The sequence below is a fragment of the Helicoverpa zea genome, chromosome 9 (assembly GCF_022581195.2).
Source record: "Helicoverpa zea isolate HzStark_Cry1AcR chromosome 9, ilHelZeax1.1, whole genome shotgun sequence".
NCBI classification, from domain to species: domain Eukaryota; kingdom Metazoa; phylum Arthropoda; class Insecta; order Lepidoptera; family Noctuidae; genus Helicoverpa; species Helicoverpa zea.
This window is the reverse complement of record NC_061460.1, coordinates 1,519,132-1,778,269: the sequence shown is the minus strand read 5'-3', so window position 1 is coordinate 1,778,269 and position 259,138 is coordinate 1,519,132. Positions and strand designations below refer to the sequence as shown.

Genomic DNA, 259,138 nt, shown 5'->3' with positions numbered 1-259,138 from the left:
TAGGCACCGCTTATTGCCGTCAGTCCGTGGCTGAATATGTCATGAACAGTTCCTCCGTACTTCTAAAAGTAAGTTAAATTCATGCATGCATGTATTCTTTGGAATTTTTTACAGGTGAGCAGAGCCAAAATGGCTGACAACTATTCCTAAAGGATTTTGGTTATGGGTTACTCAGATTCAAGAGGTCAGATAAGCAGCTCCTTCTTGTTTTACATAGCGTAGTATGCTACGCGTTGGGTATGTGTCAGAAACTGCTAGCGCCACCGCCTACTATTACCTAAAAACGTTTAAAATGTTGATGAGTTAGGAATGAACTATACCTAATACTATTAATTCCAGTTCTATCCTAGGTTTATTTATAAAGCAAAAAAAATACTCTTAATGAGCGCACAAACAAACAGTTTACAGTACAACTAAATACAGTTTAATTATCACTATTAGGACAAACGATGGGAGAGCTCGCTAATGATCATGTAATTAACTTAATTTGATCGTTACGTTTTTGGGTGTTTTCCACCGGATAATGCCGGCTGTGATGGGCTGCTTTTCAATGGGAATGGTGGTAGGAATTTGTTTGTTTATGGCATTTTTAAAAGGGGAACAGGAATTTGGTATTATTTAGTGAGCAATTTGCTGGAGTGTAAAAAGTTGCACATATATAAATATTTAGGCACTTATTTTGATTATTTTTGTGTTTACACATAAAAAATTGGTTAGAAATCAGTGTCTGACAATATTATATATTAGTTAGTACAGCCTGAAATTATTTTAGTTCAATAAACATTTCATTACGTCGATCGCAATGAAAATTACCAATTTGAATTCACACAAAACAAAATAATAAGGCTTTTTAATTAGAAAAGTATCAATTTAATTTGGAATTATACACATTATGGTCATATAATCCTATTTTAGCATATCAAATCCAATATAGACAATCAAATGAATTAATATGGTAATGGAAAATTTCATATAACAAGCTTTTCACCACAAAACGTGTTTGTAAAACAATTTTAATCATATCAATAGGTTTCTATGAAATTATAGTTTGTATTAAAAGTAATTAGTATTACTGTTTTGTAATAAAATAAATAAATAATAATTTTAAAAAAAATGTAATATCTGTATAATACAGTAATATCTGTCTCTGTGAAGCGGTTAGTGATATTATGGTAATTAATATTGTTTTTTGTTTGTATCGAATTTACAAATTAATATAACATATGTAGTTGTATCTAGCGAAATAAAGTCGAAGTGGCCTAGTGGGCAAAGAACCAACTCTCGAGTATAAGGGCGCGGGTTCGATTCCAAGTCAGGTGAGTACTAATGCAACTTTTCTAAGCTTGTATGTACTTTCTAAGTATATCTTAGACACCAATGGCTGATAAAAAGGTGAAGGAAAACATCTTGATTAAACCTGGACTACATAGTCAGTAATCACCAATCCGCATTGAGCAAGCGTGGTGATTAATGCTCAACCCTTCTCCGTGTGAGAGGAGGCCTGTGCCCAGCAGTGGGATGATAAAAAGGCTGTAACTGTAACAGTATTTAGCGAAACTATCGAAGTCCCATGTTGTTCTAGACTTCTTTATCTATTTGCAAAAAGATATAAATACAGTATCCCACCGGTATCGGCAACATGATCCAAGCTCAGGGCCCCACAGAGAGAAAGCTCCTGACGTACTGTATCCAGAAATACCGCTTTCTGCAACAAACACTTAATCCAACCTTCTATAGAGAGCCTTTTTCAATTTGAGTCGAGGCTCTTGGTTATTAAGCCATTAGCTAAATCGACCATCGGCACAATTAATTCAAAATCTACGTGCCACATGATAGAAACTCATGAAAGCTGAAAAAGAAATAAGAATTCGGCGTCTTAATATGTTATCTTTTCCGCAATTTCACCAGCATTTTTTAACATGCGGAATGCCTAAGGTCAAAAACATATTCCAAGGCCGCATGTCGACCATTGAAGGTTCCGAAACAATGTATAAAAAGCTATTGTCAACTCCCTTTATTAAAAGAAAATGTAAAGGAGGTTTTATTAAAACTTCTTTGTCCCTCTTTCTTATTAAAGCAATAAAGTAACAATGTGGAAAATCAAGGTCAAGGTCATTTTATATTTAAAGGAAATTATGACCTAATTCAAAGATATGGTTTGACCCGCCTCTCGTTGTAACTTCCTGCACCCTGACAAGAAATGCCTATCTGCAAACGCAATAAACTCCTTATATGTATTTGCATCATTAAAAGGTTTTATCAACGGCGGATCCAGGGGGTAGGTCACAAGGTCATGACCCCCCCCTGGGCCAGGTTCAGGACCAATAATTGAAATGGTTAAACACGATGTTTTCAGTTTTTGTTATAAGATAATTTTTATTCCGAGTGAATAGGTAGATACCTACATAGTTACAGGTAGAGTAGTTTTGCTGAAGAATTCGTGCTCGCAACGCTCACTCTCTATTCTTTATTTACTCTTTATCCGTACCCAAAAGGAGGAAACGGGATCCTGTTACTAAGAATCCGCTGTCCGGGTTGTCTACATTACATGCTGTATCTCATGCAGGGCCGTCTTAACCTATGGTGCAGGGTGTGCGAATAACCCGGGCGCCTCGGTCTCAGGGGCGCCGCGGGACGCCCCACCACCAGGAAATTTCGAAGAAATTACACCCGTTCGATAAGGAAGTTCCACATTGTATCATGATACTGACAAAAAAGTCGCCTTCGCTTTGTTGGATCGATCATTTTGATTATTTTTAACTTTTAACATCCTTCAACTAAGTGAAAAAATTCTAGCTCGCTACGCTCGTGAGTAAATGACTGTCTGTACTGTATTTCTGATTATTTATTATTTTTAATGACGCACCGAATCAACGAACACAAATGGCACTCTCTCTAATCACGGTTCCTTTTTATTTGTACGTAATTCCCAGTCTGATTTGTGAGTCTTCAAACAAATAATTCAAAAAAGTTCGCGCTCGCTGCGCTCGCGGCTACTTGTTGCTTTACAATGTATTTAATCAGGTGCTTTTGTGTCGTAGGTTCAAAAAATTTCGCGCTCGCTTCGCTCGCGCAATATCATATATACCTTGCTTTGATAACTTCATAAGTCAAATATAACAAAAAAAAATATTAATGGAGTCCTCAAAAACAAAACAGTTTGCGCTTCCGACTGCTTGTTACTTTACAGCGCTTTTTAAAACTTATGAACTTTTTGTGTCCCAAAATTAAAAAAATTTGCGCGCTCGCTTCGCTCGCGCTCATTTTTACAATAACGTAGTCCTGTCTCGACTTTCATAACTTAAATCTGGCCAACAGTTTGAGCCTACAATGATTCGGAAACATTTTTATAAGTCCTTTACCTACCAAAAAAGTGACTTTCGTTCGAACGTTCTTATTTATATTCCTTTTGATTTTGAGTAGTACATATTGTATGTACTACTCAAAATCTTTCAATAGATACATAAGTGGCGCTTGGGTGATGATTGCACCGAGGCGCTACATGAGCTAGAGACGGCCTTGATCTCATGAACCCTTACCAATAGTAAGACAATTGAAGTTTTCACAGAAAATGTTTTACTGTTGCTGCAATAAAAAAAACGTACGCGCCCTTTTCTACGTACACAATACTTTTCAAACGTTTAGTCTTCAACCTGAAAAAATTCTCGCGCTTGCTATGATCGCACTTTCTTGTATTTGTGCTGTCTATTTGTTATACAGCAAGAAAGCGTTTTCATCTACTTTTAGTCCTCGAACTGAAAAAAAATTTTCGCGGTCGCGTAGCGCGCGCTTTTTCAATTTCACGTCTGTGATTATGTCCAAGAAAAAGCGTTCGCTCAGCTCGGACCATTTTCTACATAAAAACACTTTTTTAACCTTAGTCCTCGACCTGAACAAAAATTTTCGCGCTCGCGTCGCTCGCGCTTTTTTGTTTGGCAAGTGTGTAGTAGAAATACGAGAAATTGCGCTCACTCTGCTCGGGCCATTTTCTACATGAAAACACTTTTCTTCACATTCGTAAAAATTTCGAGCTCGCTACGATCGCGCTTATTGTATTTATACTACTACTTTTAATATTAACAGATCTATACGCTACAATATAATATTTTTTGTGACTTGACCACGACTTTGTGACCCCCCCCTGGTGCCGAAGCTGGATCCGCCCTTGGGTTTTATAACCAAAATAATGGCATAAAATTATACAATTTATGTCTTGTTTTGAGTCATACGAAAGTTTATAATTTTCCTAGGAAAATGAACTTGTAGTTCTTGTTATTTTCCGGTGACAGATCTACCTAACCGGTTTAATAAATATTTCAAGCTTTAATTCGGGTATGAAAAATAGTTGAATACGGGACGCGGGAAACCGCGATAACTAGCTGACAAGTATATAATGCACACCCATTTACTTCTAATACAATTCATATACAAAATTACAATAGACCCTTTTAATGGATGCGCGATATTCACACATTGTGTATCAATTTATGTGTTCATTATTAGCTAAACAATACCTTTCATTGTCATCTATTATACCTCGTAATAGGGTGCCTCCCTTTAATTATATTTCAGGCGAAAATAAAAACTTTTGTTCGAAAACGAAGGATGAAAGGCTTATTATTAAAGTAAATTGATAATGGGTGCTTATAAGAGCTTCATAATAATACTCGTGTACCGCAAAAATAAAAGGTCACCTATTTAATTAAATTTTCTTTTAGATATTTATTTCAAAAAAAATTAAGTTACCCATACATATGTATCATTCGCCTAGCCATTTCCCAACATGTTGTGGTCGGCTTCTAATCTAACCGAACTTTATTGCAAACCACTTGGTCAGACTTTTTGGCGTCTGACTACCCGTAACAACTGCAAACAAAGATATTCAACACTGCTCCCAATTTCTCAAATACAATACATCAAAATTAATTACAGAATACTCATTAAAAGCAATATAATAAGCAAAAAGTTCACAATACTATGAAAAATGACTTGACAAAAGCTCACTCGTGGAAACCATCATTAGTGCACAGACTCATTATGTAACTACTGCAGTAACAAACTGCATATAGGAATGCATTCGGGTAAAGACGTGAACATGGTGGGACCTGTAAGTCGATTCTATAAAATTCAGACAACAACTCGCATTTCACTTCGCTATTCACTCTCACTTCGCATTCGGTTCAAAACGTTCTAAAAGTCATCTCATACTTTATCTGTCAAAATCTCGAGTTTAATTCAGTTCAACTCGCAAACACGCTCGCAAGAGTAACGCTAGTGTAGTTTGAGAATGCCAATCACGAAACTCACGGCGGATTAAGATGCGAAATTAAGAATGAAGTCTTACAGAATCACACCACTGATTTTATATTTCTAAGTAACTAATAGAAAATAATTAACATACTTTAGGTTTTTTATGATAAAAAGTGCAAATATGATACAAATGAGATCTTATCCTCTTAGTTTATCTTGAACATAACAAAGGTATAATAATCATGAATAAGCCGAAATATCTCAAATCGCCAATCCGCGTCAGAAGCTACCAGGCGGATATAATAAAACTTTGACATTACTTGGCACTTATTTGACATTACTTTGACTTGTTAAGTGATTTATACCTGTACTAACTCGGATGAAACCAACTCATATCATTATAAACATGCACCAGTTTCACTCGCATCCCATTAGAAATCCTCCCAGCACTCAGCGTAAAATTAGCCTATAACCTTTCTACGATTCCTGGGCTATCTAACACTTAAAGATTATTCAAAACGATCCAATAATAGGCATGATGACAGTAATCAAAAATCATTAAAATAATATATTTATTAAATTAAACTTGAAGCTTGGAATATAAAACGCGCATTGTTTTCTTTATTAATAATGTGATTAATATGTATTTTTATAAAATAAAATTACGAAATAAGGCAATCCGCCATGATATCTTGAACACCAATCAGAGCTCGTGACGTCATCTCTCAAAACAACTCGCGCGAAAGCGCGCGAACGTCACATTTCGTTATTGTGAACTTCCACTGCGATCTTTGTTTTTAATTAATTAATTGTTTATAACACGAGTTATGGAGCCCGGATTTATCAAGGCAAACAGCGCTAATTTGCCTAGAATTGATATCATAATGCTGGGAGAGTTTTTGGCATCACATAAAGATTTTTGTTCAGCTGAATTTAGAAATGTTAAAACTTCCATGTAAGTATACTAGTTTAATTAAAAAAACTTCTATGTTAGAATCTAGAGAACTATGTAATGACTTACATCAAAGTGATCTTCACAAAAATAAAGTTGTACACTGGGCAATATTGCTTTTGAATCTCGCCTTGCAAGTTTAAGCCACTTGTTTCGTATATTTTTATTGTGAGGAACGTACACAAATAACTTATCAGGAGTTGTTTTGGATGTGTTCTTACACTGGGGGACCCCACAAAACCTATGCACTTTCGAATTCATATTTAATAACACAAAAAACTTAATTATTGCACGAGCGTTGTTTACTTGCGTCTTGTAATTTCAGTCGTGACGTCACAAGTGACGACATGACACTGACAAGCGTTTTCGCGCCGGATTCAAAGCGGACAGAGAAAAATGCAATTATTTGATAAAAAAACTTCGCATTTTCTTAAAATTAATAATTTTTCATATAAAATAGACGTATGCCTACATCATACAAAGGAATTTAAAAATTTGTCATCATGCCTATTCCTGATCAGCCTTCAGCTTTATAATATTTGTATAGATTTCTTACTTCTAATCTCCCCACTCAGAGACATTTAATGGTTACTTAAGCCATTCCTTAGTAAAGGATTTGTATGACATTCCGTCACTAAGGAGTGACTTAAGTAATCATTAAATGTCTCTGAGTGGGGAGGTAAGTGTGTTTAGAGCCTTAGTAGCAACCTCGCCCGTTAAGGAAGACAGCACATAAATTGTAGCGCACATGCATTACTGCTAATGTGTTCTAGAAAATAATTGAGTGCCTTGCATCGACTTTGTTGCCGCTACGAACGTTGCTTGCTTAAATCAGTAAGGATGCATTGTAGTGCAGAAAATGCTACGGAATATTCGATTATTTAATTAATATAAGAGAATAGTGATCAAAATGATAGTTAAGATTCACTCTAACTTCTCGAGTGAGCTGCAGGTTTAATCACCTAACAAGATCTGTGAGTGTTTGAACTTCACCTAATCTAATGTAAATTATAAGCACACTCACTCTTATCACGTCAAAATTGTACTGCTAAGTTGGTCCAATGATAGAAAAGATTAAAATTCTTCTGCTTTATCAAAATCTGAACGAATAAACTGATTAACCCTGCTGCATCAGAAAGTATGTTACGTTCCTTGAAGTCTATCATTGATGCGGGATTTTCAATGTTGTTTTTATTATTTATTCTCCACCCATTTCCACTAACAATCTTTCACCAATAAACGTAATACAAAATCCAACTAAATGTTCACTCATTCCCTTTCGACATACTCGTAAAAACATCCTTCGAAATCGGAACATCAGACAAAGCATTCAACTTTAAACTGCAGGACAAAAAAAGGGAACACAAAATAAAACAAAAACCAGCAAAACAAAAACAACCTAGAATCGCAGTAAAAAAAAAAACAAACTAGAATCGCAGCAAAATGGAAACTTTCGTCGCAGTTTAAATGGGAAATAGTATTTTTACGAAGTTTCGACAGTGGTAACCGAGCAGAATTGTATCAACTGTACAAGTTCAGCCCGCGGTTTGTGGTCGAAACGTGGCCTCTACTGTGTGTTCGAGTTGCGATATTTATTTAGCCCTTTTTCAAAAACGTACATAATGTTCCTTATGAAGTTGGGTGTTAGTCATTTTGTGCTAAGATACGTTTCTTTATATCCGATTGCGCCAGAAGAAGGGTTACCTATGTAATTTAGCACAGTTGAACCAAAAAATGTTTGGCTAAAAAGAAATTAATCTTAGAAATATATAATCTCTTTTGATTATAGAGAGATACCTCGTGGAGAATAAATCAAGAAAAACAGAATTTATTTTGAATTCGAGCCTTATACCTGCGTAGTTCACATGAAAACAGACTTTAAATTCTGCGTACCCAATCAAAGAAAAACACCTCAATAATGAACAGGAGCTACGAGCCATATTCCGATCATTAAGCCTGCCTCAATTGGTCTCTCTTGATCAAAGGAAGCGATTATCCAATGAGAGCCAGTAGTATTACTTTACGTTGCAGGTCAAGTGAACGAGCTCACGTAATTGTACAACTCACTGTTTTTGCTATAAATTCACTGAAAAATAGGTCAATTGAGGCGTTATTTTTACTTTTATTTTGTCAACAAATTTCGCAATACTATATTTACCCGCGTCTTGACTCGCGTGCTGTGGAAACTACTGCCCGAACCGGGATAAAATAGAGCCTACTAAATGTGTTAATCGCGAAAACTGTTGGAAAGCTAAACAGCTGAACAAACAAACAATAAAATGATTCCTGTTTGTATAGAAATATAGATTCCGAAATTATTAGAGCCTATTATTTTTCCAATATGAAATCGCATACCTGCAATTTATTGCTATTGGAACGGTTAAGGCGCTTTCTGGGTATCGACATTTTGTACCTACTTAACGTTTTGAACGTTTTATGTAAATATACCTACGTGGAAATAAATCTGATGACTGAAAGGTATTGAATTTTATGTTTCTGCCATTTTTATGTAAACTATTAATCGTTATATCTATATTTCGCAGCTATTCATTTATAAAGTACTTACTCGCTGTTTTCCACGGTTTTACATACCCCCGTTTTCAAAAGAACTTCTCTTGCACCCAGTTAAAAATTGCTTAAGTTATTACTTACCGCTCAGTTTTTTACATAAGTAATACATAGTAGAGATTGCATGAAGAAGAAACGACAACACATATAGGTACAATTCCAATTGTACATCTAATACCATTAGTTTCACGTAATCCCATTACTAAACGAGCAGAATTAGGTACCTAACCTATTCAGAACTTTTTTTCTCCCTTTCCACATTACCTATAAACCAAGCACTTCTTTCAAGTCAATTCGCAGATACTTCAAGTCCAAACGCAACCAATATCCTTTTTGTACCGAAGGACCGTTCCCCCCAAAAAGGGTACCACACAAACCCTTCCTAAACACCATAATTCTATCCGAAAAATCCAATTCTTTCGCAAATGTCTCCGAAAAAAACAAATAAGGGTGCTCTTACACATTTTTCAAGGGGAACATTATGTGCCCCATACAGATATATCTTGCTCACACCATAAGAACGAGTTGAGTTATGGCGTACCATCATTTCTTCTTATTGCAAATGTCTTTATGGATGATTATAAATTGAATGTGATACGTCACACACGTGTTAGGAAGGTGTGGGTACACCTTTAGTGGTTTTGTCCTATTGTTTATTTAAGATGTTTTGTTTCCAGAACTATAAGAATATTGCAAGAAATTGCGGCATAATTTTTCAGTCAACAGACGTCATTATTTTTATAACGTGTTAGGAAGTAAAAGTTTTATATACTTAAAACAAACTCAAAAACAAATGACAAAAGTGTGTGTAAAGAGAAGTTACTTACCTACATTATTTTACTGTACTTCCCCGGTATCTATAGAAACAGAACAACAAAGGCAGGCCAACCACTTTTTCCTGTGATGTCGTAACCAAGTAGCCAAGTAGGCTAGAACAGTCTTGTACTTAATGATATGCGTAACTTTAAGGAAAACATGATTCATGGAAAATAGCAGAATTTAGCAAAATACACACGTAGCAAATAAATAATATTAATAATTAAAAAAAAAAAAAAAACACATTCAGGCATTACAATAGTTCATCGTTAATATTATATATCTGTGGAGGCTTGTTATTAGCAACTGGAAAATATATTTTTGTTACATATTATGTTATTAGTCTGTAAGCCTTCTTAAAAAAAAAAAAAAAAAAAAAAAAAAAAAAAAAAAAAAAAAAAAAAAAAAAAATTAAGATGTTACAAACTCCATGTATTGTCTTCGACATAAAACTATGACTTTTCTGTCTATCACTTCTATTATAACTTTGCCAGGAACTTCGAAGCATAGAAATAATATAGATATTACATCTATGCTTCGAAGTTAGGCATTGTTATCTCGCCCCTACCTGTTAATGTTTTGACTTTTGTTAAGATACTAGCGAATTTCAGAGCTGCAAAGTAATTTGACGAGTTTAACTATTCAACTGCTTATCTCCAATAGTGGGTACATCACCATATTTCTAGGATATTTGTTTATTTACTCACGATCTTAACAAGTTGAGGTAAATACGTGTATGGTTATCATGTTATTACTAATTACTTAACCAAGGTAATTAAACAAATAAGGCCAACTGTGGCTGTGGTTTTTATTTAACAATATACTTTCCTTATAAATTAAACACGGTAACACTGAAGTATTATAGGATTTATGCCTATTATGCTACGCATTCTATTATGTACACCCAATGTATTATGCTGAACAAAACATTGCTTTGGCAATTATGCATAGTTCAATCAAAACATTGTCTATTGTCGTTCAATACAAACGCTTTTGAATGCCAATCAAACCATACAACATTTCATTCTTAACTAACAAATGTTTATTCACACCAAACCAAAATTGAACCTTAAGCTCTTAGAGATAGAGTCCAAATTTGCACGCACAATTACATCTAGTCTACAGATTACTCAATTCCATACATTTCTGTGGACACATAAAACACGCCAGTAGCGTTACCAGGGTTATTATATCCTGCTATCGTCACTTCATTGGCTGCACACTTACCATCGTGGTAGTGATCATAAGAATCACAAGCCCACGCTAAGAATCCATTCTGTAAATGCACAGACATTGAGTAATATCTCACACACGCTTTATGACTGCACTTGGCCGCATCGCTTTCTCCTTTGCCTGGTATATAACCTTCGTGGCAAGAAGGTTGCTTGTTACCTTTTTTGTTGAAGAAGAAATCTATGTCAGCCAGTACGGCAGTCGTGCCCAAACCACCAGCATTACAATGGTAGACTTCTACGTATTGAGCTACACCAGATCTGATTTGGTATTCGATAAAACTGTTGGCAAAACAAGGCCCAGCTGGATCTAAGCCAGTGATCCTCCATACTTTTTCATTGGTCAGTTCAAAGTATTTAGTACCAGTATACCCAAGCATTTGACTGCCTAAACTATGGCCGATACAATGGATTTTATTTGAAGGAAACCCTTTCGCATGTAACCCAGCCAAGAACTTTCCAAGGGCTGTTCCTATGTAGTACGCCATTTTGACTGATCTTTCGTAACTGGCAATCTTGCCACCTTTGCTTGAAGTGTAGGCCGAATGGTCTACTATGATGAGGTATATATCTGGTAAGGTACTAAAAGCTTGTCGGAGTAAGTCTTCAGTGTTTTTATTGATATGTGACTTGTAGCCTGGGACGAAGAAGACCAGTTTTCTAGTGACGTCTAAATTGTAGCTGGATGTGATTCCTTCTACGGCGCTGTCTATGGGGAATGTCAAGTTGAAGTTGTTTTTAAAGTCGTAGAAGAAGATTTGTGCCTCGCTGATGCCATAGTCCAGGGTTTTGTCGTGATCACCTGGAAATTAGAACAAGATAATATTAGGACACTTCTAGATGAGATGAAATTATAACAATGTATTTTACTCGACCTAATGATAGATATAGGGACAATCAGTCACGCAACATAAGTAATTCCCCTGGTTTATAAAACCTTTAAGTCACAGTTGTAGTAATTTTCCTGTTCATACCTTAAAGAATACTCAAAGAAATATAACTTGATCAAAATTTTTATTTTACTTCCTACTACCAATGATCCCATTGCATTTTTTTTATAGGCCTTAAAGGAGTAACGTGCCTAATTCAGTTTAGTCATAATTTCCTTCACGTCATATTTATCCCATTTCTCATTATTATTTTCTGCTACTATTCCTCAATAAATGAAATTCCCATGACGTGTTGTGCGTCATAGAGTTACCCATAGGACAGGTCATCCTTCACTTACGATGTCAACAATTTTCATGAGTAGGACTACCTACATGCAATTTCCTATCATTATTAAATTATCTAAATTATGCATAATACGTACCTATAGCCAACATACTTGTAAGATTGATATCAAATACGTAGGTGTATGTTTACAAATGACCCTTGCCTATATCATAGGCCTTAAAAAAAGGTGGAAGCTTTGGGCGAATTCAGGAAGATTGAATGCAATTTTTAAGATGGGATCTACATATATTCGGATATCATGGACTGCCAAAGATTTTCGAAACTGATGGATGTTATTCAAATTATTTGTTAATTTTATATTTTTTAAATATTCAAGGGCCTTCAAACTATACCTGTAGGAACTTTCGTATACGATTACCAAACCAGTTTTCAAGTTAAACAGGCTCTTTGAAAGATAAAATAAATTGCGGCCAGGGGTCGACCACTGACTTTAGTTCTTAAAACAGGCATCCACACATTTGTTTGAACAGTATCATCTCCCGAGCCATTTTTTTTTTTCTTTTTAATTTGTTATATCCTCCGAGCCTTTTTTTACAACCATGTTGGGGTCGCCTTCCAGTCTAACCGGGTTCAGCTGAGTACCAGTGCTTTACAAGAAGCGACTGCCTATCTGACCTCCTCAACCCTGTTAAGTACCCGGGCAACCCGATACCCCTTGATTAGACTGGTGTCAGAATTACTGGCTTCTGACTACCCGTAACGACTGTCAAGGATGTTCAATGACAGCTGGGACCTACAGTTTAACGTGCCATCCGAAATACAGTCAATGGTGTTTAAGATTTACTTAGAAAGTACATACAAACTTAGAAAAGTTGCATTGGTACTTGCCTGACCTGGGATCAAACCTGCGCCCTCATACTTGAGAGGTTGGTCCTTTACCCACTAGGCCACCACGACCTCTCAATTTAATTTGCTCGTACAGTTACTGTCAAAAAAACTTTACATCATCCGCCCAGCCTTTTCCAACTATGTTGGTGTCCGCTTCCAGGCGACTGCCTATCTTTCCTTCTCAACCCAATAACCTGAGCAACCTAATTTAGAAGGGTTGTCATCAGTAATGACTACCAAAGGTGTTCAAATGACAACCGGGATCTTTAGAAACACTTTATAAACAGTTCTACTCTCAGTCGCGTAAAAATCTGATCTGTCAGGTCAGGTTATCTGCAGTGTTGTATTTTAGATACTGAGTTTCATGAGTTTGTTTATAAAAGTTATGTAGCTGGGTATTAAAATAATTTCTAGGAATATTTGGAACCATATTTATTTTTTAGGGTTTTCAATAATAATAAGCATACATGCTTCCTACACAGTTCTTTTCAAACTTTCTTATCTTAAAATTCATATCTTATATTAAATACCCATGAAATACCCATTACTACTACTACTACTTTAGACATGGCAAAATGCAAGAAATATTAAGGTTGTCTGGCTGGGTTTGTATTTAAAATGCAAGGTTAAACAATCAATGCCAACTAGAAACGGCAATATTTAACTTTAGACATATCTAACAATAAATAAATAAATAAAATCAACAACTGTAGAACAAGAAACATACCTATAAGGAAGTTACAAAAGCATGTGACTGAATAAACAGTTAAATCAGCTGATCTTTGAATTATGGGCACCGTTATCCAAATTGTAAAAGGTCCATATAAGGAATATAAGGTAATTGACCTCCAACAACTATTTACCAACAAAACAAAATAAATAAAAAATATGATGTCACTTACATGTTATCCAGTCAGAATATAATAATGCTTTAAATGCTCCACCATATCCACTAGCTAAAATCGCACTCAAAACAAAACAAAATAAATAAAAATTCATTGTCGATAACCTTTGCGTCCGTCTTGGTCGGCGGTCGGACGACAAATGACATGACACACGTGGATAATCGAACGCTTTAATAGATCATGCGCGCACGCCGCGTACGGAAAAACAAAGTCAATTGATCATTTTCATTGAGCATTTAACTCACCGGAGACGCTATGAACACAAAATGGAAAAATATCTGCCGTAGCATTTATTTTCGATCCAGGTTCAGATCCAACCTTTGACAAATGGTGTGGACACCATGCGATATATGGCTGAAAATTCACAAACATACATTAACATTCTGGGATATCAGGAACGTAGTACATTAGGGAGTACTTAAGGAAAGGTAAGGGAATAAATACGTAGCGGGAGTATATCGGGTGTGTCGTCCATAATCACATTAAATGAAATGCGTTAATATACTGGTTAATATATGTCGATTAACACAAAGATAAAAGAAAAATACGTAAAAATAAAAAAAAAATATTTTTTCAAACAAAGTAAATGGAATAAAAATGTATAGCCCTAGCGGAGCCCTACACACGATGGGCGTCACTAAACTAGGCTATTTAACGAATGGAAACCACTGGATACTGTTTGAGTTTAAGTTTATTTCAAAGAAAACACGAAACGAAACAGTTATACAGTTGGACAACAACCACGAACGTTACAAAACTAACTAATGAACTAAACCCTGAGTTGAAACAATGGGGCGAGCGTATTCAACTACATGACGAGACTCAAGCGAGGCGCATCCGACGCGCACTCGCGGCACACGCTTCTTGCTCACTGTCGGCGTGAGCGGCTGCGCGATGTCGCGTCCCCTTCCACGCGCCCTCTTGCGGCGCGTGTAACTAACTAACAGGGCGGCAAATACATGCGCGACATACAGCCACACGCTATAAATGTGCAAAAATTAGAACACCATATAAAAGTCAGTCATTACAAACAACTGAAATTCTCCCTTGAAAACTGACAGCTGTCAACTGATCAAAACATACGATACTCCTAACTTTATCTCTGCTTTACACATGATGTTGTAAATTATAAAAACGAAAAATGACTCCTGTGGTTAAACCACTGAATGGATTAGGTTATTTTTTTTACAATTCGCCATAGAATATCATAAAGACACACCCGATATATGAAGAGTTCATGAGAGAATACATGAGGGGTAGTACATAAGGCATTACATAGGAGTAGTGCTTACACAAGGATGTAAAGAAGGAAGCATATAAAGGTACATAGAAAGACTACTACTACAATAATTAAGTATGTAGGGGAAGTACATAAAATTATGAGCAGAAGGCATAGGTACCTATGTACTTGCATCTTTCGAGATTGCACGACAACGACGTCTCCAATTGATTAACTTATCTAAGTTTTCATTAGCTACATCTTCAATTGGAGTATGGGAATAACATGATTCGTTTGTTTTCTGAGTTATCGGATGTTCGATAAGGAATTTAGAGTTATTATCTTTATGAGATGAGTCAATTTGAATGAGTAATGTTTTGTTATGTAAATCACCTCACCTGTGATTGTTATGGTAGGTATATAAACGTATGTGAAGGTCAGAAGTGTTTATAAGGTTGGATATGATAAGGTATTATAATGTCCTTTCATATTATGGTGTAATATTCTTCACTCATATAGAAAGCTTTATGATGGTATTACCTACCTATGGTATTGCTTAGTCACTTACTGAAACTGCTTTTAAACGATTCAACTCGTCATAAGTACCTATATTTGCAATTTTCTCTGCACTAGTGGTAATTAACCATTCTAAGCCTCCTTAATTAACCGCCAATTTAAGATTCTAAAAGTGGCATAAACACAGTAAAAAATTATAGGTATCAGAATACGCAATTAAACTTAGATACGGCACCTAACAAGCTATGAAGTTGGCAAATGGCTTCAATTTCGTAAAGGATGAACATGGTGAGCCAAAATACACATCTTCATGGCCACCTAGATAAAAATGCCTCCAGAAAAAAAGGGCAACTTTAACGCAACGCCAAATAAAATTGTTTTATTTCTATTAAGCGTGATCTCAGAACAAAACGCCGGAACAATTTCCTCTGAAGTGCTAATTAACTCACCTTGGTACTTAGTTAGACAACGAAGTTTTTAATTGAGTCTAGTCGATCCGCAAACTGGGGTAACTGGGATTGACTCGTTGACTTGTGAATTACTTTATAAGTCACCTAAGAGTTTGTTAGTAGGAATTTGTGTTTGTTAAGCTGTTTTTCGGGTGTTTACTGCAACATTTATATAGCTCTGGGTACACATTTAGTATTTAAGACAAGTATTTAGGCCCATTTCCGCGACTTGTCACTAAATAAACGAGCTTCAAACCACCTCTCGAACAAAGTCAACGGTTTACCTAAATCGTCCTATAATGAGTTGGCTGTAGTTATCTCACATGTCAATTTAAAACTATTCCTTTAACCATTTCCGCTAAGTTATATTTTACTAGTTGCTTCGGTGGTTTCACCAATATTCTGAGCTCAGTATAAGACTTTAAGCGCCCTGACCACTTATCCCATTATGTTCTTCCCCAGTTATTTTGCTCATATCCATCTCTGATAGCATTTCACTCCTCCTCTTCAGAATGATTATTTTGTAGGAACTCGGGGTGAAGACATTCGATCTTCGGTTGTATCCTAACATAACCGTTTCAGAGTTTCTGAAATAAAACGCCTCTGGACCTTTTAACTTTCAGTTTATTGTCATATAATCTGACGAAGACGGACCTTGAAAATATTTAAATATAACTATAGGTAGATTATTTTTTTCATCCGTTAACATATATTATTTTAATAACGGTTCTTGTTTATTAATACTTAGTTATGTCAGGATAAAAATATCGGGTGTGTCGTTCATAATCACATTAAATTCTATCATATGTACTTCATGATATTCTATAGCGAATTGTAAAAAAAATAACATAATCCATTCAGTGGTTTAGCCACAGGACTCATTTTTCGTTTTCATAATTTACAACATCATGTGTAAAGCAGAGATAAAGTTAGGAGTATTGAATGTTTTGATCAGTTGACAGTCTGTTGACTGTCAGTTTTCAAGGGAGAATTTCAGCTGTTTGTAATGACTGACTTCTATATGGTGTTCTAATTTTCGCACATTTTTATTCTATTTAGTTTGTTTGAAAAATGTTTTTTTTATTTTTACGTATTTTTCTTTTTTCTTTGTGTTAATCAACATATATTAACCAGAATATTAACGCATTTCATTTAATGTGATTATGAATGACACACCCGATATAACATTGTGATCCACTGACTAACTTATAACGTCCTATGTGACAACAATAACGGAATTCAAGGTCTTATACGACATAGGACAGAGCTATGTCCATTCCATTGTTAACATAATACCTGTATTTTCCCATACTTACATACCTGCGAATATCATAAGATTATGAATGCGTTACGAAAAATGTAAAGATGGATGCCACGAAGAGATTCGAAAAATATAAAATGTTTTTCAGCTCCCGGCTTTAGGTATCTAAAAGGTAAAACGGGACCTTATAACTAAGACTCCGCTGTCCGTCTGTCCATCCATCTGCCTCCAGGCCCCAGGCTGTATCTCAAGAACCGTGATAGCTAGACAGTTGAAATTGACCGACTCGCACTTGGCCGCTTTTTGATACTTCACATCAATTGTTGGTTTGACTCAGACTTAGCTCGTTTTAGAATTATCAGTACCAAGGACATTTGGGGAACTGTATGGAATAAAACCATGAAATAATACTAGATATTAATTTCAGTACACATTTATTTCTACTTATAATAATGCATCGGTTATTGATATGAAATGTCTACAATGACTGTAAGTGAAGTGTGCGTTTTCAACATTTATTTATACGAAGTTTTGCAAATTCGTTACTGAAGATACTCCATAGTGGTAAATTAGTTAAATATATTATCGGTAAGTTCAATGAATATGAATTATCATGATAGATATGGTTCAAAATTTTGTTCTATGATTTTTTTATTTCTACTAAGTTACTTAGAAACACTATAATACACATAGAAATAGCATAAATTCACGTTTTGCTCATAATTGGGTATCGAACCCAGAAGATATTCTACGGTCGCACTAGCGACCAATAGGCCTTTTGGTTAAAATTGAAATAAATACAATATTTTATAACACGAAGCTGCATAGTATATACAAAGTTATAAGTTACGTATAGACATAACGAAAAGTAACTTTCAAAACACTTTAATTACATTTAAGATAAAACAACGGTTTTAAATAAAATAAACAATGTGACTCACAATTAGGGCTGCCAGATGGCCGGGAAATCCGTGATTGTCCAGGAATTACTAGTCTTGTCCCGTGTCCAGGAATTGCATATTTTAGTCCCGGATTTTCGAATACCGTCATACACTAGCTTTCTTCATTTTGATAATAGTAGCAGGCCGCTTCCCTTCCTTTATTACCCCGCTGCATTGCAATTCTTCGTTTTAAAGAGCCCAGATTTCACAAGTCCTTTGAAAGGACTGCAAAAACAGTCTTCAAACATGCGAATTCTGAATAAAGGCAAAAATTATAGATAGGTATTCTAATTTTTCATATTTTTTTCGTAATCCTCGAATTGTCCCGAAATCGAAATACCTGAATCTGGCAACCCTACTCACAATACAGGTATGCATAAAAATTGTTCAGATTGTGAAAAATATAGAATACAATACACAAAAAATTACATAGTGCCAAAACAAAAATAAAATGAGATCAGCAAAACTCATTCCCTTATATCCCAAAAGATGACATTTACAATTCGATATTATTTGATGTCTCATACTAATCCCATCATTTCTAGTAACCAAGTACAGTTCCCGCCAAACCTTTTTGTCGCCTAGGTACAGTAGACTGCACATTAGTGGTAACTGTCATGCTGCGGGTTGTTCGAAAGAGATACCGCGGCCCTGGTACATAAAAGGCCTATGACGGAACACGACGGTTTTTAGTCAGTAAGAGTCTGACACTCCCTCACCGCTGCTAACCCACAGCGGGAGGGGTCATTTGATGATTTTTGATGTCGGAAAAAAAAAAAAAAAAAAAGTGGTAACTGTCATGCACCTTAACTCAATAGTAATAAGCACGATTTACCTATAAAACTGTTACCACTGACCTGAAGTTGACTGTACATTTCGTCGGGATCTGTGCAAAATCCTATTTTTGGATACTTTTTCTCGGAATATAGTTGACGACCGCCATAGTGCGAGAACTATATAAACTATATAGTCAACTGTTTTACAGCAAGATACGCTCTTTGGTAATCACAATCAGTCTTCACATACATTATCCTTTACATTAAATATTTTACCTAAACACCATCACAATAAGGTACATTTTCCTTCAAAAATCAGTCTCAAGCTAATTCCTTTCCATCCTCTTATAATATTTTTCTTCAGTCCTGCTTTACCGAAAGCAAAAGATGACTTAATTAAATAAAAAAATGCACTTATATTCATAGAAAATATTTACAAGTAAACACGTAGGTTTCATTAATTAATATACCCGTAGTAGGTACTATAGTGATATTAGAAAAAATTACATCATTCGAAATTGAGCTTTGTAATATTTCTACATAAATAACTATATCAAAGATATACAGATAAAATGGCCCACGAAAGTCGGTAGTATATAGCTTTAAATCTTATTGTAGTATATAGCTTTAATATTAACAAAGCGACATGTATTAGGTCAAGTCAGCTACAAAGATCCTAAAATCTCAAATTCAAAGCTCTGTTTTTTCTTCATTCGTAATAGTTGCTCAGGTCTTTGGTAAATCAGAACTTTTATTGCTGCTTTCATGTTGATATCTTCCCATAAAATTCGGTAATATTCACATATGTTTAGGTATTTACCACAAGGGTATTAAAATTCAAAATTCGAGAGAAAATTAGGGCTCTACTCCACATCGATTTTAAGCCTATGTTCAAACCAAACTGACTGTGAGCCGCCGAATAAGAGCAAACATACACAATTTATTTTTCTCTAATCTGAGCGCAAAAGCCGTTTTTATCCTCTAGAGCGGCAAAGTGATTTGAATTTAGAACACCGTGTGCAATACTCCATTTGTGACAATCTTGATAAGACTTTTCAAACAAATACATATTAAACAAATAAACTACTGTTTAAAATAATGATTCAACTAATCAAGTATTTTTTATTATTGTTTTTAGATCGATTTTAACCTGATTTTATTTTTAAACTGTGTTTTTAACTAATTAAACTTAAATAGGTACTTCTTTTTAATTTGATACTCCTATGTGCACGCCATTTTCTTTTTTTGCATTTAGTAATATCCTCGATGAGTTGGGATGAAAAGTTACGTGTTGCACTCGAGTGCAAAGATTTTCACCTTGTGCTCTTTTGATTCCATCGCTATCGCTCGATATTCTAATTTTTGAATCCTTCGCTTGCTCGGCCATCTAAATTGAGCTCGCGGATAAAATGCAACTTTGCACTCTTGTATAACAATTAACTATTATTTCCATACTTATTCACTTTTCCATTCACATCACACCGACTATATGCATAGACGCTGACATTCGGCGGCTGACAGTCAGTTTGGTTTGAACTCGCCAAATAAAGGTACTCTTAATTAAGTTGGTTTAACACTGGCATCAGAAACAGATCTTTCTCGAGAAACCTCATACACTCTAGTAAGTTTAGCTATAAGAGGTTCTACGTGAGTTTCAAGCCATTCATCTCGGCTTCGCTCGCCCGTGATTTGTATGAGACGGTCTGATAGCTCGGCCTTTAGTACCGAAAGTTCTGTTAGTATTCTGAAAAGAATAAATTAATTATTAAACACTGAAAGCTGAAAATTTGCGAGGAAATAATTTGAAATTAATTTTACAAATTCAAAAAATCAGAATATAATAAACCTATCTATGTCATGGGTCTCTTTGTTTCAGAAGGATGACATGAAATGATGATTTCCGGCTGTCATTTGAAAGTCTTTGGCAGTCGTTATGGATAGTTAGAAGCCTGACCAAGACTGGTTTTCTTACTAAAAGATATCGGGTTTTCGGTTAACTGGGTTGAGGAGGTCAGATAGGCAGTCGCTCCTTGTAAAGCACTGGTACTCGGCTGAATCCGGTGACACTAGCATCCAACCCCGATATAATTTTAAAAGGAAAAGGCTAGGCAGATGATGAAACTATAAACATAGTACTTACTGTTGTGTAGCGACCGCAATGCCTTCCACATGCACAGGTATCGTGTACTTGTGTGATATCTGCCACGGATTCAACCAAGTGTTGATCCTGAAATAACATGACATAAACATTCTTATTATTTAAATAAAACTACTTTTACGGATTTTATCGCGTTATATTAATATTATTTAATCCCGACGTTTCGGATCCTTTACAGCATCCATGGTCACGGGCAGACTAAGGTGTTGGTCGTCTTGATATATTAGTTACAAACAGCTACCCTACATTTTGTTGATTATTATTGACAATCCGATTCACGCAAAACGAGCTCACTGTATCCATAGGTCGAGCAGTTGTAGGCTTGGATTTTGATTTAATAGTTTCTATGATGGGATTCCAAGCAGGTGGTATGCACCAGCCATCTTCTCTATTGAAATTTGGATGTTTTTTAATTTCAATAGCCTCGCGAATCATCCTAGGTAGGAATCGGTTTTCTCTTGCAAGGACTTGTGGTTTATCAAATCTGATGTAATGCTGGGCCTTATCTAGTGTGTGTTCACAAACTGCTGACTGTCTGGAACGGCGGTGTTTGACATCGGCGATGTGTTCTTTTACGCGGGTCCCTATGCTAAATAAATAATAAAAATAAATAATAAATAATTTAAATATGTGAAATTAAAAAACATCCAAATTTCAATAGAGAAGATGGCTGGTGCATATTACCTGCTTGGAATCCCATCATAGAAACTATTAAATCAAAATCCAAGCCTACAACTGCTCGACCTATGGATACAGTGAGCTCGTTTTGCGTGAATCGGATTGTCAATAATAATCAACAAAATGTAGGGTAGCTGTTTGTAACTAATATATCAAGACGATCAACACCTTAGTCTGCCCGTGACCATGGATGCTGTAAAGGATCCGAAACGTCGGGATTAAATAATATTAATATAACGCGATAAAATCCGTAAAAGTAGTTTTATTTAAATGTCTAATATTCGCGTAAGTGTCAGAAATCAACATTGTTATTATTATCATAATAAAATTAAATGCATAATTATGCTGTATGGTTTATTAGAATAATACAAGACATAAATACTTGAGAGAAATAAGACCTAGGTTTAGACAAAATTATCCAAGCAGGGAACCGGTAGGAATTAGAGAAATAAGAAAGGACAAAAGAACATGTCCAAGAAAATATTTTCTTAGATCACTAGGAATTGCTTTTCAAATAAAGTTTAAAAAGAAGTTATTAGCATTGATTCAAAAAATTCAAATAAATGTCACACTTTTACAGGCAGTTTCTTCATCAAAAGTAAAAGCCAGTAATGTCATCATGAAGTAAAAGTAACGGTCAAATCATTGATATACGAGAAACCCAAGATGCACACTCAACGTCTCAAAAACGTCCTCACAAAATGAGCGCAACATTCAAAATTGTGCGCTCATTTTCTTTGTCCTAGCCGACCACTTCGGTCGTAAAATTGTATTGCTTTAACTACAGTGCGTTGTAATAACGACTTTGAGCAATTCGCGTAAAGTTGAACTTGCAATAACGTATGCTTGTACCTTACAGAAAGAGACAGAATTAATGTTCGAGGACACTTTCGAGCGTTACTTTTATTCGAGACTATGCATCTTGGGTTTCTGAATATCAATGGGTCAAATTCGTTTTTTCTATTTGTTTTGCTGTTACTTTAGCCTTGAAAAAACGAATTTGACTGTTACTTTTGATGAAGAAACTGGCTGTTAGCCGACTAAAGATATGAATAAATCTTATATAATTCTTTAAAAAAATATATTTTGTAACGCGACAAACAAGACAACGCGCCGGCGCCCCTCCCGCGCATACCAAGCGATGCACCGAGTCCCCGCCTGCCCGCACACCGCATCCCCGCCGTGGCCGTGGTCGCCTATAAAACACCGCGCAGTCACCAGCAACAGCAGTTCACGTTCGGCACGCTCCGGGTACTCTTCGTATCGACCTAGGTCGGTCAGGAGTGCCTCGCTTCTTGCTGGACTTGGACTGGCTGGTGTATTGATTGTTTGGCTGTGTTAGCGCCGCTAGCGGCCTGCAGCCCTTACAGACTTACACCACGCCCTAGGGCATTCCGCGATAGCTAGCCAAACTATTTCGTTGTTAGATCTTTAGCACCAGAATTGTATTAAAGTAACGCTATTCTTTTAACTATTTCATGTACCTATGTGTAAAGACGAGTACTTCAATAAACCTTTGTTCTTTTTTGCATTGTGGGTTTCGTATTTTTATCTCTTTACACACATTCCCCGTTACAATTTTATAAATTAATATAAACTCACAAATCGCTGTTTAGCAGCGAAAGACATCGTTCCCGGATGAATATAAAGGTGTGCACACACCGCGCCAACTCCTCGCCCGGCCACTCTTCCGGAGGCAGGACTTCATTTAGGATCTTAGCTGTAAACATATACATTCATTTTATAGAAATAAAAGAATGATATTTAATAAGTATTTAAGTACCTACCTATGTCTTCAGGATTGAATTTTAAGCAGTGCGCAAAAAACTGGCGGTTCAGAATCAATAACAGAACATATTTGCATCACCGGTGAAATTATTAACTTCTGGCCACAGGACGTGGTGTTCCGTCGCTTCCGCGGATAAGTACCACAGGTTCGTATAGTGATAGAGTACATAGTGAAGTGTTACTAACATAGATTCAAATCAAATCACTCTTTCACTCTAACGGCCCTTTCACACGGCAGTCCAGTTTTTTGCAGGATACCGTTTTTTGCAGGATCCCGTTTGATCGCAAAAGATATTACGACGGGAACAGCAATTTGCAGGATCCTGCATGCGGTTTGCTCGTGTGAACACTAGCATATAATATCTTTTGCGATCAAACGGGATCCTGCAAAAAACGGTATCCTGCAAAAAACTGGACTGCCGTGTGAAAGGGCCGTAAGGTTGGTTGCAAGAGAACCGAAACCTGCCTGGGTTAAGCTTGCCGTTGTGCATAATCTCTCTGTTGCCAGTGTGTCAAAATGTATTTATGTGTGAAATAAAGAATAATAATTTATTAATAGATTTAAGTTTTTATATACTAACAATGTCTGTCTTTTGTAAATTTGACGTTCAAAAAGTGCTGATTTTCAGCCTACTTTGAATAAATGACTTTTGATTTTGATCTATGGGCCAATGCAGCATGAAAATGAAGGCTCACTGACTTGCGGCGCGTGCGGCCGCGTCAGCTCGCGAGCGGTGCGGAGTCGCCGCGACAGCGCCGCACTTACTGACACCAAAACACAACTCTACATCTAAAAAACTAGCCAAGTGAGAGTCGGACTGGCACACGAAGGGTTCCGTATTATTATTTATAAACGTTCCACGTTTGTTGTATGGGAGCCCCCCGAAATATTTATTTTATTATAGTTTTTAATATTTGTTGTTATAGCGGCAACATAAATACATCATCTGTGAAAATTTCAATTCTCTAACTATCACGGTTTATGAGATACAGCCTGGTGACAGAAGGACGGATGGACGGACAGAGAAGCGAAAACAATAGGGTCCTGTTTTACCCTTTGGGTACGGAACCCTAATATACGTATCTATAAAACTTACTAGCTTCTGTCCACGGTTTCACTCGCGTCCCGGATGGGGAAAAAAACTATCATATGTCCTTTTCCCGGGTCTAAACTTCGTCTCCTGCAATTTTTAACGGTTCAGCCATTCTTTAGTTATAAAATGTGTAACTAACACGACTTTCTTTTACATACAATATAGATTTAACTATAAGTTGACAAAGTTTGCGCACTGAATAAAATACAATCTTGTATATAGATACATATCATGCATTTGATAAAAATAGTCTTGTAATGAGGGTTTTCTAAAATGGCGTCCACGAGGTGGCAGCACTGAGTCGTCAGGTCCAGGTAACTGTCAAAGTGCTTATCTTTACTATGAATAGTGAACGATTTTAGTTTTTTTTTTATTTTATAATTAAAGCACTGCATTGTTTTACTATTGAGGTTGAGTAAATAAAAAAAACTAAATCATATTGTGTTAACAAATTTTTCAACAAGCTTTTCCTTAGTACCAGTGACTTTTGTACCCTCTCTCTTAGCTCAATTTTTAGTTCGGAAACCTTATTCTGACCGTAGTCCATAATAAAATCAATAACACTTCCAATATAACAGAATTTCAATAAACAATAAGTTCGGACCCTACAATTCCATACTATTTGACAGCTGTTTGGACCTGACGCATACGAAGCGCCGCCTGGCAGCAGAAAAAGTATCGAAAACCCTCATTAATTATGTACAATTTAAATATAAAATATGGAAAATGTACATGCTCAAAATATGTACCTACCTCTGTAAAAGTCTACAACTATAACACTTCAATGAGTATCTCTAAGCATAGGTATATAGAAGAAGAAGGATAAAAACAACACAAACAAACACATAAACTATATTATGCATACAAATTATATCGGGTGTGTCGTACCTAATCACATTAAATCTATCTATAATCATATAGATACTTTATGAATTTTTTACAATACTTTTGCTTAATTCTAAATAAGTGCTGATTGCTGATGCATGATTTGCCTGAAATAGGTAAAACCTGTGTCTCAGGCATTCAGGTATCAAAACCGACATAAAATCTAAAAAGTCAAACCTACCAAAAATTCTATTATCAAATACGATAGGGCTCTTGAGACTTTCTGTTTTCCTGCTTTCAATCGTAGTGCCATTTGACGTACAAAATAAATAACATCGAGTAATTGTATCATGCATTAGGTAAATAAGAAATATTAATACTAAAAGAAACAAGATCCTATAATTTGCCTATAAGCGAAATAAATAATACGTCTATTAATTACCATTAATTAATGCATTTTATCATTCAGCATTACATAAAAAAAACCTATTTATTAAGACTAAAATGATTTCCGAATACAACATAATCATGCATATAAAATTATAACCGATACTCTACTAAATTGATAGCACATCAAAAACGGCTGAAGCAAAATTGATGCACCTGGATCAAAGTAGTAGGTAAGCACAGAGACGGGCTTCTTTCGAAATAAACGCTTCGTTATGAATCGGGCGTACCCTGTCGGACCAAACAGAGTACAAAGTATGTCGTTTTGACATAAATTATACATAATCTATACTAATATTATAAAACTGGGCCCGATTCTGCTAAGTTAATAATGTCAAAATTGTATAGAAATTGAATCGCAATAGCAGTTTTAACTATAGCGGGCATTCTGCTACTAATATAAGACCAATAGTATTCCAATGACATTCGATTAGTTTGCGATTGGTCTGCCATTTGTAGTTAGCACGGTAGTTTGCTCTACAATAATATTGTAATCGTAAATAATTTGCAGACGATTCATAATTAAATCACAGAAACGGATAAAAACGATTTAAGAGAAAAAATTGAGGTAAAAAAATCTTTAAAAACAAGCTTTTATTTAAATGCGCTAAAAATAAAAAAATAAACTTTTACTGTAACTTTACTGATTTAAGTTTTAAAAGCTTGTCGCGAGATTTAAGTACTCGTATTTACTTTCTTAGTAAAATCGCGACAAGCTTTTAAAACATAAATCAGTAAAGTTACAGTAAAAGTTTATTTTTTTTATTTTTAGCGCATTTAAATAAAAGCTTGTTTTTAAAGATTTTTTTACCTCAAATTATTTTATACTTTTTAGTTTTGATTTGGTAAAGTGCACTTTATTTTACTTGCCTGTCATTGGATACCCATATGGATGGGATTGAAAAAAATAGGTTATTAAATTCTTGACCGTTATTTGAAGCTTACTAGTTTGAGATAGGCACCTACGTGTTTTCCGCTTTTATCTCCGTCCTTTTCTACCCCATATCTTGCATCTCTCTCGCACACCGACCAGTTTCACTCCCCACCAGGCAGGAGGCGACGAGTGTTCTCGGCGGCCACAGTTCGTCATTGGCGTCTTGTTTTCCGCCCGAGAAGGTTGTCTAACCAACCGCTGTAGTATTTCGTTGAAAAATAAACTCAGTGCTCTCGCAGAACACAGGTGAGTTTATAATATTTTTTATACAATTTGTTAACGGTTTTACCGTTCGATATTCGATTTTGCGAAATCAAGTGTTAATATTTTGTACATCTACCCCTTTTTTGTCACGAGTTTCTTCCGTGTACTTTTTTTTCAGTAATTTGTTTTCAGAATGAGTGACTTATAAAGCAAATACAGATGCGGTAAATAATAAAGCTACCACAGCCCGTGCACGTGACTATGGAAAAGAAAGCAAGCCCGAAGTTCCTAAGGCACCTGTGGCCCTAGTTCAATCCTGCAAGGCGTTCAACGGTTTGACAAAAAAGAATGGTGTGAGGTGCGGTCCAACCAGCATCTCCTTAGTTCGGACTGATCACTACCGCACTTGAAGAGGGCTGATGGTGTCAAGAAAGCTTTTCGGCCTTGAAAGACTTGGTACGCTCCCCTCGGACTACCAGTAAGTCTGTTAGCCACCTCCCATGGGGGTCGGCTCATTATCACGGCGTGTGATGGTTTTCGGCCTTGAAAGACTTGGTACGCTCCCCTCGGACTGCCAGTAAGTCTGTTAGCCACCCCCCGTAGGGGTCGGCTCATTATCTCGGCGTGTGATGCTTTTCGGCCTTGAAAGACTTGGTACGCTCCCCTCGGACTGCCAGTAAGTCTGTTAGCCACCCCCCGTAGGGGTCGGCTCATTATCTCGGCGTGTGATGCTTTTCGGCCTTGAAAGACTTGGTACGCTCCGCCTAGGACTGCCAGTAAGTATGTTAGCCACCCCCCACAGGGGTTGGCTCATTTTCACGGACCCGCGCAGGGTACCAATCTTGCATGTTGCGAGACGCAGCATCATTACAAAGTGGGGACCAGTAAGTATACTAGCCACCCCACAGGGGTCGTTTCATTATCACGGACCCGCGCAGGGTACCAATCTTGCATTTTGCGAGTCGCAGCATCATTACAAAGCAGGGACCAGTAAGTATACTAGCCACCCCCCGCAGGGGTCGGCTCATTATCACGGACCCTCGCAGGGTACCAATCATGCATGTTGCGGGTCGTACCATCATTGCAATCTACCCTCGCAGGGTGGCTTTTTGGATCGACTTTCGAAGAGTCGCCATTATAACCTTCCCTCGAAGGGAAATGGTAATCACACTCACGCTGAATGGCGTGTGACGCAAAACTCTAAAAGCTCCCTTGGGATATCACGAGTAAATTACAATAGGAACCATGTCCAACAGAGGAAACAGAAAGCGTCCAGGACCGCAGGCGGACTTTGATGCGTCCAACAAGGCACGTAAGTTATGACTTTCCAGGCGGGTTGCCTAACATTATATCAAGACCAATGGAAAGAAATGGGAGCTCCGCCTTTCTTGTCAAAAATAATAACTGGGTATCGCATACCATTGGCCAAGAGCCACCTTTGATAGATAATGCCAGATTTGACCAGAGAGTCCAAAGAGATGGATGTCGTCATATCCCAAATGATAAAACAAAAAGTTCTATTGATAGCTGCAAATTCTGCCAGCTTTCTTTCCAATATGTTTCTTGTGCCCAAAAGGCGACGGAAAGAACCGTCCAATACTCAATCTCAAGGTTCTCAACAAGTTCATAATTACGGAACCCTTCAGTTTAATAAATGTTTTTCGGGTGCTAGAGTTTCTTCAGAAAGACGAATGGCTGTGCAAGTGGATCTCGCCCAGGCTTACTTCTACCTTCCGGTAGCCGGAGGTCACAGACATGTTCTTCGACTAGTATACAGAAGAAGACTGCTTCAGATTACGTGCCTACCATTTGGCTTAAGCACGGCACCCAAGACCTTCGCCACAGTGACCAATTTGGGTGGCTCAAACTTTGAAAACTCAAGGGTTACTTATAATTGTGTATCTCGATTTTCTGGTGGCTCACCAAGATATATTTGCCTACTTTGGGATCATTTGCACCACGTTTTGGATGGCAAGTGAATAAATCGCAAGCATTATCAACAAGATAATGACAAAACGCACTACGTGACAAACAGCACGACAAACTTAGAAGACCTGCATAGCTTGATAGGACTTTTAAACTTCGCAAGTTTTCGTTGTTCCATACGGCAGACTGCATTACCGGGCTCTCCTCACTTTCCTCAATGCAGTGTTGAACAGCAATCTATACCTACCCTATTCATGGAACCGTGAGCGAAACGGTGAACAAACCATAAAAAGGGTTCTTATAAGTCACGATTGAAGTAATGATCATATTTTATAAAAATAACTACGAAAGTAATATACTGACAACATTAGAAATGATATTTTAGAACGATGTCTGTGGAACTTATGCAATCTTTTCAAACTTATTTGAAATCAAATATGTATAATAAAGGCCGTAAATTATTTTCTTAATTTTAATGAAATATGTAGTAAATCGTTTACATGTAAAATGAACCTAGAAGTCTTGACTGTCATACATAGAACCCTACTTAATTGAAGACCACGATACTAAGAACATTTTACATAAAAATGTGACGTTTTTGTCATCGGTCGGGTTATACCCACCATTTTGAAAAAGTGTCATTCTTTGGTTACATTGTGGGCTCACGGCTCGGTGAATGGAGTATAGCAATGTTGAACCTACCAGCAGATGCCTTAGCAGATCTAAAGTGGTGGCTGGTCAGCTGCCACCAAACCTTGGATATTCATTCGCCACTTCCCTGTCACCTTATAACCACGGACGCCTCCGATGTAGGATGGGGGCACAACTGAACGGAACTCCCGTAATGGGTTCATGGAACGAGAGAGAAAAAGGCTTTCACTGCGATCTGAAAGAGATGCTTGCAGTATTAACTGGAAAATCACGGCAAGTTGCTAAAGAGATCAACAGCCATTTTTCAATGCAAAAATGGGACTGTGGTGTCATATCTAAGAAATCAAGGTGGCACCCGATCAAGGAGCCTACCGAACTTGACGTACAGAGTATTCAGTTATCTTGAGCTGTATCAAATCTATCACGTCGTGAATCATATACCAGCCCTATTCAACAGTCAGGCAGACCATCTCTCCCGACACAAACCTCCACCGGAGTGGCATCTTGTATCAGCAGTGGACCTACTTGCCTCGAAGCGAGCCCAGGGACACATAGTTGTGTACTACGTGCCCCTAGATCTGAAGGACCCGAAAGCGGGGTTCCACGATGCCTTTTTCTCAAGTTTTGACTTACCCGCTAGCATGGGTATTACCGCCACCTTACCTTATACCGTAGGTCCTCAGTCATCTCAATTCAGGAACGGGAGTTAATCTCATAGTAGTTCCTTCGGTGGCACCAGGTATTTTGGCGAGCAGATTTGAAGTCCCGATCATTAGCAGTACCCTACACACTGATGAACCTCGAGCAGAAACCGATAGACACAGCAACGGGGATACCCCCTGCCAAGGTCAGGGAAATGGGGGGGGAGAGGGACAAGGAGTCTCTCCGACTGAAGTCTTCTTCAATCCACACGCAACACTTATCAATCAGCTTGGAGTCGATGGTTAAATTGGGGCGAAAAGTATGAAATTGGATCCTATGAATCCTTGAATCCCTATTTGGACCTATACTTACCCAATTTTTAGCAGACTTACACATAGTAAATAAACTAACATACAATACTATTTTATTACACAAGTCAGTTATAGCTACACTATGCAATGCAGAAACCACTGGAGAGCTAGGTTCACACGTTCTAGTCGGACACAATTTAAAATCAATAGCGCTGAGCAAACCTGTTCCCCGGGAAGCCGTCCATCTGGAATAATGACCAATTGGTAACCTACTTAAGTGCAGTAAACGTAGACGAGAATAATCCATTTGCAACTTCCAGGCACACTGCTGCTCTTTCTTTTGCTAGCTTGTTTCGGAAAGGCGAGTCCATGATCTTTCCTTGCTTGCAATAGTCCCAGAACATTTCAAAAACAACAAAGATAATTTAATCTTATGGCCAGTCTTTGGCTCTAAGACCGACAGTTCTAGTCATAGGCAGTCGGGTTGTTGTTTGATGGATAATCAGGAAAATATAAATCTAAGTCCAGTGTATTGGGTCAGAAAGACTAAAGCCTTGTTAGAAGATAGACGGACATCGGCTAATTCCTTAAATTTATTTATATCCGTTAGAGGCCAACCAAAGGCAGGCACCCGAACGATGATGCGGGTGGATTAAGACATTGTTAAAAGAGGCAGGAATAACTACAACCCCAGGAAGCTTCCACTCGGCGGTAGCGTCAAAATCTGTGTTGACAATATACTTTTGGACGATATATTAGCAAAGGGTAATTGGCGATCAGGCAATACATTTGCCCATTTTTACAGAAGGGAAAGATACCCACTAAATAGAAGTAGCAAGTTATCTCGATTATTTAATTAATCCAGCTGATTAATGTCTATATTTTTGTTACTATTGTTATTAAGAAGTATCGCAATGTTTTAGTTAATTACTATTAGAAAATGAAATCAATTTTGCTTTTGTTCTTGCATCTCTCTTTTAATTTTTATTACTCATCCTTCGAGCCCATTTCCCAACTATGTTGGGGTCGGCTTCCAGTCTAACAGGATGTAGCTGAGTACCAGTACCAGTTAACTTTGATTACATTAGTATTCCAGGACGCAATACACATACTTACATGTGATTACTCGTGTACCTAAGTACCTATTTACATACACAATTTCATTGTGCTTTTGCTCACATTGGCGTCCACTTCCACCAGGCGATAACAAACACGTCTCAAACTAGTAAGCTTCAAATAACGGTCAAGAATTTAATAGCAGCGTTTTACCTGAAATAAAACGCATATTAAATACTTACCTTATTTGAAGCTTACATTTTAATTTCTGCCTGGTGTTTTCGACTCAATGACGAACTGTGGCCGCCGAGAACACTCGTCGCCTCCTGCCTGGTGGGGAGTGAAACTGGTCGGTGTGCGAGAGAGATGCAAGATATGGGGTAGAAAAGGACGGAGATAAAAGCGGAAAACACGTAGGTGCCTATCTCAAACTAGTAAGCTTCAAATAAGGTAAGTATTTAATATGCGTTTTATTTCAGGTAAAACGCTGCTATTCACCATTTTGTAGCGGCTGCCATCTTGGATTTTTATTTCGTAAAGTGCAATGTGTTCTACTAGTCAATCCCTTTCATTTGATACCCATATTGTATAGGTACTTTAAAAATAACTAGTCCGCCATCTTGTATATTTAGCCATGTTGGATTTAGGATAACGTCACATAGCTTAACATGCATGAAGAAAGTTTAGCTTGGCGCGATGGTGACCGAGCGCACTTTCCTACTAGTTATAGGATATGGTAAAAGTTAAAGTCTTGGATTATAAAGGAATTAGCTATATTAATTCACTATATCACTTAGTAACAAGAAATGGTAAAAAATATATAAACTTATACACAATTATTGGTAAAATATGGTAAAATGGTATGGTATGGTTATGGTAATGAGAACGTGTTGTCTCTCTGACGAGATCTTGGTGCGAACTGCCCCACATTTCGGTAAAACGAGCGAATGTGGATATTTGCCTTCTAAGCAATTATGCATTTTCGCTGAGTGTTCGATTTAAACTCGAACAATGCATTGTCATCCAAACTAAACATGTATGCAAAATTGCAGCTCAATCGGTTGAGGGCAAGTGCTTTAAAATTGAGTTGTAAAATTCCACCCGAACACACATAGTTACATACATACATACATACATTGCAAGTTAAATAAAAGCTTGTAAAAAGCTTGTAAAAATAGCGGAATGCCACATACGCTTCGATCGTAATTGGATCTCAGTAAAATTAGTAGAAACGCGCCCGTGTTCCGATTTGAAAAATTCTTTCAGTTTTAGATAGTCCATTTGTCGAGGAAGGATGTAGGCTATACTTTGTATCCGGGTTCATGCAGAGGTTCCCACGGGATGCGGATGAAACCGCTGGCAGACGCTAGTTAGCTTACACGTTTAGTTCCTAACATTTTGTTTAGGTTATGGTTTTAGTAGTGTCCATCTACTCCTAGTATCCATCTATTAAAGTATTAATAAAACCCATTGTGCATCATCATTCTCATCATCATCCTCCTGCCCTTATCCCAATTTTTATACCATAAAACCATTTGTGCAATTTAAACAAGGCATTAACTTACTAAGTAATGTTCCCTCTCTCAAAATAATACCACTCGGTTAGACTGGTGTCAGATTTACTGGCTTCTGACTACCCGTAACGACTTCCAAAGATGTACCATCCGAAACACAGTCATTGGTGTCTAAGATATTCTTATGCCGGAACCACACTTCGCTATGCGTTATTTGTTATGCGACTACGCTGTATTCGCTCAAATATTTGTTGTTATGTGAGCGAACAACAAACAAGGCAATCACATTTCGTACCGTTGTGCTTATTTGCTATTTGCGGGCAAATATAGTAAATATAGACGAACGAACCCTCCAAACTTCGTCGTATGTATAGCGAAGTGTGGTTCCGGCGTTAGAAAGTACATATATAAACTTGGAAAATATATAAAGTTATAAATAAAATAATGAATGAAGTAATAATAATAATGATTGAGTACATACTGGCGGGCAGGCCGTGCGCGAGGCAGAGGATGCGCAGGCAGCTGGCGAGGCACGGCAGCGACACCGGGAGCAGCTCGCATAGTGTCGCGTAGTGGTCGTATCTGTACACAATCATTATTTTAAAACGACTACAAAAGGTAAATATTTCAATAAACTAACCAAAGCTTTAAAAAATAATGAAAATTAATGACTTACCGATGCCACTGACAAAGGTTTAAAAAGTAAATTAAAATTGGTTCTGAGAAATAGTAACAGGATTTTGAATTCTAATCACCATAGACGGATAGTTCTCGCCAAGCTTTTAATGATTCGGACCCTTACGAATTGCGTTACGTTGAGCAGAAATCGTTTTTAGGAGGATGGGCCAAATATGCATACTGTTGGTCGGAATTTAATTGCAGACCGCCATTTGACTTTTGCGAAAACTGTATGCAAATTATCAATTGACTTACTGAGCGGATTTAACTGACGCATATTGTTAACATATATTCTTGATTTACCATATTCCTGACCAGAAATGTACAGCTTTATCCAATTTTGCTAGACATTTTCGAAGGTAAAACCGTCCTCAACAAAGAGTTCATGATAAAGACATTAAAGTTCAATTCAATACCTGGACCATCCAGTGAGTATGATGCCCTGGAACTTAATGCGGTCGGCGTAATCCTTGAACTGAGTCGCCCACGCCTCCTGGTTCGTGATGTAGCGGGTCACTGGGGAAAGTATCTGGAAATAAGAGTTAAAGAAATATATAAATAATCTGTTTAAAAATACTTAAATATGAAAAGCCATACCACTCACTGATTAAATACGGAAAATCGCAAGAACTATAATTGGAATGTATGTTCCTATACTATGGTTTAGAATAGAAAGATCAGCTAAGAACGGATTTTACAACACTCCTAATCTCAGAATGCTAAGTCAATGAGCTACTGAAATGATGTGAAAAAATATTTCAGTGTTACACAGCCCGTTTATCGCGGAAGGCTAGATGCGCAGATTAGGTACTGAAACCGCGCGGAACAGCTACTCATATAATATTAAAACTGCATAACCTGACTGCTACCATTAGCTCCTTTAAACGCAGACCCGCCCCACAGCTTCGGGAACAGCCTGGCATAAGTATCCCACAGTTCCTTCTTAATGTTAAACGAGTCACTCGGGTTGTAGTGCCAGAACACCGGCTCTACTAGCTCTCCTAGTTCATATTCTGAAATTAACAATATATATAATGAGTGAGAAAGAAATGTATACTAAAAACGTACTTGACATGGTTAAATTCAATCTAACCGCCTTTACATATTGGCGTATTTTCTCCCAGCGGAAAACCGCCAATCTAGGACTTAAATGTCACCCAAGTTTAATCAAATCAGGGAAAATAAAAAGGCAGCTTATTTAAACTACATATTTTCGTATAATATTTATCCAAAATCAATATAAAATAAAAAAAAACATTTATTCAAACTTGGCTGCAAGACAGCACTTTTTGAACGTCAGGAATTTCCAAAACGCCCACCCTTCACCACTTTCTATGTGTTTTTGCTAGGAAGAAGTGGCGCAACAAACTCTAAGCATGCTCAGCAACACATTTCTGTCTGTAGGTTAGCGGAACCTTAAACATTGTTTGATATGTAAATTTGTATACAATGTAATTTGTATATTACAATAGAGGACAATATGCAATATTTACATAAAATTACAGTAAAAATGATTTATACACCACATGCTAGCTAGCACTGACCCTACATGCCTTAACTAACTCAAGCATTGAAAAAGTTTGATGAAAAGAAAATTATAGCCTCCAATTATTTACCTACTCTAACTACTAACGATAGGTTATAAAGGAGTGCCCACCTACAAGTGCTATTCCTTTGTAAACTACTAAATTAGTAAATTACCGCTCAGCCAGAATATAAGTAAAATAAAAAGAGTTTACAAAATTAAAAAATTCTATAAAGTAAACTTAGTTTTTTATTCAAGTTAATGTGTCTTTCATCATATTTCAACTGCAAAAATGGCGTTGAAAAAAATGCCCACAGCTAAAAGAGTTGAAATACTCGGATGTAACGAAGTTGTTATATTTCCTTTACCTTTCAGCACCTCTGGGTTCATAGTCCTCATCATATCGTCCCACATAAGCACCTTCATATCAGGTCTCTTCTCTTTGATGTACAAGATTCACATGGTCCAAGTATAGTGAAGGGTTGCCATACAGACCCTTAAGAATACTTTATAAACACAAGCAGCCTTAATACAAAAACTTAAACATCTATTGAACACTTGTCTAAAAAAAGTGTGGCTGCAAAAGGGATATTATTTCAACTGCATAATCTGTAACTTTTTTAGAAAAGTGTCCAAAAGACGTTTAAAAGTTTTTATGGTACGATGGTAATCTTTTACCTTTCAGCATCTCTGGGTTCATGGTCCTCATCATATCGTCCCACATTAGAACCTTGATATCAGGTCTCTTCTCTTTGATGTACAAGACTAGATCCTTCACATGGTCCAAGTATAGTGAGGGGTTGCCATGCTTGTGGCTCGCAGCTTTCTCCCGACACGTGGGGCAGAGTGCCCAGTACCATACCTGGAATTGAATAGAAGTTAATTTTTATTTCTGTTGGAATTATGTTCTCAATATTATTATCGTTCTGTTGTGTAAGTAATTAGGAAAATTGAAAATCGCTGTTAGCGATAGACTAGTAGAGTTTGTGAATAGAGCAGTCATTTTGGAGGACATAGATATAGAAATATTGATTTCTGATATTATTTTCAATTGCCTTTGAATTCAGAATGTTACTAGCTAGTCTACAAAGGGACGCCTTAGTTTGCCAGTGATTATAGTTCGGCCATTCAGAGAATGCGTTCCTGACACGTCGCGATTGAACTGACGACGTAACTTTGCAATGGCGTTGCAGTTACGATAAAAATATTTTTGCTGGTTGTTTACCGTTTTAACAATTGAGGAGCATTAAAACAACATTATTATATCAATAATCAATGAATGTAGTTACGTCGTCAGTTCAATCGCGACGTGTCAGGAACGCATTCTCTGAATGGCCGAACTATAATCAACTGCGGAAGGTAGAACTAGAAGAAAGGAGAAGGTGAAACTAAGAGACTCCTAAGTTTCACTGAATTACCTTCCGCAAATGGATAAAAAGTAGCTTAGGAATTTGTTATTCTGATATGTAGGTAAGCTACATGTCTGCTAAGTTTCATAGAAATCCATATAGTAGTTGTTTTCATGGATCATCACATAATATGTACATACAAACTTTCGCATTAGTATATACTTATAATATTAGTAAAAATAAATGGACTGTTGGAAAATAAACAACAATGTCCTTACCTCATCAGCCCCAATATGCAGGTACTTAGCATCCGGCTGCGCCTCCAACACTTGGTCTATGATCTCCCTCACTAACGCTTGAGATTGAGGCTTGGTCGGGCACAGAACTGACGGTGAGCGCTCATTCTCTCTGAGGTCACGGAACGCTTGGTGTTTTAGCACAAACTCCATGTGCCCTATTGTTTGGATTAGTTGGATCTGTAAGTATATTTTTATTAGGATTACTTTAGGAAATGTTAATTGTCATCGCGAATAAGAAACAAAGCAGAAAAGACAATTTCTCACAGAAAATATAATGAAACCAAATAATATAGATCAGATAGGTAACTACTTCATTCAAAAACCTACAGCTTTTTCATTCAGCTGCATCCAATAACAGTCACACTAAATTAGAAGCCTTCTTACCAAGTAACAGCTGAATAATTACATTGGATTTTTGCAAGGCATGTCCCACAAATAGCGCATAAGGAATGCCTCGGCTTGAGGTGTGCATGTTGAAATATTATACCTACATAATGATTGACACAACATCATCATTTGCAGTGCATGCCTCAAAAAGTCTGGATATTACTTTATACTTACAGCCTCCATCTCACAATCCCTAGCCATCTGCAGTATCTGCATGACTTCGTCCATGCTGTACATGTTGTCTCCGCCACTGTTGGTCACACTACCAATGTCGGCTAAGTTTCCTGTGTATGGGAATGTGTCTTCCCATTCGAGGAGTATGCCGTCAGCTCCCCATGTTCTCATAAGTACCATTACCTAGTAAAGAAAATATTGGGTCACTGGGTCATCTTAGTTTGAATAAAGAGAACCTGAAGATCAGACTAACTATTGTTGTTTTGTCAGTGACTGAACATTGGTTCACTCAGAAACAATAATTTTACAACCATTCCTGAACAATCCTTTCCAAACTAATAATATAAATTCATAGTTAGTAATAATTTAGCACAGAACCGGGATTATCCCTAGGTAGATTGCTCTAGTGTTTGCAGGGATCATGGTCAATCTTGTGTCCCGACTCCATTACAGTTGTCTCAAAAGGGCTTCAACGTTTAGGCTTTAGCCCCATGGTAGCCTTCCAAAAATTACGGGACCTTATAGTCCCTCTAGTCTGGTAAAGACATACAAATAAATACTTATAATTTTCACTACAACGCCAAGACCAGAAAGATGCAGATGGGACTATGTGAAACAGCTTCAGCATAATCTTTTTTCAGAGAGCTAGTCTATGAGCTATTCATCAACACTTTTTTACAATAAATATATTAAAATTTTACAATTGACAATCTTACCTTCTCCAGATATTCCACTCTCAATGGAGCACCCTTCAAATCCAAATGCACTATTCTAGAACCAACACAATATTCGTCAGACAGTAAAATACTAAAGATGTTTTATTTTCAAATAACTATGAAATTGAAACCTTATATTAATTCGTACTAATAACAAGGAGCAATAAGCTTAGTAAAGATGTTATTTACCTCTTCATTTTTAATTAAATTCTCTTAAATTCGTTGTTTTTACAATGAGAATATTAAAAATTTGTTTGCACTAAGAATTGTTATCATTATACAATTTTTCGGCCTGAATTTACCATCACAAGACACATATATGAATATGAATGTTGAAATAGTTATATATTAATATCGTTTGATCACTTAATTTAACGATTAAAAAGATACATTTCCGAATAGGTAGCGAATATTTTCAATTTTTCACCATTCAGCCAGCAATCAAAGCAATATTATTGATTTTCTTATCTATGACACTGACATGACAGAGACAAAATGACATTTACAAAAAATGTTGTCATATTAGAAATGTTTCCACATTTAAAGGTACAATTGTACGAATAAGTGTAATAAGTATAAGTAATTATTATTGTTACAGGGGGCACCGGGTATATTTTTTACGAGAAGCTGCAGCGTTATATTATTACATTGTGCCATTCTACGTGACGCGGAGCATATCGCATGTCACTTATTATGTCTTTTACTATGAAGGCAGCACTTAGTCACAACCTCTTCACACTGGCTAATGTGGCCTTCGCAATTCTACGAAGTTGTTGAACAAATGTTCCGCATCGTCTACATAAGCAAAAGGTAGAATTTGATTGATAGATATGGAGGATTGATGGTAGGTGTCATCTACAGGTACTAAAATGAAAATAAAATCAAACACAACATCAGATAGCAAAGTTCATTTTTTAATAGATCATACATAATAACATACGTAGGAAGTTTACATTCTAAGTAAGTAGACAAAACTTATTACCTAAAATACTTTCAAAATTTTATAATAAAAAATAAATTCATTATTACCTTGATCGGTGTTTCAAAATGGCAAGTATACATTAGACGAAAGTATCAGGCACTCTGTTTATTTTAAAATAACATAATAATCTAAGAAAAACATACGATTCCTTATAAAAAGAAAACACTATAATAACTAGGGTCTTTTGTAAATAACTACGTGTAGAAAGGTATTATCGATTATTTTCTGGGATACAAAATTGTTAGGCATAATATAGTGCCTGCTTAAACTAATTACTATGTAGTAAGTGAACTATATTATAAAGGCACACACAGTATTTAACCTCTAAAATATAAAGGAATACTATATCTCCCCAGGAGACTTTTTAAAGCAAGGAAATAAATAACATACGAATGAGTACGTACTACATGTTAATATGATTACAATTTCTAGAAAAAAAATCACCACTTCACACTCACTTTTGCTAATTAAAGAAGAAGGTACGTTATCAGGGATAACTATTTTATTTAACTACAGTCAAAAAATATGTATATAATGTATTAAGTTACGTTCACTAGTTTAAGATAGTTGAAATAAATATAATATACTACATAAAATAAAGGCATAAAAGTAAATTAGTTTAAAAACGTACGAATTTTCACATTTTATATAAATTGTATAATTATTATCTACATAAAAGTATGTAAGTGTACATAAATAACTAAAAATACCTCAATATATGAATAAATTACGCAATCAATTATACATTTTATAAATAGTATTATAAAAAAAACGTATACCTAAGCATGTAGGTATGCAGGTATCGTTCAAAAAAGGATTAATTATATTTCTAACGCCTAAGTAACACCGAAAAGCTTTTAAAAGAATATTTTAGTGGGCAATGATGATCTTCACTCCTGGATCGGGTTCACCAGCGACGTCCTTAGCCAGAGGTGCGTTGCCACAAATACGGAAGTTCTCAGTGTACGGTATTACACCGACCAAGAAGCCAGATATTATGACCCACAAGCCTGCTACGTAGAATGCCGCATCCCAGTGGCCTGTGACGTCTCTCAAGGCACCTGCAATGAGAAACAAAAATGGTGTTGTATTAAATTCTATTAAACACAAAGCTTATACATAAGATACTTGAGGAGAATAATTGAAGTAAACATCCTGTATGTTTAAAGGAAGCATTCAATGGAGTAATGTTAAGTGTTTCGATTGTTATCTGTCAATCAAACTGGGTTAATATTTCAAGTAGGTAAGTACTTAATCCCTGTACATGGATGAAAAGTAAGTGCCTTTGATCAAGTGTTCAATCGATGATGTGTACAGCATATTGCAACCAATCAACCAAAATAATTCCGGAATTCGTATTCCAGCTTTGTAAACATGCAGTTTAATCAATGTTTTGTTAATAGTTTCTATTCAAAGCTCGCTTTACGGCTAGGTACTTGCCTAGTTCAGTTATTACCAATAGCAAAAACAGTTCAAAGAGGGCAATGACCATTGCATTTTCAGGATATGTTCCTAACAGCTACTGGAACACGATGTTTCTTTCATGCATTATTTCAGCAGAAAGGAAAACATTGATGAAGGAGACATTGACATGAAAAGAGCTATGGTTTATACAAACAACCTTTGTTTTCATAAACACTACAGATTATGGCTAAGTTTACGACTGCTCACACTACATTTTACGATTGTAGGTACCGCAACTGATGCGATAAAAACTACATTATTTATTCTCCCTTAGAAACTTATTGAAACTCTTTACATGCTCACGACACAGTAATTATTAGTAAACATAATATGCCATGATTATTTTGTACCACAATATTCAGTGGAATTAGACACGAACGGAACAGTTGTTGATAAATTCAAACCATTTCTGCGAGCCAACTGCGGTAACTGAACACTGATGTTTGAAAAACAATGAGCCGGTCAATGCATCGATTTGTTACTACGTGAACACCGTTATTGCGAATACATAAACGATATTATGCATGTGTCATGATTTAGGCATCTTTGAACTCTACGCAATATCTTCTTTTTCTTACAAGATATATTATATGAATGTTATACAAGCTGTTGATTTGCATTTGTGCCATAGTTCAGGAGGAGGACATACAATACGTATATAATCGATTGGAATTACAGTAGATGGGAAATAACTAATATGCACTGCTTTTTTTGTCATTGTAATGTCGTGCTATTTCAGAAGTAATCCAATTTTATGAATGAAATTTATGAGTGATCGTTGCGTATGCTTTGTGTTTGCGTTTGTGTGAGGGCGCAGCACGGTTTTAAGGTCATTAACACACGCGCCAAGTTTAAATAAGGCTAGATGACATTTGCAGAATTCGGAAAAAAAATTAAAGAAAAAAAATTACGTACCAATTTTTTTATTGATTTGGGTCGAGAATCATTAGCATAATTACCTCCTTGAATATGGCACGGATGCAAATCAACAGCTTGTATAGTGTTAAATGATGAATTTAATACAGCTACTTACCAGCCATAGGCGGTCCAATAAGATGTCCAATGCCCTGACTCAGTAGCACCAATCCGTAAGCCATTGTGAATCTTTCCAAAGCAATCAATTCCACTAAAATACTCGGCGTGTAAGAATAGGAGCTTGAAAACATGAGTCCAAACATAACAGCATTTAGTGCTAATATGTAGAAACTGTACGGGGCTTCAGGGTCCATCACACGAATTAACACAGGGAACAGGATAATCGTTACGCCACATAATATAAGGCAGATTGCGTAAGTTTTCGTAACATTCACCCATGGAAGATCTCCCATCCACCCCAGGCCAACCTGAAAAACAAATGAAGATTTTTAGATCATCATAATAAACAATACAATTTCGTAGCTTTAAATGTGAATACTTACAATACCAATAATAGTAGCAACACCAAACACACTCAGCATCCAAGAGCCATGAACTTCGGAGTATCCACTCATCAGCATAAAGTTGGAGATATAGAAGTAAGGCACGATGAACCAGATGAACAGCACGAGGGTCGATAGGTTCATCATCAGGAAATGGAACTCGGTGAACATGTTGAAATCGAATGTTTTGTTGATCGTATCCAGTAAGCGTTTGCCCCAGGTCTGAAAATATTAAAATATACGTTAACTTTATCATAAAATAACTGCTAATTTTCCTAAAGTTTCATATAAAACTTAATGCAAAGAAAGCCATGAAAAAAGATATGAAAAATTACCTTTTCTTCCTCCACGGACCACATCGAATTCCTGTAAATATCAGGGCACGAAGAAGCTCGCAGTTTGTATTTAGCAATGTTCATCATAGCACCACGATGCATAATAGAATTACGATGCACCCTGATGCCTCTCAAGTAGTGATGATCAGTCACAAATTGCTTCGTCCACCAGTCCTGACGTGGTTGGATCACAGCTGGCTTGTTCTCAGGTATCGGCTGCAATAACTTCTCCCTAACTTGATCTAATTTCGTCTCAAATTCCTTTTTCTTCTCTTTTTTGTTGAGTTTCAATTTCATTGACATCTTAATCGGTTTTGTTTTCGAATTCTCTGCTGCCGGTTCTACGTTCAATTTCTGTTCTGAAGAGCTCCTCAATGCGAGTAACGATGGGTAATTTTGCAATATGATGTTGTAGAGCTTCTTATTGGTTGTCAGTTGGTCTAATACTTCTGCAGGCACCTGAAATGTATAAATAAAGTTGATTACCTTGTCGTGATAAAACAATTACAGTAGAAAGAATGATTTACTAAATAATTATATTACCTTTTCACTTTGTCTCAAGAACGTCGGCAGATTGATGACTGAACTAACTTTATGATATTGTGACATATCAGCATTTCTCTTAGTTGCTGCTTCCAAGTCTTCAGCTTCGGCAATAGAAGCCACTAATGTTGTGAGTATATATTCAGGCGTTTCACCACTCTTCATCAACGTCTTCAATTCTTCAGCTCCGGGATACACAGATTCTCCACCTCCAGATTTTGCTGAGATAGACATAGAACTAGATGCTCTCTTCGACTTATTCAATTTCCTCTGTTTCTTCTGCTCTAATATTAACCATTCGGGATCTCTCATGACAGCACCACACACACACACATTAAGTACAGTACCAGCTAACAGTAATAACGTTCCTCTCCAACCAAACTCTTCCAGTAAATAAGTCGTAAGTGGGGAGTAAATGAATGTTCCAAAACCAACTCCACATGATCCTAATCCAACGGCTAAGTTACGACGTTTCTCAAACCAGTAAGCGATGGACACTACAGCAGTTACGTACAGCAAGCCCGTACCAAGGCCAGCCATGATACCGTAAGTTACATACAATACTTCAACAGAATTACTATACGAAGCAGCTACGAATCCTATCGTTGAAGCTACACCACCCACAATTGTCATACTTCTGCATCCATATCGATCTACCAAAGCACTCATAATAGGTCCAGCTATCAACGGTACAGAGATAAACAGACTTCCAATCAAAGAAGTTTTGGCTTCACTGGTTTCAAAAAAGATGACGAACTTGTCGTGCATTAAGCCATAAGAAAAGGCCAATCCATCAGCTACAGTGGCGATGAGGAAGGATGCGGCTACGACTACCCATCCCCAACCACCGTCAGGTATCTGAGGCACTGGATCTTGTGGTGGCTTGCTGGAACAAATACTGTCATTGTCCCCAAGACCAAAGAACTTAACACCTTCATTAGTTGAAACAGCATCATCATCACTCTTCGAATCTTTATGATAACCTACAGAAAGATGGTTATCCTTAGCATTATCCGTTTTTATAGAATTTACAGTATCTAAATCATCTTTCGGCTTTCCCACATCTCTCACTTCATTTTTATCATCATTCACTCCATCTATATACTTGAAATCATTAGTCCTCTGAAGGAGTGGAGACGTAGTCTTCTCCTCTTCAGACGGTACTTTATGTTCATACTTGCTAGAAGGATCTTTCCCTGGAATTCCATTTGCATGCGCTCTTTGTGATTCCATTAGTCTTTTAGACGATCTCTTCTTAAGTACGGTGCTAAGTACGTACTCTGTTTTCGATAAATCAGTCCTCTAACGGACGTCGTGAACACTACCAGAATTGGATTAACAATCCAATTAGAGAAATCTTCTACGTCGAAGAAATCGTTAGTTCTCTTGACCAATGTCTTAATCTTGGGTCTCTAGCCGAATAGCGGCAAAGTCTCTTCGAGATACAAAGTGTTAGGGCGCAAGGGTTGTAGCTTGTCGAGTACATCAAGGACCGGCTAGTCCTCGATTTCACACTTTTGAAAAATTCACTTTCTATATTGTCACACGTTCGTCCCGTGAACGTCGTGTACCTTCTTGACATTAATTAAAGTTTTGAAACTTGAAATATTTGCAACATTTCAAATTCGTCAGCGACAGGGTTGAAACTGCAACAAAAGAAAAAAAAACGTTAATTTGTGAATTATCAGCATGAGAGGAAATTATTGTTCAGAATATGGCAATTAACAGGAGATACTTTTTTAACGATGGTTACATTGGATGACACTATGATAAAAAACTAACTGGCAACTTTTACATGAATGGGGATATTGTCGCCAAAAATTCCAGGTCAGGCAAGTACCAATGCAGCTTTTCTAAGTTTGTATGTACTTTCTAAGTATATCTTAGACACTAATGACTGTGTTTCGGATGGCACGTTAAACTGTAGGTCCCGGCTGTCATTGAACATCCTTGACAGTCGTTACGGGTAGTCAGAAGCCAGTAAGTCTGACACCAGTCTAACCAAGGGGTATTGGGTTGCCCGGGTAACTAGATTGAGGAGGTCAGATAGGCAGTCGCTTCTTGTAAAGCACTGGTACTCAGCTGAATCCGATTAGACTGGAAGCCGACCCCAAAATAGTTGGGAATAAGGCTCGGAGGATGATGGATATTGTCGCCAAAAACACAAACGCTTGAATATGATTCTTTTTGATATTCATAAAATTGTAAATAAACAAAATTTTGCCAACAGCACTTCTGCATAATAAATAACCATTAGATATTAAAATGTAAATTATTCCCAGAATCTGTGCTAAAAAAGCATTTTGTCACACGAATAAAACTCATTATGTGGACGCACCCACATTACACATTAACCTTAAAAGAAGATTTATTATAATGTTATAAAATGTCTGGCTTCGTGTGTATCTAAGTAATGATGCCTACTGCTTAAAATTACAATAAGTACCTAACTATAGATCTACAATGAGGTGAAGGTCACATGAATATTGAGTAGGTACCTTCCTAGGTACTTTTTAACCCAAAAAGGAGGAGTTTGTCCTACAAAAAATCGCTCCGATTATCTGGCCTACAAAAAGTCTTAGCATAAAATGCAAAGATTCGTCAATTGATGTTTACATGACGTGTAAGGACAGAAGGCCTAAGTAAACTCACATGTAAAGGGATACCTATGACAAATTGGTAGGAGTATGTCACAAAGCAATTTCTTCATTACTTTAACCTATTTAGCAAATGGTGCCATTAGCCCAAAGACTATCATAGAATTTAGGCGAATGGCGGCACGACGAAACGAGCCTAGTTGAAGATACCATATGGAATTGATACTTTTAATTTATAGCATAGCTGAGTAGTTATTGGTAAGAGAGTATTCCCAAAAATGCTTATTGATAATAATGGTTATTTGTAAAGTGACAGCTGATTTTTTTTTGTAGATCCAGCTAATCTTATTTAGGTAGGTAACAATTCTGGTGGTCTACGTATTTTCTTATGTCGTGTCGTATAATATTATCGTAGTGTTGAAGTGGGCTTGCAGTTGCATACAGACAGTGAACCTCTTCCTTTTATAGAAAAAGTGTAAAATTAGATGTCATTTCCAGAACAAATTCTCAACTCCATCATTGAATGTCACCAAGCCAGACAGACAAACGTTATCAACTGAGTCACGCGTCACCAATGTTTGCAGTTCATACAACTATCATTATCATGCCAGATAACGATAGCTCCCTGTGTACTTAACATTCAGGCAAAATTTCACCAACAACATAAACGACCGTTTCCTTAAAACAACTCTTCACTTTGAAAATTATACAGTGACGTTAAGCTGTAGGTAGGTCCCGGCTGTCATTTAACATCTTTGACAGTCGCTACGGGTAGTAAAGTAGTAATAAGCCAGTAAGTCTGACACCAGTCTTACCAAGGGGTATTGGTTTGCCCGGGTAACTGGGTTGAAGAGGCCAGATATGCAGTCGCTCTTTGTAAAACACTGGTAGCTAACATCTGGTTGGACTCCTTCCCTGGACTTGAAGCCGGTCCTAACTTAGTTTGGAAAAGGCTCAGGAGACTATCAGTTGTTTGAAAACTGTCGTTTATGTTGTCGGTGCACTTCGGCGTAAGTAGTTCTGTAGTGTTGCTGTTTGCCTTCATCATGTCGATAATGTTATATCTGCTTTAGACAGCTGTTTTAGTTGTTAGGCTGTAAAACATTTAAACATGGGATTTTCTAAGACAATTGCGCCAGTATTTCCTCATAACAAGGTAGATATTGAGTTCCTTTAACGGTTAAGTCTACAACAACGATCTGAACTAAAATTGCGGATAGAATCATATTATCAGTATCACAGAACCAGGGCTACATAATCTGTAGTAGGTAACAGACTCTTGCCACTTGAACACTTGGAACATAAGTATGGAGTGTACTACAAAACGAACATACCAAATCAAATGAACCAAAAGGCCCATGTTATTATAGTTCGGCCATTCAGAGAATGCGTTCCTGACACGTCGCGATTGAACTGACGACGTAACTTTGCAATGGCGTTGCAGTTACGATAAAAATATTTTTGCTGGTTGTTTACCGTTTTAACAATTGAGGAGCATTAAAACAACATTATTATATCAATAATCAATGAATGTAGTTACGTCGTCAGTTCAATCGCGACGTGTCAGGAACGCATTCTCTGAATGGCCGAACTATAGTAAAAACCTCACTATAAATGGCGAACGAGGACTATACTCTGGATCACGCGACCCTTCCCTTGAGGACGTGTGCTAATTAGGCCAGTTGACCAGATTGATGGATCGCCCTTGAGGCGAAACCGTTGAATGGATACGTTATGGGGAACTGTCACGAAATTGACGCGTTAGCTATACCTACGTCTATTCATGTCGGTTTCCTGTCTGTTAATTATTTACTCTTCTCACTGCATTTTTTGGCAAAAAACAACATTTTGCTAAAAAAAGACTAGACCCTCATGGCTCACTTTATGAATCTGACAATGCTGGCATAGTAGTAATCTTGCTTCAATGCGGATTTCAAGAGATTCATCCTCTATAGAGATTCATTGATAATAATCTTCACAATACTTAGGACCGGATATCATCAGAATTGAACGATTAAAATCAACCAATTTGGAACTTTGAAAGAACGTAATCTGCACATTTAGCGTATAATATGGCCGATCAATGATTGTTACGCGAATATGTTAAAGGAATTGTAATTTCAAAAAAACTTCTAAGTATTATTATGTAAACTGTGCGTATCCTGTACACGGCCGAACTAATTTGTTCAGTCAGTTCGTTTCAAAAATTACATAGGTAAATGTATGTCAGACTGTTGGGTTTCCAGATACGTGTCCTAATTCCTCTTAATTGCTTTATAGGTAACTCATTTGATTGCCTACGTGTCATTGCTTCTTCTCATCACTGCTTTCTGTTTAGACTGTACTGAACCTATGTACTCATGTAAGTATCTTATATGCTTTACGATAAAACGCCTGCACATAAATTTATTCCCAGGTCAGAGTTGATACAACATACAAGAGTACAGCATGTACAATGTTCAATAACAATAATTCATTAACAGATATACCAGTCAATATATTTCCAGTGCCTACAATAGGCATGATGACAAATTTTTAAATTCCTTAGTATGATGTAGCTATACGTCTATTTTATATGAAAAATTATTAATTTTAAGAAAATGCGAAGTTTTTTTTATCAAATAATTGCATTTTTCTCTGTCCACTTTGAATCCAGCGCGAAAACGCTTGTCAGTGTCATGTCGTCACTTGTGACGTCACGACTGAAATTACAAGACGCAAGTAAACAACGCTCGTGCAATAATTAAGTTTTTTGTGTTATTAAATATGAATTCGAAAGGGCATAGGTGTTGTGGGGTCCCCCAGTGTAAGAACACATCCAAAACAACTCCTGATAAGTTATTTGTGTACGTTCCTCACAATAAAAAAATACGAAACAAGTGGCTTAAACTTGCAAAGCGAGATTCAAAAGCAATATTGCCCAGGGTACAACTTTATTTTTGTGAAGATCACTTTGATGTAAGTTATTACATAGTTCTCTAGATTCTAGCATAGTTTATAATGTAAATAACTATTTCGAGGTTAGGTTTCATCTCTCATTGTTTTTTAATTAAACTAGTATACTTACATGGAAGTTTTAACATTTCTAAATTCAGCTGAACAAAAATCTTTATTTGATGCCAAAAACTTTCCCAGCATTATGATATCAATTCTAGGCAAATTAGCGCTGTTTGCCTTGATAAATCCGGGCTCCATAACTCGTGTTATAAACAATTAATTAATTAAAAACAAAGATCGCAGTGGAAGTTCACAATAACGAAATGTGACGTTCTCGCGCTTTCGCGCGAGTTGTTTTCAGAGATGACGTCACGAGCTCTGATTGGTGTTCAAGATATCATGGCGGATTGCCTTATTTCGTAATTTTATTTTATAAAAATACATATTAATCACATTATTAATAAAGAAAACAATGCGCGTTTTATATTCCAAGCTTCAAGTTTAATTTAATAAATATATTATTTTAATGATTTTTGATTACTGTCATCATGCCTATTGTAACGCATGTATGTTTGTATTCATTAAAAAGTAAACTATGTAACTAAGGATGAATAAAAAAGCATTTTTATTTTACTATGTCGTTGATATTTTATCATTAGGTACGTTTAACAACGTTTTTATTTAATTAACAATCATTACAGAATTAAATAATAACTACCTAGGTACAAGACTTATTAGTTTACAAGTACCTATGTAACATGAAATAAATAAGTACAAGTTTTCTTCATTTCGTAAGTAAATATAATTAATTCTTGCACAAGAAGTCAAAAAACGAATACCTAGCTATGTACCTAATTTCAATAAATCTAGATTCAGTTTTACTACCTTTCTCAGGCTTGAATAAACTTTATCAAACAATATCATGTAACAAAACCTCTTTTCTATTAAAAATATTTTGCGTACATAAAGGCCCATTTTTCACTTATTAATTTTAATTACCTATGAAAGCAGAAAGTGTAATAAACGACCGTTGACAGTCGGCCTCGAGGGGTCAAGGTGAATCGATTCATTAGTGACAAGATTCGACCTTGATTTCGCGATTCCCAAAATAAACTGGTATTCCGTATCTATCTACTTAATCTAATTAAGAACCTATACAAATACGATGGTTTTTTCCAACAATAAAGGTGATACATATAATTTTTTCTAAGACCTTTAGTCCTTTCAAATTAGAGCTACTTTTTAGGAGAACATGGAGGAAAAATAAGCAAAATTTGTTGCCACGACAACACCGCAAGGTAGGTAAATAGGCATAAGTAAGACGTTTTGAAGTATCTTCAATTGTTTTCCATTAATCGATTTCACGAGAAATGAAATCGTCAATGTAATCAATCGTTTGAATTCTTCGAACTGCGCGGACGCACGTCATTCAATCATTGCTCCTTATGGAAAAGCTTGCCAATTAAATGCAGTTGCACCATCAATGGTATCGAATAAACAATTCTAGTGAATAGAAACCTTTAGGTGTAGCTGTTTAACTTAGGATATACTATACTATGTTTATGAGGTTGAAAAAAACCTTCCGTCAGTTGCACAAAGCTCCATTCCATTAAGTTAAAGCTTCTTTAAATCTATTGCTGAGTCTTTCTTTGTCAACAAGATAAAAAGTCAGCAATAGATTTTATAACTTTAATGGAGCTTTGTGCAACTGATGGTTAGCCTGGCAACATTTAAGAAATGTTGTGTATTTAAAATACAGCGAAATAATAATGAGTAATTGGTAGATATTATTCTTAGTTCTGCTTCTAACACAAAACTTTTCCACTGTATAATAATAAAATTCATAACAAGCTCACGGGCAAATAAACCATTGGCGCACCTAAATATTTTTCAACAAAACTTTTTTTACCAGCCATATCTATATCTATCAATCTCGTAAAAACTACAATATACAAATGTGTTTTAAAAACAGAACAACATCCGATCATTTTTTTTTTTAATAACGTAAGATCAGATAAAAAAAGTGAGTAATTGGCTGCGTTCCAGAATAAAGAAAAAATGTCTTGCGCTCGAGGACAACAGCTCATATTCTTTCAATGATTATAATCTTATTGTTGATAAATGTTCTATATGCGGCCTTTTTTTCAATGGCACTTTTAAAATCATAAAGTATTCGAATATAATTAAAATGCATTCTGTTTTAATGGCGATTTGAATATTGCGTAAAAATATTACAACTACTGATGTATAGATATTTATATACAGTAGCTAAAGTTTCTTCAATTACTATATATATCTTCCCTACACAGACATTTTATTGAAACATATATCCTTCACTAGGCCGTCCATATATCTCTGTTTAGTACCCACGATACACCAACATGCAGCCAGCGTGCAAACCGTCTCGTCTGTCTGTCGCCGTGCAGTTTCCCATGGGAAGTGAACCGGGTTTATCCCCGATCACTGATACATATCTCACTCAGGACATTTGCATGAAGACAGACTGGCTTTTAACTCTAGGAATTGATAGACTGGATACATATTTATGGGGCCGTTCAACTTTATTTTCATGTTATAAATACTTAGGTAAATAAATGTGTCTATGGTCTCTTTATTTTTCTTAATAAACCGGCTAATCTTAAAGTCCAATTATTTACTTAATCTAAGACTGTGCAAATGTACAAGCACTTACACAATTAGTGTGAATGTTAAGTTTTACTTATGGCTTAACGCTCAAGTAGTAATCTTTCATAATATGGCCATCTTTCATACTTTATAGTAATGGAGACGATAAAATCTTATGTGATGAGCGAATTTTTATTTATTTTTACTAAGCTTTTTTTATTTTTGCAACAAAAAAAAACATAATATAAGTTCTATTTGTTTGTTTTAGTATAATTATTTGTAGTAACAAGGTACAAGTCTGCCTTCAACATTATGGTAATCGATGAGATCGTTAAGGTGGCAACACTGACGTCACAGAAGGACAATAGGGTGACTGCATCACTCGATATAGGATCCAGTACCTTGTACTTAAGCACCTTGCAGAAACGTGATAAATATACAAAAGTACCTGACAGACATACATACATAACAGATGCATCATGAAGTCATTGAAAAGAAAAACATTTTATGCGGAAAAAAATTGAGAATAGTGAAGTGAAAAGAGGCACAAACTGTGTATCCGAAAATCCGCAGATAAAACAAAAAAAAAAAAAAAACAATTCAAAAATCGTACCCCAAAAAAGGACAACATTCTAAATTCAAGTATGACGATAGTATCACTTTTTATGCGCCTTCAGAAACCCTTTGGACGTTCTGGAATATTCCACGCAAACATTCCTATAGAGTTGACTGTTTTGTTTTGTTGAACTTTTACTTTGTTCTAGTTGTGGATATAAACCACAGCTGTGTTGGTAGTTTACCTTAACCTTACCCAATATGACATAGTTATCGGTTTGCAGGTAACAGATGTTTGTTTGGACTTGAAATCTGCTAGAAGAGGTCAATGTTGCGTATTTACAGAGTGTACATAGCCAAAACGCATCCATAGGAAACTGCTCGCTGATATTTTGTAATGCTGTTTTTTAATTTGTGATTTCAAAGTATACACGAATTTTGCGTACTGCTCGCGTATAATTCGTAGCTTAGACGTACACATGCATCATTCCAATTTATACACGGTCAAATTTAACTATACAAAATTTATATTAGGTAAAGCATTAAATAAAAATGACTTTGAATCTGAGTTTGTTTATTAAAAATGCTAATTAAACAAAAATGTATGTTGCCTTCTAAATTATTAAGTCAGCCACAATTAACGAGCATCTAAATAATACTATCTTAGCCACTATAGTTATCTTCTAAATAAACCACTCTAAATACAACTCAGCATGATGGTTATTTTTTAGCATCTTTTGTAGCAGGCATTCTGACAGTAAACTTCTAAAATACTATTAAATGACATCATAAAATATATTTAATTAGCTTCTAATTTTTTAACTCAGTACGTTTAAAATGTAAGCAAGCAACATGCAGCAAGCATAGCTTCTGTCACGGCTCCGGTGCTGCGGGGCTCCGGCGGTCGCATGCGAGCTTATCGTCGCAGATGGTTTTCACGCTCACCACCGCAGCTTCGGCTTGCTGGCCGGCTCTGCCGGCCAGCCTCAGCCGCGTCGGCGGGCGTTAAAACTACCTGCGCTTCAGCTCGCAGGCCGCCTCGCCCCTCCGCGCCTACGCGGTTTTGAATTGCACTCTAGGGGTAGGGCAGACAAGACTACGTGGAGTCGGTTTTGCAGCGATTCGTTTTCGTCACTAACTTCAATTTTTAATACAATGTTTTTTAATTGAACGAGCATTATTAATATTTAAATTAACATTAAATGCTAGGTCGTGTTTTAATCAAATGGCGAGCATGCAACTGCTCGCGAATAGATTGGAATCGTAAAGTTTTTCGCGCCTATTCCAATGTATACACGATTAGTTTGCATGCGGACTAGCACTGTATATTATGGAACAAAGCAAGATACTTTGGCCACTACAAAATATATGTGAGTATTTGCGTACTGCTGCTGTATACATCGGAAGACTTTGTATAAAAAGTGAATTCCAATCTATTCGCGACTAGTTTCACACGCTTGCGTACTAGCCATGTATATACTGTAAATACGCGTCAATGTTTCCTATAAGATCGATAGGGTGAATTGAAGATAATATTTATAGAGGTAAATATGCAAAAGAAATATGAAAAAGGCTTTTAGTAGGTCATATCTTTTACTACAAAAAACAACAGCATTCCGAATTCCGTTGCCACCTGATCAATTTATATTTTTACCCTAGCATCAGCTATTTTTACGCGATACACGTACGCCTACATGCAACGATAAGAAAGAAAGTACAGGGAGATTTTTTCTATAGAATTGAATAAAATACTTATTTAAAGTCATTCTCAATAGTATGAGCATACCTATCGCTCTGCTACTTGGCGGCATATAATACTTCTCCATACTCTTTCAATTAACCTCAAACTTAATCCTATCATTGAATTAAAGAGATTTTCTCAAAAGATAGAAACCTCAAACAGGTCTAAACAGCAATTTTCTCGTATTCGCTAAATGAGGATGTTTACCGAGTCGGCCGCTGTGAGCCTATCCCAACCGCTCCAGTTTTGACTGTAAGCGACCGGTATGCGGTAATCGCTGAGAAATACGCAATACGCATCATTGACTGTTGACACGAATTGTGAACTTCATCCTGCGGTGGTGTATGGTGTTAACTTGCTTTTTAATGGGAAGAAGTACCTATATTTTGCGCGCCTGGCCTGGCTTGGTGAGACAAATACAGCTAAATGAGTGTCTAAAACAGTGCTTTTACCACATTTTTATTATAATGCTTAGGAAAATTTACTATACGGATGTCCTTAACTTCTATGCATAAGCAGTGCAGTTTTTGTGACTTGCTCTTCTTCAATCTTAATCATCCAAGAAACATTTGTTGCACGCTCGAGAGCCGAAGAGAGTTCTCGAACCTTTTTTGTAGCTAACTATCAATGAAATGAAGGTCATTGCCTACACTGGCGCCAATAACCTAATAGATCACAATCACAGTTATGCAATTCACCAAGATAAAAGTAATTCATCATTTACTTGATATCTTACAATAACAATACATGACTATCGGACAATATAGCTGACCGATTTGACTTCATGATAAAGTATTGAGTCACGTGAGAATATTAGTAAACAATTTTTGATTATCAACAGATAATATATTTTACGTAACAGGCATTAGGAAAATAGGTATCTGAGATTAATTCTGACTCATCATATGCCTGGAAAGTTCCGAAACTGTTTTGTTGGAGTCTAGTTGTAAACGACTGCCTATCTGACTGATCACCACAACTGGTTAGTAAGACTTCACAGAATAAAATCATGTAATTTAACATTAATTCAACATTTAAGTTTGTTTTTTTGTTGATAATCACACAAATTCAAGTCGCATGTTTCTGTAAACAGCACGAAACGGATATAAACGATAAACATCATACCTAAGCAAATGAATGATGTGTGAAATAACAAGAATTGCTAATTTCGGAACAGAAACGCTTAGTACATTCTGTATTTGATTAAGGAATTTGTACGAAAGGATACATTTTTTATAATCCCCACGTGCCCAAACATGTGCTGTTGTTGTCCTTCTATCAAGATTGTCCTTAGAACTGTCGAGTACCTAGAGAACCTATCCTTCGTTATTTAATGATAGTATTTATTTAGGTCTTCTATTCTTCTTTTACCCGTATGCCGAGAAGGCTTACGTTTCAGAAGGTATCCGGTCTAAATCATTAATTTAAAAATAAAGAATTGTAAGCAAACATTGTAGAAATAATCGCAAATTGGTACCGTACCACATGAGTACTTGAAAACGATACTACTACAAATAAATTACAAACAACGATAAATTACAACGTACAATTCTCTGTCGACCTTACAAAGGACACGTATTTTATATAATAAATAAAATACCTATCTAGGAAAAACTGTGCCTGACCTCGATATAATAAACGTTCATAGTTAACTGTTCTCTCAATAATTTTATATATTTTTTTCTAAAATATATGCTTGGCAATGCACTATAGGAGTGTTATATACTTTTATTAATTATTCTGCAATTAGGAAATATCGTAATTATGTGTGATCCTCATTTTTCACAAGATCAATTTGGTTGTTTCAAAATTATGGTCCAGTCAAGGCACATTGATATCTATCCAATTGGTGAGCGTTTGCTTAAAAATCTACTTAGAAAAATACTAGCAGTGGTAATTACCATTTACTAGTAATCCATTGTCTTGACAAGAAATCTTTACAAACCGGTCGGTAACAGATAATGAAATTAAAAAAAATATACAATTATCCGCTTCGGAGAAAAAAATATCGGATGCAAACATTGATTGTCACAACACTATACAATAAAGGCGTTTCCATACTTGGCATTTTCATATTTGATCCATTTCTTGTTCCACCTATTCGATAGGAAAATTAGGTTGTTGGATAATGTCTTGTCAATTTTAAATTGGACATCTAGCAAAACAAATTGAAACTTGTTATTCAAACAAAATTGTAAGAGAATAAATAAATATTTCTGAATAATCTTGCTGCCTACCTACTGTATCTATTTTAAAACGTTAATGGCCTTACTACAAAAACTTTAACCACTGTTTTACACTTGTCTAAAATAAATGTGGCTCCAAAATGAACCATATGTCAACGTCATAATTTGACATTTTTTTAGACATGTCTTAAACTGACGTTAAAAAGTTTTTGTGGTAAGACGGTAAGAATTTACGAACACGTCGCAAAACCGACTGGGCGGCCAGACAGACGATTTTTTTCGCACATTTTTTACCTGTTTTGGTAGTGCCTCAAATAATCCGTAACTAAGATCGTTAGAAGATAAAAATAAACGTTGAACGTTACGAATCGATTTTTTGTGGGATTTCCCGTTTCCTAGACCAAAGCAAATAAAGTTTTTTGCCAACTTATTATTGTTAAAGTTCATTCAGATTTACAACTTCGCAAGATCATCGTGACTGTCAAAGGATATTTAGGTTTTTGTCAAGTAAATAAATAAGTATATCTATCTATTATTATCACATTGGTCTAAATTCAATTCATTGGTCAATTTTGTATAACATATGTATGCTAGTTTTAAGGTATTTATCTATGGGCCTTTGATGCCTGATAATAAAGATGATTTCATTTGATTTCATTTGATTTAAATACCCACATTGAAAACCAATGTCACAGGTTATTTTCTAAATAGGACAAGAATATACCAGAAATAATAAATATTAGTCACTGTAGGCAAAATATAGGGTCAACGAAGCAAGAAATCATAGCTGTGGACACATAGAGTATTGCCAGCATCGAAAACCTATTTCGTTTGGCACAAGACAGTCATAAATTCTAGCTGACATAAGCACTAAAGCCGAGAAAACCAACAAAAGAAACAGAACTTAACGTCCCTCAATTACGTTTTGCTAAATAACAAAACTATACCTAGTAAAACCCTTTCATTTTGATTACAAACAATAAAAAGATACGTATGTCAACGACACCATTATTTTTCCTACAAAAATAGCTCAAAAATCTCCTACAATACATTATGAGACGTGAAATAGCTAGAACATTATTTTTTTAAATTTAGCGAAGAGACGTAGGTAACGAGAGTTATCGAAAACAAGATAAAAAATAATACTTATCTTCAATCATTCTTCAAAAACAATTGATGCGAACTTTCGAGGTGCGTAGTAAGTAAATAAACAAATGTGAATCATAACCATTTAGAAAAATAAATAAATAAATACGGAATCAAAATTCCGTAGCAGTATAATCATAGATTGTGGTTCAGGAATCGATTCAACCAATCGAGAGAATTGCATTGGATCGCTCCAGTTTGGAACACCGCAAAGAGTTGTATACCGCAATTTTCCACATATTTCCAGTAAATATTCAAGTGATAGTAGAAAGAGGCCATGTGGCCCAAAGTTTGGCGACAACTACTTATACTAAGCTCATACCTCTTTTTGTAACAGAACTATACCTGTGTTATCACACCATAGCAAAGCCGCAATCAACTTTCAATAAAAGACTATAACCATGTTGCTTTAGAAAGCAAATTAATAACCAGTTTCCTTTATCGACTTATGTGAAACCAATACCATACTTATCAATTCAATGGCATAGTAGGGCTTCATCTCACTTCTTGTGCCATACAAGAGGAATTATTTGATAATTTTTCCTCATTTATTCTCATTTGCCTTTCTAGTGACAAAAAAAGCAGTATGAACTAGTAAAGAGTTTCGTTCCTCCTTCATACTCTATGGCACACTATCGACACGAACAAATCAACATTGAAACATAAAACTTTGGTACCACAAACAAATTGGCATCGCATGTTTCCTCTCACGTGCGATATCTCATGTTTACTGGAACCACTAGTGCCAAATGACGTCACATGTCGCGTCTCAGCTATTTCCGAATTTCTCCTTGAGACTGCCCGTGCCGTCAGATGTACCAAAAATGTGGGTTTCACAGCTTTACGTAGTTACACTGATTTACGACGAGTTATTATGAGACACTGTTTCTATTTTGTGAAACGGAACGGCGTGTATATAGTAGTCCAATGATGACGTAAAGTAACGTATATTTTTTTATAACACGCGTCAGAGTTGCCAGGAGATAAAAAGTGTTTTGACGTATTTTTCCTACTGATAAGTACGCAACTAAATTACTGTAACTCCACTTCCCACCAACCTCGATGTGAATAGGTTTCCCTTCGGATTATATTCAATTGAATAAAATCATAAAAAGATAAACTAGTTCATTTTCTGTGCATTCAAGCTGTGAATGTAATAGACAATATTCATAGATAATTTGTAGAAAATAGTAGTAATATAACTGGGTAATCTGTGTGGTTTTCTGAACAATATAGGTAAACTAGTAACGTTTCAAAATGTAATAGCTTACAAATGCGACAAATATGCATAGTATTTATGTTATTTTTTCCTGTAACCTATGTTAAGGTTATTTTCTAGAGGAAAAAATAATACTATTGCACTAACATTGTCTATGACTAATCAAATTATGCATTGTTGATCTTCGAAATCATTTTTCTCCCTACGCATATACTATCGGCTGTCCTTGGCACTCGTTACGGGTAGTCAGAAGCCAGGAAGTCTGACACCAGTCTAACCAAGGGGTATTGGGTTACCCGGGTAACTGGGTTGAGAGGGTCAGATAGGCAGTCGCTCCTTGTAAAGCACTGGTACTCAGCTGAATCCAGTAAAACTGGAAGCCGACCCCAACATATGTAGTTGGGAAAAAGGCTCGGAGGATAATGATATACTATCTTTACTTCAGTTACCATAGTATACGTCTTTTACAAATTCTATTTGCATAACATGAACGTTTAATTACTGGAAACATGACGAAGTAACTATTCGCAGTTTATTGCCCATAATGTTTATTCATTAAAGTTAGCTTTATTCATGAGACTGGCATATTAATCTCAGTTATGCTAATACAGATATTCTAAGAAAGAAATGGTAAAATTATACAAACGATTATGCATCTTATCTCCGTTGCCTAAGGCTGTTATTAAGTTTACTCTGACTTAGGTAACTCCACCCTTTCATAAATACATATTTCATACATGCATAGCAGCTGTAAAATTTTTCATTTGAGCCAATAATGCTTGCATACTTCTGGCGCACCCTTTGGTCGGTTAGCCCTGTTTCTAATTCTCTACTAAGTACCCACAAACTATCTAGACACACGGCAGTGTGTCCGCCAAGTTCGAGCAAAAAAAGCGACACACCGGCCGTGGGTTATATTACATGAACCATTTCGGGCCAAATTCGACCCCCCTGTAACTCAAAATCTATTTTATTTACGCATATCAAATTTCTAGTATCTATTGAGACCCCCTCACTTATCTAAAATACAAAATTTCATTAATATACCTATTGTAGGTCTTGAGATATTGACGTCAGAAAATCGCTATTTTTACTATACACTCACTGACTGACTGATTCACTGACTCACTCATCAAAAACCTAGACCACTTCCAATGGTCGTATTGACTTGAAATTTGGCATGGAGGTAGGTCTTTATGTCAAGGTAAAGGGAAAAATCTGAAAATGGCCAAGTGTGAGTCGGTTTCAAAATAATGAAGGTGTTTTATACCCGGTGTAAATTTATACCCCTAAGGAACTAAAACGAACTAAATTTATCTATATTTATATAATATATCTTCGAATGGTTTGTATTTAGTTTAGTTAGAAGTAAAATAGTGTAGTTAGAAGTAAAATAAAAATCTGAAAACGGCCAAGTGTGAATCACTTTCGAAAATAACGAATGTGTAACTTTGATCCACGAACATAATATATGATAACATGTCATGTCAGTCAGTTGGTAAATCTAGTCCATTTAGTTAATCTAGTTCATTTCTTTGTAAGAAACATAGTGCATATTAAAAAATCTAAAAGATAGTATAAATGAGACATTCCTCTAACTAACTTCATCATAAGAAAAAAATAAAATAAACAACCTTACAAAAATAAATGAAATCCCACCCAAAACAAAAATGTGAAAGACTGCCAAGTTCGATAATATGGGAATGCTTCGCCTATAAAAGAAGTGAGATCTGAATAAGTACCAAGTTCCATACACATACCTCAGTTAAAAATAGTTACTTTTTAATGATGTTACTTGGCAAGTTTTAATAGAAAATTAAATACTTGATTCATTGCGTTTAGTATGTTTATAACAAGGTGTATGAAAACCTGCCAAGTAACATCATTAAAAAGTAACTATTTTTAACTGAGGTATGTGTATGGAACTTGGTACTTATTCAGATCTCACTTCTTTTATAGGCGAAGCATTCCCATATTATCGAACTTGGCAGTCTTTCACATTTTTGTTTTGGGTGGGTTTTTACTATCGTTTTAGTTATTTTATTAGGTAGGTCCCTCCCTGTGTTAATTAAATAGTTAAACAAATATGTTGCTGTCTTCCAAAGACACAGCACTTAGGGACCTAAATCAATACAAAGTGTACAGTCAAAAACAACCTAATTTAGTGGAATTCGGTATTTTAGATGTAATTTGGTACGATCACAGAAAAATAATGATTAAGAGATAGTTTACATAAGAGTAAACTGCATATACCTACCACATGAAGTTTAGGGAAAATCGCTGGACAAACCTAGTCAATTTACGAAATGTGAGTATGTTTCCTAAACCACTGTTGTTGTTCACAAAGATGAAGCCACAGTCCAACGAACAATGAAGGTTTGTCAGCAAATCGTCTAAGCATTTCAACACATCGCCTGCCTAGGACAACGAGGCATTGTTCTGGAAAATAAACACTATAATATTATGTACCCGAGCTTAGTTCCTATAAACAAGAAACGTTAATTTCTGTTTCACTGGTCATTAATATGAACTTAGTACATAAGTATTTTTCAATGTGAACCTCACTTTGAAAAGCTCATTATGGAAAACTTTCTACTACTTGATAGACGTTATGTATTCTGGATTTCAATGTATTTTTTTTATATGAAACATACCCATATTTTACATTACCTACCTATTGAAAATTCTACATCAATTAAAATATTGTTACATAGCTTTGCCAAAACAAAGCCTTTAAACTGTATCAGATTTAAAGCAATGAAGAATCCAGACTGCTAATTAAGTGAGCAATCCATCCAATTAGCAATAAACCAACTGTGACTAAAAGATCAATTGTGCCAATCACTCATAAGTCCCCAAGAAACAAGGGTGTCTCATATTTAGCGTGTCTACCAAGTAACGTCTATGTCTGAAGAGATTCCTCATGTCAAGTCGTTCCTATTTTCTTTTTACAGAAGTCATAAAAGAGCACTTAGGATATAAGTTTATGGAAAATACAAGTTGATGTGACTAATTGTTTATTTTAGTTTGCGCAAAAATCGACAGAATCGGAAAAAGTACTCTTTGCGCAGATGTGGATAACCGTGAAAATTGGCAAACTTCGTTCGACTGAAACGTCGACACAAAGAAAGAAGAAAGATTTTTTTGTGATTTTAGTAATTTTGCCTAATCCTAACTTTTACGTTGTCTGGATTTAAACCATCATAAATTCTTAACATAGCCTATTTTATATTATGGTAGATGGTACATTACAATCCGGTTTAATTATCAACAAGATAAGAAACGGCGGTAAAACGAATTTCCTCGAAATACAAATAAGAGGTAAAGCCATAGACTTTACATTCTGAGAAACTGAAGGCCAACACATGTCTACGATCAGATGTTATTCTATTTTTATGAGGCAAAGGCGTCCATTTGACTGCCTCTACCAATTGTTCAATTAGAATATAGTGTAGGGCTGCGCTGAAACGTTTTTCTTCTTAGTTACCAAAGGATTATTCATTTCAACCATTCAATTGTTTTCTTTATAACTTTTGCATTCGTTGCTCAAATTCACATTATAGTATCTATGCCTTAAGCTCCTTATATCCTTCATTTATTAATACTTACCAACCTAAGGAATCTTTCAATATTCAGTTCAATAGACCTGCGCAAAAAATGCTTTACCAACGCTTAACGTAATTATTATCTTACTCTATTCTATTTACCTCGAGTAGTGGAAAATAAGCTTACCTATAGGATTACCTATCTTTTCAAGAAATAGGTATTTAGCACATAAAATCAAAAGGTTAAATGTGATATAATTAACCAAGATTCATAATTTTGACCACAAAGTTACATACTTAGTTACAAAAATACACGCTATTCTATTAAGATTCACTATCTTAAGCTAAAGCAATTCTAGTTAAAAGCCATCGACAGTAGCGCCATCCCTGAATTGTAATGGTAACAATAAACGTTTGTTAGCGCGCAAAGTGATCCAGACGGAATTGATCCAACTCCATTCAATTAACGGGTACAGTTACTTTCCAGAACTTTCTGAATACATCACTTGTAGATGTACGTTGCTAAGTGTGTTTATGTCAAATTGTCTTGTCGTTAAAAGCTGTTATGTAAGTAGAAACATCTGTTTTAGAAACGAATACAGCGGAATAAACTGTAGTTAATGTTAAAAATGAAGACATGAATAAATAGCGACCTAAAACACTACGACAATAAGGGCAAATTTTTAGTTGAAACAAAAGTTTCTTATAATCCGATTTGAATATCAGAAAGGAGGAGAAGAAAGCAGAAAGGAAAGGTGGAGATTCACAATAGCAAAGCTGAGTGTGATTGCAAGTTATCTTATAAACGTAACTAACCACAGGCCGTCCATCCGAAACCAAACAGTTACCAACTATATTCGTCAAATCCTCACAAAACATAGAAACAGATAATTAAATAAAGGCCATTCATATCTTCCGTTGACAGCCTAAGATTGAATCTAACAATAACATTGTCTAACTTCGAATTAGTGTCACAAAGCATGAGGAATTATGAAAGACTGCGGCAAATCGTTTCAATTTGAATTGAATGCGTAGAATTGGTTTCTAAACGCTTGTCTTACTTATATCAGTATACGTCTGTAACTAATTCTACTTCGTGTTTTGATTCTGTGATTTTAATTACGAACCGACAAGTAGGTAGATGATTGAAAAAGCTGGTCAATTGGCCATTTATTGACGTACTTTTTGGAGTTAGGCAACGAATACTAGTATTGAAGAACACGTTCGATTCCCGCGGTTTCACCCACGTCCCGTGGGAACTACTGCCCGTGCCGGAATAAAATATAGCCAGAAAGTTAGTCAGAAAGAAGATGAAGAAGAAGAAGCGTGGTGATTAATGCTCAATCCTTATCCGTGTGAGAGGAGGCCTGTGCCCAGCAGTGGAACGATAAAAAGGCTGCAACAGTAACAGTCAGAAAGAATGTAGATTTCCAACAGTGGAAGACTTTTTTAAATTGGTTCAGTAGTATCTGGGCCTTTGGGATAAAAACAAACAAAAAAATGTTGGCTCTTTATTATATTACTATAGATAAAAGAAAAATAATAAAGCAATGAATGCTATTGGCAAATAAAAGCGTTCATTTCATGGTCATATGGCCATAGATTATGGCCCATAAAGTTCTCATCCATCATCGTATAATCGGCGATTGAAGGAGCGGCTTCATTGGAGCTATATTCCAATCCAGTAGAATTTATTTTTATTTGTGCTGGCAACTTTGAAAAAAATAAAAGAAAAGATTTTGCAGATACGTTACTTTAGTCCCATATTATTAGTTTGTTTTACGCATTAAGTACGTTCGCTAGACATAATTTTAAGGTTTATTTTTTTATATTTTCTGTACAAAATGACGTATAAATAGCTCCTTCAATAGTTTTCGTTTAATGGTAAAATGTCGTAACTCGGCGTTTTTAATGAAATTACAATTTGTCTCCAACAATAGAAGTACCTAGAAACTAGGTTTCATTCAATGCCTAAGTACTTTACTCATTTATATTTATAGGTTTTCCTCATATGAATATTATTTTACTTACAAACTAAGTACATAGTCAGACTATTTACAACAGTAACCAATCACATCATTATATAGGTTAAGCCAATTGAGTATTGCCAAGTAATGAAATTCTACTAAAATGGTAGGTTAACTGACCTAGATGTCCCAGTATTCAGGAACAGCACGGGATTGAACCTGCAAATAAAAAAAATAACAATAAGTAAACCTTTTCTAGGAATTGTTTGTTGTGGTTTTTAGGCATTTCCTGATACAGGGCCGAGGGAAGGTCCGATAGCGTTCCGGGGCCCTGTTATAATGGGCTCCAGAAGAAACATGGTGGAATTTAGGCAGTAAATCTGACACTCCCTCACGCTGCACACCCAAAGCGGGAGGGGTCATCTGTTGATATCCCACATAAAATTGGTGTTTTCTAATACCTAAATAACCTGGGAATATTAATTTGATGAATAATTGATGAATAGGTTACTTCTACGCAAGAGATCTCCAGTTCCAATCTCTTACCGTCGCGTCAACGTAACAAATTAAAAAAAGGATTCCAAATACGTATTAGCACTTCACACATAAAATAAATTATTAATACATAACAATAGTACATACGTCTTTTATCGTATATAAATAATGAGGTAAAAAGTCGTACATATCGCGAACAACGACAATAACTAATTGTTCTCTTATCATTATGCTTTATGTGCACTCACGATGAACACTAAAACATATTGATGTGTCATGTTTGTGCAAAAATATATCTTAATATAATTGTAATAACTTAGGAACCTGGATATTCATTCAATGCAATTAAACATACATTTTTTCTTTGATTATATAATTGTCCTACTACCTAAAGTTTTTCGATCTGTTCCCATGTCACATCCTGCTTTCTTGTTATGGTTACTCTACCAAAAAGATCTATGATGAGTAAGTCATCTTAAAATTATCACTCACTTAATTGAATACTATTAGCGCTTTATAGGACATTGTTAGTCGCCCTTATAAGCTAAAATCAGCCTATCTTCGGTCTAACTAACACATCGAATTTCATTCTACAGTTTTTCGGAAGCATGTAAACTTTAAAAATTCCAAAAAATAATTAAAAAACATTTCTCAAAACACAAAAAAGGTTATCGATATTTTTTAAATGGTACGGGTTACGCGGGTCACGAATACGAATTCGCGATGCGATCTTCGAAATTCAAAAACACCGCCACAGCTAAAACCTGTACCGTACAAATACGTGTGCAGAATACCAGTTTGCCAAGGACTCGTGTCAGTACTTTTCCACTCTGTTGCATTACATCACAGAAGCTAGGTTCAATGACCTGAGCCTGTTGGACCGCTTGTAAGCATGGTGTGCATATAATATAATTTGCTCGAGGTCAGAAGAAAGTGATTTGATTCGGTTTTTGTATTGGAAATCCCGTATTGAATGAATGGAGGAAAAAACATGAAGTAAGTACATAGAACATCTTTAAAACTTTGAACGTCTATTTATTTGATCCTTTGTTATGAGTTTTTATAACTCATGAACTTGCTTGTCAACTATTATTTTGCAATAATATATGCATAGAAACATCACAATAAAATAAGAAAGAAACCTTCTCTTCTAGGGAAGTCGGTAAAAAAATAGAATCGTAGTACATAAGAAACGTTTTCCCGTAGTTTTGATTTCTAAAACAATAAAAATAATACTTAAGGTTTAATTAAATAAAACCTCCTTGCAAAGGTCAGAGAAGATTGCCTTCTGGTTTAAGTATCGCAGTTTATCGATTTCCGCACGGAACTGAATTGCAATAACTCTTATGAATTTATCAGTGGTGAATATTCTTTCCGGGTTTTGATTGCACTGAGAAACAAAACTAAAGGCAGGTTTGCAAAGATAAACCTTAAGGCACAGAACGTCCTCTGCTGAACGATGAAGGCCCTATTGATTTCTTAAAGGACTGGTTGGTAGCAACTCTTACTCCCGAGGGAAATAAGCTTATTTCCACGATCGGATAAAAAGTCGCCTATATCCTTTCTCAAGCTCTAATTTACTCGTGTAAGTTCTGAATCTCACTCATAACAATGTGTTGATTTAACGTGAAAGAACGATAGAAGGACAGGCAGAGTTACTTTCTCATTCATAATAATTAATTAGTAAGGACAGGGTAAAAAACCTTCCAAGAACAGTATTTTTGCGCAATACCAAAGAAATAAATCACAAACTTACAAGGAAGCCATAGAGCACGAGATGATTAGAAGGTGCAGTTGCCTAATGACATATCATTTGTTTGGAATGAGGACCGGTTTTACCTACTATGCAATACCTACGTAGTGCAATTTTATGCACGCATTCTAGACTATTCTGACGAATCTAGATTTAAATCTGATATCTTTGTGAACATGATCAAATTCTGCAATGGTCGAACGGTAAAAAGTTGAGCGAGTATTTGGATGTGAGTGTGGAATTTTCAGAATACCTACTACTTACCAGTAGTAGGTATTCTGAATTCCCTAAGCAGAATGATATGAAAAGATATGAAAAGGTAAGTCAAGAATTTACCCATCAGAAAAGCGTGCCAGAATGACGGGAATAAATAGATAGAGCATTCGTATAAGGGTGCTAAGCCACTTAAGTTGCTCTTCATAAATAATCGTCAACATATCGATATAGTAAAATAACTCGAGCTCATCCTCCTTCCCTTATTTATCGAAATTTTATTTCAGCACAGCACAAAAATTTGTATAAATAACAACAACATAAATAATAATATGTCGAATTCCAATTGGAGATTTCTTCCATTCATTAACAAATAACCTCGTCTACCTAGACAGATGTACAGTTACCTACCATAGAAAATGAAGACATACAGAACCTTCGAGAACATAACAGTAAAAGCTTTAGGCTTTCACTTTCCGATGCGCCTTTGTCGAATACATAATTATTAAACCAGTATTGTTTGCTGACCTACTAGTATAATAATCAAGATATGTATCTGCTAGCTGTGCCCCGTAGTTTTACCCACTTCCCGCAACAGGGTAAAAACTAGAAAGTCCTTCCTCAGGGTTGAACTGAACTTTATGAATATGAATATAATTGACGCCATAATTAATTGGAATTAGAGAAGCACTAACTATGCCTGCAGAACCACTTCCCACAACCGAGCATAAAAGGTAGCCGATTTAATTTTTCAGGCTCTTACCGAACTGTATGACTATGAGTAAATATGTATGTTATACCCTTCCTTAAATTTTATGAAGAACCCCTAAGGAATCTTCATCAATCACTAAAGTCAATGAGATAAAGCCAGTAAATGCATCAATGACGGTCAACACAAAAAATAAGACAAAAAACTTGCTCATTGACGATATTTTTAAACGGTTTTTTTATTTCTATTTTTATAAATTACTAATAGACAAACTAGTTGCTACTTCGCTTTAATAGATCAATTACCAGATTGATGAATTGCAAACCATTCACATCTAGGTAAACGTCTACGTTTTTTGCGGTACAAAATTCAACTTTATCAGCTACAAAAATAGGTCCAAACTCGCATAGCACTTAAAATACGGACATCGTCGAAAAAAAATGCGCTTGTCCCTGCTATTGAACTTGGAGCTTTATCTATGGTATAATAAGGTCGATAATCGTTTGTTTACAACTTGTTCTGGTTACGATCAAAGAGCAAAATAGGCATTATTGCTATTAGATAAGGCCGCACGTGTGTCTTCGAGATCACGTTCGTACAAACAGTATTTACATATTATGTTAGGTTATGTATAGTTAGCGCCAAGTTTATCGATGTGGTTAATGGCTAATTTATTATTACGCCAATCTCACGGTTTTATTGTAGAAGGAATTGCTTACAGAAGTGAATTTAATCTGTTGCTATGCAGCGCGAATATACCTTGATATGAAAGTAGATAAGAAGGGTCAGTGTCACATCTGGTTTTATTCTTAATCTTGGTAGATGTAAGAAAAAAAATATTTTTCATTTTTTTGTTAATGCCGTTATGTCCTAGCCATTATGTAGCAAGACATTAAAAATTCGAATTAGGTTTTCAGGTTGGCTGTCATCAAATCGTTTATCGAAATGATAGATAGGGGGTTTTCCATCAATCTGATCACTGAACACTTTTAGATAAAATAGGTAACATGACACATAGATTTATTGTGGATAGATAAAAGCTTGATAGGAACCTACGAAGCCTTTTATATCCCATTATGATTATTATCTATTTGACTATAAGCAGAAGTAGAGAGTGACGTTTGCATTCGTAATCCGACAAATACAGACGGGCTCAACAAAGCAACTTAAAATAGCATAATTAACAATTTTTTATTGTGACCTAGTACTAGAAACAACGTTTTTGTTGTGAAATTATACAGTTTTTGTTACAAATATGGTCAAAAAGTGATTATCTACAATTATGGATAGCAGCCCATCTCATCGTGGCGGACTGCCGTATCACTCTTCATCACCAGCAGTAGCATCATCCAATAGTCGAGCACAGGATGAAACAGTTGAAGTTCTTTCTACCCCTGAAATTCAATCCTGGATGTCTAGCATTGAACAGTGCCTGAATGAGGTATCGATAACGGTTTCGGAAGGCAAGATGAATTCCGAACAAAAACAAAGAGTTACTAGCCTTTGTCGCAAAGTGGGACACGGAGTTTCTCAAATGGCTGTGCAATATCAGTCATTAAAACATAAAGCCATACAGAACTACACCACCCTGCAAACGTTTAAGGAAAATCAAGACCTCGCCATTAGTTTGACTGAGATCAAGCAGAAACTACAAGAGACTCTCATCAAACCAAAATCGGAAAGAACTTCCTTCGCAGACATGGCAAAGGGTACAAAAAGCCTTATTCGGCCTCAAGCAACTAGCTCAGTTGCGATATATCCTAGTGACCATACCAAGACTAGTGAAGAGACCAAAAGTTTTGTCCAAAAAATTGTATGCCCTGAGGAAATGAAATTGAAGGTACATGGACTTCGGAAAATAAGAAATGGAGGTGTTATCATAAGCACGGAGACCAAGGATGACATTCTAAAATTGAAGCAGACTGTCGAGCGCTCCACGTCTGCATTTACTGTGAGTGAACCTCAGAAGCGGAAGCCCCGTATTATAATTATTGGGGTACCTACTGATATGGCAGAGAAAGAAGTATTTAGATGTATTTACGAACAAAATATCGTCGACAAACTTCCAACATTGACAAAGGATACATTTTTGACCTCATGTAAATTAAGCCATAAGTCAGGAAAAAGGGATGCTGACAGCTGCAACTACATCGTTGAAGTACCAGCCAGCGTCCGGAAAGCACTAGTGACTCAGAATAGACTTTACATAAACTGGACGTCGTGCCCGGTACATGATTTCACCCTTGTGACTCGGTGCTTCAAGTGTCAGCAGTATGGTCATGCATCCAAGACTTGCAAATCTGCTACCTCTACTTGTGGCCACTGTGGAGGAGAAGGACACGCGACTCAAGAGTGCTCTTCAAAGGAAGAACCGCCAAAATGTGCAACCTGTAAGCGCTATAAAAAACCCCACAATCACAAGACGGGAGATTCCGAATGCCCTGCTAGAAAAGCCGCTGAGTATAGGTACATCAACTCCGTAGACTATAAAGGCGTCTGATAGCGTCAAACTCTAGATAATATTTAGCTATAATCATTTTTACACATTATATAATTTCATATTTTACTTAGGGTTAATGGATTACTGATTATTTTTAGGCCCGCATATTCACACTCAAATATTGTAGGTACTCAATATGTATATTTTAATTAGTATGTAAGCATTATAACAAACATGTGTAACACTGTATTTGTCACATTGACCTAGTTTTTAGTTACTATAGCAATTTATTGTTAATTCGCTATAAATATTATAATAAGCACTTTTACGCCCGAGACACAGGTTTTTACCTAGTTCGGGCAAATTATACATCAGCACTTTTTAGAATTAGCAAAATGTTGTAAAATTATGTTCAAAGTGAAGTAATAAACAATTTATTTATTTATTTATATTTATTATTTAGAACAAGTGTCCACTTTTAGCAGAAGGACAAGACATAAACGAATAATGTGTCGATTATCGCATAACCATTTTATTCGAATAGCCACAAAAAATAAATAACATCAAAATGGGCTATTTTCAATTAAATATTGAAACAAAATATGTTCTGCCTATCATTGATGAAAATACATAAAATTATTTCTCGCACAGGGCAACCAAATTCTCAAATGATTACTATTGTGCTAAAAGGGTTCACCAAACCACTAAAGCCTTGAACCCTCTTCCAAATGACAAAAATCTCAAATGCATACGCTGCATACGCACGCAATGGTCTGTCGTATTAGTATTACATTGATATGTTATGTCTATGTCCTTGTGACTGTCGCTAGGTCATAAAGGTCCTTCCCACCGATGCACGTACCTACTGCAAAGATATGATGCGCTGCATCTGTTTTTGGTATGTGCAAACCATTTTTAACGTAAGCCACGGGCATTAAAGATCACTTTGATTAAAAGTATAGGTACAGCATGTTTGTAGGAATAGGTAGGAATATTTGTTAGCCTCCGTGTTTGGGTGTGCTAGTCGATATTTACTCAATCGCATTTTTGATGAGATATGCAAGGCAAACTTAAACTTGTATGTCTTTTAGGGATTAAATCATGAGACTAATAGGTAATAGCTTATTATTCAAACACTAAGTTATTCAGTACCAGGTAAAAGAGTTATAGATAAAGGTAAGTATGTAAATAGGAAGCTTCTGAGAAACAGAGGATTAAGGGAATCCCCATTGTTATAGGTAAAAGGTATTTAAAACGAATTGCTTGACCAGTTACTTTAAATTTCCCAAATAGGAAACCAAAACATAGAAAATTAGAACATAATTGTATAAAATCACAGCATTCCTCAGTCAAACATTTCGTGCACTTATTGCCCGACATATTTTCTTGTGACACGACTCTTATGACTGGCGTGGCATATTAATTTACCTCTACAACAGACGTGAGTAACATTGATTAGTTTATGTTATATTTTATGTTTTGCCTACGAGACTTGGGCTACTTGACATGCGTGTGACGACGCTTTCAAAAGGTAATCCGTCAACTGGCTTAACATATTTTTTTCTTCTAAATCAGTACAAGATATTCAAATATCTTCATTATCACATGAACGTGTATTAAGGGCAGTTTATATTGTTGGACATTGGTCTTACTACAAAAACTTAAACATGTGTCAAACACTTGTCTAAAAAAAGTGTGGCTGCAAAATGGACCTTATTTCAACGTCATAATTTGTCATTTTTTAGACAAGTGATAAACTGACGTTTAAAAGTCTTTCTGGTAAGACGGTGTAAGTTGTTTTTGTCTTATATTCTGCTATTTATAATTAATATATATCTGTCTGTACATATCTGCTCTATCTGCTGCTAGATACTTTCCTCACAATACTAGAAGAGCCGTTTTGGAGACATTTTATAATTTAGCACCTTACTGTAAAATATTTTTGTTTAACTAGGTACGAAGTAAGTAATCTAATAAGTAAGTTTTTCAAAGGTCTCAATAATTCTCCAACTGCTAAAAAACAAAAAACATCTAGTATTATATCTGGTAAATTGCTGCTGAACTTCACGAACTTCCTTCACCACTAGCTGACGTCACCATCCAATACGATATCAGGTCTCGGATCCAACTGAGCAAGGCTTGTTTATCAAAACACGAAGCCAATTATTTTTATCGCTTCAGATGCGGGTTTCTGGCGATGTTCGTATTTCACCACACTTCTGAACACCGTATGGTATATATTATTTACGTTTGCAAGTAATTAAACCACAGACACTGCTAAATACTAAATAACAGATGGAAAATTTTGGTTGTGTAAAGAATGTGGTGATCCTGGAACTGTAAGGAGATGTAAATCAGCTAAAGGCATGAGCAATGTCATTCTAATCACGCAAAATCATACAGTAAGCACCATAGTGTATTTAGATAGGGAAATACTAGTAGTGACAGGAGAATAGTAGACAATAGAATAGACAGTTGATGGTATGCCATTCAAATCCAAAAAGAATTAGGTTGACCGATTGATGTGAAAATCTTTTTAAGAGCAGAAATTTATTTAAAGCCTAAGCACACGATCATTGTAACCACTCCAAAAATCCCTATCTGACACAATGGCCTAACAAATGTAGGTAGATACATTGTTCTTGAAACACCGAAGCACCACAAGTGTAACTACAATATTACCGGTAAGAATTAGCCGACTCGTGCCATGGTCGGGGATGTAGCACTGTATAGAACTGGTATATACCACCTCACTACGAGACCTAATGGATCTTCTGGAAAGTTCTAAACGGACAGAGTCTGTCGTCAATCATTATGTGGAAGAGTGAGTGCAAAGAAACGGGCTAAACAAACTTAATGTGTTTTTAAATAAAAATCGATGATAAAACTTTGAATTTTAACTAGTAAAGAGTAATTGAATTGTTGATTCGTATATTTGATTTATGAAAAGTAATATAAGAAGAACGAGTTACCTAATTCTAAGTAGCAAAGAAGTTAAAAATCTAATAAAATCAATCGAAACCCATCAGAAGACTTGTATTAAATACATAATGGAAGTACAATGTCTAAAAGAGCAATGACATAGGTCACAGCGCCATACCTAGTCATGTAAGTGCAGATGACGTCATTACGTTACTAAATACATACATACATGCATGTTTGCAGGTCTGGAGAGCATGCATTTGTGACTCACGCAGGATATTTACACATTACAGTCCATATTTATCTGTATCCTCGTATATTAGGTATATGCAAAGAATTATGGCTGGGAAACTTTAAAACACATTTCATTAACACACGTTCCTGCATTATCTCCCGTATGTTTCTCATCATCATTTGCTTGACCTTTTCCTATATTATCAAATGGGTTCAGCACAGCATGTCTTTTTCTTCCAAAGTTTCCTAATTGAGACATCTAAGACTTCTTACAGCCATATCGTCCTCACTCAATCCTTCAATTGTTCTATATCCATCGATATCAATACTTAAAACCTTCCGTGTGTTCTTATAGTTACTTAAATTGTATTAGGTAATTCGAATAAGCCCTAGCAACACCAGGTGTGTGTATTGTGTCCTAAGACACGAAGACTGTTATATGAGTAAAGATTGTTTGTAACTTTATGCCTTGTGACACAAAAAAGTTTGCAAATATCAAACTGATACCTTGCATACACTGCTGGTGAGTTACATTTCGCCAATAAAGACCCTTCAAATCTTAACGAAAGAAGAATATTTTCGCATAACAACCGAATTTTCAATACAGAATTCCGTCAGCTGCATCTCTTTTTTCACACCATAAACAACTCTAGCACTATAAACTTATACATCAACACATAAAGCCTAATATAGATTTACTACAGACAAAATCCCTGGCCTACATACACAGAGAACTTTACACACACATGCAAACACCAGTCTCCCGTAAACTGACGTAGAAATACAGAACAAATCACATATGCTACATACTAGAGATGGGCTTAATAAAATGTTTATTCGAATTATTCGAGTGAAAAAAGATTATTCAAAATTCTGGTTCTTCCAACCTGATAGATGTGTTGCTAGGGAGTTTGTTCCACCACTTCTTCTTACCAGCAAAAACACATAGGAAGTGGTGAAGGGCGGGCGTTTTGAGGCTGTCTTTTTTTTATTTTTGAAGTTCGAAAAGTGCTGATTTATCAGCCTAATTTGAATAAACGATTTTGAGATTTTTTTCATTTACCTGTTTTGACCTATTTGATAATATAAAAATAGCAGCATTCATTTATCACAAATTAAATTACAAAACAATAACAACTTACCTACAATCAATTAATCGTATAATCAATTACGTACATTCATATTATCGGTCAGAAATTCAGTCGAATTCATTTATCACGTTCTTTTACAATCGTACAACACTACTTACCTCCTGCAATATCTAAATATACTAGCTAAGCGCCCCGACCACGTCTACGCTGACGTCAGAAAGATTTAAAAATAAACTTAGAATATACGAAACTCCTTTGACTAACGAGACAATGAAATACAAACACACTTTACTTATAAAAAGTTTTGAGGCCGGTTTGAAATGATAAATAGCGATTCAGAAACGGAACGGAGTTATTCAACTAGTTTGTACAAATTCGTCTTAGAATGTATTCAGCAGTTTTATAATACGTAGACGAAAGGTTAAGTATCTTGTTAAATACCCAGTTATAACTAAAAAGTTTCTCCATAAGTGCCTAGGTGTAGGCACAATAGTACTAGGAGTGCACTCATTATGAAGAGGTATTTATTTACTCTCGAGCAAAGCGTCAAACGTCCTAACCACGTCTGGCAGCCTGGTATTTACGTTACTGCACAAGGAGTACACATCAAATCACAGGCCTTCATGAGGCCCTGGTACTTTGCCAAGATATACAGCGATAAATATAATTAAATTAACCAAATACTTGCGCAATTGCTACTTGCAATATTTAGCAGATTTTGGTTAAAATTTTGTGCCAAGAGTTGTTTGAGTCAGATGTGGATACTTTCAATACTATGGGATAGAACTGGCCCTACCTATCGTCCATTGAACCATTCTACCCCTGGCAGCAATATAAGAGAATTTGCAAATATTATTTATTCAACAGAGTCTAGGTACTTTAAAAAAAAATAAGTAGATATATCAGGCAGTTGCCCTAACATTAATAATATTATACAATTCTATGAGATGATATTAAATAAAACATGAATGAAAGGACACGGTTGACCTTGATGCTACACAAGTGTTTGAAAAGACTTCAATAACAAGAGCCTGTATGGAAATACATAATGATAGTTTTTATCTCGGCCGTAGTTACTTAGACCATATTCAATCTAAAGAACCTCATTCATTTAGAATCCTATTCTATTATCCTTTCATTAGTTTGCAAGGGTGAGCCAATAGAACCCCTTTTGCAGGTATTGAAAAATTCAGGAAGAGTACCTATATAGAGTTTCAGAGATTTGAACAATTCTACTTTTAGATCTTTAGCACTAAATAAATGTGGCGATCCTTGGGGGAAGCCTTTGTCCAGTAATGGACTTCTTTTAGCTGAGACAACGACTAGACAGGCAGAAATACCCTTTGCTTGCGAAAACACGAGTAATAATAAAACTTGGTAACATCTTACGACGTTTAAAACGAAAAACATACAAAAAAGTCACATTTGTCTTATTTCAAGCTAAACCCACAAAACTGGTTGGAGTACCTATACCTGTTTCACATTAAAAACATTGCAAAAACAATTCTCAATGACCTCTAAAAATTGATAAGAGATCGAAAGGAAATTACTTTGTAAACATGATTTTTTTGCCAGAAACGAACGAGAAGTAAGTATAATAGAATAGTGTTGGATTATCCTGGAACAATAGACCACAAGACCTTCTAGAAAAATCCCGAAATCCTTCTTAATAAGCCAATAGAATAAAACTCAAGATGTTCTTTAATTTCATTGTCTGTTGTCACGCAAACTTGTATCCTACGAAAACCTTATAAAAAGTTTGTAAACACTTTTTTGTCTAGATTAATGGATACAGTTTGTTTTGGCTAGACTCGTCTGCTCAACTCTTGGCGCTATTCCCACATCAACGTTTCCATTTTCAACGCATTCCTTATTATCGTCACAGTTTTGGAACATCATTGACACCTACTGCACCGTTGCACGTCTTTTATGAGCCTTATTACGGCTTCATTACTGCTTATTTACCTATATCAACTTCATTTTCCTATTCAGCAATATTCCTTATGTATTTATTTAAGTTTGTACAGTTAACCATAAGGTGACTTATTGTTTTAAGTTCTAGTGTTCATCAACCACCTACTTCTCATCCCTATAAGATCTGCCCAACAATATTCAATCGATTATCCTACATCAAAACCTAATCCCCAACTCGTGATTTATCGATCTACAAGACCGAATCACTACAGTCAATATTCTACAGATCGAATGAACCATGTCGTAAATCTATAACGTGTTTGAAAGCAGAGCCGGGTCGCGAACGGCCGGTGAATAAACTCGCTTGCAGGTAGCTATGGAAACTTCCAGAACATTGTATGAAACGTTCGAAGGAACAAAGGGATTGTTGGTTCGTAAGGAACCTTCGGTCGACTGGTTAGTACCGTAAGGTTTGACGACGGTGTCTAGAGAAACAATGACAAGAATATAACCGGGTTTCTTTGTCTTTGGGCTTTCATCTTCGATAATTTTATTCTAGTTTTGCAACTGTGATATGTAGGCTATCGTCTATCGCCTTTTTGACAGTTATGAAATAAAACAAAGAAAGTAGAATACAATATTTTAGATGCCCTAATAAAACAAAACTTTCCCGTAATAAATAATTTGAAGTCTCCAATCTGTATGTATACCAATCATTCAATAGTCTACATACAAACGCATTAGCTTTGTGTATAACTAAGAATCTAGTGATTTCAGTAATGTATCAATCTCTAGATTTACTTAGGTACTTGAGATAGAATTTTGGCTTGAGCGCCACAGGTGCAATTTCAAATTCGTCTCTCTAGTAAGCAAATCAACATATCTGCCTATCCTTCTTCCAAATCAACATAGCCATCTATAGATGGGTTATTGAAATCCACCATAAAATGCCCTGTTCTTGAACAACCAGCTGCAAGTTCATGTTTTATCTAGGAAAGAATGATAGGTGCACACGCGCACCTAACTCTGGATTTCACACAATCATTGATAACACTATCTTATCAAGTATTGTTTTTCCGATAGCGTTTTATGAATTTATACGGCTCGTCTGTTTTATCTGTGTGCATCTTTACTGGGTTTTATGGGCACAACTGACGTAATTGGATGAATTGTGAGTATCTGAATGAACACAATTTAACTGGAACCTTTCATTGAACACAACTTAATAAGAAGCATGACACGGGGTCCATATCAGTAACTAAATTCTGTGCTAAACACTGATTTTCAGTAACTACGTATTGAGGTAACATACACATTTAAGCGCATATTTAATTAATTCAAAGTGAAAAACTCTGCAAAATTACTTTTAGAATTGAAAGATACGTTTCAGCAACTTTGAACATAGGAAGGAAATGATAACTACATAATAAGGATACCAAGAGGAATTCGTTCTTCAGAAAAAAAAAATCGAAAAGACACTTAAGTAAACCGGAATAGTGAAAAATTAAAAGAATAGGTACTAACAAACCACAGTTTCAATTTACTCCAGTGACAAAAATCTAGGGAAGGCATAAAGAATCGTTCTATTTTTATCCAGTTAGTATTGAGGTTGACCCCAACCTACTTGGTCAAGGCTAGGCCGTTGACGGGATCGTCTAGGTCAATTTTGACTTAGAGATTTATAACATTATATTTATCTTCAATACCAGAACTTTACACGACTCCTTCCGAAGGTAAAAGAAAAAAGCCATTTCTAAAATTCCCTGACTGATCAAAGTGTGTTGCAGGCATTATGAAGAAATTGGACAGAACTTCGGCAAGGCATATAACTTTTCCGAGCAAAGTACGTAAAAGAAAATGTATTGGTAATCTTCTTTAATTATTATTATAATTTAATTATAATAAATACTTTGATGAATTCTGATGTCTCTGCATTAATTGCAAATTGTTCTCGCTTTACCTACAAAGTTAAAAACAAAGGAATTCATTTAGTTGTACCTGTGTAACCTATTGAGTTAGGAGAAAATTATAAAACCTACCATGAAGGTTTTTATACATGAATGAACTGTTATTGAAAATATTTTATAGGTAGGTACTTACTGGCAAAAGTGCCTGATATGTAAATACCTAGGTACCTACCAGTACTGGGATTGAGCAAGGTCGTTGTTCTTTTCCTTATAGCTATTTTAATACATAGGTCAACAGGTTTCAGTCAAGTTTCTATTGCTTGGATAATCCACACTAACAAAGCGTTTATTTACTCAATCCTTATCCCACAGGAAGCATCTGGTTTCAATATAATTGTGAATTTGTGTATAAAAAAAAAATATTTGTAAAAACTTAAAAAAGCAAAGAGTTACGACAATATTTTTATCACTTCAATTTAGCTATAATTTTTTTTTTCTACGAAAATATAAAAACGAGCCTGCATCAAAACACGCATAATTATGATGAGAAAGCCATAAATAACCAATAAATCATCATTTATTAGTCATGAAAATATTTGTGTCTCTTATTCGATTCGAAGCCGCTACACGCATTCAGTAGTCAATCTTTTTAACCACTGTGCCAACTATGCCGACCATCGTCATAAAATTACTAATACAAAAGGAATTCGCTTACACATAGGAAATTATATCATTAAAAGTAGGTTTAAATAAGTTCAATGAATACCTAATATTTATTTACAAAAACTTATATAAAATGCTGAATTTTAATTTTAAGAACGAGGCATGTTCTTCAAATTGTTTTTTTTTTACGTAAAACTTGCTCCTCAGATCACAGTTTTCCGAAAATGTTTCCATACATGTTTCATGAGAGAGAACGTAGGTACCTAATTGATTTCAGATACGGAATATTTCATGATTCATGTACATTTTATGAGTCACATATAGTCACTTTATGACTGACTAGCTTTTGCCCGCGACTTCTTTCGCGTGGAATAGTAACTCCCGGTAGATTTTTGGTTTGACCAATAGGTGGCGCTATATGTCCGGAATAAATTTTATTTTTATATTTTTTTGTAATAAAAACTATCCTATGTCCTTTCTCAAGTTTCAAACTATATCTGTACCAAATTTCACACAAATCGATTCAGTAGTTTAGGCGTGAAGAAAAGACAGACAGACAGACAGACAGACAGACAGACAGAAAGACAGACAGACAGAGTTACTTTCTCATTTATAATATTAGTTAGGATTAGGATTCCTTGAAAACTGTCAAGAGCTATATTAAGAGCTGCTTTCAGAACAAGATAGGCGGGATATTACGGGTTTTTTGTTAATCGTCGTCTCGTATGTTTGCATGTCATTGCTTTGTGTAAATACTACGATAATGGAGGCAATTAACCTTATCAAGTAATTGGTTTTAATTAAGATGTACAATTAGATACAGTTAATGTCAGGTTTTGCTTTAAATTGTGAAACAAACTGTCATAAAGCACCGCGAAGGTCACCTAACTCCTATATTGTTTACATAACTGTATTCCGGTCAGTGAGACGTTCAAATTACAGATTACCGAGGCCCTGACTCATTGACTTATATTTTTACTTTACCGCGGCCGTTGACCTCACCAATAAGTTCAAACGCCTCAGGAAAGTAAGTGCAAAACACAATATAGCGATAAGGAGATAACGAGCAACACAAACGGTAGCTTTTTAACACAATCCGACAATAATATCAGAGTAAACTGCATGAAATAAACCCTCAAACGTTCGAATTATGCTAAAATGTACAAACGCACATCGGACGTTCATTCATGAATTCCATGACGCAAGTGCGTTCAAAAACATAAATGAAATATGCAATTTAGCACCTAATACACTAATAATAAGTTATAAAATAACTGTACTTACCACGTTATGCTTTGTAACACAGAGCACACACAATCAGCTGTTCACAATGCGAAAAATTCACTCAATATTTTTGTAAATAAGGCAAGCACGTGCGGCCGGCTTGGCAGGCAAAACACATCTGGACAGTTAGTTTAGGTCGCCGCTCGAGGCGAGACGCGGGCAGCCGCGCCTCTAGCCACAACACCGCATTTTTAAAACACAAATACAAAATCGCTTTCCAAAAAAAAAAACCTTTTTTGAAAATCCGCACTCAAAAAACGCCCTCACACTTCGGCGTTTCCACTTAGAGTGCTATCATTCACGTTAATTATACTGTTTACACAGCAACAGATAAATGCTTATTTAACTTTAACATCCAGATAGATAACAGTGGAATTTTACATAATATTTTTTTGTTTGTACGTATGCAAATAGAGTTTTTTTCTTTCAAAACTTCAATGTGACGGGCGGAGTCATTGTCTGATCGCCAAGGTTACGTTATGTAGGTTTTAATCTGATTTTCAGATTATGAAGTCTTTTTATTTACTTTGGGCAATACAAAAATAATATAAAAAATAACAGATTACTGAGCTGTTATAGGTACACAAGCGTAACTACGAAGAACACAATAAAAACTAATTTGTTTGACAGAGAACATCAAGATAATTGGTTCATTAACTGCAACTGTGTTATTCATTAACAGAGCTCATCTTACGGAAAAACGCATACAAATAATTAACATAATATCACCTGCTGTACCTACGGTGATACCTTCCGTATTTACACACAGGTACCAATGAGTGTGAAATAAATTAATTTCAATAATAGGTACTGAAGTATATTTATTCCCAAATCATTTACCTACAGAAACAAGGAACACTTTACTTTGATCAATTCTTGTTATGATGAAGTTCTAACCTAGGACTCGTAACGGTTACATTAGAGTCCCCAACTTTAACAGCCCTTAGCAGACCGCATCTTCGCCCTTCTATAACGTTTTATTTAAGAGTCTTGCAAAATGGACAAACTTTTTAACTAAAAACCAGCACACTAATAAGAAACATTATATCATCTTTGCTATGTTTGGAGAATAGGCAACGGCTTAAAACAAAATAGTGTTTATCACATGGCGCTTAAATGACAATCATGAAATAACCTGTTAACATTAGGCAATTACAATTAAAAACACGTTATCAATCATATATCATGCAATACATATAAAAATGTATTTATTTATTACGATATTCTACCGGGGGTCACGTTCATTCTTATTTGCACTGTCAAGTCAATTATCGTTGTGTGCCAATTAAACAATTTCATGATAATGCCTCTCTATTCAGTATTTACCTACAAACGCACTTGTAGATAAAGCTAAATGCATGAACGGCACGTTTTAATTAAACTACCGGTATTGTCTACTTTTGAGTTCGTTTACCAGGTTTTGATTCTTAGAAGAAATTTCCAAAACCTTCGCCGTCTTGTCAAGTCTCGCTTCCTGGTCATAAGGGCTGTTCATGACTTTTGCAGCCCCACAATTCTTCTTACTTACAGATTGCAGTTGCAGCAAAGATTACTAGGTGCAGGTAATTTAAATGGGAGCAATGTAGCTCTTGAAATTACAAGCCTGGTGACCCATGTGAGAATAAGTCATATAAATAAAATCCGATAATAATGAAAGCAAGAGTCTCACTCATCCATTCAATGAAAGCAGTAAGTAGTTTAAAAGCCCTAATCTGATTAACTGTTCGGCCATTCAGAGAATGCGTTCCTGACACGTCGCGATTGAACTGACGACGTAATAACATTCATTGATTATTGATATAATAATGTTGTTTTAATGCTCCTCAATTGTTAAAACGGTAAACAACCAGCAAAAATATTTTTATCGTAACTGCAACGCCATTGCAAAGTTACGTCGTCAGTTCAATCGCGACGTGTCAGGAACGCATTCTCTGAATGGCCGAACTATAACCCCACTAATACTGACGATATATTCTAAGAATCAGAAGTACCAAGTTATTTGTCAATTTCACCATCTATTACGGTTCTGATTAAGTATGTATTGTTATTCAAACTGTGTTACTTCTACGAAAAGTTTGTAACATGACTCTGGCCCGAACTCTTTGACGTCGACTTTATTTAGTGTAACTCGTGTTTCGAAATGAAATTTTTGGATATGTTTTGTTTAGGTTGAAGAATTCGCTGAGGAGTCATTCTTGGAACGGAATTTTCCATGATTGTAATCAGCGGAATGGTTTGAATGTCACTCACGTACTGCTTCTCCATAAAATCTCAGCTCAAAAAATGTGGTTTTATCGTCTTTTTCTCAGCCGTAGGACGTTAATGCTAATCTACTAAAAGCAAGTTGCGTCTAATCTTCTTCCTTGATTGCGCCAAGCTCCCATGGAGCTACTCCGCAGACCCAGATAAAAAGAAGCCTACATCAGCTTTCCTCGATAAATGTGGCTAGTGGCTAAGTATCTATCACTGAAATATTTTCTCAAAACGGTTCTTAAACTTCGAATTCATACCACGGCGCTAGTTTTTTTCAGTTCCTAGGGCCCTTGAGAGGACCCCTATGTCTTACGTATGGTTAGTGAATAGGGTGATGACGACGATGTTTTCAAAAACAATTCATCGGATTATTTGACTCCTGTACCATGTCATGGAGGTTTTTCGAAAGATAACGAGATTAACTTTAATTTCTTTTTTATAAATGCATATTATAAAGATAACGAAAGACTGCAGTTTAAGTTTGGGATATTATAAATTGCATATCAAATAAATAATCGCCTATCAATAAATACTCATCATTTATATTCTTTTTTACATCAAATAACTTACTTCACTACAAATAAACTAAATGTTTAACAAAACTCAAACTGCAGATAATTCGAAATTATACATCAATATGACATTACTTTTTTCCTTATAATGCAATACAGTTAAATTTATTCTTGTACAAAAATACTACATACAAGCATTAAATACTGACTGCACAGCAAATTTTCCATATTTCATAGCAAAATAACTATCCCAGTAGCATATTAACCAGTAAGTACAACAAAACCTGTTCATCATATTTGTCTTAATTTTCAATAAGCCATGCTCGGCAAATTTAATGATTATTATAACAAAAAAACCCTGTCACATTGCATTATTTCTAAAAGCAGAACAAATTAACTGAAATCTCATTCAGCGTACTATGAAGATGGTAGAATTTTATTTAGATTCAATTTATTTAGCAAATTGCCAATTATAACCTTCAATTAAAAAAAAACGTTGTTTTAAAAATTGAAGCTAGTAACGAAAACGAATCGCTGCAAAACCGACTCCACGTAGTCTTGTTTGCCCTACCCCTAGAGTGCAATTCAAAACCGCGTAGGCGTGGAGGGGCGAGGCGGCCTGCGAGCTGAGGTGCAGGTAGTTTTAACGCTCGCCGACGCGGCTGAGGCTGGCCGGCCCTGCCGGCCAGCAAGCCGAAGCTGCGGTGGTGAGCGTGAAAACCATCTGCGACGATAAGCTCGCATGGGACCGCCGGAACCACGAAGCGCCGGAGCCGTGCCAGAAGCCATGCTTGCTGCATGTTGCATGCTTACTTCCATGTTGCATGCCTGCTTACATGCTGCATGCCTGCTTGCATGCTGCATGCCTGCTTGCATGCTTCAGGCTTGTTTGCATGCTTCTTACAGGAAAATGAAAATTCCAAAACTATGCCAAAAGATGATTCTGACTATAAACATTCTGAAATATGATAGTTCTGCCTTTTAATGGCTACTTATATGAAATGTATGCCAAAAGGAAGTACTGACAATGACTGAAAATGCACCTGCCCCATTTTTTTTAAGAACTATATGTGCAAGCATATCATCGGACTTGCGATCCGACTCAAGTACGTGGCGCCATCTGTAGAAGCTAAAAATGTGCCTATTGGGCAAAAAAAATAAATAAATCACTGGCTTTAATAATTCAATAAATTACAATTTTGTATTTAATTTTATATTTTTTTGCTGATATCATTATGTGGGAATTAATAAATAATAAGATGAGTGTGACCAATAAAATGCTGTTTTATTCAGAAAAACTGCTGTAAATAATATAAAAATAGAAGCTATATTTAAAAGAAAAAGAGTTAACATGTATAATGTGCATTAAGATTGTTAGCTGTGCATTGATGAAAAAGCTTTTGCTTTAGGAAAAATCGCTGTACGCTGCGAAAATAAATTGTAGTGTGTTTAGTAATATTTTGAGTTGAATATTTTGCTGTGCAATCAGTAATTTTGATGGAAATTCGGAATCTTATTGCATAGAAAAAGGATATTTTTTGATTTGCGTTTAAATACTACCCTTTAAGTTTTATTTGTTACCACATTACGATGTTTATTTTGTCTGGTTAAAACAAGTTCAAGAGCAAAGTATTTGGCTGCCTTTTTGTTCTCAAAAAGTCCCTTTTCCAGAAACAAAAAATGTATAGATACTAAATAAATAATAAATAATGTCGGGACACCTTTTCACACACGGTTGGTTAGCCCCATGGTAAGTTATTAATTAACTTGTGTTATGGGTGCTAACACAACTGATAAACTACATATAGCTACACATATACATATTTATAAATACATATTGTAACACCCAGACCACGATCAACAAGCATGCTCATCACACAAATGTCGACCGAACCGGGAATCGAACCCGGGACCTCAGATTCGGCAGTCCGGCTTGGTGACCATTGCGCCATAGAGGTCGACAAATATACTAGGTAATGCGTTTTATATTACATGCGTGACATTGAATTTTCTAGTAAACAACATGCACGTCTTTCACACAAACTCATTGCGTACTTTTTAACCGTGTTCCCAAAAAGGAGTAGATTTTTAATTCGTGGGAATCTTTTGAATTGTTAGTTTATGTTCACCGTTTGCCTACAGGTTTTTGCAATTTCAACTTAGTTTACTTATAATTTCATTTATATCACGTTCGTTCATATTAGATAAAGTAAAAAATGTTACAGTTTTATAAGATCAGTAATTATTAGAAGAGATGTACAAATAAAATACACAAATCCAATAAATAATTTAATAACATTTGATTAAATACAGAATAATATAACATGATCAAAACCTGTTAGTTCTTAAACCTACCTTAAATTATTCGGAAAGATATCAATATCGTATATTGTAATATCTTTCCATTGTGCATATAAACGTGTTACAGAAATAGGTATAATTTGTTCGAAATTAGGTACAAATTATGCTATATTGTGCTCTATCTACAAATTTTCTTACTCTATGTTTTTTAGACCAAGAGCTGTAAGTATGAATTTATGAAATCATTCATATTATGTCGCTTATTCAGAAGAAAAACGTTTTCATATTTTTTTTAGAAAATTTTGTTGTTTGAGGTTATTCATCCGGTTATTTACTTATTTTATATATTTTTGTAAAGAGTTTTTGGAGAATAAAAAAAATGCCAAGGTCACGTACATGTAAAGATGACTCTTTTTGACGTTTTTCTTTTACAAAATTTAACAAGTAAAAGTTAATTAAAAAGTTACAATAATCATTTATATTATCTCGGTATTGGTAAAAATGTTAAATTACATATTTCTTACTGTATAAAGTGTGGAATGGTTATATTCTTCAAAATACTATTAGGTATATAATATAGTACAGTACGTTATACAGATAATGGCACATTAGTTCTAATTAATCATCGGTTATTTTATTGAATATTGGTAGAAAAAAAAACAGACGTTAAGCCTATTTCTATATGTTTTTTTTCCAGATAAATAAGAAATACTTTTTTCTAATATAAATAATGAACGAGTTCACATTTCAAAACCAACTGACTGTTAACTGAATTTCCTATACTTATATGTTTTTTTTTATTTAAGATTACGAATAAATAAATCACAGTTCAAAAAAGATCAATTCTTAATAGATGACTCGTTGCTTAAACACGCGCTCCACATTACAAGGCGGATTATCTTAATTGCTTTAAATTGATGTTTAATTAAAATAAATGGACCAATTGACAGACGCGCCTTCAATTGACTAATAAATTGAAATAATTTTTAAATCATCATCTGCCTAGTCTTTTTCCCAAGTATTTTGGGGTTGGCTACCAATGTAATTGTAAGCAGCTGAGTACAAGTTTTACCAGAGTAGGAGTACTGCCTATCCGACCTCCTCAACCCAGTTACCCGGGCAACCCAATACCCAATGAGTAAAATAATTTTCAAAGCGTTCACAAATTTTTTAATACACTAAGTTTATTTTATGTGTGTTAGAAATCAGATACTTCTTCGTTATTATTGATACAAATTGTAACAGCTGATAAAATAGTAAGTGCTTATATTGATTAAAAATGTATTTATTTTGCTAAGTTATATTTAAGTAAAATACAATTTGATAGTGATTTTTTTCATAAGTTGGTAGATATATAGGCACGTTTTTTTTACCATAATAGTCGAAAGACTACAAATAACTAATAGTTTCTAATTAAAATTAATAATTGTGATCTAAAAATTCGTGACTTATTAACTTAAGTGACTCAAGTCCAAAAATTCTTACTAAATAAATTAATTCCTACAAAAACATAACAACTTCGAATAGGAAGATCAATTACTATCAAAATTAATTTTATATGTAATACATATATAACTAGAGGGGTAAATAGTCTTAAAATACTATAACTTTATATTTATATTATAATATGGGAACCATTATGTTAGATAAATCGTTATAATATTTGATTAAGAGATGATTACATTTTAAAAAAGTCTGGCTCTCAGACTATATGCAATTTTATTCTTTTCATACTTGCTGGTAGTTGCATCTTTAAAAATCGTTTTCAGTCATTAATCTATTTTGTCCTTGGGAAGTTTTCGAAGCTAAGCTATAGATTCGTTTCAAGCTTCGAGTGCATTTAGGATGAGTTGCACCATTTTAATCGGCGATTTGACCTCTGGTAATCGGTATACCTACATGCGCAACTGGATGAGTGGATTATTAATTGTTGTTTACTAATTTACAATTGTTACTACTGCCTACCTCTTCTCCTTACATACTTGCAATGTGTTATTGACGATAGGTAGCTCTACTATGCAGGTTAATTCTTGTTGATCAATAGAAAAAATCATGAAGTTTCCTTGCATATTCTACAAGATCTATATATGTACATATAATCGTGCATCTAATTGAACTTTTTGGAATGCAAACCAACCCAAGAGTTCAACACCCCTTAAGCCATGCTGATATCATCAGCGACAGCATGTCTGATCTGGTAGCTCCTGACCGGCTGGATGAGAGATATGAGCATCCCGGACACCATGATGAATCCTCCAGCGAGGTAGAACGACAGCTCCCACGAGAATGTAACGTCGTAGATGAAGCCTGGAAGGAATAATTTTATCATATGGGTTGTTTTGGATGTCGAATGATCAGTGTAAGAAGAATCCGTCGTAAAAATCAGCTTGCAGAGTCATAGGACCAATTATTTAACTTGCAAGTACATAGCAGTTATATTAATTTTATAGAGTACCTATTTATGTAGGTAAGAATTTACAAAAGTGCGTATTTATACAGGATAGAATTTTATGTTTGCCTTGCCTTTTTCTGATTCAGTAAATAGGGCTGCAATATTACACGAATGTACGGTTAGGGAGAAGCCTAAAGATGGGACAAAATATTTATAATGATTAGCCATTAGTCATGAGCCATTAGTCTTACCTGATAACGGTGGTCCAATCAAATGACCGATACCCTGAGCGAGCAACACCAATCCATAAGCCGATGTAAAGTCATCCAACGATACCAGTTTCACCAACAGACTAGGTGTGAAAGTATATGATGCTGCGAAAAATAGGCCAAAAGCTGCTGAAGCAGAGGCTAAGAGCCAGTAGTTCAGTGCTGCAGCCCTTGGGATGGCAGCCACAGAAGCGCCGCAGAGGACCAGACATACGGCATATAGGCCTCCGATGGAAACTTGGGGGAAGTCGCCTATCCAGCCGAGGCCGACCTGGAAAAGATAGTATGATATTCAGTAAGACAAGCTATGGTAAATTCAAGACTAGACATGCAATAAAAACTATTGGTATACACACATAAACCTTGCCCTCCAATTTATTTGGAACGTCTGACTGTCTGCCATTATTTACAATCCAATTAGGGTGTAACGCACGGGGCCGGCCGTATTATAACTATTTCATCTCTAAGAACAAATCTCTTTGTTTTCTGAAGCAAGGATTTTCAAGGATGGATCTCAAAATGATCATGATTTTTATACCTATTTCTACAATTACATATGAAAACTTTGAATTCTCTCAGTGTCAACATCGAAACTAAAACAAACAGCGCCACGATTTCACGTAAATAATAAAATACATTTAGAAATCCACAACGGCATTTTGGCACAAGCCGCGTCCCCAGACATTTGGAAACTGGATATTATCTATTTCTGTCCACCGAAGTTATGTCAAATCACCTCGGGTTTCGTGAACCTTGGAGAGGAACCAGACCGAGATAGAAGTCTCGTGATTCACAAGTGTAGGAAGGGAGATGAGCACCATTTTGGACGGAAGATATTTGTCAGACATGTCTGGAAACTGCCAAATAGTTGTATAGTGTAATAGGTGTGATGGCCTTGATACTTGGATGCTTGATGTACTTTCGAGAGGAAAAGGATTCTACAGGGATAGAAAGTTAATGACATTATTTTAGAGCTAATAAATGCTTCCTTGGTGGAACGACGGCTAGAAGTAATAACATGTTTGAGATTCTAGTTAAATCGTAAGGTGGGGTAGTCTTTACATCAACTTTATCGAAGTAAATGATATTAAATAGTAAAATTGTAGTTTTAAGATTACGAAATTATTGAAAATATTTCAAAACGCTTTGGAATTTATCTCCAGCACTCGTTGGTGAATTTCCAGAAACACTGACTTTATACGAATCACTGTGACAAGGCAATGAACTAGATATTTTATATTGTTCATCGATCATTAAGTTTTTGGCGCTAACTTGGAATTTTAATAGAAGTAGCTTAGTTAAAGAAACGAAAGTTTTTTGATTGTTATTCTACATGAAAGCCAAATCAGTTTGGCAACATACCAGATTTTTTTAAATTGTTTACCTTCTCAATCCAGTTACCCCGGCAACACGATACATGACTTTTAACTATCCGATTTCAATACCAGACTACTTTGAGCCATTCGCAGCTATACTTTCAAATTATCCGAAAAGAAAGTTGAGTTTTTGAGTTGTCAACTCTATACTCACCATTCCAATAGTATTAGTAATCCCGATCAAGCTCAACATCCCAGCGCTGTCATCTTCACTGTAGCCACTATCTAACATATGTTCAGCGAGATAGAAGTATGGCACTATGAACCAGATGAATAGTATGATGGTGCCCAAACAGAGGAGGTTGAAGGTCATTCGCTTGAAGAGGGTCACGTTGAACATGTCGGCGAGGCAGCTGACACAGTCATCGTACCAGTTCTGGAAAATATAAGTTAGTAGTTAGCAGAGTATTTGAATTTAAGAGGTAAATAAAGAACGGTTGAATACTGAAACGCCACTCGATTATAAATAGGTGCTGGTCAAACAATTCTTACACTTACTTACGTTAATTCTGCAAGAGAAATACTGATAACTAAGACAGTAAGTAACGTTTTAGTAATATCGCTTACTTTTTATAGTCATGCTTTTTTTAGGTAAGTAATCCCTTTCATTTATTTAGATCACATTAAGTCTGGTTAGTAAAGAATGAATGAATAAGGGGAGACCATACGGCACTAGTTTCAAAATATAAAGTTATGGCATACTTACATGAAATAAATCTCTTGGAAATAAATCTTGGAATAAATAATATCAAAATAAAAAAAACTCATACCTCTTCCTTCTCATCGATGGTAATCATAGAGTTCTTAAATATATCTGGGCAGGACGATGCCTTCAACCTGTACCTCTTTATATTCAACATGGCATTTCTATGGCTAATAGAATTCAAGGGCATCTTCAAATCCTTTAAGTAATGATGGTTCACCGACAGCTGTTTCTTTAACCAATCTTTCCTATTCTCCTTACTATCTTGTTTCACCATTTCTTTATCATCCCGGGTTTCTGAATGAGCCTTTCTAATAACTCTCTTCTCTGGATTCTTAAGTTCATATTTGTCTGAAGTTTTATCGTTGTTCTGATATTTTTCTGAATTCGTTCGTTGTAGTGTATGTTTCGTAAATTTGACGATTGGAGGGTCATTGGATTCGTTGCTCGGTTCTCTTGGTGGTGTCTTTTTGGTTCTGTTTATGGCGAAAGATGGGTACTTCACTTCGATGCCGTAGTCTCTGCTCGTTTTCTTGACTAGTGTGTCTAGTGTTCCCATGGATACCTGGAATTATATACAGAATAGTGTTACGAAAGTTGTTGAAACGATGATCTTTAGCCATCGTTTGATGCATAAATTACTACGTGAATAACTATAATATACTTACTAATTAAAAATGTAACATGAATTTAATTTAATTAATATTTTATGAAAGAAAAAAAATAAGGTATAAAAAATGCCTGCAGCCTATGAGATGAATAAACTATGTATCTACCGATATCGAACATATCTATTTATGACCATAAAATTTTGACACATTTGATCTCTGCTCCCACGATTACGGGATAAGTTATCATGACGAGATTATATTTTTAGTATTTAAGTGTTAATAGGATCATAATAATATATTATGTCATGTGCAATTCACCATAATGTGACTACGTTAACGGTATAGTTTTCCGATATTAGCTGTTTTCTTATTAAACTGAATAAGCTCACTCACCACAAATATTTAGGTCTTAAAAACTGTGTAACTGTGATAATTAATCAGAAGGGATTAATGAATCGTTAGGAATGAACTCCATTACGCTGTTCGAAGCTCCAATTGTAATTAAAAGGTGAACACATAAATACCACATCGAAAGCTAAAACCGTAGGGACATTAGATTGATGAACTCCTCTTTGTAAATTAGAAAAAAAGTTAAAGAACTCATACCTTGTCGCTATAAGTAAGATAAGTTGGCAAGTTCTCCACGGACTGCGACTTGCGTTTCACTTGCTTACTCTTCTTGAGCTTCATAATATTCTGGTGACGTTTGATGCTTTCTGCTTCTTGCTTTATCACCTTTTCAGGAGACACCCCCCTTCGAATCAGCCCGCCCATACTCTTGCCTCGTGTTGGAGCATCAAAATCAAACACATAGGGATTGGAAATTGACGCTGAAGATGAATGTCTGGACTTATCGTCTTCTTTCTTCAGTTTTCCTTCATCTCTGCTACTCCTCTGTCGTTTTTGCTCTAATGTCCACCATTCAGGATCTCTCATAACACATCCACATACACAAAGATTCAACAGCGTCCCAGAAAGCAAGAGGATTGTTCCTCTCCAACCATATTCTTCTATGAAATATTGAGTCATTGGTGCGTAGACGAAGGTCCCAACGCCTGTACCACAAGCTCCTAAACCCACAGCCAAGTTCCTTTTCTTTTCAAACCAGTAGGCTATTGATACAACAGCTGTGACATACACAAGCCCGAGACCCAAACCAGCTATAACTCCAAATGTAATCATCATCATTTCGAGAGTTGTTGAAATCGATGCTAAAACGAATCCCAATGTCGATATAATGCCACCGAGAATTGTCATGCTTCGACATCCATATCTGTCTACTAAAGCACTCATTACAGGTCCTGAGAGAAGCGGTACGGCAATGAATAAACTCCCGATCCATGCAGTTGTAGATTTACTAGCTTCGAATTCTTGTAGAAACTCGATGTACAGTAAGCCAAAGGAGAAACTGATTCCATCTGCTATCATGGATATTATGAAAGATGACAGTACAACCACCCATCCCCATCCACCATCGGGGATTTTAACTTCGTCTTTTTTGGACTTTTCTTTGTCCTTGATTTTAATTTCGATGTCTCGATCAGCAGGATTCTCTGTTATTTTCACATGATTTGCTTTCGGCTTGTTCAGTAAAGCTGTAACTTCCTCATTTAGGATTGGATTCTTTCTTGCTTGAATGGTTGGGAGCCGTTCCCTAGTGCTAAATTCTAAGTCAGGGCTTGAGAATGAATTGGTGCCAACACTTGTAGTATCATCTTCCTCGCCTTTACATATTCCTGACGTGGATTCAGACAGTAGGGACTCTCTAACAGCATTTTCTCGTACGAGTTCCTTATTCTTCGGAGTCCTGCTAGTTCTCAAAATAACTGGTTCCCAATCTTGTTCCATTTTAAATTTTGTACTACAAATAATACCTTGGAAAAAATACTGGCAGTTTATGGGGTGAAAGCTTCAATTTAGGTTCTTAATCTTGGGTCTCGGGCGGAATATCGACTGGCCTGACGGGCCACACTGTTGAGTTTCAATGTGTTTGGCTTGTTTTGACCGGACACCATTAAGAACCGGGGAAAGACCGTGTGTTCAGTTTCGGCGCCCATACACGCGTGTTGACGGCGAGTGGCGCGATTGTGCGCCACAACTTGACAACTCGTTAACGCGAAGTTAGTGGACTAGTTTGAATCTGGAAAGAGACAAGAAAATTATATGATAAATAAACATTAACTACGGAAAACCCAGTCAAAATATTTGAATGAAGGCGACCTTCATATTTTTTTATGTAACTTTAGAAATGCATAATAAGAATACTCACTTTAGACTTGAGAACATTTGAGAGGTCTTTTTTCACAGAGAAAAAAATAAGCTTATGCCCATTACACTAAGGGAAACCAAACTTGAACTATCTATTCGGCAGTCTGGTATCGTAAATAATCCATCACCTTGGTCGTATCATTAGAAATAAGCGAATGATTAATTTTCACGGACCAGAGTCTGCGGGTTTTAATTAATAATCAAGTTCGATAAACTATGGGAAAGGTCACGATCAAGGTAAAATTTATTTTTTTCTTCAGTAGTACCTACCGTACGATCAATTAAACATTACAATGAACCTCCGTCTATCTACAAACTTTTAAAATTAGTTAGATCTCCACCCCCAAAACCTCTTACATACATAAAATTTCAGAAAATAAGGAATTCGATTTTTGTCGTCGAGGCAATCAATAAATCATAATAGGTATCATATCATACCGTCATCATCCTCCGAGCCATTTTCCCAACTATGTTAGGGTCGGCTTCCAGTCAAACCGGATTCAGCTGAGTACCAGTGCTTTACAAGAAGCGACTGCCTATCTGACCTCTTCAACTCAGTTAGGTATCATATCATACCATGAGTACTAATCCATATTTCCTTAAAATACTTATTTATTATAACAGGGCCAGCTATTCTAATTCTTGGTAATATCTTAAACTAATCTAGTAAAGTGAGCGAGGGTGAGGTTTGTTTACCTCGCGGAGGTCACAGGGAAATATATTACGTATAATAGCTTCGTATCTATTATGTAAAGATTGAAATAGTAAATGGTGGAACAATTTCATGTTGTAAATGGATCCGAAAAGGTCTTTAGTCGTAAAAATATAGAGGGAGGCACGCATTCGCGATCTTCCGTAAAATCTCCATTTACAAAATAACATTATGTGTGTATTTACTAATTTTATAAATAATGTAGATGACATGGAAACAGTCCATTGTTTTTTAAAGAGTCGCCCAAAGGTCTGGACTGGATTTTCAGAATTAATTTGAGAAAATGCATTTTCACGCAAAAGTTGCCTCATTATGCCTATAAAATAAAATAAATTGTCTTAATCATTTGCTTAAAATATGAGTTTTTTATATCAGCTGCCATTCAAGGACTATACACCTACCTACACCATATTTCTTAATTAGGCGGCAGACATGCACACAGTTATGTTCACAATAATGTGCTAATTTTCATACATACCTAAGTGAAGAATAATTTTCCTAATAGGCAAAATGAAATATTTAATTAAAAGAACTATGATTCTGATTGTACCTAGAAAGATGTTGTTTCCCATTGAAGATGAAGCACAATATTTATTTTCACAACCTTCCGCAATAGGCGGGAAACAATTTAGCTGAGATTCTGAACGCCACCATATTGTTCCAAATTCAAAATCCTCACATTACAGTCACCATAGAGTAGCATTTACAAAAAAAGTCTTCACTCACCTGCATAAAACCTTCAAGGGAAATATGTAGTACAGACGAGCACTCAAAACGGTATCCCAGGTCTATATACGACCGGCACGAGACGACGATCGATATGGGGTGGCCAGGGTGGCGCCTCCATAGACTCCACCAGCTACCCTGACCTCCCACACCCCTCGCCTCAACAAGGACGAGAGGATCACAAGGAGGTTTTGTTACCTAAGTGAGAGACCAAGTTAAACTGGCACTGTCTAGCTAAAGCCTCGTTACGTAGCCGTGACGTCACAAAAATATATTGCGTTAATATGCATGAAGTTAGAATGTTGTTTCTTGAATCATTTTAAAAGTGATTAGTTAATTTATTGTTAGTGTTTTGCGTCACAAGAACTTCTATATCGGGGCGCCGTTGTTAGCAACATTTTTTAATTAATATCGATTCAGTTATGTGTAGCTAAGTACCTAATGCATTTCATCAACCTTGACTTTCTATATTTAAGTCAGCGATGTTTCCTAGTATTATGTTTTTCACCCCTTTTATACTTATGGCCACAGTGGGTAGATACCTACCTAGGTATTCTTTATCATGACTTATAGTAATTAATATAGCAAAGTTTACACGTGTAATGAAAATTTTATTATGTCGGCTAATTTTAATCAAGCTACGTGGAGTACCTAGTTCTCTCGGGATGTGAGTATAACGAAAACCAAACCCTATTACCATATGGGTTCTTGCATCTTACTTAGCATGAATACAAAATACTTAAGCGCCTAAAAATTTTAAGAGCAAACATTCTTCATACAACTCGTTACTTGTCTTAATAATTCAGGCTCTCCACCGGGTCTACAGAACTTTATTATATTCTTAACTCCTTGTATCTGTACATAAAGACGTAAAACATTTGACGTAAAAGAAGACAGATCCCTCGAGGGTGATTTACTTAATAGTCTGCCAACATACGAGTGTAGGTAGAACATATTGTTAAAATGTGCTCCTCGTGGAAAAGTTCCACTTGACTTGGTATGTCGACCTACTGGAACTGACAAGGACAGGCCGGTAATAGGGGCCTGATATTTATTTTTATAGTTCATGGTAGTTAAGTGTGTGGTACCCATGTGGTACCTAGGTGTTTTCTAAATTCGAACTCTTTGGCTTTTGTGTTAATCCAGCAAGCCCGTTGCAGTGTTAAATGACTATCTACTTACGGCTTGATTTAATAATAAGATCCGCAACAAATTATGCATATCAAAAGCAAAAGTAAAACATACCTACTGATATAGAATGTCTGTGATTTAGTTAAAAAAGGGAAAAAATAATAATAGGTAAGCAAATTGCGCTTAAAATAACGTTTGCTATAAGAAAGATTTAAGGCGGTAAAGGAAGAAAAATTACACAAATCATAAAATAAAACATCTCATACGTATGGAAAGTGTAATTAAAAATATAGATGTTTTGTCATTATTTTCTGTGTTATTACTTTGCAGACGTCCATTATGGTAATAACCTCATTTCTGTACTATCATTAACATTATCTTTGACCCCAGTATTCCCTCGACAACTGATATTTATTTTTTCGATACATATCTATACTAATATTATAAAGCTGAAGAGTTTGTTTGTTTGTTTGTTTAAACGCGCTAATCTCAGGAACTACTGGTCCGATTTGAAAATTTCTTTCAGTGTTAGATAGCCCATTTATCGAGGAAGGTTATAGGCTACTTTTTATCCCGGTACGGGAAGTAGTTCCCACGGGATGCGGGTGAAACCGCTGGCAGAAGCTAGTATTATATAAACTAGCCTTTTCCCGCTGCGGCACATGTGAGTGCCCCTGAGGATACTGCTTCAGCACTCTGAATAGAGATAGGTATCGAAAGTCCCACCTTTCCTTTTTTCACCATTTTGTAACATCAGATACCTAAGGATTAGAAAGTTATGATTTAAAAAACACATTTACATTTAAATAACTAGGTGAAAGCAGCATCGAAGGTGAAGTTTAGTTAGTTCTATTTCATTTCAATGGCCGTTAACAGGAATACATTGTCCAAGTAATTCATTCTATCATAAAACAACACCATTCCATGAAGAAAGGTAAAACTATTGTTTGTTTGCAATAAAGGAAAAGCTTCTTTCAATAAAGTGTTCATTAGTGAAAAGAAAATGTTTGCCATTAAAACGTACCATGGTCTTCTAAGGTCAAGGAGAAAAGTCAACTAGGAAGCGGCTACCATAGACATAATATTAGTAAACAGGACTGCGCATATAAACCCAAAAAACGAGCCGAGTGAAACAGTTAGTACGGAGGCTGTCTGTCCCTTTCTAATAGGGTGACTATGAGATTAAACTAAGTGAGACAAATCCGAATATGCTAAGATTATTAAACGCAGATTGGTATTGAAGTTTTAACTTACGCAGTTTGTGACCTTAAGATACTTATGAAGGCTTTTAATAATTAGCGGGAATTAGCAGTATAAAAGCAGGAAGATTCGAAGTGAAGACTGTTTTTTTTTGTATTTCTACTTCATATATAGACTGCTGAGCCATTTATGTCGCCTTTCTTCATTTTTTGGGAAGCTATAACAATAGTACAACAGTTTTAAAATCCATCACCCATATTTTCACTCATTACAAGAATTCATGGGCACCCTAGTTGTTTGGTTTACGAAAATGTTATTATTAGCTAACCTGTGGAACGATATATTGCAACCACCATAGGATTCACTTTCACAAGTATAAACACAAAACTTTTTCACCATTTAAATAGTTTAAATCGATTTAATACAAAAAATATAAACAAAATTTTAAATGCTGATTACGCGCCAAGAATGTTCAGGGTTACCGCAAGAAAAAAAAAAAAAAAAAAAAACAAAATAAAAATTTATGTTGTTTATGTTTTAAGAATATTATATTATTTAAGAATATTTATATAAATAATTTATTCGTATAATAAATTAATGCGATTTTTATTAATTGGTTGACTTACAATTGTTAAAATAAGATAAAAATATATGTGATTCAATTGTTTTTTTGGGAAGACAAAACTGTTGACCACAACATTTTTTTATGCTGGCAAGGTGTTAGAAAGAGACAAACGGCCTCCGTTCTAACTATCCCTCTCGGCTCGGATTTGCCTCTGTGTATTATGCAACAAATTTAGTACCTTATTGCGTTGGAATAGAGTTCATTTTCGTAAATATGTATTTTGAGCGTGCGCAATCTTGTTTATTATATTACATCTATGGCGGCTACTTAAGCGTACACCATAATTATAGTGACTATAGTCTGTTTTTTAATCTCGTAGACTAAATTGACACTTACAAAATGTCAAACTTTCTAATAATTTTGCTAGCTCTGTGGTGCAGTGTTGTACTTACGATACCGGTTCGTTGAATCGTAACTTTTTATCTATAATAGACGAATTTAATATTCATTCAAAGTTTTATATTTAAAATTCACGTACGTACACATGGCTGTACGACGTGCTACAAACTGCCAGGGATATCTGACCACGCAAAGCCATGCGTAATCATCAAGGATAAGCCCATTATTTCAGGATGACTTATTGTAAAAAGTTACGATTCAACGAACCGGTATCGTAAGTACAACACTGCACCACAGAGCTAGCAAAATTATTAGAAAGTTTGACATTTTGCAAGTGTCAATTTAGTCTACGAGATTAAAAAACAGACTATAAGTAATGTTAAATTACTTTTGAAATTTAGATAACCATGACAATAACAAAAAATATACACATATAAGTTGCTTTTTTTTCCTTTATTAAGTACCATGTATAAAATTAATAATAATATTCTTTTAGCCCAGAAACTTATTTATGAACGCAATCCAAAAAAAAGCTTTTATGAACGCATCACTAAAAAAAAGTTGCAAGACTAAAAAAAATAGTTCAGAAAGGAATATAGTGTGAAATTAATGTTTTTAAAATACACAATTATATTTTGAATATGTGTTGCTTTGACGTTATGTGTTTTTTTACCTACTTACGAACTTTATTTATCTCAGTACTTTAATTTAAATTCAGTAGAATCTGAAAATATTTTTGGTGTAGAAATGCCGCTTTTCAAACTGGCAACATTGGCACCGTTCTTTTTCTCTGTGAGTGTTGGAGACACGTGCGTCGTTTACGGCGAAATCTCTAAAATAATTCAAAATGACTGAAGGAACAGCAACAATTCGCACGCGCAAATTCATGACCAACAGGTAAATGTGGGAAACTTACGGTTTCAAAGTTGTACGAGTTAAAATAGTGCCGGAAAGTGGTTGCCTCGCCATGACAGGTTATGTGTGACAACGTTTTTGGTATTTTGTAGATTGTTGGCGCGCAAGCAGATGGTATGCGATGTCCTCCACCCAGGCAAGCCCACCGTCAGCAAAACTGAGATCCGCGAGAAGTTGGCGAAGATGTACAAGGTGACGCCCGATGTTGTGTTCGTGTTCGGATTCAAGACCAACTTCGGCGGTGGCAAGTCCACTGGCTTCGCCCTCATCTACGACACACTGGACTTGGCCAAGAAGTTCGAGCCTAAGCACAGGCTAGCCCGCCACGGTCTGTACGAAAAGAAGAGGCCCACACGCAAGCAGCGTAAGGAACGTAAGAACAGGATGAAGAAGGTGCGTGGTACCAAGAAATCTAAAGTAGGAGCGGCCGCCAAGAAGTGATGTGACGGTTAGGACTGTAAGTTACTAATAAAATCCAAAAAAACCTATGTTGTTGTTGTATTTCTTGATATATCTTCATCCAGTGTTGGAACAGTGACATTTGCAAAGTGAGGTTAGTTTTTGCTAATCAAGGCATCTGTATTTCGGCCAAATAAAGTAACTATGCAGTGTATGCCAGTAGCGTCTATTGTCTAGTTGGATCTAATTATGAGTCTCTCACTATATTTGCATTATTGATGTTAGGTCCAAATATAAAGAAAACAAGGTTTTTGACATATTATCATAATTTATTTCAAGTCTATAGATCTTACATTCTAAAGTTCTTCTAAACAAACAAGACACCTGTAGTCAGATGATGCAAAATAAGTCAACTCCCTCCACACAAATATTAATTTATAAACATAAATTTTCAGTCCAGACGCTAAATATTCAATTTGTAAAAGGTTGCTTACAACAATATATTAACTGTTGTTGCAGTAATAACTTTCTGATGCAATTTTCGATATAATTTAATTAACTGAACTTTCTACAAATAAATTTTTGCATCCCATACAATAAGCAAATATTTCACATGCTCAAAATACGGCCCGAGTTCTCGGTCGACATAAACACCAATTTCCTTGCAACAACTGCATACTATGAATTTTCACATCCAAGTTATAAAGTATACAGTTTTAAGAAAATCTGATGTTTATGTTGTTTGTGAACTTTGGCTTTAGTCACATTCAGTGATGCAGTCAATCTCTTCACAGCTGCTTAGGTATTACATGCAGTAGATCATGTTAAGTTCTCCTGTTGTTGTCGTAAGTATGTTGGAGTTACTCCTGATCGCAACCTGGGCCTGTTGTGGACTCTTCGCTCATGGCGGCATATCATCTTTCTGAAAAGATAATGGAAGTTTGGTTTGTTGTAAGCATTGGTAAAACATTAAGTCATGTTATATAGCTACATACATGATGATGGTGGGCCATTTTTTTTAAGTTAGAAATAGCAGTTTTAGATCACAGACAGTTTAAATCATGTAGAAAACTGAAACTGAGCAGCGTGACTGACTGGAAGTGGACTTAAAAAAATGAGACATTTACTGTTCCTATTGCTATTACATGGTAGTGCATTTATTTATCTTTCAACATATCATTTATATTTTTAAATATTAAATTATAAAAAATAAAATAATAAAACATTTAAAAATATAAACTATCTACTATAACTATTACATTATTATTAAAGGGCAAGGTTACTGACCTATGCTAAGGGGTTTGAACAAACTTACCTGGTAGAAAAGGCTTTCCCACATGAGTTACAAATATGTGGCTTTGCTGAACTGTGTTGAGTTGCTTGATGATTTTGTAGAGCCTGTGGAAGTATTCTTTAGTTAATTTATAATTGTAGATACAACAGGATTGTTTGTTGCCAGTAGAATTTATATTTTCAAACCTGCTTTAGTTATTCTTCTTTATATGCGAAAAAACTGATTATTTACTGAATATCCGTAGTAAATGGGTATAGGTATGTATTCAATGCAATGTATTGCAAATTATGCACCCCTTTTTCTTCAGTGGATAGATGTCATGTCAGATAATTATCTTGGCACACTTGTTAGTTGCATAACTAGACTTGGTGGTCTTAATTCTATTCAAGAAGAGACCTACACAATTTAAATGAAAATAGGTTTTATCATTTACTTATTATAAAATCCTCACCTCCTTGAACCTAAAGCTCCTTTCACACAACTCACAATGAAACGCCGGCGGCAAATGCCTGCGTTTATGCGACGCTAGATTGGACGAGTTGAAGAATGTAGCCGCGCAGTGTGTGCAGGACAGCGGCCGCTCGCCCGAGTGCGAGCGCGAGTGCACCACCAGTGCGTACTTAGTGCGAGCGCGGTACGCGCAACTAGAGCACGAGTACTGCAGCTCGCCCGTGTGTATTAGCCTTTATAAAGAAAAGGTTAATGTTGTCTCCATGAGAGCTAGGTATTTTAAATTGAAATGTCTTTATACGAGAAACATATACCTACAATGGCATTAAAATGTTCATCAGTCAAATGAATTAACTATGATTTCAATTCACACTGGCAAAGTTATTTGGAATGAGCTTTACATTCTATATCTTACATACCTATGCCTTTTTAACCTAGTCATGGACTTGAGCTCCAGGCCGCAAGTTTCACATACAAAACTCTTGTTATCACTACGGCAAGTCGGCAACGCCTCATGTTCTGTGAACGCCTCCTAAAATAAAAGGGAGGTGGTATTATTAGCAATGGGCATTAGGTACGTACATGGTTATGTGAAAGTTAAGGACTTGGTCATATTATTGGTATTATTCTCCAGGAGGTAACTCATTACTAAGTAACAGCTGCTCTGGTTGACCGATCTTAAGCTCAAGCAATGCTTGGCACAGTGAATCCAATCCATAGAAGGATGACCATCTGGACGTGACAAGATGGTCCGTGTTTTGGAAAGTAGGTCACATGTTGTAGAGGCATGGAGGTGCACTGGTACTAAGCTGCATCCGATTATTTACATCTTGTATTGTTGTTTGATACCATCACTAGAGTTATAAACATACATACCCACACTAACCTGACTAACAAAAGTCTGTCTACATTTTCCACAGGCCCATTCCCTCACGATTTTCGCGCCTCTTTTTATGAAATACCCGCCGTGATGTCTGGTAACTTTCATGTCACTTTCTGGCGTAATGCGACTCACTGCAAAATATGAAAAAAAAAAAATTTAGCTTACATACGATTTTTTTCATTTTTGCATAGTGAAGCACAGTTACAACTCGTTGCTATTTAATTTTGATAGGCGGTACATTATGTTAGCGTTTAGGGGCTGGCCATGGACAGAATAGCGCAGCACAGCGTACATAAGCGACAAAGAAATATAAATTAAATAATAGCCCAAAAATATGAATTTCAATGTTTATGTATTTAATACAAAAACAGAAACCTGCTACCTTGCATGTTCAATTATATTCCCATACTAAAAGGATTTTTTTACTATTTCCACTATGCCCTGCCGTCAATTTCAATAGAAGCTGACCCTCAGAGCCGCATTTAATGCTATATAAACTGAATTATTCTTCTGTTTTCTTTTGACTTCATCATAATCGCTCTTGAATGTGAATCTTAGTTCATACTTACAATAAATTATAAGATAAAAAATAAGTATACCCATTTCAAGTTCCTGATGTAGCCTCCATTGAGAGACCTCAGCGGTTTCTTTCAGCTTCACAGCACTTTTCAGCACAACTTCACATGCTCGACAAATGTGTTGAGGCTTGCCATCATTTTCTTCTACCTTGAATATCAGAACTGCTTTAAAAAGGCCTGTTTTAATTGGAACCACTTTTACTTTTTACCATGCTAGAGGCTTTTATTTTATAAAACACTGACTTATAGTTTGGATTCCACAGATTCTGACTATTTTCATAGGTATCAGGTTAGAAACGATTACACTGGTCAACTCAATTTTTGTTTTCTGATTTTTTTTTTACTGTTATTGGATGTTTATATAGCCCTGAGTATGTAAAAAAATACTAGGAGATTGATAACAGCTTTACTTTTTTTAATATACAGTTTTATTATTTTAACTAAAAAATACAAGAAAATTAATACATATGGTAACAAAATACCTATTCAACACTATCAAATGATCTTTTATAAGATTTCCTTGAATGGACGACTTTAGGTAGATCTCGTTTCAAACTCCAGCGATAGTCTGCCATCATATGGGATCCCACCTTCCCTGATAACGCTCTTCCATTGTCCGAATATCCTGGTGAAATCTTTCACCCTGCTTCTCACCCAGATTTTGTGGGAATCGGTCTAAATGAGAGTCCAGGAAGTGGATTTCTAAGCTCATGTGACACCCTAGCACTTGCAAGTTCGATAGCATGCACTCAACAAGCTCGACATAGTCGTCAGATTTCTTGTTACCTAGGAAATTACTCATAACCAAAACAAATGAGTCTCGTGATTTCAATTGGGGTCGTTGAGCAGAAAATAAGTTGGGATATACCACTTACTTCGATTTCCCATGGCTTGTCCAAGATTACACAATTTTATTTTAAAGTTTTGATGATACGCAGTTTTCACAAATTCAGACATAGGTTTTCAATATTTTTCAAATATATATTTGCCACAAATGTAGCAAAAACAATTTGGATTTAGCGCACAACATCTTCTTGACGTAGCCATATTGTAAACAACAATAAATTATAATGGCTTATGTTTAACTGATCGCCAGATATAGTAACAAATAGCAGACAAAAATAGTAAATGATCACCAAAATGAAACTCGCATTTTAATGTAAAACTATAACCAAAGTTTTAACACTTTTCTATCCTATTTAAGTGAAATTACTCCAAAATAAATCATTGTTATCCCAAAAGTAGTAAATGATCATCAAAATTATACTAGCGTTTTAATATAAAATGATAATCAAAGTTTTTACATCTTGCTATCCTGTTTAAGTAAACTGACTCCAAAAAAATAAGTTCGGCCTGATACAATTAATGTAATAAGATTATGGGGACCCTTTTCCTGCACTAGGGTGGAAAATTGTCTATTGCATGCCTCTAACTGAACAGTGCGATAAGAGTGTGTTTTCGAGGGAGTGTATTGAGAAACACATTCTTCTTCTTCTTTCTCCTGCCCTGTTCCCAATTTTACTTGGGGTTGGTGCAATATGTCATTTTCTTCCATTTTCCCCTGTCACTCGTCATACTGACACTCACGCATGCATTGCAAGCCGGACACATAACTTAATATGGCATCATAATACTTTATTTGGTAATAAGCCTACATTTTATGGCAATCACAGTGACTTATTTAGACAAAAATAATACATTAATTTGGTCGTCAAGAGTTGGTGATCATTTACTAAATTTGGTGGTCGAATACAATTTAAAGTGAGGTCGTGACTAAAATAGCTGGTACTATTACATTTTTAGACTTTATTTTTCTGGTGTTCAGTAGATATTTCTGGTTACAAAACTAAGGGTATCAAAGCATTTTATGGTGGTCATTATATTTGTTCCCAATTATAATTAAGGTTTTGTTTTCACAAGGCTACTTTGATTTCCTAGATAAAAAGTTTCATTAGCTTTCCTCAATAAATGGACTACAACTCAAAAGCAGGTTATGCAGCTTAAAATATAGTTAAGTATTAATAAAACAATTAAATAAGTGTGTAAAGAAGTACAGTGAGTAGTAGTTTTATTAAGTTATTACCAAAATTTAAGGTTTGAACTTGTATTGTATAAGTTAATTTATTGAAAGGGCTAGCTGGTTCCTGCAGTTCCACACTGTCTCGGAGGAACTACTTACTGCACCAAGATAAAAAGTAGCCTATTCTCTCAGGTTTTAGACTGTGATTCCCAAACAAAGCAGTTGTTGCATGAAAGCCAGAAGGACAGGACTCCGCCCCTAAGACAACCCACTGACCGAGTTATTTTCACATTTATATTTATTGATGAAAAGATTACCTGTACATGTAATATTTGCCTGATCCCTGCTACAATGTCAAAGTCTTGACTGCTAAATATCTTCTTGCAGCCTACTTTTAGGCACAGTCTACAAATATTCTTATTTTCTTGGGCTTTCAGCACCTTTCTTAGAGAACTGGAATCAGGAAGGTGTGTTTCTATCAGTGTCCCATGTATTTTAAGGTGGTTGGACGTTTCAAATGAATGAAATGAAATATTGAAAGTGTATTTCAGTGTAAGTATAAATGAATGGGAACTCGCATGGTGATTCACCATCAGCCTATTTTTATTGTTGCATGCCAAGACACAGGCCTCCACTCATAGTATACCGAGGAGAAATGAGATACTAACTGATAAAAGTTATAAGATTTTAATACACCAAAACTTACGTTAAGGCCTTATATGATTTCTCCATGTTGTTAGCTTTAAGCCATTTAATTTTGTCAAATTCACTTTTGCTTAACTTAACTGACGCCAGTTTTTGAACTAATAGTGTGGAGGACATGATATTTTGCTTCGTTTCAACTTGTTTTCTTTAAAAAACGATTTTTAGATTTGTTTATTATCAGCCAGACCATAGAGCCAGACATTGACAGACATTGATAGAGTAATAGAGTTGTCGCCACCGGCGAGTTGGCGCCGCGGCGCCTTACGTTTGTGATAGTGGTCTTTGTCTATGACTAAACCTCCAGCATAGACATAATATAGTAAACAGGACTGCGCACTTTTAACCAAAAAATGAGCCGAGTGAAATAGTTAGTACGGAGGCCGTCTGTCCCTTTCTAATAGGGTGACTATGAAATTAAGCTATGTGAGACCAATCCGACTTTGCTAAGATTATTAAACACAGATTGGTATTGAAGTTTTAACACTTCAATTAACTTACGCAGTTTGTGACCTTAAAATACTAATATAGGCTTTTAATAATTAGCGGGAATTAGCAGTAATAAAAACGGGAAGATTCGAAGTGCAGACTGATTTTTTTGTATTTTTGCTTCACATATAGACTGCTGAGCCATTTATATCGCCTTTCTACATTTTTTTGGGAAGCTATAACAATAGTACAACAGTTTTAAAATCCATCACCCATATTTTGACTCATTACAAGAATTCATGGGCAGTTGTTTGATTTACGAAAATGTTTTTAGTGCATTTATTTATCTTTCAACATATCATTTATATTTTTAAATATTAGATTAAAAAAAAAAAACATTTAAAAATATAAAAAATAGAATTTACGAAAATGTTATTATTAGCTTACCTGTGGAACGATATATTGCAACCACCATAGGATTCACTTTCACAAGTATAAAAGCAACACTTTTTCACCATTTTAATAGTTTCAATTGATTTAATACAAAAAAATATAAACAAAAATTTAAATGCTGATTACGCGCCAAGAATGTTCAGGGTTACCACTAGAAAATAAAAAAAGCAAAATAAAAATTTATGTTGTTTATGTTTTAAGAATAAATACGAATAAATTAATGTGATTGTTATTAATTTGTTGACTTACAATTGTTAAAATAAGATAATTTTTTTTTTCTATTGTTTTTTGGGCAAAAAAAAATGTTCATCATCATCATCATCATCATCATCTCAGCCATAGGACGTCCACTGCTGAACATAGGCCTCCCCCTTTGATCTCCACAGATACCTGTTGGAAGCGACCTGCATCCAGCGTCTTCCGGCGATCTTTATAAGGTCGTCTGTCCACCTCGTTGGTGGACGTCCTACGCTGCGCTTGCTAGTTGATCACTAAAAAACTGTTGATCACAACATTTTTTTATGCTGGCAAGGTGTTAGAAAGAGACAAACGGCCTCCGTTCTAACTATCCCTCTCGGCTCGGATTTGCCTCTGTGTATTATGCAACCAATTTAGTACCTTATTACGTTGGAATAGAGTTCATTTTCGTAAATATATATTTTGAGAGTGCGCAATCTTGTTTATAGTATATTACATCTATGACCTCCAGTCACTGTAGAAAAAGTTTTTTTAGGATCATAGACAGCCCTTAGGTCTTACGAAGTCTTAAATATTATACAGTACGAAATAAGCAATGCAACCAAAAAAGTCATTTATGTTTTTATTGAGTTTTATTGAACACGTATAAAAGCACGTAGGTACAAAAAATATCTCTGAAACTGAAGGTGGACACTAAAATTTCCTACGATCCAAATTCTTCTCCGTACATCTCGTATATTGTTGGACAATGCTCCTGAGCCATCTTCGCATACGGCGAATCTTTTTCTATTTCCATATTAAAAGTTAGTTTGTTCCAGAAATGATGAGTGTAGGCATTGTCAACGTTATGCAACTCTCCTGTTTTGAAATATTCATCCTTCCTTGAATAATGAAGCGGATAGAAATATTCTGGGCCGTACACTTCGAGACCTGAAAATATAAGATAGTAGAATAATTGTTACAAAACAACCATAGCTTCGAATAAGGCTTCTATCCTTGGGGATGGCTGAAAAACTGTTGAGATTGTACTACTAACCTTGACACGTGTTCGCTGACCAATCTGCTAAGTTAGGAGTATCGCAGAGTTTATGGAGCACTCTCGTTATGGCACCGGGACCATTATGAATCCAGATATCTGGTCTGTAGGTTGTTTTAACCTCACTGAAAGAAATAATTAAAGGAGATAAATTATTTACTTTATCCTCGCACCGGTATAGATACCTACCCTATATGTAATTATACTCATGAGTTGACTAGGTATATATATTTATTATATTCTTAATGTTAGACGGCCCCTAAACATTGTGAAATAAATATTTTTCATACGGTAAACTGTGCACAATAATACGTACCTATTGCACAGTTTAATTGATAGTCTGAGGGCCTCTTTTATACAATATATATGTACCTAATGCTTTTAATTATATGAAAAAATATTAATAGAGCTGAGGAGTTTGTTTTATTGAAATAATTTATACGGGACACGACTAAAATCACGGGAAAGACCATGATAGCAATGACATATTTATTAGTTATTTTAAACTAAAGCTTGTTTTGTCATTTTTGAGAACACCTTCCTTTCGTTTTGGACTCCAGTCAATTCACCAAAGTTCTTAAAAAATAACATTTCTTCAACCATAGAGTTTGCCTAGAGGATCGAGCGAGGGAAAACAATTTGAAACAAAGTTTGGCGCCGTTTTGTTCAATATCTTTTACATTTTCAAAAAGTCCTTGTTTAATTTCAAATGCAAATAATGTAAGTTTAATTAGATGGTAAGTACTACGTAACCAACTTTTATTTGTTTCTTAACATTTTGATGCCTAGCTAGCGGCATCATAATCTTTGTAAAAAATATGAGTAAAAAGGAGGCGGCGGGCGTGCCGGCCCGACTGAAAAAAATCAGCAATGTACTATTTAAAAGCTATTTATAATCCGACAACTTGCCCACAAGTTGAAGGAACAAAGTTTAATTTATACCTAACTATTTATCACATATCTAAATCTCAAACAATTGTAACTAAAAATAATATTGACTTTGTGAAGGCCGCTAACGATAACGTTTAATTGTTCAATTGGATTAGTTAAGTATCTTTAAATGTTGAACACGAAAAGGATATGTCGATTTATATCTGTCTGTATGGCTTATCATGTTTATTTTTATTTGTCATTGATATTTGTGTGCATAGCAGTTCTGGATTTATGTAGGTACAGGCCATGTCACAGGGGCGGCAGATTTCAGGAGATAAAAGTAAAAAAAAGGTCCCCCTGGCCTATGGAAAATTATTATTTTTAATGTAAGGTTTGTACATCATCATCATCCTCCGAGCTTTTTCCCAACTATGTTGGGGTCGGCTTCCAGTCTAACCGGATTCAGCTGAGTACCAGTGCTTTACAAGAAGCGACTGCCTATCTGACCTCCTCAACCCAGTTACCCAGGCAACCCGATACCCCTTGATTAGACTGGTGTCAGACTTACTAGCTTCTGACTACCCGTAACGACTACCAAGGATGTCCAATGACAGCCGGGACCTACAGTTTAACGTGCCATCCGAAACACAGTCATTTGGTGTCTAAGCTATACTTAGAAAGTACATACAAACTTAGAAAAGTTGCATTGGTACTTGCCTGACTTGGAATTGAACCCGCGCCCTCATACTCGAGAGGTTGGTTCTTTGCCCACTAGGCCACCACGACTTTTTCATGTAAGGTTTGTACATGGGGCGGCGGAAATAAAGTAGCCTACACCCATTAAAAACATAAATCCGGCACTGGTACATAGACAGTTAAGTGCAGTAAAACGTTAGGGCGGAAACAATTTTTCTGGCTTTCGTCATAATTAATTTTCAGATTGATTTAAGATGCTGAAATCAAAACGCTCGTATTTCTATAGGTATACTAGGTACTATCTAAGTAATTTCTATTAACGATCGTGTGTTGTGTTGACTAAAGATGGATAAAATAACTGGATCTATTTTGTTTCGCGATTAGAGATTGTTCGACTCAATACAATTTATACGGAGCTAATGTCAAAAAGCAATCTCTAATCGCAAATGTACAGATTGGTCGGTTATTGTAACAGTCACAGTCACAGTTAGTCAACACAGAAATCAGAATAAACGATTCTGAAATAAAACTGCTCGTGTTTCTATAAGTACCTACCTCTCTACGTATACGTGGGGGAATGTTCTATGTACGTGGATATCTACATTTCTTTTAGTCAGCACCTTGTCAACACAGATTAATCCATTTCATACGATAAATTGGTAGGTACCTAATTATCGTGCCAAATCGATTAACTACCAATTTTCGGGTAAACGAGTAGGTACCTACAATCAGATGGCATGGTTACTGTATAATATCAAAGCCGTTTTCCCGCGGTTTCACCCGCGTCCCGAGGAAATTACTGCCTATACCGGGATAAAATATAGCCTATGTTACTCGGGAAGAGTGTAGCTTTCCAACAGAGAAAGGATTTTTAAAATCGGTCTAGTACCTAGTTTTTGATCTATCCATTACAGACAAACAAAAATGCATTTTTTCCATTAGTATTGTGTGTGCGGATTCCTCTATTATGTTAGTTTAGATTAATGACACCGAATTAATAAGGGCCTGCGCATAGGTACCAGGGGCCCGATTCTCCTAAGTTAATAATGTCAAAACCGAATAGAAATCGAATCGCAATATGATCGCAATAGCAGTTTTAACACCATATCGGGCATTCTGCTACTAATAAAAGACCAATCGTATTCGATTGACATTTGATTGGTGTGCGATTGGTCTGGTATTTTGGTGATTTTGGTCTATACGGTAGTTTGTTGTAGGTACAATCATTTTGCAATCGTAAATCATTTGCAGACAAAATGGTTCATTATTGAATGACAGAAAAGGATAAAAACGTTTATTTCAAAGAAAAAATAGCGGAATGCCACATACGCTTCAATCGTAATCGAGTCGGGATTGGATCTCAGTCGAATCGAGTCGAACGTGAATCGTATGTCGCTTAAGTAAACTTAAGAGAATCGGGCCCCCGGTTTTTGTTCTGTTGTTAACTTTTGCATCGACACACAGCATTGGGTGTGTATTGATACGCGAGGTATCAAATCGGTGACGTCAGAGAGGCAAAATTATTTAACATGAACTGGAATACCAGGATGATTGATGATTGCAACTTGATGACCGTTGACCGTGACAACGTTAACGGAATGACTATCTGCATTGTTATTAGGTTTCTATTCTATTTTACCCATCTTTATTGTGTTTTGAGCATTATTATTCTAATGACAAATGAACATGTTGCATATTTAAATAACGTCACATTATATCGCGAACTGCGTCTCTCGGATTAGTAGCTTAGGGTAACTTAGATCCTGAGAAATTCCTCTAATCCTAAACGCCAAAGGTACAAAAATAGGTGTTTCATTAGCCTATGTGAAATGGGTGTCAAGTACATTCTTATAATTGGTAGCTAGAACTATTTTATATCTATCAACTTATCGATTTGCTATTTGCCCAAGTTTTCGACATAAAACTTACTTGATAATAGCATCAGCGAGTTTTCTTCCCAAGTGATCCATAGAAATAGCGATAGCTGCAGCATTCACCAAGCCACTGTCTTCCTTTGCTGCCCAATTGTGTCCCAGAGGCGTCAGGGATCTGACAACCATCATATCTGTATCCAAATACACCCCTCCCCACTTGTACAATGTTAAATATCTAAGGACATCAGAAGTATGTTCCACCCGCCACTTGCTCGCTTTGAAAGGCTCGCTCTCTACCATTGCTTCCAAAGGAGTCTTTTTGGCGTAGTCAGTAATGTGCACCCTAGCGAATTTCACGTTCGGCAACAGTCGTAGTTTTGCAATGCAGCTCCTTTGGTAGACGAAGTCGCTGACTGGTGCACTGAACATCACATAGACTTGTCTTCTCGGGTGAGCTCTTGCTGCTGACTCGACGGCACAAGCTTGACGAGAGTCCAGCCCGCCACGACATGAAGTCTCGTGAAAAAATATGGAGTTAGCTCGCGGGGAAAAACTTGCGTCCTCAGCCGACGGCAGTGCATCGCCCTCATCCACGTAATGGCATGATATATTATTATCAGCCGCTTCTAAGTGCATGATAAAAGGTTGTGTGTTCGACATATTTTTCAGGTTAACATAATAAATAGTTATACCACTAAAAACAATAAAAGTAATCAATACGATCACATTTTTTCTTATAAAGAAGTTTTTCTTTTGACTTTTAGACGAGTACATATTTCAACATTTCCCGTGTTATTAACACGAGAGTTTGAAAACGGAAACTTTTAACTGAACATTATCGAATTTAGATAGTGATCGCGTTTTAGTTATAACACGAGATTGCGATACAGATTGTAACTATGATCTAAAGACAGACACTGTCGTAGGATTATGTTACACGTCTGTTGGGTGGACAGTAAAATAGCGATTTATATGTTTTTATCATGCCTTCTAAGTTACAAGCGTTCACCGAAAATCACGCCCAACATCTCTTATAAAATAATTCAATTCACAAGTTCTCTGTTTCGCGTTGGTTCCATATTAAGGAAAAAATAAAGATTAACTGTTGCCGAACTATTGAAAGTACCTACCTAAGCATTTTTTATTCTGTGTAATCTAAAAAGGTGTAGCTGCGTGTGGCTAATTTCTAATTTCAGAAGAAAACTCCAATTATTTTCAGTCCAGATGAAAAACTCAATTTTTAATTTGTCGCTTTACGCGATTTTTCGTACTCTATATCCATGACATTACAGCTACCTACAAAATGCAATACTGCGGAAAATACTTAAATAGGTAGGTACTTTTCATATAAATAAAAAAACTAGCTTCCGCTAGCGGTGTTACCTACTTCTTGAGGTAACTCTTGGTCTCTGGAAAAAATAACACTATTATTATTCTGATGCCTACCTATAAATTATGTTACATAGTCACGTCATATTCAATAACTTTCGCGCTTGATAACTAATATATGTCACCGGAAAATAACAAGATCCGTAAGTTTATCAATTTACTAGGAAGTTTATAAACTTTCGTAAGATTCTAAACGGGAGATAAATTGTTTTATTTTACGTCCACATTTTCGTAAATATATATACCTTAGTAAGAATGTGATACACGTACGAATTAATTTACTTTTTCCCTTATTAGGCCGCAAAGTTTTACGACTTTATACGAATAAACAGTACTTATCGATTTTGCTAAGAAATAATTAAATGATTAATGATCCGGCCACGATGTTAACACTGTTTTAAAGAATAATAGTGAAATTAAACTCAAAGTACATAAACATGTATTTTCAGGGTCTTCGTATAGGGTGCAAATATAAATACTACATTCTCATTTGGTACGGTGTAATTTTTTATTTTGCATTTATTTGGTACTGTTGGAATATACATGGCAAATATAACTATAAATACGTTGAACATGCGACGTGGTGGAAGACGGAAGCAGTCGAGGAACCGTGCCATGTATCCAGGGAGAATGATGTTCTTGAACTCGTAACTGAGAAAACGAAAATACCTTTGAAGTTTGAACTCCATATTTTTCCACCACACGTCCTGTACGATTGATTTATCGCCACGTCAAGCATGTGCAATAGAGTCGGCAGCTAAAACAAACCCTGAACGTCAAATTAACGTCCTATTCATTTCATCAATAGAAGAAGACACCGTAAGAAATGGCAGCCTCAGCACAATTCTAGATAAATATAAAAATGTGAAACTAAGAAGAGTGCTTATTTCAGATTATGCAAGTAGGACACCTCTAGAGTCCACTGTAGCGAACATTAGTGTTGATAATGATATGTTGTTCGCACAAATGTCGAAAATAATGAAATACCTGACGTTGTATAAGTACAGCGGGATTTATTTAAGTTTCGATGTGATTGTGGCCAGGAACTTAGATTTGCGGCCCAATTGGGTAGTTAAAAGTAGTCCAGCGTCGTTGTCGGCAGATATGTTTGCATTTTCCAACAATACAGTTGGAAGGAAGCTAGCTAATGGCGCTATGGGGTATGTGTATTTTTCTTTTGAGTCGAGCATGTCTTTTTACCGTTTGTAGTTCATTAAACTCTGTTCCTAAAGATACGTTTGCTTTTTGCTCAGATTTTTAAAGAGTGAATTATTAAACAAGGAGCTGGATTTCTGGAGCTATAATGGGCCATCTGCGTTAACTCACTTGCTGTCTAGGTGGTGTACCACGGATCAAGTGGAGCAGATGACGTCGAATGTATGCCAAGGTATCTGTTATAATAGGGTTCATCCACGGGTTCATCATATCCGCGTTAATGGAATACTTCAGCTAATTTTACTGTTGATTGATATCCAAACGAGATCCAATTACGATTGAAGCGTATGTGGCATTCCGTATCAAACCAATGAAATGTCATTGGAATACGATTGGTCTTATATCCGTTAGCAGAATGTCTGCTAAGGTTAAAACTGCTATTGAGATTACATTGTAGGTATTCCAATTATCACATTATTACATTAGCAGAATCAGGCCCCAGGGATTTAACAGAGATCCTTCCAGTCTTTCCCGTTGTAGTTCGTACCCCAGGAGAGCAATTAATATCTAATATTAGAAACCATTTTCCTATTACAGATATCGCAGTACATGATCCAAAAATGTTCTACCCAATAGATTTCCATGACAGAAAACAATATTTTGAAAATGTTGACTGGGAAGAATGGAAAAAGAAGGAAATCTACACTTATTTCATATATGAGCAATTTACCAAATATAGTCTGGTACCACCATTGTCTCTTTATGGGAGGATTGCTAATGAGTATTGTCCACTGACCTACGAACGATATACTGATAATGGTTTATGGTATTATATGTAGATATAATAAAATCATAAATATAAAATAATGATGGGTCAGCCCTCTTAGCCAACGGGTCTGTCTACATTTGTAAATGAATAAAATAAAAAAAATCTATGGAATTCAAAATTTCGATACTAGGAACACATCTTGGCTAACGAAACAGAAATAAGATAGTTGTAATAAAATTGACATATTTGTGTATTTAGCTTTTATTTGTTTCAACATTTCTAGGAACTAAATGTGACTTACAGCCAGTTTCTTCATCAAAAGTTAAAGCCAAAGTAAAAGTCAAAGTAATGTCTAAAGTAAAAGTAACGGTCAAATTCAATTTTTCTATTAGTTTTGCTGTCACTTTAGCCTTGAAAAAACGAATTTGACCGTTACTTTTACTTTAGACATTACTTTAACTTTAACTTTTGATGAAGAAACTGGCCGTTAGTTGCTAAAACTGCAAAATAAGTGGGTTTTTTTATTAAAAGTCGTTTCTGCTTATAACTTGCACCAGAATATAATCCATAATGTGCATTACTATATTTATAATGCTTTCATTATCATTAATGGACGACTGGTGCACGACTATGATAATAATATAGGAACACTCACTATCACGGTGTACCTAACTGATGATGTTGTCGAAATAAAGGCTCTTTACAGTCCTGGTCATGATAATAAAAAAAATGGCAGGTAAAATCTATAGCGTATTGAATAATTAATATATTACGGTAGGTTAGATGTAGCAAATTGTGTCTTCTAGCTAATCTTGAATGGATGTAGGTGATTATGAAGTTAACTTATTTTGGAAAATGGCAGATACATAAGTGTGCTGAAGTTTATTACTTTGTTGTACCATGCCAATCTCAGCAACTATAGGTTCGATTTGAAAAGAAGAACAGTCTTCACACGCACACAGTGTAAATTCTTACAGTGTAGAAAGGCTAGGCTACACGGAATGCGGGTGAAACCGCTAAAGATAGTCATAGATATCAGAATGATCATCGTTCGTACCTAATCAGTAATAGGTACTTAGTCTATATCCTGTGCTAATGATCACTTTTTGAAATCATAACAAAACAGCGTCAAGCTCTGAATGAGTTGTCGTGACTTCCTACGCGGGTAGTTACAGGCATATTATAGTGGCATTTACTATTTAATTCTTCGAAAACATTTCCTGACAATCATGTCCTCTAAGCATTATGTAATAAAGGCGAGATTGGTGTGCAGCACTGTGACACAAATATTTCTTCTCACCAGTGTGTCCACCGCCGACTAATTGAAAAACGTTCAGACATTTCTAAATAGGTATGTACAAAACTTGTAAATTAAGTACATACAAGGTGCCTATTGTTTAGCAATCACTGATAAAAACTTTGTTAAACATAATCCACTTAAGACTAGTATTGTTCATGTGATATTGAACAACTTTGATCGTTTTGATAACAATAGAGATATTGTTGTAAAATCATTCAGCATTCAGGCAGGAAGGCATTCGGCATTTTTGCAATATTTTTTGAATACTTATAATTTTTGTGTGCGTTCGCGCAGCGGAATGTTGTTGAATTTAAAGATTTTAATTATGCAGATAATTAGTGTAAGACGTCCTATAATTGTGTATGGTAAATAAAAATTTGTGTATGCAGCCATTGTGGAGAAATTCACCAAAAACAGATTCCGCTGGGCGAACGTTGGCGAACGTTGTCCTGGCGGAACTTTTTTTAATCCATAGACTTTAGAAGAAAAGAGATGTGTCCGAAAATTAGTGTGTATTTGTGTATAATTGATTATGTATGAATGAAATCAGTGCATGCACAAACTTCGGAGAAATTCAAGTTTCCGCTACGCGAACATTTGGCCATTAGCTAGTTTTCATATAAAGCGCTTACATAGAGAGCTGTAGATTTTTACATACGTTGTTTTGAATTTGTTTATATTTGTTTAAAAACAGATTTAGAAAAAGTCGTAGGGTTTAAAAGATAAAAATATAAACGTAAAATACACTTATTAGGTCTTAGTTCTTAAAGTATGCAGTTTGGGGTCTAGATTTTCACGTTTACACAAACCTTGTAAGTGTCTCCAACATGTTGCCAAGTATCAATGATGTTCCGTTAGTAATTAAAAAGTTATAGGATATTTTACCATGAATAGATCACTGTTTACAAAGCAGTCGAATATCACGACGTTCTAAAGGAATTGCATGGTAAAATGTATGCCAATAATTAGTTTAATCATTCAACTATTCACTTGCAAAATTTCATGTCATTAAATTCAGTAATTAAAGAAAGACAATTATAATACTGACGGAGCATCGAAACCCTACATAATCCGACCAAGTTCGGTTAGCTACAAAAAAGCGGCCGTGCCATATGTCTAAGAAACGTTCTTAACTTGGAAGGTTAGTATATTTATTAATATGGTACAGTTGCGTACACAAGCGTTAGGAAAAAATAAAACAATTTTATTTCTTGAATGAAAATTATTTTTTTAATAATGACGCCACTATCTACGACATTTTAGTTAAAATACGTAACGTTTATTAACGTTATTTTTAATCACGTAGTTAAGCAATTTATGTAAGTAATAATAATAAAAATATTTTTGTACACGGATATTTAAATAGAGAAGTACTTGTTAATTGTAAAATGTAATATTGTATGTATTGTAGTATGTATGTATTTAAGTATGTATGTATACTGTATATTTATTATTATTCATATATTGTAAATATATATATATTTTTGTGTTCTTTGTTGACAATATTTTTAACAAAAACTTTGCACCTACCACAGCTTTTTCTCCACCACCCAAAGGTAGACTGGCAGAAAACGCCTATGGCGTTAAGTCCGCCTTGTACGAAATGTGCAGAAGCATTAAATAAATAAATAAATAAATAAATAATTGAAAATTTATTTTTATCGTAGATAGAGTCATTATTATTTAAAAAATATTTTTCAATCAAGAAATACAATTGTTTTATTTTTTCCTAAAGCTTGTGTACGCAACTGTACCATATTAATAAATACTAACCTACCAAGTTAAGAACGTTGCTTAGACATATGGCACGGCCGCTTTTTTGTAGCTAACCGAACTTGGTCGGATTATGTAGGGTTTCGATGCTCCGTCAGTATTATAATTGTCTTTCTTTAATTACTGAATTTAATGACATGAAATTTTGCAAGTGAATAGTTGAATGATTAAACTAATTATTGGCATACATTTTACCATGCAATTCCTTTAGAACGTCGTGATATTCGACTGCTTTGTAAACAGTGATCTATTCATGGTAAAATATCCTATAACTTTTTAATTACTAACGGAACATCATTGATACTTGGCAACATGTTGGAGACACTTACAAGGTTTGTGTAAACGTGAAAATCTAGACCCCAAACTGCATACTTTGAGAACTAAGACCTAATAAGTGTATTTTACGTTTATATTTTTATCTTTTAAACCCTACGACTTTTTCTAAATCTGTTTTTTAAACAAATATAAACAAATTCAAAACAACGTATGTAAAAATCTACAGCTCTCTATGTAAGCGCTTTATATGAAAACTAGCTAATGGCCAAACGTTCGCGTAGCGGAAACTTGAATTTCTCCGAAGTTTATGCATGCACTGATTTCATTCATACATAATCAATTATACACAAATACACACTAATTTTCGGACACATCTCTTTTCTTCTAAAGTCTATGGATTAAAAAAAGTTCCGCCAGGACAACGTTCGCCAACGTTCGCCCAGCGGAATCTGTTTTTGGTGAATTTCTCCACAATGGCTGCATACACAAATTTTTATTTACCATGCACAATTATAGGACGTCTTACACTAATTATCTGCATAATTAAAATCTTTAAATTCAACAACATTCCGCTGCGCGAACGCACACATAATTTTTTGGACATATCCATTGCCTATAGGTGTAACACTAACAATAGTGCTTGATCGTGGTAGAAGTGCGTTAGAAGATCAGGGGCCCGATTCTCCTAAGTTAATAATGTCAAAATCGAATAGAAATCGAATCGCAATATGATCGCAATAGCAGTTTTAACCATATCGGGCATTCTGCTACTAATAAAAGACCAATCGTATTCGATTGACATTTGATTGGTGTGCGATTGGTCTGCTGTTTTGGTAATTTTGGCCTATACGGTAGTTTGCTGTACAATCATTTTGCAATCGTAAATCATTTGCAGACAAAATGATTCATTATTGAATGACAGAAAAGGATAAAAACGTTTATTTCAAAGAAAAAATAGCGGAATGCCACATGCGCTTCAATCGTAATCGAGTCGGGATCGGATCTCAGTCGAATCGAGTCGAACGTGAATCGTATGTCGCTTAAGTAAAATTAGGAGAATCGGGCCCCAGTAGTGGTGATGGACAATTCCAAGCCACCGCTTTCCCTTCGTCTAGCTGAGGCTATTATTGGTTGGCTGTTCCTATTTTAATCGACGCTCCCACTGTCACAGCTACACAAAGACTTGCTTGGATTGCTCTCTTTCACTTACATTCTGAAGCTGACAATGGAATCTACTTCATATATTTACAAGTTAAGTTCATCGCGGTACAATAGATAAATTGAAGGACAATATTTTTTAGCCAGAGCCTCGTTGTTTTGATACATATAATGCTCATCATAGTTATACATAATATCACTAAGAGCATTCCATATTCGAAACGAGTAATTTGGTTGATAGGTCGCTATTTTAAATTCACGTGACCACAAAATGTTTCTAATCGGGAAAAACTTCTCGTACGGCAGGATTCCAATATCTGAAAAGAATTAAGGAAAAAAATTAAGGGGATTATTAATATGTATTTTCTTGCTCATGGTTTCACCTAAGTGTGACTTATTGGGAACTACATCGCGCACCTAAATGAATGCCTGGTGTAGGTCGCAGACTTAATATTTTTTTCAAATCGAACTAGTAGTTAGTGAGATTAGCTCGTTCAAGCAAACAAACACTTCAGCTTTATAATATTAGTAGGTTATGTAGACGTGTTAAGGCGCCGTAAATTAAAAATTAAAGATTTTTACCTACACAGGTGTCCCAATGTATCCTTTTTGGGCAAATTCGTTGAATCGCTCTTCTAATAGGTATCTCACCGGTACTGTACGACTCGTTAGGTTTGTAGGTTTTCTTTATTTCCCTAAAAACAAATAATAATAAATAATCAATTTTCCAATCAGCTACTGTTCTATATTAAGATTTTTTGAGAAATTATTTATAATTTATTGGGAATTTCCACCTCAAACGCCTATGGAGTTTGATGACAGTTAATTTAGATAACTCTAGTGTATATGGTTACTTACTCTAGTATAGCTTTTGTTATATTCCGTCCAACTTCATTTGCGGCAAACGACATAATTCCAGTCGCCACATACGTATCGTACTGTTGCACAATCCAGTTCGGTGGCAAGTTCTGCAAAGATTTTATCATAATCATGTCAGTTTCGACACATATACCACCCCATTTATAAAGCGTCAATATTTTCAGCATATCTGCAGCGTACTGCATACGAAATATGCTTCCTTTTAAATTGTTTAGTATAGACTGCACGGCTGTCCCTTTGGAATATTCAGAAATGTTGATTCTCAGGAACTTGACGTTGGGGAATTCGCGGAGTTTCGCAAGGCAGCTTGCCTTCAGCGTGTCTTCGGCAACTGGCGAGCTGAATAGTACATAGACATCTTGTCGAGGGTGTACCCTGGCTGCTGATTCTACCGAACAAGCTTGTCGTGGAGTTAGACCACCAATGTGCGAAGTATCATGAAAGTATATTGAATTACTTTTCGGAGCAAAAACAGGGTTTTCGGTCGACGGCAACTCTTCTTCTAGATTGGAGTAATTCTTTGACTTCGCCCAATCTACTTGAACCAGCTTCTTTGTAATCATAAGTATAAACGTTAAAACAAAGACAAACCCTAGGCTGGGTTTTCTTTTTAGTGTTCTTTTCATTTTGAGATCGCTCTGTACTGACTCACTCACACGTGCATTGCTTTGTACTTTGACTGAACAAATTGTTGTTGTTGATATTGTATTGTTTAATCATATTTGTAGTGTTTAAAATTGACCCAATAATTTCCGTAGCGTGTCGCTTGAAAACACAAACAAAACCCGACCGGATGTTATGTGCAATATTCATACTTTTGCACACAAAATAGCTTAAGCAAAATACAATTTTTAATATCACATTCAGATTTAATTAGTAAGTAATCGATGTAGTAGTTAGACATGGACGATAAAATATAAATTACAGCTTAAGCTTGATAAAAATACGTAACCGAACCAACCTAGTCGCCATCGCCACTGGAAACTTTTGTGGTAAAGTTTTGAAAGTAATAAAACCGATTGGTCCGCGCGCACCAAACAGTAAACAATTGTTATGTGCCTTGTTCTAAAACTAATATAAAAGAATTAACATAATTATATACAAGCAGACGTGATTCACAATAGAGGCATCACGACTCGAAAGATTTGGTACCTACATCTCTTCGATTAGCAAAATTTACCTCTAGACCCTTATCTATTCCTTTTCTCTCAACTCTTTTCTTCTTCTTTAAACTTACGACAAGGTAAATAATGATGAAATAACGTTCCGTCGTGCCTAGATATAACTACCTATCTCAGACAACTTTTATTTCTTTGTTGGAACAAAAACGAAGTGTCGAAACATTTTTGCTAATCTAAACAAATCTAATAGGAATGCTTCTTTTTTTAATTTAAGAGTCGAACATTAAAATGAACATGGCTCAGAAATGCATTCTGCTTATAACTACAGCGTTCTCCATAGTGACAATCGTTCATATCTTCTGTGACAAGAATCACAGTGGAGAAAGAAAAGGTAGATACTATTTCCCCCGATGGAAGAAAGCTGTGCCTAACATAACATGCCATAATTCACATAAATCTCTAAATAACGATACCTTACCATCAGTAGAAGACAAAAGTTTCAATCCGAAAAGCAAATCAATATTCTTCCACGAGACGTCGTGCCGCGGCGGCGTGGACTCGCGGCAGGCGTGTGCCGTGGAGTCCGCCGCCAGAGCCAACCCTGACTGGGAAGTGTACTTGCTGTTTAACGCGCCCGTCTCTGACGCGATGCTCAAGAAGAGCTGCCTCGTCAAGCTGCTGCAGTACAGCAACGTCAGGCTGGCCAGGATACACGCGGCCAGCTTCTCTAAGGAGTCCGCCGTGCAGCAGATAGTGAGGAGCAAGCTGCCTCACAGTCGGTACCCGGTCGAGCACAGCGCTGACATCATGAGGATGCTCACGCTGCACCGGTGGGGAGGACTCTCCTTAGATCTTGATATGTTGGTAGCAAAGTCATTCAATAACCTACCAAAAAACTGGATTGTGAAAGAAACTATCAAGGAGCTATCGACAGGAGCTATGGCGTTTTCAAGAGAAGGAATCGGACACAATTTCACTGGCGAAGTGCTTAAGTAAGAATCCAAAAATGAAGATCGTTAACAAAGATAAAATGCTAGCTTATGTTTAATTATTTTTTAATATCGAAGTAGGTGCTGATATATCCTACTTTTTTCAGAGAAATGTCTAAGAAATATGACAATAAGAGCTGGTCTGGCAATAGTCCCTTAATAATACAGAACGTGCTGCGTCGATACTGTAACCGTACCGTGGATAAATACGGCTTTTGCAATGGTAAATATTATCCATAATCACAAAATTCCCTCCATGGCCCAGCAATCTCATCCTTTATTATAATAACACCACACTACAATTACGCCAAGTTTTATTTGGGTGCACGATGAAGTTCTCTCAGGCTATGTTTGACGTTCGTGATTGAACAGCTCGTAATTTCATTATTTATCAGGCAAGTGGTTCAGATTGCCTTTGAACCAAATAGGTAGCTTTGGACTGAACACAGTCAAAAGCAAAAATCATTTATTCAAACTTGGCTGCAAGACAGCGCTTTTTGAACGTCAGGAATTTACATAAGACAGCCCCCAAAACGCCCACCCTTCACCACTTCCTATGTGTTTTTGCTAGGAAGAAGAAGTGGCGCAACTCCCCAGCAGTATATGTCTGTCCGAAGGTTATTCAGTCATTCAATTTTTTCAGGCGTCAACATCTTCAGGCATGACATGTTTTACCCGATTCATTACGCATCAACCGCCTCATACTTTGAAGCGAAGCCACTCAACTTAACTTATGAACCGTACACGTATCATTTATGGAATGCACTGACGGAGATCTACGATGTTCATCCGAATTCGACTTACGCGCGATTGGCAAGAAAATATTGCCCAAAGATTTATAGAATGTATGCTACATCATTCGGGGTTTAGAAGCAGAAGATAGGAAGCGGTGAATTTCTGATCACCTTGATTTGATATAAAATTAAATATTTTTTGCCGAAGATCGGACAGGAACGTTTTTTTTTTGGGTTAAAATATTTCTTTTTCGGTTCAGATTTAATTTTCGTGACTCACCTTCCGAGGTGTTGTGTGTTTACTTAATTGAGATGTTTACATAATAGTCAAATCCTTTGTTTACTTTGTTACTGCTCGCTAGAGCGAGAGGACCAGAAGGATGTGTCACATTCCTACAGGTGGAATCTCGCCTTTATACATTCAACGTTATTTGTTACGGTGGACACGAAAAACTGTCTGCGCTTGGTGGTCTGAGTTTTCTAAAGTGACTATTTTAACTAGGTGTACGTTTGTTCACAAATTGAGTATCTTATCGTTGCAAGTGTTGCAACATGAAGAATTTTATTTAAAAAGAATAAGTGAAGCCCTAAACTAACTAAATAAAAATGTCGAAAATAATACGATTGAACACAGTGTTGTTCTTGATCTTATTAGTTTTATGGCTGATTGGATGTGTTATAATGATGTTGATAATAAAAAATACTGGCTTACAAATAGAGCAGGGAGATGTAAATGACAAGACACCAACTATGCACTTTGGCTAGACTAGATAAGGCCAGCCAGATACAATAAGTGAAATGATCCAGAATTCCAGGCAATATGTTCTTCAAATATGTGAAATGTGTTTATGTGTATGGGAGATGTCTCTTTGGAAGATCATTATTTTAAAATGTTTAATTTATTTGTAATACTTGTGCATATGTTAAAGACGTGACATAATTAAATTACAGACCTAACAACAAGGTTATATAATAAAACAATGTTCAGTAAGCATTAAACAATATTTTGATACTTAGTTTTAATATTTCCCTATAATAAGATCATCTATACATATAATAAATGTTCATTAAGCTAGTTATAATACAGTTATAATCTTATTTGTAAATAAATATGCAAGTAATTTATTAGTATATTATGAAGTCTTCTTGAAAAATTTGTTTTTAATTTACCTCCTTCTTAATGCAGAGTTCTATAATCCATTGTTTTGCGATCAGGGATTTATTTTGACATAGCTAATCTCAAAATTAAATCTCTGAGCTTGATCTGTAAGCTGATACAAATATCGATAAACTTCTGCATTGACAACTGCGGCTAACATCGTCGCTAAACATCGAGGATCTGGAACACCTATTTTTCTTTTTTTTTAAACGGACGTCAAAAATCATCAAATGACCCCTCCCGCTGTGGGTTAGCAGCGGTGAGGGAGTGTCAGACTCTTACTGACTAAAAACTGTCGTGTTCCGTCGTAGGCCTTTTTATGTGCTAGGGCCGCGGTATCTCTTTCGAACAACCCGCAGCTCCTCGAACAACTGATGTGGAACACCTGATGTGGCACTTCAAGAGCAATACTACATTTGAAATGTATAGAAATGAATGTTATGAAATAGGTATGGTGAATCAAAAAAGTAATTAGTCCGTCTTTTAGATAACCCTAAAATAATGGACACGTATTTTTATTTTCTCTCTCTCACAAACAAATAATAACGAAGATACAACACGCTTAAATTTTGTGTTAAGTCACTGCTTAGTACAAATTTTACATACCTATTATAGACGTGGCGTCACGAGCCCCCACTCTCCGACTTTGTTGCGTTATTATTTTGTATGTCTCTTCCAGACCTCGGGACTACAGAGTTCCGAATTTTTGGGAGGCAAACGTGGGGCCGAAGCCAACACGCTGAAGCCCTTTTGAGACAACTTTAATGAAATGGTGACACAAAACCGACGATTGATACAAATCACGCTTCAAAAATAATTTCTACAAAAAAATAGTTGTGCACCTAAGTGAAACAAAGTTCTGGCAAAAAAATATGTATATTCCAAACCACTACATCTACTGCCAGGGTAATTCAAATTTATTTTCAACACAAAATTCATCTCTGTACGTGTCATGGATCGTAGGGCAGAAGGCGCCAGCAACAATTTCGTACACCGTATCCTTATGAATAGATATGTTATGCGACAAGAAGTCCCACATATGGTAAGCGTAAGGTCTTCCCAAGTCGAAATCTACTGTTGGAGCACTAAATATGTCTTCGATCTCCGTGTAGTAATATGGATAGAAAAAATCGTAGCTGAATACTGTTATGCCTGGAAAACAAAAATAGGTAAGTATGTGATTTCTATGCTTTGTTTTAAGGAGTTTATGTATGTTTCAAAAGGTTTAATAATGATTGAAATACGTTGCTAGCAACAGAAGGGCTAGCCAAGCATGCTTTAGAGTGTATTCTAAATTTGCATTTTGAAGAATTTCTAAGTAAGGGGGTAAACCTTGTTGCAAATTGTCGGGCAAAGCATATTATCTGCTTATATCTCGCGTTCATAGTGCATACCATGACAGTTACTGAAGGGCTCTGCCCGGTAGTTGGCCGAGTGAATCAGCTGAGGGCAGGACATTTTCAGCACCTTGTCTATGGCTGCTGGACCAACAATTGACCAAGCCGTTGGGTTATAGTCTTCGCCCATGATTCTGTAAACAAAACATGACTATTTAGCTCAGCTAGCTATTCCTACCTCAGACAATATGCTTACGGTGAGTTGCACCATTTAACTAAGGATAATAATAATGGTTCCGAAAAACAAATTAATCTCCAGCGATCTGTGGCCGACTATTATTCTTATTAACCAGCGTTATAATGAATTACCGACAAAAAAATCCAAAACATAAACGACAAAAAATATCAATTTTAGCTACAAATATGAGCACGTTCAAATAACTTTTTCTCCTAAAAAAAATCGATCTTCGAGTAATAAAACTAAAGTTCCGACTAGAATACTGAACTTCCGACAAAATTACTAAGTTACCGACAGCAGAGGTTTTGACAAAATAATCGTATTTTTGCAACTTGCATGAACTGTTATGATTTCTATTGTTGGTTATTAAATTTATTTTTTAACTCTCAATAATAATGAAAATACCTCAACAGTTTGGCACACGCGATCGGGTTCGGGTCGCGTTCGGCTGTTTGAGCTGTTTGAAAGTTGGGTGTTGATCAAATGCCTACAACTTTCGAAGGTTGCCCTTGATTTCTCAGGGTTTCCATCATCAGATCCTGACCTGATGACTATGGGACCATCTGGCAGCTATTTCGCGTCGAACAAAAATCACGTAAATCGGTCCATAAACCTCGGCGTAATCGATATAGAAAAAAAAACATACCGGCCGAATTGCGAACCTCCTCCTTTTTGGGAAGTCGGTTAAAAAAACATGCCGGCCGAATTGAGAACCTCCTCTTTTTTGGGAAGTCGGTTAAAAATATTCTAGGAAACCAAATCTGCTTGGTTTTAGATTAAAACGTAAATACTACTTTAATTCTAACTTTTTCCTGAACCTGAAATAAGTACCGATATCGAAGCATACCCGTAGTAAAATTCATGATATATGAAGCAAGTAAAAGTTTTATTACAAGTACATTTTTATATTTTTTTAAAGTAGTGTTTAACCACTGAGAATAATATTTTCAGTATAATGTTATAGTTAAAATGGCACCAAGTCTATGAAATATGAAAGGTAATTTATGAATTAATAGTAGGCAAGTAAAGAATAAAAATTACAAGGCATAGTTTTCAGTAGAACGTAATTTATATTGGTAGAAAAGTATTATAGCAACAAACAGTGATGTTTATTTTTCGAAGACTTTAGTATCTCATTCGGTCGTTGTATTTTAGTCAGTAGCTTTAGTATTTTGAGTAAGGGCAATTCTTATTTTTTTGTCGGAACTTTTATTACTAGCCTTTAACTAAAACGATGACTGAAGTATTTTCAGTCGTAAAATCGCCGATATGACCAATGGGCTGAAAGTCCCATCTTTCAGTCCGACTGTCACCCCTCTCTTATATTTTTGCTTTATCCGATTACTTAAATTAATTCTTCAAAATTAGAAAAAAAATCTTCTTAATTTCTATTTTGTTCTGCCCTTGCATTTTGAGTTCTGAATCTAACAAAAATTTTAAGCACCGAAGTAGCAAAAACAACTGACTCTCGCTTCAGTCACGGTTTCTTTTTATTTGTGCTTAATTCAGAGTTAAATTAAAGTCCTCTAAAACAACAATTAAAAAAATTCACTTTACAGTGGTCATTTTAAGTTGTTTAGGCGCTAGTAGGCGAGGTAGTAGGCGAGGTGGAGGACTTTTTTGTCCCAAATCCCAAAAAATGTTGAGCTCGCTTTCCGGTAGTTTTTTGTGCAAACTTGTTGAGTACTTTTGTGTTCCAAAACTCAAAAATTTCGCGCTCGCTGCGCTCGCGCCTTACTCTTTACGATACTTTTCTCTCATTTCTTTAAATATCTTTTTACGTCCCAAAAATCAAAAATTTCGCGCTCGCTACGCTCGCGGCTTCTTCACTGTACAGCGCTTTTTTTAGACTTTGGGTACTTTTGTGTTAACAAACTCAAAAATTTCAAGCTCGGTACGCTCGCGGAATACTTTAGTGTTTTTTTTTTTTGGATTCATTTGTGTCCTAAATCTCGAAAATTTCTGGGGTCACTGCAGGTTTTTTTTCAACGTGATTATATTCTGTCGTTTTTTTTTTTGGGGAGGTAGGGGGTGCTCAATAAGTAGTCCGCCCCGGGTGCCACCCGATGCTACGCCGGCACTGGTTACCATTAAAGTTGAATGATGCAACTGGTCTGGACTTAAGTACAATCTTACTTACTTTAGAATTTTATTAGTTATGTTGGCACCAATTCCGTCTTTCGCAAAAGACAGGATGCCTGAAGCGACGTCATCTAGATTTTCTTTAGCGACAAAATTCTTCGGCAAATGCTCTAAAGATCTCGTCACAATCATGTCTGTGTCCAGATACATGCCACCCCATTTATTAAGGGTCAATATTCTCAGTATGTCGGCTGCATGCTGTATCGGGTACTGACTAAGTTTTATATCATTGAGTACTATAGCCTGCACGGCTGTTCCTTTGGAAAATTCAGTAATGTCGACTGTCAGGAACTTCACATTGGGGAATTCGAGGAGCGTCGCGAGGCAGGTCGTCTTCTGCGCGCAGTTGGTGACTGGACAGCTGAACAGCACGTAGATAATGTGCTCAGGGTGTGCTCTGGCCGCTGCTTCTACCGAACACGCTTGACGTATAGTCAGGCCGCCTCGGCAAGATGTGTCGTGGAAGAATATTGACTTTGCACCCGGAACAAAGCTCGGGTCTTCTGCGGACGGCAACGAGTCTTCAATGATGGAATAGATGATACCTTTAATGATTATTAGTATTAGTATGAATACTGCTGCAGCAGTCAAATAGACATGTAACCTGGATATAAGAGTTCTGGCCATTTTATTTTCAACTACAGTTAATACGAGCGGTTATTTTAAAATTGGGTGTGATGTACAGTTACAAAACAAATACTGCACTCAAGTGTTTTTTTTAAGATTGACGTGTTATTAATATATCTTGTTGCATAAACAAAAACATTGTTCAGATCTGTAATTCAATTCATTGTGTTTATTGAATATCCGGGGTACAACAACAACAATTAAAGTCAAAGTCAAAGTCAAAGTCAAATCATTTATTTCATTTAGGCCTTTACAAGCACTTATGAACGTCAAAATTATAACTAAGTTTGATTCTAGTTGCCCATTCCAAAAGTAGCTTCCTATGGAGAAGAACGGGCAAGAAACTCCATGGTTACTCTTTTTAAAAATAATATAGTATTACAATTTGTATGTATTGATACATACAGTAAAAGCATGCGAAGATCATGTAGAATCGCAAAGACAAATGAGGATAAAGTGACAATTAAAATGCTACATGATGTTCACATTTACAAATTGGTTTATATTTTGGTACAAAGTTACAAACAAATAATCAAAAGATGAATACAATTTTATTTGCTGGTGTAATTTTAATTTGTTAATTAATTAGATATTGTCAGTATGTCCTATGGAGCAGGACCAGCATGTTTCCAAGCATTTTTATCTTGAATGTAATCTTCTAATTTATAATATGCTTGCTTACAAAGTGTGGCTTTTATATGAGTTTTAAACCGCATGTCATTTAGTTCCAGAATGTTGTCTGGTATTTTATTATAACATTTGACACAATATCCCATGAAAGATGTATGTACTTTAGATAATCTAAACTGCGGGATATCTATCTTATTTTTATTTCTAGTGTTATAATTATGTCTATCACATATTTTTTCAAACAAATGTAAGTTTTTCCTAACATACATGATATTTTCATAAATAAATTGGCAAGGTACGGTCATGATATTAATTTTTTTAAACAGTTCCCTAAGAGATTCACGACTACGTAAGTTCTACATAGCTCTGACAGCTCGCTTTTGCAAGATAAATATGCATTCAATGTCAGCAGCTCGTCCCCACAGCAGAATGCCGTACGACATGATGCTGTGGAAGTAACTAAAATATACCAGTCTAGCTGTTTCTACGTCCGCTAGCTGCCTCATCTTTCTAATAGCATAGGCGGCCGAGCTAAGACGACCCGCAAGAGATGTAATGTGGGGTCCCCACTGTAGTTTTTTGTCAAGAGTGATTCCCAGGAAAACTGTTTGATTTATAAATTCTAGTTTTTCACTATTAAGTATAATGTCACATTCACTACTTTTACATTTGGCAATGAAAATCGAATGCATTTTGTTTTTTTTTTTCATTAAGAGCCAAGTTATTTGCGTTGAACCAATTTTGAACCTGGAGAATGGAATTGTTTACGTCGTCTAAGGTACGTCTACGTCGATCAATATTAAAAATAAGAGAAGTGTCATCGGCAAACAACACCATTTTAGGTTGATTATCAAATAAGTAGGGCAAATCATTTATGTAAACTAAAAAGAGGAACGGACCTAATATAGAACCTTGTGGTACGCCCATTGCCATCACTGAACCTCGTGAATTTACGCCGTTTACTTGAACTTTAAGTTGCCGACCATTTAGATATGATTTTAACAGCTGGAGAGAAGTATCTCTTATTCCGTAATGCTCTAGCTTTCGCAAAAGCGTTTCGTGATTTACACAGTCAAACGCTTTTGAGAGATCGCAGAAGATTCCAATAGAGTCTTCAGCTTCCTCCCAAGCCTTAAAGATGTGCTTGATCAAAGTTACACCAGCATCGGTTGTACAGCGACCTTTAGTGAAACCGTATTGTTCTTTGTGAAAGATGGAGTTTTTATTGAAATGGCGCAACATCTGTTCAAGCATCAACTTTTCAAATACCTTGCTGAGAACCGGTAAGACAGAAACGGGTCTGTAGTTATTCGATTCCTTACTATTTCCCGATTTGAATAAAGGAACTACTTTGCTGTGTTTCATTAAGTCAGGAAACACGCCTTGGTCTACGCTAACATTAAATATGTAAGTTGAATAAGGTGCAATTGTTTCAATAATTGACCTACATACCTTGACAGACATACCCCACAGATCTTCTGTTGATTTTATTTTAAGATCTTTAAAGGCTTTAATAATAGCCTCGGGGCTGGTATGTTGAAATTTAAATAGTAAAGAGCATGGTTTAACATGTTTTTTGAGTAGATCGATAGACACGGTGGTGGAAGAATTTAGTGCTTTTGTCGTCTCGAAAGGTATTTTAGTAAAGAATGCTTCAAACTCTTGAGCTACTTCAAGGTTACTGCTGATGGGACCATTATCAGTTTCTAGACTTAAATCAGTTTTTCGAACTTTTCGTCTCCCTGTTTCGTTGTTAATTACTGTCCAAGTAGTTTTTATTTTATCATCAGCATATTTTATTTTATTTCTAATATGAATAGATTTCGCCTGTTTACAAACGGTTTTAAATATTTTTGAATATTTTGAGACGTGGTCACGGAAACTTGGATCGGCGTTATAAGGCTTTAAACCATAAAGTTCAAACAGCTTTTCTCTACTTTTACGAATACCCGGGGTTGCCCAGTCACTAAATAAGAACTTAGATTTAATAATTTTAGTTTTGACTGGAAAAGCTAAGTTGAATTGGTCGTTTAATACAGAGAAAAAATCGGCATAAATATCACTTGGATTTTTAAGATTGAAGCTATGTACACACAGTTTATCAGCTAGAGTCTGATTTAGTTTATCGATTTTTTTTGAAGTATATTCTCTAAAATTTATTTTTGTTTTCTCTGGAGGAGAGTAAGTGTGGAAAGTGATCACTTGTCCACTGTGATCAGATGGCAAATAATTCACTATGGACTTATGCAGGTACTCACAGCTGCAAAAAATATTGTCTATACAAGTAGCAGTAGTTGGTGTTACCCTAGTAGGTTCTTCAAAAACGTTATGCAAATTAAATGTGTAATAGTAATATTTTCTAAAATATTAATATTGAAATCACCACATATGATGACTGACTTACTACTGCTACTGACTTTTTTCAAGACATCTTCCATGACAGAGTCAAATACACAAAGATTCTGGTGTTGCGGTGGTCTGTAGACACACACTATCACATGCTTATCTAGCTCAACACAGGACAATTCAATATTATGTTCCACTGACATATCAACTATATCTTTTCTTACTTTATATTTAATATGATTTTTGACTAATATTAGGGAGCCACCATGTATCATGGATTTCCGGCTAAAATAACTAGCTAGACAATAATTCTCAAAATTTATAGATTCTACTTGATAATCTTTCAGCCAATGTTCTGTAATACAAATTACATCAAACTTGGTTTGTTCTAATACTAATTCTATTTCAAGAAGTTTAGAAGAGCAACTCTGAATATTTTGATTGAAAAGTTTTAAAATATGTTGCTCATTCCTGTGATTTTTGTAATTAACTAAGTCGCCAGAAGATAACTTGCTTCTATCTTTAAAATTATTAAATACTGGAATATCTTCTGTTGTCTTAATAATTAGTTTAAATTATTTATATCAGGAGTTTTCTCCACAAATGATATAACTTGCATAGAAGAATCTATGCCACCGGCGTGTCAATTAGCGGTCCGGAGTTGGATTTTAACAAAAACACAGCGAGAACAATGTATAATTTTATTTTTTATCACTTTATAACTTGTTTAATTAATTTTACAGGATAATTGAATTATAACTTAACATCCTAATAATAGCTTAATGTATCTTTTATTGATTTTCTTTGGACATCTCAGAAAACATAAGTTAATAGTTATTTGTTATACAAGAGTGCAAAGTTGCTTTTTAACCGCGGGCTCAATTTTGATGACCGAGCAAGCGAAGGATTCTAAAATTGAAACACGAGCGTAGCGAGTGTTTCAATAATTCTCAGTTCTGTTACCCTAGTACTTGTGACAAGCAATTTCAATACCATTATTTTATTGTAGAAAATTATTAAAAGTTGCTAATGCATCTGGCTTCAATGCACTTATGATTTCCTAGTACTTGTACTAAGTAGTTTGGGAGTCCATGTTCGCGTTTGCTAAGCTGACGTTCAGTGGCCGATGATGTTTGTGACACAGAAAATTAATACATTCATTTGTTGACTGTACTTTTTATTTGAAATCGGGTTAAATTAAAAAACGTGTTGAGTTGGTGAAAACATAAAAGTGAATAATTTAAGTTTCACCAACTGAACACGCATCAAAATCTTGACGTGTCGAGTTGACGACATGATAAATGTTAAAATTTTGAATTTCACCAACTGAACACATTCGTGATGAGTTAAGTGTGTTGAGATGACGAAAGACCCTATTAATATTACGCTCAAATGTTATATGTTTGTTTGTCAAATGTTATGTGTTGTGTCAAATGTTATGTTATGATGTTGTGAATATTTTGCGTCATTTAAACTTTAAGTTAGTTTAAAGAAACAGCAAAATAACAATATATCACTGAAGATACAAATCACGCTTCAAAAATAATTTCTACAAAAAAACAGTTGTGCACCTAAGTGAAACAAAGTTCTGGCAAAAAAAAACATGTATATTCCAAACCACTAAATCTACTGCCAGGGTAATTCAAATTTCTATTCAACACAAAATTCATCTCTGTACGTGTCATGGATCGTAGGGCAGAAGGCGCCAGCAACAATTTCGTACACCGTGTCCTTGTGAATAGATATGTTATGCGACAAGAAGTCCCACATATGGTAAGCGTAAGGTCTTCCTAAGTCGAAATCTTCTGTTGGAGCACTAAATATTTCTTCGATCTCCGTGTAGTAATATGGATAGAACAAATCGGAGTTGAATACTGTTATGCCTGGAAAACAAAAATAGGTAAGTATGTGATTTCTAAGCTTTGTTTTAAGGAGTTTATGTATGTTTCAAAAGGTTTAAAGCCATGTATTCACTGGGAAACAATGTTTCAGATACATAGTTTCTGAAACATCACGTAGATGTTTACAGCAACAATGTTTCGGAAACTGCCGTCCACACCGTCAGATGTTTACAATATGTCGCCCGAGGAAGTAGTGTTGTTGTGTGGTGCCTACATTTATTTGCATAAGTCCATTTCTAGTAAAAAGAAAAAGAAAAGAGAAATTACTTGCTATGAAGACATTTATTTAGCGTTTATAAACAAATGAAACACGCGTCCACACTTGTATCCATATGTTGCGCAACTGATTTGTTTCTGTGCTCCCCGCCACGGGTGGGGAGCACAGAAACATTCGATAAACACGTAGTGTTTACAGAAACAAAATTATATGTTTCTGAAACAAAATTATTTGTTTCAGTAACACGTAGATTTTGTTTCTGAAACAGTGTTTATAAACAATTGTTTCTCAGTGAATACATGGCTTTATGATTGAAATATGTTGCTAGCAACAAAAGGGCTAGCCAAGCATTCGTAAGAGTGTATTCTAAATTTGCATTTTGAAGAATTGCTAAGTAAGGGGGTAAACCTTGTTGCAAATTGTCGGACAAAGCTTATATCTGCTTATATCTCGCGTTCGTAGTGCATACCATGACAGTTACTGATGGGCTCTGTCTGGTAGTTGGGCGAGTGAATCAGCTGAGGGCAGGACATTTTCAGCACCTTGTCTATGGCTGCTGGACCAACAACTGACCAACCCGTTGGGTTATAGTCTTGGCCCATGATTCTGTAAACAAAACATGACTATTTAGCTCAGCTAGCTATTCTTACCTCAGACAATATGCTTACGGTGAGTTGCACCATTTAACTAAAACGATGACTGAAGTATTTGCAGTTGTTAAATCGCCGATATGACCAATGGGCTGAAAGTATACGGCTGGGTATGGTTTTGTTACCGTTAAAGTTGAATGATGCAAATGGTCTGGTGGGCCCTAGACATATGTACAATCTTACTTACTTAAGAAGTTCATTAGTTATGTTGGCACCAATTCCGTCTTTCGCAAAAGATAGGATGCCCGAAGCGACGTCATCTAGATTTTCTTTAGCCACAAAATTCTTCGGCAAATGCTCTAAAGATCTCGTCACAATCATGTCTGTGTCCAGATACATGCCACCCCATTTATTAAGGGTCAATATTCTCAGTATGTCGGCTGCATGCTGTATTGGGTACTGACTAAGTTTTATATCGTTGAGTACTATAGACTGCACGGCTGTTCCTTTGGAAAATTCAGTAATGTCGACTCTCAGGAACTTCACATTGGGGAATTCGAGGAGCGTCGCGAGGCAGGTCGTCTTCTGCGCGTAGTTGGTGACTGGACAGCTGAACAGCACGTAGATAATGTGCTCAGGGTGTGCTCTGGCCGCTGCTTCTACCGAACACGCTTGACGTATAGTCAGGCCACCTCGGCAAGATGTGTCGTGGAAGAATATTGACTTTGCACCCGGAACAAAGCTCGGGTCTTCTGTGGACGGCAACGAGTCTTCAATGATAGAATAGATGATACCTTTGATGATTATTAGTATGAATACTGCTGCAGCAGTCAAATAGACATGTAGCCTGGATATAAGAGTTTTGGCCATTTTATTTTCAACTACAGTTAATACAAGTTGTTATTTTAAAATTGGGTGTGATGTACAGTTACAAAACAAATACTGCACTCAAGTGTTTTTTTTAAGATTGACGTGTTATTAAAATATCTTGTTACATAAACAAAAGTATTGGTCAGATCCGTAATTCAATTCGTTGTGTTTATTGAATATCCGGGGTACAACAACAACAATTAGCGGTCCGGAGTTGGATTTTAACAAAAACACAGCGAGAACAATGTATAATTTTATTTTTTATCACTCAATAACTTATTTAATTAATTTTACAGGATAATTGAATCATAACTTCACATCTTAATAATAATAGTTTAATGTATCTTTTATTGATTTTATTTGGACATCTCAGAATACTTAAATTAAAAGCAATAACTACTTTGTATCTTCATACATATTTTGGTCAAAAGATAGAAATAGCACAAAACGAAGAGGATGTAAAATATGTTCTATCTAGATTCAACATCATAGCTGATGATTCTCAATTTGTATTTAAGTGTCCCAATAAAAACAATTTACTTTGGAAGATACTTAAACATTAAAACTCATTAAACCATTAAAACCAAAATAATCATTTCATTATTATCACCGTAATACGTATTGTTTTTGTATGAACTGTGCTGATGTTTTATGCTTTTCGGATTGATACTTTTTTCTTCGACTGATTGTAAGCAATCATCAGTTAATGAACTGTAGCAAGATATTTGATTCTCCACTCGCGGCCAGTAAGAAAATGTTCATCATCCTCATCCTCCGAGCCTTTTTCCCAGCTATGCTGGGATCGGATTCCAGTCTAATCGGATGTAGCTGAGTACCAGTGCTTTACAAGGAACGACTGCCCTATCTGACCCCCTCAACCCAGTTACCCGGGCACCCCAATACCCCTTGGCTAGACTGGTGTCAGACATACTACTGGCTGGCAGACTACCCGTAACGACTGCCAAGGATGTTCAATGACAGCCGGGACCTACAGTTTGACGTGCCATCGGAAACACAGTCATTGGTGTTAAAAAATGACAGTAAATAATGTTGTTTTCTTAAAATCTTCCTCGTTTGGGATAATGTTTAGTTTGTAAATATAATTATTAAATAAAAAATCCGTAAAAAAAACTTTTAAGTTAAACGGTTTTATTTTATGTGCACTGAAAACTATTAAATAAAAAAATAGTTACTTACCTGTCAACCTACGTAGGTGGTCCTGGTCATATAAGACTAAAATAAAAACGTGGGGCCCATTAACTATTGCTGTAGTACTTTCTTCTAGAGGTATAATAGGTGTGGATTGCATCGACTTACTATAATAATCGTAACTGGAGACTTTGACAATCAATAATCAGCCGTAGTGGCTTCACCAGCGAACGCCGAGCTCATGATCTACCAAAGTATAAAGATATGCTTTGCCATAGGTAGGATTTCAGGGGGGCCCCACGTTTTTATTTTAGTCTTATATGACCGGGACCACCTACGTAGGTTGACAGGTAAGTAACTATTTTTTTATTTTCTAGTTTTCAGTGCACATAAAATAAAACCATTTAACTTAAAGTTTTTTACGGATTTTTTATTTTCTAGTTTTTAGTAGTGACCCCTCCCTGGGTCAGCAGCGGTAAGGGAGTGCCAGACTCTTACTGTCTAAAAACAGTTATGTTTCGTCGTAGGCCTTGTATGTAGATACCAGGGCCACGGTAACTCTTTTGAACAATCCCGCAGCCCAGGCAGGCCTTGGCCCTGTTGGGCTCCGCTAGGTTTGCTGACAGTATTCTACTTGTGTAGCCCTTCCATTTGATACCCATATTGAGGGGGTTGTGGAAAAATATGTAATCCGCCATTTTGTGCCGGCGGCCATATTGGATTTACAATGTTATTGATATTACTATATTGTATTGTCATCAGAATTAAAGGTGTATACAAAATTTCAGATTAATCGGTTGACAGGAAGAGGGTAAAATTTGTATTACTAAAGGAGATCATTCATTTCGTACCCAAAACTGAAATGCCGGCCAGAGTAAAAAAATACTTGATTCTTGTAGAGAATAATGCCTTGAACATTTTTTACTATTACAAGAATCGTCTACAATTAACCCCCCGGCTGCTATTTGACATTGAAAATACCAAAAAATCCCACAATGTTTGGAGTATTACATTACGGCCCCAAACTGAGGAAGGAAGCTGCTGCCTTCAAAGGACTCCTGCCCAACCTGGGAAGTCATCAAACGACCCCCCTCCCGCTGTGGGGAAGTCAGACTCTTACTGACTAAAACCCATCATGGGGAAACCAGGGCCGGGGTAATTCTTTCGAACAATCCTGCAGCCCCGATAGGCTTTGTCCCCACAAAAATATCGTACGATTCTTGTCGAGGATGCCCTGAAGATTTTTACAATTATAAGGAACCTCTTCGGTTAACCCCCAGACTGCTGTTTGAGTTTAAAGTGGGAGAACCGTGAATAAAAAATCTATACTTGAATGTTATGGCAAATAACGTCCACAGTATTTTTTTAGCCAACTTCCCAAAAAGGAGGAGGTTCTCAATTCGTCGGGATCTTTTTTTTTATGTATGTTCACAGATTACTCGAAGAAGCCTGAACCGATTTTCAATTTTGTTTTTGTTTTTGATAGGGTATACCTTCCAGGTAGTCCCATAATCACCCGGTCAGGATCTGATGATGGAAACCCTGAGAAATCGAGGGCAACTTTCGAAAATTGTAGGCGTGCATAGGTTAAAAACTTGACAATGAGGTGTACGTCTGATAACACTATGCAACAGTGAAGGTTTGGAGCTGACCTGATGATGGAGACCGGAGAAGGTCGAGGGAACTCGACAACTGAATATGTAAACTACCTCGTGGTTGGGCTTATATTATTCGTATTAATGAGATCTTTCCACAAATGCGGATAGTGACAACTATGCTCGTCACTGAAAAGCCAAAAATAAAAACCTTTTTACAAAAAAAAAAACACAGTGTCTAATGGATGTTCCTGAGTTTATACGCCACCGACTTCTAGGCCGATGCACCTAAGAATAGTATTTTTTTTTGCATTTCAGTGTTTTTGGGAGTCGATTTTATTTTTTTGTTAACTGACCGAACGTCTACTGCCCCTACGACGATTACGGCCCCTGCTACACTGATTAGCTCCGATTAGCCTCTTACTGATTTAAACCCACCATGTTCCTTCTGTCCATGTAGCCAGGCCGCGGTAACTCTTTCGAACAATCCCGCAGCCCCGGCAGGTTTTGGCCCTAGTGGGCCACCTGGGGTTTGCTAACTCTCTGAGGGGGGCGTAAACAATGCATGCCGACGACACATGTTGTCTGTCTCCAAGGAGACAGAGGGACTATGACCCACTCACATGAATGGGATGCCTTCGTCTCCTTCTGTGAAGCATGCCAGAGAACGAAGCGGTGGAATAACTGAGAGTTCGCGCATCTCATCCCAGCCGCTGCCGTGGACGTGGAAGACACCACGCGCATCGTTTGTCGAGAAGACTCCCGGCACCATAGATGTCGGTCTGTGGGCGGTGAGTTTAGGGAGGCTCATCGTCCCTCCGCCTCCTTGGAAACAACAGGCCTGTGTCGGTGCCGAGCGTTGACCCAAGCCCTCCTCAGACAGTCAGCAAACCCCAGTGGGGCCTGCCAGGGCTGCGGGATTTTTCGAAAGAGTTACCGCGGCCCTGGTACGTTATCAGAAGGAACATGATGGGTTTAAATCAGTAAGTCTCCTCGGTGTGCAGCAGGAGGGGGGGGGGGGATCGTAGACGTTCAATTAGTTAAAAAAATACTGTGGACGTATTTGTCGTAACATTCAAGTATAGATTTTATATTCACTTTAAACTCAATTAGCAGTCTGGGGGTTAACGAAAACGTTCCTTATAAAAGTAAAAAATCGTCAGGGCATCCTCGACAAGAATACTACGATATTTTTAGCGGAGACAAAGCCTATCGGGGCTGCGGGATTGTTCGAAAGAATTACCGCGGCCCTGGTTTCCCCATGATGGGTTTTAGTCAGTAAGAATCTGACTGCCCCACAGCGGGAGGGGGGTCATTTGATGACTTCCCAGATTGGGCAGGAGTCCTTTGAAGGCAGCGGCTGCCTTCTCCAGTTTGGGGCCGTAATGTAATGCTCCAAATATTGTGGGATTTTTTGCTATTTTCAAAGTCAAATAGCAGCCTGGGGGTTAATTGTAGACAATTCTTGTAGTAGTAAAAAATGTTCAGGGCATTATTCTCTACAAGAATCTACTATTTTTTTCTTCTGGCCGGCACTTTCATTTTTGGGTACAAAATGTTCGAGACTTGAATGATCTCCTTTGACCCAAGAATAAATAATAAAACAAACGGGGTGAGCTAAATAAACCGTTTAAAAACACATAAAACGTAAATGCACAATATTTATTATTTTCCCACTGCATACCTAGTAGTACCTTCTTAGGTAATGTAATTAGATACCTTCATTAATATTACGCTCAAATGTTATATGTTTGTTTGTCAAATGTTATGTGTTTTGTCAAATGTTATGTTATGATGTTGTGAATATTTTGCGTCATTTAAACTTTAAGTTAGTTTAAAGAAACAGCAAAATAAAAATATATCACTGAAGATACAAATCACGCTTCAAAAATAATTTCTACAAAATCGTTGTCCACCGAAGTGAAACAAAGCTCTGGCAAACAGAAAATAATATGTATATTCCAAACCACTAAATCTACTGCTCAAACTACTACACAAAATTCATCTCTGTACGTGTCATGGATCGTAGGGCAGAAGGCGCCAGCAACAATTTCGTACACCGTGTCCTTGTGAATAGCAATGTTATGCGACGCGAAGTCCCACATATGGTAAGCGTAAGGTCCTTCCAAGTGGAAATCTTCTGTTGGAGCACTAAATATATCTTCGATCTCCGTGTAGTAATATGGATAGAACAACTCGGAGGTGAATACTGTAATGCCTGGAAAAAAAAATAGGAATGTGATTTCTAAGCTTTGTTTTCTTAACTACAATACATAAGTAGTAATAAACTCTTAAGCAAAAAAAAGCGGGCACCTATGTGAAATAAAGCTAAAGGTTTTAATGATTGAAATATGTTGTAAACTTAGAATACACCCTTACGCATGCTTTGCTAGCCCTTTTGTAGCTGGCAACATATTTCAAGCATTAAAAACATTTGAAACATACATGTCAGATTTCACATAGGTGCCCGCTTTTTTCGCAAAAGAGTGTAGTTAGTTATTCACGCAGTAATAAACGGCCATGAAATCAGCCAAAATACTTAAATATTAAAATCTCAATCTCTTTGGTAAGCTACTATTGTAGGTAATGTAAAGTTCTATAAATGTATACAGTAACTGTTGTATACAGTTTTGTTGGTCATTTTGTACTTTTAAAAAAATATTATGTACCTTCTAATAAACAATAAAAAAATTAAAAAAATGTAACTCGTTGTTAACTGTATAAACTGAAAATGTTTTGACTACACAGGGCAAATTGTCGGACAAAGCAAATCATATATGTATATGTAATTGCAAGTTAAATTATGTATATAGTTTTAGTTATAAGTAAAAATTGTTATTAAGGATACTCACTGACCCCACAGTCAAACCATTACAACGGTTTTGAGGGGCTTAGCACATAAGATAAGGCTACATTTGTGATATAAAATAAATAAATAAAATAAAAAAAAATCTGCTTATATCTCGCGTTCATAGTGCATACCATGACAGTTACTCATGGGGGCTGTCTGGTAGTTGGCCGAGTGAATCAGCTGAGGGCAGGACATTTTCAGCACCTTGTCTATGGCTGCTGGACCAAAAGTTGACCAACCCGTTGGGTTATAGTCTTGGCCCATGATTCTGTAAACAAAACATGACTATTTAGCTCAGCTAGCTATTCTTACCTCAGACAATATGCTTACGGTGAGTTGCACCATTTAACTAAAACGATGACTGAATTATGTTCAGTCGTAAAATCGCCGATTTGACCAATGGGCTGAAAGTATACGGCTGGGTATGGTTTGGTTACCATTAAAGTTGAATGATGCAACTGGTCTGGACTTAAGTAGGTACAATCTTACTTACTTGAGAATTTTATTAGTTATGTTGGCACCAATTCCGTCTTTCGCAAAAGACAGGATGCCCGAAGCGACGTCATTTAGATTTTCTTTAGCGACAAAATTCTTCGGAAAATGCTCTAAAGATCTCGTCACAATCATGTCTGTGTCCAGATATATGCCACCCCATTTGTTGAGAGTCAACATTCTCAGTATGTCGGCTGCATGCTGTTTTGGGTATAGACCAAGTTTTATATCGTTGAGTACTATAGACTGCACGGCTGTTCCTTTGGAAAATTCAGTAATGTCGACTCTCAGAAACTTCACATTGGGGAATTCGAGGAGCTTCGCGAGGCAGGTCGTCTTCTGCGCGTAGTTGGTGACTGGACAGCTGAACAGCACGTAGATAATGTGCTCAGGGTGTGCTCTGGCCGCTGCTTCTACCGAACACGCTTGACGTATAGTCAGGCCGCCTCGGCAAGATGTGTCGTGGAAGAATATTGACTTTGCACCCGGAACAAAGCTCGGGTCTACTGCGGACGGCAACGAGTCTTCAATGATAGAATAGATGATACCTTTAATGATTATTAGTATTAGTATGAATACGGCTGCAGCAGTCAAATAAAGCCAAAGCCTGGACATAAAAGTTCTGGCCATTTTATTTTCAACTACAGTTAATACGAGCGGTTATTTTAAAATTGGGTGTGATGTACAGTTACAAAACAAATACTGCACTCAAGTGTTTTTTTTAAGATTGACGTGTTATTAATATATCTTGTTCCATAAACACAAATATTGTTCAGATGATCCGTAATTCAATTCGTTGTGTTTATTGAATATCCGGGGTACAACAACAACAATTAGCGGTCCGGAGTTGGATTTAAACAAAAACACAGCGAGAACAATGTATAATTTTATTATTTGTCATTCAATATCTTATTTAATTAATTTTACAGGATAATTGAATCGTAACTTCACATCTTAATAATACCTTAATGTATCTTTTATTGATTTTATTTGGACATCTCAGAATACATGGAATCATCAATGGAAAAATCTAAAACCAAAACCAAAATATTGTGGCAAATAATAAAACGTATAACAAAAAAAATCAGAAAATATTTACAATGAAAACCTAAAACTAAAAATAAATAACACCATAAATAAAAAGCAATAACTACTTTGTATCTTCATACATATGTTGGTCAAAAGATAGAAATAGCACAAAACGAAGAGGATGTAAAATATGTTCTATCTAGATTCAACATCATCACTGTCATCACATAGTATAAAACAAAGTCGCTTTTTCTGTCCCTATGTCTCTTTGTACGATTAAATCTTCAAAACTACGCAACCGATTTTCATGCGTTTTTTTTAATAGATAGAGTGATTAAAGAGGAAGGGTTATATGTATAATAACAAACATTAAATAGTGGGGAAATACTGTTATCCCGTGCGAAGCCGGAGCGGGTCGTTAGTCGTCGTTAGCTGATAATACTCAATTTGCCCCAATAAAAACAATTTACTTTGGAAGATATTTACACATTAAAACTAAGTCAATAATATACATAATAACATTATATTTGTACCAAATTAATCATTATTATCACCGTAATACGTATTGTTTTTGTATGAACTGTGCTGATGTTTTATGCTTTTCGGATTGATACTTTTTGTAGCAAGATATTTGATTGTCGACTCTCGGCCAGTAAATAAATGTTGTTTCCTTAGAATCTTCCTCGTTCAGGATAATGTTTAGTTTGTAAATCAACATTACAATTATTAAAAAAGACATAAAACATAAATGCACAATCTATTCACCGAGTGATGCATGTTGTTTGTAAGGTTTTTTAATTAAACACTGCTATTATTTTCGTACTGCATACCTAGTGGTACAGTAGACTGCACATCAGTGGTAACTGTCATGCACCTTAACTCAATAGTAATAAGTACGATTTTCCTATAAAACTGTTACCACTGACCTGAAGTTGACTGTACCTACTTAGATAATGTAGATACCGACATTAAAATTATGCTCAAATGTTATTATGTTTGTTTGTCAAATGTTACCTATGTGTTGTGTCAAATGTTATGTTATGATGTTGTGAATATTTTGCGTCATTTAAACTTAAAGTTAGTTTAAAGAAACAGCAAAATAAAAATATATCACTGAAGATACAAATCACGCTTCAAAAATAATTTCTACAAAATCGTTGTCCACCGAAGTGAAACAAAGCTCTGGCAAACAGAAAATAATAGGGTGCTAATTAAACAGGCTTCTTTTTAATATCATTATTCGCCCCCAAAAATGTATGTTGCCCTCTAAATTACTAAGTCAGCCACAATGAATAAAGCGTCGAGCTAGCATCTAAATAATACTATCTTAGTCACGAGTTATCTTCCACTCTAAATACAACTCAGCATGATGGTTATTTTTTTGCATCTAAATTGGTAGCATGCATTCTAACAGTAAACTTCTTAAATACTATTAAGTGACATCATAAAAATATTTATTTAGCTTCTAATTTTTTAACTCGTACTGAGTTTTTTGTTTAAAATATAACACATCCCATATTAATTGACCCAGTATGGAAGTAAGCATGCAACATAGAGCAAGCATGGCTTCTGTCACGGCTCCGGCGCTGCGTGGCTCCGGCGGTCCCATGCGAGCTTATCGTCGCAGATGGTTTTCACGCTCACAACCGCAGCTTCGGCTTTCTGGCCGGCTTTGCCGGCCAGCCTCAGCCGCGGCGGCGAGCGCTGAAACTACCTCCGCCTCAGCTCGCAGGCCGCCTCGCCCCTCCGCACCTACGCGGTTTTGAATTGCACTCTAGGGGTAGGGCAGACAAGACTACGTGGAGTCGGTTTTGCAGCGATTCGTTTTCGTCACTAACTTAAATTTTTAATACAATGTTTTTTAATTGAAGGTTATAAATGTCAATAGGTATGCTAATTAAAATGAATCCAAATTAAGTTCTACCATCAAAAAAAAAACTCGTTTTTGTAAAAATGAGGCCGAGTTACTAAATTAGATGACAATGTATAAATAAGAAGGACAAGTTACAATAATTGATGATCTTTTATTGAAGCTTTCTAGTAGATGGCGTTGTAAAAAAGACGAATTGGTTTATTAGAGGCTATGTCATTTCGTTATAAAATTAGAAGTTTAATCATGTGTCCAATAAATAATTTTGTGGCTAGACTTGTAATTTCCCAAAATAATATGTATATTCCAAACCGCTAAATCTACTGCTCAAACTACTACACAAAATTCATCTCTGTACGTGTCATGGATCGTAGGGCAGAAGGCGCCAGCAACAATTTCGTACACCGTGTCCTTGTGAATAGATATGTTATGCGACAAGAAGTCCCACATATGGTAAGCGTAAGGTCCTTCCAAGTGGAAATCTTCTGTTGGAGCACTAAATATATCTGCGGTCTCCGTGTAGTAATATGGATAGAACAACTCGAAGGTGAATACTGTAATGCCTGGAAAACAAAAATAAGTACTACAATACATAGGTAGTAATAAACTCTTTTGCAAAAAAAACGGGCACCTATGTGAAATCAGGTTTATTTTTTTATTTATTTATTTTTATTAGGGAAAACAAACAGTAGTATATTATTGGTACACAAAATGTTCTTAAAACTAAACTTAAAAAAATATACTACCCACTATATTTTCCACTAATTACAAAAAAAAGTGATACTAAATCTGTACGCAGACATTTGCTGTCAAATCGTTATAATATAAAATATAATCGTTATAATATATAATGTAAATTATACAATTAGGTATTAACTGTAGCTGAGTAAATATTAATGAAACGAAAGTAACAAATATCTGAATAGTGAAAAGTGCACTGCGTTATTACTAATATAATAAAATGCCACATTACTATGCCTGGTGAATTCATACAAAATGTTATCTTAAATTCAACTATTGTAAGAGAAAAAAAAAAAAAACAAAATAATAATAATCTAATCAAATCTAATGCATCTTACGCAGTCTACTGCCGATCCTTCAAAACGTTGACTACGCTTTTTTTAAAACTGACTCTGTTAAGATGGAGGCGATGGAGCGGAGAGCGCTTACCAGAATTGGATTTCCATAAGCTGGTAGCAAATAGACGCCTCGTTCGCACCTCACGCCCATGGATTGTTCGAGGAACCAGGTAACATAATCTATTAACTAATGGGGGGCAGTCAAATTTATTACGGCATATTATGTCAAAAAGAGTCATCATATCAAGCAACGTGCGCCTTGATTGTAGGGTCAGCATATTGTATTTTTTAGGATGTAGCTTATAAGATTTTTTTTTACGGTAACATCTGTAAAGCACGACGCGAAAGTATTTGCGTTGGACTATTTCAATTGCTTCATTATATTTTGCATAATATGGATTCCAAATCAGCACTGCATATTCCAGTTGTGGTCGAATTATTGATTTGTAGAGATGAAAATAAGTAGAGGGTCGTTTAAAAGCGAGACGCTCTCATTACAAAGCCATACATTTTGTATGCTCTATTCACTATATTTTCTACATGAGTATCCAAGTGAAGTTTTGTATCTAGTTGGACACCAAGATCACGAAGAGTGGTAACTTTATTTATGATACTGTTAGCAAGCCGATATTCGTAGCAAAAACGGTCAAAACGGTGGAAAAACGGTTCAAATCTTGTTGAAATGCTATACAGTCTGTATCATTACAAATTCTCTTAAATATTTTTAAATCATCCGCGTATAACAGAAATTTTGAGTTTTAAAGCAGTGTTAAATATCATTAATAAATAATATAAATAAAAGGGGACCCAAAATTGAGCCTTGCGGCACTCCTGAAGTTACCTCGATAGAGTTAGATTTAAAGCCGTTTATTACAACAATTTGAGTCCTATTACTTATATAAGTAGCAAACCATCGGAGAAGGTCTCCTCTGATACCGTTGTATGAAATTTTGTGGAGCAATAATCTGTGGTCAACTTTATCAAACGCCTTCTGAAAGTCTGATGTTTCAAAGGTTTTAATGATTGAAATATGTTGCAAATTTAGAATACACTCTTACGCATACTTTGCTAGCCTTTTTGTTGCTGGCAACATATTTCAAGCATTAATAACATTTGAAACATACATAAACTCCTTAAAAGTCAGATTTCACATAGGTGCCCGCTTCTTTCGCAAAAGAGTGTAGTTAGGTATACACGCAGTAATAAACGTCCATGAAATCAGCCAAAATACTTAAATATTAAAATCTCAACCTCTTTGGTAAGCTACTATTGTAGGTAATGTAAAGTTCTATATATTGTATACAGTTTTGTTGGTCATTTTGTACTTAAAAAAATATATTATGTACCTTCTAATAAACAATTAAAAAAAAAAAAATGTAACACGTTGATAACTGTATAAACTGAAAATGTTTTGACTACACAGGGCAAATTGAAAGCATATTATCTGCTTATATCTCGCGTTCATAGTGCATACCATGACAGTTACTGTAGTAGGGCGAGTGGATCAGCTGAGGACAGTACATTTTCAGCACCTTGTCTATGGCCGCTGGACCAACAATTGACCAAGCCGTTGGGTTATAGTCTTGGCCCATGGTTCTGTAAACAAAACATGACTATTTAGCTCAGCTAGCTATTCTTACCTCAGACAATATGCTTACGGTGAGTTGCACCATTTAACTAAAACGATGACTGAAGTATTTTCAGTCGTAAAATCGCCGATTTGACCAATGGGCTGAAAGTATAAATACGGCTGGGTATGGTTTGGTTACCATGAAAGTTGAATGATGCAACTGGTCTGGACTTAAGTACAATCTTACTTACTTGAGAATTTTATTAGTTATGTTGGTACCAATTCCGTCTTTCGCAAAAGACAGGATGCCCGAAGCGACGTCATTTAGATTTTCTTTAGCCACAAAATTTTTTGGAAAATGCTCTAAAGATCTCGTCACAATCATGTCTGTGTCCAGATATATGCCACCCCATTTGTTGAGGGTCAATATTCTCAGTATGTCGGCTGCATGATGTTTTGGGTATAGACTAAGTTTTATATCGTTGAGTACTATAGACTGCACGGCTGTTCCTTTGGAAAATTCAGTAATGTCGACTCTCAGGAACTTCACATTGGGGAATTCGAGGAGCGTCGCGAGGCAGGTCGTCTTCTGCGCGTAGTTGGTGACTGGACAGCTGAACAGCACGTAGATAATGTGCTCAGGGTGTGCTCTGGCCGCTGCTTCTACCGAACACGCTTGACGTATAGTCAGGCCACCTCGGCAAGATGTGTCGTGGAAGAATATTGACTTTGCACCCGGAACAAAGCTCGGGTCTTCTGCGGACGGCAACGAGTCTTCAATGATAGAATAGATGATACCTTTAATGATTATTAGTATTAGTATGAATACGGCTGCAGCAGTCAAATAGACATGTAGCCTGGATATAAGAGTTCTAGCCATTTTATTTTCAACTACAGTTAATACGAGCGGTTATTTTAAAATTGGGTGTGAGGTTCAGTTACAAAACAAATACTGCACTCAAGTGTTTTTTTTAAGATGGACGTGTTATTAATATATTTTGTTACATAAACAAAAACATTGTTCAGGTTCGTAATTCAATTCGTTGTGTTTATTGAATATCCGGGGTACAACAACAACAATTAGCGATCAGGAGTTGGATTTTAACAAAAACCCAGCGAGAACAATGTATAATTTTATTTTTTATCACTCAATAACTTATTTAATTAATTTTACAGGATAATTGAATCTTCACATCTTAATAATAGCTTAATGTATCTTTTATTGATTTTATTTGGACATCTCAGAATACATAAATTAAAAGCAATAACTACTTTGTATCTTCATACATATGTTGGTCAAAAGATAGAAATAGCACAAAACGAAGAGGATGTAAAATATGTTCTATCTAGATTCAACATCATAGCTGATGATTCTCAATTTGTATTTAAGTGTCCCAATAAAAACAATTAACTTTGGAAGATACTTACACATTAAAACTAAGTAAATAATATACATAATAAACATAATATTTGTACCAAAATAATCATTATTATCACCGTAATACGTATTATTTTTGTATGAACTGTGCTGATGTTTTATGCGAGTGAGTGAATCCTTTTCATTTCGCGAGTCTAAAACGATTCACCAACGTTGTTTTACCGAGTTATAATACCTTTATTCACACTTGCATTAAACTTCAGTTAACAACCAGATTAAAATAATTGAAAATATAAGATCAAATTGCAATAAGTAAATAAATAAAACTTATACATCAGTTCACAAACTGATTGGAATGATAACTTGGCGTATGCAGGAGAAACATGCATTTACAATGCACACTAGTCCATATGTTGGTGGCCAATATTTGCACCCAAGCGTACAGATTGCAAGTGTTGGTTCACATGACTGAAATAACCAACACAATTGGCCTACAGCGAACCTTGGCGTAGAGAGTTGGGGCCAATACATTCCCGATATGACAATGTTGGGCCAAATTATAGGACCAGCTTTCTATACATTCTAACCATTCAATGGTATATTGTTGAATTATCAAAACAAATCAGTCATCGCCTATTAAGATGCCTACAAGTTAATATCTCAAATGAAAATGCGTAATAGAATAAATAAATTGTACCTAAATAAGGAAATCTTTTGAGTTTAATAATGTGGCTTTACATGCATGCAAAGTCCGTCCGCTGAATTAGTATTCTCATTTTTATCATTTTGTGAACAAAATTTAAAAAAGAAAAACTGGTGAAACGATACAGAATTAAGTTACTAGTTTTCTAAAATGAATTTATTTTCGTGGTTTTTTTTTATTCGGTGTCTTGATTCCTGACTTGTGATTGAACGGCGGACTTAACAGTTTGTCAAGAATGCTCCCTGGATATTTTTGACAACATAATATGAAACTTTAATCCTTACTATACTTAATATGGCAATATAACTTATGTGCGTTGTGTGGAATAATATTATTTATATTTTATTACTGGGTTACTTTCTACATGTTAAGTAAGTATAATTATCATAATACAAATTAAATGTATATATTTAAATTGACAACTAAAATTAAATGAATGTTTATCTTTAATTATATCACATCAATCACATTCTCGCATACATTTAAACATAATTATGTCAGGCATTCAATTATTCTGTATTAACTGCAATAAATGCAGTATTTTTATACTTGCGGGCACTTAAAATGTTATTTAACGAACATAAATAATAAGAATAACTGGTATAATATTGGCAATACCCCTTACTAAAATATTGTGAAAATAGAAATGGGGTTGCCATACGTAAAAACATGGCAACATTGCTTTTAACAAAATTGTCACCATTTTGACGCGATTCCGTTCAACTGGTGTATTATCTTCATAAAATAAAATAAATGTTACACTTTACTAGTTCTTAAACACCTATTGTGATATTAAAATATTATTTGATTATAATTATTTTCGAAGGCATAACTTATTTATATGAAATACCGATGATGTGGAAATTATATTATCTTTGATAAAGAAGCTGCTTTGAAATTGACTCCACCATAGACTATCATGTTTTTTTTTATATCTTTGACTATGGTTTTGTAAACTAGTAAGGGTCAGTGAGCAGTTTAGAACTATTTGGTTAAACAATTCAATGCATAAAAATAGAATGATAAGTTTTTACCTTCGATTTTTAAATATTGTAATATTAGTCCTTCAGACAATACAGTGCTCAATGTAAAATAATTGTTTATCGATAGATCAGGTTTGTCGATAAAAAATATCGACTCTGACATCACTTGTGCGAATTCGATGACAACCTTCTAAGTGCGTGTCATTTAGACTACACAAAACAGACTCTTAATATCCAAAACATTTTTACTTTTTACTCAAGTTCCCGTTTCATTATATTTTCTCCGAGCACCTGTAGGGTAATTTTCTAATTAAATAGTGATCGACTGACTTAGTACGTAGAGCTAAACGAGACTCACATATCTAGCATTCGTTATTTATTAATTACTCGTACGTAAATGCATTGTTACACCTTAGTCAAACCGCATCTTAGAGCAACTCCAAAGACTTATTTTAAGTATAATTTAATTTCCTCTGTACCATACTAATATTGCCATTAATTTTAGCCTATGTTCAACTAATGGACCGTCGTCATACTTTCTATAAAGTACATTACTTTATTAACTATTCATAGAAAAGCTACAATTTATTACAGCGGGTTGGAGCTTCGTCAGAAAATAAAAATTGCCTTATGTTGGTTAGAAAGTTGGATTTTGTAGTGAATTTAGACAAATATTTGGCATGGAACTTGTTATACCAAATTAAACTCATCGCAGCTTTAGTGGTCATTTTTATTTTCTGGCTCAAGATCGTAAATTAAGCCTTCACTATAAGGCAAGGTATTTTATTTTAATCCTGGAAATAAATCGGTGACTAACATAACACTAATACTTCAATAGATTGGGCTGTATTCCATTCTCTTCTTTAAAGTCGATATATCGATACTTTTATATCAGTTAATACGCCCCAACCTATTAAATAAAAACTTTTTAAGTTACAGATCAATATTACTAAGGCTTTTATACATGTGTGTAACTGCCCTTATATTACTGCTACTTCATTAAATCTAGTCTACATATTAATAAGTTCGAATTTTAAATTAATATTTTCATGCCGTAATTTTGAATTTGAATGACTGAACACGTTTTGGCTTTAGCCGATCAATTGTTTTAATACTGGCTGAACTTAACTCTGCAACGCGTCAAATAAATAAAAAAGAAAACTACGAAATACTTTTGTGTAATTTTGAGATCTGTAGCGATTTACAATACAATTAGTCAATATAAATAAAAGATTTTAATTAATTTCCTAAGTTCTTTTAAATATTAAGCAATCTTTGGTATGACATCAGTTTAACTGACTGCTGAGTTAGTGTTAGATTGCAGATGTCGTTTATCATTGCAGAGTTACGTCGAGCAACCTTGGTGCAAACATTGGACATTGGTCGACAGTTGAACTAAACTTTCGGCATACATACGTGGTCATATAGCCGGCATACAGTCGACATGTTGGGCCAATATTGGCGTAGCGTATACATATACAAACTTACTGTGACCGTTATTGTGCGTCGGGCGTTTGTCTTGTTGGCGAGTGCGCTCGCGCGGTCTCTGTGTTGTTTTTGTTTTGGACGTTCCTGTGACAAGAAATGTGATTGGTTATATATTTGTTGATCTATCTTCGAAACGTAGTGTGTGTCATGTTATGTTGTATGTACCTACACTCAAAGTATACCTTGGACACCAATGACTGTGTTTCGGATGGCACGTTAAACTGTGCGTAGCGGCTGTCACTGAAGATCCTTGGCAGACGTTACTCGTTACGGGTAGTCAGAAGCCAGTACACAGAGCTACCTGTACACGTCGGCCGTGGTCTGCAGCGCGCCGTGCGCGAGCAGCAGGCGGCGGCCGGGGGGCGGCGGGGGGGCGCGGGGGGGGTACAGCACACAGAGCTACCTGTACACGTCGGCCGTGGTCTGCAGCGCGCCGTGCGCGAGCAGCAGGCGGCGGCCGGGGGGCGGCGGGGGGGCGCGGGGGGGGTACAGCACACAGAGCTACCTGTACACGTCGGCCGTGGTCTGCAGCGCGCCGTGCGCGAGCAGCAGGCGGCGGCCGGGGGGCGGCGGGGGGGCGCGGGGGGGGGTACAGCACACAGAGCTACCTGTACACGTCGGCCGTGGTCTGCAGCGCGCCGTGCGCGAGCAGCAGGCGGCGGCCGGGGGGCGGCGGGGGGGCGGCGGGGGCCCACCACTGCACGACTCGCCCCACCACGGGCACGCGACGCAGCAGTCCCTCCTGCCACAGCCGCTCCGCGTTCTCGCGCTCGATGTCCGCTTGGGCTTCTTCAATGCCTACAATTAAAAAGCATTGTGAGTAAAATCATATTCACCAACACAAACATACGTGATTTTTTTATTATGTCCCTTCTAATCCAAGGGTTAAGGGGAAAACTCGCCTCTTGGCCGCGGCCCAGATTACACGGTGGAAAAAGCAGGAAAACTACACATGACATGACATGTAGACCGAATGAGCGGAGATTACCATGAGAAATAAGTAACGTATGTAAATCGACCCGAGCTCAAAATCGACAAGGGGCAAAAAACCTTGATTTTTTCATATTTTCCAACAAAAATATCATAAGTTAAATACTTGGTCTAGAATATTGGACTCCTTGGTACCTAATATAAACTTTGGAACGGCAAGATGTCCCGCCAAGCGTTTGAACTAGTATCGGTGAAACGTCGCATCCAGTAACTACTCACCTTTCTTCAAGACTTCAGTCATGTTGGTGAGCGCTCGGCTGCTTTCCTCGACCTCCTTGCCGGCCGATATAACCAGGTCTAGCAGTTCATCCACATCTGTATCTTCCGTCACCATACCGAACCTGGAAATAAATGATTTGTATTATTATTTTTTTTAATAAATGTTGTTGGTCAGTTTACTTATTTTTATGGTAAGAAAGAAATATTTATTGGCACTGTTTTCACCTAATCAGCCTGAAACGGACAGAATTACGTCCTGCACCCCAGTAAAATTTTGCCAACATGATATTCTGGTATATAACCTATTTTACAGATTCTGTGTTATTGTCGAGTTTTTGGGTGAAATCGGAACAAACATGCAATAATAGTGGGGGGGAAATGGTACCTGACGCAAGCCATCCCGTCTTCCCCATCTCCGCAAGAGAAGGCGCCGTCAGTAGCTCTGAGCGTCTCCACCAGCTGTCTGTTCAGGGAGTTCAGCTCATCTGTTGACGCCCCCTCCCAGCCGGGGGGGATGTATCGAACTCCGCCTAGACCTAGTGACGACATATAGAATAGTTGCCTTATAACTTTGTTGGTCTGAAGTTAGGCATTCGGCGCCTACCGCAAGCTCAATAGTTTTTATTGTCACACATTTTCACTGTGAAGCAGTTTCTAGTAATTAACTTCAAAAGAACTGATAACAACTTATTTGGTGATACTGGGTAAATGTGTGTATGTTTTTGTGTGTGTTTGTATATGTAACTCAATGTGATGAGCCTCTGTGTGTACTTACTTTCATTTATATTGCCAATGTATATTTGTGCCTCGTTTATACTGAATATTTTTATGTTATCTTTCCACATACCTGCCCACCCCAGCACATGTACGAGAGCCAAGCTAGAACGCACAGCCACCCTAGCTTTAAAAGGTTCCTGGAGGGCCACCGTAGCATATAACACATGTAGCTGAGCGTCTAGTAGCGCGGCCCAGGTGATGGAACCGACTTCAGAACTATACATTTAATTGGCGGGAGCTGATTTGTTCTGGGTGTGTATGTCTTTTTCTTAAAAGGGCATTCCCAACCGTAAAAATTGTAATTATTTATAAGTTATTGAAATAAAAACTTATTATTATTATTATTTGTATGTCTCTAACCGACCACGGGACTACAGAGTCCCGGATTTTTGGAAGGCGAACGTGGGGCCGAAGCCAACACGCTGAAGCCCTTTTGAGACAACTTTAATGAAATGGTAACATAAAACCGACGATTATCCCTGTATACACTATAGAAATGTACCCAAGGACAATCCCCGGTTCTGTGCTAAACTATTGCTAACTATGGATGAAAACTACTTAGGCTATTGTGATGGGATGCTAATGGACTAGGAATGGGGAAACTACGGGAACTATGGCACCTGCCGATGACAATGTATTAAATACATGTTAAAATGGCAGGTGGAGACTCGTCAACTCACTTACTGGGCCCCCGGGAATCAGTCACTGAAAAGCAACAAGAGGGCAACAGGGACATGAGCGGCTGAGAAGGGTGAGGATACCTCGGCGGACTTTAAACGCAGATCACGCGCTCGCTGTGGGTCCAGCATCACCGGCCCACTCGCCACTTACCACGAGGCACCTACCCTCCGAGCAGGACTAACCTTGCTCTAGCGACTCCACTCTGACCGGCCGATGAAGGCAAGCCAAGAGGCGGGAGACCTATCCCCCGTCATGCTTCACTCCGGCAAGCCGGAGGTGGGGGACAGTATACTCTCCCTGGAGCACTCGGATATATAGCCCCGCGGGGTCGCTACTCCCCGTCATCCGCTTCAGATGCCCTGCGGGGCTTATTACACTAGTTTACACGGTTTTTATACCCCAGCTGAAAGTTGTTGAATTTTATTTTAGGAAAAATATTTAAAAAAATCTATCACGTCCACATTTGGAATTATATTTAATTTAAACAACACGAAAAAACGAACCATAAACAACTAAAAATTATTGTACGGTGCAACCGCACATTCCGCACATCAGCATTTTACGCCACTTACATTTTAATTCATAATATATGTTCAGTTCGCGTTGAGCTACCAAGTTGGTCAAGCGTTCTCGCTACAGCCAACAAGGGCTGCGTCACTCATTTCATTCACTCATAGTCCATTAAGCTCATCTTTACCTTTAGTACGTTTCGGTTAATACAGTAGTGTTCAGTACTTAACAATCTTTTATTCCTTTCCACCATCATCTAAAGTATTGTAGGGTCCAGCAAGGGATCATACATATTTATGGTCCTTCGGTTGTGAACATTGCACGCTGCATAGTCCATATCGCGCGCGTGGACAGTGCAGCGGTTAGCTAACCAGTGACTCAAAACTTGTGTGAATTGTGTTGAGTGACTACAAAACTTTGGGACTAACAAGTGACCCAGGGTCATCAAGGACCCGCGAACTATAAGGAGTTCAGTGCAACAGACTCGAGACTAACAGGTGTCTCAAGAAGCGCTTCATCATCAAAATCTGAGGCTAACAGGTGTCTCAGCGGATCACCAAGGATTCGTAAGCAGTTATCAAAAACAGTCAAGTAAGATCTTTCCATTTATTTCTTACTATAATTAAATCCTCGTCATGGAGGCCTTACATGCAAATCAGGACGAACTTTACACAGCCATCCTAAAGTTGGCTACAAATATCAAAAAAGACTCAGCGGATCGTAAGACTGCTGACTATTTCAAGCGACGTTTAGATACTTTAAATCAATATTGGTCTGATTACCAGTACCATCACGAACGTCTTCTCATGGAAGAAAGTAAGACTCATCACTATTTCATTGGCCGTAAATACGAAAAAACAAAAGAGCTATATATCTCGACTAAGGAACTTATCAATCAACAATATCAAGTTTTGTTGATGAAGATGAAAGAAACTCAACAAGGAGATTCTACACAGGAAGAACAGGGTCCTGCATGGTCTGAGCAAGAAGATCCGGTGGGACAACAATCGCCGCCTGTCGAGACATGCTCCAGAGGTTCATCTAGCAAGCTTGATGAACTATTGAAGAAACAAGCAAGCAACTTCAGGGCGCTGCAGCGCACTGTGGCAGGGATAAATTTGGATTTTATGTCCGAAAAGTGGGAGTTGAAAGATGCCTTGCGTATTCTACAGTCTCGATGGTCTATTATAGATTCCTTACATTGGGAACTAGACAGCGAATTAGAGGGTACGAATCAAGAATATGAGGTGTCTTATACGAAGCAAGAAACTATTTACAATGAATTAAAAAATGCAATTAATAGAAAACTAGGGTCAGTAGTTCACAAAGAGAATTGGACGCCAAAAATCGACATCCCGTTCTTCAGTGGCAATTATCAAAATTGGGTGTCTTTCAAGGACTTGTTTACTGAAGCTATCCACAGTAACATCTCCTTATCAAACGCCCACAAGATGCAGTTTCTTAAAAGCAAGGTGCGAGGAGAAGCTGAACGTTTGATACAGCATTTACAAATCAGTTCTGACAATTACAATGTCTGCTGGGAGATATTGAACAATAGGTACAACAACAAATGGTTGATTTTTACATCTCATCTAGATCTCGTACTGAATCTTCCAGTAGTTCAACAAGCAAATGTTTTTCAGATCAAGAAAATTCACGATACCACTCTAGAGTGTTTAAACTCAATAAGGAACCTAGGCGTTAACATAGACAGCTGGGATCCATTCATCGTGCGTATTTTATTGCTGAAATTGGATGCGGACACGCATGATCATTATTTGGAATCTCTGAAGAAACCCAGAGATCTACCAAAATTGACGGAGTTTCTAAGCTTCTTAGAGAGCAGATTCACCGCATTGGAATCTTCACGCAAGAAAAACGAAAATTCCAAACCATCAACAAGCAAGCAAAATAAAACATCGTCATCATTCTTCAAGAATAAATATTCAGCAAGTAAGACTTCGGTAAATAATATCGAATTAACATGTCCATTATGCAAAGAGTCACATGGAATATACTATTGTAATAAGTTTTTAACTATGACGCCAAGTTCGAAGCGACAAGCTATAACACGATTACGTCTGTGCAAAAATTGTCTTTATTCGCATGGGGATAAGGAATGTACGTCCGAAAAACGGTGCCGCGAATGTAGCGGTAGACATAATACACTTTTACATGAAGCGTTCAACAATAAGTCTTCATGTAACACAATTACTGAGAATAAAACACCAGTGGTCCTTGCAACGCAAAATCAAGAATCTCAAGAAAATCACGTTGCGCAACAAGGCAATAACATGATCGAAACATTATTAGCAACCGCAATGATCAAAGTTCAAGCAAGTGACGGATCATACCACAAAATGCGTGCGCTAATAGATCAAGGCTCTCAAGCCTCTCTTATCACAGCGAGAGCGACACAACAGCTAGCTTTATCAAGAAAGTATTGCAAGGCCGTCATCTGCGGGATAGGAGAAAAGGAGAGCAGTAGCAAGGGCGTTACGAACATAACATGTTGTTCGCATTTCAATGACTTTACATTTAAAACAGATGTAGTAATCATGGACACGCTGATTAATCAGTTACCAAGATGTACATTTACCAAGCCAACATGGGCACATCTAGCTGGCGTGCAACTAGCCGATCCAGAATACAATGTCAGCCGTCCTATCGACATCTTATTGGGAGCCGATGTGTATTCCCATATCATTTTAGAGGGCATTATCAGGGTGGATCTATCATTACCGGTCGCGCAACAGACACGACTGGGATGGATCTTATGCGGAAACTTAAACACTTTTCATTGTAGCGTAGTCCTGAATCAAGTGGACGAAGTACAAAGATTTTGGGAGATTGAAGACATCTCGGAATCATCCAATTTATCTGCAGAAGATCTACAATGCATTGAGTATTACAAGAAAACCACAAGAAGGCATGATAATGGCATGTATGAAGTAAGATTGCCTTTTCAAGAAAACTTTGAGGTACAGTTGGGATTGTCTAAAAATAAAGCAATGGCGCAATTTCAACAGTTGGAAAGGAAATTTCACAATAATGAAGAATTAGCAAAACAATATAAATTATTTATTCAAGAATATAAAACGTTAGGACATATGATACCGGCGTCCGGTAACATGCAACCGGATTATTATTTACCGCACCATTGTGTATTGCGAAACGATTCCACTACGACAGCACTTCGCGTAGTTTTCAACGCTTCATCAAAAACAACAACAGGAACTAGCTTAAATGACGTCATGTTAAAAGGCCCAAATCTACAGCAAGATCTCCAATCTTTACTATTAAGGTGGAGACAATATCGCGTTGCTTTTACGGCAGATATCGAAAAAATGTTCCGTTTTATTTGGCTAAATGAACAGGATCAAAAATTCCAAAAAATCATATGGAGGGATACTACTGACATGCGTCATCAGGTATACCAACTATGCACGGTTACATACGGCACCAAGGCCGCACCATTTTTAGCTATGATGACTTTAAAACAACTGGCTGAAGATGAGAGACAAAATTTCGACAGTGTTGCAATCAAGGCCTTGGAGCAGTCATTCTACATGGATGACGTCCTTCATGGGTCGCATTCTGTCGAGTTAGCAGTAAAACTAAAGCAAGATTTAATCACATTGCTAAAATCAGGGGGGTTTAATTTAAGAAAGTGGTCGTCCAACGTATCAGTCTTACAAGACGATGCAATCAGTGCGAATAGAGAGCAAGAAAATTTCGATTTTAAGGAAATGGAGACATCAAAAACATTGGGATTACGTTGGAATTCAAAACAAGACTTATTTACATTTCAATCAAAAATGGAACCATCAAACAAAACACCAACTAAAAGATCCATGTTATCAGACATATCAAAGTTGTTTGACCCTCTTGGTTGGCTGTCACCGTTATCAACAAAGCTAAAACTACTATTTCAGCAAGTTTGGATGTCAAGTAGTCAATGGGATGACAAGTTACCCGATCAAATTAGCAAAGAATGGCTAAACATTAAAGATGACATGCACAAAATCAATCAATTCAAGTTGGAGCGTTGGCTGGGTACAGGAGAAAACAACACGCTAGAATTACATGGATTCTGCGATTCGTCTAATAAAGCCTACGCATGCGTTGTTTATTGCAAGACTGAAAACAAAGGAGTAACAAAGATTTCTTTGGTGGCAGGAAAAGCAAGATTAGCTCCAGTAAACAAATCAATATCATTACCAAAATTAGAGTTGAGTGGTGCTTTATTATTGTCAAAATTGTTGGCTAAAATTAAACAATGCTTTATCAGTCATAATATCAAGATATATACTTGGACAGACTCAATGGTAGTCCTAGCCTGGTTACAAAAAGAGCCAGGACGTTGGAAGCCTTTTGTCGCCAACAGGGTGCGACAAATATCAAGCATAATACCGATAGATTGCTGGCGTTACGTCAAGTCAGCAGAAAATCCAGCGGACTGTGCAAGCCGCGGATTGAGTATCGATCAATTGAAAAATCATTCGCTGTGGTGGGAAGGACCGTCGTGGCTCCGAAAATACGACCCTGACCATGAAACTGAGCAAGCAGTGTTTACCACAGACGAAGAAGCACGAAAAGCCAAGAAACTTATTAATCACATATCGCAGCAAGAAAGCGATAATATTTTGGATGAATTATTAGTAAGATATAGTACACTCGCTAAACTAACAAGAGTTTTAGCATGGATATTAAGATTTATCAAGCAAGCGAGATACAAGAAAAATCGCATGCAAACTTATTTAACATTACATGAATTAAAAAATGCTAAGCATAAAATAATACTACATGTACAGCAGAGAGAATTTGCTCAGGAAGTACATTATTTAAAAGAAAATAAGCCGCTATCAGCAAAAAACAAGTTATTGCAATTAAATCCATTCCTTGACAACGAGGGACTTCTCAGAGTCAAAGGAAGACTAAGCAAGGCCAATATCAATCAAGACATGATGCATCCGATTATCATAGCTCACGAAGGACATTTAACAAACTTAATTATAGATCAAGCACATGAACTTACCTTCCATGGAGGAGCACGGGTGACATCAGCATTCATTCGCAAGAATTATTGGATCATAGGCGGTAATCGAGCCGTCAAAAAACGTATACGTACCTGCGTTACCTGTCGTAAACACAATCCAAGCAAGATGACACAGTTGATGGGTGATTTACCTACGCAGAGATGTAACATTGCAAAGCCTTTTGAACATACAGGCGTCGATTTTACCGGACACGTGCTCATAAAGGCCAACAAGGGCCGAGGAATTAAGACTACAAAGGGCTACGTAGTGGTATTTGTCTGTATGGCAACCAAGCTTGTTCATCTAGATTTAGTCTCGGACCTCACATCATCAGCATTCCTAGCTGCATTGCGACGAATGGCTGGAAGAAAAGGCTCGCCGAAACACTTGTATAGCGACAATGGTACAAACTTTGTTGGTGCTAACAAAATTTTACAGGAAGAATTGGAACAAATACAAAAAACATTTGATCAAGATTTCATCAAAGAAATTACTAGCCTGGAGATTGAATGGCATTTTAACGCACCCTCATGGCCCACAGCAGGAGGGCTGTGGGAGGCTGCAGTTAAAAGTTTAAAATATCATTTAAGAAGAGTCGTTGGAGAGCAAAAGCTCACTTTTGAAGAGTTCAGCACAGTTCTGGCCCAGTTAGAAGCAGTACTTAACTCAAGGCCATTGTGTCCTCTTACTGAAGACCCCAACGATCTAGATTTCCTCTCTCCGTCAAGCTTTATCAATCTAAATCAAGATATGACTATATTAGAAACAGAAACTGATATGCGGACAAGATGGCATTTAACTCAAAAAATAGTACAAGATATTTGGAAACGTTGGCATGCAGAATATCTCACACAGCTGTCAGCAAGAAGCAAGTGGAGACATTCTCAACCAGACATTCAACTAAATGACATCGTCACAATTAACGATGCAAACTTACCTCCTGGGAAATGGGCAGTTGGTCGAGTCGTCCAGCTGCATCCCGGGGCCGATGGCCACATCAGGGTGGTCACATTGAAAACAAAGAATGGGCTGATCAAGAGGCCTATTATCAAACTGTCTATTCTCCCTGTGAACGATAGAATCAACAAACAAGAGTTGCGTTCCAAGGAAGTAAAGGATGGCAAGCCATATCAAATCAAAAGAGTAAACTACAGCTTTTTTTCGCTGGTAATGTTACTCTTGTCTTTCATGAGCATTTTGACCACAGCATACGGTTCATACAATGTAACACAATTAAAAGACAATCAAGGTTTTTATTTGGACAAAATTGCAAACATGCAACTAATCAGAGATGAATGGAAGATAGTCACATACTATGACATGAATTCACTTTGGCAAGGTACCGAAGCATGCAGTAAATACCTCGGCTACTTAGAACAGCTATGCAATAAGTTTAAAGAAACATCACATTGTGACGTAATTCAAGTTCAACTAAAGCATGAATTCTCAGAACTCGAGTACTATAACCACCTGCTGCTGAGTCAGCATACCGGCACGCGCCGCGCACGAGACCTGCGCCGCCGCAAGCGAGGCCTTATCAACGGTGTAGGGTATCTTGCAAACAATTTATTCGGTGTACTTGATGAGAGATTCGCAGAACAATATAAACAAGATATTCAATCCATACGTGACAATGAAGATCATTTAATCTCGCTGTTGAAACAACAAACAACGGTAATTGAAGCAGAATACAACATTTTGAAAAGAAACGGGCAAGCAATTAATAAGCAACACAAGATGCTTAATACATTATCAATCAAGCTAGATAGAATAGAAAACGTTTTATTGAACGAATCAGAGAGAAATCGAATCATGAACGATTTCAGTACGGGAGCAATCGCTACAAGCAATGTTCTCAGACAGCTAAAAACAATCCAAACAAGTTTATTAGATACCGTAACAGATGTTTACCACGGAAGACTCAATATTCATTTATTGTCACCAGAACAACTGAAGAACACGCTGAATACAATATCGAGTCATCTTTCAAAAGATCTTACGTTACCGATCAATAACTTACAAATCAACTTTAAAAACATTTATCATTTATTGACAGTCAAAGCAAGAATGACTGAAGAGTTTTTAATCTTCGAATTGAAAGTACCTCTGGTGTCTAGAGATACATTTTCCATCATGAAAATTATCCCAATACCTCAATCTGTAGGTAATTCAAGGATGGCTACATTAACTCCGATTGCTGAACATGTTGCAATCAATTTAAAGAAGGACTCGTATTTACCAATGTCCATATCCGACGTTCAGGTATGTCTAAGTGACAATGTGGACAATTATCTATGTCATATAGAGAAGCCAATTTATCATCTCAAGAATAATGAAAAATTTTGTGAACTAGAACCAGACTCAAGCAAATGCAAGATCAGCATTACGACTTGTTCGAACCAATGGACAGCTCTTAGCAAAATAAACAATTACGCATTTTTCTGCTGTAGTCAGTGTGAAATAAGAGTTCTATGCGGCGATAATGTGTCGCCGGGGCAGATAATAAAAGCAGGCATATTGGGAGTCGAACACGACTGTCTAATTAAAACTGAAAGTTTTACCGTTTACTCACGCAATGAAGCTTTTAGCACTTTAAACATAAAACCATCGTTAAAGCTACCTGAGATAGAACCAATTAATCATATCATAAACGCAGGCATCTCGACACCACTGATACAAAACAATACACTACTCTCGAGTAACGAGGAGTTCGACGAAATCAAGAAACAACTCCGCATACTTAAAGCAAGTGAAAAGTTACCAAATCAACTTTCCTATCACGATATCCATCACTACACAGCATTTTATGTGATGATCGGAGTTGTGTTGGTGGTTGGAGCAGGCTTCATGGTACGGCGTCGGCTGCACAACAGGCGGACCGCTTCTCTCGAGGTGGCAAGGGCCGCATTGGCAAGTCTACAGGCAACGCAACACGTGACCCCGGCACGGGCAGAGGCTGGGGCCTCTCTGTCATCATCCACTGTGGAATATAGTGCTAGTGCGCGTAATCAGTGTGAAATTCCGTGTGTGTCAGATTACAGAGAAATTCCAAAGGTGCATAAGTTAGACAAGTGTACAGTGCCTATATCACGTAAAACGGAGTTCAAGTAGAGACTCTAAGCATTAAATAAGGACCAATTGGAATCACCTTGTTAATCATCAAGTATAAGGACCAATTGGCATCACCTTGTTACTCATCTTATCATGTTCATCTCATACTCATCTTCCCGCTCGGGAGCATGTACGGTGCAACCGCACATTCCGCACATCAGCATTTTACGCCACTTACATTTTAATTCATAATATATGTTCAGTTCGCGTTGAGCTACCAAGTTGGTCAAGCGTTCTCGCTACAGCCAACAAGGGCTGCGTCACTCATTTCATTCACTCATAGTCCATTAAGCTCATCTTTACCTTTAGTACGTTTCGGTTAATACAGTAGTGTTCAGTACTTAACAATCTTTTATTCCTTTCCACCATCATCTAAAGTATTGTAGGGTCCAGCAAGGGATCATACAATTATTAATTTTGGACTTCTTTTTGTAGGTTTCGGAATCGGTTTCTCTTAATATAGACCAGGAGTAGTCTCCCATCATATTTTCGTCCCAATAGCCTTGATAACGATCTTCAAAAGCCTTTAAATTCTGGTAAAAATGCTCTCTTTGTGCGTCGCTCATGCTTCCTAAGTTTTCCGGAAAAAAATCCAAGTGGGAATGTACAAAAGGAATCTATTGACATGTTAACACCCATCTTATGATAATTTTGTAATGAATCACTAACTATCTCTTTATTGTTTTCACTTTTATTAATGCTGAAAAAGTCTCTAACAACAGTTTTGAATGAATTCCAAGCAACTCTTTCAGTCGTAGATAAAAGAGTATCAAACTTAAAATCACTTATGATTTTGCGTACTTGTGGGACGCCAAACACCCCCTCTTTAAGTGACATATGCATATACAATACCCGACTTAGTTTTCCTATTAAAACCCGAAGTCTTAATAACACAAAAGTAACAGTAATTTTCGTGATTAGTTGGTTCCCTGCACAACATTTGTGTACCAAATGGCAGGTGTACGTTTTCTCCTTATGACCATCACAGTAAAGTGATTCTACAGCTCTCACAAAACACATAGTGAGCCCAGTTTTTTCTTGAATGGCCACAGGAAATCCGAAATAAAGAAGATATGCAATTTTCAACGATTCTGTCATATGTGTTTTCTTTTTTATAAATATATTGTCCACAAACATTACAAAAGCGATCACAACTTTATTTACAGTGTCTAGGAGACATTTTATTTGAATTAAACAAAAAATATCTCTTAAACTAAACAAGTAATGCAACACCAAAGATCGGTAGCTAAGAATGATTCCTAAAAACAAATATTTGAGGGCAGAAAAAAAATGTGACGTGATAGAATTTTTATGTTGTTAATTTTATAATGTACAAAGGTGGCGAAGAGTACTGGTATAGATTTTGTGAGGGGTATATGAAAAAAATAAAAATTTGTAAACTAGATTATTATTATGTCACTCTTAACCTATGTGTGTTTGTACATGTAAATGTGTATGTGTTTGTATCTGTGTATGTAACTATATGTGTGTATTACGTACCTGCCCACCCCGGCACATGTACGAGAGCCAGGCTAGAATGTACCGCGACCCTAGCTTGGAAGGGTTCCCTCAGCGCCACGGTAGCGTGTAAGACATGTAGCTGAGCGTCCAACAGAGCGGCCCACGACGCCACGGCGCCGTCGCCGCCCGCGCCGCCCGCGCCCTCCAGCGGGCAGTAGCGCAGGACTACGCCTTGAGCTTCAGTCTCGCATACTTCTATGCTTATCTAGAGAACAAATTTATTAAATAAGCAAAGGTTTTCGGTTGTGTCTTGCAGGATAAGGAATTCTTACATCTTTCTTTGTTTCCAATTCATATTATGTACATCAAAACTCTACATAAAATTCGCCATACATTAACGTAATGACCATTATCGCATAATATAGCATGACATGAGAGTAATGTCGCCGCAATAATTATGTTTTGATAAGACTTTTTTACGGATATGACAAAATACCCATGGCGTACGAAAATTTTCACACTTTGTAAGGGTGTTCACTTTGTAGTGCCATTTTAGGCCTAAAAAGCAGTGCATTATTTAATTCTTAAGATACACGCAAAACGTAAACCAAACCCTTATATACGGATAAATAATATTTATTTTGCAGATAAGTTGAAATCAACACTTTGACACACATCACATTTCTTTTAAAGCAAGTAAATATATTCCTCACCATTTCAGCCTCTCTCTGCAATACTTGTCCGAGCCAGGAGTTGAGTTTGTCGTAATACGGCGGAGGTTTCTCAGTGCCGGGGGGCGCGAACTGAAACGCTACGCATGCCGATGCGTGGCTTACTGCTTCCTGATAATGAAATAATGGTTAAAGATATTAATTGTAACAGGCGATTAATAATGAAAAAAAAATGAGATAGCATATCTCGTCAAATGACTTTGTTTCTATGAAGTTGCGCATCCGCAGTTTTGTTTCGTTCGTATATTTTAAATCTTTAGTAAATTCGGAGCGGCAAAGTTACCAGTGGTTAACGGAGCGTCAAAAATCGTCGTTCTTTGACGAAAACTGCTTGTTTAAAAAAGTGCCAACTTAACAACTGTCTTACCACTATTCCTACGTTTGGTGGTTCATCGCCGCCTGGTCGTTCACTCTGAAAGAAAAGAGGTTGCATTTAAAAAGGACAAAAACATACTGGGATCTTGTACTATTCCTAACGCTAATTTTGATACCCATTAATAGCACAGGAATATATTTTCTCAACAGAAACACAAGCACAGAGGAATGCCGGTAATCTGACCTACCAACCTTAAATAGTCAAACCGTCACCCTCAATAGTCAAACTTGTCACCTCATATCGCCACTTACCAGCAGCCTCAGTCCAGCGCTAGCGACCACAGCATGCAGCGCCCTAGCGGACCTGAATGCGGCCGTCAGTCGAGCCTGCAGCGCGCGGGCGCCGGCCGCACGGACACACGTCCATAGCGGTAATGCTGGTAGCCTGGCACCACCGCCTGTTAGACCTGCTAGAGCTGCTAAAGCGCCTTCTCTGCTACCCACCTGTCATTTAGAAAAGGTTATGAACATTAAAATTATCGGCTTTTGCCTGCGATTTACACGCAATCGAGGAAAATATGCTTGGAATATAAAACTATGGAGGGGAAACTGTTTCACTCGGGTCCAAGACAAGTATTGGAAATGGTAAGGCTACGGGATTTGTTTGAAAGAACTGCAGACGGGTTAGAATAGAAATATGTTTTTTAATCAATGAAAGTATGGAGACCTTCCCTTTTGCTATATCTAAAGCTAGGATTTATTAGTTTCAGTCCTTAAAAAGGATATGCTTAACCGAAGAAATAGACGCATTCTTTTATGGAAATATCCGGTTTTCAAGCTGAAGAAATTACCTTAGCTTATTATTAGCTGAAGGTATACTTACAGCGCTCACTGCTTTGGATTGGTCGTTGACTGTGATCGGTTCAGGTATTCTGTAGAATGTCTGTCACAATTATAAGGAAAATTCACTGAAAGTAAGATCCACAAAGTCTTTTAAAGCCCAAAAAAAGTATCATAATTTTTTATTACAAATCATGTACTTTTAAATTTTAAAGCAAAAAAGTGTTGTGATTTTTGTAAAAGGATACAACAGTAGGAAGTCCAGGTACGCCAAACCACGGCCCCGGTGTGAGTGTGACTGAATCTGGTATGCTGAATGACTGAAAGAAAACGTCAAAATTATTATTGTTGTACTAATTAGGCAAGATCACTAAATATGTAATGAATTTTAGGAGTATTCTTAAAGAAAACTTTATTATACAAAATGATCTTCAATATCTATCATCACTTTGAAAATAAAAATAAAAAAATGAAAATTCTTCAACCTACTGGGCCATAGATTTACGTAGGTAACACAAAAATTACATACCTCATCCCTCCCCGTAGCACCTGGCAACGCAAGCGCATGTCCCCTAACATGTAAATGCAAGTTCCTTTGCGAACACATCTGTCCTAACAACGCTAGGGGAGTTCCCCAGCCGAGGGGGGGAGCACCCACTTCCCCCAACACTAGGAGGGGTGTCCTGTTAGCTGCTATGTCTTCATCGTAAAGCTTTTCTAGTGCTTCTATGTCCATGCCTCGTCCTGTGGTAAGGAATGACAAAATTCATGTGGATATATTAAGAAGATTTTTATAGCTCTGGACCGCAAACACTTTTGTGTTTGACAAACATGTCTTACACTATTGTTGACTTACTGCATCTTAAGAACGAAAGAGAGCAATTAGTTTTAAGAAAGTAGCTTTGCGATAAAAACCTCGCGAGAAAGAATTGATAACTTGATGCAAATTAACTGCCTTTTCGATACGGTTAATGTTCACGCGAATTCCAAACAAGCTGTGATAAATCATTGTGCCGAAAAGCCTTACTAAAACCAATACATATTTCTTCAGTCTACTATAACCACTCTCTGGAATAATTTCAGAAACTTGAAAAATGCTATAAGTACCTACCTAAAGACTAATGCAACCAGCTACAAACAATCTGCGTACATTTAAGTAAGCGACGACGACGAATTCATTGACGTAATCGGCTGCTTCGATTGAGATACCAAAATAATTGACTTCATAACGTCATCGCGTGACGTCACACAATGCATACGCTAGTCTTCAATGTATCAGTTGTTTATAAACAAAATTCACGTACTCCACATATCCGAGAGCTAAACAATTATGATTACGAATTGATGTTCCACGCCAGGGTAATTTCAAGAGGAACAGAGTTTATGTAAAACAAATGAATATGCTTAGGAATCATCAGGAGTCATTTGTTTGCTAATGCTTATACAGACGGAGAGAGAGTGTTGATTTGTACAATTTGTAAGGCTCGCGTCAAAAACTTTGCGTCTCCGAAGTTATTCGACGACGCACAGGACCAAAAAGAGTGATTTTATATTTGACCACTATGTCTGTCTGTTTCCGATGCAGCTTTTTTGGAGAAAAGCTGGTTCTCCAGCGGTTTAGAAACATGTTTCTTCTAACTTTTAAATTATGGCTTTTTGTGATGTATCTTTTTATACATTTTAACCACTTTGAACTCAACAATTACCATTTCGGACAAACTATCTTACGAAAACTGTATAATTACCTGAAGGATGTACAGGCACTGGTCTCACGCATGCTAGAGGTAGACCCAGCTGCCTGCAGAGATGTTGCACTACTCCTAGAGGGCTGGCCACACAGCTGTATATGCATGGTAGACGGTTTGTGAACGCGATTGCTGAAACAAAATTAATTCTGTGATATTTGTACCCCTTCAGCTTGTAAGGGTTCCTTTGTGCCCCCTTCTGAAGTTACCTAAATAAATGAAAAATAGTCCGACGGTCATTCTTAGATCATCGTTATGTTTAGGAATCTAGGAAGTATATGGAATAGAGAAGTACTTAATTGAGATAAGCTCTAAGCTCATGTAATTTCATAGCTCGAATCATGGATCTACGAAGTTATAAAGTCTTTGCAAAGTTGGCTAATCTTTCGAAAACAAATGCAAAGTTGTAACCACGACTAGGGCGGCATAGATTACTCTCAAACTCCAAACATGCGGTACACTTTAGAACTACAGAATGACGTCACCGGAAAGCTTATATTGTTACACTACAGATAAAGTATACATTCCAGGAATATTGTAATTCATTCCAAACACATGTGCGCTACGCACACGCCAAAGAACAAATAAATATGGACACGCGCAATGTAACATGCTGTCTGCTGTCCTCATAAATCAAATCCATCTTATTTTGTGGAATATCTTCGTCATGTGTTCTGTTCCCGTGTTTTTCAATCAAACCATTTTAAGATTGGTTCCTTGTATATCTGTTTGTATCAATTAAGACAATTGGCAAATCATATCAGTGAAATGTATTCCAGCTCTAAACTAGAGTTGAATGAACGTTCGTTCATTACTTCTGAATAGCACTCTTCTAGCTCTTTGTTAATGATTCGGTATAATAGGGTATTCTTGGTATCACATTCTTGGTGTTAATTTATGGGACCCCTACAGAAGAGTGTCCATGGAGTTTCTTACCGGTTCTTTTCAATAGGATCCACTTTTTGGAACCATGCAACAAGTAAGGCCTATTTGAAATAAGAACTTTTGGAGTTAGATATCCTCCTTGGTACAAACTATGTCGAACTAACCTCCGTCTTCCAAGTATCTAGGATATCTGTGGTGCAGCAGCATTCGTGTGACTCTAACGAGACCTTCCAATTGCTCCTGGTGGTAATATGCATTGTAGTCAGCTAGCCTGAAACAAAAATATCAGATAAGTTCACCTTATCTGAGACCCGTACAAAGTTGGGAATGGCATATAGTTTTAAGGTTCCCCTGATCGAATGTCAAGGTGTAGGTGCTCTCTGAGGTCGGTAAGTCACTTAAGTTTTTTTTTTTAATATTTTTTACAGATACATAATTAATTACATCATTAAATCAGAAAGAAGGATCTTCGTTCTGTAGATACGATTGGAGCCCTCTGACTTTTAGAAAAGCGGTAACGTGTTTAATGATCTTCTGAGTTCGGAATTCGTCCGATGTAATATTAAGAAAGCTATTTGAATGCACCAGGCTATCCAATTTAGCATGCGATATGGGCAACATTGTGGAGCCAGTGTTATGAATAGTGACGAGTTCCCAAGTCTGGGACTTCATTATACATAATTCAGTCGTTTATTTATTCAAAGCTCAAAGTCTGAGTTCAAAATGAGCACGATTATGCTAGCTCAAGGGTTAACTAGCCTTTTTGATTTCGTTGTTGTAAAGGTTTAAACCTTTCATCAAAAAGGAGATTTAGTCGAAGGTGTAGTTGGTTAAAAGTCACTGAAATCGATAACGGAGAAAACTTAAAAGATTGAACCCAGCTAATGGGAATTTAATGCCGAGATTCTACCAAAATTGGTAGGGATCAAAAAATGTGTATGCTTCTGCGCTAGTCCTCAGCTGTATCATGTTGGGTTACAAAGAGTTAGGAGACCAGAAGAAACATTTGTATAGTACCTAAGCCACAGAGCAGCATACGAGCATACTGACAGAATCTCGCTTTAAAATAGATTGCTTTACAAAATCCCATGATAAAACATGTCGTCAGAGCCAAGCCATGAACACGACAACATCATTGTAAACTCATAATATTGTAATACAAAAGGCCACTCATACAATTGAAATAATAGTTTTATCAGCAACATAATATACCAATGTATTGCTATGCAAATTTTCATAGAACCATGTTGTAGTACATAGTTGTTTGTGCTACAATTTCATGTTTCAATGACATTGTGGATATACCAGCCTGCATTGTTTATTATGTAAAGTCTATCCGCGTGAATGTGAAATAGTGTAAATATAAAGTAAATTATTAACTGAATGACTGACACGTAATCTAATAAGTTTGATTTTATTTTATGTAATTTAGATGATAACTGGTTTTCGATTTGCTATTATTTATATTTTTATATTTGATACTTCTGTGGGTAATAACAAGATGTTTGAATATCAACATTCTATTGTTTGTTTAAAAATATCTTCGCTCCGTTTTGGTGGTGTCTAGGCCGTAGTTGCCCATCTAGCCTGATGCCATTTCAAAGGGTTTAATTGTAGGTCACCTGCATTCACGGACATCCTACCCAAGCAGCAAATAGACGTGCTATAATGGTCGAGAGCACGTTCTGTTTTCGCCTTTAAGTTCAATAAAAGTCCTAAAAACAGTCGAGTAAAAGTGCTCGAAACGTTTACTCAACGCGAAAAAGGCGCAAATTATTCAGCCTAAAGTCTTATTAAAGTGGAATAAGCGCTGAGTAAGCAACTAAAACATGCTGTAAGATTTGAGTAAAAGTGGTAGAAAACACTAGGAGTGTTTTAAGAGCAATCAAAATGCGTATATAGGATATTTATTTCAATACACGCAATCGATTTGCTATTATACAGGTAAATTGTGCTATAATAGCGAAGCGAATTGCTTTTATTCGCCATTTTAGTTCTATAACAGCATATAGAATGCTTTTACTCGACTAATAAGTGCTGTAAATGATCTTACGGAGGCTCTTACCTAATTTATTAAAAATTTCAACTCATTATTTGTAAAGTAAACTACATTTCAAGGAATAATATATGACATTTATATTAAGTTTTGAGCAATATGTTTATTTTTACTGTTCGTGTAGCTACTTCAAAACATCATGCGCAACAAGCTTTATTGTTAAACCCAAAGGCATTTTTACATAAACATTCATGCGCTGTCTATTTTCTTAAATTTGGACGACAATTTTTTTAAATTAAATATATTTTAATTAATTATTTTAAATGCTGTGGCCATATTGGTAATCTAGTTGTAATTACAGCGAACTTATTCGATTAAAAGTCGAGTAAGAGTGCTGGTCACCACATTTATAGCACAAGGTATCGCCATGATAACAGGATTTAGGGTTCGCTTATTGGTATGAGACCAAAAAAATCATTTTAATTAGATTATCTTTTTGAAAAATTGGGACGGGCTTGGAAGGAAACTCATTTATCAGATAAATGTAAATGATCCGATTATCAGATAATGTCAAACCGAAGAAAATCAGTCAATAAGGTTTGTGGATCTTTAGGGAGAACATGTGGCAGGCATTTATTTAAAACAGTTGCCAGGTGTCTAAATGCAGCATGAGATATATTTAATTGAAGAGCCGATTCTCTTAAATTCATCTGAAAATTATTATCTTCGACACTGTCTTTTTCACTGCTTTCTGAATCAGAACTGATTTCAGTACATTCAATATCTGAACTTATTCCAACATCACTTGTGTGACTCGGCCCTAGTACTTAATGTCGTCCGTCGTCATTTACATTGTAAATTATTGTGTTACTTGAATCTACGGAACCACTTAAAATACTCGGACACGCGCTTAGAAATTCACAATGGACGGACTTGTGGTGTTACTGTTTCTCAGAACTCTACAATACTACTTTAAGCTGAGTAAATATCGTATAAAAGCTTTTATACGAGTTCATCTATAAGTGTGCAGTAACTGCAGCAATCTTGCCATAAGCATTTTGATTACATTTATAGAGCTCTTATAGAAACATAAAAGAGAGCTGAGTAGTGGCTGTATAAAAGCACCCAATTCAGTGAATCAGCTATTCTACAGCTATTATACGACTGTTATAGATCAAATGATCGAGTAACGAGTATTTTAGACCATTTAATTCAGCATCTGCTAAAAGGTGGAGTAAAAATGTTAAAAGATAGTGCTGTAAACGTTTATTCAAAGTCCTTAAAGCACACATTAGCAAATATTGCCAAATAGTCGAGATTACCGCTATTATACGATAAATGAGTGTTTAAGAACGGTTACTCGGCTCTTACACAATTAAATGCTGAGTAAACAAATTGTTACTCGACCATTTTGCTGCTTGGGTAACGACAGCTTCTAAGGCCGGTCATTAGTCAGCCTTCATAACTTATGCATGGATTGCCTGAACAACTGAACACGCAATATGTGGTGAACTTCGCGCCTATTAGAACTAAATCAGCTACAGAAATGGCAAAATAATAGATGTAAGGTTTTCCAAACTTTTGCCCAATTATGCGAACTATATGATACTGGTTTTAGCCATATGCTGGTGGAACAATTTCCCGCTATTTTTAGTTCGATTGTCCTTTATCCTTATGATCATTTTCATTAGTAGTAACAACGCAAAACTTATTTATCTAAGGCGAAAAGTAAGCATAAGTGGAAATTGCGGGTCTCTACTGACGACTACATAACTATGAACTGTCCTGACAGTTTTGTCATCAAAACTTCATAAGAGTAGAATTCCTATTTACATAGACGTTCTTAAACATTCTCTGTGAGAACAATTGGCATACATGACAACAATTTAATGTGTTCATCAAGGCACTGACCTACGCATATCAAATTGGTCATTGAAATATTTCCCTACCACTGCCAACATGCGAAACGAGATTTAAATAGTAATAAATCCTATCGTAGTATTTTATGTAGACGCGATAAATGTTGACCCATATACTAGAAATATAGTAGGTTTAATAATACTTCCTACAACCGAAACGAATCCTTATCGCTTTGCGCAAAAACACTGTAAAATCACCATTAAAATTATTTAATCTGTGTGAGAATAATGACAAATGATTAATTATGGAAAATGTATGTACTTTGATAAACTATTGTAGCATTTATTTTAATGCATTCAAATGTGATAAAAATAAAATGAGCAATTTTGAATTAAAATCATAAGCTTCTAGAAGCTGTAAAATTATAAGCTTTTTAACATAGAAGTGGGAGAAGCTTTAGCTTTACTTTCAATTTTGTAAAGAAACAAGGCAATGGATTTTCAATTTGATAGTTACATAGGTCAAGCATGCACCATTTAAACTGCAAATCATTAACAGTTATTAGTACTTCAATGCAAGTAGACCAATTATTATAGTGCTAACGCACTATTGTTAATATATGTCTAACTTGTTACCCTTGCGTTGTTGTCTAATAAGAATTTTCAGAAATACCTAAAAGTACCTTTTTATTTGAAATAGTCTGCTACTAGAACAAACTACAGACTTTTATTCTGGTAACATAATATTTTGTCATGGTCTGTCAAGAAGTTCCCCCGGGACGCAGGTGAAATCACAGGAAAACAGCCTGTTTTGAATAAACTTTTTTGTTTCAACATATATACAAGTATAACTGACCAATTTCCTCAAAACTTCATCCATTATGCTTATCCACTTTCAATTAGTTCTCAAGGCAGCTGATAACAACACCATAAAGATTATTATCACTTATCAGCCACAATGTGTATCAGTGTTAGATCTGAGCTCTAATTGGAAAGATGTGTAGATAGATCATGATAAGGCATAGACAATGTTTGTATGTTTAAGGCCAAGTATCAGGAAATGAGTCTGTATGTTTTTCCTTTTGAGAGATTGGAATCTAAATGATACATCAACGGAATTGTATTTTGTTGTCAAGCAAGTTTTGTTGTTTAGAAACACTGGGAACATAATGTTAGCTGATTAAAATGCTATTATATGTGGTTTAATTAGTCCTACATTGTAACAAAGGATGTCTAGTTATTTTTGTAGTGAGTTCACAAAAATAAATTGTGACAGAATAGATACGAGAAACATGCAGATAATGTTAATAAATCTACTTGTAAAAGAATTTTCTGTAAACCTTTGGGCTAGTAGGATTGTACAGTTTGCTGTACATATGAATAATCTGTAAATACTTGAATAAGTACTCGAGTTTCATCATCATTATCAATTAAGCCAGCATGTGTCATATTCACCAATTAACAACAAAGAACTTTATAAACAGAATGTGTCAAATACACAACATGTTCTCTATTATCTGTCAACAGCCATTTTTACCACCAATCTTTGTTTGATGAGATCCATTCAATTAGATCTTTAATTTCTCTGGCATTTCTTATGAACCAAATTTTTGGTGTTTTTGACAATCAAAGGAGTATAAAATGGAAAGGACTTACCTAAACATATGCGCCATCCATCTTGTAGTCTCACTAGCAATGTGAGCGCCAAGTCTTGCGGCGTGACTCCTCTCCAACCTTCCAAACAAAGCTGATATACTGTGGGACAGTATAGCCGCCCGCGTCACGGCGTCCGTCGGCAACAGCGGCGGCTCCACACTCTCACAACTAGGGTCAGTCTTCAACACCAAGTCTTCCAAAACCTTCAAAATAGCATCCATTGACGTTTCCTCCGGTTCAAAGAAACCAGCGCTGATCTTTCGCGGCTCCGGTCTTTTCTCCTCTTCCTGGACATCCTGCGCGTTGACTCCTGCCTCCAGACGGCCTACTACCTCAGAAACTTGGAACTCCAAATCACCGAAAGGACGCCGGTCCTGCATAAGCGTCAAAGTTAAGATCGTTAATGACACCCTGAAAATTAACAACTCAGAGCCAGGAAACTGGATACTTTACCTGTTCGGGCGGACCCTCGCCTCCAGGGCTTGGCTTATTGGACTCCGCGTCAGAAACTGATGCATCTCCCATGCTGCGTGGCGATTTTTTCGCAAATTTACAGCACCGACATAAAAATGTGTAAACGTCACTTCAATTCCATCCAATGTTTTGACGTGGGTGGCGAGTGTACATTGTACATTCACAATCACAAACAAAAATAGATTTTCTAAGCTTAGGATACAAATAATTATTTTATGATATTTAAATTTTCAGACCCACTAAAAGAATTTGCATACTCTGGTTTTTTCCGAATTGATAACGTAGGTAAACAAAAGTAAAAAATATTTTGGTGAGTGAATTTCGTCAAATAACTTACTGCTACTGGCATGCCAAGTATCTAGGATAACATCTGTGGTCATATTTGACATTGACTGTTAGTTTGACATTGACGTCTTTCTGTTTCTTCGTAATTTATTTCGCAAAACGTAATCAATAGCGAAACGAAAAGCAATTAAATTAGTGCTTAGAAATGTCGTTAGCTAAATTATTTTCGGTGTCCTCTCGAGGTAAAGATCCTTACCCTATCCCAGCATTTCTATCATCGTTTTTTTTTGGAAATATGCATTTAATCTGTTACGCAATTATTGTTTATAACCTATACTACTTATTTACCAAACTAGAGCCAAATATAAATAATTTTAAATTAAACGCAATACCATTATTCGTATATCATACCCGATCTTCATGACGACTGTAGTGTGGCATGCCAAAACCCCCTTTTTTGTCAATACCAATAAGATTTATTTTCATTTGTAGTTCGAGCGACTGGGGCCAGTAGCTTGGTTATAAGGCATGCCCCGTACAGTACGCCCTCGGACGGGGGTAAGACGGAGATGGTGTACCCGCCCAACCTGCCGGGGTACAAGTATGTGAACGCAGAGGATCCCAACATGAGCATGAAGGAAATGTCCAACAGAGCTGCTCAGACATTATTCTGGACTGAACTGGCGAGAGGATTTGCTGTCACCCTGGCTCATATTTTCAAGGTACAAATGAAGCCACCTTAGGTAGTCATGATGTTCCAGTGTAATTCAATTATTGAGGAAAGATGTAGATCTTTCTACTGTAGGCTTGCCAAAATAAAACTGTTCAAGTAAACAAATGATATTTTAAAGAAGAAAAAAACTATTAATTATTATATCAGTGACCAGTGGCTGTAACTTATCAAGTGTTCTTTCTTTAAAGAAAACCCAGTTAGATAAAAATGTAGAGACAAATATAAACTGATGATATTTTAATTTATTTACTCCAGAATACCATAAAAGTTATAGATGAATGAAAGACAGGATGATGACCACCCAAAAAAAAGAAACTCAATATACATGACCAAAACTAAATCCTTCTATGTAAAATATTTCAGGAACCAGCAACAATCAACTATCCATTTGAGAAGGGGCCTCTATCCCCCCGCTTCAGAGGAGAGCACGCCCTCCGCCGTTACCCCTCCGGCGAGGAGAGGTGCATTGCTTGCAAGCTCTGTGAGGCTATCTGTCCGGCTCAGGTAATATTTTTCTGAAAAGGCTAATAAAGTATACAAACAAAATGTTGAATTTGTAGCTGTAGTGCCCAGAAGCAGTCAATAATGCTATTTCAGAGGCTGTCAAGGGGTTCTGAGATATCTCTTGCACTTGTCAGGTGATTAAACCTGTACAGTAAGAAGTTAAACTGAAAAATAGAAAGCTTTGAAAGTATATTGTCATGTTTGTGCTAATTTAGAAATGGCTTGTGTTTAAACACCACCCAAAAAAGTACCTATTTTACTACCAAAAAAATTCTAAACGGTTACCAAAATGGATAAATGGTCACCAAATAACGTTTCCAAAAATATTATTAAATAAAACCATTTTTTCGTATTATTGACTACTAAAAAAATATATGGACGCCTTTAAAATACACTTTAGACCAAATATTATATATTGTCACTACTTAGATGTTACCAATTATGTAATACCATGACTCCTAATTTGGTCATTTTTGTTAGACTAAAAAAGCTAACGATCGCTAGAATATTTCCCAAATACCAATTAATATACTGGGGTTCCCAAACGTACGTCGCTTATTTATTGTTATATGAATTTGGGTGTAACTCAGTACGTTTAAAATGTAAGCACGCAACATGCAGCAAGCATGGCTTCTGTCACGGCTCCGGCGCTGCGTGGCTCCGGCGGTCCCATGCGAGCTTATCGTCGCAGATGGTTTTCACGCTCACCACCGCAGCTTCGGCTTGCTGGCCGGCTCTGCCGGCCAGCCTCAGCCGCGGCGGCGAGCGCTTCAACTACCTGCGCCTCAGCTCGCAGGCCGCCTCGCCCCTCCGTGCCTACGCGGTTTTGAATTGCACTCTAGGGGTAGGGCAGACAAGACTACGTGGAGTCGGTTTTGCAGCTATTCGTTTTCGTCACTAACTTTGATTTTTGGTAGTAATATTAATCTTTTAGTTGGATAGAATTTGGTGACCATTAATCCATTTTGGGAAAAAAAAATAATATTTGTGCGAGATTTGCGATTTTTCTGATGTTATTTTATTTTTTTTTGGATCATAATATTATATACTTTAGTGCCCTTTTCATAAAGTCAATTTATTTTTTTTGGAGTTGTTTATTTTATTTGGTGCCTCAGCTTAGAGTCTTAAAAATATTTTTGGTGACTGCCTAAATTATACCCTTTAGAAATTATGTAAGAAAGAGGGAAATAATGGTAGCCTAGCCTATCCAACAATATTTTGCTGTGTCAAAGAATAAGGAGTGTGAGAGTCAGGGCTGCTGATAAAATGTAGAATCCTCAATTAGGAGTCACTGCTGTAGGCAACTGAATCACTATTAAATGTTACATTTTCTCTTATTCCAGGCCATTACCATTGAGGCTGAAGAGCGTAAGGACGGCTCCCGACGAACCACCCGCTACGATATTGACATGACCAAGTGCATCTACTGCGGTTTTTGTCAGGTAAAAAAATACACAATGTATGATAATTACTAAAAGAAATGCATTCATCAATTACTTCAAGGTGTAAAGATACATCAAATTTCTACACATCCCACAAAGTTCAAACAGAGAGTAAAGCGCGAATTTGTTAACAATACTTTGAGTTTCTGTATTTTTGCTTCATGTCACTGAAAATTGTGGCTTATTTGTTGTCCAATTTGTCCTTCCAGGAGGCGTGCCCCGTCGACGCAATCGTAGAAGGTCCCAACTTTGAGTTCTCAACGGAGACCCACGAGGAATTGCTTTACAACAAGGAGAAACTCTTGTCCAATGGTGACAAGTGGGAGAGTGAGATTGCTACCAACATCAGAGCTGACCACCTCTACCGTTAAACATGTTATACTCTTTCCGTTAGTGTAAATAGCACTTTTAAGACCTATTTTGTAACAAAAGAATACCAAAGTAGTTCACAAACAACTTTTGTTATAATGTTAACAGCAAATGGAGAAAGAGAACAAGTGACTTGGTGCACAAAATAGGCCTTGGAACTAGGAATATTAAATTATATTGATTTTGTGATAAATAAAATGTCATCTCAGTTAATTGAAGTGGTTTTATTCAGAAAAATAAAATAATTGATCGAGTTAAATAAACTTACTAATCATTCGATCAGGAATATATCGAGACGTAGATTTTAAATTATATAAAACCAATTAAAACTAATTCTATCAGTCATTTGCTACATAAATAAGAAAAACATTGAACATAAACTTCAATATGTAGACTTATTTTAAAAGCCTGCTTTTATTAAAACAAACAAAATGATCAGTTAAATATAAGGTTATCCATTTCAACCTTAGGTAAATTATTTTTTCAGTATGTCAATTCCAGATTGAAGTCAAATCATAGTCAGTTACATAGTCAACACATACTATGTAGTCAACTTTTCCATTAGTACAAATATTACACTTATCTTTGGCAATATTTCAATATCTGAATTCCAGTGTGAGTGTAATAGAATAGAATAAGCTATCTTATATTGAAATTAAATCGCAATAACCTGGCATAACAATATTACTATAAAAGCTTTGTTCAATAAAGTTGCATGTTGAAAGTTTGCCTTGCATTTCCTTTGAAGGCATATTTAAGAGGCAAGGCCATCCATGATTATACAAAAATATCGATCTAATATATAAAATTCATAATACTCTATACCCACATAAAGTTAACTGTATCAACATGAGCTGCGCCAATATAATAATAATAAACTAATTGGTGTGGTTTCCACCAAGTATTTTGTAGGAATATCTTTCGAGATCCTCTCGAACGCATTCAAGTCCTCGGTCAGCGTCAATTGTCAGCACCTCACAGCCTACATTTGGTGAACTCAACCAGTTTTCATATGATTCGTGGACCTGAAAACATGCACAAATAATATAAATCAAAAACAATACTGTGATGGCAGTGCATAATTTGGATTCTTCAGTATTGATTTGTAAAAAAACTAAGACTAGTTCCCTTATAGCACAGGAAAGGTACAGTGAGAGTTACAATTGTTTTTTTAAATAAAACCTACCTGTTTCAAATATTCTAAAGGCACTTCAGACTCCTCAGACCTGCCTCGCTTCATCATCCTCTCCCAGACTATCTCAGGAGTTGTTTTTAGATAAACTGTAACATAAATAAAAAAGTATAATAAGCACTTGTTTTCTGTACCAAAAATCTTAAGATATGCTAAGTTTTTCAAAGATAAAATAAGAATAGGGTAGGATGACAAGGAAGAAATGAACAGCTGGTTTATAGTGGTTATGGAAGTCTAACCAAATTGAGTATACATACTACAATCTTTTTACTATGCTTACCAATAAGATCCAAACCAATGTCTAAGCACTTTTCAGAGTAGTCAAACCAAGATATCAATGTCTGGTACTCAGGGTCTTCAAGGAAGTTTTGTTTCTTTGCATTCTCCACAAAACAGTGCCTGCTGTTCTGTACAGATCTGAAATGTGGGTAGTTTTAAATTATTAATAAGACTAGTAAATTGTAGAGTTGGAAACAAAAGTCATACAATATTGTGAATAGGAGACATTTAAAAATTAATTTCCTTCATTATATTAAAAAAAAACAAGGTCAACATAATAATTTACCTTTCAAACATCTTAACAGTTATATTAGAGTTGCAAGGAGGGCTGGTCTGAATCTTCAGCCGACTCAGATGTACGTAGTGCTGGAAGGGGAAGGTCCACTTGTTCATATCACTGTACAGTAGACCAAGCAGGTTGTGACCACAGACGTTGCGCCATTCATGTAGGGGCTCCTCAAATCAAAATACATATTTTTAAATATTGAGATATGTTTGATACCTATTAAAACGGAAGTGCCTCTTTAAAATTGAGAGGAGTAAAGATATTTTGTGCAAATTCTTGGTCAGTGGGTCGTCTTAGGGGCGGAGTTTCTTTGGCTAAAGCTAAGGTAATTGACATGAAGCGTCAATGAGAGAGGTGTTGATGTTTTGGGATAGTAAAGAATATCTACAGAAAGAGGTTATAGGGGTCGGGTTATATTTTAAGCTAACTTACCCCATGTTTCTCAACGTTGGGATACTTGTCAAAGAACTTGATGCACGTAGACTTTCCAGAGCCGATATTGCCTTCAATAGACACCCTAAAAGGGCGCTTGCTTACCGTGCGCGCAGCAGTCGAAATAACCTTTGTAGTTGACATTTTCGAAGGCTAAAGGACACTTTATTACACTATTATGTAGGTAATTTACGGCAAAATGTTACTTTTATCGATAACTACATATAACTCTTTTCAAACCTAAGAAAACAGCCTTTACGTCAGCACGTTCACACGGTATGAAATATTCTTCAATAGCTGAGTAATATGTAAGCCTAGTTATTGCATAGGCTCATAATTTTTCGCGTTTTAGCAACTTAACATTAAAGCTACTGATATTAGGCGCTGACACAGATTTTATTTATGCTCTATAACAATCACAACAGTAAAATATTCATTTTAGAAACGCTTACGACTCTTACGAGCGAAAATTTGGCGCCACAATTTTAATGACAATTTTTGGAATACAGCTGTCAAGTCAATGTCTTCTATGTCAATTAAATGTCACTGTCAAAAGCAATTTTTTTTGTGAGCTACGAGTATCAGTCTTTTAATATCAATTTTATTAGATTTAGGATTGAAATTGATTAACATAGAAATAAAAGGTCAAATAGACAAGGCTGCGCGTGAATTTATTGTTTATTTACCAAACATTTAAAGAACATGACAACAGACATGAAATCGCGAGCGCAGCGAACGTGGTTTTCCTTTTTGTTATATATTGGGGACTCAAAGGTATATGTAGGTCAATAAGAGTGAACAAATAACAAAAATCCGTTATTGGAGCAATCACAGATATTTAATCAATTTCAACACATTAAATTAAATTGCTTTATTTATACATAGAGTACATAGTCGGAGTGGGAGTAAATAAGGTAGCACATAAGAGTGCAGATAGGACTATATGGGAGTACCTAGGTAAGTCCATAAGAGACTTCCTACATATGTATAACTTCCGAAATTAACTGCACTTTATTCAGACAAACATTTGATCAAAATTTTAATTATGTACTCATCAGAAAAAGCATATCAAAGAGATAGTTGAAGCTGTATTTTTTATTTTTATCTCGAAACCCGTGATCCTGACATGCAATCATCACGAAATATAAAGATTGACAGTTAATTAAAAACTGGATAGCGTTCGCGGCTCGTGATACGCCGCCATAACGGCTTTCGACTGAATTTCATAGTACACTAGACTTGCAATCTCAATTCGACGCTGCACCTCGATCCGTCACTTGTGAAGATAGGTATGTAGGGATTACGTAATTGAGCGCCTATGAGGATTTTTTTTTGATGAGTTATGCAGAGGTATGTGATTTTCAGATGCTTAGGTACAAGTACAACAAAAGAAATCGATACTATAGTCACTTATTACTAGTTTTTCCTCATAATTTTACTATCATCCCGAGAGAATGAAATAAAAGAGACAAATACAAAAACAGCAACAGTTTTCTTCCCCATTAAAGAATAATAAGGACCTATATCAAATTGACGTTCATACATATTTAGTGGCTGCTTAAGTTAGAACCTAGGTATACTAAGGTACTCTCAATTTTGTTTCGTATGTTATAGAAAGAATTTTTTACTCAAGTTCCCAAACGAAATTGACAAAGTCCCTAGGCACATTTAAGTACTTAAAAAGTTACAGTTAGTTTAGAGACTTGAATTATGTTAGAAGCCCGAAAAAGAGACCTTCAAGAGTTTTTGCCAGTGTCTACTTGGCACTTTAGGGTTATTATTGTCATTATAGTACATAATACCTACCTGTGTACCAGGTCTTTGTGACATTGAAACATAATATACTAGTAAATAAAATAAAGGGGACATTATAAATGCTGTCTGAAAAGCCTATAGGTACGATGTAGATAGGTAACCTGCTAAGATTTATAATTATGCTAACGTGATATTTGGATTTAGATGGAATATCTAATTACCTATTAAGTATCAGCTCTTTATCAGGAAATATAAGGCCTCTATCTTTTCGACACTGAACTAAATATTAGCATGAAGACCTTAACACATCACCGTTTCACCTTGTTTTCAAAAATCGTTATTAAAAAGGTTACATTAAAAAAATGCTGATATCTCACCTAATTGTTACAAATCTAAACTTAAAAAAATAAGCATTAATTTCTCATATTACGCCAGTCATTTATAACGGCACTAGGCTCATTATTTAAATGGAATAATGAACGCATTGTCTGTGCCATTGCTGTGTACAGTAACAGGCGAGTTCTGCCTCTGGGCTTGACGCGACTCTATTGTCTCTGTTTCATACTTCGTTGCACCGCGAATGAGTGTGGGGGTCCGTAAACAATCGGTAATGGTTTTTTGTTATTATTTTTTATTTGCCCACTTTATTTATTTATATTATCTCTAATTGTAGTGTAAGTTAATAGATATAGGTATACTGGACCGCTTCGGTATTTGCTATTTACTGGTTTACTCTAGTAAAAATGAAATCTATTAATTTTTGAATTGCTATTGAATGAACCAAACTAATTTCGTTCATGGGTAGTAATCATCATCTTTCTAGCATTTTCCCAAGTATGTTAGGGTCGGTCCAGTCTAACCAGATGCAGCTGAGTAGGTACGAGTATTATTCGATTGACAGCCAGGATATACTAAGTAATTACATACAAAAAAGAAAGTTGCATTGCCTGTAATCGAACCCATACACATCCTACTCGAGAAGTTGGTTCATTACCCACTGGGGCAAACATTACAAGCGTTATAAATAATGTTTAGAATTTATACTCCGCGTTCTTATTCTCATAATTCACTTGAGATTACTTTAAAAAATTCTACAGGTCCTTTACAAAAATTGAAAAGTTTGTTCTTCACAATATTTTTCTTTACAGGCGCTAAAAATAGAATCCTTTACAATACCTACATATTTTGGGTGAATAGCTCTCGACATTTCATTGTAAGCTGCACAATAGCTATATGAAAATGATTTTCAGTTACGAATTTCATTGTTTGCGTTTCAAAACCAACATTTGTTATGTTAGATGCCATTTGTACGAAATTCAATTATATTACAAAACATAAATTATTTGGGTTGTCGTGTTCAAAACACCAAGTAATGCATTGGATTGTATTTTGAATCAGAAAGCTGTTGAATTCTCAATGCTGGGAATTATTCGTTGTTTCCGATTATTATGAAATGTCTAATTGTATGGGTAGTGCTTCAAAGGGTGACGTTGGAATTAATTTTTAATCAATCTGTAATAATCCTACGTGAATACTATTATTTGGATTAACAGAACTATTTTATAAATTGCGATATTGGTTTAAAATTCCTCGAATTTTGGATAAATGACCGGTTTCATAGGTGATAATAGAATTGAAACTGTAATAATCACAATACGTGTAACGAATACATAGGAACAAAACGGAATTTCCACTTAATCAATGTAAGCCGATATCAGTCCCACGTTGGGCGCCAACATTTTCGATATTACATTTAACCTGTTTATTGGGCAACAGTAATAAATAAAAGTATTAAGAGTAAAAAAACTTTATTAAGCCTATAAAACAATTTATTAAATAACAATTTTATCATGGAGTAACATATAGTTGGTAGCCATCCCTGGGTCTCAGTATGAATGCTCTCGGAGAGAGATGTGGGCTCGCCCGATCGGCTCTTGTTTTGTAACTTCTGAGAAACTTTACCAGGAACACCTTTGCTGCTAATACTGCGAACCGGGACCCTATGGATAGAGACACGAGTATTTGAGTATCCAATTGAATTAAACGTGTTCTGTATACCTACTGCATGCATCTGATCTGGCATTCATTCTTTCAAACAAAGTGATTTTAGTGAATTTATCCAAGCGGTACCTACTTGCACGGAATGTGTTGCGCATAGAAAATTCCAGCATATACACGCGACAAAATCCGCTAGAGTGAAACCATTGTAATTCTTGCAACCATGTAATCTCGACAGACAACTGTCATACTTCAAATATCAAAACAACAACCTCAATCAAAATCCTACCACAATGGGCTATTTCAATCCATTTCAAAGCAAATCAAAGGCCTTCAAAGGCGAGTTAGTTTCATATTACGGAGTAAGGAAAAATAGCGGAGATGCGATAAGGAAAGTAGGTCAAGCGCCTTCGTTTATGATGTGTATGATAGGTGTGATCTGTTACTAGAACTAACGAGGCGTTCGGGTTCCCTGTCATCAATCTGTAAAAGATTGGTCTTGATTGATTGGTGATTTTATTTTGTAAATAATGGGCGGCTTCCGTCCCCCGAACACCTGCATTTTGGCGCGCTACTTTCTTATGAAAGTTTGCGTTATGACATCTCCGCTAGTCATTTTGTTCTCCTTGTTCCATACCAATGCAATGGCGAGGTCCGTTTCCAAAAGGCATGTAGGTATAAGGAACTATGTCGGCTTTCCTGTCCTTTGAGAAACGTTCAGGGATGCAATCGTGGGGCTTCGGCCAGTAGGTTTCGTCGCGGTGGATCGAGTATATTGGCAGCCACACGTGGATGCCTGCTGGAGCCTGGAAATCAATGTGTCAATTGCTGGTGTTTTTGAGAGAATCATTGAGTTCGTTTCAAGTTTGAAGGTAAGAGAATTTGTATGTGAACTTGAAGTATGTATAAATGTCAAACAAAATAAACAGAGGTCAAGCTTTTGCCATGTGCGATCCCGACAATAATTCTACATCGCCCACGCGTACGAAGTCACGGGCACAACTAGTTATATTACTTAAGTTATTGTGGAAAATCACTTATTGAGCTTCACACTATTGAAAGCAAAAGAAAATCCACAGAAGTCAAAACCTCAAATTGAATTTGGACAAAAACTCAAAATTGAAATTCAACAAGACCAAACTAAACTGCCAAAAAAAAAATTAAACCGACTTCCCAAAACACTAAAAAGCAAAAAAAAACTATTTTTAGGTGCATCGGCCTAGAAGTCGGTGTCTAATGGATGTTACTAAGTTAATTTTGCCACCGACTTCTAGGCCGATGCACCTAAAAATAGTTTTTTTTTGCTTTTTAGTGTTTTGGGAAGTCGGTTTAATTTTTTTGTAAAAAAGTTTTTTATTTAAAGCTTTTCAGTGATACGAATAGTTGTCACTATCCATACAAGTGAGAAGTTCTCATCAATACAAAGAATATAAGTCCAAATACGAGGTATTTTACATATTCAGTTGTCGAGTTCCCTCGACTTACTTTCTCTGGTCTCCATCATCAGGTCAGCTCCAAACCTTCACTGTTGCAAAGGTCTTGTCAATACAAATAATTTAAGCCCAAACACGAGGTAGTTTACATATTCAGTTGTCGAGTTCCCTCGACCCTCTCTGGTCTCCATCATCAGGTCAGCTCCAAATCTTCACAGTTGAATAGTGCTTTTAGGCGTACACCTGAGTGTCAAGTTTTTACCCTATGTATGCCTACAACTTTCGAAGGTTGCCCTCGATTTCTCAGGGTTTCCATCATCAGATCCTGACCTGATGACTATGGGACCACCTCGGGAGTATATCCTATCAAACAAAAAAAGAATCATCAAAATCGATTAATAACTGGCGGAGTAATCGCGTAACAAACATACAAAAAAAAAAAAAAAAAAAAATACGGTCGAATTGAGAACCTCCTTTTTTGAAGTCGGTTAAAAATATAAACAGAATTCTTCAAGAACCGCCTCCTATTATGTCGTAAACGATCTATTAACACAGAATAAAGGAATCCTCTAGGGCAATGGTGCTATTACGATGCTAAATTACCTATTACCACGCGCCAATGAAGTTATTACTTTCAAAAATATTCGCTGGGATTGTACTATGTCATTTTGGAGGCGGCCACCGAAAATTAAGTGCTTAAGTGCGTGGTGATAAACTAGAAAATGCTTTTTGGTAGTTTGGTAATTTTCTACGCAAAAATAGTAAAGATTTTTTTACTAAAAATATGAACATTTTAAAATATTAAAGCTTTAGAAATGTAGATAGAAAAGGTCAAAGAAAATATGACTGGAGCGTATTTTTCATACAATATACTAATATACTTACGATGAGTCGATCCTTACTGCCAGGGTATGTAGGACCGAAGTCGTATGTAGCGACGGAGCGCCTGTCCGCAGATCCAACAAGAGGCCAAAGTCTTAAAACCTCTGAAAGGAAGAATTATAAAAAATATTAGTAGGTACATATCGACAAAAGGCCTCTTTCTTTGTTCTCAAGGTCGTTAAAGATATTGCTAATTTATATGGCATAATGATTTCGGTCGTAATTCCACATATCTATGTTATGGACCATGTGATTAATTCGGGCATTATTTATAATGCCCGAGCATTATGAATAATGTCTAGCTTTATCGAGCCAAGTGATTAATAACTATCTTAACTTCATTATTTATCACATTGTACGGGCATTATTATATTGCTACATGATAGTTGGGCAATTTGATAATAAAGCTATATTTTATGCGGTGCGAGGGTGGCAGTTGTTCTAATAAATAAATCCTGTTACTTGCTACATATTAAACGATTATTGTTTTAAATTATATGTTCTATTTTAATGGGAATTATCTAGCCACAAAATTATTAATTGGACAATTGTCATCTAATTTACTAACTCGGCCTCGTTTTTCTTGATCTCATTTTTCTTGGCTCGTTTTTTTTATGGTAGAATTTAATTTGGATTCAAAACATTGTATTAAAAACTGAACTTAGTGACGAAAGCGAATCGCTGCAAAACCGACTCCACGTAGTCTTGTCTGCCCTACCCCTAGAGTGCAATTCAAAACCGCGTAGGCGCGGAGGGGCGAGGCGGCCTGCGAGCCGAGGCGCAGGTAGTTTTAACGCTCGCCGACGCGGCTGAAGCCGAAGCTGCGGTGGTGAGCGTGAAAACCATCTGCGACGATAAGCTCGCATGGGACCGCCGGAGCCCCGCAGCGCCGGAGCCGTGACAGAAGCCATGCTTGCTGCATGTTGCATGCTTACTTCTATGCTCTGTCAATTGATATGGGATGTGTTATATTTAGTTTATTTTAAGTTAAATGTCAATAACAATAAAATAAATGAAATTAAAGATGTTTGTATTACTTTGCCCAAAAGGTCACGGGCAATATGTATAGTGCCCGGTCAATTTGATTGCTTGAATAATTATTATCAAATTGCACTCTCATATTGGGCATTATTCATAATGACCGGGCATTATGTATACTGCCCAATTTATCACTTGGTCCATAACATCTACATCACTAAGTATTTGCTCTACTTTGATAGTATAAACGAAGATTTAGAAAGGACAAGTAATACCGTGTAGCGTTCTTCCTATGTATTCTGTATCCAAATGTTTGAATTGTTTAACAACTGACCATTAACACACATATCCAAATACTCCAGCCCTTGAACAGCTTCATAGAGATCCTCAATGTCTTCATCAGGAGGCAATCCATCTAGTTCTTCATGGAGTTTCTCCTGTACCCTGGGGTTGATGGCCATCTCGTACAAGAAGTAGTAGATCAGGTTAGCAGTGGTATCGTATCCAGCTACGTAGAACAGTACTGCTTGAGCTACTAGGTCATCGTCTGTGAATTCTGGAAATAAATTACGAGGGACTTATATAAATTATCTAAATACTAATATTTTATTTGTTTGTTTGTACTTTAAAGGCTCCGAAACTCCTGAACCAACTCGAAATTTTTTTCACTGATAGGCAATCCTCTAGTAACGTAGACTATATTTTGTAAGAGTGCGGGAAGGAGTTCGAACAGGACGCGGGTGAAACCACGACTAATAGCAAGTTCTTCATAATTCTCGATTTTACAGAAGTTGTAGGACATCCATTCAATACTTTTCAGAATGTAATTTTGGTGGAAAGCATATGATATCATCCACTAACGATGTCTATATAAAGCATTATGCCATCCAGCCATTTATCTCCATTTCTGCAACAATGAAGAACAAAGTACCTACTGCCACTATTATGCAAAGGTAAATCTGAGTTATTTATAGACGCAGTACCAAAAACATTATTTTAAGTTACATTTACGACCAAAGACACCGAGCTATCTCAATTATTTTACAACATCAAAAAAGCACGTTACATTTTGAAATAAACCAACCGCGTAGTTACTCAAAAGCAGAAACATATTATTTCTCGACGTGCTATTTTAAAGCATACAGTTGCTATTACGGGTATGCTCCATATCTCATCCTTTAAACTTTAAAGTTTACTCTACAAGTGCATGCTAGGAATATTTGCTAACAATTTCATGTGGCACCGCAGCTGTGTACAAAGTTAGACGCAATACCGTTTAGTTGACACACGGTTTTGGACAACTATTTTGAATTCTATGTCCAACTAGAATAGTTTCCATCTATCAGTAGGCTATCTTGTAGACTCGTGTCTAACACTATTGGCGAAACTAGGGTTGTGTACCTACATATTTTTCGATAGAAACGCCGTAAGCACCAAAGACATTAATGGTATTACTACAAAAAAGTTAAACAGACGTTAGTCACGTGTTTAAGTAAAAAAATATAATTTTCCAAAACAATGGACGAACTTTTTGTAATAAGACCATAAAGGTACATAATTGGAAATATCTTAAACCAGTACTAACGTAAACATCCTTATTTTTACTAAACAACTTAGTTTCCGTTACAATTAACGTTGATTTTCAGAATCTAAAAGCTAAGAATTTACTGTAGCAAAAAATAAGGCTGTGTTTCATGCCCTGTCAACCTGCCCCAATTATAATGACACGTGCAAATTACTAGGAAAAACGTTTCAGAAGATCCATTTAGTGAACACGTGAATATTGTGAAGTGATAAAATATTGAAATGAGGAAAAATAATAATTTATTCTGGCTAGTAACAAATATCAAAAGGAATTTGCCAAACGTACACACAAGTTTATAGAAATGAGAAGTAACAAAATGATAACTAAATAAATAGCTGAAAGAGAGACTGTTGACAGAAACGGCCGTCATGCTTAACAAGACCGAAGTCGCTATCTCTTTTTAACACATATTTTACATCAATCAAATGAATTTAAGATTCAAAAGTCTGGGTGGCGTTATATGTATAAAAAAATCTCTTAAAGTCGAACACTGGAACACAGAAAATTGTAAAAGGAACCAAGAATCCATCTCTCTTCAAAACATGTGTAGATACATACGTACTCGTTCATATGTACGTTTGTTTACATGAAGCGACGCGAACAAATTACTAGGCATGCAGCAGAGAGTAGGTAATCTCGATTCACAAAACAAATAGGTTCCCGTTCCAAGGAATGGGGTAATCCGGGAACAATTGTGACGTCACGCTCAGAACACGTCATAATTAAATTTGGCGTACGTCTCGTCAATCAAAGTCAGCGGTTGTTGTGTTCCGGCGAAACGGTGGAACAAGTTCGTGGGTATGTGATTGAAGTTTCTGCCGTTTTCAATAAAGGGCTTTTTTATGTTCGTGTAAATTAAGGTTTGATTTACTACTATAATATTTTTACCTACTACTAATTCGTGCAATTCAGTAGTTTAAAGTAGACATGCAGGAATGGGGTGCTCAATTTGACTATCATTTCTTTTTCATCCATTGCTTCCTACCTGACGTCATCTCACAAATACCTAACACTCTTTTTTTTTTTTTTTTTTTAGGTTAGCCCCTCACGCTGTAGGTTAGCAGCGGTGAGGGAGTGTCAGACTCTTACTGACTAAAAACCGTCGTGTTCCGTTATAGGCCTTTTATGTACCTGGGCCGCGGTATCTCTTTCGAACAACCCGCAGCCCCGGCAGGCCTTGGCCCTGCTGGGCCCCGCTAGGGTTGCTGACATCTCTTTGAGGAGCGCGTAGAACAACGCGCGCCGTCGACACGGGTCTGTCGTCTAAGCAGACAGAGGGACGATGAGCCACCCGAACTCACCGCCCACAGACCCACGCCTACGGTGGCCGGGAGTCATCTCGCGACACCCGGCGCCTACCTGGTCCAGCGCGGCGGCCGGGATGAGAGGTGCGAACTCTCTGGCGTTCCGCCTCCTCCTTCTCGAGCATGACCGCTTCGCAGAAGGAGGCGACGGCATCCCATTCCCTCTCGCCCCGGACCATGGCCTGAACCAGGGCCGGACGCGAGAGGTCGCCGCCGATATCTAACACTCCTTGCAGCTACATCGTCTTTCACACTCTTAGTCGTCCTCTTCCTCTATGTATGTATATCCATCTACATTCATGCTTTAAAATCATCATCTTCAATTTATTTAAAAGTGTAGTCCATTACTATAAGCCTTTCCAATTGATTGCGCATGATTGGCCTCAATTCTCGGCTCGTTGATCAATTACTCGCTACTTTAAGTTTTAATAATATTCTAATTAAGTAAGTTTTTAATATTTTTCAATTATCAGATAGTAATATTCTTACTAATTTTATGAATGCGAGAGTAACTCTGTCTGTCCGGCTATCACGTAAAAACTGAATCGATCTAAATAAGTGGCACACATAGTATAGAGCCTGAGAAATGGTAATAGGTATATTTTATCCGTGTGCGGTAAATAGGTACTTCCCCAAGATGCGGGTGGAACGGCAGTAAATAGATGGTAAAACATAAAGTTGGATAAAACTTCTACGGTAACCGCGAGTTCGAAAATGGTCCATAATGAGTTAATATAAATTCTTGATCTACTGTTCAGACCTTTACAATATAATAATGAAGAGTAAACAAATTAAAATTAATCTTACTCTCAGTAGACTTTAGGTATTCGTTGTTGTTCGCGTCGCCCTCGCTGTCTGCCTTGGGTTTTCCTGCGAATATTATTTATTTTTGAGAATTTACCACTTAAAAGAAAAGTTCATGAAATATATGAGACCAAAATAATATTTAGTTGTAATAAGCTGGTTTTACGCTGCTCCACATCAGCCTTTTTGTTGGATACACAGATAACCGGGCCGATTTTTTATTCTGACTAGTATTTTCTTACCGACTTTTGCATTATTGCTATCAGCGTGTTCTATTTGTCCTACAATAAATCGGTCACCGATTATTAGAAGTGGGAGGGGCACCCACTCCTAGTGAGCTCCAACGAAAGTACTAGGAGCATAGAAGATAGAAGAGGTACAGACCTTGGGCAGCGTCGACTAAGATCTGTATGAAGTCAGGTCTGGGCTTCACGAGGTTCTCTCGACGAGCCTTCAAAGCTGATTTGAAGAGTTGGGAGAACTGCTCAGCGTCTTGTGTGGGAATTATTTTTACTTGTAGAAACTGTAACACAAACAAAATAATAAATATTTTTGGAAATGGTGATATTTTTTTCCAAGGAGGACACGACCGAGAATGTGGGCAACAACATTATATACAGATCGATTTCGTGTTAATGAAATAAAAAGTTAAACCGTAGATATAGTGAGGAGAAAAATATTATTTTATGTTTCCTTGGGATTTATTATGTCAAGATTGACATGGCAAAATATTACATGCCTTTCTTTAATCTTCTTCGAATAATACATACCTTCATGATAGTCTTCATATTCTCATATCCAAAGAACTTCATGACTTGATTGGTGTCCTGAACGACTGCTTTCTTCCCTAACCTGAAGATGCAGTTGTCAGGGTCCTTCAGGGAATCCACTGCGAAGCCGAATGCGCACGAGGCTATCACGTCATTCACGTAGGACATTGTTATCTAAAAGAGGAACCGTTATTCATACTAAAGAACGGAGTTTCTTACATCTTACCTAATGAATTTGGATTCATGACATTAGGAATAGCGAGGAATTCCTGGAGAACATTTACTCTTTTTATGTGGTCGCAGAAGTATCCTATGTCTACCTATACCTTTGGACAGCAGTTGAACAGCGGGAGAAACCACTAGTTGCAAAATTATAGTTAAGTAAGAACTACGTTTCAATATTGATAGCATGTTGGACATAGACTGACATGCAATTCCATACTTTAAACTGTAAACTATAAGGTTCATAATAGCAAGCACAAACGCACTTTATTAATGTCCATAGCTTCTTCTCCAGATATCTTCTCACGCAGGTAAGCGATGACCGCGCATGCGCTCTCCGCCATCAGCGGCGCCATGCTGCGACAGCGCGCGCCAGAAAACGCGGGAGATAGCGACGCGCGCATAGACCGCCATTTTGATCCTGTTGAAATAAAATGGTGGATAAGACTTTTCGTGTCAACAGATCAGATATTGTTACTGAATGAATGTGCAGTTTTCTTATTATTTTTAAAACTATTGCTCTCAAATTTTGCGATACAAGGTACCTATAGGTCTTCATTATTTAACGCTCGATTTATTAACCTACAGTCCAGTGGGCTGGCATAGTTATGAGCTTTTGACTGCAGAAAAGTAACACTTATTTCTAACAAAACTACTAAGGATGTGGTCAACGAAGGATGTTATGAGGGCTGCTTGAGTTCATTTGACATTCAAAAAATGCTTATTTATCAGCGTAAATATTCAATGTTCAATTTATTTTGCTATCACGTCGCTATACCCTAAGCAACATTTCAAAACACAAACCTTACAAAATCTAAGCAGCGAGTAACTAGCTTCCATAACTTGTTAAACTGTATACAAACTCTTTGCTCTTATCTTAGCATAAAGTCAACTCGCTGGAAGTCATGCGAGCGGTGTAACGGTTAATTTTCTAACTAGGTCGGAGACTTGCCTCTTATAGCGAGCGGGATAATGTCTACTGATGTGTTTGAACAACTTTCAAGGAGGATGCGCTACTGTTTTTCTGTCAATGGTATTTTGAACATCGAATGTAGAACTTTATTTTTCCATAGAAAATCAACTGTTGTATGGTTAGAGGAAGTGACGCGACAGATTTTCATAAATCCCACATTTTCCTTTTAGATCAACGTTGAATTTCACCTGAACCTCAAACCTCAAACGTTGAACCTCAAACGGCGCAAATATAGCACCTGGTTAGTAACTATACCTTTGAGCCGTTTGGGGTTGAAACCCTCGGGCCGTGGGGTCGAAGTGCTCATCTGCTTTTTAAAGATCTGGCATTTCAAGTGACCCAAAGGCTGGTTTTTATTTTAGTAAAAAATTAAGCATTGCCATCCAACGTGGCAATGCTGCCAGCCTCTCGGGTACACTCCCGGTGGGCAGCGACGAGGAGTTTTTTGATGCCATTTTATAATTGTTTTTAGTTGTATATATGTTACAGCCAAAGTGATTAACTAAATATTATACATAACCACTGGTCATTGTACATAATACCCAAATTCACTTGACAATGTGATAAATTAATCACTTTATCTGGATATTATTCATAATAGCTGGTCAAAGTTAGCCAAAGTAATAAATATGGTATAACCAACTTACCACTGACTAATTCTTAAAAAAAGTTTAAGTTATTGTCGACTTTTTTATGATAAATCATCAAATGATTCCTCCCGCTGTGGGTTAGGTTAGGTTAGGTAACAACGCGCTCCGCCGAGACGGGCCCGTGTCTTCTAAGAGACGGAAGTAAGTATATTTTTAAGTTATAAGTTTATTTTTACATCATGTAAATATGTACTATAATTCCTAAATAAAATACATCAAATATTTATTGCCTCCTCGAAAAATCGGAAAAAAGAAACAAAAGATCGTAGGGTTCTAACTACATATAAGTTTAGTAGGTACTTCAGCGTCAGTCTTTCCCAGCACAGGTTTCTGAAAGATGTTTCAAGTTGTTTTGACCAGTAGGCCACCACAACGTTCAAGTCAAAATAAAACGAATGAAAATTAAAGTTCCCATAGGTGTTACTTGTGAGATGACGGCAGATAGAAGAGTATGGAAGGAGAAAACATGCTGCGCCGACCCCTTAAAATTGGGATAAGGGTAGGAAGATGATGATGATGCTTATATTAAGGTTACATACCAGTCAACATAATAAGGTTTCTTCCAAACAGCGGGTCGCAGTCAGCATCGATGTGGACGCCTCTATCGGCGAAAGAGTTGAAGTCGCGCACCATGATCTGACGAATGAGTTCCGGGTCCCGAGGTATGAGGGTGGGTACCAGGTATTGATACAGCCCGAAGTATCTGAAAATGGTTTATTTTCTATTGTTATGGAAGTTAAAAACTTTTGTGAGAGCATGGCTATGTATAGCTAATATATATTTTGCTCTGATTAAGGTGAGTGAACATCAGTGCTTCTGCATTAGGTCAGGTATTTTTGAAGCACACGCACGATATAATTTAAAAATATTGCAATAGTGCATTCTATGGAGTGCATTCTTATTTAATTCGCTGCAACTCTGAGATAAAAATATATAGCGTTATTAAAAATAATACTTTGCGTAGGCGTAAACACATTTGCAAGCTGAATATATGACTGTTGAATAAAAATAGGACAAAACAGCATTGACATTGTGGCTTTGTTATTTCAAAAAGTCGGATGAAATTGCAAACAGTGTACTAAATAATATCATGTTTGTTTTAATATTTTACGCAATAAGAGACATTCCTTTGCCATCCGTCTGTTCAAACAAACTCTGCAAGTTCGTAACGCAAACAGCCCTTGCATGTTTTGTTTATATTGCATTTTCATAAAGTATTATTGCACTGTATTTTATTACATACTAAATATTTCATAGCTGTATGTCTATTATTAACTCATAAGTTCGCGTAATTCGTTGTAACTTCAACAAGTATGTTTGCTGCAGAAAAATATTTGCTTGAATTTAGAGCAGGAAGATAGTTTAATAATACTAAAGTAGGTCATCATCAGCCTTTTTACTTTAAAGTGGTACCACTTTAGGGAAGAGGCCTCTTCTCATATACTTAGAGAAGGAATGAGCGTTAATCACCACGCTTGCTCAGCGCTTTATTGGCGATTTCACACTTAACAGTTGCTTCTAAAGCAGTAACGTGGTTTAGATTAGTTTTTTATGTATTAAACTATTATATTTACTTGAGAAAATGTTTATTTAATTTATGTAAATAAACGCACGCTACATTAGAAAGCCCTATGAAACCATAACAAAATCATGTTATGTGATTCGATAAAATGATTACTAAATCCCATTTAAGTAGATAAGATTACGTAAAGTAGTCAAAGGAAACATATAATATCCATGAGAAGAAACAGATCTTTTTGCTGTCGTTTGACTACCTTTGATCTTTGAACGCGTCGTATCCAGCCGCGATCGCTTCCACAAAATTTTCCCGCCCGAAAGTGACAGCTGTCAAATTGCCTAAAAACGGCACTGGAGGCAGTGTACACACGCCCCTAGACGAGAAGTATTTCAAACGGTTCCGGGAATAATAGAAGAGGCACGTCACTAGAAGCACGAGTAACCACCACATCACTGTTTTTTTTTAAACTCTCGAAGAAATAATGCAATCTTCTGTTTCAACACATTCAAAAATAACGCGCACTGTATTTTGTTTTTAAGTCAGGAATGACTTTGAATATTTAAAATTGGAACTCAAAAATAAATGTTTAAAATTGGAACAATGAAAGTTGTACGAATTCGCGCGTTTTTAGCTGCCGATCGTTTGACAGCCAGAAACTGACTGTCTGAGAGAAAGTTGCTGAGGTAATGGCCGTATGCTGACTTAAGCGAATAAGTGGTTATTATGTAACTGTTATTATGCACGTCATGGATTCGGAACAGGTATTTGTGAGCTGACCCCCTTTACGAGATGGGCACTACGGTTTAGTGGCACCAAGGTTCTGACATAATATCACATCACACTAATATTGTGAATGTGAAAGTTCGGATGTATTGATGTTTGCTACTCATTCAAGCGATAACTATTGAATGGATTTTGATAAAACTTGGCATTGATGAAACTTATAGATTTCTTTGATATCCAATGTTTTCATCATCAGTTCAGTGTTATTTTACTAAACACATTCACTTTTTTAAATCAATATAATAGATAGATAACAGTTACCTATCTGCAGATTTTAGATAAATGATATGTAGATTCCTGAGCGAGTAGAGAGAGACAAAGAAACGAGATGCAAAAAATCTCAGTGTACTTTCTCCGCAAGGCAAATAAACAAACATGGAACCAACATGATAAAACACAAAATCACAATTCTTATTTCAAATAAACATAAAGCAGTATACACATCGCGGACTTTTATCACAAACAACATGCAATCGCAACCTGACGGTTTCCGAGGGCATATCCAGAGATAGTTTATAGACACAATAACGTGAGACGAGCAAAGAAACGAATAACCGTATACTCGTAACGTATACGAGTAATAAACTAGTGAGACACTATGTCCCGTGTCCCGGGATTGGTTCGGGAATTGCGTTGCGCTCCACGATTTTATTATACTCCTTGGCGAAGCACTTATTTAGTTTTATATTGTCTTATCTGATTTCTTTTGAGTCGAGTGTGGTTTTATAATTTTATTGGTTCGTTTCGACAATCGGAATCGGTTGGTTTATAGCTCCTTAAAATTGAAAGACAATCAGTCTTGGGTCTTTGGTCTTGAGTGCGTCCTGCGTGGGCAAATCGTGAACGTGAAGAGATCCAAAGCGAGTTGACAGATGTACCTACACTGCGCCATGCCGCAATATGCAACGTCACGTTGCAAATATGCAAATATGCAACGTGTTGCCCACCTCAAAGAAAATCGCGCTACGCCGCGCCGCTTTGCAATCGCATCAAAATCGCTCACTAAGGACACACAATTAATTAGTAAGTAATTTTGGTATCAAAGCATAACAGACATACAGAGTTACTTTCGCATTTATTATTAGTAGGGATAGTGTTGGTTGATGAAACTAACGTTTAAAAGTTCTATAGCATTTTATAAGATGACTTGTGATAAAGAAAGTTTTTACATTTCCCGCTTTAAAGAAAACTAGTTCTTGACTTATGCGTCGTTCTACAAAATATACACTTCTTTATGGCCTCTCTCATAAAATCGTAATAAGAGATCCACTTTTCTCTGAACTGTCTCACATAAATATTAAAAAAATCTAAATATAAATCCCAGGAAAAGCGTTTAAGCGTAATAATTAATTTTGCGTCACAGTACACACACGCATAAATTATAATACGTTCGTTTTGCTCTCAAAACTTTTTGTTTTGTTTGTAATATAAATGTGAGGGTCCAAACTGTCACTCTTTTCCATTAAGCGAGCAAAATGGTCGTGTTATTAAATCTGTTCATCCTTTTGCATGAAGTTGGGTCTTTTGGGCTCACGGGGGTATGCTAATGTAGTCTGTTTACAAAGAATTGATTTATGTATTTTTTTTAAATTGTGTTAGTACTAGCTTCTGTACCAGACTTTGGTTAGAAATTGGAGCTTAATAGTGGGATAAAAAGACTGTTATCTTAGTAATTTACCTGTTCAATGCATAATCCTTATACTTAAAATGCGAAAATTATTTTAATTGCTTCTGAAATTTTGACCCTGTAGACAAATTGTAGAGTATTATTTATTTGGTTCCCGTAGTGATTCCCTTTTATCGCTAGTAAAACCTATAGCAAAAACTTGTAAACTTATGTGACAAACACTCATATTGAGTTCATCGTTTGGCAAATAATAGTGATATTCGAACGTACCAACACATTTTCAGTTTGTTTAGTAGAACTGCCAAGAGACTAGTTATTCGGAGGACTAATGAGCCAACATGTAGGCTTTTAGGTTATATGCTTTTGGCGTAAATATTATAACTGAAAAAACATGCCTCATATTTAAAAACTTTAGTGATGAATATGGTACAATTAAATGTTGTTTTGGTAATTTACTCTTTTATTAATGACTAGCTTCCGCCAGCGGCTTTGCCCGCGTGGTGTGTTGATAAAAAGTAGCCTATGTGTTAATCCAGGGCAGTCTTTCCCAAAGTGGGCGATAACGCCCCCTTGTGGGCGCTGCAGGTCTCAAGGGGGGCGGTAAGAGACCCAGAAAAAAAATGGGGGCGTTGTGTAGAGGCCTAGGGGGTCATTTGTAATTTTATTTACTCTCAACAACAACAACTTGTGAACACCAACTAATATGAATTAAAAGATTGCTCAAACTCGGAAAGTTGGAGCACCGTAGAAACAAACACATACTGCTGACTGTCGATCCAGTCACGGTTTCTTTTAATTTGTGTTTAATTCGAGAAATTCTCGAACAAACACTACTTTTATGTCCCAAAACTCAAAAATTTTCGCGCTTGCTTCACTCGCGGTTTCTTTACTTTCCGCTTGAATTTTTTATCACATTTTATTAATAAGAAAGTTTCCATATGAACTTTCTTATTTACGGTACTACTTTAAGTCCTAAAATTTTAATACATAGGTGCCAACACCAACAAAGAATTATTATGTACGTTTGGGCTACATTTTAATTAATTTTTCTGTTGAGTTCTAAAATATAAAATTTTCACGCTCCATTTTTTCACGCATTCACCAACCAGCAATAAGTTATGTACGATTGGACTACATTTTACATAATTTTTGCAAAAAAAATTCGCGCTCGCTTCGCTCGCGCAATCGCTAACTACGTATGTCTCTGTTTTTCATAAGGATTTGAATTGCAGTTGGAAGGCGCCATAGGAATCTTGCCCAGGGCGCTGGTAGAGTTAAAACCGGCACTGAATACATCATCTGTGAAAATTTCAACTCTCTAACTATCACGGTTCATGAGATACCGCCTGGTGACAGACGGACGGACAGAAGAGCGAAAACAATAGGGTCCCGTTTTACCCTTTGGGTACGGAACCCTAAAAAATGGGGGCGCTAAAAAAATATTTTTTCTCAAAGTGGGCATTAGACAAAATAAGTTTGGGAACCACTGATCCAGGGTATCACCTATCTACATAGGTACCAAATTTGAATCAAATTGGTCCAGCCGTTTTGCGTGATTGAATAACAAACATACATCCATACACTCTCACAAACTTTCACATTTATAATATAAGTAGGATATTATAATTGCTGAACTTTGTATTCGAATTCTGTATTTTTTATTTATTTTATATTTGTAAATTCAAACAAGTTATATTTAGAAAGTTAATTAATCATTTTGTTGACTTTTAGTTTGATATAGGTAAGGCTGTTTCTAATTCATTACAAAGAAGTATAAATAAACAGAAAAAATAAATAAAATGAAATGAAGCGAGCAAATTGATACCTTATCGGGTGTGTCATACCTAATCGTCGCGTCGTACATATAACGAATTCCATTATTTATTTTTTTTTGTAAAAAAAATAAAAAATGGTCAACACAGGTCAGTGATTTATGCAATGTACTTATTACACTGGTCTTCTAATAGTAGCACATTTTTATTCTGTTAACTTTGTTTGAAAAAATCGTTTTCTTTTCGCGTATTTTTATTTTTTATTTGTGTAAATCGACATTATATTAACCAATATTTTAACGTATTACATAAGTACCTACTTAATTTAATGTGATTAGGTATGACACACTTTGTACCCATCATCGAAATCATTTCTAGCGGTTGGCTTTTATTCCCTTTGACCGCATTTCGCCATATTTTCCGTCCCGAAACCGATTTATGTCGTCAATTCGAATTTCAAACATTCATTTGTTCGGGCAAAGGCACGAGTGATTAATTCGTAAAAAAAAACAATCGAGATCTTTGGCTGTTTATGTTGAGTTTTAAAACCAACCTTTTTGGTGGATTTTATTTATTTATTGTTATTTATTTCGTCCGGGTCGTTATACTGATTGAATAATTGGGATTTGGGAGTCTAATGAGAGTAAATGTCGGATAACAATGTACGGTTTCGTATGACATTCATTTCTGCGAATGTTGTTTGTTATTCTCATGTACAGCATTATTATAGTTCGGCCATTCAGAGAATGCGTTCCTGACACGTCGCGATTGAACTGACGACGTAATAACATTCATTGATTATTGATATAATAATGTTGTTTTAATGCTCCTCAATTGTTAAAACGGTAAACAACCAGCAAAAATATTTTTATCGTAACTGCAACGCCATTGCAAAGTTACGTCGTCAGTTCAATCGCGACGTGTCAGGAACGCATTCTCTGAATGGCCGAACTTTAATATATTTTGATTAAAATAGACGTTTGTTTGCGGCTTATTTTGGGTGTTCATTATTAGATTTTGAATTTCAAGTTTTGGTCGTACGTCGTCTATTAGGTATATTATTGACGCTAAAGATGTTATGTACAAAACTTAGTATTAATTAACCTACCTGTAAGTATACTATCTCTATGTTTTGGCATTTTATTTGGATAAAAGTAACCTTAGTTTTAGACGAGCACTAAAATTGGCGCATAATTAATAAATGAGCAACAATTCTCTCCCCCTGTGCTAAGTATTTGAGCAATGTGAGCGGGTAATTTGTTCCTGCTAATTTTACCAAGCAGTGTAAACGCGTGCAAATACTGGGAACGTGTTAAAGGGCTGTTGAGGGGATTTCAAATTAAGCGTGTTTTGTGAAGTGGCCTACCAGCACAGTTTTAGTTGGGAAATGATGGAAATATTCCAAATTCTAGAGCAAAACGTGTAACGAAACTCATTTAACTTTGACACGGTTGACTTTTCAGTTTTAATACAACTTTTAGATGCGGTGGACATTGAAGTATCCAGTTTAGGTGAAAATTATCGCTTTGTAGCACTCGCCAAAGATTGATATGATACTTCACATTTTTAATAACAATAAACCGGCCAAGTGCGAGTCGGACTCGCGCACCGAGGGTTCCGTACAAATGCTGTATAGATAAAAAGTGAGTTTCGCGCCAACCGTTCAGTTTAGAACAATCATAGTTATGGTAATTTCGTGAGAGTCAAAATAGTTAATATTTTTTATTTTATAATATAACTAAAATAGTAGGCCAGTACCTTGTAAAAGTTATTTTATTGAAGTTATTTATATACAACATTTTATAGTCATCATTCAGAAATCTGATTGAAAATAACTAATTATGTCTTAAAGGTCATGGGGCATATCTGACCCGCTTTGTAAAAAGTGGCGGACATGAATCAAAGTAGTTTTAAATCGTGGAGAATGGTATGACGTTTCTTTGAATATAAATATTTTATTAAAATTCCATGGAGACGAATGTCCAGGATCGTTTGAAAAATATAAAAGACAAGCAGTTTCAGAGGATTGTACAGGTTGCAATGCTAGTTTTTATTGTTAAAGACATTTCATAAAGAAGGAAGGTGCCAATCCGGATGACCAGGATCTGATGAGGATCTGGAAACCCTGAGAAATCGAGGGCAACTCTTGAATATTGTAGGCACGCATCGAGTCATAACCAGACATGTGAGTGTATTTTTGAGGGTACTGGTAAACAGTGAAGGTTTGGAGCTGATTTGATTATGGAGACTACAGAGAGTCAAGGGAACTCCCGAACGGTATGTTGCAACTACCACCTGTTTGGGCTTATTTTATTCGTATTGGCGAAGACTTTCCACAAAGATAGGTTTGACTGCCATTGTGGGATCGACAGCTAAGATCAGATATAGTTATGGGAACTCCTTTACAATTTATAACGTAACCTTGCGTTGGAGCTTATTTTATTTTAGGTGATGAGAATTCACTACTAACTTGGGTTAAAGCAGCCATTGCAGGAATGGGATCTTTTATTTTTGAGGGATTAATCACCTAAAGAGCCCCAGTTTCAGGTTTTTTTCGAAACCGCCTGACGACTTGTAGCTGTCGAATTGTAATAACGACTTCTAGAGAGTAGGATTCGGGGCTATTGGCTTTACGTTTCTAGAGCCTTGACAAAAGTGTAATTCTGTCCCTTTCTTTGTTTTATAAAGTCGGCTTTATTTTGTAGCATTTTACAAACAAATCCAACTTCAAACATATAAAAAGCAACAAGAAAACAAAAGCAAGAAAGAAATTAAAAAGATGTTAGGTGCATCGGTCTAGAAGTCGGTGTCTAGAGGATGCATCTATATTTATTTAACCACCGAGATCTAGACCGATGCATATAAACAGTTTTCTTGTTGTTTTTAGAAGTTGTTTTTTTTTTTGTAAAAAGTTTTTATTTTTAACTTTTGTGAAAAGTTCTCGTCAATACGAATAATATAAACACGACGTAACTAAAAACATACCGTTAAGGAGTTCTCTCGACTTTCTCACGTCTCCATCATCAGGTAAGCTCTAAACCTTCACTGTTTGATAGTATCACCAGACATACATCTGAGAATCAAGTTTAAATCCTATGCATGCCTACAATTTCTGATAGTTGCCCTCGATTTCTCAGGATTTCCATCATCAGATCCTGACCTGATGACAATGGAAATAAACGGCGAGTATACTCTTTCACTACAAAGAAATGATTTCTACAATCCCTCAAACGTGGTCGTTTAAATTCCCCATTGAAATGAGGAAAATATTTGATGTTTACACCTGATTTTCTCTAGATTCCCATGGTTCACATTGATGCGACTAATGCCATAGTAAATCAGAGCCTTTATCATTATACTGTGCTATATTTCGTTCGTATCCGCCGTGGGTATGGTTTCCATACTAAGGTGCCCAATGACCTTTGAATGATTTAAAATTTTTCACAGTTTAGAGGCCATTATATTTAAGTGTTTGATATGAATTTCACTTTTTATCAAAACTTTAATATCTCTACGCGTTCATGTGAAAAAGGGTAAGTAGTAAGTTTATAATTATTAAAAAAATATTTTATGTCATGTAAGCAAAAATAATATTATTTTAATATTTTATGTAACTTCAAATTTATCATTTTCGTAATTTTTCCTTTATCTGTACTATATAACGTTGCTTCGTGCCGAATTTCAAGATTCTGAGTTCACGGGAAGTACCTTGTAGGTTTTGATTCCCTAGCGTGTGACGGAAATTCGTCTAAGGTGTCGGTAAAACTGCTGTATCTTTTGATCGCGTTAACTTAGAAGTTTGATTTTTTCATTGCTTAAAGGGACAATAGACCTTGGTATTTGGTATAAATTTCAATTTGGTACCTTTATTCGTTCGTGAGAAATAAGGTAGTAAGTTTCATTTTATTAAAATATTTTTATTATATTATATAACAAAAAAAATTAGATTTTCGCAATTTTTCCTATATTTGCATTATATGACAATGCTTCATGCCAAATTTCAAGATTCTGAGTTTACGGGAAGTACCCTGTAGGTTTTGATTCCTTTGCGAGTGTCGAAAATTTGTTGAAAATATCGACATAATCGGTTGTATCTTTTGATTGGCTTGGCTTAGAAGTTTGATATTTTCACAGCTTAAAGGGACAATAGACCCGAGTATTTCATGTGAATTTCAGCTTGATACATCCACGCGTTCTTAAGATAAAGGGTCTTGACAGACAGACAGACAGACAGACAGACAGACAGACAGACAGACGGACAACAAAGTGATCCTATAAGGGTTCCGTTTTTTCCTTTCGAGGTACGGAACCCTAAAAAAGGGCAAAATCAACTTTCATGAAACATGTTAATTCTCCCTTTTTACACGTGTAACCGCAAAGCTCTCCATCAACAAATGAACGTGGAAAATGATAGGTTCGCATTAACGCGGCAACAGGCTGGCACCCCTCGCAACATCTGCCGCCCTGGTACATTCAGTAAATCAATTCCCGTACTAAAAGCAGCAGGCCCTCTCTAACGATATTACCATATTAATATACATTATGGAAACGGTTTGCCGCAGGAGTGCTACAGAAGTTCTACAAAGTTCTGAGTTTTTGGGGTCAGATCTATCAAACATTTTCTTTTCTAGGTCTCTCCTCTGTTAGGGTAACCTAGGTTTTCGAAGTTACCTGTTGAAATGGCACGCACGGAAAAGCCAGTCTCATATGACGTGAAATTCCAAACAAACCTGTAACGTTGCACTTAAGGTTCAATCTAATAATAATCTATTAATAGGGCATGCTGCCATATTCTAGGATAGGATAGGAGCCTAGATATCCTAGCAAGATGGTTCCTTTAAAAAGAGCAATGCTTCTTTGTAGCAGTAAGATTCAATCTACCATTAATACTTCTGCCTAAACAAATTCATGTTTACCGCGATCTGAGGACTTATTTACGTAATTTTGCCAAATGTTTCATGTGGCAACATTCATACCTACATACATTTATTGAAGTGTGTCGAACGCTCCGTATTATGTTCTCTTTGTCACAATATGCGTAAATATTGAAGCGTTTCATCGTAAATTATCTCAAAAAGACTCAATTTTCATACCCACTCGAGTGCACTCGGCTAACTTAATTGAATCAATATCGTTTACGTCAGGTTTTAAATTGTATATTCGATAAATATTTTAATTGAAATTACTGTCATTAAAGATTTTCAGTAAGACTTCGGTACTCAATAATATTCCAAATTATAAAGATCCTACAGCGCTACTTTCAAGGCATATTCCTGTGTATAAGAGGTTCTTTAATTATTCCGACATACCTAAACACTTAATTAAATGCAGACTATTGAAAGATTTCCTGAATTAGCATTACTGCTTATTTTCCGTGTAAATACCTGGAAAATATATTCCGTCAAAAAGAAACTTGACAAGCGTCGATTACCACATCTTTTCAAACAAATTATCTGAAAATGTATGCACAATAATACATAACTGTTTATATTTAAATATTCCATAGAACTATTTCAATCCACCGTATTCCCATATCCTCAACTCTTCAGCTCTTATGAACGCCGGGTAGCATTCAAGCGAAAAATTGACATCGTCCTACAACGTAATTTTAACTGGATACGAATACGATTATTGAATATTCAAGCAGTATATTGCTAGCGATTATATTTTTATAAGAAAACGAGGAGTAATCTTCAGAATATTGGGTCAATGTAGCGACGGAGATGAAAGTTATTGGCGCGATAATATTTCTTTTACGTAGAAACTCGTTTGCAAATCCTGTAGGTACTTGCCGGTCGGTATTACAAGGAGATTTAATTTAAAAATACTTTACCAATTCCTGGAGTAGCTTGTATTTTGTTCTAATACTAGCTAACGCCAGCGGTTCCACCGCATCCCTTGGGTCCTCTGGGTACACGGATAAAATTTGAAGCCTCTCTTGATATATGGTGATGTTTTTCAAATCAGCGCAGTTGTTTCTGAGATTATCCCCTCCGAGCAATCAAACAAACTTCAGCTTTATAATATTAATATAAGTATAGAGCTATAGGTATTATTTCCTGGACTTTATCTTAGTGACGAAGCTTACCCACTACCTATCTTAGGCTGTCTTTAAGATTGGTTGCTCCACTATAGAAGTGTATGATAATGATATTATTCGCTAGACCTTTATTATCAGTTAAACGATAAAGCCAGTTAAGAACTGATGACGCAATTTCATTAAACTTCCCTAGAATTTGCGCAAAAACAGCCAGTTCCTGAGCAACACAATCCTTCAGAAAAGTATCAGGTATCCTTTGAAAAATAGCTTCCACAAGTCATAGTACTTATTTCATTTTGTGGGGCTTTTTTCTACGTATTAAATGGTTGGTAAATGTTCCTATAAGGTTAGGTTCCTAAGTTGTTAGATAAGTTCATGAGTTTTGACCTAATATCGTTCAGTATATTGGTCTGTTCGTCTAGACGTCTTAATTTCTTCAGTCTAGTGCCTTATTTGACTGAATTATGGCCAGAGTTTTTCTTTTTTTGCGTAATAAGTCGTGAACTAGCCGTATGTCTTCGTTTAGGTATTTATCATAGTTATTAGGAACTTTTTTATTAAGAAAACAATTCCCAAGTCATGATATATTTGAAGGAACTATTTTACGAGCCCAGATCCCATTTCTAGGCCCAAGTTGGACGATGTATTTGTCTATGTGTTTGTCTGTCTGTGTGTCTAGCAGCGTAGCTCATAAACGCAGGAACCGATTTGAATGCGGTTTTTTTTTAAATATGAAAGCCAGTTTACCAGCCGGTGGTTCTTAAATATTTTTCATTAAAATCACTTCAGCCGTTTCAAAGTTACTAGCTCTTTTCAGTAGATTACATAGATCTATTCGATTCCATTAAATTAAGCGTTCAAAATCACACAGCAAACAAACTAAATACTAAACAGTTTATCCAAATCAAAATCAAATCAAACTGTATCAATCGATTTACGTTTAATTACATTTTGAACACGGCGTTGACATTTCGTTTGCCGTCAGCTGTGAAATCGCCGCCATCTTGACGTGCCACGAAAACCGCAGGCGTGCCGCTGACTGGGCACTTTCACGCGTGTTTACACATCGCCTCGCACATCTGCTATCCTGGTACCTAACGGGTGGATTATTCAGTGATTTGCCGTAACGTGATTACTGACAAATGTGCGGATTATAAAGTAAATTATAGCTGGTACCTATTAATTTGGTTGGGCTTCTTTGATAACTGTTGTGTTATGTCCCCCTAGTCATATGAAAAATAACTTGTCTCCTAATTGTATAGGATGTAGAAAACTTTGATAATCTATGTATCTATCTATCTACGTAGGTACGATACGTTTCTAATTCCAAACTAATTACCATCATAATTAATAATACACGAAGTTCAGAAACAATAACAATTTCGCGTTCATAAACATAACATTGGTATTAAACCGAGCTCAGTATAACAAATTAATATTTTAAACCAATGGGAATAATATTCATAGAATAGTTAGCATTTATAATTCAAAACTGCACAGGACGTTGTACTCGCTAATAGGGTGACCATAATTATGTTTGTGGTAAGATAATATCACGAACAATTATTAGTTGGTTGGTTATAAATCAATACAATAGGTATTTCTTTACACCCATTTTCGCGAACAAAATAAATGGCCGCTTGAAGAAATTTGCTGCTTGTTAAAACAGTAAGGCGAATATAAACATTTTATTTAGGACTTACGAAAACTAATTAATTCCCAAAGCAAGGTTAGACAAGTTAGCTTCGTAGTCAAAAAATGTCGTTTAACTGACTGATTTATGCAATATCAGCGACTGAAGGTGAAGTTGGTCTTCATTAATCCTTTAATTCTTCATATTCTGAGCACTTCGGTTTCAGCGTTCACAAACATGCTAGTAGATACACGAATGTTGGCTTTTCATTTATTTCTGCCAATATTTGTGACGTAAAAAACAAACCTTTAGTATGAACTGAAAAGCTTCATTTCCCCAACTTTTCGGATAACGTTAAACGCGATGGTCAATATTTTCAATGCCTATCAGGCAACTGCAGTGACGTCGAAAAATTCTCTCATTATTCACCAACATTGATTCATATTCGATGGCGAATAAAAATAATAGGAGGCTTTATCCTGTTGTGGGTTTTTGACATTTGACAACAAGAATATACTAATAAATTGGTATCTAAATTCAGTGTTCACCTAAACTTATATCAATTGAATTTAATGAATGGTAGTCGGTTTTGCGTAGGTACAGTGATTCCCTAGAAATCAAAAGGCAGTCTGAAATTGAATGCTAGTTTGAGTTATAAATAAATTAAAAATAGCAAACTATTTTCTGTATTATTTATTTCCTTCACAAACAGTTATTGAAGTACTGCAATGAAAAATATTAGCTTCAGTTGTAGAAAATCATAGAATCGTATCTCCAATCTCATTTTAAAATAAAACCACGCGGCGCGAAGTGGAGTCGTTGTAAATCATTTCAAAACATTGTTTTTAAAACCTTAGAGATTGGCTAGACAATAACTAATAAAAGGAAGGAAAAACTTATTGGAGTTTTCAGTTTTTCCAACGCTATTCGATTTATTGTGAAAATTGGAAATGTTGCTTGAGATATTCGTTGTTTTTATGATAAATTATTGCGGTTTGTGTAGGTACGAAGAGCTCGGGAGATGAGGAAAGCTGAGAAATATTGTTTGTTCGAACTTGATAATATGATGTTGCTCTGTTAATTGTGTGAAAAATGACTGTTCTTATCTCATTTATTAGTTGCCAATTTGGAAGTCAGTGTTTGTGTCACAAATTATAAATATTTGTGAGTGATAGAAGCTCTAAAAATTGACCCAGAAGAATGGATTTTTTGATCGCGTGTATGAATGGTTATAATAATAGACCAAGAACAAGATGGATTGTTCAAACATAGCGGAGAGGAAGCTGGGATGACGCCTGACAGAGATGTATGGTTCAATGAAACATGATTCATCAGAATACTTAAAATATTCACATCGTATAATATATTTAGATACCTAATTGGGTCGTTAATTTTATTTTGGATGTACGGTAATCGTCGTGAATATCTCAAAAATAATTTTATTCTTTGCAAAAACTTTGTCATTTTATCTAAGACGTTGCAAATGTAAAATGCTGATCTAAGATAGATAAATTACACGTTACCTAGACTGAAAAATATTAGCTAGAACTAGTCTAGTTCAGTTAAAGCATGTCAAGTGTATTTTTTTTACAATTCAACGCAAAAATTAAACCGGACATAATCATTTAATTTAAATGTAAAAGAGCATACGCATTTACGCCACAAGCCAGTTAGTTGGCGTTGAAATAATTCTAGTCGTGACTTTGCACGGATTCTCAGCGTCCGGAAATTCCGTACGGCAGCGCAATCTCTAAAATAAATAGCCGTCATAATTTAGCAGGACATTGTCCTAAATAACACGTTAATCATGGTGAGTGTGTAAACGTTAGGGCAAGCGGCTAGGGACCGTGAGTAAACATTTACCAGAGACTACGCTCTGTTTTGCTGCGTGCAATTTCTATTACGTTTTAATTGAAGTTGTCAGTTTTTTTTGTTGGAAATACTCTTAAAGATATAGCAATTTATGCTTTTTATGTTAAAGGTTCTTTATGATTACTTGAATAAAATATTGAAATCAATCGATCGCAAAGGTTGATGGAGAGCTGGATGCAGATCGCTTCCATTCAGACGTTTTGGAAATCAACAAGGAAGGCTCGTGTGCAGCTTTGGTGTACAAATTAATTCTTACGGAGCGTAAATGAAACCGCTGGTGGAAGTTACTTTATTGCCAAAATATCAACAACAAATTGACAACAATCTTAAATTCTGACTTGGGCACTCTGTAACATCACTACTCAGGCACCACAGACATTCATATTCATACCCCAGTGTTCTAGCACTTGTTCTAAACGATACATGTTTAGCAATTCGTCGTCGCTTTGAAAAATATGTAGATCTGTTGTCTGAGGAGATCCTTAATACCTCTCGTAAGTGGAATGTCTGATGCGGTTGGTGGAACACTCTAGAATGTACGAGAACTTTTGTTTGATATGAATATGAAGGGGAAGTGTAGTTACTGTTAGTAGAAGAGATTGATTATGGAATTCGTTGGATTGAGATGTAGTTAAGTGTGTTTAAGAAGGTTGTAATGTGTGGGTAATGTTTGTGCCTTGTTCTGATATGCGTTAGAAGATAGATTGGTGTAAAAGTGCTGTTATTAAGCTCTGGCCTTGTTTGAATATGAGGCATTTGTTTTTTTATCATCAAAGACTTGCCTGTGACAAGGCTTGACTATGACTGTGACAGAAAAATACTATTGGTTAACTACATTAGCCCTGGTTAGCGATAATTTATCCAAGTGCGGGAAGTGGCTCCCCATGAAGCAAATGAAGCTACTGGCGGAAGCTAGTCTCAAAACCGGCAACATCGTCTCTAATAATTTGCTTCAAACTCTTTAAATGATTACAGACACCTAATCTCTAGACGGGCTAACATTACCCTCTCAACTCGAAGTATGGGCCCTTAGAAATTCTGCACGAGGTGGAGAGCCCTTCAGAACGATCGTACGCATCAAAGCAGACTCTTCACTACTTGACTCGTTTTCATCCCGTATTTATGTAGTGTCATAAGTATACGGCTATTCACAATGTTTCTTTTTTAGATATTGAAAAGTGAGGATGAAGGTGGAGGGTTTTCTTTTTTGGGGACGCTATTTTTCGTTTTATACTTTCAAGGCTGTGACAATTTATTCATTAGGAATATTATTGGAAGATTTCTGAGAAGAATTTTATTTTTATCCATTATAAGCTTAGTTATAGCCGCACTGGTTGATCACAGGGGGTGAATGCGATGTCAGGTTGCCCGGGAAATTGGCTTGAAGAGCTGAGATAGGCAGTCGCTCCATGTAAAACACTGATCTTCAGCTGCATCCGGTAAGACTGGCCCTAACATAGTTATGAAAAAAGGCTACGTAGAAGATGATATTTTTAAAGCTAAAAGCAAAAGTAAATATGTTTCGCATGGCGATACTCCTTATAATAAGCACTGTATTTTCATAAATTCCAAATCTGGAACGAATCATCCAAATGTTACAGATATTGTTATAATCTTGATAAAGGATCATTTATCTCATTGATAGCTGTTATTAGTATAAACATTGATAGCAATACTCACCCTCTTCACCATAAATATAATCCCATGATCGTCTTTATGGCGTGTTACAACTAAGAGAAGATTTTCCTATAAGTAACGCCATTGATGCAAGAGTATCCAAACTTCTGAGTTATTTGTTTGTTAGTTCAATTAAATTGAGTTGAGTAAGAGTAAGAAAACTAATACTTAGTGTACTGCTTCATGCACAGTCGATGTAATTATTTAAAGAATTGAATCATTCTTCAAGATTTATTTACTTTTAGGTACAGCGTCGTCAGACGTCCCGGAAAGGCAAAAAACGAATGATATACCTACTTTCGTATTTTTACTATAGCCCGATTTAACGAAAGAGTTGCGTTTTTTATAGATTCCAGAAGTTCCAAAATCCCTGCTTGGCAAAAATACATTAGGATGACAAACAAAATATTAATTACTACAGACAAACCCTAAATTGGCTTATCGCCGAAAGATAATATAATTATTCGTAAAGCTCTTACAACATATTCCGACTATGACGAAGAAAATCCATTTAGGGGTAATACATCTGGTATAATGCTGTCATAAAATAATCTTATTAGGGACGGGGATGAAATCGGACGTGCGAGGGACGGGCGACTCGCGGTGACAACCTCAGCGGTGTAAGGGTTAGAAGCTCGTTATGAAGTTGCTCTGTACGTTACAGGGTTAAGACTTTGATTACATACTGGGAAGTTATGTTTTCAAGGTCTTTTAATTTGGTAGTTGAAAATTGATGTGATTCCATTGATTATAGAGTTGTATTTTTTGGATTGTTAAGACGAAAAGTGGTCGGTTGAGAAAGAAAATAAATTGAATCCGAAACGATTTTCTTACAAACCTTCCAGACGAATGAATAATGTTTCTTGAAAGAACCTTTTCTACATAATTTAGGCATTCTTTATTCAGTTTCCTCACAATTCCTGTATTTCAGCTAACCAATTTGAGTCCTCAATTACATAGTACGTAAATCGCAAAAACCCAATAAATGACAGCATGATAAATGATTTGTAGCACAAAATCTGGTCGGTGTGAGTGACGGCCCGTGTCGAGTTTGGCATGTAAGAATAGATTACCAGCTAAGCTAATGATTGATGAACACTGATACTGTGGTGTCATTGACTTTTACTGGTTTTTATTATGAGTACAGTTTTGATAGTAAAAATTCATTGAACTGTAAATGAAGACGTGGCTCTTGTCCTTAAAGGGCTCCAGAAGTAACATGATGGGCTTCAGTCAGTAAAAGTCTGTCACTCCAAACGCTGTACCCACAGTGGGTCATTTAAAGATTTTCCATTTAAGTAGATTATTTTCATATATATGTTTTAGATAACTTGGAAAAGATATCGCTCTACCCTCGTTATTGAAAATGTAGGTACTGATTTCGTCACAATAAGGTTGAGTAGATCAGCCTGGGCAAATGTGACACAAATTCACGCACTCCCGTTACAAACCAGTCTTGTTACCCTTCAGCCCAAACGTATGTATTAAGCTTTTTATACTCCACGATCTCACGATGTAATTGGTCTCCTTATTTTTCTCATAACACAATTTGGAACTATTTACATATTTAATTTTGTAAGCCAAATAAAACTAAATTTATATTTTCATAAAAAATAAAACTTAAACCTTTTATAGGATAGATTAAACCTCCAAAGTTACTAAACATTGTAGAGTAAACTTTCAGCCGATAGTTTGATCGAGTTCATAAATCAGTATAGAGATGAATAGTGCCCACATTACAACTGTTGGAATATACGCACGATGTACGTATAATACCTCCTTTACAAATATCCAAGATTATATAAAGCATACCTACTTCAATCATTCGTCAAACATTCAATCATTCAATGTTCACTTTAATCGTACGTTCTTACATTCGAAATATAACAGTCGTTCAGGATACATGTGTTTTCTTTGTCTCACCTGCACCCATATCCAACAGGTTATGGGCCCAGGCCGTTTTCTGTAGTTAAAAGTAATACAACAAAATTTTAAATTCAGTGAAAGAGTGTAAATTAAAATTGCATTAACAATGAACAAAATATCACATCTTATGACGGTGTTATTTCTGCGTTGCTAGGTGATGAGCAACTCAATATGGTTTCTGTGAAGACTACGCCTACTCGAACATGAATTGTATAATAATAATGAGACCCACACTCAAAATAAAAATAATTAGAGCTCTCGCTGTGGCGGCATATTGGGCTGACAAAGTGTAGTCTCACTATAAGACATGTCATCGACACGAAAGAAGAAGAATAAAAATAATTTCAACCAGGAAATTCAATGCATATAATATCAAAAATGTATTGTGATCATTGCGGACGTCGGAATAATTTCAAAAAGGACTGCCGTTACTTAAAGGGACTGCAGCAAAATAAATCAATGGGTGAACTTCAAAAGTCTGCCAATAACATTGAATACTGCAACAATGACCAGGGCGGTTTCGTTTTTATGATTTCATAATGTAAATTGTCTGCTAATTATGTAGAAAATAGCTAATACTGTTTATTTTCTTTTAGATTCTGGTGTGACAGATCATGATGACATATCATATTGACAAATCAAAAAAAAAAAAAAATTAAAAGATTGACAATGTAAAAAGGTTTTAACCTCGTACGTCGAATTATCCACACCATTGAAGATCGGTGTTGCTAGGAAAGGAGTTTCAATCCTGGAGTTTGGTAAAGGGTAAATCGAGGTAACAACATAAATTCAAGGATCAATTGATGACGTTTTATATTCACTGGAGGTACGTTATAATATGCCAAAAGACTGGTATGTCGGTAAATTTTTCAACATTTATGTTAAAAATAATAAATGTTTTATGACAGGTGAGAACATCAATCGATAATGTTTTTAGTATTACTTTTAAACAGTAATAATTCTCTGAGTAATTTAAATTTAGTTGAAGAGAATCACCAAGACTGTGTAAAAGAGTATAAATAATACGGCATAGTACTCACTTAAATAAACAGAAAAATTTTATGTTCAAATATGTAGTTGATGAAAATAATGTTTTTATTTGATAATTTGGTAATGCTGATGAATTATTTGAACCTTGCATACTTGGTAGAAACCATGTACTGTAGATAATAAGAACTATTTTGTTACTTTTATAGACAATTTTATACATTACAGTGTAATATTACACTGTTATATATATTTGATGTATGCTAAGTCAGAAGTGCTGACATGTTTTCAAGATTTTGTTGCTAAAAGTGAAAATTTATTTAACCATAAAGTAAACTAATTTATATTGCGATAGTGGGCGAGAATATCTTTCTAATGAATTTAAAGATTATTATTGTGTTTGTAAGGAATAACTTAGGTACTGTTTAACAGTATCGAATAGCCACAACAAAATGGTGTCGAGGAGCGTATGAATCGTACGTTAACCGAAATGGCTCGACCATTGGTTACAAGTGCGAAATTATATAAAATATTCTGGGATGAAGCTATATTAATATACATATTTAACAAATAGACTACCCACAAAAGCGCTCGCCAATAATAAAACACCATACGAAACATGACACAATCAATACCGAAAATACGAAACCGAAAATAAGTTATTCAAGACATTTAAAATAATGATGATGATTCGGTTCAACATGTTCATGATAAAACTAAAGCCTCGAAATTTGACGAAAAGTCATTTAAAGCCATATTAGTTGGTTACGACCAAAATGGTTACAAACTATTTACCTAATACAGAAAATAACCAATTCCCTATTGCGAGGGATGTTGATTTGATGAAAGAAAGTGCTTGCGGCACTAATAACCGCGTAGACAAGCACTGCCACAATCATCTGTCCAAGATGCTCTGTGGCCAATGATGATGATGATTTGATGAGTTGTATTTCTATAATACCTGTTCAAATTCCCGCCTAAATTAACAAGCACGATAACGACGATAAATCGGCAAAGTTAATAGGCAACAAACACAAACATAATCATTGCCCTGATAATAGCTCAGAAGCTGGACCTTCATCTAGCAAACTGAGACGTAATACAAATAATTCTCAAAGTACCCCAAGATTATAAAAGGATTGATGACCCATTTTTGCTTATCGCTCACAACTGTTCAATCACTACCATGCACCTATTGTGACATTTTTAGTGGGGATGATTCTAGTATACATATGTTGAAAACCACAAAAAGTGAAATAGAGTCTAATCATAGAAATAATACTTGGACTCTCATAGCAAGACCTAAAAATTTTAACATAAAAAGCTCAAATTGGGTATGTACAATTAAAAATAACGAGTTGGGTAAACCTACATGGTATAAAGCCCGATTAGTAGCTCGTGGTGTCACTCAACAATGCTTACAAGATTATAACGAAACGTTGACTCCAGTAGCTCAAATATAATCTTTCCAATTTATTTTAACTCTTGCAAATCAGTTTGATTTACATGCCCATCTTATGGATGTAAAAACCGCCGTTTAGAAAGGCATTCTCAAGGAAGATATCTATATGGAAGTGCCTTATGTACGCAATGCGCATGCAATGCTTAGTACATGACCAAATATTTGTGCTGCTATAGGTATTATAAGTCAGTATCAAAGTAAAATTAATGAAGTTATGGAAGTGGTTAAAACATCTTTTGAGATACATAAAAGGAACTCTTTAAATTAAAGCTCACCTATGTGAAATGTGATTACAAACAACTGATGGCAGGGTATGCAGATTCTGATTGGTTGAGGCGACGTTATTGACCGCATAAGTACAACAGATCACATATTTAAAGTGTTTGATAATTGTACAATTTCGTGGAATACACGGAAACAAAATAGTCGCCGGTTCCTCAACAGAAGCTGAATATATGCTTATTTGAAGCTATAAGAGAAGCTATTTGGATAAAATCATTATAACATAGTTCTATTCTGATAAAACAGACAATGATGATATATGAAGTTAATAACAGTTGTATTAGCATCGCTAATAATCCTACAAATCACAAACGATATTGTGACGAATTTAGTTAAGTTTTTATGTGTTGATTTGTGTGATGTGATGTGATGTGTTATTTATGTGTTTTAGTTTAGTTTAGAATTAATAAGAACCCATCTGCCGCATTAGGCACGTCCTGTAAGGGTAGATGTAAGGTTGTATATGTAAATAAATAAGTAAATGTAATAACAAAATACCAGACAACCAGGCAACAGTCTGGAACTGAATGACATGAGGTTTAAAACTCATATATAAAAAAAGACACACTTTTTAAGAAAGCATATTATAAGTTAGAACATTAAGTTCAAGATAAAAATGCTTAGAAATGTGGTGGTCCTGCTCCATAGGACATAACAATATCTAATTAATAACCAAATTAAAATTTTACCAGCTAGTAAAATTGTATTTTTCCTTTGACTATTTGTCTGGTGACAAAATATGTACATATAAAAGTATTAATTAATGTAAAATATGTGAATGTTTATACTTATTACAAGATAAGTTACAAAGTACATTAAAAGATTCATATCATGTTTAATAAGTATTCTTATAAATGGTATTTGACTCATGCATTTTCGTGAAACATGAAAATTTGAAGCATGAAGCATTTTAATGGTAATTTAATTCTCATATGTTTTTGTTTGTGATTCTACATGACCTTCGCATGCTGTTATTGTATGTATCAATACATATAAACTGTAATACCATACTATGTATTTAAAAAAAAAAGTAACCATGGAGTTACTTGCCTGTTCTTCTCCATAGGAAGCTACTGTTGGAATGAGCAACTAGAATCAAACTTATTTATGTTTTTGACTTTCATAAGTGCTTGTTATGGTCTAAATGAAGTAAATGTTTTGACTTTGACTTATGATGCAAAGTTTTTAGAATTAAGTTGAACTTAATGTAAATTTTTGAATAATTTCAGTTCAATGATTTTATTTAGAATGCTATTATGTTTATAATCTAAGCTGTTGATCAAAGTTATTGTAATTTGATATGCAGCAGGTACTATTTATGACTGTATAAAGTGTATGTAAATATTGCATATTGTCCTATACTGCAATGTACAAATTGTATTGTATACTTTATATATCAAACAATGTTTAAGGTTCTTCTAACCTACAGAAAGACATGTGTTGCTGGGGAGTTTGTTGCGCCACTTCTTCTTCCCAGTAAAAACACATAGGAAGTGGTGAAAGGTGGGCGTTTTGGGGGCTGTCTTTTATAAATTCCTGACGTTCAAAAGGTGCTGTTTTGCAGCCAAGTTTGGGTAAACGATTTTTGACTTATGATTGTATAAAATGCTTGTACATTTGAGGGGGGCTGTTGGAATATACGCACGATGTACGTATAATACCTCCTTTACAAATATCCAAGATTATATAAAGCATACCTACTTCAATCATTCGTCAAACATTCAATCATTCAATGTTCACTTTAATCGTACGTTCTTACATTCGAAATATAACAGTCGTTCAGGATACATGTGTTTTCTTTGTCTCACCTGCACCCATATCCAACAACAACCATTAGGTATCACGGCAAACAAATTCAAATTACGATTAAGAAGTAATTTTCTACCAAGAGAGCCTTATCTCGAAGAATCAAAATGTTCAGCTTTGAGACTTAACCAAGAAGTAAATAAGTACAAAAGGAACTTATACCTACTGATATTGAGATAGTGAGTATACCTACTTATAGTCTTTTGTATAGAATTAGTTCAAGGATAGAGGCAGTTATAAAATATTTGACGTTTGAAAATCACAAACTTAAGATCTTTAATGTTAAGCTTGAACTTCAAAAGCAATTATCTTGAAGCCAAAAACTAGCCTCGCTCTGACTGAAATTCCTTCATAACTCTTTGATGTGGAGTCTAGATCGGAAAATTCTTTTGACTCCTTAAGGATACAGGTGAAAAGATTAGTGTTTAAATGGCTTATACGCCGCGCAGAGACGTCCATAGGTATCAAGTTTTACAAGTAAATATTTGTTCGGAATTCCGTGCAAATTCCCTTCAGCCAGGTTTGTTTTCATAATTGTTTTACGGCATTTAATCGTCATTCTTCCTTTGCCTGAAGACATCAAGCAGTTATTGAAGAATATTTCCCATTTATTTTCATAAAATTAAAAAAAATATTTCTTCATTTCGCATCGCCGCTTTTATTTCTGAGAAGGAAGCAACCGTGTTTGTAGAATTTAATAATATATCTCTGCGTGAATTCTTAACAAAACGTTTATAATATATCAGTAGAATGTTTAATCATATCTCGTTTTTGGATGTATTTGAGGATATTAAAAATGTTTCCACGTAACGAGCTTACAAAGATGATGAAACATTTTATCAAAGAAATAAATTGATGCAAAGTTTAACTGGAATTCCTTTTGCTCAGTTTCTTTGACATCGCGTGTAACGGAACGAAGTTCGCCGCTAACGATATGCATACGTTTGTGTTTATGCTAATAATATAAAGAGAAAAGTTTTGTGTGTCTGCCCTGTTCTATGATACAAGTTTTCTGTACTGCAACTCGTTGTTATATCCTGGGTGTTTTGCACAGTTCACAAGAATGTTTATTTTAAACAGTATTTCTTGTTTGCTTGTGCATTCATTCAAGCGAGACTACTAAGCATCTCTTTTGGGTTCAATGGCTGGGTTGGGAGTATATTATTTGTAATTGGGTAAATTAACCACTCAAGGACCTATCAAACTCAAAATTGTCGTGTTCGCAAACCCTAAACAGTAAAGACATGTTAATTCTTTCTCGGGTCGTAGTCGTGTCGTAAACTCAAAGCAAGCTCTCCAGGCTTTTAGGTGATGAGTCAACATACAACTTGGTTACTATGAAAACACATTGTTTATCTATCTTTGTGGTCCGTAGCCCCGGGCAGAGTCGGGCTAAATGTCACCAGCCTTTGTAAATACGACCATCATATGGTCTTTTCTGTCGCGTTCGGTTTTGTTTTTTTTGAGTGCGATTTTTTGAGTTGCAGTCTTATTTGCATTGTGATTAGATGTATTTAGGTGTATAACTAGTGATAGTGAGTGATTTTGAATGAATTTTCAAACGTTTTTGCAAAGAAAAATCTATACTAATATGATAAAGTGTAAAAATCTTTCTGTGTTATACACCACTATTTTTTAATTAGTACACAAAAAAATGGGACTTTATCTGTACCCGTTACTGATCATATTTGTGTAATCAAAACTAAAAAAAACGAAATCCCAAAATTGTCCAGAAAAAATGCGAGAGCGACAGAATATGATTAATGAATACTACTATGAATGACTTGGAGTTACCTGTACAATATTTCCATGAATTGAGTGACATTTTTGGATATAACTTATCGCTAATAACTTTGCTGATTATGAATATTAGTTTTTGAAACTTTGCATAGATAATACTAAGAACTTTTTAAATAAGCCCTTTAAGTATTTGTACTAATTAAAAAAATAGTGGTGTATTGTCTATTTATTGAGGAAGCCTATAGGCTACTTTTTATCCGGGTTTATGCAGTCCAAGAGCGGGTTGCGGGTCCGCTGGCAGAAGCAGGTTAACAATAAATTTATTGCTCCACAAGTAGCCGGCACCTTTTCTACGAAAACACTGACTTGGTATCGGATGTTACAAAGTAATCACAGGTATCAGCACTTCAAAACACGAGCATGAAGTATAATATTGTGCAGATTTATAAAGAGTTTATAAGCTCCCTTGCAATGAAACTCTCCACCTCCTTATAGTGTGAATATGAGATAGTTTAAAGTGCAATAGAGGGAGAATCACGGCGTAAGGAAAGATGATCATGCCATGCAATAATGCAGGTAGGTCAGGCGCCTTTTTCTAGGTCAAATACGTACGGTGGGCAAGACCAAAACGATCAGTTAAGAGTGAACTAACGACGCGTTTGGGTTCTTTGAGACATTTAGTACCTATTACAAAAAATTATCGGGTCCAAAGAAGGCATGTAAGGGCGAATACCGTAACGTCCTCGTCCCCCACGCACCCGCATTTTGGCGCGCTACTTTCTTCGGAGATTTTCCGTTATGGCACCTCCGCTAGTAATGTTCTTTTCCATGGTCAGGATAGATTTCATCCCTGTGTGAAGCACACACACGTTATCCACTGTGAACTCTTTGTATCCTTTTTGTTTTAGAATCTATTTTGAGCTGGAATTCCTTTGTTTCTTTAGAAGGTTGCATGTTGTGGCATTTCATAAATGTATTTGCCGGTTGTGTTAAGCATTTTATGGAAAATAAATGAATATTTTGTATTTTGTGTCATTATGATTAACGGTACAAAAACTAAAATAACTTCGTAATGTGTGTTAAGAAGATGCAGTAATGAACGAGCTTAGTAATTAAATATTAATACTCCACATGAGCTCCACATGCTATGTTCGCCTAATACAATTTAATATTTCAGCTAGAAATTGGCCAACCTTAACTAAAAAGGGTTTCTTGTTCCTCCCTAAATTACAAAATTTACTACAGAAACCCGAGAAAACAATGGACTTTCTAACCAACTTATTCTATGGTTACCCGATTTTAATCTGAAAATTCTTTTCACGAAGGTTTAATCACAGTTTTGGAACAAAGTTGGTTAGGACCAACTTTCAGTCCCAGGGATAGGTTTTAGGTTATTTACAAAACGATAAACAGCTATTTCGAGGTAAACTCAGGCCAGAGTTCATATTCTAGTTTCAGAAACTATTCCCGTTGTTTAATTTGGGTTGGGTTCTGGTAAATGTATATTTATGTAGATTCTAGGTATGTATGAACGTTATAATATAAACAAAACATTGTGTTTGTTTGTCTTGAAGTATGTGGTATATCCATGTTTGGCTACATATTTAATAGAGGACACGCTATTCCTTAGCAATGGGTCTTTCACCAGAAGCGGCTATATCATAGAAATTTCTAGCGGGGTTGGGTTTTAGCCTTATTATTCTATACGCGAAAAATCGTATTTAAAAACAATAATATATCATAGTCAAATTCATAACTTTATTGATCATAAAAGAACACCTTTCCTCAAAAAATTACACTTTAAAAATGATATTGAACCCAATTTCAACTGACCCTAAAAGAATCGTCGCCGATTGAAAACGTGATTTCGGCACGAATGTTCGAAACCATGATCAATGAAAAACGTCGCCCCGGGATATCGGTAATCGAGTTTGTCGATTATACTCGACCCCGGGATCACGGACAACTCCGGGATTTTAATCTTGGTCACCGATGACAGGACTGCTTAATGCTGAGGCTAAAATTAAATCAATTGGGAAGGTATTGATGGCTGCGGTGACTGACTTCAAATTGTTACGGATTAATGTCATTTTATTTTGGACGTGACGCCGTTTTTGAATTCCTCTTTGAATATTGATTTGTTTGGTAAAAATAGCCATTGGTGTTTGTATCACAATCATTGTTTTTTTGGTTAAGTTAGTGTATTTGAATGAAAGTCCATAAGTCAAAGAAATATTGGCACAGACTACAGTTTGATATTTTTAGGTTTTCTTTCTAGGGGTCTCACCCGCGTCCACCTCCAATGCTCGAATAAAAACTAGGCTTGTTCCGTCTCCAAATAAATTCTCAATTTGTTCAGCCGTTGAGCGTGATTGCGTGACATACAGACAGTACTTTCACATTTGCAATATTAAGTTACAAAGGCTCACCAATTAGTGCTGATTTTATTAACGCTTATTATTTTACTAAAGCATTGTGTAAAGTTCCTGGATCGTCCAATGCATACAAACAACTCAATTTAGTGATATTCAAAACAATGTGTGCATAAGCAGAAAGAGATAGCGTTATACTACAGCTAGGGGTCAAAAAGAGACAAAATTAATTTAGACCTATTACTGTGATTCAATTCAATTTGATTTGATTATAATGGCTTCGGTACTGGTAAAGTGTTTTCACTATTAATCTGAGTAGGTATCATGAAATTAAATAGTACAGTCACTAGCAAATGAATGTACCTCAAATCTCTATTCTTTTTTGTTAATGTTGATAATTATGTTGATATACCATATACTTCATTGACTGCCTCGTTGGTCTAGTGGTCGTAAGAGTGTCTGCTGTGCACGAGTTCTCGGGTTCGATTCCCGGGTCGTGTTCGGTTTTAGAAACTTTCACAAAGCACCCCGTAGTCTGGAAAATGGTCATTGATACACCCGTGCATCGGAGAGCTTGTTGATTGCCGTCCCATCGGGCTTTGAAGGAATAGTGAGTGCACTTGTGTCTGCGCAAATGCTCGTTACACTATATGTCCTGTGTAGCACGCTGATCTTCTTATATGAGAAAAGCAGTGTGTGTTCACGTTGACATGTTACACTGCCTTACGTACTTATTCGCCATAAGAAATACATATTTTACTGTAGCAGTCCAGGATATAGCATTATAACCTAGTTATTTTCACTACCATTTGTGATACTTAGTTTCGGTCTTCTTAAAATATAAATACCCAGTCAATGAATACTTCTTTGTGAGTGACTGTACCTTTGATAAATTCAATTATTGAGCTAAATGTCTAATTTTATCAATATTGATTTGAAAATGGGACCTGGAGTGTGAGTATAATTTGATTTGAACCATTCATTTAATGGTAGGTACTATTAAAAGCACTATGATGTAAATGTTATTCAGTGTGACTGACAATAGGCCGAGTCGAGTATTTAGAAATTTGAGATAGGTATCCTAGCTAAGTAATTATTTAAACTTGTATTTTGGCATTCTTAACGTTGTTTGTAAACCTACAAAAGGCATGTGTACACGTTATTTAGTATCAATATTATTTCAAATGTCAATTAGTCTAAATTTAATGCAACTGTCAATTACTCTTTTTTGACTGACTTCCCAAAAAGGAGGAAGTTCTCAAATCGGATGTTGACATGTCTTTGATATTTTATGTTTCTTCGCACATAATATACCCGAAGTATGTAGTACCATATACTAAATGATTCGAATTATTCTTTTTTTTTGTTTTTAAAAAGTATATTGCAGCTATATTTTATGTGAAGAGTTCTTATGACCACGCCTCTGACTACCGCTCGAGTGCTATTAAAGTCTTTTTTGGACTTCTGCCAGTATGTGAAAGTGCTGGAGCTGTATGATCTTCACACTGACAAGACTTAGGCAGTTCCTACGGATAAAGTGACAAAAGTGAAATTTAAAACTCACATGATAAAAAATAATAAAAAAACTTTTATTATCAGAAAGGCCTGAATTGCATGTCAGTGACAAAACCAACACAGAATCATTGTTAGCTACTTAGAAACTAAAAAACATTACATATAAAATAGAACAACAAGGATTACCAAGAAAGGATATTTAAGCTGATTCAACAAAATGTAATAATCTTCTCTAAATAACGAATTCTTATTGAATAGGAAACCAATTTTCAAACATTCCCGAACATCTCCATTATGATCATAGTCAACATGATATTATATACGGAACCGTATAGTTTTAATAACAATTCCCAACTAGCACACTAGTGGAAATAGCAGCCTATTTTGCAACTGTTAGCTGTACAGTAGTGCTTTAGGGGTTCCGAAAGTATCTTTAAGTTCTACTATTGCTTCCGTAGCTGCTCATAGCTGTAAATATCACTAAAGGCAGCAGAAACTGAACCAAATGTCACTCTGGGTTTTACAAGAGATCATTCTACAACCCATTTGCAGCCTACATCTTTAAAAGAGAGTTCAAACAATTATGTTAAAGGTTAAAGCTGCTAGAAAGTTTCTATTGCCGCTGATGTACGCGTTATAGTTCGGCCATTCAGAGAATGCGTTCCTGACACGTCGCGATTGAACTGACGACGTAATAACATTCATTGATTATTGATATAATAATGTTGTTTTAATGCTCCTCAATTGTTAAAACGGTAAACAACCAGCAAAAATATTTTTATCGTAACTGCAACGCCATTGCAAAGTTACGTCGTCAGTTCAATCGCGACGTGTCAGGAACGCATTCTCTGAATGGCCGAACTATAGAACTGCATAAAGACTCTAATTGCAGACTTTTTAACGGAACTATATAAAAGATATATTTATCACTTTTCTGCCACTAAAGGTTTCATTGCAGAAGTGATTTGTTCTTTTGTGCAGACTTAAGTAGGAATTTGATCCTCTGTTCTACTTATAGCTACATTAAGGCTCCACAATAGAAGCAGGAGGTTAATAGACATTGCCTGCTCATTTGGATACATTCTGTTATTTTATTCACAAACACCAGCAAGGGTCCTGTAGATTTTGTTTTCTCAATTACTGATAACGAATCAGTTACAGAGGAAAAATAATGTTTGTTTTGAAGTAATAAAAAACTTATAACAGAAAATATGTATTTATTCAAGAATATAAAAAAATTCAGTAGCTAGATTTATTTACTCTCAAGTATACCTAGTGAAACACTCCGTTTTTCCCATTTAGACGGACAGATGCAAAGTTCTTGTTTATTTTGTTGTGCATTATACGTTTGAATTATTTTGAACGGTACTCTGAAAACAAGGTAACACTTAGTACTTAATTGCTAAACAATTAACAATAATATATCATCGTATTATAGAGTTTCCAACGACTTCTACGGAACTCTAAACAAGTAGCCATTAATAGTGTGGTTTGATATCTGCAGTTTCACAGTGCAGACTTGAACTGCAATAGTGGTACAGATATTACTTGGACCTTCAGGTAGAGTGAAGCTTAGCGCTATGACGCGCAGAGAGGAGTTTTTAAGGTTGAAGTTACAACTTAAAGCTGCTTTCAATGGACGCCATGTTTACAAGATAATTATTTATTAGTAATCGAGAAATTTATAGGTTTTTATTGCATTAGTAGTAAAATATATCTACATATCGAACAAGCAACTTACTAAAAACGAATGTAGTCCAGTATGTATTTTCAATATCGTGTAGGTATGTGATATAAAAATATTTATATAATAATAATTTATATATTTTACGATATTCTGAGGTAATTATTGAGGCGCGTTAAAAATACTTCAACAATATCAACTATATTCACGATAAACTGATCTGCGTTTGTAGCTACTTACCATATAATACAGAATATAGCTCAAAAACACTTACCTTGACTTAATATTTATTTGTATTTAGTAATGTCTGACTCAGGAACAACAAATATATTTTATAAATGAGAGACAAGGTGAACGATCAGTGAAGTTTTCTTCATTCAGCTAAAGTCATTCATTCAATCATCGCCATAAGAGCTTTAGTATGCTGTTAATTAATAGTTGCCGCTCGTGTATCGCTTTTATGCCTCTACTATGAAGTTCTAATGGGACTATAGACTGCAAAAAGTTGTGCCCCTTTGGCTGCAAAGCTGCTGCATAAGGTCTGTAGAGCACGCTCTGGCGCTTGAGCTTGGCACCTTTAGTAATAATCGGATTGGCTCTAAAGCTCTTAAGCAACAGTTTTGTGCTACTTGGGAAAGCACCCTGAGCTACGTATGTGAAAAGAACATTTTACTGAATAATCAAGTTTTTAAGAACACTTCTAAGCACCGACATCTCAAATTAATATCTACATTAAAACAAAAATATTTTATTCCCATTGAATTATGAATGAGGAAATAAAACAAGAATTCTTTCAAAAAGACTTCAAAATGAAGGTGTACGGTGTTAATGAATATTTTGAAAGGAAAAATATTTGTACAAAAATACCCCGTGTAATGTTATATGGACACTTAGGCAAAGTGGGGGGACGTTCGAGTTCCTTAAAGAAAGTCATCATGGTGACACAATGTGGGATGCTCGAAATTACAAGGTTTGGAGGAGGTTTTATATTTTTAACTAGCTTTCGCCCGCGGTTTCACCCGCGTCCATGCATCCTCCGAGCCTTTTTCCCAACTATCTTGGGGTCGGCTTCCAGTCCAACCGGATGTAGCAATATTTTTTTCAAGCGTTTTAAAAATAATATTTTATTATAATACTTTCACTAAAATGATATTTATGAAATATAAATCATTATTTACAATACCAATATAGGGAAAACGGTACAAAAATTGCCATTGTTTTTTTTCTATATTTCATTCCACAGCACATTTACGTAAACATTGTACCAAAAAGACTTAATAAACTTGCTGTTCCTACATCCTTTTCTCTTACAACAATTTTCTTCTGCCAAGACACAAGCCAACTCCAATTAGCCGGACCATCGTCCGTTCTTTACGATATCGCATCTAAATCTTCGTGTGTCCCCGTCATAAAGTATGGAGTCAAACATCTGACGTCACGGTTCGTTACCCCTCCCCCCCCGCCATTACTGTTCTCATCAAATTTCCACTTTAGTCCCCTTGGCATTCCATTACGTATAAAATAATTTTTATGTACATCCCATGGTTGGTGATTAATCTTGGACCATTGTGATGGGGTTTGAAGGAAATGTTGTGTGAAGCTGTTGTTACGGTCGCTAACGGCTTTATGGTTATACATGTACTATAGCTTCTGTCAGCGGTTTTACCTACTTCCTGAGGGGACCAATTCACGGGGATGGAACGCAGGTAATTATATCGTTATGTACTAAATTCTATTTGAATGATTAAGTACCTAGTTTTAGCGTGAAACCTGGACAGACAGATAGAGTCAGCTGAGCATTTTTATATTATACAATAAAGGATGAAACATGTACACAGTAGTTATTCTTGTGCAAATAAACGGTTTTTCTTTCTAAACTAAAACTAAACTATTAACAGACTACACTATTATCTAAACTATTTTCAGAGCTGACTATCTGAAAACCACTAATTATCCTTTAACAAAGTCATCTACGAGTAAATAACTCCGAAATGTCATCGCGGTTAAAAAAATACCGTGTGAAATAAAAACGAAATGACATTTATTATGAATAATGTATTGTTCACTTCAATTTAACCACAAAAATGTGCAATCTACTGTAGATAGAACACCTACTCCTTTCTTGTCATAAATCCTTTTTTTAAACATCAAAAGCTGCCAACTTAATTACAAGACCGCCATTAAAACTTATCACTTCATTACACCGTCTACTAAACGTCAAAAGATATAAAAAAGTCCGTTCAGAAATCTAGTCACAAAAATTAAGTGCACTGTCCAAAGTCTGCCAGGGTAGATTTCTCCGTCTAGAAAACCGTCTCATAAATATTCGCTCGTATATTTTGGTGTATTTTTGCGCGTAATTTCCATAAAACCTGTATGTGACGTTGACAAGGCGTAGTCTATAGTCTATGGTCTATGCGTCACTAGTGATGTGCACAGCTTATAAATAATTGAAGGGCGGTGCACCTCGCGTCTCGTTGCAATGTAAACTGAATTATAGTTCGGCCATTCAGAGAATGCGTTCCTGACACCTATCAGTTAGTCACGACTAGTGATGGGCACAACATAACACTGAGTTCGTTACCGTTCCTTCAAAATGAACCGCCGCATTATTTTAAGATTATTTTCGTTTTAAATTGGCGGAATCATTTGTTTTATATTTTAGTTATTTAAGTGGAAACCAAAAAAAGGTAATATTCATATAATAAAATTGTTTTATTTATTCTTTGTTACAAGTACATTGAATTGAATGTGCGAACAGAATATTAATCAGACTCCGATTTGCTTGAGGAGGTGGTGTCTTCATCATCATCTTCGCCTACATGTATAATTATATTATTATCAATAACAGAATCAATCCTGATATCTCGGTCTAACAAAAGCCGGGTAATCAAATAAAAACAGATCGAAAACACTTGAAAAACGTGGTCTATGCGCACGAAACGACAACGGACGACTGTTTTAGCGTCACAAAATGGCGGCCCATAACGCCATTTGGGGTTACCATTTTTAATCTAAGTATAAAAATGCGGTTTGGTCATAGTTTTATTTTTATATTTCATAAACGTTATAATTAAGTCTTATAGTCCATTATTTTCCAATTCTTAAAAAGAAAATCAAAACGTGTTATTTTATATTATAACTGTATAAGAACAGATTACGATACTTGCCTGTTATTTTTAGCACAGCACTACAAAATATAAACCGCTGACATAACCTTGTAATAGCGCAGTATAGATTTAGAAAAATATTGTTTACCAAGTTATTTGACACTCAGTTTGGCACAAAATTATAACATTCATTGATTATTGATATAATAATGTTGTTTTAATGCTCCTCAATTGTTAAAACGGTAAACAACCAGCAAAAATATTTTTATCGTAACTGCAACGCCATTGCAAAGTTACGTCGTCAGTTCAATCGCGACGTGTCAGGAACGCATTCTCTGAATGGCCGAACTATAATAGGCTACTCCGGCCACGTGAAACATTCCCTGACCCTCGGGTAGGGGTGGCGCGTGATAGGTATTATATTTGTTGGTTTATTTATTTATCTGAAAGCGTTAGATGCAAGATTATTTCAATCGAAAGATATTTTTTTTTAATCCCAGAGACTTTGCACCTTATATTTACAGAGTTTTTATCAGACTAACGAACAACAATTCATTTTTATTTATATAGATATAAGGTTGATAGGTGACATAATGGGAAGTCTTACAACGATATTAACTATAAACGATTGTGGAATAACCCCTTAAAGACAACGTGTTTCTGATGACTACTTCTTCCAACTTTATGATCACCAGATCACTGAGCTTTTGTGAATCTGAAATTGTAAACTACACCTATAAGACTTTGCCTGACCTGGGTATTATTAACTCAGGCCCAACTATAATGCAAAATAGTAAGCAAATAATGTATTAAAATTCCAGAGAACCTGGTATACTTAACTATGTACTCAATAAGTGCTCAAGTACAGATTTGATTGAAAAATAATTACAAGCACAAAATTGATTTGAATAGTTTGCAACTAAATAGAAATTAGTATCAAAGTTAAGAGAATTTTAGAGCTTTAATTGCGGCCTAAATAAATATTTTACTATATTAAATTTTTTAGTTGTTACAACTAAACTAATATAGTTAGATTATAGTTATTTATTTAGATTAGTAATTTAAACTATATAGAAAATTTTCGTTCCACACAACTCATTATTATGATGTGTATCATACATTATAATCTATTTATTTAACTTTACGAAATAAAGAGAGTATTCAACTAGAATTGCGTAGTAAATAATAATAGGTATGGGAACAGTGGGTGTGGTCTAATATGGGCTAAGGCTTTAAGGATTGTAAAATATGAAGGCTGGCCAGCTGCCCTGTAATCTGTAGTCAGCAGTCACTAACTCCTAGATATTTGAACACAAAAAAGAACGTTACCCAAAAGTCCTGTGCCTAAGTTTAAGCCAGTTGAATACTTCGTTCCGCTCGATTCCGCTGACAGCTCAGTGATTAAATACGTAAATCAAAGTATCACTCAAGAGGACTATCCCAATTCACCCGAACCTTAATTACGCCAATCAATTAAATCATTTAGCTATTCCAAACGAATTGTTTCCATCACGAGGAATTCAGATTTTAATTCCGTGCCATAAAATATGGGGCTTCGTTAATGGCAATTTTAATTTTCTTACCATAATTATCATTTTGGCTGTTAAATTTTCTTAATTTCTATTCATTTTCTTTGAAGCTGTATTGTCTTAGATTGTTTTAGAGTACCCGTATACGGCAGAATAAACAGTCGGCCGATATTCGACTCGTTGGTTGGCAAAACCGGGGCTGCGGGATTGTTCGAAAGAGTTACCGCGGTCTTGGTACATAAAGGGCTTAAGAAGGAACATGGTGGGTTTTAGTCTGTACGAATCTGATACTCCCTCACGCTGCATTTTGGTTCCAATAAAAATTTTCAGTCGGTCTAATACCGGCTAAATACCGGATCCTTGTACTTAATGTGCGTACTACCATTAATCTTCATACTCATTTAGGCTAGCCGCTGATTGCAACTTTTCGTCACCGTGACTTTTTGTCACTTAGTCAAGTGCAATGAAAACTATACTGTGTGCGCTTATTATGGTGACGTGACAATATGGTGACAAATAGTTGCAGCAGCAGGCAATGCCGGAGTGACGTGACTGTCACTCGCCCAATGGGAGTAATACAATGGTGTATGAGTCCGCTCACTGGTGACTTTTTGTCACTCAGCCGGCATACAAAAATGAACGCGATTTGTCACCCAAGAACAGATTCAGTGAGCGCAACGTGGGTGACAGCAGGTGATAGTGACAAAAAGTCACGGTGACAAAAAGTTACAATCAGCGGCGGGCCTTATGTGTACAAATAAACTATCGGCCGACTAAAAGTTTGCAGTGTGCCCACTCTTGAGGAAAGATATTGGGCTTTGTTTTATTCATTCAATGTTATTTATTATGGCTTCAGTTGGATGAAGGATTTGCTTGGCATAACGTAGGTTTAATTAACTTTAATCGAATTCTGGCTTGTGGAATTTGTAACCAATACGATTGATGTCAACACTATGAGCCATGACTGATGATTTTAGTCAAAATATTCACTAATTTGGTAAATAGAGTAGGGGGAGTCCGGGAGAGTTTACCCGACTTCGACTAAAATGCTCATAAATCTCTTTATATTCATAAAAAACTATTTTCTAAAAATTTTACCCTAAGCTGTATTATTAAGGTTTATTTTTTCTTAAGAAAGTTTTGTAAATCATTAATACTTTTTGAGTAATTAACGATTTCTACCGAAGTGAGATTTGGCTATTATCTCTCGTCTGGGTGGGAGACTTGACCACCCGACAAGGGAGACTTTACCCTTGGTAAAATAAAAATAACAAATTATAATTAAATAAAGAATTAAATTAAAAAAAAACATGGCATATAATAATTATATAGTTTCAGTCTGTCTACAGCAAAATATCTGGTACATTTAACAATATCTTAATACACAGACCCTGAAGACAAACCCAAGTATGATGATAGCTCATGGACTATCAGAGCTACCATCATACTTGGGTTTGTCTTCAGGGTCTGTCTCACTGTCACTTGACTGTAAAACTTGTCTTTTCACTGTATTTGTCCTTGCTTTACCTTTTTATTTCTGTTTAGTTATTTTAATTATTTTTTTTTGGCACGATTATATCTTGATTCTCATCTTGGTGTCCCTTTTCTGGTGTTTTTAGTTTTTCCGGGCTGTCTACTACGACGGAGTTTCTTTCTGGGAGAAGCTTTGGGAAAGGAATGAATCGTTTGTGGCAAAATTATTTTAGTTTTTTGTCGTGATTCAGAATCTACCGTTGTCCTATCTAGATCTTGAGATATAGAAGCTAACTCTGCTGACTGTCTTATTATTGAAATTGCTGGCTCAGATTCCTCCTTCAAAATTGATGGTGAACTCGCTCTAGACTCTGCAGTTTCATTTATTTTTCGTTTAAAAATATTACTGCAACAGAAACAGAGGGAGATTACCCTGGGTAAAGTCTCCTCCCGGCGCCATGATAATGTCTCCCACCCCATGTCAAGCTATCCGTTATTCAATTTACAAAATAAACTAAAATATCCAAGTAAAATCTGTCTGTCGTAAAGGTTATAAGGATAATTACACTAAGGGTATGTATTCATCACATGCTGGAATCTATATACAGTAAGCAACAATAGTCAAATATCGAAAATTGAAAAGTACTTGCGGGGCTCAAAAACCTGTATTTACTTATAACTCTAAAACGAAACTGCCGAACGCAACAACGCCGCGTAAGTAAGGTGGCAGGCGCCTATGGATTGTAAGAAGTGTGGCAACGTCGCAATATCTAGGTAAACAGAGATTCTATGACCAGTGGCTATTGTCTCCCACCTGCTAAACTATCCCGGACTCCCCCTACCTCCTAAAACTTAAACCTAAGTAAGTAACCTGACGTGGAAAATTATTGTGCTTTCTATTGTATTTCTACATTTACTTTGCTATTTGATATAAAAAACAAGATGAATCTTCATATTTTTTTCTGTAATTCATTGAATAAAGATTGTGTGTGACGTGTCAAAAGTTAAAAACAATAAGCAAAAACTCCTTGTGCATTTACTGTTGAGTGTGCAATAAAGAATAATAAAAATACGTTTTCCTTAAAACCCCAGATAAAAATAAAAAGAAATCTCAAATGCAACAAAAACTAAACATACAAAATCCAGTACCAATCAAATGACGAAACTATTAAAAAATAGCGAAATAATAATTGCAAAATCGACATGTGATGTGTACCAGCCCTATCCCATCATATAGGGTTGAGAATCATTAGTATAATTACGTCTTTGACTATGGCACGGATGCAAATCATATTTCATCATAAATAAACTATTAAATAAAAGTAGATATTTTTAGCAATTGTGAAACAGAACTAAAAATAACACAGGAAGATTTAATATTTATTCGGTCAAAAAAACTTCAGGTAAAATGTCATACTAATGAAAATTATACTAAAGAGGTCTGAAATATTAGGGAACTTTGGACACATTTCAGAATTAAGAAAACGCAAGGAATTCACGAAAAACGTCTTTTATTAAGGGCGGCCATTCTGTGAGATCTTTTCATTAAATGTATCACTCAACAAAGGTTCGCTCTTGCTAGTTATTGCTCGTTTTTAGGGTTCCGCTTTGAGATAACTTTGTAGTTTCGTCATTTTTTTATGTCGGTTTGTATGTGCTACACCAGTCTGTACTAGAGGTATATATTACCTTTGTTACTACGTTTGAGTACCTCTATAATATAAGATTTTCACATTTTTTTTTTATGTTCTTGTTTAGTATTTATTCACAAAATATTTACATTAATTGAAAAAATAAATAAAATAAACTTATATATATATATACAACTTAAAACTAATACAGTGCATCAAAAAATTGCTCCTCATCGCTGTCACTGGGTAATGTACCCAAAAGACTGGCAGCATTGCCACGTTGGATGGCAATGCTCAACCTCTGTGCGAAATAAAAGCCAGCCTTTTTACATGAAGTGAGAGTGTACCAGATTTCTCCAGTTAGCTGGGGCAGCCCGATACCCCAGACTGGTTGTCAGACTCTCTGGTTTCTGGCTTCAAGTACCTAACAACTGCCAAAGATTGCTTATTCAAGAAGAAAGATTGAAAACCAAGATGGCTTTAGAAATAATGGCTTACAATATTGTAAATTATACGGAACTCCCGCAGCGGATAGACAACACCAGACACTTTCTTTCCCCAAAATTGGAAAGACAGGCTTTATTTACCTATCGGTCGGCCGTTATTGTAATAAATGACTTATATAAAACGTAGTCCATTCTGCCTCAGTATCGCGCATAAGATAAATGCCTTCGAAAAAACACAAACACTGTTGGAAGCGAGATTTTCTTTGTAATTTTGTTGGAGATTAAACATTTGGTTTATTTTGTGTTAGATTTAGGTTATTCTGGTTTTCTACGGTGGTTATTTATTGTGGATAGCGTTGGTTTTATTTTTGTTGGTTCATTTGGATAGCTTAAGTTTCCAATTATATTTGTTTAAGACCGATGTCAAATTTATTTTTTATTCTTGTACGAATACTATTAATAAGCATGGACCACAGGTATTAATGCCTAGATCTAAGTCTTAAGTCAGTTCTGGGATTAACTTCTTTTTACTTAGGTATTCCAGGTCTTGGCATTACATAGGTGCGAATAAAGAATGATCACCTTTACAAAAACAAACCATGATAATAACAGCTTAACTTACTTAGCCTGATAATCATTGTAGCTATTATTTCCCTTCAAACGACTTGCTAAGCTCGAAACCAAAATAAATAATTGTCTAAATCACTGGCGTGTTTATTAAAATGGCGGAATCCCCCAGGGGAATTGATTTAATCCCTCAAGGGGCCCGGGTACCACCGATATATCGTAATTGTGAACCGATCCGTATAATGGGGTACAGGAGCGATGCATTTTGTTTTCATTGGACGCTAAATTGAAACGCAGTGTGAAACGAACCTTATTGGTACGGTACATTCATAGATGTTTAACGTACCTTTATTTTTGTTACGGTATAGGTATAATAAATCCTTTTAATTCGTCCCCCTCATAATGTTCCCTACTATTTATATGCTATGTTCCCTACTATACTACACTATAAAAGCAGTTTTTCATTAATTATCGTCATCTTCTCAGCCACAGAACGTTCAATGCTGAACATGAGCCTCCCCCCATAGATTTCCAAAAGAGTCGGCAGACAGCGTCCACTACATACCTGCATACCTGTATCGCATACCCATATACATCTACATATGCATGTATAGAATACCTGCGACCTTTGTAGGATCAAGAGCCACCGAGATGGTTTGCGCTTACCAGTCCATAGTTTTCGCTTAGAAACTTTGTTTTATGGGAAACCATGAAATGGGGGTGTCTTACTGACTAAAACCCATCTTAAACACTTTAAGTACCAGGGCCGCGATAACTTTTCCGTACCATCCGGCAGCCCCGGGAGGCCTTAGCCCTGGTGGGCCCAGCTGGGTTTGCTGACTCTCTTTGAGGGGCGCGTGGAACAACGTGCACCGTCGGCAAGGGAGAAAAGCCAGTCCATGGTCTTAGCTTAAGAACCTTTTGGTCCCATCTTCCTCTCCAAGTATCTAAATTTAGTGGCCCATTTACACAGTTATTGGTTCCTAAGATATTGAAGACACAAATCGACGTAGTTACACCAAACGTGGCGCGCAGCTGATAGTAAATTCGTATTAAAAATGCATGAACACGCTTCCGTGGTGCTAAGATGCAAAATATTACTTCCCAGTATGTTCAGACTTCTGTTTGTTGTGAAGTTTTGTATGTAGCAAGTTTTGTTATTGATAGTCTTAAGGATATGCGTGACTGTGAGCGTAGACGGCTTGAGAATGATACAATTATATGAATATTCAATGAATGTATAAATAACACTTACATAAAAAAATTGTACAAATAATTTTACATCAATATTTATCAATGTTTCAGGAACACATTTCTATTTCTTTTTAAATAAATAATAATATTAGTTTTACAAAATTCGGCACATCTGACCATAAGCAACATTTAGGCTAACGTCCTCGACCTCCGCAAACCTGATTTTTATCAAAATCAGTTATCAAAATCAAAGTCAAATTTTCAATCTGAAGAATATACTTAACTAGCAACCTATTAATCTGAGTTACAGCTAACAAATTTTATCTTCATAAACTAAGAGTGAGAAGAATAGCTCAAATTAAATTGGAAGTCTTCCAAAATGGAGCATATAAATAATAGTGGTGAAAGATTGGAGTTTCCACAGACTGACTGGATCCCTCAATTAAGACTGTCCTTTATTAGTGCGGGCCACGATTCGATATTTTATAGTTAGGGCTGGTCTACACCGTTTCGGTAACTTTTATTTTGATTGTCATTCTTTTCATGGAATTTAGGAATTTAGGGTAGAATATTTACCTAGTATAAATTATATTTACTTTTGGTTTACATGGGAAATTATCAAATGACTTCTTTATATGATTATTTTTTCATAGTACTGTAACAGTAAAAACTTTTCCAAGCCACTCTTTACACCATATACCAATTATGCAAAAACCTTGTTTCCTATTAAATTCTAAATCTAGTCTAGGCAGCTGGTTGACGCTTCTCGAGACCAAAAGGCTGGCTATTACCTCGGACAACGGATCAGCATGGCCATCCAATGAGGTAATGCTGCCAGCCTCTTGGGTACGCTCCCAGTTGACAGCGATGGGGATGAATTTTTTGACGCTTTTTAGATATAGTGTTTTTTTATTTTTATTGTTTTACTAGGATAGTTTTTTTTTGTGTTGTAAATCCAAAAATTAATCCCAAAGCAGGAAACTTAAAAAACAAAAAGAAATTCAGTGTACCGCATCTCAAGAAAGTTAAGTTTCTTTAAGCTAAATGAGAGGGTTTTGCAGCGTTTAATTACTTCCCCAGCTTACTTGATTAGTGGACACAACGAGGTCTCGAAGCCGCTGCCGAAGATATTAGATTTTTGGAGACAGGAACTTTGGTAATAGAATCGCAATGAGAACTTTGCTAATTGATACTGGGAATTTTAAATGGATTTTTTTTCTTTTTGTTGAAATTTTAAAGGAAATCATGGGTTTTTTTCGGTATAAGTTTAGGGTTATGGTTCATGGTTTTTTTTTCGGTACAAACTATTATATTTTCGAATAATTTTATGTCCGATCACATATTATAACTTGAATTACCTAAAACTATAAAAATGATCAAATCGGGTACCTACATTGAGACGATGAGCACGAGCAATATTTCACGAATAAACGCGGAATTCCACCGGTAGTCGTCAATGTGACGTATACAAATTCTCCGACTAGGACTAAGAAAATGCGCGTAGGTATACGTGCGCGAAATCAATCGTGAATCTCACCATAAGAACCAAAAGGTATAACATTAAATTGCTTGTATAATTGTTTTACTAGGATAATTTTTGATTTTTATTGTAAATATGTATTGTAAATATTCTTGCATAATTAAAATCACGCCTTTATTATCCGTTCTGTGAATTATTGTCCACATTAATAAAATGATTACACACCTCACACGTCCACCACAAAACTATTAAACTAATCAAGAGCAGTATTTACAACACTAGCAATCAGTTTCAGGTCGGACCAGCTCTATAAATCTCTCGCGGCTCCCGGTAGACACGCCCGGCACCGACACCCCCGGCGATCACGAGAGCCTTAGGTGAACACCTAGATGCCCACTTTATTGCAGACTTCAAGATGAGATGGTTCACTGTTTTATGGAGGATAGTGGCTTGGTTTTTAATGGATAAGGTATTGCCTGGATTAAAACAGTCATCATCTGAGATAATAATCGTCATCATCTGTTTAGCCTTTCCCCAAATGTGGTGAGTCGGCTTTCAGTCGAAGCGAAAGCAGCCTTCTCAAGCCAGTTATCCGGGTAACTGGTTACTACTGTTAAACTGGTTGTCAGACTTTCTATGGCTTCTAACAACGACTGTAAAACATTTAAGTGTCAGCCAGAAACAACTAATTTGATACAACTTGGAAGAGTTCGTTGTGACAAAACGGTCACCCATCCATAGACCGAAGAACAAACTGTAGCAGTCATCAATGTTCGTCGAACAGGAGGCAATTATTGCCCAGAACAATATTAGACCAGTATTATTATTCCATTTTGATAATTATTCCATTCTCAGCCAATTCCTCAAGCTGAGGATGATGGAAAAGCTTTATTACAATAATTTAAGGCTTCACTATCAAGGGATCGGGGTCAGAGCCTCTTAATTATTCAAAACCCCCCGAGATCGAACATTTCGGGATTTAAATTGAATTTTCACTGAGAACTTGTGAGTAAGAACGGTTAATAAGACCGGCGTCTATTTAGAATACCTATTTAAACACTAGAATGTATTTAAGCTGGGTTATTTAGGTCCGTAATACTGAATCAAGTCAGTCAAGTCTGGAGTACTTAAGTTGGATTCAAACAATCTGATGGATTCAAATCTATGCTCCAAGGAAGGATCTGTGTCGAGGACCGCTCTTGATTAATACGTTGGCTTCGATATTATAAGTGAAAGTAAAGTAATTTTTAGAAATCACTTATCTGCCTGGCCATTTCTTCAACGTAAGGACCGGAATCCAGTCTTAACCAGAACCAATATTTTTTGCGAAGAGATTGGCACGACAAGACTTTTTTTTTTCAGAATGTCCGTCTTCTACATTCCATAACGACTAAAACACCTTCCAATATATACGTATGAAGTCTGTTGCGCGGTTCCGAAGAACTGGTAAGAAACTTATGGATATTCTTTTAAAAATAGGTTCTATTCATTACATTGTAGCAGCAAGGTGACACTATAGGTACCACTACACAGCAGGACATTAATTAGCAGTCCAGATTAGTTGGTGGCACGTACACGGGCCACAATGACTGGGTAATCAAGCTGCATTGTGGTCACAATTAACCTATGAGTACCTTCTGAAACAACAATTTTTAAATACCTAAACCTTCTTCGTAAAGTATTTTACCTATTGGTTCAAATTGCATGAAAACTCGTTCAGTAGTTTTTTAGTAATGACAGAAAGACAGGAGTGACAAACCATTGGTAGCCACTTAAAGACTTTTATAGCAGTCTGTTATTGCACGGAACACAGAAGCATTGATAAGTAACTTTTAAAAATGTGTCCTAATAATTACATTGTAGCAGCAAGGTGACACTATAGGTAACACTATACAGCAGGACATTAATTAGCAGTCCAGATTAGTTGGTGGCACGTACACGGGCCACAATGACTGGGTAATCAAGCTGCATTGTGGCCACAATTAATTGCCTATTAGTTCAGAGTATTGTGCAACGATTGTAACCTGCATACTGTATGTGGTGTCGGATTGTTGATCTAGGGTTTGTGGTGACGTGTGAAAAGGGTTTTGTGAGTAGGTAGTTGGAATGTGTATTACAAAGAATTTTTCATGTTAAAAATGTTGAGGAACTCGAAAGAAATTGGGTCATTGATTAGTCCTTAGTGACCTTCGATTAACTTAATTATTTGTCTTTTTGTTAGGATTTAACTTTTAAGAATTTTGAGGAAGTACTACGGCAATTTAAAGACTTCTCTGCAAGTTGTTTTATTGTCCTAGTTTTTTTTTTACTTAAGCGGTCTTGATCGCTATTTATTCAAGTAAAACCTAAAATTATCGCTGCATGGTACGATCTTCTAATTATGAATACCCAATTTCAATTACACTTCACAAAAAGATTCACAGAAACCAAACAAATAAACCGAATTAACCAAATCTTCAGAAACTTAAAACCCGTCCCATTCTCAGCACAAACAAACAAACCAACTAACTAATAAGCACTTCAAAGTAACCCCTATCTGCATTCTTAACGCACACTTATACCTGGAACGGAAAATATCTTATTCATAACTCAATTTCCTTAGATTTGCTCGGCAAAGGAAGCAAGGCTCATATGGAGAGAATTCCCTGTTTGATGAGCGTAACTTAGTTGGTTGAGCATTAGTCAGCGAAGTTGGTTTTCACCTCACGAATGACACTAGGTGAGGAAGTATGTTATTAGCTTTTGCGGCGGACGAATAGGGACTCAATGGAGTGGTTACGTCTATATTTTTTTGCTATGTAGTGTTTTTTGACGTCCTAGCGCCGATTTTTCAATTGCCAGATGACTTTCATCTGAGGGATATATATGGCGGTTTGACATATTTTCTTTACAAATGTGGTCAAAACGTCAAACATATTCTCAAAATAAAAGTTATGTGGCCATTGAAAAATCGGCGTTTAACAAATTATATTATAACATTATTTACAGCTCCCTATGCCTGGTATTCTTAAACGTGACTGTTGCATGCCGTGCTCCTAAAAAATGCAGATGTTATTGTGTTCCATTCTGAAATCGCCGAAACCGTTTTACGAGTTAAAAAGTTTCTCGAAGCAGTCCAGAGTCGTAAGTGTCATTTTATACATATACTTGCAGCTTCTTAAGTGGCACAATTATTTTTAGATCAATGTTACCAATAAACACATACAAAATGACTACTATAAAGTGTTAGAATATTTTACAAGCTCGTGCAGTCTCCATAGTTTTTTGTAACCGAATGTGCACGTGTCTTATAACTCGATTTAAAATTGATGGATGGATTAAAGTAATACTTGGATTTGTGTAATTAGAGAAAATATTTTCTTGACTAATTTTAGGTACCTAACTATTATCAAATGTAGCCGAAATATTTACTATCATTAACAAAAATACAATTTTGACCAATTGTTCAAAAACATTTCTTGAAATATTTTTAAACCACTGTCCACTAAGGTGTATGCATTTATTAAATTGACTAAGTATTCTGAAAAACATACGTTTGTGCTTGGGCCATACATTTTCCAAGTTTTATTTTAAATCGAAAGCAGTTACAAAACGATATTTGAATTCTGTTAAAATTGCTTTTTCTCAACACATTCAGGCGTGCGTGAAATTATTGAATCACAATATGAATTTGCTGTAACATTTTTGTGTTACCTATTTATTTTATTGAATTCTTTGTGAAATTGCTTTTTCGTGAAATATGGCTTTTTATTCAACGCGAATACTGTATTAAAAACTGTTAAGTGCGAGCTGGATTCGCGAACGAAGGGTTCCGTACCATAAGTTATCGTTTAAAACGAGCAAAAATCACGATTGGTATATGGGAGCCCCCAGAAAATTTAAATAGAAGTTAAGTAAAACTTTTATTCCAGTTATCAGTACCTATTTGTTGTTAAAGCTGCAACAGACTGCACATAACAACCACGTTTCATGAGATACATCCCGATGACAGACAGATGGTTAGCGAAGTCTTAGTAATTAATAGTCTTAGTAGTAAGACATAAAAGTGATAGTGCAAAACAAAATCTACACTTTAGCAATATTATATCATATGATCAATCTACATTTTCTAAACACCCAACTTTGACCCGAAAATCTTTCAAACACTAAACGACCACCAAATTCAAATAAATCCAGCAGCAATATGGTTACGCTACCCATTCAAAGGTTTCCACGAAGTTGCAATTTTAGAACATTGTTCTCGAAGCGTGCACCAAACAACATTAGAGGGAAATCTGCAAAGGACTTTGAAAGTGCTCCTCATTGAGGGTTCGTAGCTATTAACCGGAGGTTCGGAGTAGGCTGGATTATTGTTGGTTTGAAGCCACAGGCGTAACTAGTTTGAGGCTGGTGGTTCATAAGCGAATAAGGTACCTAGTGGTGTTGATTTTGAACGGTGGTTTGATTGGATATTTGGGACGTGAAAAGTAGCTTTGATGACTCCTGAAATCTAAATTGTACTGGTGAGGGAGGTAAAAATCTTAAGCCATTTTATGTATAATTTTTACTAACAGTTCGCGCCAATTTGCTTTACGTTTCTAAAGTAAGCTGATGATTTGACTAATTTGTATTTCGAGCTTGCGTAAACGAAAACAACGTGCATGCATGTATTTATCTATATTTACACACATATCTATGGCTAACCCGCTCTCGTGCCTATGAATATCTGTATGTGGTTATTGTCCCTTTTCTTCTGACTTTCTTCTTGAGTGTGTTTGTGTGTGTACAGTAAAAAAATATTTCTACATTGTGCATTCTGGACTTTTTATTCTCCTCCTTACACGATACCTACACACCTACAATATAAAACATCTATGCCAGACCAGACGCCATTGTTTCCTGGAAGCTGGTCAGTGATATAGATTAAGCACCGTCCAGTGTGGCAAGTCATATGGGCGATAAAATGCCCGTCGTCTGCAGATGACAGAAATATTTCAGATAGAACCATGTTTTACTAAACCTGACTTCTGTTCTAAGTTGCATTTGAATAGCGATGCAGTTTTGTGCATACTAAATATAAAGCTGAAGCATTTCTTAGTTGCTTTGAATACGCTTATCTCAGCAACTAATGCTTCAATTTTAATGATCCATTTTTTATTAGAAATAGTCCAACTAAAGGCCACTTTTTATTCAGATAAGCGAAGCAATAATATAAACAAAAGTGTAGCAGCAGATTCCAAAAAGACAAAACGAAATTGTTACGCACACAAACTTAAAAGACGAAATACTTGAGGGGAAGAAACGCTTTTAAGCGGGGGCTTATTGTAACGAGAAATTACTGAAACATGCTGAACTTCCGAAAGTAACAAAGAAAAATCAGGCCAAATTCGAACACATGACTTGCAATGATAATATCAGATCCCTTTCAAACACATTTTTGACTCTATCTCCGTATGTATAAGGTTAAGAATCGAGTGGCAGGTAATTTAATGGGGATAAATGTTACATGGTACGTTTAGGAACGGAAGCGCTTATTTCCCATGATTTTGTACCCATCCTCATTAAGAGCTTGGGACAGAATAAAGCAATTTTACAAGCGAGATTTTTTATGGATTATGCATACATGATATAAGTATGTTTTGAAGTTTGTGTTCTGTATATAAAAATATTCTATCGATTTTAAAACCGTTAGAGTTACATATGTGCACCGAAAATAAGTCAGCATACTTTTAGAATTTTACGATTGTCTTAACAGCGACTTTCAATCAAACTGTCTTTAATCGCATCAGACCGATTATCGGCCACGGATGTTGTTCTCGAAAATGATCAGCTAGCTGCACAGGACATAATATTGTGCCAGTACCAAAATAAAGTTCTTTTATTCAGACCTAGCTCGACCGTGTGAGCCACATAGATTAGCAAAAATACTGAATATTGGTACTACATAAATATGCTATGTTAGATACCTAAAATACACAGCCGTTTTCAGAGTAATATTTTCTCTGAAAAACCGTTCTGTTGTTTACCTATTCATCGGTTTCGGAAATAAAATGTATCGAACCTTTGTTCAGTAGATTCTCGAAAGGTGAAGCTAAAAATATTGGTGCGCCAATTTTCGTAATAGCGTAAGCGGAGAAATACACATTTTATTTTGAAAAATACAAACCCCTTTATTTACTGAATCAGCTTTAATCTTTTTTTAGTGTTTGGCAATAAACTTAAAATCACCTTGGAAAGTCATGATTATTTAAAGATTTTTCATACATTTCAAAGTTTCGTGGTGGTGTTTATGTTAACCAAAATGTTAAGCTCAGAAAACATTTAATAACCACGTTGATGACGATCGGATTCGCCACTGTTTTTCCAGATTGCATACCATTTAAGAAACCTTTTTTTTGGATATATGTACCAGTAGCTACAGAATATATTAAATAAAATGAGTTTATTTGTAATTGCGTGTCAGAGCTACCATTGCGATACTACGTTAAAACTTCTGATATAGGTACCATTCTGCAAATAAGTTATCACCATAAATTTTAGAAGAGCCGAGTGAAACCGTTCAACACAGTTAGTTTACACAAAAATGAAAAGTTATACCTACTAGCAGCTTTTATCTAGCTTTTGCTTGTTTTGTTAGCCGTCACTCGATCGCGTGTATGTAGCGAAAAATGATTGGGAAGTGCCCCCAGTTATTTTTTTATTATTTGCATAGTGTTTTGATAAAAGTTTTTGTGTCAAAAATATTCAGGGTGCGTGTTTGAAGTGGCCTGGCATTATTCAGCTGTTTTATATAGCATTGCATCTACAAAACTGTCATATCATTGATGGCTGTTCTGTTTGATATATGTATTAATGTTTTTGTTTATACAATACGTTTGTGACTTTGTTTGTTCAATCAATGTTTTATTTATATAATGTCTATTGTTTTACCAGGCTTTAACACTAATAAACGGATGTACGATTTTTCATAAATAAAATAAGTTAGGTTAAGGTTTAATTAGCACTAAACCAATATGTAATGTAAACTGTTAAATTTTTTTAATCCAGTTTTATCTGTATGATGTGAGACAAGCAGAGCATTGTTCAAAAACATAATAATTACATCCAGAAGCTGCGCTATATACTCTTCTAAAACAATAAAGAAAACCTATTTACAATCCAAAAGAATATGCAGTTTTATTTCCTTCATAAGATCCCTTCGAAACTACTCTAATTACTTACTGTAGATACCAGGCGCTCATAAAAACGAAAGAGCGTTCCACAGGCAGTCAGATTGAGTGAGTACATCAGAACAAATGCTGCGTGTTACGGCACTACTGAACAGCTGATCCGAGAACTTACGATCGATGCTCCTTCAATTTCACGCGGTATTTACTTTCACTGTACACGGGACTGGTTGCGCCTTGTTCGAATCGCTTGCTTACTTGCTTGCGCCAACAATGTTCGTAGTTGCTAAGTGATTTTGTAGTTCGAGAGTTTGATCGATTGTGCGGAAGGCGCTCTGATTTTGTGTTTTGTATGTAATTATAAGTTGTTGTTGGGGTGTACTCTAACCGTTTGATCAAAGATTTTGACATACAACATCATGGATTTTGTGTGTTCACTTTTTTGGATATTTGTAGTTAGTTTTAGAATGGTAATATAGACATACAATACCTAATATACAAACTGATCTTTAAAAAAGGCGCAAATAAATAAAAGTACAACAGTTTGACCATGACTCACTCTCTGCCAGTAAGAGTTTATGCAAACGAGGCACGGTGAATGAAGGATTCGCTTAGTTTTCTTGCAAATAGACGAAAACATTTTGTTTTATTCCTGTTGAAGACCTTTTCTGGACCGTTGGGTCCGCATATATTTCTCCCTAATATGATTTGTTGCTTGCTTTTCATATATTATTGAATATCTAAGTTAATGGTGACTCGCTTCTTTGTGTAATCAATGAGAAAGCCGAACTCCCCTTTTTTTTGTTTGACGATTTATTTTTGTTGATCAAAAACTTTTTGTGAATATTTATCGTGTTGGCAATTCGGTATGTTGTTAAAATAGTTTTTAGTTTCATTTTTTAAACAAGCCTTTATTTTTTGAACGCTATGCTATTTTTCCAATAAATAAAATCTGTGTGAAGATAAACGAAAAGATAATAAATACCCACGCCTTTTTATGATATAATAATAAATTATGATTATGATCGGATAAAAGTTAAACATAATGTTTTTACAGAGAAATACCATACACATTACTAAGCAGACTTCTTAAGTACCTTTGTATAGAAACGCAACCTTTGTAGCCAATCATTTTAATTGCCACCAACTAAAAAAAAATGGTTGTTTCACTGTAACAAACTCACTATGGTACAGTTCTCGTTTACAATATTAGTGAGGCACCCGAAAAATCTGAAAGCCTAAAACAGTAGAAAACAAAAAAAAAAACCTAGTTGAGTGGAATACTGGCCGTTTTATTAACCCAGCCGGCTTGTAATTGAATTCAATTTTTTTTGGCCGACCCAGCCTGTGATTGGTTCGTGAGTGAGTTTGAACTCGTTTCTCGTGACCTGATTGGTTGAATGATTGTCTCTGAATTAGTGTTTGAAATTGAACTTGGAATGTGTATGCCATTTTTTTGGAAATAAGTAGTGAATGGTGTTTAGTTTTATTAAGAAAATATTAAAATTGACAGTCAAATTGTCAATAAATAAATAGCAGCATTATAATATTATCATAACAGGTTTTTTGCTCATTCAGCTTTAAAATAATTGACAAAATACTGCATTACTAGAATATTTTGTGGGTACTGACTGCAAATGCACTATTGCACTAATTCAAATATTTTCCTTTTGATTTTTTTATCTGTTCATTGAATAGGTCTTATATTAAATGTTTAATTTATTTAATTACTTTCATGTTATGTTGAAAAAAAATCTCATTAAAAATACAATCGATATGATTAAAGAAATAAAATTGTAGTTGAAATTATATTTACAAACACTTACAGCCAGTTTCTTCATCAAAAGTTAAAGCCAAAGTAAAAGTCAAAGTAATGTCTAAAGTGAAAGTAACGGTCAAATTCAATTTTTCTATTAGCTTTGCTGTCACTTTAAAAAACGAATTTGACCGTTACTTTTACTTTAGACATTAACTTTAACTTTTGATGAAGAAACTGGCCGTTAGTAAGTTAGATGTATACTTCTAACTTACTTAGAAATTTAAATATGATTTGAAGAAAGTGCCGGGTAGTGGATGCAGGCTGCCCATGGACAGGCTGGTTGGCATTCATTGGGGAGGCTTGCCTAAAAGGACAAGAATATAGAAGAAGAAAACACGCTGAGTCGTAGCGATTAGAATGATATGGTCAATTGTTTCTTTCACATCAAAAGAACAATCCTCACTCATGTTTAAACGCCAACATACAGTCGTACGTATGCACGTCGGCTAGCATTTTGGTCACGTATCAAAGTAACGACTATCGGCAATGGCAGCACGTGTTTACGAATTAGCAGCAGTGCATAAGTAAAGAGGTTTCTTATCGGGCGATGACCTCATTTATACGTCTTGCCTGCCAGTTTTGCAAGGTCATTTTGAGTTACCGTCAGAATTGCTGTCACTCCTCACCGATCCCAAATTATTAAGATTAGTAGTGAGATACAAACTCGTCGTGGTAGCCTAGTGGGTAAAGGATCAACCTCTCAAGTATGAGGGCGCGGGTTCGATCCCAGGTCAGGCAAGTACCAATGCAACTTTCCTAAGTTTGTATGTACTTTCTAAGTATATCTTAGACACCATTGGCTGTGTTTCGGATGGCACGTTAAACTGTAGGTCCCGGCTGTCATTGAACATCCTTGGCAGTCGTTACGGGTAGTCAGAAGCCAGTAAGTCTGACACCAGTCTAACCAAGGGGTATCGGGTTGCCCGGGTAACTGGGTTGAGGAGGTCAGATAGGCATTCGCTTCTTGTAAAGCACTGGTACTCAGCTGAATCCGGTTAGACTGGAAGCCGACCCCAACATGATTGGGAAAAGGCTCGGAGGATGATGATGAGTAGTGAGATACAAACTGAGAAATAATATGCATGTAAATAAATATTTGGAAAAATAGTATAAAATGCTCTGTATGCAATAATGCTTTTGAGTTTTAGGTTTTTTACTAGAATAGTTATTTAATAAGATGTAAATATTAGCTTGACATTATGGCGCGTCCCCGAGCAAAACGCAGCGGAAGCCGTTTATTGTACTGTTTTTTGAAGTCAACTTCTTTTTGTCTAAAACAAATACCAACTAATAAAAATACATAAAATTTGTAGACATTCTTGACTCTTGAATGGTATTTTTTGTTTTAGTTTTAAGCAGAATAATGTCTAATTATAGGGTCACAACAAAACCACAGAAATGAAAAATAATCACTAATAAGATACATCTCTTCGTAAAGTAACTATTATTTATATATTTACTACCTAAACTAATAGATAGGTAATTTAATAACGAACATTATGGTAATTTTATTTTTACGAACATTTTATTTTATAAACATTTTAATCCAAAATATGAGCGTTCTCATTTGCTCAGGGTACCATCTTAATAAATGAATAAATAAAGTGCAGTTTTTTTTTGTCAAGATATTATTTGATTAATCAGACATATTTCTAAGTAAAACCAAACCGTTTTGAGTTACCAAAAACATCGTTAAGTTTACACAGTAATTAACTAAGCTATCCTTAGAATTTCAGCGAAAATCCAAAAAGAGTACTTTAGAGTTCAATGACCCTTTTATCCCACCTTTGCGACATCACAATGTTCCGATCCACGAAATTATTCTCCTGACAAGGGTTGCAAACTTCTAAACCTTTCCCAAACATACCTAATTCATTGGATTAAAATTTAATTCGGATATGTTCGCAAATTATTGATCCTAATTAATTTAATTAAGTTTAGTACTGCAGTGTTTCGTTTGTTTTTGTTCATTGATATTGCGAAGTTGGTAATTATTTGATTTCGTTACTCATTGTTTGTTGACTAAAGATTATTCTTAATTGGTGTTGTGTCTATATTGGTGTTTATATTAGTCTCTCTATTAAATATCCAAGTATTCAATTAGAGGCAGGTCACACTGCAGACTAAACTGTTTCTTTTGAAGAACGCGCGTGGATGCATTTTCAGTGTGTTGGACTATGTGTGTTTTCCATACAAACGGAGATATTTCCATACAACGGAAAAAAACGCATCCACGCACTACGCTGCATCATGCGGGGCAGTGTGATAATCGCCTAAACGCTCAGGTATCTTCAATCTTCATACTGATTGATGAGCCCGATCAAACTATCGGCTGACTAAAAGTTTGTAATATGCGGGCGCTCTTAATTTGTCTAGAAATTATTAGCAGGTAACTTGACTATAACAAAGGTATTTTGATACATATGATATGTTATTAATCTACAAAGTTTTGGAAGACAGTAACCGAGGTTATTAATATTTGTGATTCGTTTGAGAATTGATTGTGACTCGTGTCTTCTCTGCTTGGGAAGGGGGCTTGTGTCCAGCAGTGGATCAGGGATGATGATGATTCTGTCATCTTAAGAAGCATTAAGGTACATTTTGAAAGTTAACTGTCGACTGCGACTGCTGACCGCACGTGCCGCGACTGCATGAAAACGGCCGTAGCTGCACTACTGGTTTATATGTATTTACATGAAACCGTTTTAGATCGAAGTGGCAGAAGAATGAGCAGTCGCCCTCAGCTATCGATCGATTTCATGCAGTCGCTGCAAGTCCAGTCGGCAGTCGCAGCCGGCAGCTAGCCTTCAAAACAGTAGTTTAGTAGAACATATCAGTTGCAGTAACATCAATGCATTTCAAACAAACTTAGAATGAAGGAGATCATAAATTATAACTTGCAAGTCAGTTTGAAAACAAACGACACTTTCTCATAAATTCTGATGCAGTTCCTAGAATACGGGATTGCATAGTTGCTACGGCGTAGCAAAAGTTACTGCTACGCCGTAGTAGTCGTAGCTAATAAACAACGCTACGGATTTTTGTAATGTTCGTTGCTTTAGACAAGTTATAGGCATTATTTTAAAATGGAAGTACAAACTTTAAAATCTATGTCGTTATTTATTTAAGTTCTTCTGTCCTTGTACTTATTTCAAGTATAATCTCCAGAAGAACCAAGTTTAATGTGTCTTTAATTTCAAGATAGAGTATGATCAGTATAGAATGTAATCTTTATTTTAGCAGAAAAATTGATAATTTCACCTACATTTATCACAAAAAAACTCTTTAGAAATTAAACAAGAGAAGACGTCGCAGGGAGCAAGCAAGCGACATAACTAATTTCATTTAAACTTGCTTCAACAAACTCAAGCTTCAAAATCCCGACAGAAATACATACATTAAAAACACGACCTTTCCACATTAAAACAATTCAGTTAATCCTTTAAGAAGGTTCCCATAACTCGATTGTGAATAATAACTAAATCCACAAACAAAGGCGTTGTCTCGCTGTTGCAAGTTAAAATGATTTACTGAGCCTAAACTTAATTATATTGTACTGCTTAGTAAATACTTGAAAGATTACCTTTCTGTTATGTACTTGCGGTAATTCATTTCTTTTAAAATCTTTGGCAGTCGTTACGGGTCAAAAGCTAGTAAGTCTGACACCAGTCTTGCCAAGGGGTATTGGATTGCACAGGTAACTAGGTCGAGGAGGCTTCCAGTCCCACCTGATACGGCTGAGTATCAGTGTTTTACAAGTAGCGACTGACTATCCGACCTCCTCAACTCAGTTACCCGGGCAACCCAACACAAAGGGTGTTAGACTGGTGTCAGCCTTACTGGCTTCTGACTACCCGTAACGACTGCCAAGGATGTTCAATGATAGCTGGGACCTACAAGTTTAATATGCCTTTCGAAACACGGTCATTGGTGTCCAAGATATACTTAGAAAGTACATACAAACTTAGATAAGTTGCATTTACTTTTGTACTTGCCTGACCTGGAATTGAACCCTACCTATCATACTTGTATGGTGGATTCTTTTAACTGTACTTACAAATAATAAAAAAAATACATGTGGCACTCGGGGACTGCTGCGGTAAAGCTATTGCATAGCATTCTGTATTGTATTCGTCCGATTTCGGAGCAGCTCGTCTCGATTCGGGCGAGTTCCGTAAAATCGTACAATACGTCTAATCGCACGACACACAGCGCCGTGTCGAAGACTGCCGAACTGACACGACGTTAGACGATGCACGGCCTTCAAGCCACACCTCCGTGCCCGTCGGAGTGGGGAGTGTGAGGTTTTTTCGTTACGGAATTTCTGGATTTGGTCCCCGCGCTCAAGGCCTGCGATAGAAACTATGCAATAGCTTAAAAACTGTACGTTGACAACTCTTTCGATAATAACTCGCAGACGTAAAAGAGTTGTAAAAGATGTCTTCCTGCCAAATTGTCTATACGCCAAATTGGATTTAAGCGAGAAATAAAACCAGCTCTGGGCTTTTTATAGTAACATATATCTAGAACTAGTTATGTTCCCTGGTTTTGTTTGCTTTCAGAGAATTTATCTTAAGTTCTTAAGTGATTAATCCTGATCTTGATTGAGTACTTATTTATAAGATCAATTTTTTTTATAACCTATGTTTTACAAATAATAAATGACTTTTAATAACGCTTGAGAGGTTTTGCTAGAGTCTAATAAAATCGACATACCTACCTATAGGTAATTTTATAATACCAAATATATAGACTTTTTAAAAGTCAAAGTCAAATAATTTATTTCATTTAGGCCTAAACAAGCACTTATGAACGTCAAAAGTCGTCCATTGTTGCCCATTCCAAAAGTAGCTTCCTATAGAGAAGATATTTTACAACTCTGTTAAGTATTTTAACAGAAAGGCACGTACAAACAAACAGTCAAACTATTCGTCAATAAGTTATTGTAAGCTAAAGCGTATGCCTTCAGCTTAATGGGTCACGGAGTCAATTGGCCGTGGTTGGCGTGACTCCCATGGATTGATGGCATGCGGTGATGTACGCGCGGAGCTTTATTTTATAGGTTTCGTTTAAAAGGTTTTTAGATTTAGGTCTGTATGTGGTATGTGAAGGAATAAGATGCATTTAACTACTACTAACAACTATTTGAAGATTATTATAAAAACGAACTTAATATAGTTTGGACAAAGGCTCGGGAGATGATGATGATGTTTATTATGAAAAAATGTATGTGCTTAAAATTAAAAACATATTGATTCGGTGATCTTAAGATCAGCAGGATGGCCACCATGGCACTCTGGTAAAAGTGGCTTGTAAGGAATATGATTATCGTACCTATATCACAGTTTTTTTAGGGTTCCGTACCTCAAAAGGAAAAAACGGAACCCTTATAGGATCACTTTGTTGTCCGTCTGTCTGTCTGTCTGTCAAGACCCTTTATTTACTTTTACCATCGTTACTTTTTAATTAACAATTGTTAAATACTAACTTACAATACCTGTTGTCAAAGAACGCGGAATAAAATATAATATATAGTAGGTATTAGTGACCTAACTACCTTGTTACTTTAGTATTGCGAGTATACAAACAAGGCTTTAAAAAATGTAATTGCATTTTCTCCCATAGCCCCATAAAAAGTGCACACAAATACCCTATAATCTGTGCATTGGTCTCAATGGGAAAAACTGCACTAATATGTTGATTCTAGGCGCAAAGGTTCCGTAGTAAATATTATTATGACACAATTAGTGTTTATTTACATAAATTTAATTACTTGTTAATGTAAATACGTATATTATCAAAGAAAGAACTAACAGAAGGCTGGTTTTTATTTTGGTCAAAAATTAAGCATTGCCATCCAACGTGGCAATGCTGCCAGCCTCTTGGGTACACTCCCGGTGGGCAGCGATGAGGAGTTTTTTGATGCCATTTTATAATTGTTTTTAGTTGTATATATGTATAAATAAGTTTATTTTTACGTCATGAAAATATGTACATAAAAGGAGTAAATTATAAATTGTTTTATTGATTTATTTTCAGCTTTCTGATCGATTGGATTTTGAAAAGTACATGATTTGTGTAGTACCTATATTTGAGTTCATCGCAGTAGATAAACAAACGACGACGAAGGATGACTTTGTATTTATCTAAATAACAGTTTTACAGTACATCTGATCTGAAGTTGCTGATAAGTCAGATATCGGCAATATTAAATGGTGCCTTACTACGGCTAAGTAAGTACTAACCATTTATTTAAACATCCACACTATTACAGGCTTTTCTAATCGACTACGGATCCCTAAACCCTGCTAGTCTAGAATCAACAGCCTTAATGTGAACTGAATGGTTCGGCTAAGCTCTGCAAACATTAGGTCTTTGACGTAATGCCTAGACTTGAAGCTATTTCTGATGGACCTGGGCGTAAATATTTACATAGTGTTGTGGGCTTTAAGTATTGTTAATTCCGCATCAGGTGTGAACTAATGGCTTGCTGGGTTGTTAGAAAAAGTTACCGCGGTCCTGGTACATAAAAGGCCTACGAGGGAAGGGAAGAACATGATGGGGATTCTCAGTAAGAGTCTGACACTCCCTCATACTGTTAACCAACAGTGGGACTATGACTCCTCATTTAAAGATTTCACATGAAAAAAAAAGCTGTGAACGAATCGGCCTATACGGGAAAAAATGGGTAGCATGACATTTTTTAAAAATAGAATAGGTAGATGACTGATGTAATCGGACCACTGCAATTTCAGAGATTAGCGATTTCGATTAAACAGACACTCTAGTTTTACAATACATGTATAGCTAAATAATTTTTTGGAACTATAGGTATAAATAAACTTACAAAAGACTTTCAAGGGGAACAATTCGTTAAAGTTTAAACATTCATGCGATGCAGAATGTGCGGGTAAGTCTAGCCGTCACATTGCCCTTGATTTATCGGCGTACGGTATAGTCACTAGTACTAGTAGTAGAATTTATATTTTATCTTATTTCTCAATGGAGAAACTAAGTTGACAATATTATGTGGAAGATAGAACACCCAGTATTATTAGCGAGTTATAATTATAATCAAACTAGACGTCGGGGATATTTAAAACTAAAATACTTTTTTAATCGGTTTAGAAGTTGATGAGATGAGCGCGTTCGGACAAATAAACTCTCTAATGTTAAAGAATATAGATTTATACATGAGGAGAGCCTATATTCAAAGTAATTACACATCTTCAACAGGTACAGATGGTTCAAATTCTACATTAGATATTTATTTAAAACTATGATGCTACACTATACTATTAAGCTACTGTGGCAAAAACTATCTGATAATCCTTAGGTCTAAGCTACCTTCCTTCTAATTTTTTGCGTAATTTGTCCAGGTGTTCCCTCTGTCCCTATATAATTTATTTTTATATATAGAATTAAACAAAATATCTGGTTTTAAATCTAGTTTCTAGGCAGCCAATGATTGGGTCAATCCTCCGGTCTCCACCCACTGGTCTCAATAACGTTATTATCCCCTTATAGGGTGACCATTATTATCGGTAACCCCGATCACACCATAAAGCATTTTGTAATAGTAACAAATTAAGAAAAAATTACCTAAAACTCATTCTATTTATAGTTCAAACAGGCCCATAGAACTCTTTCGAAAAGTAAAGCTAGTTGCAATAACATAGGTAATTAATGTTATTATCTATTTGAAAAAAAAAACATTCAGCATTACACCTGATTAACAGTGGCTATGTTTTTTTTCAAGGTGGTACATAATTCTCCCGAGACTCGAGTGAAACGATTAACAATAACCAAGAATAAAGGTATTTTGTAATCAGAGTATAACAAAGTCAGACTTCACTAATATTTTAGAAGCTTTTCACAAAAACAATCGTTTGTTCAAAACCGAAGCTTCCGATAAATAAATTGTCATAGCGTTAAAAAACGGTACTCACTATCCATTTCCATATCTGCCTAAAATATACATACATAACCGACCTCCCATCAATATAACCTATACCAAACCATACCATAAACTTTTATACCACGGTCTAACATATACCAACGAGAACGGTTTACGTTGTACCATAACCGTTTGCCATTAACTGTGAGTGGAACCGCGGGTAGTCTATTCAGTTTAATTTTACGGATCACATCAACGGTTTAGGTTCAACTAATAAGGACCTGTTGTATTAAGGCTTTGTTCTTTTGGACTTTTATCAGAGTTGAAAATATAGATAGGTACAGATGCCAGCAGGTCAGCCTACATGAAACCGTCAAATACTAATCGAACATCAATCTTCCACTATTATCATAAGGTTGAAGATTGAGTTAGGTTGGTGTGCTGTCTGTGCAATTTGAATCGCATTATTGTAAAGCCGAAATCTAACTACATATAAATCTGCTATTATAAATCATTATTTGATGAATGTGAATGTTGCCTGTTGTTTCAAATTGAATCAGTCTAACGGGACCATGGGCACTTTTTACATACTTTTAAACATGGTTTACCAGTGATGAACATGGTGTTAAGAGTCAAATCATCTTTCTTTCAAATCATCTTTCATCTTTATTATCAGGCATCAAAGGCCCATAGATAAATACCTTAAAACTAGCATACATATGTTATACAAAATTGTTAGTAAATAAAAACTTAAAACTATGTTAGTAGCACTTCACTTAATGCACTATCTACTATCTGTGCGGTCCTGTGGCACTTGTCCGCGGAAGCGACGGAACACCACGTCCTGTGGCCAGAAGTTCTCGTCCAACACGAGGTGCAGGAAGCACGTCGGCACTCGCACCACGAACGCCTTGAAATTGACGTTATGGCGCGACTCCAGCAGCTGCACTCTCGGGGCGTACATCAGCTTCTGGCGCACGTACTCCACGATGTCCTCCGCCTTAGTGGTGTAGTGTAGGCGGGAGATGTACACCGGGGTGTTCGGCTTGGCGGCACGAATTTTGATGTTTGGCTCAGTAGGAGCCGTGCCGCAACGATTCTTGTTGGTTCGCTGACGGCGCTTCCTCCTTTGCACCGTAACGAACCCCTCATCGTCAGCCCGATTCTGTCCCTTTACGGGCACGGGCTTCTTCGTAGCATCAATTTTGCTACCGGTGACGCTAGCGTAGTCTCGATGTTTCGTCGACGCTGCAGAAACGAGCAGCTGTTCGAGCGGTCGAGCGGCGGCGAGCGGAGGAGCCGCAGGGACGGGAGCGGGGCAGCGGGGCGCACGAGGCGCGCACTGTGCCGACTCAGCATTCGGCGGCGACAGCGGCGATGGCGACAAAACTGCTGACGCGGAACTTGCACCCGATACATCGAGGCACGCTCCGCGCCGCATGTTTACGTTCGATGCACCCGCAGGTGACCCAGTTACAGTCACCGATTTACGCAGACACACAATAAACACACACGATAAACAGAATCTAAAAACATACAAATACAAAATGTTTTATTTCTGTACCAAAATATTTTAACATTTAATTTTATACTGGAGCGTCCTTTTAAGCAAGTAATGCCTGTGTTAGGAGACTCCGCTCTTCCATTTTAGTTTTGACAGAAAACATGTTGATATAGATTGAAATATAGCGGAAAACTAAGTTTCTTTAGACCTCTCAAGAAACCAAATAAACCACATAAAACGTGATAAACGCTTTGACAAGATATATAAAACTTTACGTAATACATGGTTACCCTACATAAGTCTCTTTGATGCTTACACTTTACTCTCAGCAACTCAAGGTTTTATAAGGAAGGATTGAGACATAGACGGAGACTTTCCTTTGAGAAATGCGATAGCTCTTAATGAATTTTTCTTTAAGAAAAGGAACTGAGATTAGGGCTGCGAAAATGCCTTCGCACTAAGAGAGCTTTAAGTGATTTCAGTTTTTTTTTGCAGTTGATCCGCCAACGCTGTAGATTGAATTGATTTTATAAAGTAGAAGTAGTTTTAAGTGCATCAATATAGGTCAGCTAAGCCTCTTAATAATGTATGAAATTGTCTGACAATATAACCCCATTCCGTTTGAAATTGTAAATACTCTAAAAAGTTGAGACAGCAAATAATGAAGCTGTGAATAATTCAACAAATACTTTGAGAAGCCCACAAGGGATCACTTTGCAGGGTTCAGTGCTAATCGAAATTTTAATCGTGAGCGATCGCAATATTTTATTGATAACATCCATATTAAACTTCCTTTCAAACTTGATTGATTTTCTAAAACGCTTAAGTCACGTAGGTACCAGGCTAGCAGAAAATCTAAGGACCTTCTCTATCAAGGTCAAAAATTACACCGCTTTATTCTAAAACATTGATTCAAATTTTTTAAATAAGAATAATTCTTTAACGAATTCCACTTGTATAACATAACTCGGAGGAATTTTATAAAAATTCCTAAATTGAAAATAAAATTATGCCGCCATTTTTTTGTCGAGATTGAGTCGCGACCCGAGTATTTTTGCCCTTCAATAGATTTATAAGCTTCAATCAGAATAATGGTAAAAAATCGGAGAACATTTTAGCATCAGTACGTGAGACTCGTTGAGTTCGAACTTGTAACACAATTTCATTTGGAGGGCTATTCTATTGTTAGTTGAAATGAGAAGTTTTGTTAGTCATCTTTTTAGTTTGTACTTCGTATGCAATATTTGTAAGCCGAAAAAAGATTAAGGAGACTTAATGTAGGTAAAACGTTTTAAAACTAAAACTCTTAATTCATCAAGACGTACTAATTATTCAGAGTTCAAACTGTTATGAAACATTTTTAATCGTGCGCATATAATATGCAGCATATACAAGCAAATATAATATGAAACTCTACAAAAACTAAACAAAATAGGTCAGAATATGATAGCAGACTTCTCTATGCCAATGTAAGTTCTAGGCAGACGTTTAGTAATGGTATCATGCGGTAAGGATTTAGTGCAAAACGTGACTCGAATGTCGCATAGACCGTACCAAACTTATATACGAAATGTATCGATAATATAATCAAAATGTAATCGAATAAATTAATCGATTTCATTGGTATTTCAGAACAAAAGTCATAAAAGAAACTCGTATTTTAATTTAGAAGATGTGTGATAAATTGATGACATTAAATGACCATTATGATGTAATAACATATTTTTGTTTGTTCGTTTGTATCGTAAAGATTCCAAAATTACTAAGCCGGTTTTAGAAAATTCTCATTGTTGGAAAGCTACAGTCTTCCCGAGTAACATAAGCCATTTTTATCTTGGTAGTACTTCCCACGGGACGCGGATGAAACCGTGGGGAAACGGCTAGTTGGTGATACTTTGAGTAGCGTTGCCTAATATCTGCTGACGTTTCTTTCATGTGTATAAGAGGAATCTCGGTTTTCATATTTCTTTTGACGTGACGTCACTGTAATTAAGACCGTGTAAGGATTTTTCAGAAGTAGGTTTCGTCGAGTTGTCAAAATATTGTTGGTATTATGAATGATATACAATGTGTAACTCTACTTAATGTAGTGGTGGCCTAGTGGGTAAAGCACCAACCTCTCAAGTATGAGAGGATTCGATTTACTTATCTTCCATTATTTGAATAGTGTGATGTTAAATAAATTGTATTAAGGTGAAAACTAAACTTAAAGCATATTTTTTTTGAGATCGGTTTTACCGTGGGCTTTCAATATAGCAGTAGGTATATTTTTGAAAGCGACGCGGAATATTGCAATTTTCATATGTTTTTCTTTAGTTTCGTTCATGTTTTATTTTCTGCTTGCACCAATGAAAATTTTATTTTTTGTAAAAAACAAAATTTTACATCAGGACCTTTGTACGAATAAAATCTTTATGTTTTTCTTCGTGTATAGCGTTTATAAGATGAACTATGTACTTGCGTTATGCCATATACAAAGGGTGCGTCTACACGGTGCATGTAGCTGGAGCAAGTTAACATGTGCAAGTGACCCGCGCGCGTGCAACAGAGCACACGGGTGGGTTGCCCGCTTTGGTACATGCGCGAGTCGCTGGATCCGCACGTTTTTAAAATGCATGTAACCTGCGCATGTGCCTCAACATGCGCGAGCTACTTGCACCGTGTAGATGCACCCTTACTACAAAGTTAACGCTGAACAATTCCGGATAATCGGTAGAAACGCACGTAGTTACAGACTTACTTGAACCTCTAGTTATCGAACTCATCTCAGTTTGCTTTATACCGGATCAATAACAAATAATATTTTGATACGTCAAGAAATTGGAAGCTGCTTGTTCATTCAAATCACAGTACCATTTAATGATTTTGGTTATTATTTGGAGTTTAAGATTGGTCCTGCGATCACGTCTCTTTTATACGTATGATACTGTATGATATCTTTAACAGTATGTTTTTACCGGACTGCCACGAAGTGAACAGCGGCCAATTGTTCTAACAACAAATAAACTCTGTTTGTCGCCTTTTCACGCGAAAACAAATAAACCAATTCATACGGTACACAGATATGAACTAGAGAATTTTCACTCAGTTTTGGGAAGTACTTCTTGCAGTACGCAGGTGAAACCGCCGGTCTTTGCTAGTGTCATATAAAGAGTATTACACAATTAATTCTCTATATTAAAACAAGTGAACTACAGATTTATAATAACGTACAGAAGAGTAGATACCCCGATAGCTTCGTCACGGTTCGCTGCACTTAATGAACCCGTGAGTTCAATCCGAATGATCTATTTCTCGATATTAACATAACATCACACGCTTGTTTTCCCCGAAGGGTTAAATGGGGGTGCAAATATGTACAAAAACATTTAAGCGATTTATCTATCTATACCAATATTGTAAAGCTGAAGAGTTTGTCTGTTTGCTTGAACGCGCTAATCTCAGGAACCACTGGTCCAATTTTAAAAATTGTTTTAGTGTTAGATAGTCCATTTATCGAGGAAGACTATTCGCTACTTTTAATCCGGGTTCGTGCAGAGGTTCTCACGGGTTGCGAGTGAAACCACTGGCAGAAGCTAGTGTTGAATATGAGACTTTTGATATAATGTGACGAGAAGATACTTGTATAACGACGCCTTAGAGTGAAAACCTCGTAAGTGCAAGAGATAACTTTTCAGGATAAGGATTGGTATTCGATATTTTTTACGATTATCTTCCAAGAAATGCAATAAAAAAATTTTGAGAAAAAATGCATTTTTCTGGATAAGGATTAGTATTCCATATTTTTTACGATTATCTTCCAAGAAATGCAATAAAAAAATATTGAGAAAAAATGCATTTCCGAGGTTTTCATTCTAAGACGACGATAAACAATTTAGTGATAAAGATAAATTAAAATAATTACGACATGTACACGTACTTTGTTTGTACCGATTTGTAAAATTCTTTCACTGTTGGAAAGCTACACATTCACAGGCTATAGTTTATCTACAGGGAAACAGCTAGCAGATAAAATCCAATAATTTTGCGACAGATTAGGGATGAAGGTAAACAAAAACAAATAATATATCTTTGATCAAGAAATTGAGCCAGGGAACTAAAATTATTAGCCACAGAAGATATGTACGTTTAAAGTCTCAGTCGTTGTTATAATTAGATTTGAAAAAAAAAACTTCCACTCTACTGATTGTTAGCAGACTGAAGAAAAAACAGAGTAGATCAATAAAGGTTACAGAAAAAAAAGCGGTACTTAAATAATCTTAAATAGTAATTTACAATATTCTGTGAATTGACCAAGTTTCTTTGATGTACCTCTAAATATTGCTCTTAAAGCTTTTAAAACGATAATGGCTACCAGCTTGTAGACAAAGTAAATCGAATATTTAATTAAACGTCAAAAGCCCAACCACGGGCCTTTAAAATTGATTTATGATCTCATGAATCGATATAATATTAATGGCCGCTATTCAAATATTATACTGATGTTTAAAAAGGTTTTAATACGTAAAGCAAGTAAATGTTGCTGATGAATTTACGTGCTTTTTGTAAGGTTTAATTGCATGCCATGATCAGGCAGGTTAGTGAAAACAATTCAAAGAAAGCTCTTGGTCTTACTATTTGCAATAATATTAACCGCGACTTATTACCTGAGACGGGCTGTATAAAATGTTTTGCTACAAACTATTTTGAATTGCTATGACATTTTGAAAAAACTTTTTCAGGCTTGTTATCTCTTTTTTAAAGACCACCAGTTGGTAACCAAAGAACATAAATATACATCCAAGTTGCAAAAAAAAACAATTGACAACTGAAAGCAACAGAAAAAAATACCCGATCAAAACAAATCGCATAACCAATTTAATTGACAATCACTTGCAAATCTACAGCGTCGATCGACTAATTAATCCGACTATTCGACTAAATTCGCGTCGGCCGGATTCCGATCCGCATCCGGCTCGGGTATAGAGGATTAAAACTAAATTGTGATCAGTGTACACCACTAATACCGGTCCGGCGAATGCCCGGCTCGGATGGGTTCGGATGGTTTCGCCGTGTCAATCACGGATTATCGTGGTAACGGCTTACGTGGGTTTGTTCTTGTGTCGTGTCATATTACAGTTATCTGTGTCTGTTTTAAGTCTGTTTATGGAACTTTTTATATAAAATTTTATTTTAAAGTTTTCACATAACCGCGATAGATGGTATTGTTAACTGCTATATCGCGATATGGTTTACGTAACATCTGTTTAACTATATGGAGCGTAACAAAACAAATGACTCTCGACCCTTGGTGACCCAGGCCGCGGTGCTAAGCAAAAGCGTTAAAATGCCTCTCAGACACAGGACTGGCATAAAAACCTCCCAGAAAATACTACAAAGGTATCTTCCATCAGGACCACACGCCATAAATACTTGACTTGAAACAAGCGGCGTCGGATACCATTTAAAGAACAATGTAATATAATTTACAACCGTTTCTGGCAGCCCAGGCTCCGTTAGACTTGGACTATCGCCAGAATTTTACATAATAAAGCTCTTAATAGCATTCCGGTTAGATTTTAAACATCACACACTGGTATATGGTGGTTTATGACGGTAGATGGAGGGAGTTGCTGCCAGAATGGCCTTAACTGGGTTTTAAGGTGAAATATTGAGTATTCTTTTTAGTTTAGTCTGCTTTGTGGGTTGTGGCTTATGTGAGGAATGTGTTTCTGAATTCAAATGTCTTCAGAAATTTGACTTTTCAACTGGCCCTTTCGGTTTCAACCGCGTGCCGCTAAACATATACTCGGATATATCATTTTCTAAGTCGGTTCAGTTGTTTTGGAGATTTTTCAGTAGAAACATACACTGTTTTTACAAGCTTTTATTATTATTACAAGCTTTTATTTACTTTCACCTGTCCCGTTGTCTGTAATCAAATCTTGCAACTTAAATTTGATCCACTTCCCGGTTTCCGATTGAGCTGAAATTTAGAATGCATGTATAAATCGGATGACAATGCAATGTTATTGTGACATAGAGCTGATCTGATGATGGAGCTGGAAGGTGGCCATAGGAACTCCGTAATTAAATGATGCAACCCTATCGAATTTGAGCTCATTAGATTCGTCTTGACAAGTACTTTGATACTATATGGGAACCAGGGTCTGATGATGGAGCCGGAAGGTGGCCATAGGAACTTCGTAATTAAACGACGCAACCCCATCGAGTTTGGGCTCATTGGATTAGTCTTGACGAGTACTTTGATACTATATGGTAACCAGGGTCTGATGATGGAGCCGGAAGGTGGCCATAGGAACTCCGTAATTAAATGATGCAACCCCATCGAGTTTGGGCTCATTGGATTAGTCTTGACGAGTACTTTGATACTATATGGTAACCAGGGTCTGATGATGGAGCCGGAAGGTGGCCATAGGAACTTCGTAATTAAACGACGCAACCCCATCGAGTTTGGGCTCATTGGATTAGTCTTGACGAGTACTTTGATACTATATGGTAACCAGGGTCTGATGATGGAGCCGGAAGGTGGCCATAGGAACTCCGTAATTAAATGATGCAACCCCATCGAGTTTGGGCTCATTGGATTAGTCTTGACGAGTACATTGATACTATATGGTAACCAGGGTCTGATGTTGGAGCCGGAAGGTGGCCATAGGAACTCCGTAATTAAACGACGCAACCCCTTCGAGTTTGGTCTCGTTTGATTCGTCTTGACGAGTCTCTTGCTTTCGTCCCATATTAATTATACTATATGATTGATTGGATGGATGATCCAATGCCAAGGTGAGCACGTGCCGAGGGCTGAATGATATGAGGGTGTATAAACATGTCTTGCCGCTAACGTTGCGCCTCAGGGTATATTTAAATTCTCTAGATGCTCTGTAACAATCACAATTCCACAGTTATCTACAGATCTAGGCAACATATGTGGCAGTTTTTCGGTAACCTCGAGAAGATCCTGAATTCACATAATACACCAAATCAGTTCAATTTCCTGCTAAATTTAATCACGGCACAGCTGAAAGAAGAATCCCGATTGTCTTGTCTTGGGCTTCAACTGTGCATAAAATGCAGGGAACTACTGTAGATCATGCTGTTATTTATCTAGGCTCCAAATTGTTCGCTGCTGGTCAAGCTTATGTAGCTTTAAGCCGAGTTAGGTCTTTAGCAGGTCTCCAAATCGAAGAACTTGAATGCTCCAAGTTGACGTCGAAGAAACCTTGTAATGTTGATGCATTAAAAGAAATGGATAGAATGAGAAACGTTACAAATAACTAACAAGT

General features: G+C 36.1%; 18 protein-coding genes and 1 pseudogene across 18 annotated transcripts; 4 read left to right on the top strand and 15 right to left on the bottom strand.

Annotated features, from left to right (window-relative positions):
• Nucleotides 1-10,374: 10,374 nt before the first annotated feature.
• LOC124632968 (pancreatic triacylglycerol lipase-like) lies at nucleotides 10,375-14,004 on the bottom strand. The gene is made up of 2 exons (XM_047168017.1): nucleotides 13,785-14,004; nucleotides 10,375-11,620 (listed from the first exon to the last, which is right to left on the bottom strand). The coding sequence occupies exons 1-2, from the start codon at nucleotides 13,879-13,881 to the stop codon at nucleotides 10,713-10,715; spliced, it is 1,005 nt and encodes a 334-aa protein (XP_047023973.1). The 5' UTR covers nucleotides 13,882-14,004; the 3' UTR covers nucleotides 10,375-10,712.
• A 4,971-nt stretch (nucleotides 14,005-18,975) lies between these two features.
• On the bottom strand, nucleotides 18,976-38,753 carry LOC124632967 (hexosaminidase D-like). The gene is made up of 11 exons (XM_047168016.1): nucleotides 38,495-38,753; nucleotides 38,306-38,360; nucleotides 37,590-37,772; nucleotides 37,008-37,205; nucleotides 36,059-36,242; nucleotides 34,714-34,868; nucleotides 34,272-34,384; nucleotides 33,659-33,759; nucleotides 23,388-23,505; nucleotides 21,090-21,176; nucleotides 18,976-20,693 (listed from the first exon to the last, which is right to left on the bottom strand). Exons 1-11 carry the CDS (start codon nucleotides 38,500-38,502, stop codon nucleotides 20,510-20,512), a joined length of 1,386 nt encoding a protein of 461 aa, XP_047023972.1. The 5' UTR covers nucleotides 38,503-38,753; the 3' UTR covers nucleotides 18,976-20,509.
• A 445-nt stretch (nucleotides 38,754-39,198) lies between these two features.
• LOC124633014 (monocarboxylate transporter 14-like) lies at nucleotides 39,199-79,624 on the bottom strand. Its single transcript, XM_047168096.1, has 7 exons — nucleotides 79,191-79,624; nucleotides 63,746-63,784; nucleotides 43,048-44,693; nucleotides 42,505-42,963; nucleotides 42,170-42,391; nucleotides 41,785-42,094; nucleotides 39,199-40,348 (listed from the first exon to the last, which is right to left on the bottom strand). The coding sequence occupies exons 3-7, from the start codon at nucleotides 44,278-44,280 to the stop codon at nucleotides 40,158-40,160; spliced, it is 2,415 nt and encodes an 804-aa protein (XP_047024052.1). The 5' UTR covers nucleotides 44,281-44,693; nucleotides 63,746-63,784; nucleotides 79,191-79,624; the 3' UTR covers nucleotides 39,199-40,157.
• Nucleotides 79,625-84,231: 4,607 nt separating this feature from the next.
• Nucleotides 84,232-93,520, bottom strand: LOC124633528 (monocarboxylate transporter 14-like). Its single transcript, XM_047168785.1, has 6 exons — nucleotides 93,314-93,520; nucleotides 90,214-91,747; nucleotides 89,064-89,561; nucleotides 88,448-88,669; nucleotides 86,900-87,188; nucleotides 84,232-86,563 (listed from the first exon to the last, which is right to left on the bottom strand). Exons 2-6 carry the CDS (start codon nucleotides 91,453-91,455, stop codon nucleotides 86,412-86,414), a joined length of 2,403 nt encoding a protein of 800 aa, XP_047024741.1. The 5' UTR covers nucleotides 91,456-91,747; nucleotides 93,314-93,520; the 3' UTR covers nucleotides 84,232-86,411.
• A 3,825-nt stretch (nucleotides 93,521-97,345) lies between these two features.
• LOC124633329 (40S ribosomal protein S24) lies at nucleotides 97,346-98,011 on the top strand. Its single transcript, XM_047168517.1, has 2 exons — nucleotides 97,346-97,505; nucleotides 97,616-98,011. Exons 1-2 carry the CDS (start codon nucleotides 97,456-97,458, stop codon nucleotides 97,962-97,964), a joined length of 399 nt encoding a protein of 132 aa, XP_047024473.1. The 5' UTR covers nucleotides 97,346-97,455; the 3' UTR covers nucleotides 97,965-98,011.
• Nucleotides 98,012-98,230: 219 nt separating this feature from the next.
• Nucleotides 98,231-104,070, bottom strand: LOC124633328 (zinc finger protein 320-like). Its single transcript, XM_047168516.1, has 8 exons — nucleotides 103,854-104,070; nucleotides 103,465-103,600; nucleotides 101,149-101,275; nucleotides 100,553-100,680; nucleotides 100,086-100,198; nucleotides 99,668-99,899; nucleotides 99,238-99,320; nucleotides 98,231-98,844 (listed from the first exon to the last, which is right to left on the bottom strand). The coding sequence occupies exons 1-8, from the start codon at nucleotides 103,967-103,969 to the stop codon at nucleotides 98,742-98,744; spliced, it is 1,038 nt and encodes a 345-aa protein (XP_047024472.1). The 5' UTR covers nucleotides 103,970-104,070; the 3' UTR covers nucleotides 98,231-98,741.
• A 1,475-nt stretch (nucleotides 104,071-105,545) lies between these two features.
• Nucleotides 105,546-110,344, bottom strand: LOC124633228 (lactosylceramide 4-alpha-galactosyltransferase-like). The gene is made up of 3 exons (XM_047168401.1): nucleotides 109,464-110,344; nucleotides 105,966-106,090; nucleotides 105,546-105,859 (listed from the first exon to the last, which is right to left on the bottom strand). Exons 1-3 carry the CDS (start codon nucleotides 110,180-110,182, stop codon nucleotides 105,633-105,635), a joined length of 1,071 nt encoding a protein of 356 aa, XP_047024357.1. The 5' UTR covers nucleotides 110,183-110,344; the 3' UTR covers nucleotides 105,546-105,632.
• Nucleotides 110,345-111,234: 890 nt separating this feature from the next.
• On the top strand, nucleotides 111,235-112,791 carry LOC124633229 (annotated as a pseudogene).
• A 4,524-nt stretch (nucleotides 112,792-117,315) lies between these two features.
• LOC124633233 (lactosylceramide 4-alpha-galactosyltransferase-like) lies at nucleotides 117,316-118,733 on the bottom strand. The gene is made up of 3 exons (XM_047168404.1): nucleotides 118,087-118,733; nucleotides 117,811-117,923; nucleotides 117,316-117,545 (listed from the first exon to the last, which is right to left on the bottom strand). The coding sequence occupies exons 1-3, from the start codon at nucleotides 118,731-118,733 to the stop codon at nucleotides 117,316-117,318; spliced, it is 990 nt and encodes a 329-aa protein (XP_047024360.1).
• A 783-nt stretch (nucleotides 118,734-119,516) lies between these two features.
• Nucleotides 119,517-121,149, top strand: LOC124633230 (lactosylceramide 4-alpha-galactosyltransferase-like). Its single transcript, XM_047168402.1, has 3 exons — nucleotides 119,517-120,220; nucleotides 120,325-120,440; nucleotides 120,861-121,149. The coding sequence occupies exons 1-3, from the start codon at nucleotides 119,517-119,519 to the stop codon at nucleotides 121,085-121,087; spliced, it is 1,047 nt and encodes a 348-aa protein (XP_047024358.1). The 3' UTR covers nucleotides 121,088-121,149.
• Nucleotides 121,150-123,005: 1,856 nt separating this feature from the next.
• LOC124633062 lies at nucleotides 123,006-123,637 on the bottom strand. Its single transcript, XM_047168155.1, has 2 exons — nucleotides 123,505-123,637; nucleotides 123,006-123,262 (listed from the first exon to the last, which is right to left on the bottom strand). Exons 1-2 carry the CDS (start codon nucleotides 123,635-123,637, stop codon nucleotides 123,006-123,008), a joined length of 390 nt encoding a protein of 129 aa, XP_047024111.1.
• A 2,184-nt stretch (nucleotides 123,638-125,821) lies between these two features.
• LOC124633061 (lactosylceramide 4-alpha-galactosyltransferase-like) lies at nucleotides 125,822-126,454 on the bottom strand. Its single transcript, XM_047168154.1, has one exon. The coding sequence runs from the start codon at nucleotides 126,452-126,454 to the stop codon at nucleotides 125,822-125,824; it is 633 nt and encodes a 210-aa protein (XP_047024110.1).
• A 4,626-nt stretch (nucleotides 126,455-131,080) lies between these two features.
• On the bottom strand, nucleotides 131,081-133,008 carry LOC124633060 (lactosylceramide 4-alpha-galactosyltransferase-like). Its single transcript, XM_047168153.1, has 3 exons — nucleotides 132,386-133,008; nucleotides 132,018-132,154; nucleotides 131,081-131,313 (listed from the first exon to the last, which is right to left on the bottom strand). Exons 1-3 carry the CDS (start codon nucleotides 133,006-133,008, stop codon nucleotides 131,081-131,083), a joined length of 993 nt encoding a protein of 330 aa, XP_047024109.1.
• Nucleotides 133,009-137,365: 4,357 nt separating this feature from the next.
• LOC124633231 (lactosylceramide 4-alpha-galactosyltransferase-like) lies at nucleotides 137,366-141,404 on the bottom strand. The gene is made up of 3 exons (XM_047168403.1): nucleotides 139,097-141,404; nucleotides 138,735-138,871; nucleotides 137,366-137,970 (listed from the first exon to the last, which is right to left on the bottom strand). Exons 1-3 carry the CDS (start codon nucleotides 139,723-139,725, stop codon nucleotides 137,735-137,737), a joined length of 1,002 nt encoding a protein of 333 aa, XP_047024359.1. The 5' UTR covers nucleotides 139,726-141,404; the 3' UTR covers nucleotides 137,366-137,734.
• Nucleotides 141,405-142,183: 779 nt separating this feature from the next.
• Nucleotides 142,184-149,764, bottom strand: LOC124633058 (lactosylceramide 4-alpha-galactosyltransferase-like; the record flags this gene model as incomplete). The annotated part of the gene is made up of 5 exons (XM_047168152.1): nucleotides 142,184-142,557; nucleotides 144,548-144,669; nucleotides 144,895-145,399; nucleotides 149,196-149,279; nucleotides 149,497-149,764. Coding segments are annotated over 5 exons (1,215 nt in total), but the record flags the coding sequence as incomplete, so codon positions are not given.
• A 35-nt stretch (nucleotides 149,765-149,799) lies between these two features.
• On the bottom strand, nucleotides 149,800-172,645 carry LOC124633227 (pyridoxal-dependent decarboxylase domain-containing protein 1). The gene is made up of 14 exons (XM_047168400.1): nucleotides 172,464-172,645; nucleotides 172,011-172,384; nucleotides 166,664-166,770; nucleotides 165,615-165,746; nucleotides 164,399-164,613; nucleotides 164,118-164,189; nucleotides 163,913-163,972; nucleotides 163,342-163,533; nucleotides 163,082-163,126; nucleotides 162,697-162,825; nucleotides 162,023-162,248; nucleotides 150,790-150,940; nucleotides 150,405-150,526; nucleotides 149,800-149,993 (listed from the first exon to the last, which is right to left on the bottom strand). Exons 1-14 carry the CDS (start codon nucleotides 172,533-172,535, stop codon nucleotides 149,800-149,802), a joined length of 2,091 nt encoding a protein of 696 aa, XP_047024356.1. The 5' UTR covers nucleotides 172,536-172,645.
• A 223-nt stretch (nucleotides 172,646-172,868) lies between these two features.
• Nucleotides 172,869-176,030, top strand: LOC124633235 (NADH-ubiquinone oxidoreductase subunit 8-like). The gene is made up of 5 exons (XM_047168406.1): nucleotides 172,869-173,011; nucleotides 173,262-173,491; nucleotides 173,866-174,006; nucleotides 175,350-175,448; nucleotides 175,658-176,030. Exons 1-5 carry the CDS (start codon nucleotides 172,975-172,977, stop codon nucleotides 175,817-175,819), a joined length of 669 nt encoding a protein of 222 aa, XP_047024362.1. The 5' UTR covers nucleotides 172,869-172,974; the 3' UTR covers nucleotides 175,820-176,030.
• Nucleotides 176,027-178,500, bottom strand: LOC124633234 (deoxynucleoside kinase-like). The gene is made up of 5 exons (XM_047168405.1): nucleotides 178,007-178,500; nucleotides 177,575-177,744; nucleotides 177,290-177,426; nucleotides 177,004-177,098; nucleotides 176,027-176,842 (listed from the first exon to the last, which is right to left on the bottom strand). Exons 1-5 carry the CDS (start codon nucleotides 178,148-178,150, stop codon nucleotides 176,696-176,698), a joined length of 693 nt encoding a protein of 230 aa, XP_047024361.1. The 5' UTR covers nucleotides 178,151-178,500; the 3' UTR covers nucleotides 176,027-176,695.
• A 3,052-nt stretch (nucleotides 178,501-181,552) lies between these two features.
• On the bottom strand, nucleotides 181,553-193,391 carry LOC124633259 (cytochrome P450 9e2-like). Its single transcript, XM_047168431.1, has 10 exons — nucleotides 193,136-193,391; nucleotides 191,900-192,063; nucleotides 190,004-190,158; nucleotides 189,516-189,689; nucleotides 189,130-189,268; nucleotides 188,749-188,811; nucleotides 185,387-185,608; nucleotides 184,078-184,178; nucleotides 182,397-182,565; nucleotides 181,553-181,761 (listed from the first exon to the last, which is right to left on the bottom strand). The coding sequence occupies exons 1-10, from the start codon at nucleotides 193,327-193,329 to the stop codon at nucleotides 181,610-181,612; spliced, it is 1,533 nt and encodes a 510-aa protein (XP_047024387.1). The 5' UTR covers nucleotides 193,330-193,391; the 3' UTR covers nucleotides 181,553-181,609.
• Nucleotides 193,392-259,138: the final 65,747 nt, after the last annotated feature.

Bases quoted from the DNA above. Each gene is read 5' to 3' on its own strand.
- LOC124633234 (XM_047168405.1), bottom strand. From the start codon at position 178,150: ATGTCAACTACAAAGGTTATTTCGACTGCTGCGCGCACGGTAAGCAAG. The intron at 177,427-177,574 runs GTAAATTATTAT...CCCACATTTCAG, and splicing joins ACTGTTAAGATGTTTGAAAG to ATCTGTACAGAACAGCAGGC. The intron at 176,843-177,003 runs GTAGGTTTTATT...GCATGTTTTCAG, and splicing joins CTTTAGAATATTTGAAACAG to GTCCACGAATCATATGAAAA.
- LOC124633060 (XM_047168153.1), bottom strand. From the start codon at position 133,008: ATGGCCAAAACTCTTATATCCAGGCTACATGTCTATTTGACTGCTGCA. The intron at 132,155-132,385 runs GTAAGTAAGATT...TTTTGTTTACAG, and splicing joins ATAACTAATGAACTTCTTAA to AATCATGGGCCAAGACTATA. The intron at 131,314-132,017 runs GTATGCACTACG...TTTGTTTTCCAG, and splicing joins GCCCATCAGTAACTGTCATG to GCATAACAGTATTCAACTCC.
- LOC124632968 (XM_047168017.1), bottom strand. From the start codon at position 13,881: ATGAATTTTTATTTATTTTGTTTTGTTTTGAGTGCGATTTTAGCTAGT. The intron at 11,621-13,784 runs GTAAGTGACATC...TCTAATTTCCAG, and splicing joins ATATTCTGACTGGATAACAT to GTGATCACGACAAAACCCTG.
- LOC124633259 (XM_047168431.1), bottom strand. From the start codon at position 193,329: ATGTGGTGGTTACTCGTGCTTCTAGTGACGTGCCTCTTCTATTATTCC. The intron at 190,159-191,899 runs GTATGTAACCTT...TTATTTCAACAG, and splicing joins AAACCTTATTATGTTGACTG to GATCAAAATGGCGGTCTATG. The intron at 184,179-185,386 runs GTCAGTTGTTAA...TCTTCCTTTCAG, and splicing joins TTTGGATATGTGTGTTAATG to AGGTTTTAAGACTTTGGCCT.
- LOC124633062 (XM_047168155.1), bottom strand. From the start codon at position 123,637: ATGGGCGAAGACTATAACCCAACGGCTTGGTCAATTGTTGGTCCAGCA. The intron at 123,263-123,504 runs GTATGCACTATG...TTTGTTTTCCAG, and splicing joins GCCCTTCAGTAACTGTCATG to GCATAACAGTATTCAGCTAC.
- LOC124633014 (XM_047168096.1), bottom strand. From the start codon at position 44,280: ATGGAATCACAAAGAGCGCATGCAAATGGAATTCCAGGGAAAGATCCT. The intron at 42,392-42,504 runs GTAATTTTTCAT...TAATATTTTCAG, and splicing joins GGTCCGTGGAGGAAGAAAAG to ACCTGGGGCAAACGCTTACT. The intron at 42,095-42,169 runs GTAAGTATTCAC...TTTGTTTTTCAG, and splicing joins TTGCTACTATTATTGGTATT to GTTGGCCTGGGGTGGATGGG.
- LOC124632967 (XM_047168016.1), bottom strand. The intron at 37,206-37,589 runs GTAAGTATAAAG...ATATACTTACAG, and splicing joins GGGATTGTGAGATGGAGGCT to ATCCAACTAATCCAAACAAT. The intron at 34,385-34,713 runs GTTATGCAGTTT...TCTTATTTCCAG, and splicing joins GAGCTAATGGTAGCAGTCAG to ATACTTTCCCCAGTGACCCG.
- LOC124633230 (XM_047168402.1), top strand. From the start codon at position 119,517: ATGAACATGGCTCAGAAATGCATTCTGCTTATAACTACAGCGTTCTCC. The intron at 120,221-120,324 runs GTAAGAATCCAA...TACTTTTTTCAG, and splicing joins TTCACTGGCGAAGTGCTTAA to AGAAATGTCTAAGAAATATG. The intron at 120,441-120,860 runs GTAAATATTATC...CAATTTTTTCAG, and splicing joins TAAATACGGCTTTTGCAATG to GCGTCAACATCTTCAGGCAT.
- LOC124633227 (XM_047168400.1), bottom strand. From the start codon at position 172,535: ATGGGAGATGCATCAGTTTCTGACGCGGAGTCCAATAAGCCAAGCCCT. The intron at 150,941-162,022 runs GTACGTAATACA...TGTCGTCACTAG, and splicing joins ACATGTGCCGGGGTGGGCAG to GTCTAGGCGGAGTTCGATAC. The intron at 149,994-150,404 runs GTGAGTAGTTAC...TTTTAATTGTAG, and splicing joins GACTGAAGTCTTGAAGAAAG to GCATTGAAGAAGCCCAAGCG.
- LOC124633228 (XM_047168401.1), bottom strand. From the start codon at position 110,182: ATGTACTCGTCTAAAAGTCAAAAGAAAAACTTCTTTATAAGAAAAAAT. The intron at 106,091-109,463 runs GTAAGTTTTATG...TATTTCTTTCAG, and splicing joins CTCGCTGATGCTATTATCAA to TGAGGTTAAAACAACCTACA. The intron at 105,860-105,965 runs GTTAGTAGTACA...TTATATTTTCAG, and splicing joins GTCAGCGAACACGTGTCAAG to GTCTCGAAGTGTACGGCCCA.
- LOC124633328 (XM_047168516.1), bottom strand. From the start codon at position 103,969: ATGTCCTCCACACTATTAGTTCAAAAACTGGCGTCAGTTAAGTTAAGC. The intron at 99,900-100,085 runs GTATGTAAGATA...TTCTTTATAAAG, and splicing joins ACTAGGTTAAAAAGGCATAG to GCTAATACACACGGGCGAGC. The intron at 99,321-99,667 runs GTGAGGATTTTA...ATACTTCCACAG, and splicing joins GGAGCTTTAGGTTCAAGGAG to GCTCTACAAAATCATCAAGC.
- LOC124633231 (XM_047168403.1), bottom strand. From the start codon at position 139,725: ATGGCCAGAACTTTTATGTCCAGGCTTTGGCTTTATTTGACTGCTGCA. The intron at 138,872-139,096 runs GTAAGTAAGATT...TTTTGTTTACAG, and splicing joins ATAACTAATAAAATTCTCAA to AATCATGGGCCAAGACTATA. The intron at 137,971-138,734 runs GTATGCACTATG...TTTTTTTTCCAG, and splicing joins CCCCATGAGTAACTGTCATG to GCATTACAGTATTCACCTCC.
- LOC124633329 (XM_047168517.1), top strand. From the start codon at position 97,456: ATGACTGAAGGAACAGCAACAATTCGCACGCGCAAATTCATGACCAAC. The intron at 97,506-97,615 runs GTAAATGTGGGA...GGTATTTTGTAG, and splicing joins CGCAAATTCATGACCAACAG to ATTGTTGGCGCGCAAGCAGA.
- LOC124633233 (XM_047168404.1), bottom strand. From the start codon at position 118,733: ATGAAAAGAACACTAAAAAGAAAACCCAGCCTAGGGTTTGTCTTTGTT. The intron at 117,924-118,086 runs GTAAGTAACCAT...ATTTGTTTTTAG, and splicing joins ATAACAAAAGCTATACTAGA to GGAAATAAAGAAAACCTACA. The intron at 117,546-117,810 runs GTAAAAATCTTT...AATTCTTTTCAG, and splicing joins ACATTGGGACACCTGTGTAG to ATATTGGAATCCTGCCGTAC.
- LOC124633528 (XM_047168785.1), bottom strand. From the start codon at position 91,455: ATGGAACAAGATTGGGAACCAGTTATTTTGAGAACTAGCAGGACTCCG. The intron at 88,670-89,063 runs GTATGAGTTTTT...TATATTTTCCAG, and splicing joins CCATCGATGAGAAGGAAGAG to AACTGGTACGATGACTGTGT. The intron at 86,564-86,899 runs GTAAGACTAATG...TATTCCTTCCAG, and splicing joins GATTGGACCACCGTTATCAG to GCTTCATCTACGACGTTACA.
- LOC124633235 (XM_047168406.1), top strand. From the start codon at position 172,975: ATGTCGTTAGCTAAATTATTTTCGGTGTCCTCTCGAG. The intron at 173,492-173,865 runs GTACAAATGAAG...AAAATATTTCAG, and splicing joins CCCTGGCTCATATTTTCAAG to GAACCAGCAACAATCAACTA. The intron at 174,007-175,349 runs GTAATATTTTTC...CTCTTATTCCAG, and splicing joins AGGCTATCTGTCCGGCTCAG to GCCATTACCATTGAGGCTGA.
- LOC124633061 (XM_047168154.1), bottom strand. From the start codon at position 126,454: ATGGCCAGAACTCTTATATCCAGGTTACATGTCTATTTGACTGCTGCA.